General features: G+C 38.1%; 3 protein-coding genes and 1 long non-coding RNA gene across 6 annotated transcripts; 2 read left to right on the forward strand and 2 right to left on the reverse strand.

The window, feature by feature from the left end:
* Positions 1 to 11,368: 11,368 nt before the first annotated feature.
* Positions 11,369 to 12,887, reverse strand: LOC121308466. Its single transcript, XR_005948512.1, has 3 exons — positions 12,563 to 12,887; positions 12,054 to 12,133; positions 11,369 to 11,690 (listed from the first exon to the last, which is right to left on the reverse strand). It is a non-coding gene; the product is annotated as an uncharacterized LOC121308466 (long non-coding RNA).
* Positions 12,888 to 68,658: 55,771 nt separating this feature from the next.
* On the forward strand, positions 68,659 to 73,575 carry LOC121313232 (potassium voltage-gated channel subfamily S member 2-like). The gene is made up of 2 exons (XM_041245561.1): positions 68,659 to 69,232; positions 70,842 to 73,575. Exon 2 carries the CDS (start codon positions 70,877 to 70,879, stop codon positions 72,308 to 72,310), a length of 1,434 nt encoding a protein of 477 aa, XP_041101495.1. The 5' UTR covers positions 68,659 to 69,232; positions 70,842 to 70,876; the 3' UTR covers positions 72,311 to 73,575.
* A 1,378-nt stretch (positions 73,576 to 74,953) lies between these two features.
* Positions 74,954 to 207,506, reverse strand: LOC121313233 (serine/threonine-protein kinase 3-like). The gene is made up of 11 exons (XM_041245562.1): positions 207,251 to 207,506; positions 204,545 to 204,625; positions 202,904 to 203,032; positions 202,384 to 202,498; positions 185,091 to 185,255; positions 183,610 to 183,777; positions 144,373 to 144,510; positions 142,824 to 142,949; positions 134,270 to 134,483; positions 106,769 to 106,944; positions 74,954 to 80,891 (listed from the first exon to the last, which is right to left on the reverse strand). The coding sequence occupies exons 1-11, from the start codon at positions 207,271 to 207,273 to the stop codon at positions 80,733 to 80,735; spliced, it is 1,494 nt and encodes a 497-aa protein (XP_041101496.1). The 5' UTR covers positions 207,274 to 207,506; the 3' UTR covers positions 74,954 to 80,732.
* Positions 207,507 to 218,396: 10,890 nt separating this feature from the next.
* On the forward strand, positions 218,397 to 224,519 carry LOC121313234 (protein odd-skipped-related 2). Of its 3 annotated transcripts, none has more exons than XM_041245564.1 (4): positions 218,397 to 218,668; positions 222,014 to 222,726; positions 223,653 to 223,752; positions 224,232 to 224,519. In XM_041245564.1, exons 2-4 carry the CDS (start codon positions 222,074 to 222,076, stop codon positions 224,304 to 224,306), a joined length of 828 nt encoding a protein of 275 aa, XP_041101498.1. In that variant the 5' UTR covers positions 218,397 to 218,668; positions 222,014 to 222,073; the 3' UTR covers positions 224,307 to 224,519. The 3 variants fall into 3 exon arrangements, with proteins under 3 accessions (XP_041101498.1, XP_041101497.1, XP_041101499.1); XM_041245563.1 differs by having other exon boundaries at positions 224,150 to 224,518; XM_041245565.1 differs by lacking the exon at positions 218,397 to 218,668 and having other exon boundaries at positions 222,047 to 222,726; positions 224,150 to 224,519.
* The last annotated feature ends 7,981 nt before the right edge of the window (positions 224,520 to 232,500 follow it).

Below are 232,500 nucleotides of genomic sequence, written 5' to 3' on the forward strand. Positions count from 1 at the left end.
CGGTGCTAAGATAAGGCCAGAGCTTGTGGTCCTGCCAGGACTGAAAGAGTTAAAGGGTAAATGGTTTTTCATGTATTGTTTTACTACCTAACCCTACACATGTATTCAATTTCATATTGAATATGTTTGGTTATTGCTGTAAATAATATGTTACATGTGTTTTGCTTTGAGCAGTATAATACATTGCAATCAATAACAAGGAAATTAAACCGGTAAAATGTTCTTCTGATCTTTGTACAATATGATATCTGGAGGTACTTTCTTCCAAACCATTCTGAGATGTGCACATGTAGCTGCTCTTACAAACTCACAGTATTTTCAATATTAAGATGAATCTCTTTTTTTTAATTAAAAACATCTATTGATATGTATTTGGATTAAGTGGTGTTTCTGAATGTTATCATAGAAGGGATTGTGTTCTAAGTAGTAAGTATATGTACATATATGGTCTGCTAAATCTCTTTAACAGAAAGTTAATAAACTTTTCAGCCTGAAGAGGTGCTGAAGCTAAATGGCAAATACTTATTTATTCAATAAAATCATATACTGCATGGTTCAAATCAGACATGCTTAGAAGTTGTGCTTTCATGCATGCAGTAACATTGGTAATGTAAAATACATGCATAAATGATTGAACAGATTCCAGACTGGCTCTGTCTCTGTAGCACTGTTCACACTCCAGATCACACCAAGTTAATCCAAGCAAACGTCTTCAGTTAGTTCTTCATTTATTGGTCTGTTCCTATTAGTTTGAGGGCCATGACATGTTCCACAACTGACTCTTTTTAAAACCATGATGTTCTTTTTTTTATTAATTTTGAATTCTGTCCAACATTAGTTTAAAATCAAAGGAACCCAGCTGGCTTTTGTTCTGAGAAACATATAAAAAAAAAGTTTAATATCAGAAAATGTGGCTATTCCGTGACTGAATAAACATGCTATGAATCATATGGTCATTGTAAGGTCACTGAAGAAAAAAAGGGTCACTAATTTTCAGCGTCTATTTCACTCTATCGTTGATATTTGATAGGCTGGCACTAAGATATGTATCAACAAACCTGAACGATAATGTCTAGATTGAATGCAAGTATGTGCTTGTTACTTTATTGGATTGCTGCATTGGTGAGTTATGAAGCCTATAGCTTAAATTAATATATATATATATATATATATATATATATATATATATATATATATACATTTTTACTTCAAATATATATATTTTTTTATAGTATGGTCTTCTTTTTGGTATTGCAAGTGTACCTTAGTAACTTAGGGTATTGCAGATCTAAAGTCTCAGCTCTAAATTCAGACCATAGTAATATATTATAAGAGTCCCTAGGCCCAATACACAAAGGCTATTTTAATCAATATTTTGATTATACTGTAATTAAATCATGTTTTCATGTTTAACTAGTTTTTTCTGAGGGTTTTGTTTTTTCATTTTTTCTAGCAATGTTTAGCACAAGCTTAATGTTAAAAACAGTCCTTAAGAACATTCCTAAAAAACTGTCCTTAAAGTTTTGTGAATAGAGATGAAAGAAAGTGTGTGGCATGCAAACTGGAGGTACTTGTTTTTACTGCTGAATTATTTTGCCCATCTAGTTGTATGGAATTTTAAACTTTAGCCAAATTATAATGTACTGCCAATATTTGTTCAAACAAAAATAGCACCATTTATTGAAACCTTTTTATGGTTATATGCATACAGATGTATTTTAGTAATGTCGTTATTAAATAGTTCATATAATGTTTCTCTCTTTACAAATTTGTTACATTATGCTGTGATAAGGGGAAGAGTTTTGTACACTTTTAATAGAAGCAACACAGTAAAAAATTAAATCTTGTAATACCAAAAACAGTGGTTTCTTGTTCCTTTTTTTTAATACAATTCGGTGGTTCCCAATTGTATTTCTCGCAATAAAATGATGTGCTAGTGCTGACAGCATAACTTTTTTTATTTATTTGTTTTTTTTTATTTAGTAGTTGCCAATTCTTTTGTATTATTTTTCTCCCAATTTAGCGTGTCCAATTATTCTTTAGGCTCAGCTCACCGCTCACATCTGCGCTGACTTGGAAGCAGCGAAGACGAACACACGCTGTCCTCCAAAGCGTGTACCATCAGCCGACCGCTTCTTTTCACATTGTAGACTCGCCATACAGCCACCTCAGAACTACAACATTGGAGGACAGTGCAGCTCTGGGCAGCTTACAGGCAAGCCCGCAAACTCCTGGTCAGACTACAGGGGTCGCTGGTACGCAGTGAGCAGAGGACACCCTGGCCGACCTAAGCCCTCCCCCGCTGGGCGGCGCTTTGCCAATTGTACGCCTCCCCCTGGGAGTTCCTGTCCACGGTCAGCAAATAGCCTGGACTCGAACCAGCAATGTCCAGGCTATAGGATGCATCCTGCCCTCCACGTGGAGCGCCTTTACCGGATGCTCCACTCGGGAACCCCTACAGCGTAACTTTCATACGTCCTCTTATTAGCAAATGTGTAATGATGATGTCAGCTAGTTACTTGACAGTTACTCTGGAATAAAAACTTTCATATTTGTGAGGAAAGATGCAACTATATCTAGACTACTTCCCTCGTTGGTTATATTCCATGATTTGTTCATTATTTGTTAACCACATACCCTCTTTACCATACCCTTTATATAAATTATTTGTTTTCAGAGATGACTATTATATTGTTCACCTATTACACATTTATGAATGATTGTCTGCCATGTTAAATAACAGACTCTGATCAACAAAGGGTTATGAGCAAAACATTCTTTATTCAGACCAGAGGTAGCAAAGGGCTGATGTTTATTTTTAGTGTTTCCTAGCAGTGCCTATCCACAAGGCTATGAACACACATATGGATCATTAAAAACATATTTATACAAGGATTAGCCATTCCAAACATTGCTGCTCTTCAAATTTTAGGCATGCTTGGAATATTCAGTATAAACAGAAGATTACAGATAATATACAGGTATATTACAAAGATTCACTGGTACATGTCAAGTATTTACTAGAAGCGAGTTGATTTTTTAGTTTCCCATACAGTTAACAAATAAAGGAAAACTAAAATGGTTTAATAATGGTAAAATGTTACAGCTGGGCTACTAGAGGCTTCAAAAGAATGCAATCAGTTGTATTTTGACAGTCATTTTGTTGTATTTAAATAGAATAGTTTACTCCAATCAATATAAGAAATTCAATAATCGGGTCCTGCGGTACAGTCACAGACAGAAACAGTGTATGCAGGTGCTACATTATGTGAGCTTCCCCACACACCCTTAGCAAACCACTCAGTCATCGGCATCCTTCATGCAGATACGACCTTGATTATTTGAAACTGGCTGCTGAATTTGTAGTGAGGATCAAGTAGTGAACCCCAAACTCAAACCACTGCACTGGAACCTCTAGGAGGAGAAGGCTAGTGCCAATCTTAGTGCAAATTTTATCAGCAGTGGTTTTTGTTCTTTTCTCTTTAATTCAGGATGAAGATCAAACTACTGCCTCATGGTAGACAATTCCAGTAAAATGAACACACAGCGAAGGAAGTAATTGTGTATCAGGAAGTAGCATCAATGCTTTTTATTTGTTTTTTGTAGCATTGTATTTGAAATATCAGCATATGCCAAATGTTTTATCAAGCTGACACTTTTGGAGCATCTAGGAATAAAGTTCAAACAACAAAACACCAATATAGTTTTTGCAAACCCCTAAAGGCAACAAATAAGCTTGGTGAGTTGGTGGTTGTGTTGGACTCAGAGTGGACGGAATGATACGGGGAAGCCACATAGCTTCAAGACAGTCTATTGCTCCAGGCTAGACTTTTAAGTGTAAAGGTCATCAGAAACCTGCTGCCTACTCAGAATGTGCAGTTTTAGAATAAGGGACATAAGTTCTCTTCCTGGTTTACTAAAAATAACTGACATAGTTAAAAGACTAGAGTAAAGCATAGTGAAACTGTCGTCTTACAAACACACAAGTAAAGGAGAGTTGGGCCATAGTGGAGCTGATACTGTGTCTGGAACTCACTGTCCTCTCTAATTAAACAGCAGCATCACTGACAGTTCCAGGTAGTGTGATGAATGTCTACAGCTATTAGGTTAGCAGACATGACGCCTGCTCTTTAAAATATTTTAAACATGTAAAAACATATTAAAATGTGGCCAGAGGCATTTTTTAATTCTTGTTCATTGTCATAGTAAGATGGTACAGTGGTTAGGGAGGTTGGCCCTGGTGCTGTAAAATGGATCTCCAATTTGTTCAGTCATGCCAAAAGTTTTTATTTTTACTGTTTATTACAGAACTATAGAGTCAGAGAAGGACTGGACTTGTGTGGGCTTAGAATATTAGTGATCTGTATTGCTATTTTGTTGACTGCTAAGAACTAAGAGTCAAGAAACAAAAAGAGGGAGCCTTTTTGTTTAAAACATTAAAGTCCTGTACAGTATGTAACCAAATGCCAAACTACTAAAAACCAGCATTTTGGAAGGCGTATTTTTAGCAGCACACCCTAATCCTGACCTGAACACAGAAACTGCTATTTGCACCTAAAGGCATGGTGGTTTTCTAATGTGGGCTAATGTGGACCAAACTCATTTCAGAGGTCTTACGTTCTCCAGTAAGAAGTATCATTGTCAAGGTATACATGTATTTTACTCCATTGTTTTGGTAATCAGAGTAACTGGTGCAATATGTCTGACATAAACATTACTTTAATAGGATTGCTTTGATGGCTTCAATCTTCCACGAATACAAACTGACATATTTAACAATGCATTTCCTCCCCTTTCCTTTACATGTGCAATAACATCTCATAATGATGGCAACACAGCCCCTCTGGGTGAGAGTAGCCCCATTGCAGATGAAAGCGAAACCATTCCTGACCAGTCTGTCCTAAATCAGTTAAAAGAGACAGACACCCTGACAGAGGAAAATGTACCAACTGAAAATACTTGCTCTGAGCAGACTGCACCTTTAGAGGACATGCTGTCGGATCGTACCACTGTCGATTCATCAGAGGCAGCCGCTGAAGAAACTGTTGACCCTGCAGCCATAGTAGAAGAAGTCATTCAAGATGCCTCTGTGGCTAACTCCCAAGAGGATACTTCTGCTGTGAAACCCACACTCCTGGAGACCTTGGCAGAGGAGGTGGCACCCAGCGTCACAGAGGTAGTGGCAGAAGAGGCTCCAAACCCCCCTGATAGCTTGACAGAAGTGGCACTGGGCCCACCTGAGACAGAGGCTGAAATGGCACCAAGACTCCCAGAGGCAATGATAGAAATGACATCCAGCTCGCCAGAGGCGGCAACAGAATTACACGAAACTGCTAAAGGTAAACACATAGAAGGTAAGTGCCAATCCAGAGATTTAACTCTGCGCTTTGGTAACTGATACGACAGTTGACAATATAAAGGTGCAGTTTTGATCTGCAGTGTAGTGTTTGTGAGTGTAAATCGAAGGCTTTCTGAACCTGCCTGATTGGCCAGGAAAGCATCAAGCATCTTAATCACTATGCAAAAGACTTGTTTGCATTTTTGGTTATACAAATCTGAACATCTTATCCCACCTACAGGGGTTAGAATCTAAAATGGCAGTGCACCACACTGCACATTACACTTATCAGGGCCAATGTGTAATAGTCTGCAAAATGACTGAAATCCAGAAGTTTGCAGGTGGTCTAAACAAGTAACTACAAGGAACACCAGATTGTAGTTTTTACTGTGATTTACAATACTCTTGGATTAACCTTGCCTGCCTGTTCTTCAGTGTGCTTTTTCTATGTTCTTCTGCACTTTGCTATGCTGTTACCATGGTATACCACAATACACTTATATATGGGTATGGGTGAACATACCAAGTATGTTAATTAAGCAATATAGCATGACAGGGTGTGTATCATTGTTGGATTTCTCTATGCCTCAGATGCGCTGTGAGATACAACCTAAAAACGCCTTAAAAAATGTTTTCATGCCCATCTAACGCTCTCTCTCTCAGTTGCAGATATTACAGTTAAAACTAATTATTTTCAAATAAACATACATATGATTTGCCTCAGACCATGAATACCATACAGGGTTGCCTAGCAACCATTCAGAGTAACAGAAAATGCTGCCACAGAGCTCAGGAACAAAATAGAACTGATGTTAAAAAAATGCAGTTCTAATTTATTGATTGATGAATGGTCATATGATTCCAACAATGGGTCAACATCCTATTCAACAGGCAGTAAGACATGAAAACCATAATAATAATAACAAAACCTTTGGTTTGGTTTCTACAGTAAGCACAGAGGACAAAAAGGTTTTATTCCTATTGAGTTTTCATTTAATCTTTTCCTTTAATTTTTTTATTTTTTTTTTAAACAGACTCTCAAAGTAGGTCACACCTGCATATTTGGACACTTCAGGGACAAATCCCTGCCTGGTACGAAACAGTAGAGTTTAGTGCAGAAAAGAAGCAATTTATGAGACTCAGATACAGGCCTAGTCTTCCACATGTAACTGGAGGAAGAAAAGTACATGAGATAGCTTGTTGTTTGTAATTTCACCAGCTTGTCACACTCTGGTGGCGGAGGCGGGAACAGCGGCCCACCACTGGGAGACGGGCCGCCATGTGACAGGCTGGCGAGTGGATAGAGGCCCAGAGACAGGGTGCAGTTCAAAAAAAATAATACTTTTATTAACAATTTAACACAAAATAAAAGGACAGAAGGGCCAAAACAAAGGTATTTAAGCTCAAATAGAAAGACACAGAACAAGACTTACAAAAATAAAGGTTTCCAGGCTGGGCGATGCCTTCACTGGAACAGAAAGCACAAGCACAAGCACAAGCACAAGCACAAGCACAAGCACAAGCACAAGCACACTTCCTCAGCTCCCTTCTCTCCCTAATGGGAAGCTGAGGCCTCCTTTTATGTAAGGTGGCTGGGTGCTGATTGATCATTAATTACTCTAATCAACCCCAGCCACCTGAACACAATAAACCCAGGCAGGTAGGGGAATTTAACCCCATCCCTGTTAATTTATAAAGGGCAGAGCTCTGCTCTGCCACACCATCCTATCAGAACCAGGAAAGCGGCTACATGCAGAGCAGCATATTAGCAATATTACCTTGATATTTATATTAAAATAAGCATTTGACTTAAAATGCTAAAGCAGTGGATTGAAGAAGTTGGAATCAGCCCCTTGTTAAGAAACAAGTTGACACCTACAGCAAGGTGAAATCACCACATTAAAACTGCCACTGCCTCTGTGCACACACACTGTAATTAGCACATGGGAGAGAGACCTTTTAAGCTCATGGTTCAAATGCATCCTGATTTCATTTCCATGGTTGCTGTTTCCAGGTGAGACAGGAGAAAAGGTGGAAGATGAAACGCAGCAGGAGGCAGCGAGCCGCGAGCCTGAAACAAAAGAGAATGAAAAAGGAGAGACGCTGGAGGCTGCCGTGACAGAGGTAGGTGAGTAGACTGGGAGGTAAAATACATTGAGCATGTTCACAAAACTTCCAAGGTGCTTTAAAGTAATGTCATGTTAAGGACTCTTAAAACCTATTTTCATTAATTAATTCAGGTGTGCAGTTCACAAAACAGCAAAAAAAACAGTCTTTAAAGTTTTGTGGATTGAGCCATTATGACTAATACCTTATTTTATTTGCTTTAGTAACCAGCTGCAAGGACTGAAGCAACACAATGTGCAGCAGTACCATTATTGGACACTTTATCCATTGTAATGCAATCTTGGACACTTTATCCATTACAATGCAATCTTGGACACTTGATCCATTACAATGCAATCATACAGTTGACAGTTTCTCACGTCTGGAACTCTAAAAGCTGGTGGAAGAACTGCTCTGGTGAAGTCTACAAACATATTGAACCAAGTAGTTTCTAACTTGTCAGTTGCCAAGATACAAAATAAACAATTACAATGGGGAATTATAACTATACCTGCCAGAGTGTGCCTTTTGGGGTATTTCTTATTTCTTATTATTATTATTATTATTATTATTATTATTATTATTATTATTGGTGGGAAGAGAACTGTTCTTCTTTGCTTGAGCTGACAAGATGCTTAGAATCCTCTAGCTGTCAACAGTCCTGTCCTGTGGAGGAGCACAGTTCATTGTTTTATACGCCATGCAACGACCTTCACTTCACTGTCTTTTTTTATCTCAATGTGAGGTCTCTCTATGTCCTCAGGTTATATATTTGCTTGTAGCTGTGCATATCTGGAGCCAAAGAAATACTAGTTCTCATTTGTAAGTGGTGTTTTGAAAGATGTAATTACCTAGGGGGATTCTCTTTTAACGTGTGGCATTATGTTACACATGTTGACTTTATTTTATTCAAAACATTCTTGCAGCAAAATAATATTATTATTATTACTGTTACATTTTATTGACCAAAGTTTCAACATACTGCCTGAGACTGTTTTAGTTATTATCAAAGTGAATCTAAAAAATATATTTTTAAATGAGGATCCTAATGTATTTGTATATTGCTAGAACTGTGAACACTGGGGCAGGGTGGAAGACCAGCCCATGTAATTAGGGCTAAGGTTGGCAGGTTGGGATGGGGTTAAATCTGTCCCTGCCAGCAATCACAGGTGCGGCCATTCCCTAATTAGCAGATTTAACCCCATCCCTCCCATAGGTTGTTCTCTTTTGTGCATTTGAAGGGCTGTGCAGGTAAACATACTCTGCAGTCCTACACAGTGCAGCTTATTTGCAAATAACACTATGTAACACAATTTTTTGTTCCTGGGTAGTAAGTGTTATTTCCTAATTGCTTATGCCTCAAAAGTATAGAAAATGGCTATTATTCCCCACAAACTTTGCTTTTGTGACCAGGACAGTGATATTTCAAAATGTCACTATTTCCAATGGGAAAACGGGCAAATGTGTGTCTTTTCATTCACATAAAGTCAGAAAAAAAAAACATATGAATCCAAATTAACATGTATTTATACTAAAGTTATACAAAAATGACTACAAAAGATTTAGAAGTGAGTAGTTTTTCGAGATTTACAATTATACTGTAAATTTAAACACTTTGCTTACTATATATTTACTTTTGAAACTGCTTATTGTACATTTGAAAAATAAATCTTATACATGCTAATATTTTCCAAAGTGCATTATGCTTCACTGTACACCATCTATCATGCAAATTAGTAAATACTGGAATTTATATTTGCAGCCAACATTTGTTGACGTACAGTAAAAGCGTGTTTGTAGACATGAAATAGGAACTGTGTAAATATTGTCAAATAAAGATGCTAAATGCTGCATGTGTGGTTTACAGAATATTAAACAAGCAACATTGAAGGGCCTTACAAGAAACAAGCATATCAGTCACATTCACAGACGTAAATAAAACAGTGGAGCCATCAGCAGAATGAAGAAGTAGATCACTATGTCTTATACATTGTATTGAGCCAGCCCTCACTACATCCTACAGCTGGGACATGAATCAGGATGTGGGTCCCTAGCGGTACAATAAAGATACATACAAAATACTATACACCACATATTATAGTAGGGCAGATTCCCACACTTAAATATCTGCTCCAAACAACAAATCCCCACTGGCAACATTTTGTATTGGATGATAACCATAACTGAACTAGACCCAGAGAATCTTAGAATACAGCTGTGTACCAAATGGGAAGGCAATGGGCCCTATCCACAAAGCTTTAATGAACTATTTGAATTTTTTTTTTTTTTAAAGATTGTTTTTAAGAGCAATATACAGTTTTATATCCGTGAAACTGTTTGAGACTTCTGTATGACTCTTTAGAGTAAGTAGCGGGGTTCAGAAAAATACAGCGTTACACGGCCCCACGTGTTGCTACAACTGTTTAAATAACATACCTGTAATTTTTCTTTTCATTGTTAACATCCTGACAACTTTTTACACTTATAACTTTAAAGTCTGTTTCAAAGTTCTTTTCAGAATTGCTGTTCCAGTGCACTGATAGTGTAAGGATTATTGCCCACATTGGGGGAGTTTCCATGTGTGTTCTAATTTTTCTCGAGACATTGTGCTCGAGCCAAATGAAAAATGACCCTGTACATTTTGTGTTTCCATTGGTTCAGTTTATTTTACTCGAAGACCCTCTTTTCACCAAATGAAGGGAAAGGAGGAGGATGATATGCAAATTAGCAATGTGTAGCGTTCTTGTGCTTTTTTCGTAGATAGCTTGGGAAAATGTGGTTTCCATGCACCGAGAACAGGTACAAGAGAATCTCACCTGGAAATCCATGGTTGTCAGGTGATATCTTGTCTGAGTGAAACTTTAAAGCACAGTGTTAAGCTTGTGTAATAAAGCTGTGATTTATAAATGCCTCATGCCTGGTTGTTTAATAATGTGGTTTACTGCTCTAGCCCAAATTGTTTTTCAAATGTCCACTGATGAGGTGGCATATCATTAGTAGTGAATACTATTTCAACTAATTTATCACACAACTTACTAATTAAAAAAATAATAATAATAACCCTGAGGAATTTAATGAAAATGTCCAATCCAGCTATTGCAGATCACCATGGCTAAAAACTGGCAGAGACAGAGGATTACAGAGATCTGTTTCAGACACCTTCCACGTATGCTCCAAGGCTGTCTGGATTGGGAGCAGTGGACATTTTCACGTGAAATGCGGGTTTCCATGAGAAAATGAGCGTGGATTTCCAGTGTCATGCTCACGAGTAAATCAGATTTACCCTATCCCTCTTTGTGGGTGTTATTTTCGGCCACAAACCTGATCCTCTCAAGCTGTTCCCTCCATCATGCACGCGCGTCGCCACTTCACGTGTAAATACCCACACATGAAAACTCCCCCATTGTCAAACAGGTAACACACCAACAATGATCAATGATGTGCTACGGAACTGAAAAGCCAGAGCACTTGTTAAGTTTTTTTTTTTTTTTTAAATTGCTCTTCCTGCAAAGGACAGATATCAAACCACTAGAGTGGCCATTTTAAAAAGAGCTTTGCAACACACTTTAAAGTTATCAGGATGTTAACTACGAAAAAGGAAATTACAGGTACATTAATTACAGGTACATTATTAAACAGTTATAGCAATACGCTGGCACGTATAATGCTATATTTTTCGGAACCCGGTTACCATTTAAAGACAGCCTCAAGAATATTGAACTGTATTTTAATAAAAAAAAAGACTTATTAATAAAAATAAAATAAAATAATAATAATTCTTCAAATAAGTTCAACCTTTTTCTGGAAGTCAGACCCAATATATAATAAAGTAGTCGTATGAACAAAACATGAAAAATTTTACAAAACCTTAAGTTGGTAAATACAGGAAGCACTGTACCAGTGTTTTAATATAATTAGGTTTTGTTACATTTTGTACAAATGTTCAGCAGTTAGAACTACTACTGTATTTTACGGACTTAGTAAAAAGATTTGTAGATGGACCATTTTATTAACATCTAACACAGACATAAACACTGAAATAATTATTTCTTGGGTGTGGTTTTGGGTGATTTAAACCAATGTGTAATCTTAAGTACTCTTTCAATAAACCGTTTTTTTTTAAAGAATGTCATGACATGGATTAAGAAATGTGTTTGAGTTTGCTGAGGTTCTGCTCGGTTAGTCAGGCAGATGTATCTGCGATTGATCCCACTGCAGCTTTAGCTTCAATCTCAACATGGGCACTCTGCAAAGAGAAAGATTAAAATACACATTGAAAAAAATCTGTTTATTACAGAATTATAGATGCAGAATAGTAGCAGACTTGTGTGTGCGTAGAATATTAGTGATCTGTGGTGTTATTTTGTTGACTGCTAAGAACTAAGAGTTGAGAAACAAAAAGAGGGACCCTTTTCGTTTAAGACATTAAAGTCCTGTACAGTATATAACCAAATCCCAAACTACTAAAAACCAGCATTTTTGGAAGGAGTATTTTTAGCAGCACACCCTAATCCTGACCTGAACACAGAAACTACTATTTGCACCTAATGCTCATGATATCTTGGAGTAAATCACATTGTAAATTAGCTTCATAACTGGAAATACTCACCTCAGACTGCTTAGAAAGCATGCTGTCAGATTGTACCTCTGTCGATTCATCAGATGCAGACGCTGAAGAAACTGTTGAGCCTGCAGCCAAGGTGGAAGAAGTCATTTGTTTCTGCGCGGTTATCAAATCAAAGTTTATTTATATAACACCCTTCATACAGGTGTATCTCAAAGCACTTTACAGGACAAAAATAGTCAGATTCATAAAAAGAAAACAAACATGTCCGATTGAAAAAAGTTTAAGAAATATAAACTGTAAACACCAGTAACTAATATTATATATATATATATATATATATATATATATATATATATATATATATATATATATAGATAAAATACAAACAGATACAACAATAAAAACTAAAACAGATATATACATAAATACATATACATATAATAAAAATGCCATCTCAAACAAATATGTTTTTAGTCGTTTACATCACGTTACAAGTGTTTCAAAAAATCACACTACGGTACATTCACTGTAAGAATAACTGCAAAACTCACCTTCAGCAAACATAATTAGGCCTACTGGTCTAGAGCTGACACACAAAGAAAAAAGGGGACACCTTATACTCCAAAAGTTCTTTCATTCTTGAAGTAAACGTTTCAGTCAGGCCTCTGTAGCGCAGCTCATGTTTCCATGCATTTGATAGTGTGCTATTTCACTGGGATAAAGATCAAGTTGCATTCCACATATTGAAAAGGAAATACCATTACAAATTTGTTTCTCCGGTATAAAAGTGTTCCAGTCAGTGGAGTTGATAAGTAATTTGCAGTTCCTTACTTCCCATGCACTAAATTGTACTGATTGCATTTTGCTAGGCGATTTACCAAAATACAATCAATAGTGTTTATCATTTACTTTATGATAAACAGTATGTCTTCTGAGAGAAACTCATCTCAACTCAATTACTACAATATTACTACTACTACTTATACGCAGACTAAACTGTTCAACATAACAACACACCAAGCCAGTTGGGCAGTATGGTAATCTAGATAGCATATCTAACACAGGCTGAGGCTATCTAACAGAGGCTATCTTCAACAGGAATGGCCAAATCAAGCACTGAAATTCTATTCCTGTCCATGATTTTGTTCCATTCGTTCCCTAAATAGTTACATCTGCAGAACATAAATTAATTTTCACCGACATTGAGATGCAATGGAAATTGACACTGGATCTTTAGAGACAGGTTAGAATACAAATCTGGACTGGAATATGACTTTATCTAAACAAATTTTAACCACCACTGATTAATTAATCCCCTGCTTTCTAAAAGAATGACATTTATTTTATAATTGCCTAATAGACTGTATTTCCCTGAAAACAGGAGCTGGTGTTATTTACCGGTGTTATAAATCACAGCCTGCAGTTTTAAGAATTTCCCCCATGTTTGTCAGAGCCTGGAAAGAAATAACACACGTATTTACATTTTCTTGTTTACAAATGCCTCACTACTTCTACTGAGGACACATGCCGCCCAGTGGTCAAATATTTCAATTGCAGTTTCTTTCTGAACTGTAACAGCTTCCACAGTTGGCATTCTGACAAACTGAAAAGCTGCAAACGTACCTTGTACCTTTGAGAACAAAGCAGCCTACACAAAAGTATTTGTTCAGTTAATAATTATTTAATGATGTGGTCTAGGAAAGCATCATGCAGGGTGCACTGGTCTGGCAATTCTGGAAGGTGCACTTAACTTTTTTGTTTACCCAGTTACCCAGTAGAGACCAACTGAGCAGCAACATCTTACTGTAATGAGAGATGGCTTGTTCTTAGTTTTTACACTTGGCACGACTGACGTGCAAGTAGGTAAAGAGACTTGTGTCGACCAGTAAGCTTGAACTAGTATTTATTGAAATGGCACCTCATGGTGGTACAGTGTGATATAAAATGTTATTGGACAGAGGTTCCCAAACCCTTACTGTTTTCAGGGGGGGAATTAAAATTATTTTGAAAAGGGACTGGAAACAAAAAACTGAAAAAAAGACAGTGAATGTAAAGTAAATGTTTATTGTATTATGTGTGTAATAGTGTGTTTAGACCTGGGCTGGCTTAGGGTCATTAGATAACAAAATGGTATCATTTGACCCACCTGTTTATACTTGAGCGGCGCTCTAAGTCGGCTTTGAGCCTGTATGCGTGTGTACAGCCTCTGAATACATGGGACCTCACTTTACATGGGACGAAAAGTTAATACAGATGTGTACTGCGATTTCCTGAGTCTCAAATGATTGAAATCCTTTTCATAATAAAGTTAACACAGCCCTTATTTGATCACTAACAAATATATTGTATTACACAAGGGCTTTCTTTCTGATTAGCTACAATCTGAGGGCCTAGAAAAAGCACAGACCATGAAGGAGTTTGAATTCCTATCTGTATAAGTATTACAAGACCGGTGTCTCGCGCACAAGAGTGAAAGACCACTTTTCATGAAATTGTAAGCCTAGTACCTGCTTGGCCTCTTCCAATTAGCCTCCAGATATGTTGTCCAGACGCAGTGTCTGTTTTTATCTGTCCCCAGATGTACATGGTGCGGCCCATAACCACTGCCTGGCTAGAGGAAAACAAAAGAAAATAATGATCATTACCAAGTATCATGCAAAGTGATTACTAAATCAGGTTTAACACACACTCGCTGAAAGCAACAGGAGTACAGTATTGTACAAGCACTGTAACAAGTGGATGACATTACACTAAGAACCGGAGGATTTCCTTTTCTTATCACACAAGACAACATTTGTATTGTAGAGGCTATAATCTGATTTTCTGCATTTTTGAACATTTTTCACATTGAATTTGGTCAGATCTTTTTGTGGGTTGTAGTAGTATATATTGTAGAGGGAGTCTGAGAGAAAAAATGACACTAAAGCTTGGTGCTTCTTTCATTTGTTTGGTGTGCAATGTAATCAAACATGCAATTTTCAGGTGTGAAAAAGTTATTGCCCCCCCCCCCCCTAGTTAACTCAACCCAATTAAAGGGATAGTTAGGGTCAGCTGTTTGAATACTTTGGTTAACAGTCAGGCCTGATTTGGGCCAGCCCTGCCCAAAATAAATCTGACTAAATTTGGCCCTTACCATCAGAGTGAAGTTGTCAGCACACAGGTTCTAGAGGCACATCATGCCACAATCAAAAGAAATTCCTGAAGACCTCCAGATAAAATTTGTTCATGCCTATATGTAGAAAGTTTGGAACAGTAGTGAATCTTCCCAGGAGTGGCCGTCCTCCCAAAATCTCTCCAAGAGCAAGGTGTGAAAACGTCCAGGAAGTCACAAAGAACCCTAGAACAACATTCAGAGATCTGCAGGCCTCTCTCGCATCGGCTAAGGTCAATTTTCGTGACTCCACCATCACTGGGCAAAAATGGGATTCATGGCAGAGTAGCAAGGCAGAAACCTCTGCTCACTAAGTAGAACATGAATGTTCGTCTCAAGTTTGCCAAAAAGCACCTGGATGATCCTCAAGAGTTCTGGAGCAATGTTCTATGGACAGATGAGTCAAAAGTTGAACTTTTTGGCCAACAAGGGCCACGTTATGTCTGTCAAAAACCAAACACTGCATTCCACAGTAATAACCTCATACCAACGGTCAAGCATGGTGGTGGTAGTGTCATGATTTGGGGATGCTTTGCTGCATCAGGACCTGGATGACTTGCCATCACTGAAGGAACCATGAATTCTGCTCTGTATCATAGAATTCTACAGGAGAATGTCAGGCCATCCGTCCGTGAGCTGAAGCTGAAGCGCAGCTGGGTCATGCAGCAAGACAATGATCCGAAACACACAAGCAAGTCTACATCAGAATAGTTCAAGAAATTTAAAGTTTTGGAATGGCCTAGTAAAATTCCAGACCTAAACCCCATTGAGATGTTGTGGCAGGACCTGAAACAAGCAGTTTATGCTTCGAGGTGAAGCAGTTCTGTATGAAATAGTGGGCCAAAATTCCTCCAGGGCGCCCTGTGAGAGACTGATCAATAAGTACAGGAAGAGTTTGGTTGCAGTTATTGCTGCTAAAGGTGGCACAACCAGTCATTGAGTCTAAGGGGGCGATTACTTTTTCACACGGGGGCATTGAGTGTTCCATAACTATCTTTGATAAATAAATTAAATAAGTATCAAACTGTCATGTTATTTCTTCACTCAGGGTCCCTTTTATCTAATATTAGATATAGATCTAATAACACTCAATGTCAAAAATATGTAAAAAAAGCAGAAAATCAGACAGAGGGCAAATACTTTTTCACGATACGTGTGTGTGTGTGTGTGTGTGTGTATATATATATATATATATATATAGAGAGAGAGAGAGAGAGAGAGAGAGATAATCTAAATATGTCTTTTTATACTTTAAATATGTTTTATTTATATATTGAAAATATACCCCTTCACTTGGTGACTACATATGTTCATATAGTATCCATTGTCCAATTAAGAATTGCAAAAATTAATATTAGAATATACACACAATTATATAACACATGTATATACTTATACACTGTAATCAGAATATAAAATGCGACACTATAACACTTTAGTATAAATATAATTCATAGGATTTGTCCTTTACAGAAAAGATAACACATAGATACAGTGTATAGATAGGAGTTAATAAAGACTGGAGTAAACACTTTGAAAATATGTCCCTGTGTATTGTAGTAACTGATAAAGAATCTAATATTTATTCAAGGGTTGTTGCCTGGTAAAATGTTATAGTGAGATGATATGGGTGCTAAGGTAGCTTTAATTGTGTCTTGTGTAACTAAGCTATCTTGTATCTTATATGACCTGCGTGTTTGATATACGCTTTGCAGGTAAAAAGCAGCTTTAAGCAGAAAGTGATTTTATGCTATTTACAAAAAAGTTTATGGTGTATGATACAAATATAAATGTATATTTTTTTTAAATAAAGAAAAGCAATCTTGTAATTTTTATTCTCGTTATTTTCATGTTTGGAATCAGTGCATTAACTCACATTTTTGTGAAGATTTTTTAACATATTCCTTATTTTCTCTCTCTGTCTGTATACACACACATTCATCTATGTTTTTATGGCATACAAATCAAGTTGCATGATGTCATAAATTTTTATCATGCATGTTCCTGTTTTGCTTATATTTAAAACACATTAAGAACATATGTACATCAATATATGGATATGTGATGCATATACTGTATGTAACATATAAAACGGTATAGATTGCATATATTTTTGATATTGAAAATATGTGTTTTTCCATATGGGGTGTGTGAACCTGGTTTTAGAGCTCATTTCTGTCACCTACCAGATCAGCTGTTACCTTCCCCCATGCACGCTAAAAAACTTTTGCTTTATACTTGAGGGTGTACAACATAAGATAATTTTGTTATAAAACAAAACTCTTACTTAGTTCCCACTCACACACAACCTTATAACAAAGTTGCTGTAATTTTTAAATACAGTCCCTACAATTAAACCTAACCTCTAACCCTACCCCTAAACCTAACCTAACTCATTAACTGTCACTAGCAAACTAAGACCCTGATCACACTTGAGATTTAAAGCAGCCCAGGGCTTCCTCAGAGCCACCTTTTCTCATATGTGAACACTCCAAAAAAGAAAAGGCAGCCCAGGGCCGGCCCAGATTTAGGCCACCGTTTTGATGTGGCCCAGGGTCTGCAATCCGAGACCAGGGCCAGCCTTTATATATGTATGAACGCAAAGCCGTCTAGGGCCATCCTTTTCGTATCACATGACCAATGTGGTTGCGCAGCTCAGTAAATAGAAAGCTGAATGCTCCGCTAGCCAAGACGGCAGTGGATCAATATTAAATGGTAATTATATCTACATCATGCAACTTTAATTATAAAAATGTTAAAACATTTTTTTAAAATCTAGTGGGTTTATGTTCAGGTTGCTTCTTTCACATAATATACGAGCTGCAGTGCATTCATAATTATGCTTATGCTCTTTTATATTATGCTCTTTCCAACTGTGTCCTGGCAGATGCTTTTAAACCATCTTCAGACTGTAAAATAAGGAATAAGCAATTGTTTTGGTCTTCATTGACTTGAATTTGAAGAAGTTGATTGCCAATACTTTAGTATTTTGTTTTATAATCCTGTGTTGGTGGCAGTGATTACTTCAATGATATTTATTTCCCTGATTTATATGTAGGAGCCTGGTGTTGTGACATAAGGGCCCTGTTAGTGGTGGTCGAAGCACCTCAAGGATGTAGACAATCTATCCATCCATCACTGTCAAAAAGACACCTTTCAGCTACTGAAGGGTGGGTCCTGCAAAATCTTTTATTTCTTGTAAGGTTGATTGGTGTTTAAAAACAATTGGATTGCAGTAGCATTAGTTTTCAGTCGTCTCAGTTGGATCAGAGCACTGACAGAATTAAACTAGAAACACGTGCACATGTGTTTCTGTGTTTTTTTTTTTTACAGGGGTTGGATCCCCAGCAGAGATCCTAGCAGGTATGGTTCGTAGACTAGCTGCTGCTGACCCCAGACTGAACTTGCCAACAAGAGAAGCCAATCCATGCCCGATCCCTCACAGCTACAAGGTAACCAATTGAAATGCAAGGATGGAAACCTGATGTCCTTCCCAAGGAGGGGCTGTGTTTGAACAGGTTTGGTTAGTTGTAATCTATAGTGTATTTAAGTACCTGGAGATTTCTGCTGGTCTTGTGCTCACTGGGAGCCTCTGCTTGACCATGCAGATGAACCAGGTTCGACTCCTGTCAAGACTATCCAGGGTTATGTAAACTAGATCTTCGTGTAGTGTTCTGAACTCATTTACACTTTTAAAGCTGTTCAGTTGTTTCAGGTTCCTCCTTTTATGTTTGTTTTTGTTTTAGCAGAGCGGTATCCAATGGGAGATGCAACTTTTAGATATTCCAGAATACCATGTCAGCGTATGTCTTTTCAGATTAATGGGTTATGTGAAGAGCATGTTTGCTCAAACATACTGTTAAGGGTAGAACTAGGATCCAGTTAATTAAAGCATAAACCAATTTTGGGCTGCATGATCTCCGAATTAACCTAACTGTAACATTTTTTATATTTGTGTCTATTATTTCCCTCCACTTGATGAAAGAACACTTCCTTTTTCATTTTGTTCCCTAGATCTGCAGAAGATCAGGCAGCTGACTCTGTCGGGAGTTGCAGCAGAATGTGCCTGGAGCTCCATCTGGGACCAAGCTGTCCGAGATAATGTTACTGAAAATGAAATTCCAGAGAAGCTGCACAGATGCAGAACTGTTTGCAGTAATAAAATAGCTGTCTTTCATTCTCTCTTGTTAAATGACTCACCCTTTGTATTACATTTTTTTTAAAAATTGACAGTTTTATTTGACTTTTTTTTAATAAAGTTGATAGAAAGCAATGTATCAGCTGCAAATTGATTTCTCTGACAGACTCATACACTGAGATAGTTGAGGGTTTTTAGTAGCACAGCAGTCTCCGGCTAAGAGAACACTTTGCCTGCTTCCCGAGGGGTGTTCTCTAAGACGGAGTTAGCTATCAGACACAATATAAATCAATAAATAAACAAGTATTACTTGTCATGACACACGTGCATCAACATATGAAACTGAATAAGTAAAAGAAAAGCAATAGGCAATTGTATGTTAATAAACCATCATAATAAAGTAACTGTCAAACTAAATTAACACAGCATGTTAAAAAATGCAGCAGTAATATACAAGACATGCACATTATTTAACAGAATGGTGAAGCAACTCACCAGAATGGAATACACCAAATTGCTCAGTGACTTGTGTCTGATTCAGATTTTTTTCAAGAGCTCGAACAACTAGCTTGAAGAAACAGCAGCGCTTTTTTTTTTAACAAGGAGGTGTACTCATGCAAATCAGAATACCAAACGAGTCAATGATATGTGGTTCTAATAAGATTTAATAAACCAATCAGTGTGCCTCAAGACACTCTCAAGATGACAAATCACTTTGGTTTATTTGTTTTTTTACATGGCGGAAAGTGCTGCCTTGTGGGTAAATCGTGTAATTTGACAAGTGCATTTTATTTAAGGAATTGTATTTTATGATCTCACTTGAATGGTACGCTGTAATCCTTCATTAGAGGAAGGGAAGGATTTGATAAGAACACATTGTAGAAAGATTGAACCGGACTCACCTCCTAGTCATATACATTTAGCTAAATGGCTGTTTTTATTGACATCTAACAGGCAGGCATGTGGTCTTCTTCCTCAGATATACAGAGGTGGGCTGCAGGAAGGGCTCAAGTGCTCCCAGTGCAAAGCTCACTTCCCACATGACTTCCCAGACTGCTCAGCCATCATGCGGTTTACTAAGGATCAGGAGAATTACCTTGTTGACAAATTCAAAAGTGGATAGCGCCTAGTCTTTTAACATTCTCCAAGTACTCAGCTGGGAGTCTTATTTCCATCCATGCCATGCAACATGTTGTATTTTGTTTACATCCCTACAATGACCAGGCATGGAGGGTACTCTATAAAGAGCAGAAACTATCCAGTGTGCATTTAATATATTGAAAGGCTCTTGATGGCAGTTTTTTTATTTAATTTTTTATGAGATTTTTGAGTGCGGGAATGATACTAAGTTGTTATATTTGTTTTGTCTTGTGTAGGCGTCCACCTGCCAAAAGGCCCAATTATATAAAATATGGCAGCATCGCACCATTTTGTTGCCCATGGCAACAGTTAGCAGAGGAATGGGAGATAATAGTCAAAGACTCTGAAGAAGAGCAACCAGCTGCCTTGAAATGAAGTGAACTGCCTTTATTTGCAGTTCAAGGCTGTGAAGAAGAACTTTTGAAATCTGCTGAGACACCAAGTAAACTAAGACCAGGTTTGCAGCTCGAGAGAATTGAAGTTTCAGTCACCTGAGCAAAAAGATGTGTGCTGAAGGGACTGATGGCTTCAGGTTTCTAAGGTTAGCATACATATTGTTGGATCTATGAATTATTCTCAATGAAACTTCTCATTTAAACTGTTCTAAATTGGGAACATTTTTCATGTTGTATTTGTTACAAGCACAGTTATTTTTTTAAAAGATTACAACTTGTAATGCATGGGTAAGTGCCTCAGTGATTTTTCATGACTGGCTATGGCCCTATATAAATAATACAGTACTGTATAATACTCCAACATTAGCATTGCCTAAACTTAGTAGTTTTTTTAGAATTGTGTCTTATGTTGATTGCTGCAGGTTTTTTTTTTAACTTTTTAGAGGTTTTTATACTAGTCATAATGATAAAGATGTGCATTGCAGTGAACAAAAAGATTAGTCTCTGTAGATATCCTTGTTTTTTCCAGGCAACCATCAAAAGTTGGTCACCTTTTTTGCAGGACATATTATCTAACTTTGTCAAAGAGTTCATTTTTTTTTTTTTTTTGCACATGTATTTTTTATAGAAAAAAAAAAATCAAACATGGTACCAAGAAAAGAGAGCAAATTAAAAAGAGCCTTCAAGGGCTCCCGAGTGGTGCATCCAGTAAAAGTGGAGTGCAGGCTGTTCCCTATAGCCTGGAGATCACAGGTTCGAATCCAGGTTATGTCATTGCCAACCGTGACCGGGGGTTCCTAGGAGGACAGCGCACAATTGGCCGAGCGCTGCCCGGGTAGGGAGATCTTAGGTCGGCAGGGCAATCCACGGTTCACTGCACACCAGCGACCCCTGTGGCTGATAGGGCACCTGCGGGTCTGCAGTGGAGCCACTCAGATCTGTGTTGTCCAGCACTATAGGTCTGGTGGCTTCGCTGTGCAAAAAATGACAGATTGGCAGGAACACGCTTCGGAGGACGCATGTTTCAACGGGATAAAAATAATAATTGGGCATTCCAAATTGGGGAAAATCGGGGTAAAACCATTGACGATGACTACATTTAAAAAATTAATTAATTAAAAAAAGAGCCTTCGGCTTGTACAATCTTGCCATATAACCTGGGTTACAGATTCTATGTTGAGCAATCAGATTTAAGGACATTATCCCCTGCTGGTCCTAGGTGAGAAAAAGTTACTGACAATATCAAAATCACATGCAAATACTGGATGTAGGTAATGGTTATATTACCTACACCTAACGGAAGCATGAATTTGTTATTTGCTTCAGTAAATACAAAACTACTTTTACTGTGTTCCAGTCTTGGGTGAAACTCAAAAAGGACATTATTCCAAGCTGAATAATTAATGCATGACACCTTTGCTTTTTGTTGTACGACTTGAAGACATGTCAGGCAGAAACGCACACTCTCATATGCCCAGTACATCTAACACCAGGGGCAATAAAAAAACAACAGTATAAGAGCCAAGTTAGCAGTCTTTTCACACAATCCACACTTTGAATGTGACTTTTAAGTGATAGTGAGGTCAAAACTCTTACCTTAGAAAATATATTTTAGAATGTACACAACTGGTTTCAAAGGTTCAGATCAGCACTAATCTTGGTCTACCTAATGTTACCATGGTCCAATAGTGGTCTATGAAAACAACCGAAAAAGGCTCAATCTGCATAGAACATAATGTATTCTTGATCAGAGCAGATCAGAGATCAAATCCACATTTTATAACAGGAGCTGTAACAGGAGATTCTCTAATATGTAGAATATTGATTTGACCTTGGTGTGGAAATGCTTGGTTTGTGTTATTGCTTTGTGTTTTGAATACTGCTACATCCTGCAGATGGCACCCCAGTCTTTAAATTCTGATTTTTTTTTTTTTTTTTAATCTGGTACAGAACTTCAAATGAAGATTGCTTTGCTGTCTCACATTATCAAACTAACAATTTAAAAAGGTTTGTCTTTTATTTCTGACCCATTTCACTTTATTTGGAGTTATGTGTCTTTCTTTATTTTATTTTATTTTTGCATTTGTAGTCATTATGTTTCATGTATTTCAACAATTTTTTGGCTGCCTGCTGAACTGATTTTGGAGAACACTCAAAAAGTGTGGCACCAAATATCCTCCTCCTTAGAACAGTATATCAGCATTGGAAGGGTTCCTGTTTTAAAATGTATCTTAATTCAGATTTTAAAAGTAAACTAAGTGGACTGATACTTGCACTAAAACAAAAAGCTTGTATAACATCTTTTAAAATGTTAGGTTTGGAATTGAAACCTGAAAACCCTTCGGTTTTTAATATTTTATTGTGTGTAAATATGTAATTCAAATGACAACTATTACATTAATTTGCATGTTTGTTAGACTGGTGTCATACCAGGTTACTATTGGTCTCCAGTATTTTGTTAGTTCTGGTTCCGGAGAAACGTTTTCTGGTCACAATGCTATTGCTTGACATTCTACCCATAGTGAACACCAGCTGTGTTACAGATGGTGCTCTGTGACAGGTTCTTTGCTAATTTCAGACAGCCAATTTGAAGTCAACACAGTACTACTGAAACTTTTGCTAACATAAGCTATGCTTGGTTTTTTTAGAGAATTGAAGCTTCCCAACATTGCTCACAAGCATGCCTCAGACCTTGGACTAGAAGTGTTTTTGTGGATCAGTATCATATGTATTATTGCTTGTCTGCTCCAGTGTTAGGAATTACAATTTGCAGTCCTGATAGGTGTTTTTTTTTTTTAGACTAGCCATCTCTGCTAGTTCTCACTAATCGGACACCAACACTTGATATTGAATGGATGTTTGGTGAAGGATAATGCTGGCTTCTATTCTGGGAAACAGTCTAGACATTATTTTTTATAATATAATTGAGCTGCTGTGTTGATTTGTTTATGCATCTATTAAATTTCACAAATTACATGGAGCTCTTTTTCATTTGCCATTTTTTAAACTGTCGCACAACTTCTGGTGAGGCGGTAAATAAGTACAAGGCATTTTTGTCATTTCTAGCAAATAGAAATATCAGATTTTTGTATCCGAATACATGTCAAAAAATATTTGTTCGAATTTTCGTATACTTGTCCCAGGAAGTCCCAGCACTATACAACAGGAACTGCATGCCTCGTACTGAATGGTTGGGCAGTTCATTCCGGGGGCAGTCGGAAGCAGGCCATTTGGGAAGGGGGCGGCGTTACAATACCAGGAGCCATCGCCCTAGTATGGTGAGGGAAGTCTCAATCATGAATTGGAGGAGACGTGATTGAAGTAGCCATCGGAGTGTGCGGTGCTGAGGGTACTTTAGGGGAACGTGACTCTGTAATCGGTTCCTTTGGTGTGGTTAATGGGAGGAAACGAGGATGGAAAAAACAGTGAGTGAATTGTTTGTATCAATAATGGTGTATCATTGTCTTTGCCAGACAGCCGTTCAAGCCAGTCATAAGCCCGGGCTTCACTGCACCTGTAGACCAGCAAGCAGCCCTGGATCAAGCACCGCACCTGCACCTAGAGCAAATACGGTCTTGATATCCATTGTTGGGTAGAGCCAGCATTTATTATTTACATGGTCAAGGAGAAAGTAACCAGAAAAATAAAAAGAACTTGAACCGTTGACTTTTTGTTTTGTCATTGTCTGGATCACCTGCATCACCATTTCACTGCGCACTGCAAACCACACGTTCATAATATATAAAGAGAGAGAGAGGATTAAAAAACAATAATATGTGAAAACGAATTTAAATCACATGGGATGCTATACATGAAGAAAACAATTCTGATGGTATAAAGTATTGTCCTGACCTTGATGGAGAATGTTGTGCTTTTCAATTAAATTTAAAAAGGGATATGCATTATTGCTACTGAATATCATTACATTTGCTGCTTGTTTTAGTTTCACCTCATGCTAGTATTCTTAAACTCAGTTCAGATCAACATGAAACAAAACAAAAAAAAATGCAAAAGGTATATTATCTGTTAATAATGTAACATGCATGCAAGTTTCCAACAGCATGCTCACTAAGAAGAACAGAAATGCTTGTCTCAAGTTTGCCAAAAAGCACCTGGATGATCCTCAATAGTTCTGGAACAATGTTCTATGGACAGATGAATCAAAAGTGGATTTTTTTTGGCCAACATGGGCCCTGTTATGTCTGGCGAAAACCAAACACTGCATTCCACAGTAAAAACTTCATACGGTCAAGCATGGTGGTTGTAGTGTCATGATTTGGGGATGCTTTGCTTCATCAGGACCTGGACGACTTGCCATCATTGAAGGAACCACGAATTCTGCTCTGTATCATAGACTTCTACAGGAGATTGTCATGCCATCTGTCCGTGAGCTGAAGCTGAAGTGCAGCTGGGTCATGCAGCAAGACAATGATCCAAAACAAACAAGCAAGTCTACATCAGAATGGTTGAAGAACAAGAAATTTAAAGTTTTGGAATGTCCTAGTCAAAGTCCAGACCTAAACCCCATTGAGATGATGTGGCAGGACCTGAAATGAGCAGTTTATGTTCAAAAACCCACAAATGTCACTGAGTTGAAGCAGTTCTGCATGAACGAGTGGGCCAAAATTCCTCCACTGCGCTGTGAGAGACTGATCAATAACTACAGGAAGCTTTTGGTTGCAGTTATTGCTGCTAAATGTGGCATAACCAGTTATTGAGACTAAGGGGGTGTCACAAAGACGGCTGGAGTGGGGGACGTCAGAACAGGAACAAGGAAATAAACAACAGTGAGGTGGAGTTTTGGGGAAGCTGAGTGCTTGCTTGCGCTCAGCATTTAATGAAAGAACAGAATAGTAAATAAAAAGGCTGTAACAAACAAAAACACAGGACACGGCATTTGTCGACAAAACAAAAAGACAAACAAAATGGACTATACAGATAAAACAAGGTGAGCTTCTATTTTACCTATTATTATTATTACCTCTGTCTACAATCCCATTCTCCATTCATCGAACACACAACGTACAACAAAAAATACACACTGGGGCAGGCGCTTTGCCACAGGGTGCAATTAATTTTTCACACAGGGGCATTGGGTGTTGCATAACTTTCTTTAATAAATAAATGAAATAAGTATCAACATTTTTTGTTATTTGTTCACTCAGGGTCCCTTTTATCTAATATTAGATTTTGGTTGAAAATCTGATAACATTCATTGTCAGAAATATGTAAAAATGCAGAAAATCAGACAGGGGCAAATACTTTTTCACGGCACTGTATATATATATATGGGTGGTGCGAGGAGGGCATCCTTGGGCGGAGTGAGGCAGGCATCCTTGGGCAGAGCAAGACAGGGCAGGAGCAGTCCCTCCCATGGTGGTGGAGGCGGAACCAGCAGTTCACTCTGCTGGTGGAGGTGGGTGCTGTAAGCAGTCCTCTCATGGTAGTGGAGGAAGTGGAAAGAGAGGCAGCTCTTGCTGCTCTGGTCCTAGCGGTGGTGAAGGCAGAGGCAGCTCCTGCTGCACTGCTAAAGATTTAAACAAAAACAACACAAACAAAAAGGCTAACAAACAAGTATTGTGCTGGTTTTTAGCCAGCATGTATAGCAATTGTTTACTCTAGTTTAATACTTTTTTCACAAATTTGCGTCTCTCCTCTGACACTCTCTCCCATGAGCATAGAGAGCTGCAGGTTTTTATATTCTGGCCGAGGGGTTAACTAGCTATTAATTAATTATCTTATTACCCCTCAGCCATAGTCTGTATGAGATTAATAAGGATGCCTGACTGTCAGATAGTTAAATAATCAGTAGCTGATCAGCCACGCATCCTCATGAGGTTTTAAAATTAAAAATACAAATAACAAGATAAATAATAATGAAACAGTGCACACACACATTATATATATATATATATATATATATATATATATATATATATATATATATATATATATATATATATAGCACAGAGAGAGATGCAGGCTCTTTATAACTGTTGCAGAGGAAGTTAATTTATAAAGCAATACATTTGTCTGAAAATTATGCTGATCTTTTTTTTTTCTTTGTGTGCTAAATTACTGCAGTTGGCAAGGCTGGATATCAGTGGGTGGGTTTCATGGCAACCCATCAGATTGCTCAAAAAACATTTTTTTTCCAGATAATGGAATTATGCAGAACAATTTAAATTTATAAAAGCACCTTTCACAAACAAACACCACAAGGATCTATACTGCAGAACAGATAAAGCAAGATCTGGCTGTTGAATAATTAAGCAAGATGCAGAGTCAAAAATGTTTTTTTAAACGCAGAACTGGATTCTGAGTAGGAAAAAATATTGCACAGAAAAGGTTTTGGTGCGCCATGTAAAAATGAATATGATGATAAATTCACACATACAATACTTGTCACCTCCATAATCTTTATCCACAGTGGCATTTTGCAACAAATACCAATGCAGTTTCATCAGACTGCAGTGGTTTCCAAGCTTCGAACTGTTTTAGCATCAAGTAACTTTCCAGGCACACAGCACTGCTATTAGTAACTCAATAGTTTCAGTGTCTTCAACAGAAATAGGTCATACAAAAATGATATACAGGCGTACACAAGCGGGCCCAGTTAACTGGTCAGATGTGCTTTTTTTAGGCTGAACACACAGTCTGTAATCCGAACCATGATATCAAAATGAAATGTGTGCTGATTGCATCTACAGAAATCAAACTTCAATTTCAAAATTCTATCATGACTATTTAATGCATTTACAGCTGTATCTACATATTTTTTTATGATAAATAAAGACTAGACATTTTAAGAATGATACCAATTACAGTACACCCTTGCTATAATGAACCTGTTGGTGTCCAAACCTTTTGTTCATTATAAAACCTACAACTTTTGTTCATTGTTCGTGACGTGCTTTTTTCTGGTCAATATGAAGTCGAGAGGACTACTCTTTTTTTTACCCACACTATTTTCTACTGAAGCCGTTTTTAATGCTTCTTATATAGATATCACCCCACCTAAACACAAAAAAATAGATTGTATTTTACAACATACAATGTGTGCAAAACTTGTAAACATTGCCTGATATTGTTATGGTGATGGATAATAAAATCATTATTTTTCCCAAGCAACTTTGTGTTTTAAATAGATTGGCATCACCATTGGCATTGTATTCCTTTATCATATAGGTTGTATCAAGAGAGAAAGCATTTAGGATACCATCCTCAACACACAGTCCATTCATTCCAAAGGGTTACTGATCAACACTGAAGCTTTCTGTTTCATGGCATTCTATGCATACAGAGTATTTGAATCACAATGGAATGTTTTTCAGTTAAGTCTGGGGAAGTCTAGCTCAGGGTTTGTGAAAGGATAGAAGATTCTATGCAGCCTCTTTGAGTTCTCCATCTTTGTTGCCTTTGATTCAGGATCCAGAAATCCATAAGTTATACTGCTTGCATCTGGCTGTATTTTATCCATTGATTTTTGTCCTACATAAAAAGAAATTAATTAATAAATAAAGCAATCTGTTTCTAATGTATTTACTTGAAAGTTCTTCTAACATTTTCCTTTTCATAACCTGTGTGGTTAAGTCAGGAAGAACTGATATAGACTGTTTAAATAAAATAACTTTTAATAGTCCCGCTCCCAATACTTGTTGTATGGCACTTACATATCTATATTGTTTATTCACATCCATTAAATGAAAAATAATAACAAGTACATCATCAAAAAGTACAGTTGTGTGTCACTTACTTTCCAGTAATGTCAGTTTCAAAGAATGATTTAGATAACACATTGCAGTAAAAAGCTTTGATAAAAATGACCCTGAGTAATTGGATTAGTTCTTCTGAAGCCACAGAGTGTGCTTAATGGTTGCCATACTCTACTATACTGGCCAAGAGAAGGTAACATAGCGGGAACCTGTGGGATGAAGAGAAATACAAACCACCAAAAGAGGTCAAGAACAGTGAAATGGGCTGAATAAAAGCTGCACAACTGTAAGGTTGCTTAAGATGGGCTGCTGGTGGTCACAGTTCAGAAACTGTATTAGATCTCCTCACCTGGAACTTGGCCAGTGTCAATAAAATGAACCTCAGACTTTTTTCCTTCCCTGTTTCTAGCAATTAAAAAAACTCCAAGAAACTATAGTAGGATTCTGTGAAAATGAAATGGCAAATCTAGTAATGGGAAATTCCTGTGCCAGTGTTCCAGACAGAGCTTTTTAACTCAAAACTTAAAACATCTAATCGGCTTTTCTTTAAAAAAAATAAAATGGTGTCCATAAATTTGGCTAATCATCACATATGGAAATGAACTTGTGCATAGTTAGAGGAATAAGAGATTAGTTATCATATATGGAAATGTGAGAACAGAACTAGTCCATAATTAGGTTAGTTATCATTTTGTTGGAAGAAATTTACATTTTGGAACACATCATATCATGTATGTGCACAGGAAAGTACGAGAACTTAGAAGAGAACTTAAAATGGTTTCAATTAGTACATGGTCGTTTGGTTATTGATAGTGTTACCAGACATCCCAATGAAACAGTAAAATTGATACATTTACCCAGTTTTGATATTGTAGTCACATTTGTGTTTCAGTACTTATGGACTATGTGTTTAAAAATTCAGATTATGTGTAAAAATGGTAATAACTAATCTGGCTTTTTGTACATTTAACATGTTTTGATTAGACGACAACAGAAAGAAAACAAGAAGTTGTTATGATCTGCAATATATACTCCTGATAATAATTAGCTACAGCTTTTTGTTCTACAGGATTTATTCACAAACAAAACGAAAACGGTACCAGCCATGGTAACGCACAGAGGACACATACAGCTAGCTGTACAAATGCAAAATAAAACAGTACAAAAACTACAAATAAAAGGTGCCACACAGGGCAAGCGCTAGCCTTATAAATGAGGCGTCCAGGAATCTGCTACACTACGTAACAAATTACATGGGATCACCATCCCCTAAACTAGCCTACTTATGAGCCGATATTCATACAACGACTCCTGCTGCTTCATACGGCCTTGGCTGGGCATTGCCTTCTCAAGCCCCGCTTGCAGTTTCAGGGTTGCGAAGCTGCCGTTCCTGCAGAGCGGACCCTCTCCTCCCGAGTATATGCAGCTCCCCTCTGCAGCATGGCACTGCAATCGCCCAGAGCAATCTCCACCGGACACTCGGTCAAGACATGCCCACCTTCTGATTAGGGACCAGCACAGCCAATTACTTGCTGCCCTTCCCCTCAACACAGCCTAGCAGGCAGCAAGTCTCAATCGAGTGCCCGTCTGTAAACAATAATTCAATCACACAAATCAACTTTAAAAATTTCCACATACAAACTACACCAACACTAATTCCTCATTGTGCAAGGCAATCTCCCTGCCACACCAGGGTTAAAAAGCAGCTGGTCATCCAGAAGGACGGAACTCCGGTACACTAACTCATCGAACCCGGAAGGGAAACAAAGTGGCAGCCATGGACTGGAGGAGCAGTTGCAATCCTTTACCAAGGGGTCATGAGTGACTGTACTAATAGAGGATGGAGCGATGTGATCTGTTCCTTTGTTTATGGTTAAGGAACGACCCGGAAGGACCAGTGTTTATATACTGTACAGTGAGTGTTTATTTGTTTTGCCTCTAATGGTGCTTGTTGTTATTAGTAGACGGCTAACATGTTCCAGAGCTGTCACCAGAGGCCAGCACCAACCGGAACATCACTGCACTTGTATCATTGATATATATTATAGTTGCACCACAAGCACTACAGCACACACCAAGGACTGGTATACAGGTGTATAAATTGACTGTTTATTATTTCAGATTGCAAACCTTCAGAGCTACAGCATCGGGGGACCACGCAGCTCTGGGGCACTTGCAGGCGTCTGGCCAGTCTACAGGGGTTGCTTGAGCGGTGAGCCGAGGACACCCTGGCCAACCTAAGCTCTCCCCACCCCAGGCGGCACTTGGCCAATTGTGCATCAGCCTCTTGGAACTCCCATCCACAACTGGCAGTGGAATAGCCTGGATCCGAACTGATGATCTCCAAGGTATAGGGAGCATCCTGCACTCCACGCGGAGTGCCTTTACTGGATGAGTCACTTGGGAGCTCCCTACCATACTTAAATTTAAAATTAAAAGCACTTTCTCCAATATTTTTTGTATCAATATTAACACTTTGTATTATATTCATTAGTTAGGTTTTAATGCAACCTTAAAACTAGAAGAACAGGCTTTGTAAAGACATTGCTATCTATCTTAATAATGCGATAATATTATACCAGCTCTCTGTTCACTTGCTTTATAAATGTACACAGGTGCTTTCTTAACATTCACAATCATTTCTGTCTGCAGTTCTGTTATGGCCCCTACATAAAGTCACTGAAGTGGATTGATAACCCAAGGGATGCAACAGCAGTGTGAATGTTGCTGTGAGAAAAACAAAACATCATTTACTCAATGGCAATTAAGACATTTAATAGCATAAAGTTATAATTCAAAGCAATCTAAATCTCATTTTCAACCACAAATGAAAGACACCAGCTTTGCATGATAACATTAAAGTGAGTCATCATGGCTATTGAGGTAGCAGTAATTAAATCCTAAGGGAAAGAGAAGGAACATTGTAAAACTTGTATAGAAAAACAAAACGCCAAGTGCATGAAGTAGCTTTCCATTTTGTTTCCAGTTGAGTTTGTTGATTCTTCCACATGACTTTAGAGAATGTGCCTTGATACGATATTTAGGGCCACTTTTCCCCAAAGCATTATCTCCAGTGTTTAATTTATTGAAAAGGAGAAACAAATATTACAAACATTACAAAATGAGAAACAGACACCTTATGAATGCTTAAGAGATCTTGGATTACATTACTTAGTTGTTTGGTTCTAGTTTTGTATAATTAACAGGAGTTAATAAAACAAAAACAAAAAAAAAATGGAGTAAACACTTTGAAAATATGGCTTATAGCAGAATGGTGTCATCTTGAACAAGGTCCATTAAACACGTAAAATAATAATAATTTCCCTCTCTCATCTTTTTATATAACAGAAACCCACACACCCCCTTCTCAAATATTCAACAATTGTAATGCTTATGAAAGTTGTCCAGGTTACTGACAGCACAGCAGGCCCTCTCTGCTGAACACATTTTGCTGGGAAGTGGTCCAGTGAAACTCTTACAGAAGACTGCTGAAAATTAGTACTAATTGGCAACATAATCTGCAGTCACTCAGAGTGGCATAAGACTGACAGAACCTACACCCTTTGGCCTCTATGCCGTGTTCCATCTTAAACACTTGAAGCAAATCTGCCAATTAGTTGTGATTTTCATGTGCACACCCATCCACTGATTCAGTCAAGAAAAAAAAAGGTTAAACAGCAAGAAGGTTCAGTCACTCAACTGTTCAAGAAAGAAACCCCTATACCATAGAAACATGGTTAGCAGTACAATTTAACTTATTATAGTCACATTTAGCCAAAAGCAGGCTTATTTTCTGTTAACAATTTTAGCTTTTAATTTAGACTAATTTTACTGTCACTTATTCTTTGAAAAACTGTCAGTTCTTTAGGCAAAGTAAGATGTACTGTATAATTAAGAGCATCGCTCTTTTGACTGGCGATACATCCATGCACAATGGAATGATTTAAGGATGCTAGGGAACCAGAAATACGATGTACTATGAATCCAAGATAACCTGAAATATTATTTTTTTCTTTTTAAGAGAGGTAGAACTGGTTTGCCTAGTTAACATACCGTAGAGAGGATGTGTGAAGTTACCTGGGTGTATATGAGGTGTTTCCTTACTTGACTAGAAAGGTGCAGGAGGCAACCATTATGATCAGTATCACATAGAATATGAGGCAGGTAAATTTACCGACTCAGTTATCATCCCAGCCATTACCTTCACAGAAATGACTGTCAGAGAAGCTGAAATGAAACAGCATGAGCAAATGGGGGATTACTCTCGACCTGATAGTTAAAACCTCCAGTGCAAGATAGCAATGCTTCAACAGCACACCCGAATGCAGATTCACAATTCAGTTATTTGAAAAAAGCAGTTAAGTCTTCAGAAGTTTTTACTGAAACAGAAATACCACACTGTTAGCCAAGATCCATCTCACCTCAGTTTCCACGTTCTAGGTGCTACTCTGGATAAGACAATAGTAAAGGGAAATAGACTGCAATCAATTACTTCTCTCATGCATTACAACATTTTTTTTATTATTATTTATTTTTTTACTAATTTAGTTATTGAACATATATTTACCAGTATGCTGGTAAGTATAATTGAAGTTAAGAGCATCATTCGATAGCAAAAACATTAAACATCCATTATCATTATTCCATTACAAAACATTGGCCTTAAGACCGGACAAATTAAAAAGGAAGGAAAACAGTGGATTATACTAAGAAAATGTTAAAAGCACAGTGATCTTTACAAGAGAGCTTTATTCATTACTAGTAAAATCCCGTCAGGTTTGTACTGTGCAGGTACTTCTGTATATGAAATAATCTTCTAGCATTTGTACTATTTTAAAAGCAGAAAAGTGCATATAAATAAATACATAGACTGTATTTTCATTATAAAATAAATTGGTAATATATATGCAATCTAGATCAAAGCTATTCTCTGATGTCTAGATTTTTGAATGTCTTACATTCATGCTGTCATCACTTCTTGACAGTGAAATTGTTCCCGCCTCCTGAAAGACTTAATTCTTTCCCGTCATAAACCAGTCGGCTTTGACCTCAAAGACACTACTGAGGCAAGAATACTCAGAATAAGAAACTATGAACAACTGCCTGGAATGTAGTGCATACAAACTAAAAGCTTTCTTTTAACACAAAATACAAAAATTGAGGAATAAAGTCAACTGAATCCTTACAAAACAAAGCCGCCAGCTTTAGCACAACTGCAGTGTGTGTCAGATCCATCTTCTTGTACAGGTAAAGCAGGGTGCAAAAAACTGTTTCAAAGAAATGCAAATAAAAAAAAAATCAAAATTTATTTTGTTTGTTTATTTGTTGCCTTTTCTTAAAAACCCTTCCTAAAATCAGGTTCAATAGGCTTGCATTTTATATATTGTAGTTGTAACAAGCAAGAAGCAGTTAAATAATCAATTTACACCCTCTCCTTAATTAGTGTGGAAGGGTGGTGGGTAATTCATTGACTCAGGAGACAGAGAGGTGAACTTGAAAACACCACATAGGTGCCCAGTTTTATTTGCAAGGGTGTTTTGTTTCTTTAGCCCACAGAGGGCGCTGTTGGTCCGTGGTCTGCTTACCAACTATGGTAAACAGAACCACGGGAATACCAAATGATGGTAAACAGTTCAGGGTGCAAGCGCACTCGCAGGTGCTTCAAACAATAATTCAAGAATAGAAGGCAAAAAGAAAAAGGGAAAATAAAACAGCAACAAAACTACAAAGAAAAGGTGCTGCACTTTGCAGCGATATCCCGGTTGCCGCTGCCCGTGCGACCCGGATCACTGTCCGACACTGCCAGCTAACTAGCCTGCTCAGCTATAATATTCAGGGGTCTGCCCAAGGGTTCCCCGCCCTCACTGTCTCGCTCTGAAACTCCATTTCGTTCTCTCCGACTGGTTCTCGGTCGTGGACCAGCGCTTCCGCACTCTCGGCGCGTTTAAAAGGGCAGACCTGAGGAAACAACACAACAACAAGTGTTAACTTATAGGGCTAACAATCTCCCCAAGACCCGCCTCTCAGCCATTCAGAGAGGGGGAAAGTCCATACACCCACTTTCCCACCTCCCCGTGTCACTGCCATGACTCACAGGCGGTTGTTGGAAGACTGCCGCCCTCTTCCTGCAGCACCGTGAACACGCCAGCAGAGTCAGCACAGATCTCCCCCTGTTACACTTAGATAAAGCAGTACAGCAATACATCAGCTCAAAAATGCAACCCACAAAGACATATTGTGAGTACAGTATTTAGTTGGCTTTAATCTTTTCATAGAGTACTGTGGGGCCTTAAGCTCCGAGAAATTCAGCCACTTCCACCTCTAAATTACATTTTACTTTTTCTAGAACCTTTCCAGTTTAACTGTTCCACTTTATCACTGCCCAAAAAGACCCCCAAATATTTAAACCCTTTCTGACTCCACTTCAGTCCATCTGGCAAAATCAGGGATCTACACCCCTGTCTCTCCCATTGAGCATAGCCATGCTCTTACTCCAGTTAACACAAGCGGATGAGACTTTTGCAAACACTTTCTGCTTCTCAATCAGCCTTTATATTCTCTTGAGTACAAATGAACACAACCATATCATCTGCATAGGCCGAGCTTTATCGACTTGGCTTTACAGTTTGGAATAGATAAACCTGTTAAAACATTTCTTTGTTTACTTAGTAACGGTTCAGTTGATAAAGCATAGAACATTCCAGACAAAGGACAGCCTTGCCTAATTCCTCTCTAAAAGGTGCACTTAGATCCCCATTTATTTTCAATAAACTGAACACGTTAGAATAGAGCGCTTTTATTTTACTAATAAAATCAGAACCACGACAAATTGCGTCGAGAACCTCCCATAAATAACGGTGGTCTACTTGATTAAAAGCCTTTTCCTGATCCAAAGAAAAAAAGACGAGTACTAAAGCCAAACCATTTAGACACTGCTAACATATCCCTAACTAAAAAAATATTATCAAAACATGTATCTATTTGGGATGCAATAGGTTTGATCAGGGTGCACAACCTTCTTGATCACTGTACTCGTCTATTACTGAGAGCTCTGGAAAGGATCCTATAAGAGCACAGCAGCAACACAGGCCTCCAGTTTTTGACATTACTAAGAGCACCCTTCTTAGAAAGTAGCATGATGACAGCTCTTCTAGAGCTCAAAGGTAACTTCCCTTTCTCAAAGCTCTCTTCAAAGACTTTGAGAAGGTCGTATTGAAACAAGTCCCAAAAACTTTTTAAAAATTCTACGGGCAACCCATCGATTCCAGGAGCTTTACCTTGTTTTAACCCCTGAAGGGCATCGGTAAGCTTTTCCATAGACAGTGCTCTTCCAAGTTCCTTTTTTGCCTCTTCAGGCAGACATGACAAGTCCTGTAGGAAACTCTGCATCTCTTCAGGCTCAGTTGCGAACAAGCCCGAGTAGAACTCCACAGAGTATATGCGGTTCCGCTCTGGCTCCCTCAGCACTACTCCACCCGGCCTTGTCAAACAGTAAATGGTGTTTCAATTAAACTAGCATTTGGGTTGGAGTCCAGAGTTTCTTGAATCTCTAAGACACCCTGCTCCAGCTCTTGCACAGACCCATTAGCTCTCTCTCTCACAAGCTGGCTGGTGGATGGTGTCACAGACCTAGAAGATATAGACATCAGAGGCAGTACTGCGTATGGAAAGCGCTGCTTGTGCAGCTATTTAATAAATGACAGACTTAAACAAAACACTCAAACAAAAAGGCATGTTGGCCAAACAAACAAACAAACAATACTGAAACAGAATAGCAAAACAAGTATCTAGCAAGTATAGCATTTGTTTTCTTTCTATTATTAGCTTTTTCTTCCTCGCTCCCGTTCTCTACTCTTCGACTTCACTTCTCTAATGAGCCCAGAGTGGGTCATTTTATTTTCTGTGGCTAGAGGCTTAATTAACTATTAATCAAATACTTACCTTATTAAGGCTCCAGATACATTCCCACGAGGTTTACAAGGACGGGGACTATCCATGCCGACTACACATTGTAAGAATGGCTTTTCGCCGGTCTCAAATAATAAATAATAATGTCGGACGACTTTTCCACCCGCACATAAACTCAATGTAATAATAATAATAATAATAATATTAATAATATTACATAAATAAATATACAAAAGGGGTGGGCACCCCATCATGCCCTCTTTGTAATGTTTTCAGTAAATTGTTGGCAATAAGTTTTTTATTTGAATCTTCCCCCATCCTGCAATTGTCTGAGGTTGGAAAGCACATTTTTTACCAGCTCTTCATCTTTCCCCCCAAAAAATAAAACATTTCTTAAAATGTGAGTCATTCAACAAACTTGTATAAAATTTCAAATAATAGCAGCTGTGTTTAAAATAGGGTAATAAAACAAAAAGAGAAACAAGGCTATGATCTGAGAAGGTAGTAGGGGAAATTTGAAATTGTTTAAATCGGGTTTAAAGGTTCTTTATAAACATACATTTAATCAAGTTTAGCCGTTAAATATACTTAACCAGAGTACAGTATTACTTCAATTTGGCGCCACCCTCGAATTAAAGACGCCCTCGTATTGAAGCCACAGTCATATATCAGCTGTATAATAGAGGCCGCCCTCGAATAAACGCCGCTATCAATAAAGGAACATTAAAGTATTTTTTTTTTTCTCACACTACTAAAAAAAAGCACAAACAGTAAATAAGTAAATGCACAACACTGACTATGTATACATAACACCCCCAAAGTGACAGGAGCCTCAATGTAGCACACAAATTACAAACTAATGTTCACACACATGCTAAGCACATGTATTTTATGGTAGTACTGTTCTGAAAGAAAATGCAAGATAAACTACGTACAGAACAGCAGTCCTTCTGAAGTTCTTATAGGTGGTTTTGTTGTTTTGTTTTTAGTTCAATTGTAATTCCCGTACTCAATCCCATACAAACAAAAACAATGTGCTTACTATCTATGAGAAGATTTAGTTTCGGTTTCGCTTGCAGAGAAATTACAAACAAGCAATTTCCAGTGAGAAAACAAAAATAACCGAGTAGGATATATTGTAGTTTTTATAGAAATCAAGCTGAGGTAATTTTTGGTGCAGAGAAACATATACGTCACACTCTTGGACTTAATTGCTGCTACACCAGCATTGTTCCCCCCCGGCCCTTAACAACCAATACACACTCCTGATTCGCTGGTACAGTACTCCCCTGGTCTTCCAACTCCCACCTAATAGGCTCTCGGTAACTGTCACCAATAAATGTACTGTAGTCAAAGTAGGTTAGCCACACATGCTGCTACATACAGGTAGGCTACTGTATTACAGAAAATAAGCAACAGCGATACTTCTAAAATGTCATATATCATGCAATAAAATATAATTGCAGCGTTTGAAAATTTTAGTATTATTAATAAATGTCTCCCTCGTATAATAGCCACCCTCTTTTAAGCACTGCAGTTATTTTGATCAATTTAAAATAAATAAAACAAATTGAAGTAACATGGTATATTGTCTTTTATCAAAATGTATATTTTTCCAAACATCAACTAAACCAAGTTTTTTTTTAATCAAGACTGCTAGTTCCCTGGCAGATTGAGGGTGTTGCTCAGGTTGATTTCTGTCCTCTTTAAAATTCGCAGTACAGTTAAAATTCCCTGCTAAAAACAATCTCTCTTCAGAGGCACAGTTTACTAAACCCTGGTTTAAAATCTTTAAAAAATCCAGCCTCTTATTTCCTTCATTTGAAGCATAGATATTAATAAAACAGAAAAACTGGCCTTCTATTACAGCTTTTACTTTACTCATACAACCTTTGACATCTTATGTAATAATTACTGACTCAGGTCTAAAGTGTTCTTTAAATAAAATTGCCACTCCAGCGCTGACATTGGACCTGTGAGCTATTTCTCCTTTCCATTCTTTTTCCACAATGTGTTTCCTGCAAGAATATTACATCAATCTTTTTTTTTTTTTGTATCAAATATTCAAAAACGAAGGCTCTCTTAAAATTATCTCTAAAAGATTATCTCATTAAGATTCCCTAATAAAAAATGCTTCACTGGAAGAAATAGCAAAAACAAAACACAAACAACAAACAATACAAGAAAGTAATTGTGACAGAAAAACAATGATTCTTGGTGGTAAATCTCCCTCCTGACCTGTGAGGGCGCTAAGTAACGGGAGCAGAATACCATGGACTGCTTGGCCTGATGCTTCGTTCCTAGGGTTTAAAGGAAGTCGGTCATTTAGAAAAGGGCGAAGCTTCGGTACATTAACTCATCGACCCAGAAGGGAAATGATGTGGCAGACACAGATTGGAGGAACAGCTGCAATAGTTTACCAAGGGTTAATGAGTGACGGTATAAGTAAGGGATGGAGCGACGTAATCTGTTCCTTCATTTTGGTTAATAAAAAAGAACCCAGAAGGACCTCTGTTTTGTGTATCTGTATCGTGAGTGCTTGTTTTGTCTAATTGTTACTTGTTATTATTAAACAGCTAACATGTTCTGGAGCTGTCTCCAGAGGCCAGCACAAACCTGGAACAGCACTGCACTTGTATCACAAATAATTGTATATCTTGTGTATTTGTTTTGTGTTTCGTGTGGGTGTACCATAATTGGGACTATTATTTTGAGACAAACCCGGGGATTACAAACTAAGTAATACACGCCGCTGTATTACTTACCATGATTATTGTTTACTGTTTGTTTTGCCGTCAGGCACTGGACATACAAACCCATTAAACAACTTTGCACCTGGATTATAATTGTCAGGCTGTTCATTGATCACTTGCGCCTGCACACTGCACAATTTTAGCAACATTCTTTAGATGCCAGCGTTCTTGCTCAGTCAAATTAGACCCAGACTCTTTCTTTACTAAGAAAGCAGCAGAATTTAGGAACATTTTTACATTAGGGAAAAAATCCTATACATCAGTTTTTCTTCTTCTTTTTGTGAGTTCTAAAAACTCTTATATCTTGCTGACTATACCCACTTTTTATCAGAGCGGACTCTGAGGTTTGAGGTGAGTCAGTAAGATCTGCCTCATCCTCGCTTTCTGACTCTGAGCTGCTCTCCTGCTCTCCAGCGCTGCTTCCCGTCAGCTCTGTCACTCTTACAAGCTTTCTTTGACACTTCTACCCCTGCAGCATCTGCTTTCTTTTACGCTCATTTTTTTTTTTTTTTTTTCTTGGAGTTTTAAAGCCATCATTTTCATTTACAGGCTCAAGGTCTTTTCACACTGAGCACCAGCGTCCAGTGTATTTTGACAGCGTCAAGTTGCTTTCACACCAAAGGTGTTGAGATATTTAGACTGCAAGAAACGGCAAGCCTGTGATGCACAAGAAGTCGAGATGTATTATTATTAAATAATATACTTATATTAATTATTACTCGTTCATGTGTATGATGGAGCTGTTCCTTAAAATAAAAACTAAACAACCATAGTTAAAACAAATAAATAAAAGAGCACACCACAAATAAGAAAAAATATGTATTATTATTATTATTATTATTATTATTATTATTATTATTATTATTATTATTATTATTATTATGGTAAGTAATACCATATGACACAGACGATTTTTTGACTGTGTAGCAGTATTTAATTAAATACGGGACTTCCCTTGAGTTGTATGATAGTTGGTTTGTTTTGTGTTTTTGTTGTACTTTTGCTGTGCTTTTGTTGTGTTAATTGACCATAGAGGATTATAAGTACGGGGTACTGAGATTCATCAGTACGTGGTACGAAGATCAAATCATAAGTACGGGTTACTTAGATGCATCAGTATGGTTTACAGAGATCAGATCATAAGTACAGGATGCTGAGATTCGTCAGTACGGGGTACGGACATCATAGTGAGGATCATAAGTACGGGGTACTTAGATTCATCAGTATGGGTTACGGAGATCAGATCATAAGTATAGGGTACTGAGATTCGTCAGTACAGGGTACGAAGATCATAGTGAGGATCATGAGTACGGGGTACTGAGATTCATCAGTATGGGGTACGGAGATCAGATCATAAGTACGGAGTACTGAGGTTCGTCAGTATGGGGTACGGAGATCAGATCATAAGTAGGAGGTACTGAGGTTCGTCAGTATGGGATATGGCAATCATGGTGGGGTAGAGAGGTCTCCCCACTGACCGCTGAACTAAATACCTGTGTGTTGTAAGGATATGAAGTAGCTGGAATACTCATATTGTTTGTAATATATGTTTGTATATGTATTGAGTGTCTAAGGTGATCAATGAATTGGCAATGTTACTCGGCCTTGAGCATACCAACCGAACCAATTAATCATTGACTAATTAGACTCTTATTAAGTACAGTGTTGGATTGAGAATGGACTGCACTCGGTCTTGAGCATACCGCTTTTTGAACTCAATAACCAATCTAACTCAATAAAGGGAACTGTGTTGTGCATAAGGATATTTTGAAGTTATTTGTAGTCTGTCTCGCTGTCACCATCAGGTAATAGGATAAACCTGTTATAATAACTGCCACCAAAAAGTGGGGTGGATGAGTGCATTTACATAAAACCCTAGTAAAAACCTATGAGTGCACCAACAAACATGTAAATTGAAGGTGCGAAGGAAAGACACCATAGATAGGTCACTTAATCTAATACGGCATTAGGACAAGCCGGTAATGTAACGGTTCACACAAGATAAAATTGATAAGGAGTAATCAGACGATAAACTCCAGTTAAAGCCAATAAGTGCACAAACAAGTGCATTTTAATGTGCAAAGAAACAATGCCACTCATTAAAGTGCTTGTCCAAATAATTCTTAGAATTATATTGGAGCAATATATTTGTAGGAAAAAATCTAAGTAGAGACAAAAGAGTTGCAAAATTGTTGAAAACGGGACACAAGCACAGAAAAAACATTGCAATTAATGGGAAAGATGGAGAAAGACAGTTGGTCAAGTAATCTGAGTCATGAAGAGCAGAGAGAATGATTTTTGAAATAAAAGAAAGACAAATTGGAAGAGTCATGTGTAATTATGGCACGTACAGGTACAGTATTGTGTAAGGCTTACTGAAGAGTTTTGCGTGTATGTGTCTAAGTGTAGTTTGGTTTTGTTTTGTATGGTGTTGGGTATGTGGTCTGGGTGAAAAGGGAGCCCTATCAACTCCAGGATGTCAAAAGACAAAAATGAGAATGACGAGTACGTGGAGCATAGATTATGTTGCAAAACATGGTGAAAAAGGAGTCAATGTGCAGAATAGCAGTGAACCTGTTATCACAATAGGGCAGTAATGCATAGACAGAAACAAGAAATAAAAAATAAAGTTAAAAAGCTAATTGTGTGCAAGCGATGTGACAGACTGTCGAGGAATTACAAACGCAATATGAATTTACAAAGGAAAATTGTAAGTAATTGTCTGTTGAGAATACAGATTTGAGAGAGCAAGTCAAGCAGTTAGAAACAATTACAAGAACTACTTTGGTTGAAAAGCAATTGGAAATGCATAAGCAGAACGCAATGCAAAGACAGCAAATGACAGATTGTCAGAAAAAGATAATTAATTTGGAATCAAGTTTGGAAAATGCACAGAAAGCCTATTAAGAGCTATGGCAAGTGTCAGGCTGTGCAGGGTCTGTGCCTCAGTGCCTCGCAGATTAAAAAAAAGAGAGCATTACCTTAATTGGGCATAGGAATGATTTGTTCCTTTTGAAACAAATCTAGCGATCAACAACTGCCAATTGATAAAATTACTTCTTAGGATATTTAAGTATAAAATCAAGGGAATTATAATAATGTTTAAATTATGTTACAAGCAATGGCAAGATACAGGGGAAACCAGTTGTTTTCTGTGAAGAGTGCTGTTTATCTAAACAACTTGTTACTAGGAGAAAGGGTGATGAGATCATGTGGCAAAGTGGCTGCTGATAGTGAACAGTTGCAGAGGTGATGCAGTGCAGGAATAATCCCAGGCAGACAAGTATAATCCAGTTTAGGAAAGGACGTTTATTTTTTAATCCTGGTCTGGTGACCAAAGAAATTCATACCAATGAGTAATACATACCAATGAGTAACGCGCTGAGCTGAAAATAACAACGGGTTGCAGCCCAAAAACAATAAACACTTTATCCACCCCAAAATAATACTAAACACGGTCACCAGTCCTGGGTGCATGCAGTAGTGCTCGTGGTGGGTGATAACAGGTTATTTTCAGTGACTGTAGTGCAGTGTTGATCCAGGTTTTTGTGCTGGCCCAAGGTGACAGCTCCGGATTCATGATTAGTTGTCTAGTGATAACAAACACAGACAGTTATTAAACATACACAAACAAACATACAAAACACTCACAAATTTTAGTACGCTTTCTCTGTGTCTTTCACGGTCCTTCCAGTCTTAATACAAAAAACAAGCAAAGGAAAAGATTTACGATTCTCCGTCCACTTTATGCTATCACGCAAGACCCCATGGTAAAGGATTGCAGCTGTCTCTATTGCCTGAAGCTGCTACGTTGTTCACCTTCCGGGACAATATATTCCTGCAAAGGAGTCTCGCCTTCGTCCAGGCTGACCGACTTCTTGACCCTCGAAATGAACTGTCAAGCCAGCCCGTCCAAAGACTTCCCCTTTCGCTACTTCGCGCCCTCACAGGATGGGAGGGAGATTTACAACCAGAACTCATTATGTTTCTGTCACAGATCAGCACAGAGAGAGAGAGAGAGAGAGAGAAAGAGAGAGAATGTGAAGGTCACTGTTACAGAGACTGTGTTGGAATAAAACAAAGAAAACTAATGTTTTTGGAGATCTGTGCATCTGAAACACTATGAAAACAAATTATGCATAAAGGTAATTCTGTTTAAAACAATTAAGGAAAAAGGTTTTATCAAAGTGTACTGGTAATATTGTAATGATTATGAGTGAAGCCAGATGTATTTTTATTCTGATGTTGTTGCATAAATGAGGAATGTAAGTTTTAAATTACACATTAACTTCTGTTGCAATATGAGTCGCGGATTGAAAAAAAGAAAAATGAGGAAGGTAACAGTTCAGGCATGTTATGGGAACAAGAAGTTACACAATCGTTCTCAGAGCTAGAATTCAACTCCGTAGCAACAGGCTGCAGAGTCACAGCGAGTGGGTGAAAGACAGAGTAAGCAATATCAGAGCTACAAGTACCTATGGTGTGGTTTAGAATATACATATTCGTGTCAGATCCCTTGGTACATTAAGATACAATATGTTTTATGTTTATCACAATTAATGTTTTACAGAGCTTCTTGTGAGTTTGCTTTTTCGCTATTGGCATACACAGGAGAGGTGATGACAACTAGATTGATGTGATGATTGAACAATAAATAAGATTGGAAATGAAATAGGAGTGTTGGTGCAAGGGATTGACAGGGCAATACAGAACTGACACTGAGTTAATGGCAATACTAGACCGGTAAACCAAAGGGTGGCCAAAGTGGGGCCAAGCAATGCTCTTATTGTGGTTGTAAAGGACATGCAAAGGGAACTTGCTGGGCTAAGGGAGGCCATGCTGAGGGAAAAGGACCCCAGCAGCAGTGTGAAATGCTGGTGGATACTGGAGCCTGTGTCTCTATATAACTGCTGTATAGGTTCCTCTTACTACTGACTGTGATTATTGAAGTTATTAGAGGAGAAATGCAAGTTGCATATAAAACAAAACTGGTGCACCTGAAAATTGGAGAACCATGTAATTCAGTAGAATTGTTTTATGTCAAAACACATGAACAAAGTATTTTAGGATTGGATATCATGTCTAAATTAGGATTGATCATTGACACAGGAGCACATAGTGTGGTTTTGGTAGGTCAGATGACAATTACCAGTGTGGAAGGAACAGGCAACTAGCGCCTCTGAAGTCGTTTCATGTAAGTGAGTTGAGTCCGAAAGTATAACGGGTAGTCCCTACCCCAACATTGATATCCTGTCAAATATGAAGCAGTAAAGTTTGGAGTGAATCACAATTTGTCCTGAGGATAGTGAGGGACCCAAGGGTGGGGCCTTGTTTCCTTTGGGCAACTGATTCATAGGGAAAACAAATGTCCTTCATGTACACATAAAGATGTAACTCCATCACACAGTCTGATAGAAAATGGGGAACCTCAGGGTTTATTAGAAAACTTTATTTGACACCAAGTTCAGGTTTATGTCAATTTATTTAGTCTACCTTTTCTACTCTGTGTCACTGTTTATGGGTCAGGTTAACAAGGCCATTAAACGATATGTCCTATCTTATCTGAAGTTGCTGGATGGTTCAGAAGTGCTGATTCTGAAACCAATACATTGAATGATGAGTTTCAACATCAATATGATGACAGCACACATATGTATTAAAGGGTTAGCAGAAGCTAAAGTATACACAGCAATGCTGAAGCTATAAATATAATGTTAGGATCTATTAGTGTGTTATTAATTGTGCTTATGAATGATAATGTTAGTCAGCATGAAGAAAGATGTCACAGGATGAGAACTGCTATGGTAAACCAATTTGGAAGGGATATTACTGATTTACTGCCAGTGACTCATAGAGCTCAATTACGAGCAAACAATGAAGGTGGCTTATAGATAGAATTGGCTGCTGAAGTATGGAATGCTGTACTCATCCATCCATTCTGGGGCCTTTACGACACCGCAAACTTACAACCGAGGGCAAAGCTAGCTGTCCGATATTCAGCAATGCAACAAGTTAATAATGTATATATGCTAGCCACTGTAGGTTAGGTGGGTAATCATTAATTATATTATTGTATGTACTTGTGATGGGAAGCTTAACACTATAATAATTTACAATTGCTTGCTATTGTTAGGCCTCTTAAAGGCTTTGAGCAGACCGTGCTGCAGAATCATACTCACTGGTGTATTACGTCTGATCGCACTCACCTTTCCATACAACATGGGCAATGTTCCATCAAGATCTTATACTGCATAAGTTCTAAAACCATATATGCTTTACCATGCTTATACAATGCTTTGCAGAAGAATTCACTCCCTACCAATAATGTCACATTTTTGCAGCAATTACTGCTACAAGTCTTTTTGGATAGGTCTCTATTGGCTTTGCACAGTAGGATGGTAAAATTTTTGCCCATTCGTCACGAGAAAATTGCTCCAGTTCTGATAAGTTTGTTGGGGATTGTCAATGGACTGCAATCTTCAAGTCTCGCCATAAATTTTTGAATGCATTCAAGTCAGGACTTTGACTGGGCCACTGAAGAACATTAAACCTCTTTTTGTTCAACCACTCCAGTGTGGCTTTGGCTTTGTGCTTTGGGTCATTGTCCTGCTGAAATGTGAATTTCCTCCCCAGTTTCAGAGTCCTGGCTGACTCAAACAGGTTTTCCTCAAGGATTCGCCTCTACTTTGCACCATTCATTCTCCCCTCTATCCTGACAAGCTTCCCAGTCCCTGCTGAAGAAAGCATCCCCATAACATGATGCTGCCACCACCATGCTTGACAGTTGAGATGGTTTTAGAACATAAGAACATAAGAACATAAGAAAGTTTACAAATGAGAGGAGGCCATTCGGCCTATCTTGCTCGTTTGGTTGTTAGTAGCTTATTGATCCCAGAATCCCATCAAGCAGCTTCTTGAAGGATCCCCAGGTGTCAGCTTCAACAACATTACTGGGTGATGTGCAGTGTTGGGCTTGGGCCAGATGTAACACTTGGAATTTAGACCGAAAAGTTCAATTTTGCCTTGTCTGCCCACAATACCTTTTTCTATATATCTACAGTATCATCTACATGTTTTTTCGCAAACTCCATATGTGCTTTAAGATGAGGCTTTTTGAGAAATGGTTTCTTTCTTGCCACACGTACATACAGGCCAGCTTTGTGTGGGGACTGTCTTATTGGGGCTGCAGTATCAAAGGGGTTGAATACTTATGCAACTGAGATTAATCTGTTTTTCTCTGTAAATCTTACTTATTTATATGCATTTTTTAACTTTATCAATGTGGAGTAGTTTGTGTAGATTCTACATGTAAAGTCTAATTTTAAAGAATCGTGGAGTACACTCAGGTGCCAACAAAATGTGAACATTTTGCAGGGGGGTAAATACTTCTGCAAACCACTGTGTGTGGACTCTGGCAAGGGACTCTTGATCACTCATCCCTCCTCCAAATGATACAAAAGATGAAAACTGCTCTGGACAATGCTCAACATGAAGCAATGATGGCTGAGGTACACTCTGATATGGCACAAGCTTACACCATGTGTCTCTTCCTCAGGATGAGGTTTTGGACCAGGGGAAAAGGGCAAGTTGCCTTCCTCCTTGGGGTCCCTTGTCACCCTTATTCTGGTGTTCTTTCTCTACTGTCGAATGTGCTGCACCCTTCGTCAATATCAACGCACTCAACGAACAGTCAGGGCTGTGAAGAATGCACTACTCTAAATCAAGTAATTGGAAAGACGCTCACTATCTTGTGCTGGTAACCTCTGACAGGGGGTTCTCATGTTGACCTCATGGGCTCTAGTGATCAGGAACCAAAAGTGGGGGGTGAAGGGTTAAAATAAATATTAGTTAAACAAGTAGTATGAAAATGCTTGAGTATGTCTGTGTAAGATATATTGAAATATGGATAGGTAAGTCAGCGCTTTACGAGGACATCACACTTTGGCTGTGTGCCGAGAACATCTTGTGTGTACCGAGAACATCTTATGATACTTTGTTTCCTTTTAAGATGAATATACGTTCTGCTGCATGCACACACTTTTTTGTCTTGTTTGTGCATTACTATAAAAAGGTGTACCTTGTAACTACGTGTCAGAGAAGCATTAGCAGACTGCCTGCGACATGTTGTCTCTCCAGATACCTGCTTGAATAAAACTACCTTCTTTATCATCGACTCTTGGAGATTGAATACATTTTTCATCCCTACAGTCTTTAGGTTCTTAAACATGACAGCAGATAGATTTTCTTTAGTATATCAGGATGTTGCCACATCACAGTTGAAAACATGTTGACTATTTAATTAGGACCAAACAGACTGCTTAATTATTTATTTTTTTAAATGTTATTTTTATTAAAACCTTGTGACTTCACCAGACCCCAAAGTCCCACTGATTGTAACCATAGCAACGGAAGGATGTGGATAATGTGCATGCAGAATGATAATGTGGTTTCTATTGGATTTCCATGTCATCTAGAGACAAACATAATAAAAAGAGACCAGAAGATGGTAAAATTCAATTTAGGGCATTGGCAGGCTACGGTAATATATTTAATGGAATACTCTAAAGGACAAAAATATTAAATGTTATTTATCTTCTATACTATATAGTGTAAAGGGTAATAAATAAAAATGTGAAAATAATGTCTTGCCTCTCATTAGCATTACAACTTGTAAGTCCCTTATTACTGTGCACATTGTTTAATTTTCTATATTTATTTTATCTTTCAATAAGGTGAAGCTCATTTTTCCTGCAGTCCTATGCACAGCAGGTACTGTTTAAGGATCCCATCTGCCGCCACCAGCACAAGTCATATGTGCATCAAAGGAAGTTTTATTTATGTTTCAGATAAGGTCCTAACACCTGTCGATTTACAGTTTGGCCTTCTTATGAGTGAAAAGTGTCTCATTAGCAAAGTGACTGTATCATGGTAAGAGTCATCGCCATCTAATGAATATCTACAGTGAATCAAGTTTCCTTTCCTATGATGTCAATACACAATAGCTGTTCTACATATCACTTTGGTGATCTAACCTGTATTATATATGTCTATAGTGAAAAGAGAATCTAGCGACTACAACTGAAGAGCTGCCACTAAGTGTAGGTCAAAGCACTTTAACACAGAATACACCAAAACATTAAAATAGACAGTATTTTACTAACTTCATGAGAACCACTTACAATAATTGCAATTAGTGTAAATATAAGGATTCTTCAATGATTTTTTTTTAATTATTATTATTAACTGAAAATTAGGTAACATATCTTTATTAGTAATTAAATCTTTTCTCAGCCTTCGAAAAATAAACATTAGCAGGTGGTTTAGTATCAAATTATGAGCAAGATACCAATGAGAACACCAGTGTAGAATGATAGTCTCAGCAATGCATGTATTTCTTCTTTAATATTGTACAAGAAAATGAATTACTGCAGCAGTAAGATAAAACCTTTTCAACGGGCCCTGGGGAAAAAAATCATTATTATTTTGAAGCTGCATTGTTGATTTGTTGAAAAATGAAGTGGAAATTAAAAATGATCACATGTACATGAATCGCTCTAAGAAAACATTCATTATTCAGTGAAAGGATATTGCTTCAAAGATTAATAAGCCTGGAAAGTGGGTCACAGTTTTTTAATGCAGTCAAATTATTACAGAAGAAAAACATGCATACTGGTATAGTCTGAGCAGATATAAACTGGTGGTGTTCTTAGGGGTCACTGCCAAACTAGAACAATTATATCCTAGTAATGCTATCTTTTATGAACTTAAAAATACATCTTAAAAAAAAAAAAATTAAAAAATTGGTAATTGGTTCAAATCCTACTTTTTCAGGACAAAACACTTTGACTAGAGTGTGTTATGGTTTTAAAATCTAAGTATTAAGTTACTCGTATTCAAAGGAATCATATAATACAAATGTTCTTTGTGAACCAATATAGGTAACCCTACATCTTTAAAAGCGATTTGAGTTTCTGGTTTGAATAAAACCAAAGTTTAACTTGTTAATTACGTTTTTATAAAAGGTGAGGGATGGCTGCAGCAACTATAGTGAGTCATAATGCCAAAAGGTTCCACAAAGCATTGCTATATGGCTATATTTCAGGAACCGCATGTATAATTTTATAGAATCTATGTATGGGAACTTGTTCTGATATATCATGCATGCTGTGGTTGTAGTAGATCAGGGTACTGACATTTATATTGTGTTATTTACATCCATATTTGGGGATATGCAGTTGTAGTCAAAAGTTTACATACCCCAATAGAAATGTACAATTTCTAGAAATTTCTAGAAAACAAATAAATATAGAAAAAATCTTTTGTAGCAAAAGTTACAAGAATTTATTTATTTTTTGCAAAACTCCAAAAATGCTAATTCAAAAGTATTCATACCCTGACAGGGAAAATTAAATTAATAGCTAGTTGAGGCACCTTTAGCAATAATAACGTCTTTTAAGCAATTAGGATATTTATCAGTGAGCTTTCGGCATGATTCTTTTGTGATTTTTCACCATTATTCAATGCAAAATTGTTCCAGTTCATTCAAATTCCGAGGACTTCTCTTGTACACAGCCTTCTTCAACTCATACCAAAGATCCTCAATCTGATTTTGACCAGGACTTTGACTTGATTTTATTCTTCTTTAACCATTCTGAAGTAGATTTTGATGTGTGCTTTGGATCGTTGTCGTGTTGGAACGTCCTCTTGCACTTTAAACCAAGTTTTGTAGAGGAGGGTTTCAGATGATTGGCCAATATATTTTGGTATGCTAGAGAATCCATTTTATCATGTATTGGAACTACATTTCTTGTGCCATTAGAGGAAAAACAGTAGGTATGGTGTTCTTTTCTTTATACACCTCACCAGACTCTCTCCAAACGTAATGACTATCAGCGTGACCAAATAGCTCAATTTTTGTTTCATCACTCCACAAAACCTTTGACCAGAACTCATATCCATCAGTCAGATGACATTTTGCAAACTTTAAGCGATTGTCCTTGTGACGTTTTCCTAAGAGTGGCTTTTTACTTGGCCTGCGACCATTAAGACCTTAACCTGTGGTTGAAATGGAAACCCCAAAGTCACACTTGCAGACAATTCACTTTGAATATCTTGGGCAGTCAGCCTTGGATTGTTATCAGCCTTCCTCACAATTCTTCTACTTGTTGTTGGTGAAAGGACCTTCTTTCTTCAAGAGCAAAGGAGTGTTGTGAAAGTACCATGAGTCTTGTACTTCTTGATAATAGAAACAATAGTTGAAATTGGGATATTCAAATGCTTGGAAATCGTCTTGTATCCTACTCCTGCTTTATGACAACAAATAATTTTCTGCCTAAGGTCTTCAGATAGCACTTTACTTTTTCCCATATTGACTTATTGGTAATGACAGCAAGCATCATATGCCTAACCCTTTTATACTTTCTAAGAATGTTCACCTACAATCCACCATTTTCTAGACTTTTCTAGAATTAGGTTCTGCATTATCATATTGACATTTCTAGCACCTTGTAGTCAATACTATCATAGCATCAAAGGGTATGAACACTTTTGAATTAGCATTTTTGGAGTTTTGCAAAAAAAAATTGCTGAATTCAATCATTGTAGACATCTATTTCTGGTAACTTTTTTTTTCCTCATTCACAAAAGAAAAACTTGTGCTACAAAAGATTTTTCTGAAAAATCTGTTTGAGAAATTTCTAGAAATTATAAATTTTCCCATTGGGGTATGTAAACTTTTGACTACAACTGTATATATTACTAAATATCCTGATTCCAATTTTTTACCTTGAACATTCAGGGAGCTGGGAGCTCTTTCACACAAAATAGATGAAAAGGCATCTGTTTGTATAGCCTGTGGAAAGTGAAAGTCATTTCTTTTGATATCTTTCCTTTAGAAAATATACAACGTTGTCAAGTAGAACGTGAGATTGAGTAATTCTGTGTCAGATTTAGTGAGAAATTGGCAAAGACACATGCGGATGAAAGCAAATTGCACCTTCAGTATTGTACATCTCAAAGCTCTTTCTGGTAGTACAATTTTGAACATTGTTGCACCATTTTGATTATGTCAGTCATCTCCAAACTGACAATTTTGTGAAAGCTCTTTTTTTCTTGGTTTTCATTATGTGTCCTTAGTGTGGTTTTAAGTGGTCTGTGGAAAGGTTACATACAAAGGAAGCAAAAATATAAACAATGAATGAGGAATTTATCAAACCGAAATGGATGATGAAAAACAAAAAGAAAATGAAAGTGAAAAACAGCAACCCAATAGTCAACAAAAAGCTGTAGAAAGCGAATTGGAAGAACTGCAAGAGGGGTAGTGCGCAAAAAACATGTATCGTGATAGTGGGTATAATGTTATGTGGGGGGGAAAAAAATTTAAATTGTTTTTTTTACAGGAAGGAATTGGGTGGTATGATTTGCATTTTTTTTTTTTTTTTTTTTGGTTTTGTTTTTTTTGTTTTTTTTGTTTTTTTGGAATTACACGAACAACACACTACACAACAACCACAACAAACTAAAACAACAAAAAAACACTATGTGTTGTTGTTTGGTTTTTTTTGTTTGTTGTTTTTTTTTTTTTGTGTTTGTGTGTTTTGTGTTTGTGAGTTTTGTAAAAACTAAAAACAAACCCAAAACACAAACTCAACTAACAAAAACAAACAAGCTGTGTTGTGTGTGTTTTTTTTTTGTTTTTTTTTGTTTTTTTGTTGCATGTAAACCTTTTGTGTTTTTGTTTGTGTTTGTGTGTGTTTGGGGTAAAAGTGAACCGTGGAAGCTGAGTCGCAATTATTGTGAGTTAAACATTAACTATCAGAAAGAATACCAAAAAGGGAACCACAAAAATAACAATAAACAGCCGTGCACAATTAACGGTGTTTTTTTTTGTGTGTTGTGATTATTTTGTTTACATCTTTTATTTATGCTCCTTGTTGGTAGGGTGTTTTTTGTTTGTTGTTTTTGTTGTTTTTTTTTTTTTTTTTTTTTGTTTTTTTTGTTTTGAGGTATGATTGCAAGCCTTCGTAACCCACCAGACTATTCTTTGTCATTTTACTACGGTGGGCCCCCATTTATTATTAGTACTCATAAGAAATTAATAATGAATAATGAAACCACCTTATACATGGGAGTAGGATTCAAATTATAAGGTCTTTAATTGACATGTAACTATAATTTTTTTTGTTGTTTATTGTTTTTTTTTTTTTTGTTGTTTTTTTTGTTTGTTGCAACTTGTTAGATCACTAAAAACAGAGTGTTTTTTTTGTTATTAATGAACAGATTGTTTGCTAAAAACACAACCAACCAAACACTTGTTGTGCTAGGCTACAAAAACAACAAAAACCCTACTTCAGTAAGATGTGGTTGGTCACTTCCTCTCACAAGCCAGGCCCTGACACCACAACTACAACAGATTTTCAAGAACCGGACTTGCGACAAAGCCCTTCAGCCACAAAACAAGTATCTAAAACAAGCGCTGACCCCCCCATGTCCCTCACACATCGTCACATCCGACACATGCTTTAACGCTCGCCCATCTCACCATAAGAGATTAATTTTATCGCGTTATAGTGTTCCATATACTTATGAAAATTTGACGAAAAAGGGATTATCTAACATTATAATATGTAGTATGAGTATGACTTCCAGTAACTAAACTTTGCCAGAAACAGAAAAATGATTGCAAAAGATCAGGGGGTAAATGGAGCAGTGTAGCCTGTGTACAAATTAGGGTGGGTTATTATTACTAATAAGAAATGGAATAATGAATAATAAACCACCCTAATAATAATATTAGTATTCAAATTAACTGTCTTATTACATATGTAAGGTAAGGCAACAAAGCTATAATGCTCTGCCACCCAGCTATACAGAATTCCTGGGGAGACGAGAACCCTGCAAGACTGAAATGGAGTCTCAACCAGCCGAATTACACATTGAAGTGTAGAATTCTCATAACAACCCGTTTACATTTTCAAACTGTTTTTAAGTCAAGTACTATTTCATCCAATCTATAAAAACATCAGCTGCCCAAGCATTTTTGTTGTTGACTTGTTAGATCTTTGTGTAGATGTTTTTTTTTTTTTAATAGAGGTTTTGCTTTTTTTAATTTTCGCCACTTGATGTGCTACTATGAGGATGTCCCTCTTCAGTAGGAGGTGGATGGGACTTCCTCCTCACAGCAGGGCCCTGATAGGTCAGCTTTTGTATATTTTCAAAATTCTCCTGCTTGCCTACAAGGCCCTTCATCACACAGGTCCAGAGTATCTCTCCAATCTGCTGACCCTCTATGTCCCTCACACAAGCTGATGGCCCAGACTTTCTGGAACGCTCGCCCAGCTCACCATTAAGATATTGAATTATATATCGCTTTATAGTTTTCCATATACTTATTGAAAAACTGACAAAAAGTAAAAATCTAACATGAAATACTGTACTATTATTATGACTTCCAGTAGACTTTTTCAATATGATTTTATATTGTGATTGGTGACATGATGTTAAATAAAATATACAAATTATGTTCATTTAGTTTTTTTTTTTCCCCTGCTGCAGTGACCAGGGAACTCTCCTGCACAACCGGGTCACCCTCCTCTTCTTCACCACCGGTACAGAGGCACAGACACCTCTCAGGGGAGGAGAGATGGTCACCGCCGAGGCGGTACCACTCAAGGGGACGCTCACCAGACACACCACTCCCCTTCCCCAGGGGACAAGAGGTCGCCACGCAGGCACCGCTCCCCTTCCCCATGCAGGCGCAGACGGTCACAATCGCAGTTGCCTCGAAGGCACCCAAGCTCGGCCAAGCGGCGCTTCACAGAGCTGGCAGAGACTGTAAAGGCTCAGCAAACTATGCTGGAGACCCTATTAAAGTCTCAGGGCAGGCTTCCCCTATCACTGGGCAGCCCCAGCCCCCACAGTTTCATTTCCCATCCCCTCTGCCCAGACCACCTAGTCCAGGCGAGCTGTCCTTCATGGCTTCCATATTCGGATGTGTCGGACCCAGCCACCTCCATCGGGCAGGCCACAGTCGCAGAGAGATGAGTTCCGGGCACTAATGCAGCGGGCAGCTGCAGCCACGGACATCCCATGGCCGGCGGAACAGGAGGGAAATGGGAACCGCTTCCTTCAGCACAGAGGACACCCACAGCACACCCTCCCCTTATGCCAGGACTTCCTGGATTTGGTGCGCTCATCCTGGGGCAACCCAGCATCTGCACCTTCAGCCTCCAGAACAGCTGAGTCTCTGCTGCACACTGCAGGAGCCCAAGAAGCGGGCCTAGACACATTCCCCACCATCGGGGACAAGGTCACGGTTCACCAAGGGGGACAAGGACCCAACCTGCCCGTAAAAGCCTTGCAGAACAAGAGACGTGATGCTAAAAAAAGGACAGCAGCAAATGTCATGGCCATACTGGTACTCTACCAGAGCCAGTTGGCGGAGAGGCTGTAGAACAGAGCCACGGAGGCAGACCAAGGGGAATTCCAGGCAGTAGCTAAGGCGATGACTGACCTAATAGGGGAGTGTGGCAAAGTGCCTGCCACTGTATGTATTTTATGTTATATGTTGTATGTTAATGTTGGTGTATAGTCATTGGTACACAGGATCTAAACAGGTCTGTGTAACACAAGTTTTTAAAATGTATATTTGTATTTAGGCACGAGGATTGCACAGCACTTCACGTGCAGGTAAAAAGTAATAATATGTGAGCACCAATATGCCTCAATCTCCTGTTGTTTTCTGTGGTACTTTTTATTATGACTGACAAAAGAAAGAAAAAAAACAATCGCTTTCTGTACATCCCCGTGTAATGTGTATACACGTAGCATGTCATATAAAACACACACACACACGCATATATATATATATATATATATATATATATATATATATATATATATATATATATATATATATATATATATATATTGTGTGCAGGGAGAGGGTTAATTTCCTACCTGCTAAAAAAAAAACACAGGCGAATGCACATTTGTTTGTTTTTATTGTTTAATTATCACCCGCACCTGGGGATCATTTCAAATTAGGACCAGGTGCAGGGTTTAAATAGTCAGCAGCCAGTATACTCAGGGCTGCTGAGTAGAAGGAGGCAGATAGTGTGTTCTGCTTCCGAGTAGTCAAAGTAAAGCAAGTGCTGTGTTAAACCGGTGTGGTTTGTTTGGTGCTGTTTTATGTCAGGTAAACGGCTTAGCCTTCCTGCGTGTTAGTCAGGGACCTGTTACTGTATAGTCAGAGCTCCAAAACCCAGTTAGGTATTGTTTCAGTATTGTTTGTTTATTTGTGTTTTGTGTTTATTAAAAAGTGTGCATAAGCGCTGCACAATTCCATTTCCGTGTCTGGGTCTATATTTCTAAAGGGACAACGAACGTTGGGAGTTGCAGGATCTATCACATATGGTGTCAAAGTGTGGGCGCCCCTAAAGACCCAGAAATGGAGAATTTAATATTGATCAAAAGGATCAACAGGAATACCGCTGCTCAACACAAGCGAACTAAGAGGTGGAGATGGGAGCTAGGACTGCCGGAGCGGGAGCTGAACGAGTTGGAGCTGCTGCTCTGGAGGTGGAATCTGGTGAGAGAAGCCCCGCTGCCTCAAGTGCCTGAGGGAGAAGCCCCACTCTCTCCAGTGCCTGTGGAAGAAGCCCCGCTGTCTCCAGCACCTGAGGGAGAAGCCCCGCTGTCTCCAGTGCCTGTGGAAGAAGCCCCGCTGTCTCCAGCACCTGAGGGAGAAGCCCCGCTGTCTCCAGTGCCTGAGGGAGAAACCCCGCTGTCTCCAACGCCTGAAAGAGAAGCCTCGCTGGCTCCAGCGCCTGAGGGAGAAGCCCCGCTGTCTCCAGTGCCTGAGGGAGAAGCCCCGCTGGCTCCAGTGCCTGAGGGAGAAGCCCCGCTGGCTCCAGTGCCTGAGGGAGAAGCCCCGCTGTCTCCAGCGCCTGAGGGAGAAGCCCCGCTGTCTCCAGCGCCTGAGGGAGAAGCCCCGCTGTCTCCAGCGCCTGAGGGAGAAGCCCCGCTGTCTCCAGCGCCTGAGGGAGAAGCCTCGCTGGCTCCAGCGCCTGAGGGAGAAGCCCCGATGTTTCCAGCGCCTGAGGGAGAAGCCCCGCTGTCTCCAGCGCCTGAGGGAGAAGCCCCGCTGTCTCCAGCGCCTGAGGGAGAAGCCCCGCTGTCTCCAGCGCCTGAGGGAGAAGCCCCGCTGTCTCCAGCGCCTGAGGGAGAAGCCCCGCTGTCTCCAGTGCCTGAGGGAGAAGCCCCGCTGGCTCCAGTGCCTGAGGGAGAAGCCTCGCTGTCTCCAGCGCCTGAGGGAGAAGCCCCGCTGTCTCCAGCGCCTGAGGGAGAAGCCCCGCTGTCTCCAGCGCCTGAGGGAGAAGCCCCGCTGTCTCCAGCGCCTGAGGGAGAAGCCTCGCTGGCTCCAGCGCCTGAGGGAGAAGCCCCGATGTTTCCAGCGCCTGAGGGAGAAGCCCCGCTGTCTCCAGTGCTTGTGGGAGAAGCCCCGCTGGCTACAGTGCCTGAGGGAGAAGCCCCGCTGTCTCCAGCGCCTGAGGGAGAAGCCCCGCTGTCTCCAGCGCCTGAGGGAGAAGCCCCGCTGTCTCCAGTGCTTGTGGGAGAAGCCCCGCTGTCTCCAGTGTCTGAGGGAGAAGCCCCGCTGTCTCCAGTGTCTGAGGGAGAAGCCCCGTTGTCTCCAGTGCCTGAGGGAGAAGCCCCGCTGTCTCCAGTGCCTGAGGGAGAAGCCCCGCTGTCTCCAGTGCCTGAGGGAGAAGCCTTGCTGGCTCCAGCGCCTGAGGGAGAAGCCCCGCTCTCTCCAGTGCCTGAGGGAGAAGCCCCGCTGTCTCCAGTGCCTGAGGGAGAAGCCCCGCTGGCTCCAGTGCCTGAGGGAGAAGCCCCGCTGTCTCCAGCGCCTGAGGGAGAAGCCCCGCTGTCTCCAGTGCCTGAGGGAGAAGCCCCGCTGTCTCCAGTGCCTGAGGGAGAAGCCCCGCTGTCTCCAGCGCCTGAGGGAGAAGCCCCGCTGTCTCCAGTGCTTGTGGGAGAAGCCCCGCTGTCTCCAGTGTCTGAAAGAAAAGCCCCGCTGTCTCCAGTGCCTGACGGAGAAGCCCCGCTGTCTCCAGCACCTGAGGGAGAAGCCCCGCTGTCTCCAGTGCCTGAGGGAGAAGCCCCGCTGTCTCCCTCGCTGGAGGGAGACGCAACAAGCAAAGGGGAGGAGGTGAGGAGCCCACCTCCCCCCCAGCGACCCAGTCTGGCACTGCTTGCTTGCTTGCGCTCAGCATTTAATAAATGAACAAATAGAAAATAAAGATTATGAACAAAACAGAACACAGGACTTGAGCCAAAATAAACAGACAAACAAAATGTACTAACACTAAACAGACAGACAAACGAGTGGACGAACACTAAACAAGTATCGTGCTGGCACTTTCAGCACGCTTTAGCAATTGCTATTATAAACTCTCCTCTCTCTCTCACTTGTTCTCCACTTCCCGAACAAACAACCCAGAATGAGTGCTTTGTGCATATATATATATATATATATATATATATATATATATATATATATATATATATATATATATATATATATATATATACAACACACAAAGGCCACAACTTCGACGTGGTGTACCAGGTTGTCACAAAGATGGCCGAATTGGGCAGCCTCAGAACCAGGAAAAGGAATGAACACAAAGACAGATAATATGAAATGATGACGGCGCTTGCTTGCGCCAGTTTATTGTAAATAAAACAGTTGAACAAACAGAAACAACAGGACATGGCACTCTATGCCAAAATAAAAAGACAAACAAAAACGGACTAACACTTTACAAACGGTGAGCAGATCGACAAACAAACACAGTGAGTTAAATAAACAAGCATCGTGCTGGTCCCACCAGCATGCAATAGCAATTAAAATTATAACTCTCCTACTCTCTCTCCCATTCTCCACTCACCAAACACCCAACCCCGAGTGGGTGAAAACATGTTGCCTTTATGCAGCTGTACCAAGAATCGATTGCTAATCAATCATTCAATTGGAGTCTCGGTACAACTGCACGTGAATTAATAAAGTGCAACTCCCCGTTTCCATTGTTTAGAAGGGGCAGTGTAACAACCTCGAGAGCAGGCGGCCCCCTTCAAGAATCTCGGAGGACTTCTGTGATGCACAGGTGGTGAGGATGCTGATTGGGCAAGAGGCAAAGGCTAACGAGGTCTCCTCCAACCAGATCCAAGAAGCGAGAGGGGGGCGGACCAAGATATAAGAGCGGTGGGAGAGATGCGACAGGAAGAAGGGATGACTGGCGAACTGAAGAGAGAGAGAGAGAGAGAGAGAGAGAGAGAGAGAGAGAGAGAGAGAGAGAGAGAGAGAACCATCACCATCCACCATTAATATGGCCAGCTGCGAGACGGGCCCCGACCACTGTTGTGCGATTACCCCCCATCCCCCATTAAAAATTAACTGGGAGGTACAAAATGAAACTGACCAACACAGGTATTGCAGATCACCATGGCTGAAAACTGGTGAAGACGTAGGACCTAAAGCTCTGTGCCACACATCTTCCACGTATGCTCCCAAGGCTGTCTGGATTGGGAAGAGTGGATGTTTTGCCTTTGTTTCGGGATCAACAGCCAAACATCCTCTACCAGCAAATCCTTATGCCTTGTTATCTAATGCCAATGGCTAGCAAAAGGATAGTTTGGACACATACTCATCTATCTTGCTGGTGGGAAGAGATTATGCTGCATCACTCTTTCACAGATCCGCAGTGGATAGAGTCCTTTTGCGTCACCAGGGCAACATTCACCATTATAATGGAACTGGTAAAGGAAGATATGCAGCCAAAAAGGAATTAAGTATGGTGTCCTGTGTCAGTGTAAAAAAAAAAGAGTTGCTATGTTAGGTTGTCATCCTCAGATGAGTACAGCTAGTTGGCAATGTGTTTGGGGTGCATAAAACCACAGTTCATCGCTGTATTTACAAGTCTGTCACTTCCCTTGTTCAGAGGCACTGCAACACTTACATAGCTATGCTAGATGTAATTGAAGCAAAAAGTATTGTTCTGCGGGACCATCCTCCTTCTCCCAAACAGCACCTCCTTGCTTGTTCCTGCAGGTAGGACTGTTTCATTTTTTTAAATTTGTTCCTAGCTTGTGGGACTGTGTGCTCTATTCCTTTTTCTGAGAGGACATCAACCACTTGTTGGTACACATGCTTATTATGCTGTTTTGGGCGATCGAGCTGGCTCAACACATCAAAGTAACTAACTATATACTTATTAATGCCCGGGTTTCCTCCTTGCTCCAGCAATTTTAAGTGGAGGGTGGAAACGCATTGCTTTTGGACATACCTGGGATCAAAAGCAAGGGAATTCAGTAACAGACATTTAGTAAGCAGCTCACTTGCTCTTCTGTTTAACTTTCACATAGTTTTTACAGCAAGGGTATTCTCAAACAGCTGCTTAACGCAGTTCATGGTAAGTGGTTTTATACAGAACTGTAAACCCACAACAACATGGCAGGCCAGACATAGCAAAAAAAACAATACAATAAAAAAGCCGCCCGCATTATCATTAAGGTGAACTACACCACTGCTAACCATAAAACCGCCCATCAGCTTTTACTTTCTGTCATCTTGGCATCTACAGTAACAACTGACCTGCTCCCTTGCAATACTTTTATAGTGATGTCACTTAAGGATAAACATGCTTGCTAAGATTTACATGTGAAATGCGGGTTTCCATGTGAAACTGGGAGTGGATTTTCTTGTGTTTTTTGTCATTTAGATGGTTAAATGAGGTTTACCCCCTCCCTCGCTTTGGCAGTTTTTTTCAGCCACAAGCCTGATTTACACAAGCAATTCTCCCAAATGTGCACACGCATCAGCGTTTCACATGTAAATTGCCCCGCATGGAAATCCCATGAAAGTTGCCTGTAACTTGTAGATTACAAGTCACTTTCTACAAAAAAAGTATCCCTTTCTACATTTTTCTAGCAACATGTAGACTAGTGTTCCCCTCGGCTTTACATCAAAATAATTCAAAACTAATGTTATAGACCTAAAACTGATAGAATTTAGTCCCTAGATTATAATTCTTCAGTGACTATTTGTACTTCTGTAATGTCTCTTTTTGTTAAACAACAGGATTAGAGTATTTTAAATGTTCTATACATTGGATAGTAATGGAAATTCCTGATTACATTTGTAATTCAGAAGTACATTGATCTTACTTTACTGTAAGTAGGAGTAACAAGATTATGCTACCAGTTTGAAAGTCTCTTTTTACACAATTATACTGTGAAGAGTTCATTTTAATAAATTACTTTTTTATTGTCTCAGGACATGCATCTTCTGTAAACCAAGTGTAAAATGTACTTGTATCATTTGCTCTGCATGTGTTACGATATGTGAGATAAGCAAAGCAAAGGGGAAAGTGCCACAACATCTTCAGTTCTTCAGGACAGATCAGGATAAAACTCTTCAGGGTAATGTTATCAAGGCTGAGGTGCTGTTTACAGGATTTTTAGTTGAGCACAACCTGTCATTTTCAGTGGCTCAACATGCAGGTAGTTTGTTTCGCAAGATGTTTCCAGACAGCAAGACAGTAAAAAATTGTGCTTAATCTTACACAAAAACATCTGCCATTGTAAATAATGCACTTGAACCAGAGTGTTCCCGAAACCTGTTTCAGCTTATTCTGTCGAGAAAAGGTCATAGTCTAACGATAGATTAGAGTCATGACATTATCAGCATATTTTTCAAAAGTAGCAAAATAGGAACTAGGTGACAAAATTATTTTAAAATAATTTATATTTTTAAAGGATCAACAAGTGAATACAATACTCATTTCATCTAAACCATTTGAAAGCCATATACTTAGTGACCCAAATCAGGTTTTAGAAATCACTTGGCAACCTAGTTCTTATTTTGCCCCTTTTGAAAATCATGCTGAACATGTGAAAGAGTGTTGTCCTTGCAAGCTACTTTGAAGAGAAAGATGAAAGCAATGCAGAGAACATATGCAAATGTATTTCATCATCACTGGAAGGAAAAGGAATGTTAGGCTTGTTAGGTCCTTGAGACTGTCTCCCTGAAATTTCAAACTTGGGCTGTGTGCAGTAATTATAGTGACCAAAAAACAGTGGAACATATTCAGGAAATGCAATATTCAGCTAATAAACATATTAAACAGAAGGGAAATAGAAATAACAGTAAATTATATTTTTAAGGTAGGAGAGAGAGAAAAACAAATGGAGAAAAAGGAAATGTATAGTCAAAATTATAAAAAAAGAATATGAAAATGGGAGAAAATAAGCAAAGAAATAAATTGCATGCACCAACAACCCCTAAAAAGAATAACAACATTTTCAAAGTAAAAAAAATAAAGCACTCACACAATCAAAAAAGAAAAAAAAAAGAGAAAATAATACTGGTTATTACAGAGCTATATCCAACAATCACTTTGTATGGTAATACAGTACACTTTATTATTAGTTAACCAGTTGAAGTCCCCCCCCCCCCCCCCCCCCCCCCCCCCCCCCCCCCAAAGTGAAGGTGTGACAGGCTGGTGAGTGGATAGAGGCCCAGAGACAGACTGCAGTTCAAAAAAATAATACTTTTATTATAAATAAACACAAAATAAAAGGGCACAAAATATGGATATTTAAACACAAATAACAAAAGGCCAAGCAAAACTTACAAAATACCAGGCTGGGCAATTCGAAAATTGAAAAATAACAACCCAACAACCCAACAACCCAACAACCCAACAACCCAACAACCCAACAACCCAACAACCCAACAACCCAACAACCCAACAACCCAACAACCCAACAACCCGCTTCCTCAACTCCCTCCTACTAATGGGAAGCAGAGGCCTCCTTTTATGTCAGGTGACTGGGTGCTGATTGATCATTAATTAAGCTAATCATCTAATCAACTAATCAACCCCAGCCACCTGAACACAATGAACCCAGGCAGGTAGGGGAATTTAACCCCATCCCTGCCAGTTTCTAAAGGGCAGAGCTGTGCTCTGCCACAAAAGGTTAGTGTCCTTTTTTCTTCTTTTTGTTCGTGGATGTTAGCCTTTTTTGACCAAAAAAGTGTACTGAAGAGATTATGGTAACAACCCACCAAAAATTTCAGAACAATTGACAATCTGTGAAATGATTTTGTTAGTTACACAAATCGCTTGAAGTGTACAAACAAACTACATGGAGAAATGACAATGCAATTGCAAATGGTAGCTATTTTTTTATTCATTCAAAATTCTAGCATGAAAAATATTTCAGAATTTTTGGGGTAGGTGATTAATTAGTAACAAGGATACTGATTCAAGTACATACTGTATAAACTGTATATATAATCTTCACTGTGCCTGTCCTCTGAATGTGTTTGCAGCTAAAACCATAGCTGTTATTTCATATGTAAATATTTTGTGGATTATAGTCTGCAGGCACATATTATCTACAGTCATGTGTTTCTAGGTCACAGATGGATTCTGGCTCCACACGGATGAATGCAATTATACATATATTGTTACTATATTTACTTGACATCAGTTGAAAAAGATGGCTTTTTATACAAGCTATGTAAATGCTATTTATTGCATTTATATAGTGCTTTTTATACAAAAGTATCATAAAGCACTGTACATTATATAGCAGAAAAAAGAACAAAACACTACATTTGTATAGCATGTCACACATACAACTGCCACAGTCAGACCATTTAAATAACAGATTTAAATAACACTATACACATAATAATACAAAAGCAGCAATTTTAAAGTTACATTAAAACCCACTAAGATAAGAAAGCCATTTTATAAAAGTGCGTTTTTAGTCTTGAAAACTATAAAGTCCCAGCTTCCATGACAAACAAAGGCAGATAATTTTGTAATTCCAGAGCTCTACAAGAAAAAGCCCTGCCTCCCGTGTTGCTTTTGTTGACCCTAGGAATAACCAGCAGACCCACATCTTGCGATCTCAGAGTGTGGTTTGGAAGATATAGGTTCAGTAACTCTTGCAAATAAGTAGGTGCTAATCCATTCAGGGCCTTGTAAGTTAACAGCAAAATCTTAAAATCAATTCTATACTGCACAGGGAGCCAGTGTAAAGAGGCCAAAACAGGGGAAGTATGTTCACTTTTTCTGGTTTTAGTCAGAATCCTAGCAGCGGTATTCTGAACAAGCTGCAAGTGGGATACTCTTTTCTGGGGCACCGGAAAAAAAGTGCATTACAATAATCAATTCTAGATGAAACAAAGGCATTCAGTAGTGTCTCGGTATCAGATACAGAAATAATTGGTCTACGTTTGGCTATATTTCTCAAATGGTAAAAAGATACTTTAGTAACTTCTTTAATAAGAGCCTCAAATGATAGGCCAGGATCAAAGATGACTGAACAATTTCTAGTTTAAGTTTTGATGACAGACTGCAAGGTTATATCACATTGTATTGTTATTTAATATTTTAGAGGTTATTAGTTGAGAATATTGTATTATATAATAATGCATATTGTGTAATGAAACTCATTGCAATGCATCTAATGAACGGAATTTGATTTCACTGGGTAATGTATGCGATTTCAGTGTGTACTGTATGAGGTGTCAGTTTGAATTATGTCCCAAATGGCACCTCATACATTTCTACATGTGCCCTGAGCCCTCCCATATACAATGGCTCTCAAAAGTATTAACCCCCTTGGACTTTTCCACATTTTATTGTGTTACAACTTGAAATCAAAATGGATTTAATTAGAAGTTTTTGCCACTGATCAACACAAAACAGCAGCCCTGTTGTTTCTGAATATTTCCTATATCTCACTACACAGCTGTTGTTAATCATATATATTTAATTAAACAACTTTGTAAAAGGACACATTTCACATTGCATTCTAGTTAGATTGTTAACATAGTGCAGCAAAGAACAAATGCTTTCGACTTATACAAGAGATGACTCTACTCACGGAATGAATTGATGAAGAGGTACCGCAGGAAATGATTGCCATAATGGCAGATGGATGAACATTATATTTGGTTGTTATATATTAGTTATTTTTATATGACTTTGATTAAGCATTTGTGAATGTGTTTCAAGACAAAAGCCAGGTGATTACTGTTTCTGCTCTAGTTACTTCAAGGCTCTTCTATAAACCTACAGTCCTGGTCGTGCTTTGCATATTGTAACATGCAATGTGGGTATTGTGCACATCCTAATGGACTAAGACAGTTTAAAAACAATTTTTGATGATAGAATGATCATTACGCTCAATTATGGCAGTATTTTCATTGTAGTCTTTTGGGGACATGTAGTACAGTATCTGCCTTGCGTTCATCCCAGATTTACTCTATCTCTTTACATTAAAATTCCTGAGTAAAAGATAATGAAAAAGGCCCACCTTGCCAAAATGTGAGTTATGTAAAACCTGTGCATGAAATGATGTGTGGGCACACAGGTTGAAAATAGGTTTTCACAGAAACAGAATACCAAATATACATTTATATTCTATGTTACCATAGCAAGAACTGGGAAAAATAAATCCTAATATTATTTCATATTAGACTCCTTCCTACATCATCACCTTCTTCAGTGTGAAGTCAGTGCTGCTTAATGTCAACAGTTGTTATATTTATCACTAATTACAAGTACTGTAAAGTGGACAACAATAGGCTACATTCAAAAGAGAGATATGGGCAATTCAAAACAAACGAGGTTCGCACCAGTAACAGACACATTTAACAAATGTTTTTAAGAGAGCAAGAAAATGAAAATAGAAGAAAACAGATATAAACCTCAGAGTTGTTGGTAATGAGATAGCAATGCACTCATGGCTATGCTACTCATGCATTACGGCTCAAAAACGACTCGAGACATATTATTGTGCAGTAAAATATTCTGACCCTTATACTATTTATATACATATTGTGGAATGCTGCAGCATATCAAAATATCAAAAAAATGCCTTCTGTCATTTTTTAAACAGATACTATAATCCCTAGTTTTCAACCCTGGTTTTCAAATACCCTCAAAAGGTCAATTTCTTTCTTTTTTTTCCTGCCAGTTCTCTTTTTTAATGTATTGCAGTCTGGTCATGAACACAGATTTCAGAGCAGTCATTGTAGCTTCACACTGTTTAGAGTCTCAGAGGCTGTCTACGTAATATCTTATGTGCACTGGGAAACAACGCCTGTTCAAAACAAATATTTTATTCCTGTCTGAAAGAAAAACCCTGACCATTGGGTGCACTTGGTCTAATGCATTTGGTCGCTTTAGATAAATAACTGTTTCAAAAGCTTAATTTGTTTTCTTGTTGCTCCAACATGCCTCTTTTTCTGGGAAACAGTCAGATAAGTGGTTTACTTTGCTTATCGAATAAATCAGTTGCTCTGTACAGACCCAACTTTAGTGCACTAAAGGCTGTGCATTAACAATACTATATATTGCACATTATATCCGGGGGATAACACACAAATCCTTAGATGTTTGTATAAACCACTGTTTCCTTCCTACCATATGCACAATGTTACCTGCTCCTAATACAAATCAATTACGGAATCCCTCAATCTGTCAAATTGTTTTGATTAACATTATGTTTAATAGACACAAATAATCCTCAGGGTCACACAACATATCACTGGAAACAACAAAGTATAGTGACTGAACAATATCTAGCAGAAGAAAGCTAAAAAACTAAACGTGAAAATAAATAAAGTGAGAATGCATAACTCACTTTTGAAATTGCGTTTAAAACACAAACACAGTAGAAGTAATTGCTTCCAAAAAGTTCCTCAAGGCTATTGTGAGGGAGAGATACAGGAAGGTATATTGTCAGTGCATTGTGCACTGGAAGCCAACTTTTAGTATTGTGTACTGTAGCTTGCAACAGTAATATGCTTCCCTGCCTCCCTTCCCAGCAATCACTCTGAAGAGTCATGAAACTACTAAGAATATAAAGTGGTGTTGAAAATGGCTTCACAAGGGTCGTGGACTCAACTAGGTCATCAGTGTGGCGTTAAAGGGAACTGATGGTATGGAGGTGCTATCTTTCTGATACAAAAACTGCAAATAAACTGAAATCCTGTCAACATTATTGAGAAAAGATTTTATGACATTCTCCAGATTCTCAACCCTACCCTCTCCTGGCAATGCTGGGATTGCTTCCCATTGTCAAGCCTATACCATAAATCATTTTGAGGCTACTGAATAATGTTCCTCTTATTGCTTTTGTATTGTACTGCTGGATATATGTGATACAGCTTTACAGCTGCCCACTGAAAAAGAATGTGCTGTTTTCAGATTGCCCCCTGAACAGCCATTAAGCTGAATAACTTCAGTCATTATCGATGAGGCCTGGAATTAAAGCACATTCAAAAGGCTGATTACTAAATATTTTACTGACAACTCAAGCCCCCTGAAATGGCGTCATTTAATTTCACGGCTTTGCAGTAATGGGTGACAAGCAAATAGAAATTAGCCAAATTTAATGCAATTGCTATTGTTTACCATATACATTTAGCCATCATCAATATACACAGTAAAACCAAATGTTTACGAAAAACAAATTATGGGACAAACACATTCATTTAAATTGTACTAGACTTCAGAGACTTATCAAAATGTACCAAAATTAATACTTCAGTGAAAAGGATTTAAATACAAAAATCTGTGATTTGTTTACTTTTTAAACAGCTGTTTTACTGTGCACAGGACTCATATGTCTTCTGAATGATAGATTCACATTGAAATTCTAATGGATTTTTAGTGAAAAAAATAGCCCTCTGCACCAGTTAAATACTGTAGTAGATCTTCATCTTTGGACACTAGAAAGGACAGAGAGAAATGCTTCTCTGCTTTAAAAAACATTAACAATTCACTCATTTTGTACTTGGATTGCACAAACACATACTAAATGCACATCAATATAACGCTGTGCTTCTGCAAATGTCAGAGAGATAAAAAAATAAATAAAAAAAACATGGTACAAAGGGCACACTTTAAATAAGTCTACAGAGATAGTGCAGCTGTGCAATTCTACAGCACCAGGTGTCCAAAATAAAACAAATAAAGCAGCATTGTCCATCACTGATTGTGCATTTGTCTATTTGTGAGCTGTATTGCATACAACCTTTTCAATTACGTTTTCAGTAATAATACAATCCTAATACAACTATTCAATTGTTTCAGTGATTTACACAGTACTGCAAAAGCAAGAAGATGGGTTGGCAGCATTGCAAGAATTAAAAAACCTACAGGTGGTAATGGGCACCATGCAGAAGGATGAGTCATCAAGTTGAGTCCTCTTCGATGTTTAGTCATTAGGCTAGTCTAGTTCTATTGTTTTGAATGCCCACCGTTTTATAGCAAATTGAAAACCATCAACAAGGTTTTGCATTTTCAGGAAATAAATGCGATAACTGAAGGCTGTGCAGTATGTTGGGAACTACCTCTCCCATACAGAATACCCCCCAATGAAGCCAATTACACAGTCCCAGGCTACAAGCATCTTAAGATAACAACTGTGCTGGAGTAATCTTTTAATAGGAATTGCTGGATGCTTTAATCTCTGGGAAGCCTCCGAAAATCAGCAAATCCAGTGTTGCAAAGCTGGAGTGAAGGATCTTATTAAGGATGATCACAGATGTCCCTAAAACAAGTAGGCATGGGCCATGTGTTCCCACATGATCGCCAGACTGTCCAAGCTGAGGAGCTAATCCAGTCATTGAAAGCACCCCAGGTTCCCTTCAACTGCAAGCAAGAGTTCTTCAACATCCCTGGCTTGATACAATACCTCGCTGTGTCCTATAAAACTATTATAATCAGTTAAGATTGTTAGGCTGTCCTTTTACACCTTGACAAATGTCCCAGAAGGAAGTAAGCCATGTTACAAATGTCCAAGTAAACAGGTGCAGCAGGAGTGTACAGAATATACAGGACCGACTATTTAAAGTTTCATACAAAAAATAAATAAAAAATACAAAATACGTTTAAAAAGCAGCTCTTCCTTTCAACAAAAGGCTACTAGTATTTCATTTAAATTTTTCCCTTTATGGTAAATAGTGTCAGCAAAAATTGTATGGTACTTCATACTATTTAGATATTGGAGAAACTGAAGAAATGCAAGCGTTCTATAGAAGCACAGGTATTCAAACAGCTGTCACGGTATAAACAGCAAGGAAATTGTATACATTACATGGACTGTTAATGGATATTTAAAAAACCATGCCCCCCCCCCCACCTCTCCTTGCATAGTGCGTATTGTATCATCAAGTTTAAATTTCAGACTGCATTTGATTGACGGTGAAGTGCAGAAAACGTGCAAAATAATCTTGATCTATATGGAAGAGAAGGAGGCAGGCGTTTTCTTTCATGACACACCTCACAGCAGATGCGTTAATGTATTCCGCGTATGGCTTGGCTTACATGACTTCATGCACAATAAATTGCATTTTCTATTCTTGGAAACGCTACCTTAGCCCTACAGTATATATAAACCAATAAACTGAAGAAATGAATCTGCGGCTTAGACGATTGACTTCAAGATAGGTGAAAGAATTCGTCTTTGAGCTAAATAAAATAAAATAGTCTGGAACAGAAAGTGTAATGCGTTAGGCTATTTAAAGGTAACCTTTCTGAACCGACAACTAACCTCCACAAATCAAATCTCCCAAGATTCTTTATTTTATATTTTTTTAGTCGTAACTGCAGACGAATTCCCGACTGCTGCCTTGGAGCTGTCTCTTCAGCACCACAGTGATGTTTTAATTATTCCAACTACTGCTACAGTACGTGTTGCTGCGCTGTGCTGGAGTAGATTACAATAAGGTTTCCCGAGACAGCTTCAGCATAGGGATAAGACATAAACAGAAAGCTTCGCGCGGATCCTGATGTAAAACAAATAACAAAACTGGCACCAGAACAAAAAAGAGCTTGGAGACTACAATCTAAAAAAGAAAATAAATCTGCTGGACTAAATGGAGGTAAACAGCTTGCTGCTTCCCACCACACAGTAAATAACTTATTGCAGGTAAGGCATTGGTTGGAAACCGATTTGATTTATATATATATATATATATATATATATATATATATATATATATATATATATATATATATGGGTAGGTAGGTTGGGTCAACACAAACTAAAGGTTCAATGCTATAATGTAATATTTACATTATTTTGTAAAATGCACTTCAATACACTGAAGGAGAAGGTAAAATACTGATTTGAAACCTCTGGGTTTCATTTGTTTTTCTACTGTGCTGTGTTATGTAAATACACAAGAGAAAAAAAGCTGTCTTTGAAAATATGGGCTGTATTTATAGGTTAGCTACAGATAACAGGGCTCTGTTCCAGGTCCTTTGTTATTTTCAATACAAATGCTACTGTTAGGTGATATCGGCACACACGGAGTGAACTTCCATTGCTATGCTGATGATTCCCAGCCCTATCTGTCCCAAAAGCCAGGAAATACTTCTGCTGGGGAGTTACTTGCTGCTTGTCGTGCAGACATCAAGTGTTGGATGTCTCAGAATTATTTAATGCTTAATTTCAGATAAAACAAAGGTTAAGCTAATGGGATCTCAGAACCAACAAAACAATGTGGGATTAAATTAGTTTGACAATAGTTCTCTCTCATTAAATCTTAAACTAGAAATTAAACATCTGGGGGTAATCTTTGATCCTGATCTGTCATTTGAGACTCCTTTTAGGGAAGTTTCTAAAGTTTTTTTTTTTTTTACCATTTGAGAAAAATAGCCAAACTTGGACCAGTTATTTCTGTATCTGAGACTAATGCATGCTTTTGTTTCATCTAGAATTGATTACTGTAATGCACTCCTCTCTGGAATCCCAAAAGGTGTGGTGTCTCTTAGCTCATTCACAATACTGCCGCTAGAATTCTGACTAAAACCAGGAAAAGTGAATATGTTACCCCTGTTTTAGCCTCCTTACACTGGCTCCCTGTGCAGTATAGAATATATTTTAAGATTTTGCTGTTAACCTATAAAGCCCTAAATGGATTAGCACCTAGTTATTTGCAAGAGTCACTGACCCTGTATCATCCAAATCATGGGGCTACTGGTATTCCTAGGGTCAACAAAATTAACATGGGAGGAAGGACTTTATCATGCAGAGCCCCTAAATCATGGAATGCCCTCCCTTCTTTCATCAGGGAAGCTGGGACTACTACAGTTTTTAAGTCAAGACTGAAAACATACTTTTATAAAACAGCTTTCTTATCTTAGTGGGTTTTTAATGTAACTTTAAAAGTTGTTTAACATTTTTTTTTTAAATATGTATATTTTTTTTTTTTTTAAATGTGCTATTTAATATGTAGCAGTTAAGTGTGTGACATGCCTGATGACCTTTTACAAAGGTATTGTGTTGTATAAATGTTTGTTTGTTTTTTATGTACTTTGTGATACTTTGATATGAAAAGCACTACAGTATATAAATGTAATAAATAAAATAACATGAATAAATAAGTAAATAAAAGGAAACCTGTGTTAAAAAATGAATGCTCTTCAAATTTGCTGAGCATTTTTAAATGATCTAGGGGAATTGGTTGAAGAAGCCACACATTGTTACAATACAGCTGCATTACCTTTAGCTTTTTTTTTCCTTTTTCCTTCAGACAGTTTCCTGTGTATCTGAATTCTTCATTTCAGCATGACAGGTCAGAGTCTGGAAGACCCATCAGAAGTCAATTTGGAAAACAATGAAATAAGCATAAATGTGGGAGGCTTTAAGAAAAAGCTAAGGTGGAACACCCTGTCCCGATTTCCCGAAACAAGGCTGGCCAGGCTACTGAGCTGCCAGTCCAAAGAGTCTATACTAGAATTGTGTGATGATTATGATGACACAGAAAAGGAGTTTTACTTTGACAGAAACCCCACCCTGTTCCCTTATGTTTTAAATTTTTACAACACCGGCAGGCTTCATGTGATGGCAGAGCTCTGCATTTTCTCTTTCAGCCAAGAGATAGAATACTGGGGCATAAACGAGTTCTTCATCGACTCCTGCTGCAGCACCATGTACCATGGAAGAAAAATAGAGCCAGAACAAGAAGACTGGGATGACAAAAGTGAAGACGAGAGCACCACCTCTTCCTTCAATGAAATCCTTGGCTTCTACAACAATGCTTCTAAGTTTGATAATCAGCCCCTGGGGAATGTCAGAAGGAGGATCTGGTTAATGCTGGACAACCCTGGCTATTCTATTCCAAGTAGGATATTCAGTTTCCTTTCAATATTGGTGGTCCTGGGGTCTATAGTTACCATGTGTTTGAACAGTATGTCTGACTTTCAGAAATTTGACAGTGAAGGGAAACCAGTAGAGGACCCCATGTTTGAAATGGTGGAGCACTTTGGAATTGGGTGGTTCACTTTTGAGTTGGTGGCAAGGTTCACAGTTGCACCAGATCTCCTCAGATTCTTTGAACACCCTTTAAATCTCATAGACCTGATGTCAATCTTACCTTTTTATCTGACTCTCTTCATCAACCTGGTGGTAGAGAGCAGCCCGGCTCTTGCAAATCTTGGACGTGTGGCTCAGGTTCTAAGACTCACAAGGATCTTCCGGATCTTGAAACTTGCTAGACATTCAACAGGGCTCAGATCCCTTGGAGCCACCCTCAAGAACAGTTACAAAGAGGTTGGCCTCCTTTTGCTGTATTTGTCTGTCGGGGTCTCCTTTTTCTCAGTGGTGGCCTACACCATTGAAAAAGATGAAAACTATGGACTGACCACCATCCCTGCCTGCTGGTGGTGGGCCACGGTCAGCATGACCACAGTGGGCTATGGAGATGTGGTCCCAGGATCCATAGCAGGCAAGCTAACCGCATCTGCCTGCATATTAGCAGGGATCCTGGTGGTAGTGCTTCCCATCACGCTTATTTTCAACAAGTTTTCCCACTTCTACAAAAGACAAAAGCAACTGGAGTCTGCAATGAGGAGCTGCGACTTTGACGAGGGAATAAAGGAGGTGCCTTCTATTAATCTGAGGAACTATTACGCACACAAGGTGAAATCCTTAATGGAAAGCCTTTCAAATATGAGCCGGATTTCACCCAGTCAACAGAGCCTTAACAATTCAATACTCTGAAGGTGACCAAAGCAAAGGTCGGTGTAAGAGGTAGTGTACTTCGCTTCCTAACATTTCATTAAAAAAAAAAAAAAAAAACTGAAACTAGTATTTCATGTTCTCTTGGAAAGATTGCATAGATTTACCCAACTAAAAGGCATCAGCAAATTGGAATACATTTTTTACTGTTGAAAAACGACATGAGGAACATCTCCAAATGCACCAATGAGTGGCTGCTACATAGTTATAAATGATATTATAATCTTTTGGAACCAATGTAAATGTTTGTTTTATGTTTTGACAGTATAAAGAAATAGCATGGACCATTCTGTATTGACAATGGACTGTAGAAAGACGGCTAGCTCAGTAACTTCTTGTTCAAGCACATTAAAATGACAAAATGGTATATCTGAAGTAAATGTGCAGTATTTTATATCCAGCTCATGAAGTCTATTATTCACCTAATTTAAAAAAAAAAAAAAAAAAAAAAAACACCTGTGTATAGAAAAAGAAGTGAGCCAATACAGAAGAATATTATTGCATATTAAAAAACTTGGGGCTTGTCCTCTTGGAGTTGCCAGCAACAGATGATGTGTTGAATCAAATGTACGAGCAACATGTTCTTTTACAAAGCAGCTAAAAACTGGTTAATTTTGTGTTAGTTTTACCATTATAAAAGTTTACTGTAGTAAAAGCACAGCAAATGTGATAAAGAATGTGAAAGCATGGTAAAATATAAGTAAGCATTGCAAAGCCCAGAGCAGTATGGTAAAGCAAATTAAGAAAAACATGCATAGTACACCCATGGAAAAACTGCAAAAGAAAGCTCCATGCAAAAATACCATGGTTTAAAAAAAAAAATTAAAAAAAAAAAAAGTATGGCCTTTGCTCCATAAAAGTAACTAACAGGTTGGTAATTATTTTTTGTGTTGGTATTTTCAGTGTGCTAGTATTTCACATGTGTGATTCACTGCCCTGAAAACAAAGCTTTCAAGTTACTTTGTATAACAGTGTACTGCATTAACAGCTTGCTGGCTCATAATGATACGCAGCAGTTGTATTAAATCCAGATCATTTGTAGTACAGAACACCTGTGGGTTAAGATGGGTTACTTCAACCCATTCCATAAAAACAGTCAAGATAAAAGGTATTTTTCAACAAAATTTAAAAGCTTGTCAAGATTCAGATCAGTGGGGGCTCCCAACTGGCGCATCCATTAAAGCCACTCCCCGTGGAGTGCAGGATGTACCCTATAGCCTGGGGATCGCTGGTTCAAGTCCAGGTTATGCCATCGCCAATCGTGGCCAGGAGTTCCCAGGGGGCAGAGCACAATTGGCCGAGCGCCGCCTGGGTGGGGAGGGTTTAGGTTGGCAGGGTAATCCTCAGTTCACCGCACACCAGTGACTCCTGTGGCTGACAGGGCACATGCAGGTCTGCTGCAGAAGCCACTCAGACCTGTGTTGTCCTCTGGCAGTATGGGTCTGGTGGTTTCACAGCAGACCTGCAACGCAAAAAAAGACGGCTTGGCAGGACACATTTCAGAGGACACGTGTGTCTGCCACCATTTCCCGAATCAGCGTGGGAGTTGCAGCGGTGAACCGGGATAAAAATAATAATTGGGCATTTCAAATTGAGGCGAAAACCAGGGTGAAAACCATTGGCAACGATTAAATTAAAAAAAAAAAGATTCAGATCAATGGCTAATTTCTCATTTGCTCAAGGATGTGTAACAGACATAAATAGTGTAAGAGCCCCCTTCTACTCCACCAGCACAGATCCTTCCATTCACATACCGTCATTGTATACTGTATTTCCTAGCATGGGATAAGCCAGAATTTATTATTGCGTTTTTTTTTTTTTTTTTAAACCAATACATCTTAGACCAATACACACAATCCACCAATATATTACACAATATAAAATCTGAAAACAGTATCTGGTAATTGTGTCAAAACAATTAATGAATGTATGTATCCTTTGTTAGTCTCTGTGTTACTGTAAAATATGGTTTTATTAACTTACAAATCTTAGAAAAAGACATCTCGGCTTCATCAACTGCATGTGCTTTCCAAATGTGAGTGAGCAGCATGGATAATTTAATTAACTTATTTTTTAAAAAATAAATAAATAAAAACAGCATGCATTGTGTTGTATGCATAACCATGAATTGTGTTGTTTCATGTTTATAAAAACTGTTAATTTGCTTAAAGTTATACTTCCCAAACCACCAGGGGTAAAAAAAATAAATAAAAATAATAACAAAAAATGTTAAAATAATAAAGAATATTACATTTTGTTGTGCAAATGATTTTTTTAGTAGCGATGTGCAAACAAATACTACACAGTAGTCTCTCATTAATAAACATTTAAGGAAAAAATAGAGACAGCTCTAAATGTTTTACACATGGATGTTTTTTTTTTTTTTTTTTTTTGATAGTGTGGTCCAGATTATAGGTCATTTAAGACTCTACTGGGGTCCAGGTTTCAGAGAGTCTATTGTACCTGGACATGTCATATTACTGTAACATTTTTCAAATCCAAATACAACCAAAAAAAATTAAAAAAAAACACAAAAAAAAACAGTGGGTAATCTCTAAGAAGTTGCCCAACAGTAAAGGGGAGTTGGATACACAACGTGAGAGCAGAATGGTTGAAGGGCAAAGCTCTTTAATGTGTTCAGTAGGAAAATACATTTCAGAAAATAACTTAATGTCTTCATTGAGAGGTTACAGACCCATTTAGAATGTGCACAAAGTCTTAAACACCACATGAAGTAAATATGAAGCAAATAACTACACAGCTAGAACTGCAACCTATGAGAAATCAAGCTTGACTAACAATAGCATACAATAATTTAAAACTCAACTGGAAAAGATATTCAGTTTTTCTGAAAACAAACTCTGGCAAACATTTCAATGAGAAACATCACCTTATCTCATTTGTAATCTAGTTTATTTTAATTCCTACTGAATGGGGTGACATACTATACAGAAGTAATACAAGAGAGGTCAGATTGACAGTCCTGGTCTCTAAGTGTGAAGATCTTTAAGTTTTATTTAAAATTTCAAATTGTAAATTCAATACCATACTTTGGATTGAATATGAACAATATACTAAAAAAACATGATCCTGTTCACTGCTTTTTAAACATTTCTAAACTCCATTTGTTTCTTTTTTAAAAAACAAATAAACTACAGTAATAGCGTGCTCTGGAGATCCAGACAGCATTATGTCTGCTAACCACAGACAGTGATTCGGCCTCCACTCCAATACAACTTTTTATTGAATCGGTTTGCATCCCAAAAGGAGAGTACTGTTCTTGTTCATTTAGCTTTATAACTGGGTTACAGAAAACTGATGATCACTGGTAAAATATGATCATAGTCCAATTTACAAGGAAACGAAGAATGGAAAAATCTGTATGTCCTAGATTAACATGAGAGCTTAAAATCAGTTTGTCAGATATTGCCAACAAGGTTGCTAGTAAACATCAATCATCGTCCTTTATTTGTTTGCGCATACCTTCTACAAAGTCTATGTTAATTGATCTCTCTAGTGTATCACAACGACTGCATGATGGAGCTGTTGCAGATGTAACAACTTTTAATAGACTTGAACCTACATTTATTACGACCTTGTCACGCACCTTGTACTGTAAAAAGACAATATAGCCTTTAACTACAACTTCATGCAATCCACTACTGAAATCAATTCCTTACTGACAATGCCGATCTAAATCTCAGTATACCATCCTTAATTAACACCAGCATTTATCTTTCTGTCAATACTAGAAAACTCATTAGGGACTCTCTGCTCATTAAAAGACATGGTCAATTACAAAGTCAGCACACAACTCAAGGCAGTGCAAAAGGTGCAGACTTATGGTTAGTTTTACGAAACTATTAAGAAACAACCTGGGCAAACTCAGGAGCTCATAAACTAAAACATAAATGTTTTTTTAATATATGGTTTTGAGAGATTATTAGTATTTTATAGATTTTAGGAAAAGATGTGCAGGAAATCAAACCTAAAATTTTAAATTTCCAGGAAATACCCAGGCAAAGTTAAAATAATACTTTGAAACTCTTAAATCATTTAACTATTTTGTACATCATTTCATTTTTAAGAACACAAACAGCTAGTTCTGAGTTTGTAATTAAATGTTTTGTTTTTTTTTCACTCCAAATGTATTTACATCATAAAATAAATAATGTTTGAATGTGACTGGCTTAAAACAAAGGTCGTATTCATAAAGCACTGGCATCCATTACAAAGCGGTTACCAAGACATGCTTCAGCAAACAATTTTAAAAGGGCAACAATTTATTTAACAGACAGCACATAGGAAACAGACAGTAATTACAGAAATAAACCTAAAGCTGCTGTGAATGCATGTCCAACATACCAAGTGGTCCCTGTAAGGAGCTAATTATCCTATTTCTAAATCATTACACATTATTGTTTCCCCATTTGTTTTTTAAAAGGGGTAATAAATCAAGGTTTGAAAAACAATCTTAACTCTCATTAGCATAACAACATTCTGGCCAGTGCCCTGTCATTTTTTCCTGCTCCCCAGGTTAGCTATATCCTTAATTATCTTGTAGACAAATAGATAAACTTTTCACTTAAGATACAGAAACTAGCGGCTAACCCGATGGGATATAATAACCAATTGAAGAGCAATAGTTCCACATAGTTGCAGCAAAAACATTAAAAAACATATATTATTCAGAGCTTGACAGCTGCTGAATTTATGAGATGAAATGCATCCATTACACAATGGGTTAACCTACTACACCCGATTTAACTTAGCACTGTGCCATACATTTTCTTCAGCCTACTGCATAGTATGTACGCAGCAACCAAAGAATTGAAAAAGATACATTTCTATTTCACGGAACCAGGGTTATGATAATAACTTAACACTCTCTTTGAAGTATGAAATGCATTCCATTACAAAATGGGTAAGTAAATCACAAGGACATGACTTGCAGAACAGCCAATTTGGTGAGACCGAAAATTATAAGGCACGGTAACGTCCACAGTGCGCATAATTACCTGAGACGCCGCTGTCAACATTCTGGTTCCAAAGTCAGCATTCTGAGGATCCAGGACATTAAGCCTGTAAAACCTTGTGAAAATGTGGCCCACACCACTACATTGTAAATGTCAGAGACCGAAACACCCAGAAACAACGCCCAACACCCCTGGTGGAATGACCTGTGACCTCTTGACTGACTCCATGATCCAACTGGACAGCCTCTGTTTTAATAGGGCATGACCTTGGTTTTTAGCTCCAAAGCATATAAACAGTTGCTAAGATTGCCGCCGTCTTTTTGTCCTGTCAATGTATTACACTAGTGCCCTAACCGGACAAAGCGTATGGAGCCGACGCTCCTCATCTAACTGGAATGGTGGAGGATGAAAAGTCTTGTGTGTAGAGGTGTCGACTCCCAGCAGACCCCCATTCCCCAGAACGAGGAACCAGGTGGGACAATGAGCAGATTCCAAGAAGGCAAAGAGGTCAACCTCTGCTCTCCTGAACCTGTCCCAATCGGGCTCATCACCAAGGAAGGATAGGAGGTCTGCTCCTGGCAGATGAATCACTCTCTGAGAGAGCAGGTGCGCATGAGCCCACAACAAAGATTTTGTGGGCTAACCAATGGAGACGGGGCGAACACAGGCCGCCCTGGTGGTTGATGTACGCCACCACAATTGTGTTGTCCATCCTGATCAACATGTGTCTCCCCTGCACCTACTGGAAGAAACTCTGTAAGGCCATAAGAACTGCCTGTAGCTCCAGGATGTTTATGTGCAGCCCCACCCAAGGGGGCTGCCAAAAACCTTGCGCTCCTCGTCTGTTCCACACAGCGCTCCAGCCTGAGCCAGAGGCATCTGTGGTGATCACCTCTCGTCTGGTGATACTGCCCAATGCCACATAGACACAGATGAGCGGGCTGTTTCCACCACGAGAGGGCCTCCATACAGTGTCAGGGCATCGATAGGCGGAGATGTGGTTGCAAGAGGGGATAATTCACCCTGCGATTGAAACAAGGTTGGAGGGGGCGCATGCGTAGAAGACCCAATTGAAGGATCTGGGATGCTGCTTCCATCAGGCCCAGAAGCCTCCGGAAAGTGACGACCTCCCATGACACGGCGGGGTGAATCAGCCTCTGGATTCTGTCTTCTGACAGAGTGGCGATCACGCTGCTTGAGTTCAAGCAGGCTCCCAGGTAAATGGTAATCTGGGACGGTACCAGCTGGCTTTTAGTCAAGTTCACCATCAGGCCGAGCCTGTCGAGTTGAGCGGTCACCAGTTCTGAATGAACTACTGCCTGCACTGAAGATTCGGAGCATATGAGCCAGTCGTCCAGATAGTTGAGCACTCCGATGCCTTGCAGCCTCAGAGGGGCCAGGACAACCTCCATGCACTTCAAAAAGGTGTGAGGGGCTAGAGAAAGGCAGAACGGCAGAATACAAGAACTCGTAAGCAGTCCCTGAAAAGGTTTGGGACATGGAAGTAGGGTCTTTCAAGTCCATCGTAGTGAACCAGTCACCCGGTCTGACAGACCACAGGAGCTGTTTTATTGTCAGTATCTTGAACTTCCTGAGCCTCAAGAACAGATTGAGCTGTCTGAGGTCGAGAAAGGGTCGTAGGCCGCCGTCCCTTTTCTGCACCAGGAAGTACCTGGAATCAGAGGGGTCTATCACTTGAATAACCCTTCTTTGTAACAGGGTCTTCACCTTTTGGAACACCACCAGGGCATCTTGAGGGTTGGATACAGAAGTCGTAACCACTCATGAAAAGGGGGGAGGGCCCTGTTTGAAATATAGTGAGTAGCCGAGCTGTACTTTAGTGAGCACCCAGATGTCCGTGATGCTTGATCACCAGTAATCCACCTGTGGTAGCAAACCGTAGGACTTCTGCTGAGGCCACCCCTATGGTGGGGAGCCCCCTGACCTACAGCCACTGCCGGTCACTAAGTCTGGGGCTTCTGAACCCTAGGGCGCCAAGGCACTGTTTGCTTCCTGGCTTGAGGAGCCTTTTTGGGCAGCAAGCGAACCAGCCCTTTGGTGGATTCGCGTGCCTTCTGGGATCCCACCGCTGGACCGAATGCATGGCTTGGTGTGACCGTGGCATCCAAAAGGGAGGCCTTGTTCCCATCAGGCAGTCGTGCCTGGGAGAGCCAAAGCTGCCGTTAAGCAGCTATCAGTGTTATGAGGCCTCGACCATGAGACAAGCCCGCTGCTGCCAGAAGGCCGTGAAAACAGACTCACAGTGAAAAACACAATGAAATTATTTAAACAATTTTTTGCTTCAGCGTTTATCCCAAGGGATGGGGTGGAAACAAGCAGTAATATAATAAGACAGGCTTATCTGACTGCTTCTGGTCGAAGATAGTGAATTTTCACTCTTTCGAATGCTGAGTCCCTCTCTGAGTATAGCTGAAAGGCTGAAATAGAAAATGGCGCTGAGCGTCATCCTGCAAGCAGTTTTGTCTCCTGCGGGGAGACGCAGCTTTGGTATAAGTATTCAGTTGAAATTGGGTGTAATAGGTTAATCCATTGTGTAATGGAATATGTTAAATTAAATTATATTAAATTTTAGCTGCATTCAAATTTAAAATAAAAAAGCAATGTCAACCCGGTTATTAGAGGAATGAGACGTTACGGTATTGCTGCCAAAAGCTTACAAGTAGAGCCTGAATCAACATGGTTTTTCCTCTATTGGTAGAGATTCAGCAACTCAGGCTGGTGTTAATTCCTGATGATCAGCTGTACTGAGATACTTCTGTCATCACTCAAGACTCCCACACCTGCTGGATTCAATATGTACACTGTCAACGATGCTATCAATGTTTTGCTCCATACTGAGATTCTGCTAGGAAAGTTTAACACCAAAAAGTTGTTTGAATTAAAGTTATTCTTAGAAAATGATTATTTATATAGAAGCCTTGATTATTACCCTTTTAAGCTAACATTCCAGTCTGGCTTTTTTCCCCACTGTTTGTTCCCTGAATGGGGGAGTGCTGCAGTACCAACTAGTTAAAGCAGTACACAAAATCAAATAGACTAAAAAGGCACCCAATCTTCATCTGCTGTTGTTAGTGCAACAGGTTTCCTAGACAATTCCCTTCGGTTTGTACTTCTGTGTGTCTTTTAGAATCCGATTCATCCACAATGCGTTACTAAAAACATCCAGTGAAAAAAAAAAAAGACATGAATGCCCAAAATCTTGCATCTTAACCAAGCCTTCATTTAAATACATTTTAAGCACAACTTAACGTTTTCTACTGTCCGTATGGTGTTGACGAATAAGACTGTTGGAAATAGGAATGGCTGCTTTAAATGATGCCCTTTAATAAAAATGACCTGTTTTTTAAGATAGCCAGAATACATTATGCATTTGCAGTCTTGTAGGAAAGTAATGTCCGGGGCATCCTTTAGAAATTCTGCTGCCTGCGCTTCTTGGCATCCATGGCATCCAGGATGGGCTGTCGCTTTGCTGTGTATCGCTGGCGCAGCTCCTCGATCTCTCGCTCCATCATGGGGTCCAGGGCGGTCAGTCTCATCTGCAGCTCTTCGAAACTCAGGTTCTTCAACTGGAATAGAGACAGAGAGAGAGAGAGAGAGAGAGAGAGAGAGAGAGAGAGAGATAACTATAACGCAAAGAAATGCTTAATGGCAGTGCCACTTGTGATTTGGTCAAAACTCTGCAGCAAGAACGGAGCTAATGCCTGGAGAACTGATCGCACAGTTACTCCCTCAACAAACACCTGATCAAATGATTCATGATCCTTTTCTTATTGGTACTGAAATGAAGTGGCGACCCACAAGATGAAAGGTTGCATATTCTATTGACAATCCATTGAGTCACTGCTTCATCACAACAACCTTAGAAAACATTCAATACAAGAAACTGGTGTAGTTACAAAGACTGAAGCTCCACTTTCATACTCAAGATCCTTTTGTTTTTTATGCTTTTCTTTGTTTTGTTTACATTATTTCATCAGACAGCATGAATCTGTTTTCCATTAAATACCAATAAAAATGATCCTCTTAATAAACAACAAACATATTCAAAGCAGAATTAAGATGTTTTTGGAAATAAAACATTAGGTTCAAAATCATAAGCAATTTTAAAAGATGAATTCATGTTATGTCAAGAAAGACACAGATCGGGTTGTAACAGAGGAGATTTTCCATCACCTGTGATCCCATATGGTCATGAATTACAGGCTGGGTTGGGCAAAATACTCAGGAAATGTATTTTCAATACAAAATACAATTGTATTCGGAATATTTGAAATAACAAAATACATTTAATAAACAAAACATATATATATATATATATATATATATATATATATATATATATATATATATATATATATATATATATATATAATATGGATAATAAGACCTGAACCTGAACATTTTGGAATGCTTTTGGACGATTGTTATAAGTGTAACCCTTCAAAGCTGCTGTTTAGGAAATATGTGGGGGTTTTAGCATTTTGATAAAGGACTCCTCAGAGACAATTACTGTTCCAAGCAACTTTATTTTTTTGCTACTAAGATGCAGTTTTAAAATAAACCCACATCCTTTCTTGGGTCTTCAAGAAAATGAAGGATCTCCAGCTCAGCTTTGTTGCTTGTTGTTGAGGGAGTTCTTATCTGGAAAACATCTTTGCTATCCATAAAAACAAAGAAGTCATTTTCTTCCTCTTCAAGGGGTCTCCCACTAGAAGATTCTGATACAAGACCCAGCTCTTCAGCAGCCTGAAGCATTAGCTGATGGAATCTTCTGGTGTCTCCAGAGCATCACTGTTGATTTAAGTTACTCCCAAGACGAACTGGTGTGTGCATTTTCTTTTTTATTTTTTTTATCGAATACGCGATCACTATAATTAGATTTTATACAGCTGCAGGTTAATATTTAAACTATTACTGACAATGTATTTTGGAGTATTTTGAAATTACAAAATACTCAGGAAGTGTATTTTTGATGCAAAATGCTTCTAAATTGGCATTTACATTACAAATTATAAAATACAAATGTAATGAAAATACCTATTTTAATTACATGTATTTTAGATACTGCCCAACTATGATTACAGGATGGAGTAGATGTAGGCTTATCAGCTAATCAACAACTGTTTCCAATAAAGAATGAACCTGTTAATATACAATCTGTCCTTGCTACACGTATACAAAAAGATGCACTATAATGTCTGTTAGTTTCTTCTGTAAGATGTGCTCAGTATTATTACAAGAAAGACAGATCCTCAAGTTATTCCATGGTAAAAAAATAAAAAAAAGGTTTGCATTACTTACAAACAACAACCTCAAAACAAAAAAAACACATTTCACGGGACAAGATGGTGCAACTGCAGTCTGACACTAGTAACATGCAACTATGTAACTAGTAAGAATGACACCATTTCTGAAGACTGGAGGGGTCTCACCTTTGTGTCATGCTATTTTGGTAGTACCTTAGGGGTAATTTGAGTTTCTATGTAGTTTTCTTCAAGGGAGATAAATTCTCAGTGCAAATACAAGTTACCTAATTAGTATTACAATATGGGATGGTATATTTAAATGCTTGTCTGCTTCCAGTTTGGTCTTGCGCGACTACTGATATCAAGCAGCGTTCTTTCTTAAACTGGGTTTCCACAAAGTTTTTGGTCACTACAAAAAACAAAAGTATGAGAAAACAAAAACCCATATAGCATTACACAAATACACCCCCCCACCCCCCCACCCCCCCAAAAAAGCGCTGTGTACTATCAATGTATTATTTGCAAAACATGTTTTCTAATGTTCCCACTTGATTCAAGACAGATTTGCCAATTCTGAAAGAATAAAATAAAAATTCTCCCTGTCTACTGGTTGTGAAAGTAATCTACTGTATTTAGCTTCCCAACCAGTGTGAAAATTAAGGCAGGCCATCCTTGAAAACAATGGATTGCATTTCAGCAGATAGATAACTTCACATAATATAATGCATGCAGACTCGCATACTCTATGTATTTCAGCTAACATTAGCATTTAGTTTCAGCTCAATTCTTTACTAAACAGTAGAGTTCCTACCTTATGGTACTAAACAAAGAAACACTGTTCTCAGTTTAGCATAATGTAGGCTGTGAGCTTTCAGTCTATGTACATTTAAGACAAATCACCATATACTGCATATCCCTAAATACTGCACATTATAATCCAATTATATGCCATCATTTGTAATTCAATCATGTTTTTCTTAAGAAGGAGATTAATAACGCACTGCTGACCCATCTAAAAAAAAAAACACAAAATAAAACTGCTGGCTCTCTGTGAAAGAGGCTGCAAGGGTGATGTCAGACCAGGAAATTAATCCAAAACAAGGCAGTACTGGTGGGTGAAACAGATGCAACGGCGCTCAGCTTTTTATTTAAACAAAACAAAAATAAACAGTTTTACAAAACACAAAAACAAAAGGGCACAAGGGCCAAAACAAACTGGTAACGTAACTGGTGTAAACAAGTAGGTATATATATAAATCTAATAGCAATTGTTTAGTTATCAAGGAAGGCTAACTTTACTCCTGTGTCATTCCACCGTGCAGCCAATCCGCAGGTTTGTTACATTATGGCCAAGGGGTTAACTAGCTATTAATTATCTTAATACCACTCGGCCATATTTTGCAAGAGTTTATTAAGTCAGCTCGTTAAATAATCAGTAGCTTCTCTTGAGGAATTTAAAACAATAACAAACAATGGTGGCGGCTTTTCGTCTGCTCTGCAAACAAGAAGAAAACCATAAATCATTAAAATATACAAAGAGGCGGGAAACTCCACCACACGCTCATACTACCATTTTGAATGCTTTCTTCACAGATGAATTTGAAGTTGAAAGTGGGTGTTTCTCATATTCTAAATTATATTTTATAAGGGCTTTGATAAAAATTCACATGGTGACCTGAGAATGAAACTAACATTTCCCTGTCTTTTCTTTCCAACAACAACAACAACAACAAAAAAGAAATAACAATTAAAAGCACAAAATTGAGCACGCCATGGAAGACAGCTTACACCAGTAATAACTGAAATCTTACTTGTGCACTTCCATTTGCGATATACAGTAGGTCTCATATGTGCAGTTTTGAAAGTATTTACTTTCAGGAAGTCTGTTTCAGTTTTGTAGGCCATTTCACCACAGCAGTTTTTTGGAGGCAAAGCATGTTACTGGCTACAAAAAATGTACGCCAGGAAGGGAAGAAGCTGGTTAAAGAATTTAAATTAATAAAGGCAAGACGCTGGTTGGTTACTGAAAGGAACGAAGCCCTTATAAAATGAAATGTCTTAGACCTTACCAGATACACCCACCCTCGTTATATCGCCCCTCGCTATACTGAGGATTTGAATATATTGTGCTTCTTGAGTTCCCCATTTTTACAGTCTAACTGCACATGCCTTAGCTGCAATATAGATAGGCAATTTCACTTAGAATTACTGTTTGTTTTATTTCATATTGCACACCACAAACAAAAATATACAAAACAATTAAAAATAAAGTATTAATATCGCACTGTTATATACACACGCATTGTATAATAACACAAAGCAAATTAAATATCTACTTACTGAAGCGGTTTTTATTTTAGCCAACGAGATGTTTACTTGTGGCAGCAGCAATGCACTAGGAAAAGTCACAGTGCAGTGATGTCAGCTCCCTAGCAACAAGCCTCCTATGTTGGAAATGGGATTCTTTCAATGCAGTGGGTTTGTGCATTTGAGAAAGGAGGAAGACTCAAGAAATTAATTGGAGACTGAAGTTGATGAAAAGCAATTACCCTCGCAGTAGAAATTATAATGGTGTGCTGGATTTATATTGGACCCTAATTCCCGAATAAAACAAGGGAGTGATTGTACAATATTTGTTAGCCTAAAATAATCAGCACCCCCAGTCATTCTGTAAAACATTTTCCATGTATTTCACATTATATATATATATATATATATATATATATATATATATATATATATATATATATATATATATATATATATATATATATATATGTGTGTGTGTGTGTGTGGTATTAATAACATTAATATATAGATATATATATATATATATATATATAATATATATTATAGATATATAGATATATATAGAAACACTGTAGTACACTACTTGGTTGTAGATCATTGTGATGAAAGGCTCCATAGATAGATATAGATCATTGTGATGAAAGGCTCCATAGAAATGTGTGTGTGTGTATATATATATACACACACATACACACACACACACACACACACACACACACACACACACACACATTTCTATGGAGCCTTTCATCACAATGATCACAAGGAAGACAATTAAGCCATTAAAACAAACAGTTTAATACAAAATGGGAAAAAAATAGTCATTAGACAGTAATTAAAGTCTAAAACTAAAATGTAATCAAATTGGAATTAAAAAAGAAAATAGTTTAATTGTAAAATCTGAAAAACTAAGATAAAAGCCTGTTTATAAAAATAGAACAATTAAAAAGTCTAAAAGAAATAAAAATAAAAAAAGTGGCATAAAACTAGACAAGTCCCAGCTTCCCTGACAGAAGGCGGCAGAGCATTCCATAATTTAGGAGCTTTACAAGAAAAGGCCCTTAGTTCCATATTATTTTTATTAACCTGGAATAACCAGCAGCCCTGCATCCTGTGATCAAAGAGAGGGGTTAGGAGTATACAGGGTCAACAATTCCTGCAAGTAACTGGGTGCTAATCCATTCAGGACCTTATAAAAGGTTAAAACTAAAAGCAATATTTTTAAATCAACTGTAACCTGCACTGGGAGCTAGGCAAAGAGGCCAAAACAGGAGTAATACTATATGTTCACTTTTTCTGGCTCTAGTCAGAATTCTAGCGACAGTGTGCTGACCAAGCTGTAAGCGAGACATCACACGTTTTGAGACACAAGAGAAAGGTGCATTACAATAAATGAACAATCCTAAAATGTTGTGTTTTGTAAGAAACAGATAACTCAGATTGCAGGCAAAATAAAATGTTATGTATGCCTCAACCGCCTGCTGTGTTTTCTCTGGTATTTATTTTCAAGCAATGTCTTCTGCATATTTTTACCCACTGGTTTATTTCAAAAGCACCAACATTTTACACTAAACAGTTTCATATTCTTATTGCACATCTCTTTTCTGGAGGCAATCCATGAAATACTCCACAGTATATCATAATCCTGCATATTCCCTTATGACTGGAAATAACCTGTTTGTATTCTGTTATTTTTCCATTGTAAACTACCTGAGCCTTCTGTTGTTAATGGTGTTCTCAATCTACCTAGCATTCCACAAACAGCATTCAGACAAAAAATATCTTGAACATCTCTAAACACTAAAACTGAATACATTGATAACATGTTTAACATTCGTCATTTTTATGCAGCCAGACACATCTCCACCCTAGCGACTAGCCTACCGCTTTCATTGAGTTCTGTTGGTAACCAATGCACATAAAAGAACACAATGGACTGCATCAATTACCCAGGTCTTCAAACAAAGCCTGGAAATGAATCCATAATACTGTATGCATACAATTATTAAGCATGAGATTGATAGCCTGACAATCTGCAAGAACTGACGGAAGTTCTCCAGGACATCTGGAAAAGTTTGGACCAAGGTTGCTACAGTCCCTCACTTGCCCATTGGCCAGGCATGTCCTTTAATCCTGCTGTAGCAGGCACAATAAAATAATTTCTTATGGTACATACTGGTAGGTTTAGCTTGAAAACTATGCATATCTAAAAGTTAATCATAAATATTTACAGAACAATCCATGGAAATACTTATTATTATCTGTTTTTTAAACAGAAATGATAATCAAGTTGTGGCAGAGTGGTGCCAACTTGAGCTCATGATAATTCAGCAAGGAGCAACGTTGTTATACAATTACAATGTGTCTATCCGAGACAGGACACTTTCCAAGAATCAGACCTCAGCTCATCATTAATAGGAAACTACATGTCAAAAGTAATCCAGGAACTTTCCATAGTAATCAAGTAACTTCAGCCTCAAATTTTCCACATGGGAGGATTCATTAAATAAGTAGAGACAATTATTGAGCGAATCAATCTTAATTAAAAGTATGACAATGATAAACATGACAGCAAGACTGTGGAAGAAGCAATTAAGACTTTACAGTATTGTTATTGTAGTCTGGTCTTGACCCCTTCCAATGAGCTCAACCCATTGGAACACTGGAAACTGATTGCACAACAGTTTTTTTAAGTTCTAAAAATAACTATATGAAGCCTAACCACAGCAGTTAAACAGCACCTTAGAGAATTTATCTTGATCATGCTACAAATACCATAATAAAAAAAGGTTGCTGAATGCTTACATTTCTTCACAAGCCAACACCCTGAAAAGTTTATGCTAAAATATTAGTTATAACATGCATTTCAAAAGCAAGATATAAGTTACATATATGACTTGGGCCCTATTTAGCAACGTTAGCAAACCCCTATGGCAATCGCAAAACACTTTTTTGCACAGTTTGCACACCAAAATCAAACAAACTTTGCCCACCTATGTGATTTAGCAACCGTGTTTTAGTGCCCACTCGTGGTAGTGCAAGTCAGCGTTAGCGCTGGACATGGGCTGAATTTTAGTGGAGTCTCCTCATTTACATACAAATATAGCAATTTAGCAAACCATCAACAGTGTTAGCGTTTGTGCAAATTACATAGTCGATTATAAATACCGCTTAACTACCAGGGAAGCGGGTAAAGAAAAAAAAAGAAAAAGAGAGAAATAAAATAAAAATGAGTCCGCACTGGATTTCTACAAGACCAGACAAAGAGTTTTACATAACAGCTCTTTGTAACGGCTGTGATGTTGAACTTACAGAGGAAAGGTTTGAGGGAAAGACTGGTGGAGGTTGCAGATGCTGTAAGTGCCAGACAGGTCAGACAGGTCAGACAAAGCCTGATAGATTACTTTTTTTAAATTTTGTAAGTATTGAAAAAATCGTAGCCTTGCTTGAGTTGAGGGGCTTGGTCATCCTCACTTGGGCTGCCGGACATTTAATTGTTTTTGCTTTTGTCTCCTTTCAAAATGCCCACTGTTCGCTCTTGCAGACGTACAGGTGCTCTTAAAGGGAATGTTGAATCTTTATAGGTTGCAACCTTTCCCGCTCCCTACTGTGTTTTGATTGGCTGGGGGCATGATTCGCTATTTGATATGCGTTAGCCCATGCTAAATCACATTTTCGTGCACTATTGCGGTGGTTCACTAATGCTGTCATTTTTGCCCTAGCGGAAGCGACTGCGCAAATATTTGCTAAACAGGGGCCCTCATGTCTTCTGTGGGCTCAGTTTAGTTTGCTACTTATTAAAGCATCAATATTTTATTTTCTATGTTGCAGTTAAAGTACATCAGTATGTCAAATTCTTTGCACATAATCCATCTAGAAAGTCTGCTGCTTCATATCTTAAACACTTCAGAGTGTCTCATGCAGACCTGAGCATGCATTATAAAACAGTGGATGTAACGGACATGCTTGCAGTGTACTATACAGGATCCATTTAAAATGCACCCATCTAAAGCATGATGGAGTTCCTAGTTCCTTTGAACAAAACCCATTTTTCAACCTCAGCAAAGGATTGAAGCAGTAGCAGTTAAAAGTTCTAAATAACAGTACCTGTAATCTTTTTGGGAATACACTTGATCAGGCATTTACATTAACCAATAAAATGGTTTATTCTAAATAAAAAAAAAAAAAAAGTCTACCATGCTAAATGTCAAGCGCAATATAAATTCATAAAATGTAAGTGCAATCAAACACGTTGTCGTACACGTCGATCCAGAGCATCCCAAACATGCTCAATGGGTGACATATTTGGTGAGCATGCAGGCCATAGAAGAACTTGGACATTTTCAGCTTCCAGGAATTGTGTACAGATCCTTGCGACATGGAGCTGTGTATTATCATGCTGAAATATGAGGTGATGGTGGCGGATGAATGGAACGACAATGGGTCTCAGGATCTCGTCACGGTATCTCTGTGCATTCAAATTGCCAACGATAAAATGCAATTGTGTTTGTTGTCCGTAGCTTATGCCTGCCCATACCATAACCCCACCACCACCATGGGGCACTCTGTTCACAACGTTGATATCAGCAAACTGCTCGCCCACACGACACCATACACGGTGTCTGTCACCTGCCCGGTACAGTTGAAACCGAGATTCATCCGTGAAGAGCACACTTCTCCATCATGCCAGTGACCATCGAAGGTGAGCGTTTGCCCACTGAAGTCGGTTACGACACCGAACTGCAGTCAGGTAAAGACTATAATGAGGACGACGAGCATGCAGATGAGCTTCCCTGAGACAGTTTCTGACAGTTTATGCAGAACCACTTCGGTTGTGCAAACCCACAGTTTCATCAGCTATCCGAGTGGCTGGTCTCAGACGATCCCGCAGTTGAAGAAGCCGGATGTGGAGGTCCTGGGCTGGCATGGTTACACGTGGTCTGCTGCTGTGAGGCCAGTTGGACGTATTGCCAAATTCTCAAAAACAACGTTGGAGGTGGCTTATAGTAGAAAAACGAACATTCAATTCGCTGGTGAAATAACAGCAACAGCTCTGGGGATCATTCCTGCAGTCAGCATGCCAATTACACAATTCCTCAAAACTTGAGACATCTGTGGCATTGTGTTGTGGGACAAAACTGTACATTTTAGAGTGGCCTTTTATTGTCCCCAGCACAAGCACCTGTATAATGATCATGCTGGTTAATCAACTTCTTGATATGCCACACCTGTCAGGTGGATGGATTGGCAAAGGAGAAATGCTCACTAATAGGGATGTAAACAAATTTGTGCACAAAATTTTTGCGGAAAATTTCTGGGATTTTTTTTTTTCAGCTCATGAAACATGGGACCAACATTTTACATGTTGCGTTTATATTTTTATTCAGTGCAGTTCTGTGTAAGTATTCACCTATAGCTGACGTTTGTTAACCCGCTTTAACTTTGCACTGAAACCAATTTAAAAGGCTTAACTACTATTCCTACTCCTATTTTCACGCCGGGTGGAAATAAATGTCAAAATTCACAGTTTTATTAATTCACAAAATTACTGGCCTCATAAATGTTATATTTTAAATAAAAACACATACATTACTATTTTTATCACAGTTTACAGAATTTATTTTTGTTTAACCTGCTCTTTTCCCTCCAGAGGCTTGTGCCTTACCCAACTGGCTATCAAAGGAAATTTCCTTACACACGTAAATGAAAACATACTTCACGTTTCATGACTTTCCTGAAAGAGCATGTTCAAGTTTTCATTACAGCATGTTTGTAAAGTATACACATTGTATACTGGTCATTTAAGGGCAGAGTATATGTATTGAGTCCATCAAATCTCAAAAAGTGTTTCAGAACACCCTGCAAAGTTTACAAGAAATGCATCACGTTACCTTTGCTGTGTCCTGTGCTCTCCGTATCACATTACATTATCATTGCTGTGTCCTGTGTTTTCCGTATCGCATTACGTTATCTTTGCCGTGTCCTGTGTTGTCTGTATCCCATTACGTCACCATTGCTGTGTCCTGTCTTGTCCGCATCACATTCTTTGCCGTGTCCTGTGTTGTCTGTGTCGCATTACATTATCTTTGCCATGTCCTGTTGTCTGTATAGCATCGCGTTATCTTTGCTGTGTCCCGTGTTGTCCATATCACATTGCATTATCTTCGCCGTATCCTGTGTTGTTCGTATCCCTTTACATTACCTTTGCTATGTCCTTTGACGTCCGTATCGCAGTGTTCTATTTTTAAACATATTCCTGACTCTTTAACACTAGAAGCGGGACAGGCATTTTGGCAGTTTTTTGTTTTAAAATGTAATTTTCTCCAGTTGTGTAACACATATGGGGCTGTGCGTTGATGTACCTTTCTGTCCATATGTATTAAATATTCTCACTGAGCATGAAATGCAGGAGTGCAGAAATAAAGGAGATACAATACATTATACCTAAAAGTCCGGCCACACAGAAAACAATTGCATTTTGATTATACAGAACGGTATTCTACTTTATTATTTTTAATAATTAGATTAGTCTCTACTTTGTGCCTTACTGAATGACTGACAGTCTATTGTTTTTCAATTAGCCTTTTCAAAGGCTGGCACCTGCTTGCCAGCTGTGCTGTTTTGTTCAGTCAATTAGCATCGGGACTAGTGAAAATAAATACCAGAGACCGTGGAGTTTTACAATGCAAGAAAATATGGAGCTGATGTTTTGGATCAGATGGCAAGAAGTATTCTGTGAAAGCTGGCTCCCGATTTTACAATGTATTGAATCTAGTAGCCATCAACTCCTGGGTACTGTACAAAGAATGCACGGAGAAGAATTTACCAAAGAGAGAATATATTTTACAGTTAGCACAGGAACTTCGCAAGAAGCATTTTGGAACAGAGGGAGACTGCCAAGTGTGTACCCACAGCTGAAGCTGGCACCCCGCTGAGAGCAGCAAGAGATGCCAATGCCAGGTTGGCAAGTGCAATAAAAATAAAACTTTGGGGTACTGTGCCCTATGCTGAAAGACGGCATGGAGAAGCGCATTATCTGTATTGATTGTGAACAGCCTTAGACTAATAAATTAGACTTTTTTTAGAAAAATAAATTAGACTTTTTTTTTTAACTTCTTGTGGTGTGTGCTTCTGTAAAATATTTTATTTATCTATGTTGTCAATTGCTTTTGCTCATCATGCTGTTGAGAAGTTAAAAATATATTGCTATCGTTTCAGTTTTTCAGATGTTTATGTAACGTACTCAATAATAAAAAATAAAAAATGAATTACATCAAACTGTTTCTCCTTTCGTTATACTATTTACTATTATGAGTATATCTTCGGTCCTTCTAGTGCTAAATATTGAATTCTATAGACCTACCATGGATCATAAATCAACAGGGCAGGAGAAATAAAGTGGTATTGGTGTATCCATATCGCACTCCCTCTTGCAACAAACACTGTTTTTCTGTTCCCACAATATACCACTTATTTCAATCAAAGCACCAGCATTGTTGCAGGTGGGAACATGTACATTCCCTGAGTAAAAACTCTATCAAAGTGTCTAAAGCAGTCAGCAAGCTAACTTGATGAAAATATAACAGTACATAAACAATATACATGTTCCAATCACTGAACAGTGCCATACATCTGAGTCCCAAGAAACCCCATAGGCACGTAAAGCAGACCTTAGTCTTAAATACAGAAAATAAGAGAAACCTGGGAGAGAGAAGTCTTCCTTGAGTTCCTGGAACGTTCGAAGGCCTTTACTGTTAAAAATATCTTTAAAACTATGCTCACCGCTATTTGACCAGACAGGGTCTATAAAAGGCTTACCTCCTGTCAGTAAATGATTATTATTCCAAATAGGAGACGAATGCGAAAACTTAAATGGACCTCCCATAAATTTTTCCACATAGTTTTTAATGAATTTGCAACAATAGGGCCAAATTTGAAATTTAAGTTTTTCTTGGGGATGTCAGTAAATAATAAGTCCTGTAGTCTATGTGGGTGAACTATAACTGCTTCCAAATTGCGCCAGGCGACCTTTGAGTCTATGTTGGTCCATGTTTTTAAGGCTCTAACCTGAAAAGCCCAATAGTATAGTTTAAGATCAGGAAGAGACAATCCACCATTGACCTTTGTGCGTTGCAGTACTGTTAGACGAATGCAGGGACGTTTTTCATTCCAAATAAATTTAGATATAATAGAATTGGCTTCCTTAAAAACAGTAGGATATGGGGATAGGGGTAACATAGAAAATAAAAAATTAACTCTCAGTAATATGTTCATTTTAAGCATGGCTATCCTACCTTGTAAATATAAATGCAAGGAAGACCATCTCTGCAGGTCTTGTTTAATTGTGTTGAATAAAGTAGTGTAATTAACTTTGTTTATAAATTACAGAGAGAGGTGAATCTGTATTCTCAAATATGTAAATGTATTATCAGTTGGGATTGTAATAGGGAGTACTGCATTCTTTGCAGCTAGATTTAGAGGCAGTAAAATTGATTTAGCCCAATTAATTTTATAACCAGACAGACATACTGCCAAATTTAGTAAATAGTGCTAGAAAATGAGGAGTTGATTCTGAAATATTTGAAAGAAATAAAAGAATCTCATCTGCATAAAGAGAAATGTAATGTTTTGAGCCTGCAGTAGTTATTGGAGAGATAGCCGTACTTTCTCGAACAGCTTGAGCTAGCGGTTCCAACGATAGAGCAAATAGCAATGGGGAGAGAGGACATCCTTGACATGTTTCCCGTTGAAGTTTAAAAGGTGAGGATTGACAGCTACCAGTCATCACAGATGCCAATGAATTGTTATCTAGTACTTGCACCATATGAATAAAACCTGGACCAAATCCAAAGCATTCCAATACCAACCAGAGGTAATGCCACTCAATTCGATCGAATGCCTTTTCCGCATCCAGGGAAAAAACTGCACAAGATTCAGTGGGAGGCAGCATAACAAATGACATGTAGTAATCTGCGAATATTGTTAGAAGCTAGACACCCTCTCATGAAGCCTGCCTGATCAAAGTAAAAACTACCAATATATTGTTCTAATCTAGAAGCCATGACCTTAGCCTAGAGCTTTGCATCCGTGCATATAAGGGAAATTGGACGACAACTGGAACATTCATTTGGATCTTTATTTTTTTTTTTTCAATAATAGTGAGATTAAGGCTGTATTTTGGTCCCTATGAAAAAAGCCTGTTTCAGTAGCGTAGTTGATAGAGTTCAATATAAGAGGACCAGCTATATCCTATATTGCCTGCAAGAACTCAGGAGCGAGGCCATCTAAGCCCTGAGATTTATGCTTTTGCATAGATTCAATTCCCTGTTTTAATTCTTCTAAGGTAATAGGTGCATCAAGAAGTTTACTTTGATCAGGATCCAGTTTAAGTAGATTTAGTTCGCTTAGAATATTTTTTTACAAGCAGCGTGATCTGTAGTGGTCTTTGATGTATATAATTTGGAATAGTATTCTGGAAATGTTTTACTAATTCCTTTAGGTTTTGTAACCAATACATTATTTACAGTTTTAAATGCGCTAATTATGCTTTAGTCTCAGAGCCAGTAATCTACTAGGTCTTTCCCCATGGTAATAATAGTTTTGCTTGTTGTGATGAATGAGGAATTCTGCTCGTGACAACGTCAGGGCTTTAAATTCGGTTTTGAGAATATTTAATTGTTTTGCTCTATCATTAGAAAAAGCCTGCTTCTTTCCTTTCTCTAAAATTTTAATGTGGGTGTCAAGGTTAATAATTTGTTTGTTTCTTGAGGTGTGTATATGGGAAGAAAATGTAGTGCAATTACCTCTCTGAAAACACTTAGTAACTTCCCAAAGAACCTGAGGATTCTTAGCAGAACTGAGATTAAACTTAATAAAGTCTTGTAGTTTACCAGGACAGTGACCAGGACAGTGATATTTTGAAATATCACTATTTCCAAAGAGAAAACGGGCGCTTTTGTGTCTTTTCGTTCACATAAAGTCAGAAAAAAACAACATATGAATCCAAATTAACATGTATTTATACTAAAGTAATACAAAAATGACTACAAAAGATTTAGAAGTGAGTAGTTTTTTGAGAGTTACGATTATACTGTAAATTTACTGTAAATTTCAAAATATCACTGTCCTGGTCACAAAAGCAAAGTCTGTGGGGAATAATAGCCATTTTCTATACTTTTGAGGCATAAGCAATTAGGAAATAACACTTACTACCCAGGAACAAAAATTGTGTTACATAGTGTTATCATTCTTTAAACACCAAATATCCCGTAAATTAGACTCTCTAATAAAATTATTAAAAACCACTGATGAATTCAAACAATTATCAGCTGAATTGGGATTAGATCGATCTAAACCCGGAGTACTTACTGTATTGAAATCTCCTCCTATTATTAACTGGTGCTTGGAGAAATCTAGACAAGCACTCGCTATACCAGGAAGAAAGTGAATATCATGGTCATCAGGGGTATAAATAGAAACAAAAGCAAATTTAACATTGTTCAAGGAACCTAGAAAATAAACAAAGAGTCCTGAGTCGTCACCCCCAGATCCTTCAACAGAAAGTTTTAGTTTCCTATTTACCAATATAAGAACCCCCTTAGTTTTATTAGTTGCAGAAGAATATGTTGCAACACAAAAGTGTTTATTTTGAAAGCGGTGAATGTCCTCAGATTTAAGATGAGATTCCTGTATTAATGCAATCGATATCCTTTTACGGTGCAAACAATCTAAACACTTTGTGTGTTTAACAGCAGTATTTAAGCCACAGACGTTCCAAGATAGAATATTAATATCAGCCATCATGGTGGATCAACAAACAAAAAACTCTCTCTCAGGAAAACAAACAAGATTAAGACAGACATAGGGTGTATTCTACCAGTTGCAGCAAAGAGCACATTGTGTGAAAAGATTATAACTGGATTATAACTGGATTATATACCAGTTAAAATAGATATCGGACAGATATGGTATGCAAAACAGTACAATATAATTGTAGTCAAGCACTGGCAAATAGAACAACAACAAAGAACAGATTCATAGAAAGTCAACATTGAGACATATTAACAATAAACACAAGGCAGTCAGCAGAGAGGTAGAAATTACTCTCTTATCTGCCAAAAACATAAAACTTCGCTGATTCGTGACCCCTCAGCACAGCAAGGAGCATCTGCCTGCTGACCCTGAGCAAGTCACTTAACCTCCTTGTGCTCCGTCTTTTGGGTGAGACGTTCTTGTAAGTGACTCTGCAGCTGATGCATAGTTCACACACCCTAGTCTCGTATCTTGTAAAGTGCTTTGTGATGGTGGTCCACTATAAAAGATGCTATATAAAAATAAAGACTATTATTATTATGAAGTCTGATCCAAGAGGAATATTGAGATGAAAATCAGTTGTGATTTGTTTCATAATGATGTTTGAGATTACTCGCCTTGTACAGGCTACAGTATGTAAGCGATTTGTTGCAGATGAGACAGGTTTTTACTGTGTTTTCAGTGAAAGCAAACTCTCTCTCCCAGTCTGGTTTAAAGCCTCATACGTTTGTTTATTACTTGTGGATGGGTTGCTCAAAGCCATTGTCACCGCTAAACGAACAAGCATGTAATTCAAAATTATGAAATTTACTTTCAACTGCACATCCAGCTTTCACCCGGTGATCGAAATACGCATACGCCAGTGAGCAGTGTTGAAAATCATCAAGTGACAAAATATCCTTGCAGTGAGCAACATGCAGGCTCAGAGAAACAGGAGAGAGAGAACGGGAGGGAATTTAATGAATAAATTGACACAAATGAATACAGGAGAACAAAAAATAACAAAGTAAATTAAACATTACAGAGTGTTACTCGGTGTGTTCGTATTAGTTTCAATCTCTGTTTTTAAACATATAAAAACATTCCAGGCACTTAATAATAAAACTATTACTATTATTAAGAAATTTTGGAGTGACCAGTTTTATTTATTTATTTATTTTTATCCCCAATTTGGAATGTCTAATGACATTCTGAGGGCGTTGCAGAGTATCACAAGCAGGAGATTATGGAATTGGTAAAACAGTCTTGTTGCTTGTCAGTGGTCACAACTGAAGTCGACTGATGCCCAAGATTAGTATGGGTTACTGTGGCAATGTTGCCCCACCCCTGTATGTATTTCTGTGTTGTATGTTGTGTGTAGTGTGTTAATGTTGGTGTATAGTCATTGGTACACGGGATGTAATATGGGTTATGCGCACAAGTGTTTCAAATGTATGTTTGTGTTTAGGCACGAGGACTGCACAGCACTTCACGTGCAGGTAAAATGTAATAATATGTGAGCACTGGGAATTGCACTTATTAATTCACGTACAGTTGTAACGAGACTCCAACTGAATGATTGATTAGCAGTCAAGTCTCGGTACAGCTGTATAAAAGCAGCATGTTATCACTCACTCGGGGTTGTGTGTTCGGTGAGTGGAGAACGGGTTTGGAGATGGAGGTAATAATAGATATAATAATAGCGGCTCACCGTGTTTGTCTATGTAGTCCTTTTTGTCTGTCTCTGTTTTGGTTACGAGTACCGTGTCCTGTGTTTTGTTTGTCTTTCAACCTTTTATTTTCTGTTTGTTCATTTATTAAATGCTGAGCGCAACTAAGCGCTCAGCTTCACCAAACTCCATGTCTCTCTTTTTATTCTGTGTTGGTTCCTGGTTCTGGTCTGACGTCACCCACTGCAGCCGTCTTTGTGACAGTTACACATTGTATTTGTTTGCATCTGACGTACTAAAACTGAAAGCTGTCCTTACAGATTCACTTTACCTACAGGCTGATAATTACAACACCGTTTCACAAGCTATTGTACAGTGATTGAATAACTTTGACGTTAATTTTGATGAGGTCAGTGCATCGCTATCTGCTGTTTAAAAAAATAAAAATAATCTGTACACAACTTATACAGTATACTGATGCACAATGAAAACGCAAGTGTCTAAGTTTTACATCAACAGCTCATTGGGCACACACATAATGATATTTATATTTTAAATAGTGAGCATATAGGTTTCTTGACTGAGTGGTATTGTTCCTTAGGATAACAAAATACTGAGCTCTAGTCATGTGATTTCATAAAAACGCCAGGTGCTCAGTGTTTGGTATTTGAGTCGAGTTAAAGTTTGCCAAACTGAGTTGATCGAGAATCTGTATAAATAGCCAATCGAAAAGACATGATTTTAATTAACACAAGAACAGTGAAAGATATGACCATGCCCTGCTTGAGTAATGGAGATCGCCTGGTTGATATTAGCGTGATTTCAAGGCGGCCTCTTTGTGAGAGAAGTTGCCCGGAGAATGAATTGTTCTGTTTCAACAATTAGCAGACTAGTCCAGAGAAACCAGAAAACCATCTCTGTGAGGGACAGGTCACGCCCTGGAGGGCAGAGGGTCACCACACCAGCCCAGGACCATCACATTCGACTGATCCATCTGCGTAATCGCGTAAAAACAACTGCGACCAGCCAACCTTCGCCAGCTTGCTGCATCTGCACAGAAAAAGTGGCGGAACATCACATAGCAGTCTATCCAGAGGCTGATCAGACCTATGTGTCAACGCTGCCAGGATTGTGTTAATGCTCAGGGAGGTCATACCCAATACTAACTTTGTAATGTGTTCATTTTGACGGTGTGTAATGTTTCATACTGAAAACTCATGATTCTTTCATCTGTATTTTTGTACACATTTTCTGTGATTTTGGTATCTATGTTTAAAATATTTGATTAAATCCATTAGACCCGAGTGTTGCGTATCTCTTGTGCACATTCTGCAAAATACAATACTTTACCCGTGACACTGCTGTGAATTTTAAAAGCCACATACTATTGAATTGGCTGTAATTTTCTCTATTTGGAGGGAGGTGCCGTCTGCCACGTTATTGTTTTGTTTTTATTTTGTATTTATTTAAGAACGGGGTACTCCCTGCCCCTATGCATATTTTGTATTTATTTGTATTATGATTTATTTATTGTATTTGTGCTAATTGGGAGATGGTCACCTGCATAAAAGCCTGCAGCTCTGCACTCGGGGTGGGTGTTTAGAGGAGAGAACAGAGCGAGAGCAGTTTAAAAACTAAACCAAATAAAGGGTCAGTGAAAGCAATTTCCCAGCCTGACCTGTGTTTTTGTTCAAGATTTGTTTTTGTTTAATATTTATTTTGCTCGGTGAGCAAGTGTGTTTCTTTTGTTAAAATATTTTATTTATTTTTGTACATAAAAATAAAAACAGTGCATGCTGCTTCTTTTTGCCCTGCCCTTTAATCTCTGGATAAAGTTAATGCGGTAATAGGTATATTACATGCCTATGCTTTTAAATAGAATTATGGAAGCTGTCTGTCTGTCTGCCATATAAAACATAAAATATTCTACAAATAGTAAAATGTCTCTTAGATGTGCATTCATACCTGACAGTTCCCCAAGTCAGCAGCATCTTCAGTTCATGAATCCCTGAAGTTAAGAGGGCCTGCAATACATTTGGCCATTACATTTCTCCTAAGCAATAACCGCTATGATAATATTTAAAAAGACAACTGTGTCTTTCTGTTGGTGCCATCACTGTGAATCAACCTCCTGTTAGACACCTGCAACTTAAAACAAACTGAATTGCAATGCCTCTCTTTAGACAGAAAGACACTAACAGCAGTACTGCTTTTCTTCCAGCAGCCAGCACTCAAGTCAGACATATTCTTAATGCAGAACTGCATCTGAATTTCTATCCATTATAGTCTTTCTTCTGATTAACCAAAATTAAGGTCAACTGGCTGCAAGTTAAGGACATCCTAGTGAGCACTTTGGTTCAGGCTTTCACTCCTGCCACATGATATTTGGACTTGAATCTACAGCCAACATGATTCATTATGTGTGTTTCATATGGCAGGATGCCTCTCTCTGCCAACAATTCCAACAGACACCTTCCTCATTCATAAAGCGCATAGTAAACCCTTTATTTCCACGAGTAGCCCACCTCCTAGATCTTACATCACATCCTTCTATTTGGCTCTCCTGCTGCTTAAATCATTTTTCTTTTTACCTCATGGGCCACATCTGCCTTCTCTCCTGACCATCTTTGGCTTCAGCTCTACAAAGACAAACTCCTGAAAGGTAATGGTTTTCTCTTTTTTGTTGTTATCGTTGTCTGTCCCAAAGCTACACTCAATCTGTATGAGTGAAGTTATAGTTTCATAAAACATGCAGCACAACTGCTATCATCTCCAAACTCAACTGCATCTCTTCATTTAGACCTATCTGCCCTTCTCATTGGGATTTCATTAATCTGGTTCACTCTTTGATGACTTCCAACATAGTTCCAACCAGAACAGATTAGCTCCACTAAAGACTTGAATGCAAACAGACTGAATCATTGAGCATTGAGGTCACATGACTATTCTCATGCGGTTAATGCAATGAAGCTTCCTCAACTGTCTCAATCAAATTAGCGGGATACTGCTTTTAAGTGTCTGAAGGATTTTTAGACTTAAGACCACACTGGTCTCTGAAAATCCACAAATGGAGATAACAGTGTTAGATGTATATGTCTCTAAAGAATTGTAATTATGATAAATTGCCAAGGACATACTTTATTGCATTGTATTTATTTATTGCATTTATATAGAGCTTTATACAAAAGTATCGCAAAGAATTGTACAGTACATAGCAAAAACTAGGTCCTAATCCATTCAGGGCCTTGTAAGTTAACAGCAAAAATTTAAAATCAATTCTATACTGCACAGGGAGCCAGTGTAAAGAGGCCAAAACAGGGGTAATATGTTAACTTTTCCTGGTTTTAGTCAGAATTCTAGCGGCAGTATTCTGAAGACGCTGCAAGCGAGATACCACGTTTTGGTACAACAGAAAAAAGTGCATTACAATAATTCTACATTAAACAAAGGCATGCATTAGTCTCTCAGCATCAGATGCAGAAATAATTAGTCTAAGTTTGGCATATTTCTCAAATCGTAAAAAGATACTTTAATAACTTCCCTAACACAAGTCTCAATTGATAGATCAGGATCTAAGATAAGCTAAAATAAGCCCAAACTCTTAATTTCTAGTTTAAGTTTTGATGAGAGACTGCAAGGGTCGAGCTCATGTAATCCCACATTTCCTTTTAGTTGGTTCTGTGAGCCCACTAGCATAACCTCTGTTCTATCTGAATTCAACATCAGAAAATTATGTGACATCCAATGCTTGTTGACTGTAAGGCAAGTTCAGATTTTGTATTTGTTGATATGCCATGTCTTCATATGGTAAAATTAGTGTAAATACTCAATCATCATTGATGCATGACAACACACCATGTGTAATGACTAAAATACAGTTTGTATCCACTTTGAATTCCCAAAACTAAACCCAAAATGCACTGCCTTACCAGCTGCTACACTTTTCACATCGTGTGGCATCCAGACAGTTCTCTCAACCCACACATTCACCAACTGGCAAGTTTACACAATTTATTTGCATCCGCAATACAAGATGCTTATATTCTATTGTTTCAAACATCAAGGTAGGCCGGGATTGTATCCTTTATCTACTAACTCTCTTCCTATTAGCAAATATTCAGCTGGTCCTTGTTGCCAAACATTTCTTAGAAAATGTACCTCTTGGTAGCACAAAGAATAACTCTCACAGTATGTTTCTCTCTAACTCTTTCTCTTATCTTCAACATTCAGTCTTCATCAAAATATGCAGAAGTAATGAATACAAATGTTCCTTATGTGTATTATGCAGATGAAGACATAAGCTCCTGATGCAAAACTTGATTTTCCCGATTTAGCCATTCCCTTGCTTACTGTTGTTTCTTGCCTTTCCATGTTATCACAAGCTTCCTTATTCCTTACTTGTCTGCTTACGATTTGAAATTCTATTAATCCATTTACATTTACTCTCTCTGGCTAGATTCTTAAATTTTGTTTACTTGTTTGACTCTTTCCTACCTCTCTGGCAGTCATTATGCCACACAGATTTCTGTCACTCGATACAAAGAGCTTATCCAGTTCCTGGTGTGCTGAACACGTCAGTGAAGCTGACAAAACCCTTTTCTTTTCCACACCAATGCTGGCTGATGCATCATCTACTCCAAAATTGACCCTTTCCAATCACTTTGCAATGTGTCCTAAAAAAACTTGACTGGAAATGAAAATAATGAGTGTCAGTGTAGCTACTGAATATTCAGCACTGTCTATTAGCTCACAAACTCTGACAGAGTGCAAGAAGTTAACTCACAGAAAAAAATACTGTAGAGTTGCAATTTCTTACAGACTGTAAGCCAGCATTACATAATTTGAAATGAAAACTACTTTATCAGTATATTAATGAAAATTCTTTTTGACTATATATATATATATATATATAATATATATATATAGATATATATATATATATATATATATATATAATATATATTATTTAACAGAAATTTAAAATGTTAAATTAGTATTTAACAGAAAAGGATATTTATAATAAATATGTACTTCTCACTAATGATTCAAACTATATTTTCCCTTTCTAATCAACTAACCTCTGGATTCCTAGAAGCTTAATTTCTGGAGCAGTTCATTTCTCACAGTTGCTTTTTTGTTACAACAGAAAGCCTGTTGTTATCTCTACTGGACCTTTCATTTTTTTGAAGCAGCGCTTTATATGTGGTAAGTTAAAAAAATAAACCCTTTTATGACAAGCCAAAATGGCTGCCAGATAGATCTTTAAAAACGCAGAGGGGTATTTCCCCTGGTCAAAAAGGTCCTGCAAAAATTGCAGTATAACTGCCATGGAACAGGTCGTGGAGTCAAACCCACGAGGCAGACACCACATCTGGAAATCACCCCACTTGTACCCTTACTGTGAACGTGTGGACTGTGCTCTGACATTCTACGGGGTGTTAATGATGTATTAGAAATCCCAGGGCAGCTCAAATGGAGCCATTCAGGGGCCCCAGTGTCCCATAAACCTGCACCCCTCTTGCCTACACCAGTTTTTTAAACATGTGTTAACTTCCAATCATCGTTTGTTGTCTTGGCCCTGCGCGTGGACCCGGCAGTATTTCAGAGAAAACTACCGTAGAGGCTACTTTTAATTTTTCGCCCAGCTCTATAAATGTACTTTTGCAGAGTTTCTTTATTCTGTTTACCTATGTCATTTTTTCCTAAGTGAACAACGACAACTGGATCCTTCGCCTGCTTAGGCCAACAGCCTGTCCACCGGTGTCATGATATCGTGCACCTGGGAGCCGGGTATGCAACACACCATTAGCAACTCAGGATCAGGCTGTTGGCTGCATGACCGACTATCTGTGTTCCTAATGACTGAGTCCCCTTTGACTATTTCTGCCCTTACTGAATTTCCCCTGGGGTGCTGCAGCACTGTGGTGTAATATTTTAAAGCTTGTATAATTTTACAATTATCTTTAGATGTCACTGGGTAGCTTTCCACCTCTGTGGTCTCACACACCAGCAAATGGCCCCGTCTGTTAAGAAGTCGGATATGATCTGGCTCCTTCGTAGCTCAAAAGACCCTTTTGGGGGTTGGTGTCTGTTTCTATCTCATAGCCAAGATAACACACTGGTTTATTTTATGGTATAGAGAGCGGTTGTTACCTTGGGCTGAGTGCTCGCACTCTCACTCATTATCCAAACAGGTATTTGAAGGTTTTTCGATCGATAGAGTCCTGCAGGGTCAAACCTACAGTACTGTATTGTTTTGATGATTTGACCGTGCAGTTCATATGTGGTTATGTTTTGTACTGTGTATCACTGGATTTCCTTTTGTGTCAGAATTAAACTGTTTTTGTTGAAAATCACATCAAGAGGACTGGAATTATTATTTGTGAGAAATAAAACAAACTAATTAAATCTTACAAGGGTGCTCTGACTCCGGACCACTGTGCTTGCTGTGTCAGGGAGGGCGCTCTCTGAAGGAAGCAAACCAGTTTGAAACACTCAGCTCTGCAGTGGCTGTTTTGGCAGAGGGTGCACTCCTTTTCCTTCTATTCGGTCCCACTGTAACCCAGTCCCTACCTGGTACTGTTGTTCACTCCTCTATTTGAGTGCACACCTCTCTAAAAGACTGATCTATAAAATCTTATGCTTCTATCATGCTGTGAAGTCCAGCCAGCCTTGCCTCAAGTCCTGCCACCCTAACCTTGAGGTCAGAGACCAGCTGGCATCGTTCACAGGTGTTTTCCCTCTGGATGGGGTTACCCAGAAAACAGGGGCTGTCAATCAAATGTTTCAGTCTAAAAAAGAATCCATGGAAACAGTGCAGAGTTCACCATCAGAGTTCAACTGATCGTTAAAGGCCATGTGTGTGCTCTAATGAACCTGAGACCAGACTAGGGCCCTGAACATGGCTCAGCAGTAAATGACACTTACGCTTCCTGGTCTTGTAAATGGACAGTTCAAAAAGAAGTGACAGTATTCGTTGTAGTTGAATTATTATCAATTAAAAACCCTACTGAAATGTTAAACCAATAAGATAAAGTAAACTTTATATTTTTTTTTTTTTTGCAAATTGCTGTAACAGTATTGTATAGAATTTTTGTCATAACTTATTAATATTACTTTATGCCGCATAGTATTTCTCAATGGCTACATTTACAATGACTGTTGGTGTTCTGAATGGAACATTCTTTTTCTAGAATTGTATTGTCATTTAACATCGAAATTAGTGTTCTAAGAATGGAAAATCTGGAGGTGGTCAATCAGTGGCTTCTTTGGGAAGGTTCATGGTCAAATTGTGTGAAATTCAATGCTCCAGTTGCATCTGCTGTGATCTTGGAAGGCCACGATTAGGTAAGTAAAATTGGAACGTTTCTGTAGCATAATCATTCTAAAATCATACAAAGTCGTTGTAAACTCCTTTGACGTGTGCCATACAAAATATTAATATAACCCCTCCTTAATTACCATATAACACCCATTGCCACGGAACTCAGAAGCATGTTGTAAAGCCTTGTCAAAATAAAAAAAAGGACAGGGTGAAGTCGCCCCCCCAGGAAAAATAGCACTACAGTCATAGCATGCTATCTCTATTATCACTGTAAATGTAGTCATTGTGAACGCCTGGCATAAGTTGTGAAACACTGACTGTTTTTGGAATCATGAAGACAGCTTGTCTACTAAAATGTGCATCATAAAAACCTATGGTCACAAAGTATGCTGTACCTAATAATTATTTTACTAATTATCTTGTGAAAGTGAAAAATGAGTCACTGCGTGTCACCAGCTGAAATTAAACTGCTTGTCAAATACAATGATGGAATTATTGGCTTTGGATTTTATTGTTTGAAACCGTGAACAAACTGAACATACCTGCTACTGTGAATACTAAGCCACTAATTAGTGCACATTGTCACTGCTTTTCTTTCATAATGTTTAATTTAAGGAAAGTGTTTTTTTTTTTTTACAGCTCTCCAGTTAGGCACAATATAAATGTGACTTTGGCCATCATGTTTCTAATCTGATGATGTATTACTATTATTTTTCATTTACAAAAGTCCTCCCCCATCCAAGAAACACCTGCTTGTATTAATTATTGAAATGTACAACAAGGGTAGGTTAAATCATTAAGCTTAGTCAACCACACATGAACTTCATTACGTATGGATCAAACTACCATGAAATGGTCTCATTCACACTCTTGTACAGCAATTGATCAGAATCGGGATGACACACCAAGGATGATTTTGACAATGGAGCTGCCCTGCTTTGATCTTCTGCCATGTGTTCTCATCTAATCCCACTTCTGCCCTTCCACTGTTACACATAAATCACATCCCTGAAGACAATGAGCTATAAAATACTGCAACTTCTAGGTTCAGACATCACTAGGGCAGATAGCTTTTAAGAGAACGAAAAACTTGGTGAGAAATCTGTACTCTGCATTTTTCTATATCGGCATAATAAGTGTTGGAGAGACGACAGAGAGAGAGAGAGAGCGAGAGAGAGACTTGTAGGTGGGGAGACGGTGACATGTCTGATCAAATGGTTAGTAAATAAGAAGTAATATTTGCTTAGGTGTGACCTGCAACAATGTGGCAGTCATCTTAAGTCACAGGTCATATTGAAGCATGGCATTAGATTTTGTCTGGAGGGGTTCTCGTCACACTGAAAAAATGAGGTTCCTATCTGAAATGGTTTATAAGATACCAGTAGTAGTAGATGAAGTAGAATGGAAAATGTCAAGCTACCCTCTCTGGGATGCCTAAATATAGTAATGTACAGCAGTCTTCATTTCGAAAGTCTGGTGGAGGTTTGGCACTTTTTAATAGGAATGGGGTGCTTTTTGCAGACACTTACTGTGATGTGACACCTTTCTTCAGGGTCCTATTTAAAGTGCTGTATATGCTATCAGCATTTGCATTACACCTTGCAATTAGTCCCAGTTATAGAGCCAGAGATATAGCAAGCATATTAAATAAGAGCTAAAAAGAAAACCAAAGGCAGCTTTATATTTTGCCTGCAGAGATATGTGCAGTAGTGGATTTAGAGACATGGTGGGTTTACAAAATTATGCTTAAATTACAAAGCAGGAAATCTCACAGAAAATACAACAGAAGAATGTTATGCAGTAGTCACCAAGGGCATCTCATTTTTACTATTTCTGTGTATATTTTGCATTCTTTAATTTCACATACCGATGCAATTATTATTGGTAACATTTTACAAATACTACAGTATTGATAGGTTTCCTGTCTGTCTGATATTTACTTGAGCAACACATTGAAAAACAGACAAAAAGCATGGTATAGAGAATCAATAATCTGCTCCTGTCTATCAAAGCTGGTCCATCTAATTGCAGTACAAATGTTTAATTGTATGCCTTTACCTTTCTGGTGTGAACACAACTGCTAGAAACAACTGTATACTTACAAAGTCAAAATCACCATCCTGTGGAACCTTCCAATTATCTGGGAAGACATTCTTTGCTATATGGTAAGGCTCCTGCTTGTTTTGATTGCTGTTTTCATAAGCTTTATTCTTCGAATCCTGCTTGTCAAAGTAATCCATAAAGGAAGGTCTTTGTGCTTGTTGTGATGCAGCATTTCCTAGATGAGAAAAAGCAATTATATAAAAATTAGTAGTATTAGAAGTATTCATCCCCTGCAAAGTTTTCACTTTTTGTTGGCTCGTGAGCATACTCCACAACGCTTTCAAATTAGACTTTACATGTAGAATCTACACAAACTACTCCACATTGATAAAGTTAAAAAATGCATATAGAATATAAATGAGTACGTTTTACAGAAAAAAACAGAGTAATCTCAGTTGCATACGTATTCAACCCCTTTGCTACTGAAGCCCTAACTCAGCTCAGGTACAAATTATTTGTTTGAAAGGTCATAAAATGTGTGACAACAAAGCAATCATGACAACTAAGGAGTTCTCGAAACAAGTTAGACATAAAGTGGTAGAGAGGCACAGAGCAGGAAAGGGTACAAGAAATTTTCAAAAGGCGCCGATTATTCCTCTCAGCACAGCAAAGTCACTACTCAGATCAGGTCACCGTCCCAAACTAAGCAGCCAGGCAAGCAGGAAACTGGTTCAGGATGTCACTCTGAAGCCAACAATGACCTTGAGAGATCTGCAAAGTTCTGAGATGGTTAGTGTTCACACATCAACAATAAGCTGGTCCCTACACAAAGCTGGCCTGTATGGACGGGTGGCAAGAAAGAAGCCACTGCTCAAAAAGCCTCATCTTAAAGCATGTATGGAGTTTGCGAAAAAGCACGTAAATGATACTGCAGATAGGTGGAAAAAAGGTTTTATGGTCAGACGAGACAAAAAATGTTGTCTAAATTCCAAGCGTTACATCTGGCGCAAGTCAAACACTGCACATCACCCAGTCAACACCATCCCAACTGTCAAGCATGGTTGTGGCAGCATCATGTTATGGGGATGCTTCTCTTCAGCAGGGACTGGGAAGCATGTCAGGATAGAGGGGAGAATGGATGGTGCAAAGTACAGGCGAATCCTTGAGGAAAACCTGTTTGAGTCAGCCAGGAGGAAATTCACATTTCAGCAGGACAATGACCCAAAGCACAAAGCCAAAGCCACACTGGAGTGGTTAAACAAGAAGATAATTAATGTTCTTGAGTGGCCCAGTCAAAGTCCTGAATTGCATCCAATCAAATTTATGGCGAGACTTGAAGACTGCAGTCCATACACGATCCCCAACAAACTTATCAGAACTGGAGCAATTTCATCATGAAGAAAGGCCAAAAACGTCACCATCCTACTATGTAAAGCTATCAGAGACCTATCCAAAAGACTCATAGAAGTAATTGCTGCAAAAGGGGCGAAATACTTATGCAACCAGTAAATTTAATTTTGTACATTTTCTTTAGAAGTTTTGCTGACATTTAACCTTCTCCTCATATAAGTGTTCAGTTTGTTTGAAAAATTGTGCATACATTATTTGCAATTCAACAAAATGTATATATTCCTGAGAGTCTCTTCTATTGAATGCTTATATATATATACACATACACACACAAGAAACACAATTCTAAAAATGAAACTAAACTGCTTCCTGGAGTAACTATTTACTTATGTTATATTTCTTAAGAAGCACTAGATCTTATGCACTACAAATCAATTATAAATCTGTTTAAAAGCAACTTACTGTTGTGACAGGGCAGAAGCTCTGCACTTGTAAATAGCGTGTGTTGTGTATTCACAGTTTGGCAGGGATGGGTTTAATTGGCTGTAATGTGGCTGGGTCTTGATTGAATAATTACTCATCAATCAAGTCAGACGGTCCAGCCTGGACCTTGGACAATTCTGCATAAACTATTTGACAGTAAGGTTTTGTTTACCCGCTTTATTTAGGCCCCTGTGCCTTGTTTGTTTGTTTTGGTTTCAGTAAATAATCGTGCGCAACAGCACTTGCGCTGCAGCTTACACTGCAGAGTCTCATTTCAGATGCGATCCTTTCACACTGTGTATGCCATAATATAGGGTTAAAAAAATTAAACAAGGAAATAATTTTGATAAACATGAGGTACATATCTCAATTCAAAGCAGGCTTTAATCTGGTCTGAACATATGCTGTTGTTAAGTAGACAATTTTGGCATTCTGATTTTTTGTACATTTCACAGGCGAGTTTAGGAAAGAAAAAAAAAAAAAAATCATCAAGCGCTATTGTGTGTGTTGATGTAGGTTTAGCTACATCAACACACCAAAACCAAAAACACAGGAGGCTGTGTGGTCCAGTGGTTAAAGAAACAGACTTATAACCAGGAGGTCCCCTGTTCAAATCCCAGTTCAGCCACTGACTCATTGTGTGACCTTGAGCAAGTCACTTAACCTCACACACAAACATCATTTTAAGTGACTCTGAAGTTGATGCATAGTTCACATATTTATATAAAAATAAAGATTATTATAAAGACTGCTGTCAAGTTTAAATGTTACTTTAGAGTACAAATCTTAGTTAAAGGTCCTTTCACACCAACATAACATTCTTTTTTTTTTTTTTTTTTTTTTTAAATACTGTACGATGTAGGCTTTCACATCGGACGTGTAGCGAAACAGACGAGGTCTTAAATAAACAGTGTTACTATTTTTCTGTGCATGTCTGCACAGAAAATATATATATATATACACACACACACACACACACACACACACACACACACACACCTATTAGTGAAACTCTGATACAACGTACTGCCTTGGGACCGTAAAAAAAGTATGTTACAACCAAGGTATGTAATAACCAGGTACATGCACATACCTGCCAAATATCAGCACAAAAATCAAAACCTAGTACAGTACTAATTAATAAGGTACATATACAATGTATGTAGTATAAAGGTTTATTACAGAAGAAACAATATAAAAAATGTAACATGTAACTAGTACTGTACATCACTATACAGTATGTCAGTGGTTCTCAATCCTGGTCCTGGGGGAACACAGTTCATAACTGAGCTCAACAACCAAGTTTAAAACCTACACAGGAGGTAATCTCGAACTCGGCTGTCGGCATAACTGGGTTAGATAAACTGGTTTAACTGTAATCTGTAACCTGTAATCTGGAACCGTATTCGAGTCTGGTTACACAGTATGCTCTGACATCCCCTAGTGCTTTAAATTAGAACGTTGCCATAATCCCCTGGTTACATGAGATGAGAATAAAGAAGACAAGCCCAAATTAACATACAAGAGGACTAATATCAGCAGGTTAAAAGGTCTTTATTTTGACTTTTAATTAAATTAAAGAATGTCTTATCCACATATTTTTTTTTGCTCTAATGTGGTCAGGGCCTTAGACAACTGCCTCAGCGACTGCTGCTTATTAAACTTAAGCTATTTGACAACATAATTCTGACTGCTATCATCCCTTTAAGATTTCTCCAATAATGTAGTTTGTGAAATTGTAGTTTGTGAAATTGACGATCATTTAGTGCTGGCCATGATAATACTGCATAAACTACAGTAGTAGAAAAAGGACGCGGAAAAGGACGTTTCGAATATGGCAACTTGGCACAATTTCGGCACAACGGCCATTTGCGAAGCGCATACCCCTCTGCGCGGTGTGCAAACCTTTCAAAGATTGGGTCCCATGGGTTTTAATGTAAAGTATATGCAAACGTATATGTGCTGATTATCATTAAAGGAATGCTATGCGATGAATAATTCATTATCTTGGAATATATTACAATACACTGCCCAAATCAGACCAAAACGACAAACTGGCTATTGCTAGGCTTGTTTGAACTTAATTAATTTATTACCTGTTAAGGCCTCATGTATGGCTCCATTTTTAAAGCTTCCGATAAATTATTTTACAGATAAAACCACCTTGAGTTTAACCTTGCTTGCTAGTCTTCCAGTGGGAAATCAGTGGAATCCCCTACATAGAGTATGTACAGTACCATTTCTAATACTGTAACATTCCTCTTAATTGCCCATGCTATTAATAATGCCACTGAAAGCAGATGGGTATTGCACCATAGTACAGGTATTTAAAACTACTTGTGCAAAAGAACTTATAATGTACAGTTGTGTGTGAGTGTGAGGATGGCTAAAACACACTTTTATAGACATAGGCAAAGACACACTAAATTAGCCAAAATACTGTACACTGAAAGCAACAACACCTCTTGCATACAAGACTATTTTAGAAAAACAGCAGAAGAAAAAGAAGAAAAAAAAAACCTCTGCTTTAATGTGCTCTTTGTTACGATCATAATTTACCATGCTGGTGTATAGTAATGCAGCAATGTATAAAACATCTTGGCAACCACATCTTGAATTTTAACTTCTTTGGGGGATTATGAAACCAAAGGATTAACTGCTTTTTCTCAAAAGTGTACACCGAACTACTGTATTCACATGAACCTACAGTAAAGCCTACAAAATGATTCTATCACAAATGAGGGATGGTCCGATAAAAAGTGTAGGAAAGTCTGATGAATCACCAAGAACTGTAACATGTTATGTTTATACGCAGGGCTACTTTTATCAGTTTGATAGACTGTGTTTTAAAGGGAGCTGACATTACTGAGCAGAAAGAACGGTCATTTCTGCCCTTTACTGGATTTTTTATATTACTTGAACAGCTGAGCTTTTCATAAAAGGTGTCTACAAGGCTGATGATTGGACAACCGCCCTTTCATGTGTTTTCATAATGCCAGAAGAGAGTGGATTGTGAGGTCATACTATGAGAAAATAGATAAAAGGTATAACCACTTAGTCCTTCAAAGCAGGTCTAAATCTAATCTGTACCATTCTGAAGATGAATGCTGCAGGCAGACAGATAGATCATTTTAGTTAAGTGGCAATTACTAGTAATGCCTAAACCCGTTTTTTGTCTGAATTCTATCAATTTCAGCTGAAAGACTGCCAAGATATATTAATATGTTTTAATGAATAGTCTTCAGCATTTAGCAACATTTGATCTATGCTATCTGTAGCCACAGTTCAGTTTTCAAACTACTAATTGGAGGGTTTTCCAAAGTTGGCATCATCTTACTAATGGAATTCAGCATATAGTGAAAAAAATGACAAAATATGAATGTAGCTGCTGATGATTAATTGCAGTTAGATGGTACTGTATATTATACTTTGAGGAGTACCGGTAGTTGATTATATCTTAAGGTTTTCTCCTGAAGCTTTTGCCTGCAAGGACTCTGAAATGTACCTTAAAATGTATCTGCAGTCAACTATTTATAGCTCAAGTCTTCTTCAGCCAATTAACTTGTTAGCCATTGTGTTAACAAACCATTGGTTTTGCCCAATCTTTTAAATTGCCAGGATTGATTTGAATATCTTTTATCCTGAAAGTGTGTATGACTATTAAATATCAAGAACAATCCTTAGCTAGGTCACAGATTAAACATCTGTTAGATGTCCATGTAAAAGTATCGGATATAAGCACTCCCTTTCCATCCCAGTCAAGTGCTGCAGCGCAGACAAGGCCATCTGTTTCCAAATCTGACATTATATAATCCAGATACAAAATCATTTTAAAATCACTTAATTTTAAAAATATTCCGTTATGTGGTCCTGTGATATAGTACGTGTGGCTTATCCACTGACCAATTGGGAGAGACACGGGAAGTTGTTGAAAACGCCACACAGGCACTCAGGGTTTATTTACACTGAAAAACATTTGACACTACCACATCTTACAGGAAATGAACAAAATAGGCAAAACAAAAACACATCTAGAAAATAAAAAGTGCTGTTAAAGCAGCAAGCGCTGATCTGCTGTTCTAGGAGGTCCCGCTGACATACTCTTATACTTTCACATGGGACTTAAAATCTCTAAACTGATCCATACTGTGTGTAGGGTTAAAACCCAGATCCCAGTTCCAAACACAGTGTTTGGAGGTTTTGTTTAAGTTAGGATTGTTGTCCGGGGTAATGTAGACAGTCCTGTTCCTGGGCTGTGTGTCAGTTGACCCCAGTATCGTGAGACAATCCACTGGGAAACACCCATCAGCCAGTCAAGGAAGCACAGCTGTCCAATCCTTGGCTGCTATGCCTTGTAAATAGGCTAGTAGCATGCCTCTGGTAGAGCGTCTGGCTTTAATTAATTACAAAAATAAACAGGAAAGAACTCTAACAAAATACACAAATTAAACTATGTACACATGTGCATGGGCCTTAGCCACAGGTCCATTAAAGATTTTTACTACATCACTGAAGCCTATAAATGCTACAACTGACTGCTTTGTCATTCACTTCAGTCAGGTTGCAGCGTCGAGAACAAATAGATCTGTAAAGCTGATTAAGGGATTACATTCAAAGGTATAAGAAATATCAAACTACATTAATTATTTTAAATAAAATCCTAAGCAAATAAGAAAATGAACAGAAAGCTTTTCCAGAAATAACTAGTGATGGGATGAACATGGAATTTTTACATTCAGATATTCGTTCAAGATTTAGATAATCGTTCGGACATTTGTTCATTTTCAAAATGTTATCAAAGCCACTGTATGTATTATTATTTGTTTATTTAACAGATGCCTTTATCCACGGCGACTTACACAGACTATGGTGTGTGAACTATGCATCAGCTGCAGAGTCACTTACAACAACATCTCATTTGAAAGACAAGGAGGTTGTGAGCCGGGATTTGAACCAGGGACCTGGTTACAAGCCTTTTTCTTTAACCACTGGACCACAAAGACACCACCTCCTAAAAACACCCCAGAAGAAAGGTCGTACTTTACCCTCATGAATTAACTACAAAACAAAGAAAACAATACAGTAGTTAAATCTTGTGTGTATTTCAAGTAAAAACAAAATAGACAACACATTTATCTTTAAATAATCCCTGCCTTCTTGTGTGTTCGCAATAAACAAAATGGCTATAGACACATTTTCATGAAGTAGTAACATTAGTTTTTAACTTGAATAAACACATCAAATCAACAGTACGAAGGTCACTCTTGAAATCAGGACTTAAAGGATGTGTTGCAGTAAGAACACCCCTGTTACGAAAGGGGAACAAGACTAAAAGGCTAAAATATGCACAAGAACACAGAAATTGAACTATGGAACAATGATCAAATGTGCTGTGGATTGTTGATTTGATGGACAACGACACCTGTGCCTTCTGCCAGTTCTGTAATCAATTCAACTCTTGTCTTCTTTCTGTTCCTTAAGGATATTATCTTCAAGTATTGCTCATCCTTGTTAGACAGCTTTATAGGTCTTCGAGTCCTGGGTTTGTCAATTACAGATGATGTTTCTCTGTACATGTTGATTATGCTTCGGACACCACACCTTGAAAATCATGTTATGTGAGCTGTTTCACTCAATGTTTTTCCTTCTTAATCCCCCGCTGCTCCGCGCCTGCCAATGGGGAGCTAGCAGGACATGCCCTCACTCACAGCAGCAGCAGTGACAATAGCAAGCAAGGGAAAGTGAGCAGAAGCGCCAGTAGAGTAAATCCGTCCACCGGTCTCCATGACAATATATATAAAAACTCACACAGATAAAATCATTTCTGACGGAAACAAACATTTATTTTTTGTCTCTTCATCGCTGTTGAAAAACAAATTGGTAAGCTCACTGTACAAGCCATGTGTGTGTACTGAATGGAACATTCAGTATTACGTGCATTATATTATTATTCATAACCCGGCATTTAAGAGAACCGTCGTCTATATACCATATTTCCCAGAAGTCCTGGCACTTATTAGAGACCTGGCAAGTATTGGAGAAAGGCGATTATTTGAAGTTTTACGGTACATTGCATTCTGTCATAAATTACTAATACATAAATATGTCTATAGTTAACTTAAAAATAATATAAGTAGTATCAGGGGTGTGTAATTTTTGAAAAAAAAAACACACATTCCTTGTTTTACGATGTTTCTTAGATTAACAGGAAGAATTTTTTACATGAACGGGGATGGACAGCGTGTTTTTGTGTGTGTTTTTTTAACACTATATTTTAGAACACATTTTGTAGTAAATTCATATATATATTATTATATATATATATATATATATATATATATATATATATATATATATATATATATATATATATATATATATATATATATATATTTTTTTTTTTTTTTTAAAGTACAACATTTTACAGCTGTGTTTCCTCATCTAACAGCTTGACCGATGATGGCTAACTGGAGCATTGTTGCAGCAGGGTGATTCTGGTTTCATAAATGTGCCAGGGCAGAAGAAAAGCCCTGCACATAGGTGCCAGAAAGTAAATGTATTGCATTGTGTTTAGCACGGGTGAATATACTGAAAAAAAGTATTGTGGCTGTTAGAACGGGTGATTTATCGTATTGTGGTATTTAAAAGAATTATGCATTAAAGACACACATTGTTTGGCTTGTGTGTTGGTGGTGGTTGGCAGGGATGGGGTTAATTCCTATCCCCTGCCAAAAAGATGCCAGAACGTGGCAGGAGCCTTTTACTGAATTATTGTTTAAGGGGTTGTAATTAATGTAAGGTGTACATCAGGGTGATATTCTGCTGGTACTCACCGGTACTCTGTACCGGTGTTTATTTTGATGCTGGTACTGGGTACCAGGATTTATTTAATCTGCTTTTCATCCAACGCAGATGCATTCCATCCACTCACACAGTCCACTAGCGCAACGTTTCTCAAATGCGCTTTCATTTCGTTCTGCTTGCATTCTGTTTTCTCATACTGCTTCTGTTAGCTGCTATTGGCCAACATTAACGTCAGTATAATCACTGCATGTTGATTGGCCGAGCTTTCATTCTGATCAGATTTCACTTTGGCATGAACCACAAATCTCCGCTCATTTCGCTTAGTATCAGATCTCATTCGTTGTTCAACATGAAAAGACTTTAGCAGTGTAATGTGATAACAGTGGTATGGAGTAATTATCATTATTTATGAAGTACTAATTATTTTCTTTAGTGTGGCGGAGAAACTATCTGAAATATTTCGAAACAAACATTTCTGCACATGAATTTGAAGGCAACAATCCACGTCAGTGTTAACCACAAATTACATAGTTGATAGATATTGGAAATAATTATCATAACATGTTTTGCCTTGCACCAATTTACCACATTGCCAGAATTTGCATGAAAGTTTCTGAAATTGCACGTGATGTGTGGGACAGTAGAGATTAACAATAACATAAAAAACAGGAGCAACATGCAGCTTGGTAAGCGAGTCAGAATCGGGATACAGATGGAGGTGTGCTTCACGCTTTTCAAACACGGGCCCAACTTACAAGGTACATGTTAAGCACAGTGATCAACGTTTTGTTTTCTTGTGGTCCTAGTATTTTCTGTTAGAGGACTGTAATAAACAAAAAACACATCGTGAGGTTTTTTCCCTTTTACAATGCCCCCTTTTCTAAAACATTGTGAAGAGTTTATTTAAGTTAAACATGAGTTTTCACTTGCGTGGACATCATAAAAAAAAAGGCAGAAGTAAACTACAGTAATGATATTACTTTTTGAAAATGTGTCTTTCGCCACTTTGTTTCTTGTGCAGAAACCACAATACCAGGGACAAAAAAAAAAATAGAAAGTCTACTTTTATAGTGTTGTTGTCTGAAAACTATTTTTTCTGGAACAGATCATTGTAATTAATCTACACAGAAACACAACAGAAAAGCACACAACATATTAATTTAAGATAAGTAAGTACAAAATAAATAAAAGAAACAGGGATATATGTTCTAATTCTAGGCTATTATTGTAGCATGGCCAGGTCCTGTTGTAGGTGAGTATTGGAAAGTATGGGGATGATTTCAGAGAATACTATGGAGATTAAAATGGTCATGTACATCATTAGTACATCATTAGTAGTCGTAGTAGTGCATGTTACATAATACATCTGAGAGGTATTTTAGCCCCTATTGTGCATTGTTTGACCTTTTTGTATAATTTTTTTTTTTCATAGCAGTTTTTTTTTTATAACATCAACCCTTTTTTAGGATATCTTGAAACTAACTCCCTTTCCTCAGCAGTTATTGCATAGTGAAATATTTCTTAATGCTTGTCATTTAAGGTTTAACTTAAGTGCTATATTATAGTAGCAGTTTGAAAGCAAATTGACAGCTGCAGAAACTAAACTTCAATTTACAAAAAAATAAATAATAATTAACATGGCCTTCAAACTAGTAACCTGTGACACTGGAAATTTAAGAAAACCCAGTAGAGCTAAACCACGTGTATATAAAGTGCTGCAAGAACCAGGACTTGCTTCAACTTGTAAGTATGCTAGAATTGGAGCTGCAAGAAACGAGAGAGCTACAGGAGCTGAAACACCCGCAATTCCTGGAAGTTTGCACCCCCAACAGACAGAAAGCCACCAGCGAGATAGAAAAGGGTCAAAACAGCTGGATCCAGATAGGCAGAGAAAAGGGAAAAAAGAAACGCAGTCAAACAACTGCCAGAAATCAAAACGTCAAACAAATTTGACCCACTTCATAATTTAGATGACCAAAACCAGCATCAAGAGAACAAAAGGACAAACATCCTGGACCCCATGAACGGTGCTGGCCAGGCAGCAAAAATGTCATGAATGTATGGACTCTATATTGAGAAACACAGCAAGTTCAGTGAGCAGTCTGGACCCCCTTACAACAACAGTGTGCTGCCTTACGGGAGCCTTTGTCACACACATCACTGAGAACGTGGACAGACCTACGAACAAACAGGAGACAACCCAGTAGTGTTAATCCACATTGGTACAAACAACATTGGAAGAGACAGTTCAAGATCCCTGCCAAACAAATTCAGACAGCTAGAAAGGTAAAAACTGTAGTATTTTCTGGGACATTGCCGGCACTTTTCAAAGGACCATATGGACAGGTGGAAATAAATAATCTAAATGCATGCCTGAAATCGTGGTGCACACAGGAAACCTTCACCTGAACATTGGACCACATTCTACAACAAGAACTATCTACACAGATGGGATGGACTGCACTTAAATAAAAAGAGAACCAATCAAAATTGGAAAAAGAATACTCAAGGAGGTTCAAAAGCATTTAAACTAGAAAGGAAGTGGGGAGAAATCAACAAAAAAACAGAAAGGGGACTACATCAAAACATGGGCAACAACTCAGGTAAGATGTATTAATCTAAATGGTAGAAGTTTCAAAAACAAAATGTTAGATCTTGAAGCTACCAACTAACAAGTAACTACAGTGTGATAGGTGTTGCAGAAACTCGGTTATCCGAGAGTGATGGACCAAAAACTCAAAGGGCATAATAACGGGTACACTATAGACCGCCAGATTCAGACACTGAGCAAAATCTGTTACACAATTACATTAGAAATGCGTGTAGCAAAGGAGAAGTCATACTAATGGGGGATTTCAACTTCCCTCATATAAAATGGGAAAAACCAGTGGGGAGCATGACAAATGAAATTCAAATGGTAGAAATGACAAACGACTGATAATTCTAAATAATAAGTATTGTGCTGGTTTTAAAATCAGTACCTTTAGCAATTGTTACCTCCTGTCTCCACTCTCGTTCATCACTGAACTCCTCTCAACCCTGACTGCAGACAGCTGCAGGCTTTTATATTCTGGCCGAGGGGTTAACTAGCTATTAATTAATTACCGTAATACCCCTCGGCCACAGTCTGCACGAGATTAAAGAAGGATGCGTGTCTGTCAGCTAGTTAAATAACCAGTAGCTGATCAGTCAAACATCCTCACAAGGTTTTCAAAAGTAAAAACAAATAACCTGGCGGGCGGCGTCTCACTCGTCCGGCCAAACAATATATAATAATAATACAACAAATAATAATAATATTGGACGGCTTTCACCGTCGCATTAACACAAATCATAACAATAATAAACAAAGGGGCGGGACACTCCGCCACAACCTACTAGAAGGGGGGCATGCCTCGATTTAGTCTCTTCAAATAACAAAGACAGATGAGCTAAAACAGAGGTTAGAGAACCACTGGCAAACTCAGATCACAACATGGTCTCATTTGAACTGCTAGTTAAAAACCCAAAAGTAACAACTAAAGCTAAGGTTTACAATTTTAAAAAGGCAAACTATGAAGAAATGAAACAGAGACCAACAGAAGTATATTGGAGTAAAATAGAGAAAACAGCCACATAAAAAGGATGGCTATTTTTCAAACATGTAGTACTAAAGCTACAAAACAATTACATCCCAGAGACAAATCAAACTCTAAAACAAAATGGCCAAAATGGTTTAATAGATCAATTTTAAAAAAATATTCAGGGAGAAAAAAGGCACTTTACAGAGCGTTTAAAAAGGGACCAAGAAAGAGTAATTGGAACTGCAAACGCAAGTCAGAAAGGAAGTTAGGCTAAGAGAGAAATCGAAATGACCATTGCCAAGGGGGCCTAAAACCAATTCCAAAAAGTTTTTTTTTTTTTTTTGCAATATCATAACAGCAAAAGAACATTCAAGGAGGAAGTAAAATGTCCAATAGATACAAATGGCAAAATCATAGATGAAGAGAAAAAAATAGCAAATATATTCAATGATTACTTTTCACAAGTTTTTACAAAAGAGGATATGGACAACATGCCCCACATGTTGACCTTTTCCTATCCAGTTTTAAATAACTTTAGCATAACAGCGGCAGAAGTGTTAAAGGAACTAGGAGCTCTTAAAATAAACAAATCCCCTTGGCCGGGTGAGATCCTCCCAGTAGTACTCAAAGAAATGAAAGAAGTTTTTACAAACCGCTAACCAAGATCATGCAACAGTCTCTTGAGAAAGGGGTTGTACCGACAGACTGGAGAATTGCAAACGTAATACCAATCCACAAAAAGGAATACAAAACCAAACCAGGTAACTACAGACAATAAGGCTGACTTCTATTATATGTAAACTTAGAAAAAACTATAAGACCCAAAATGGAAAATTACCTATATGATAACAGTATCCTGGGAGACACAGTCAGCATGGTTTTAGGAAAGGGAGACCATGTCTAACTAACCTGCTTGATTTTTTTGAGGATGCAACATCGACAATGGATAATTGCAAAGCATATGAAATGGTTTATATAGATTTCCAGAAAGTTTTTGACAAATTCCCACATTAAAAGATTAATTCTCAAACTGAACGCAGTGGGGATTCAAGGCAATGCATGCACGTGGATTATGGACTGGTTAACAAGTAGAAAACACAAAATACTGATTACAACCAGATAACCAGTGGAGTAGCACAGGGATCAGTATTAGGTCCTCTGCTCTTCCTAACCTACATTAATGACTTAGATTCTGGTATAGTAAGCAAACGTATTAAATTTGCCGACGACACAAAAATAGGAGGAGTGGCAAACACCATTGCAGCAGCAAAGGTCATCCAAAATGATCTAGACAGCATTCAGAACTGGGCAGACACATGGCAAATGACATTTAATACAAAAATACTGAAACTGAAGAAGGAACCTATGAAAAAATCTGGGAGTTTATGTTGACTCAGAAATGACTTCATCTAGACAATGTGGGGAAGCTATTAAAAAAAGGTCAACAAAATGCTTGAATATATAGTGAAAAGTGTTGAATTGAAATCAAGAGAAATAATGTTAAAACTGTACAATGCAATACTAAGACCTCAGCTAGAATATTGTGTTCAATTCTGGTCACCTCGCTACAAAAAGGATATTGCTGCTCTACAAAGAGTGCAAAGAAGAGCAACTAGAATTATCCTGGGTTTAAAAGTCACGTCGTATGCAGACAGGTTAAATAACTGAATTTATTCTGTCTTGAACAAAGACAACTACACACCGTTCTGATTCATGCATTCAGAATGCTAAAAGGTATTGACAATGTAGACCAAAGGGACATTTTCGACCTGAAACAAGGACCAGGGGTTACAAATAGAGATTCTAAAATGCTCCGTTATACGGTATGTCAAAGAAAATATTAAAGGAAGGTTGGTGTTTCTTATGTGTTTCACTTAAAACCAGACATTAGTGGGTATCGGGATTGTTAATTCCTGCTACTCGGACACAGAAACCAATTCCTGGATTGTCTGGGTCAAACCTGGAGAGGTGGCAACCCTAATCAGCACTATATTTGTTTGATGGATTTGTGAGATTTGTTTTTGTTTAAATATTTATTTTATTTTTGTTTGAATAAAAACAGCACATCAGAGCACTTTTCACTCGTAGTACCTGCCTGTGTGCCTGTCTGTCTGTCTATCTGTCAGCTTTCTGGTCTGGGAACGTCGCTACTCGGCTATCCTGTCACCATACCCTGATGGATATTTTTTTTCTTTTCTCTGAGGAGGGCAACATTTTCTTGCACTAATACAATCACTGAAAAATAAATACATAAATTAATTAATATATAAACACATTGCTGAGATTTATAGTGTATTAGGGTGTGAGTGTGTGTGTTTCAGGGTGGGTGATAGTAGGAGTTTGTTTGAGAGAGAGAGGAGAAGAGAGAGAACGGTGAGAGAACGGAGAGCGCTAAACGTGAAAAGGAGACTTGGTTTTGAGGGTAAGCAGAATTAGCCTGCCCCTATTTAGTTTAAAGGGAAAAAACAATAAGTGTTTAGTTTAGGACCCGAGAACAGGGTAGGTTTTGTTTATTTTCTGTTTATTTGTTTTCAAATAAAACCACGCTCCGGCGTGTTTCATGTCAAGTACGTTGTTTTTGTCTGGATTTGTTCAACTATTTTACACAACACAACGTCTTTACCCTGGTGAAAGACAGCGAATTCCTCACATATGGTACCAGAAGTGGGGCTCTCATAAAGACCCAGAGGAATGGAAGAAGTAATTCAGAGACTTGTGCAGGCTACCACAGCGGTACTGCAGGAAAATAACCGAATTATGGCAGAGCAAGCCGCACAGAATCACCTCGAATGGCGCGCTATGGTTCAACAGCTGGGTGTTTCAAAGTTGACCAGAGAGCCAGCAGCTGCGGTCCCGCCCCCGGTACGAGCCAGTCACTTTCTACAGAAAATGACTTCAACGGATGATGTGGAAGCCTACCTGCTGGCGTTTGAGAGGACGGCTCAGCGAGAGACCTGGCCGGTCGGACAGTGGGCAGGTATCGTTGCTCCTTTCCTCAGTGGAGAAGCAGAAAAAGCCTACTTTGACCTCGAACCAAAAGACGCAGAGGATTACAAAGTTTTAAAAGAAGAGATTCTGGCAAGAGCGGGTGTAACCCCCGCAGTAAGAGCACAAAGATTTCATGGCTGGGGCTATGAGGAAGGGAAAGCTCCCCGATCGCAGCTGTTTGACCTGATTCACCTGGCAAGGAGGTGGTTAAAACCTGAGGTGAACAATTCGGCACGAGTTGTTGAACTGTTGGTCCTCGATCATTTTTTATGGAAACAACCACCCCATTTGAGGAGGTGGGTGGCCCAAGGTGATCCTCAATCTGCGGAGAAATTAATTACTTTGGTCGAATGTCATAGGGCCGCATTGGATATTGTTCACCCCGTCTCACCCACATCGTCCCGAAGGATCTGGCGGCCACTGAACCCGAAGCCCCTGTCTGAGCAAAATTCCGGTAGGACTGAGTTTGGGTCAGGGGACGCTGAAGAGCGGTCTGGAACCGTGAAGGGACCTTGGGCTGGGGAAAGAAAACGAATTGATGATGCAAAAAGATTTAGTATAAACGAGGTTCAATGTTATGAATGTCATGGTTGGGGACATATAGCCCGTTTCTGTCCTCATAAGAAAAAAGTAGAGCAAATGGAGTGTCATATGGTTAACACGGTGAATAATTTGTTTACTGTTACTGATAGTACCAGGAAATACCTCATCCCGATAGAAATAGAGGGTAAAAATACGTTGGCCTTATTGGAATCAGTTTGTGGCCAAAGTTTAGTCTCAGCTGGGCTGGTTAAACACTGTACGATGTTAGATAACTCTGAAGTAAGGATTGTGTGCATACATGGAGATGTTAATTCCTATCCCACTGCTCTAGTAGGGGTTAAATCCGGGTCACAAGAGGTGAATCTTAAAATGGGGGTGGTGGCCAGATTACCATACCCTGTGATTATGGGACGCGACTATTGTGAGTTTGACAAACTAATTCAACAGAGGGCGGTGTTGGTTTCTAATGAGGAGCAACCAGCGCCCTCTTCTGTAGAGTCTGATACAATGTCTGAGCTGTTTCCCTTTGACCAGGATGTATGTGGGGACCCAGGGAAAACTCATAAATCACGTAGTCAAAAACGGAGAGGTCAGGCCAAACCGCAAAGACTTCCAGGGGGAAAGGAGACTGGGAAAAGTACTGACCGATCTCAGAGACCAGACAGAGGTACTGAGAGTGTAGAAGTTCCCCAAGATCTAGAACTGTGTCAAAGTAGGGAGTGTGAAGATTTACAGCTTTCTACTTTAGATTTTAAACAGGAGCAGGCTGCAGATTCTAATTTACAGTTTGCCTACAGCCGGGTTGTGACTACCGATCAGAGTTATTGGGAAAATAGGGGTGATGTCAGTGTACCACATTTTATTATTAAGGATGATTTACTTTACCGTGTAGATAAGTCTATAGGGGGAGACTGGGTTGAACAGTTGTTGGTCCCCACGAAGTTTAAAGAGCTGGTGTTGCAGTTGTCTCATAGCCACTTATTGGGGGGGCATCTAGGGATAACCAAAACTAGGGAAAAGTTTTACTGGCCCGGGGTGTATAAAGAGACGGAACAATTTTGTCAAGCCTGCCCCGAGTGCCAGTTGGGATCGGGTCAAAAGCCAAAACCGGCTCCCCTAATTCCTTTGCCTGTGATCAATGTTCCATTTGAAAGAATAGCCATGGACATAGTTGGTCCCCTGGAAAAATCTAAAGTGGGTTACCAATATATTCTAGTAATTCTAGACTATGCCACTAGATATCCCGAAGCCGTTCCTTTACGAAGCACTAGTAGTATAACCATAGCTAAGGTCCTCTTAGAACTGTTTGCAAGGGTGGACTCAGGGGGTATATCAAAAGAGATACTTACTGATCAGGGAACTCAGTTCATGTCTACTATAATGAAAGAGCTCTGCCGTCTGTGTCGTATAAAAAAATTAAATACTTCTGTTTATCACCCACAATCAGACGGGCTTGTTGAACGTTTTAATAAAACACTTAAAAGTATGTTAAAAAAGGGTAATACAGCATGACGGGAAAGATTGGGATGTTTTTCTTCCTTATTTGATGTTTGCTATAAGAGGTTCCACAGGCCTCGACTGGCTTTTCTCCATTTGAACTTTTGTACGGGAGACAGCCGAGGGGTATTCTGGATATATTGCGGGAAGGTTGGGAAGAACAGCCCGCTTTAGGGGATAATGTGGTAGACTATGTACTGAAAATGAAAGACAGAATTGAGAAGATTAGTGATATTGTTAAGGAAAATTTTATTAAAGCACAGGAGAACCAGAAAAGAAACTACAATACAGGAGCCCGGTCCAGGGAGTTTAATGTGGGGGAGAAAGTCCTTGTCTTGTTACCCTCAAACCTGCATAAGTTTCTCGCTAAATGGCAAGGCCCCTCCCTCCCTACCAGGTCATGGAAAGGGTGGGGGAGGTAAATTACAAGCTTTTTCAACCCGGAAAGAGAAAACCCTACCAAATCTACCATGTTAACTTGTTAAAACCATGGAGAGAACGAGAAACGTTGGTAGGGACAGTACAGCAGAGTAATACCACTGTATTAAACACTGGAGAGGGTCTAACTTCCTCTCAGAAGGAGGAGATTAAAGCTCTAGTTGAAACAAATGCTGATGTGTTTTCCGAGGTGCCAGGGAGAACAAATCTAGTGGAACACTACGTTGTAACTCCCCCAGGCGTAAAAGTTCAAAAGAAACCATATCGGATTCCAGAGTCTAAAAGGACAGAGTTTGAAAATGAAATAAAGGCTATGTTAGAGTTAGGGGTTATTGAAGAGTCGAGCAGTGACTGGTGCAGCCCTGTATAAATGGTCCCAAAACCCGATGGAACCGTAAGATTTTGCATGGATTTCAGACTCGTAAACAAAATCGCCAAATTTGATGCCTATCCATGTGGATGAGCTGTTGGAGAAGCTGGGCAAGGCAAAGTTTATAACCACACTAGACTTAACTAAGGGATACTGGAAGGTCCCTTTGTCACCCAAGTCCAAAGAAAAAACTGCGTTTGCAACCCCAGACGGGTTGTATCAGTTTACAGTGTTGCCGTTCGGACTACATGGCGCACCAGCCACTTTTCAAAGACTTATGAATCTTGTGCTTAGGCATCATGTAGGATATGCAGTAGAATATTTAGATGATGTTTTCATATATAATGAGGATTGGGAATCTCATGTTGCCAGTGTTGAAGCCGTCCTGAGGTCGTTAAGAAAAGCTGGGTTAACAGCCAATAAAAAAAAATGTGCGTTTGCTCGGCAGGAGACTAAATATTTGGGTTTTGTGTTAGGACATGGTTGTATTAAGCTGCAGTTAAATAAGGTAGATGCGGTGTTGGCATGCAAGCGCCCTGTTAATAAAAAACAAGTTAGAGCTTTTTTGGGCTTGATAGGATACTACAGGCGCTTTATTAGAGATTTTGCCACCAGAGCTGCACCCCTGACAGAGTTAACCAGAGGGCGGCTCCAAATATGGTAAAGTGGACAGCCGTAACTGAAGCAGCTTTTACAGACCTAAAGTCAGCGTTGTGCTCTGATCCGGTGCTGATCAGCCCCCTTTTTAATGAACCCCTTATATTACAGACTGATGCTTCAGAGGTTGGTCTAGGCGCAGTGTTGTCAAGATTCCGCCCTGACAACCGAAAATTGTTATGCCCAACCCCACAGGATCGTGCAGAGGGGAAGGATAAGTGATGGAGTGTACATTCCAGAACAATATTGGTCAGCTGGGAGGCTGTGGCTGTAAGGAATATACACTCCATCTGCCTAAAGGTTGTATGGTTAGGTTCAAAGGAAACTAAAATAATGTGGAAGGAGAACATAAACCAACTGGACGGTAAACAAAGAAATTTAATAAAGTGTTTAGGATTAAAAACTAAAGATGGGTTAATTAATACACTTGGTAAATGATAATGGTGTGTTAAACAAATAATTACGTCTGGTTTAAAAAAAACAGTGGCAGAGACCATACTTGGGGGGCATTAGAACCCAGTAGTGGTTACCAGAGTTGGAACAAACTCCAGGTTGATTCAATACACCAGTTAATTATGTTTAAAAGGGTGTGAGTGTGTGTGTTTCAGGGTCGGTGATAGTAGGAGTTTGTTTGAGAGAGAGAAGAGAAGAGAAGAGAAGAGAAGAGAAGAGAAGAGAAGAGAAGAGAAGAGATCGGTGAGAGAATGGAGAGCGGTAAACGTGAAAAGGAGACTTGGTTTTGAGGGTAAGCAGAATTAGCCTGCCCCTATTTAGTTTAAAACAGCGGCTCTCATATTTTGGACACATCATGCGAGCTAATTCCCTAGAAACAGCATTAATGCTCGGCACAGTCAGTGGGTCAAGAAGAAGAGGGCGTCAGAGAACCCGCTGGCTGGACACAATCAAGGCTGACACAAACATGCACATGAAAGATCTGAAAGAAGCGGTCAAAGACAGAAATGCGTGGAGAATGATGACCCATAAAGTGACCGAAAGTCGGCCTCGACTAAACGGATTTTAATAATAATAATTTAGTTTAAAGGGAAAAAACAATAAGTGTTTAGTTTAGGACCCGAGAACAGGGTAGGTTTTGTTTATTTTCTGTTTATTTGTTTTCAAATAAAACCACGCTCCGGCGTGTTTCATGTCAAGTACGGTCTTTTGTCTGGATTTGTTCAACATTTTACACAACACAACGTCTTTACCCTGGTGAAAGACAGCAAATTCCTCACAATACGTAACTGATTACTAGAGAGGATTTTGTTCTGCACATCTTCTGTTTAAAACAGAGTAGCTATACAATAAGAAATATGTAGCTTATGGTAAATATATAATGCTTTGAAGAGATGGGTTTTTTTAGGTATTACCTTTCAAATATGCAGCAGATGGTATATTTGACCCTAACCCTAACCCCTCGAGACTGCTGGGAAATGTTGCTGTTTTGAATTGCTTAAAAAAAAAAAAATTACAATTGTAAACTCGAACAGAGGCAAACAAACGTTGCAACAGAGAAAAAACACGCGGACTGCTGTTATTTTCTTTTAAGGCTGCAACATAGGCATTACAGGACAGAAGTGCATTTATTGATACAGACAAGATAGCTTGGCACACCATTTTCCCTTTGAGCGCCAAGTTATCTGGGGTTTACTATATTTTATGCTTTATTCACTGACAAGGAGACAGACAGGTGTATTTGGAAAACACCACACAGGTGCCCAGTTTTATTTTAGGCCGGCTCTTTTCCTTTCCCTGTAATTTTTCCCTCCGGTAGAGGGCACTGTTGACCGTGGGCTGCCTATCAACGATGATAGACAGCACCACGGAAATACCACAGCTGGTACACGACCAGCAAATGCACTCGCAGGTGCTCAAAGAAATAATAATGAAAACAGAAGGCGAAAAGAACAAGGGAAAATAAAACAGTAATAAAACTACAAATAAAAGGTGCTGCACTCGGCAGCGTTATCCCGGTCGCCGCTACCCGCACGACCCGGATCACCGTCCTACTCTCTCGGCTATCTCGCCTGCTCTTTCACAATACGCCGGGGTCTGCCCAAGGGTTCCCCGCTCTCTCTCTCTGTCTCGCTGATTCCCGGTCCTGAATCAAAGTGTCCGCACCCTTAGCGCGTCTAAGTGGGCAGACCTGAGGAAACAACAGAGCGTTATTTTATAGGACCGACAATCACCCAAGACCCGCCTCTCGGCCATTCAGAGAGGGGGAAAGTCCACACACACACTTTCCCACCTCCCCGTGTCACTGCCATGACTCACAGGCGGTTGTTGGGCGACTGCCGCCCTCTTCCTGCAGCCCGTGAACACGCCAGCAGAGTCAGCACAGATCTCTCCCTGTTACATATCCTTCCCCTCAGAATGACACCACCGGTTCATTCGAAAATCTTACACCCCCATGCCTTCCCGAGAGAAAAAGTCTGCGTTTTGATGCAGCTTTCCTGCTCGGTGGACTACCCTGAAGGCATAGGGCTGCAAGGCCAAGTACCACCGCGTGATTCTGGCATTGCTATCTTTCATCCGGTGAAGCCATGCTAAGGGGGCATGATCTGTAACCAGGGTGAAGTGTCGCCCCAGGAGGTAGTACCGGAGTGACTCGACTGCCCATTTTACCGCGAGACACTCCTTCTCGATGGTGCTATAATTTTTCTCGCGGGGAAGGAGCTTCCTGCTGATATACAGGACTGGGTGCTCGCTTCCCCGAACCTCCTGCGACAACACTGCCCCGAGACCTGTCTCTGACGCATCCGTCTGCAGGGTGAACCTCTTACCAAAATCCGGGCTGCATAGTACTGGCTTACTACACAGCCTCCGCTTCAAGGCGAGAAAGGCCCTCTGGCACGACTCCGTCCACTGAACCGTATTTGGGGCAGCCTTCCGGGTGAGGTCTGTCAAGGGAGCAGCGAGCGTAGCGAAACTCGGGATGAACTTTCTATAATAGCCCGCTAGTCCCAAGAAAGAGCGCACCTGGGTTTTGGTTGTAGGAACCGGCCAGTCAGCCAAGGCTTTCACCTTAGCAACTAGCGGTCTGATCTGGCCGCCCCCTACTCGATACCCCAAATACTCCGACTCACTCTTCCCAATGGCACACTTCTTTGGGTTAGCAGTGAGCCCCGCCTCCCGCAAGGATTGCAGCACCGCCGCTACCTTACACAGATGACTCGGCCAATCCTCACTGTGGATAACCACGTCATCTATGTAAGCAGCGGCGTACTGCTGATGGGGCCGCAAGATGCGATCCATCATCCGCTGGAAAGTGGCGGGGGCTCCGTGCAACCCAAAGGGCATGGTCCTGAATTGGTACAACCCGAAGGGAGTCGAAAACGCCGTCCTCTCTCTAGATTCCGGAGTCAGGGGTATCTGCCAGTACCCCTTCGTTAAATCCAGTGTCGTCATAAAATGAGCCGTGCCTAGACGCTCCAGCAACTCATCTACTCGGGGCATCGGATAAGCGTCAAATTTCGATTTCTCATTGATTCGTCTGAAATCAATGCAAAATCGAGTTGACCCGTCTGGCTTATCGACTAAAACGATCGGACTGTTCCAGTCACTTTGGGACTCTTCTATTACCCCCAGTCTCAGCATTTCGTCAATTTCCGCTTTTATTACCTGTCTTTTACGCTCAGGTATACGGTACGGCCTCTGGCGAACTAGCGCCCCCGGCTCAATATCAATGTGATGATGGGCTACTCGAGTCTGCCCCGGGACTGAAGAGAACACGTCAGGAAACTCTGCCACCAGACCGTGAGCCTGACATTTCTGCGTTGGTGTCAGATTCTCAGCAATCTGTACCGATCCTTTTCTTGCCAACACAGAAAGATCAGGTCCCAGGTCCGTGACGTCATCTGCATGCGCCACTAACAACGCCTCTGGCTGTAACCAAGGCTTTAAGAGATTGATATGGTAAATGTGTTTCTCTGTCCGTCGCTCCGGCTGGCAGATCTCATAGTCCACCTTCCCAACCTGGCGTGTAACCTCAAAGGGTCCTTGCCACTTAGCCAAGAGTTTCGACTCAGAACTGGGTAGTAAAAGAAGTACCTTATCCCCCGGCTGAAATGTGCGCAACCGGGCTCCTCGGTTATATTGTGTCTCCTGTCTGTGCTGCGCCTGCTGCAAATTGTCATGCGCCCATTTCCCAACAGACTCAAGACGTTTGCGCAGGTCCAACACATACCGGACTGTATTGGTCGAATTGTCCTGCTGCTCCTCCCACATCTCTCTGACCAGATCGAGCACGCCCCGGGGTCTCCGCCCATACAGCAGCTCGAATGGTGAAAACCCCGTGGAAGCCTGGGGAACCTCTCTGATCGCAAAGAGAAGGGGAGGAATCAGCTGGTCCCAGTAACGCACATCACTACGAATAAATCTGCGCAACATGTTCTTAAGGGTCTTATTAAAGCGTTCCACCAAACCGTCTGTCTGAGGATGAAACACAGAGGTCCTAATGGTCTTAATTCCCAAAAGCTTACATGTTCCGCGGATTAGCCGGGACATAAAATTGGTGCCTTGATCGGTTAGTATCTCTTTGGGAATCCCCACCCGGGAGAAAACCTTCACAAGCTCGTTGGCAACAGACTTAGCGGACATAGATCGGAGGGGAATTGCCTCTGGATAACGCGTAGCGTAATCCAGAATGACAAGTAGGTGGGTGTATCCTGCCGCACTCCTTTCTAGTGGCCCAACTATGTCCATCCCAATACGCTCAAACGGAGCTTCCACTAGGGGCAAAGGCACCAGAGGGGCTCGTGGAACGGCTCTAGGGCTGGCCTTCTGACATTCCCCACAACGCTCACAAAACCGCTTAACATCGCCATCCAGCCCCAGCCAGAAGAACCGTGACACAAGCCTTGCTTTAGTTTTATCCCTTCCCAAATGACCAGACAGGGGAATAGCGTGAGCCAGCTGCAACAAATCCTCCTTAAAGGGCTGAGGAATGAGCAACTGATGACGCACTTCACCGGTCTGGGGTAATTTATCAACACGGTACAGTAGGTCTCGATCAATTTCAAAGTGGGGGTACGTGGCGGCGCGTCTGGGCTCGACCACCCGACCATTAACCACCGCTGCTTGGTCAAAGAGCCTGCCCAGCACGTCGTCACGCCCTTGCTCGAGTCGGAAGTCACGGGAGCGAGCTAAGAAATCAGCTCCCATGGCTTCCAACTCGGGGTCAGGTCGGTCCCGAGCAGAGGCAGCCGAGCCAGACCCCTGCGCTGGCTCCGCGACCTCCCCCCCGGACTCTTCACCAACCGCCCCCACCTGAAACTTCTCCGACTCCCTCCATTGCCAGCCCTCATTCTTAGCGATCCGACGCTCCCGTTTAGTTTTACGGGGTTTAAATCTATGGCAAAACCATTCTGGATCGCGAAAGGGAAAAATCTCTCCAATTACTTCCTCTTTCTTAGCCAATAAAGAAGACGGGGCTGTCAGAGCAGCCAACCAATCTTTAAACTGCTCACAGTCCCGTCCCAGAACTACTGGTACCGGCAATCGAGGACATAATCCTACCTGCACCTGCGTCACCTGCTGGCCAATAGTCATACACACATTTATCTTGGGATAGGAGCGGACATCCCCATGAATACATTTAATATGCACCCGTCCCAATATACGTTTATGCCCCGGTGAGATTAGGCTCTCCTGTACCAGAGACTGACTACACCCTGAGTCCAGGAGAGCCTGGGTTTTTGTACCATCCACTGTCACCGGAATAACAAAACCCGTGTGCTGAAGCGACTGAGGTAATTGAACGTGCTTACCTGGTCGGCTGAGGTCACACTCCATCACGGGGCAGTCCCGGGAGAGGTGGCCCACCTCCCTGCACGTCCAACACCTCGGTGGGCTGGCTTCTCTCCCCGAAGTTTTGAAAAGAGGGGGAAACACAGGAGCCATAAAAGGGGCTCGCCGATAAGGCGTCCGCGCGAGACCCCGGTCCGACACTGCAGCAGCCCGTGGGTATCCCCACCCTGCCCCAGTACCCGGGCCGGGAGCTCCCGCCGACACCCCCCGACCAAATCCTGGACTACCCCTTCCCCCCAGTCCCTTCGCCCTTTCCGGGGCCAGTTGAGGGGACGATCCAGTAGCCACACTCCTCCCGGGCAGTTTCGCAGGCGTTGGCTCCGCTGCCTGGTACTGCTCGGCAAGTTCGACCGCCCGGTCCAGCGTGTCCGGCGCCTGCCGCTGGACCCACAGCCGAGGTCCCGAGGCTAGACACTCCAGGAAGCGCTCCACCACGATCATTTCCACCACCCTGGCTTTGGTGTTTAGGTCAGGATTCAACCAACCCAGGGCGTAATCCTTCAGACGGTGGGCGATGGCTCGTGGGTGCTCCCCTGCCGCAAACTGCTCCTCCCGGAATTTCTTCCGGTAGCCCTCCGGTGTGGCCCCCACACGGTTTAGGATGGCTGCCTTCAGCCGAGGGTAATCCAACATGTGCTCCGGGGACAGCGTCCTCGCAGCTGCTTGAGCCTCCCCAGTGAGTTGGGGCAACACATAGCTAGCCCACTGGGCTTGGGGCCATCCGGCCGAGATCGCCATAGCCTCGAACACCTCCAAGTAGGCGTCCGGTCGATCCTCGGCCGTCATTTTGGTGGGTCTCTGGATGGAGTGGTCTGGAGCTGCGGGTCTAGCCGCCCCCTGTACTGCCGCGGTGAGCGTCTGGCGCAGGAGGTCCATCATTGCGGCAAACTGAGTCGCATCCATCGCTAGTCTGCTCCTTCTCTAGCTGCACTGCTTGGGGCAGTGCCAGTGAATCCCACTTCTGACACCACGTGTGGAAGGGGTGTGGGTAATTCACTGACAAGGAGACAGACAGGTGTATTTGGAAAACACCACACAGGTGCCCAGTTTTATTTTAGGCCGGCTCTTTTCCTTTCCCTGTAATTTTTCCCTCCGGTAGAGGGCACTGTTGACCGTGGGCTGCCTATCAACGATGATAGACAGCACCACGGAAATACCACAGCTGGTACACGACCTTCAAATGCACTCGCAGGTGCTCAAAGAAATAATAATGAAAACAGAAGGCGAAAAGAACAAGGGAAAATAAAACAGTAATAAAACTACAAATAAAAGGTGCTGCACTCGGCAGCGTTATCCCGGTCGCCGCTACCCGCACGACCCGGATCACCGTCCTACTCTCTCGGCTATCTCGCCTGCTCTTTCACAATACGCCGGGGTCTGCCCAAGGGTTCCCCGCTCTCTCTCTCTGTCTCGCTGATTCCCGGTCCTGAATCAAAGGGTCCGCACCCTTAGCGCGTCTAAGTGGGCAGACCTGAGGAAACAACAGAGCGTTACTTTATAGGACCGACAATCACCCAAGACCCGCCTCTCGGCCATTCAGAGAGGGGGAAAGTCCACACTCACACTTTCCCACGTCACTGCCATGACTCACAGGCGGTTGTTGGACGACTGCCGCCCTCTTCCTGCAGCCCGTGAACACGCCAGCAGAGTCAGCACAGATCTCTCCCTGTTACAGTCCCATTACTAGAAATAATACTCTACTAGATCCTTGATTTAAGGCCTCTCAGCTTTCACAACGCTTAAGGGGATAATTCTAAGGATAGGATCACCGATAACAGCCACATATGCAGGGCCGACACATCTTATTGACAACAATGCCCACTGAAGCAAGTACAAATCTTTCACATATTGCTTACAGTGTCACAATATAATGAGCAAATCAACTGCTTCAACAATGCACTGCTATCTCCAAGGACCACTTAAAAGATGCTGCCAGCAGTGCTTTAGAATATCTGAGAACAAAGGCAGCATGGCCTGATATTTGCAGCTTAGACTTTGAGAACCCTTAACCAAGTACCATTGAAACTAATGTTTTTTTACAACAGTAGACATTATCAGTGGCACAATACAGCTTGTAAAGACCCTATTTGAAAGAAAGTGGTCTGTATCAATCATATGGTATGTAAAAGAATGTGGCACTGAAAGTGTTACTGTTCACTGGACACCATCTGCAAGGGAATTTTATTCACAGAATACAACTGTGTACCATGTCAAACCATTTTAAAGCACCTGGCCTGTATCACTGCTCTGGATAACATGGAACCTGTATACTAAACATGCAGCTGTAACTTCAAAATGTCACATGACCTCAATAAGGCAGCCATGTTAGGTTAATGGCCAATGTAACAGTTAGCAATGCTTTAAGCATGCAGGGTTTATAGAACCCTGAAAATATAAAGCTACTATCTCAAATAGGATGGTTTGACTCTGGGTGGGTAAGCTTTGCAAAACAACTGGCACGAAAGGGTATGTAAAATAAACTCCCAAACCTCAAGACAGGGTAATTTGTATCCCATAATATATTATTGTTTTAAAACATGCAGCGATGTGCTGGTTACTTTGGGGCACTGAAGACTGCATTAGGGCAATCACAATGAATTGCACTTCATGACTGAATTCTGATTAGGTGTCTGCAAAAAGAAATAGCAAAGTATTACACTTCCATCTAGTGGTGAACCCCCTTAATAGCAGCTCAATTGTACTCTGCTGCATACATGACAATGTAGAGAACCAGGAAAAGTATGATGTACAGAAACTATGCAGTTGTATCTATTAGTCTAAATGAATATGTTTTATATGAAAAAATTATTCCATCGGTATTCTATACTGTGGCCCCATTGTTCTCTTAAAACAGGCTGATAAGGATATGAAGATTAAAGATCAATTGTCAAGTGTTTAATTTTCCACATTATAATTTGATGAATCATATTACAGACTCAAGATTAATCTCAAATAGTAATTGCAACACCTAATATGTGCACATTTTCATTGATATTAATACTACTACTATACACATGCCCCAGATAAGGGCATTTGACCACAGGATAAAATGAGCAACTCACTTTTCATGGTGCCATCCTCCTCCTCTTCCTCCATCTCCTCCTCCTCCTCATCACTGTTAATAACCATCGTCCCCAGATCGGACTCCAGCATGGTGCTGTTGTGGTCGATCATTGTCTGGGCCCCGTCACTCATCGTACTTGTAGCCCTCATTGTGCCAGCGCTTTCTGAGCTGGTCTTTACCATGGTGTGGGAATCTACTTCAACCTCTTCATCCTTAAAAGAAAGAACATAAAGAAACTAAAAAAAAAAAGACATAACGGGGGAGAGCAGGAGAAAGGTACTGAACACATTTCAGCACTGTTCTAAATAAAGTGTCACTCTTAATCAAATTTAAAGGCAATGTTTTGTTGCCATACTCCAAAAATTTGTGGCAACATTTTCAATGACCGGACAGTAAAAAGTATTCTTCTTTTTGACAGTTTTATATTTCCAGATATCCGGGAAGACAGCTACACGAACTAAAATGTTCACACTGTTTCTTTTACAGCTTTCATTTATGGAGCACATCCCCAGTCAAATTCAGTATAACTGGTCAAAACAAGGATTACTAATACAGTATAGTGAAAGATGAACATTCTTTAGGAGGACAGAAATCATATATTCACACATTCACAAATATAAAATATGGACAACTTTTTTTAAAATGTACAGTGTACTGGGCACAGTGCAACATTGGGCTTGTTGCTCATGGCAACATTTCAGCTCCAAAGCCAATATAATCTATAATTTCTTACAGCAGTTGCCCCTGGCTGGAAAGGCTTTTATTGAAATAGCTAATCCAGTATTTACCCCTCAGCAGCATTTAGATACTGAGAAACTTGCCATTTTTGACAGAGAAAGGGTAAATTCAGTGAGAACCACACATTAACTCTTAATATCTTTTTGTTGTATTATACAATTTTGAAACAATATTCTAACAAATATCTCAACAATCTACAATTTACTTTAAATTTAAACAAGACATTTATTGTGGCTCTGCCTCTGACTTTGAATCATCCTCTAATCTTATGCAGCCCTGTCGGTTGTTATCATAGATACATAAAATTGCTTTATACTACTGCATAAAACACTGGCGTCTGCACTGCCTTCAATTGTAACCATATTTAGAGCTACTAACTGTTCCATTCTTGGGAATACCAAATTCCGTTTTTCAAATATGGCCAATTCCATTTGTTCCCACTTTTTATCAACATATTAATAATTAAATATGGCATTTGAACATAATGAATGTTGGTAGTTAAAATAAGTACTTTTAATAAATATTACCACAATTTTTAAATTTTTTTTTTTTCAGACTCTTGTTGCTGTAATTGATAGTACTAGTAATTGAAAGCACCTGCAGACACTTCAAACCTGTCATAATGTTGATAGACATCACTTGGCTCACTGCTGGCATTAAAATAAGCAGGAAAACCAAAGAAAACAGAAAACCAAATGTCCAGCACAGTGGTGAGAATCATATTTACAGTCTTCCACTAACAGTTCAGTCTACAAATAAAGGTGTTTTGAAAAGACCCGTTTAGCTTAATATCTGGCATTTATAATAACAATAAATATGAAACTGTTTAGTCCAGCAATGTCATGTGAGAGTAATCCTATGTATAGTACTCCACAAATTAAGTTTAGAGTTTTACTGGCATTATACTAATAACCAGGATAAAATATGAAACACTGATAAAGGCATGTTGACTGACTCCTTGCTCTAAAACAGGTTGAGTATGTATTACCCGATTGGAATTTAAAGAGGGCCTCTTTTAAAGTAAACGTATAATTAATCCCCTCAATTGTTTCTTTCCTAATTCTGTAGTGTTTTTTGCAGGATTTAAAAAGAGATGTGTCTGAAGACATAATGTCTTTATGAAACCAACAGTGTGTAGTGTAGTGACTACATCCTTTACACAGTAAAGTGATCAATTTCCTTTAAGGATTGTATAGTTAGAAAAACAGTGTTGTGCTAATTTCTTCATTGTCAGAAAATAGAATTCAATTACTGCAACACTTTAAGAACACTATCGCACCATCCTCATATGGATAATCAGATTTCTTTTAGCTCCATCTTACTGAAACACTGTTTTTTTCTTCGTTGGTGCAGGCACCCGTTGAGTTTCAGCAGAGGCATGGAGTGAAGCCACATGATGAGTAAACTCACAAGAAAAAAAATGCACATGGTATATGTCTTCTTCAAATACTATACACTTACATGTGTATTTTCGACTAATGTGCTGATTACATTTTTACAAGTTTCAAAAAGCTTGAGAGGAGTTCTGAAATGGTCCTTTTTTAAAAGGGAAATAAAACAAAAAGTGTCAAAGTGTGAGTATTTATATTTCCAAATAATGCTTTACTCATTTTAGTATTCAATTATACGACAAGTTCAAAACTGTAAAGTTCATGAGCAGCACTCTCCATAGGAGGCAGAACTGCCAGGTGCCTGCTTTGACCACCCTGTTCTAATAGATTCACTGGTGCCTGAGCGAGCTCTTCACTAATGTGAAGTGCATTTTTACAGAAGGAAATCAGAGAATCAGCTGCAAGACAGAAACAAACATGCTTATGTTTATAATAATAATTTTATGTTTATGAAATATGTTTACCAAAATAACAGGTTTACCTCGAGGCTGGAGTCTCGATTGAGGCTGACATTTATGATATGGAGGTTGTTGCCAGTTACTGCGAAAAATGCGTGCATGTTAGCCTTAGAGGGAACGTGCCTATCAGAAATTAATTAATATTTAAAATGTGCTACTTAATGCTTCTTCATATGTAGAAATTATAACGCTGTTAGCAAACTGCACAACCAGAGTACCAAAGAGAGACTGAGCATTATAATGCAATAAAACTGAATGATTAATGGCACTAATCAATGTGCTCTTGATGTTCATACAAAGAGGTCAGAAATCTATAAATGTCTGCATGTATGAACACTCATAAAAACAGGTCTACTGCAATTTGCAGACACATACATTAACAGCATAAGCAGGGATGCATATGAGAATGAGAACACTGGGCCAGGTCATCTACATATATTTGAGTTTCCATTATAGACATGCATGGAGAAAGCAGCTTGAAAAACATATGTACTGAAAGTTGTGGAGCCAACTGTGCGTTTAGTTGAAAATACGCCCACTGACTTTAATACGACAGAACCCTTTAACAGATATATTCAACTAATTCTGAACTACAAAAAAGTGGTTTTAGATCAACAAGGCACACAACCACATCCAAAAGCTGGACTCTCATCCCTACAATTTTAGAGTAGTTGGACAACATGTACCAATGTTTTTTTTTTTTTTATCATGAAGATCCACATATCCTTATCTACTCAGCCTATGGGCCTTGTCTCCAACTACTAAGGTTTTCTGGTTCTCTTTAAAATGTCTTCCAAAATCAGCCACACATCTCAGGCAAGCGAGTATCAACCTGCTGGTTTTGAATCCTTTCCCAGTGTGCACGGCCGTTACGTTATTCAAGCCACCAAATGACACCATCCTTTTCTTTACCTAAACAATTCCTGATAGTCCTTGTATGTCCACTATTAAACACTATGTAGAAAACAGCTAAGTTAGTCACATGAAACCCTAACCATACCCCCTATATTTCAAATATACATTAAAATGAAAAGACCTAAAACGAAAGATGATATACGAAGTTGAAAATCATCAAGTTATTATTATTTTAGCTGAGATGACGTCAAGTTTGAACTCATAAGTAACTTTAAATGGCATTTGGAAATGCATAGGAATCTTTATAGAGGGATATAAAGCCTTGTGGATTTGTATTTTTACTTTCAGTATCCCCATCAGGCCTAGATTAAAGCAGTTCATATTACTGAACTCAAGTAACTTAGCCTAGCTATCCATCAAAATGTAACCTGTATGATGATATTAATCTGTAGGGTATTTGTTAACTCTACTAGCTGGATACATTTTCTTGGGCGGTTGCCTAAAAAAAGAAAGTATGACTCACTGTCATCAATTACACCCAAACCTTTTCCTGATGCAGATTCTGCACATGGCTCCTTATTTTTTTTTTTATTTTTTTTTTTTTTTAAATAGCTCATAATTGTTAATAGTTGAACACCAAGGGACTGAAGCTGGGTCACCTAAGGGTTGTTCTGGTGTGTTTAACATGACGCGTATGGAAACTAATCTCAAAATCTAACACTCAAACTATGCCTGCAAGTGAGGATCTCTGCCAAGTTTTCCCATAATTGTGCTACTTTCTACAGAACAGGTGCTGGCCACATGAGAACCCCCTTTTTAAAAAAAAAAAAAAAACAAGAAACACACATATAAGTTAAACATCTGTAGTCAATACAGTGTGTTGAGTTCTTAAAAGAAACACTGTACAGATATAATTGCTGCCGCTTCATTTTTAAAAATATAAATACCACATGGGAGATACTGAAATTGAAGAAGGAACCTATGAAAAAGACCTAGAAGTTTATGTTGGCTCAGAAATGTCTTCATCTAGACATATGCAGTCAGGCTAAAAATCTATTCACTCTTGAACAAAGATGACTACGCTGCGATCTAAAATGGAATGCTTCAATATTCTAAAAGGTATTGACAAAGTCGACCCAAGGGGCTTTTTCAACCTGAAAAAAGAAACAAGGACCAGGGGTCACAAATGGAGATTAGATAAAAGGGCATTCAGAACAGAAAATAGGAGGCACTTTTTTACACAGAGAATCATGAGAACCTGCTTAATGAGATTCTGGGATCAATAAGCTACTGACAACCAAACGAGCAAGATGGGCAGAATGGCCTCCTCTCATTTGTGAACTTTCTTATGTCCTTCTGTTCTTAATAAATGCAGATTCCAGGCTTTCTGAGTAGAACATAATCATATTCAATGTGGTTTAAGATACACTTCTGTAATTATCTACTCAATATGTTGCTCAACATAAAGCCATATTCATGCTGTTCCAGATCACTTCAATGCACCTTTTAGATCATATCACATGATAGAGCCACTGCTGGAATAAAATCTGGCATTCAAGAAAAAGACTTTGGTATTCATCCTAATTGGCAATTTCCTTGGCATAGCATCCGATTGCAAAAACTACAACCAGGACAAAGAGCACCTTAAAGATCACGTTTTTGTGGTTACTTACTTAAGCTTAAAGGGTATGTGCCAATTTATTTCCTCCACAGGCATACAATACTATGTTGACTGCTTATAAATATGTTAATATGAAGCTCAATATCTAAAAAACTAAGCTTCTGGCGCAATGCTTTCACAGAGAGCTCTGGACTAGAAAATCCAGCCCAGGGTTTACAGTCATAAAAAGGACAAGACCCAAGCTGTCGTGCATGAAAAACATTTTTAGTACCGGTAATACTAATACTAAAAGATATTCCTTTGATCAATATTTCGACTAGAAGTCTCTCAGTGTCCAAAGCCTATCTTTGACTGTTTTAATGGTTATGAATGAAAACATTTAATTATCATCATGATTTAGTTAGAAAACAGCAATATCTCACCAGTACTAATAAACTCACAGCAACCATAAAATGACTGTGAACCACAACCAACTTTTTATTCAAAATGCACCTCAGACTAAACATTCATAGAATAAAATAAACATTAATACTCCTTTTTTTTTTTTTTTTTTTTTTTCTTTTTGACCAACTCATTGGGATGGTAATATTCAAACTATAACATGTCACATTTGGAGATTATAAAATGTCTGGCTTCAGGTTACATGTGAAAGCTGTTGAATTACCAGTTAACCCTTCTGCTACAGCGCCCCTAGAAATCTTTCCTATATGAACAATGTAGTAATGGTGACGTTAAACGCCCATTTTAAGTCTTTTTAAACACCCATTGGTTGCTTACCAAATGACTGACATCTCCCAAATTTCCAACAGCCAATCAGGGATGGTTTTATATGCTTTCAAAATGAAAGTAAAAGTTAGAGCAACAGCAAGCTAGACGAGTGAGTTATAGTTTTTTTTTTGGTTTTCTGTCGGGAGCTTAGGCAATCACAAGTACAAGCTTACCAGAAATCATATTAAAATTGTCCAAAATGTTCATAAACCCAAAAATAAATTAACAAAATATTAACTGAAGTAAAATATTCATACGATAAACTTCAAAGATGGCTCTCCAATCAATATGCATTTCACTAAAGCCCCAGGCCAACACAGATGCCTTTTATTATGAGGTGCAGCATCTCTTAGGTTTCGGTTTTGATGATAGTCTATACCATGATTTTTAATGCGCAACATTACCAGAGAGCACACTAAATTGCTTTACATAACCAAGAATGCTTTCTGGCCAGAAATGACTAAATTACACTTATGGAGACATTTCTAAAGAAAAATGAATTTTAGTACATTAAAACTATTTTATATTCAAACTAGGTAATTGATGAATATATTTCATAGAGTGAAAATGTTATTCTCATTTCTCTCAGCCAGCTGTTGAGAAAGACATAATATTGTATACTTTTCGGTGGATATTTGTCCTGATACATCAGCCGAAAAAATCAAGCTATGTCAGTCAGACCTCAAACAGGTAGAATGCTCATCGTAGCGGAAGGGTTAAATGGTCATTCCTGTTGGTATGGCAGCCAAATGACTGTCTAGGGATTGTCTAGGAAACAATAACGAATGATAAACAGTAACTCATTCCTGCCCGCATGCTCAAGTTAAGGACAGTTCTCTCTAACTGCACCAAGCATCACTTGAGGGCAATAGATGGCAACAGGAAAATAAAGCCAAACCCAACTGCATAAGTTAAGCCAATTCTCAACAGGGTGTAGTGTAATTCAGCACCCCTTTAACTGGTAGCAATATGAGCTGCTAATATAACCTAATTCTCAAATGTATGCATGAAAAGAAAGCCTTGCAGGTGCCTATGGCTGCCCACTACTCAAACAGAAACATTTGACATTTGAAACTACAAGCTTCGAGCTGCTGATATACACAACTGACATTTATTTTGTTCCCAGACCACCTTTTAAAATGTTTGTCCATGCCATGCTGCGTGTTGGGATGACTAAACAGATGTGTGTTTTATGCAATTGTGTTTTCCAGAGCAGTAAATGGATGTGAATTGTGTTACAAGTATGAGGTAACAATGTGAACATTTTGTTTTGATAGTTGGAACCCTAACTAATGTTTAATATTATACATTTCTTTTTTCTTTTACCCTTGAGTGCTGACACACCTTACGCTCAAATGATTTATTTTCACACATTTCTTAGTCTATGTGAGCACTGCTCTCTGAACACCAAATGGGAATTCTCATAACTGTCCTCAGAGAGACCAAGTGAGCTTATAAATGTACTGCATCATTATGCACATTTTACAAGGGTTTAAGCACAAGGTTGCTGTAACTGGAGACGTAGCTCTGGAAGCATGAGGTTTAGTTTGATGCCAAAACTGCCAATTTCTAAAGCAAATATAGATCAGAACACATCCTAGAGACCTTGAAAATGCAATCAAAATTAAATGTATTTATCAACTGCAAAAAAATAAATCCAAAAATCGATTTTTTTGTTCCAGGAATCATGGAAATACTTATTACAATAAAATAAAACCCCTCATTTATACAAAAATGTCTTATTGATTTCTGCCTTAAAAAAAATCTCATGCAATATTTATGAATGTTTTTTGCCTGCTGCCAGGCAACCTTCAGCTTTCCATTTTTTCCAATACAGCTGCTTGACCCGAGAATGAACTTCACATCACACTTCAAATAACAAGTAAAGGATGAGGGTGATCATGTTTAGTAATGCTTAAACCAACATCAAAACTTTGATATTCGTATTAAAAGTATGCGGATCACAATTTATTCTTAATTAAAAAAATCTGAAAAATTACCTCAGCAGCTATCAAAACATTTCAGTTTGTCAGATTGCATTCTCATCACTAAGGTCATGTAGAAATCAGATCAAAGGGCTCAGATTATTTGTTTCTGAAGATATTCAGTATCTGTCTTACCGGATGGAACAGAAATGGTTTATTTGGTTTCGTGTCATGCGGACCATATGTGTGGATTTCACAAAAAATGAAACAAAATTAAAAGGAGGAACATTTTGACAAAGCGTTACTCCAGTGGACGGTTATCAGTTAGATAACTTTAACAAGATTTAACTCCATTTGATAACAGAAAGCACACATCATTAATGCATTTTAAAACAATTACATACAAAATACATCCCCTGCTGCAGCTTTAAATTCAAAATTAGAGCTGATGGAAATGTTCATGCCCATGAAAAATAACAGTATGTACTGAATAGTATACAACATGCATTAGCAGTTTTACAGCCCATTCTGCTTAATGGAGACTTTTATTCTGCCTGTCGTTTATATCCATATGTCTGTTCCATTTTATCTTTATGTAAATGGAGTGTGTTGCTATAATTATATTCCAGCTACTGACTACGCAATTTTATTCCAGCTCATTCCCTCGTTTCAAGTGGTTTACTGTGGAATAGCCTGTGGGTGTTTTCTGCCGTAACCCGTTTACAATGCTTACTTTGCGGTATAAAAGGGGTCTAGAAGTAAGTTTAAAGTTAAATGTAAAAGACAGATCACACACCGAATTTTCCTCCTCCTCTTCCAGTTCCCTCTGTTGCTCCTGGTGTCTTTTGGTCTTGATCTCCATGGCTTCTGTTATGAGATCCCGTAGAATGGACACAGGCTTAGCATTCTTAATAAACTGATGCTGAAACAAAAAAAAAAGAAAGCTTGAATCTTACTGAAAAATAAACCACAGTTTGTTTTCTCTGGTGAAATAATGTTTTCCTAAAAAAAGTTAAGAATTTATTTATTTATTTTAAGTATAAACTGTATTATATCACAGTACATTAAAACTAAATGCACTTGTTTTATAATGACAAAAATCGGCACATTTACAAGAATCTTAAATTCCAATTAGTATTCTGCATATCGAGTATGTAAACACTATATTCTACAGGAATGGCACATTCCCCATCGTAAATGTGGCATAATACAAACTGCAAGCAAGCACACTGAACAGGACTAATACATTGCTGAATCTTCTACATAACATGGGGTTCTATCTCATGGACAGAAGAAACACTGAAGAAATTCATTGCTTTCATAGAGGAGCAAATAAACTCTGTACCACCAACCAACTAACTAAGGGGTTTTAAGAATGAAACCAGTGATGTCTGGAAATAATCCACAGCACATCCATTCTTTTAATCAGCAAACATCAAACAAACAAATCAGAGGGCTGCACTAATTAACCTTAATTAACTTTTCTGGAATTTAGCAAACTAAATTTCACTCCACTAAAAACTAAATTCACAGTCTGGGCATAAGGCATGAATGATTATGAATACAGCTCACAAACTGTCAAATCAAATCAGCCTTGCAGAACAGTCTGCAGTACAAGTGTTCAGGTTGGTATGGAATATCAGAGACCTGCCAATTACTTTGTCATGCACAGAATTTATGCATTCAGCCAATCAACATTTTTTCTACAAACATACACAGTATGCACCATTGGTTATTCTTAAAACTACTACAAAAACAAAATCATCGAAACCAGAACATAATTCAATACATTGTCAAAGCGTGTACAGGGCCTTGATTACACTATTTTAATGTTATAAATGTAGCCGTTGTCATAATACTTACAGGAATGCAATAACTCACTCCCGGGTGTCCAAATATGGTCCAATATTCGCACCGCTAGGGGTGTTGTTAAAACAGCCTAGGCACACTGATTTTCAACATTTAAAACACCTTGGAGTGTATTACTGCCTACCAAAGCAGAATGGTTACCAAGTTAATTGGTCAAAGTGGTTCAAACAGTTCTAAAACATTTTGGTATGGTGACATATTTGCTCAGGTTGTAACACTTATTATTCTATACAGGAATAGCATGGGGAAGTTGTGAATAGTGTACCAGTTTAACATTGTTTAACATTGGGCCAATCGCCCCCTTGTCCTCTATTTCTATCTTGCAGACTTGAAACAGGATTTTCTTGAAATAATACGAATAGGAATATTTCCCCAGGGCGCACATGTACAATGAATCTCCTCCCTCCTCAGGTAAAATATTCTAATATATTAACACCACTTCCCCCCTTTTCTCTCATGGGATCCTCTGTACACACCTGTAAAAGCTGAGTTGCAGTAGCTCTCTGCTCTGGGTTCTTCACCAGACATTTCTTTACAAAATCAGTGAACTCGTCAGACCACAGCTCTGGCTTCCTGAATGTAGGAGGTGGGTTCGTGGGAATCATAAAAATGGCCTAGCGAAAGAAAAATAAGATGGGAAAGGGAGGTGGAAGAGAAAGGAGAAAACAAAATCAGCAAACATCTGAATCATCTGACACTGAAGTCCAGGCAAATAAACAAATCCCTTGATTCACCTTCTCTATCGGATCGTAAATCTGGTGAACAAATTTCAACTAGTCTAGGATTTCTACCGTGACTGAGTTTCAGGAAACGGGTCCATCTGCTACCAATGTAGGCACTTCCCATTAAATTTCCTCTATTTAAATTGTACCTCATTGAGCACATCATTCTTTATTTTATCTATTACTTTTTATCAGTCCCTAGAGAAGGTCATGTTTCCCACCCCCCCATATTAACATCTAGTGCTGGTTCCATCTTGGTTTTATCAGAAAAACCCCAATAGATTATTTTCAGAGCCGGATCTTTGATGGGAACAATATTTTTGTAATATCCCCAACTTGCACATAGGTCAAACACCTTTCAGGTTCATTCCTCACACCATTTTAATTTTGACAAAAATAAACACGGTAGCTGGTCACATTACCAATAGTTATTTAAAAATGCAAGCTCTGTGTGTGTGAAAAAAATAAACATATCTAAATACAGAGTGGGCAGTTGTTTTTATTAGGCAGGATTTTTACTGTAAGGAGTCCAAAAGCTACTGTGTACATTCTGCAGCAGAACATCCTGAAAATCTGGAAGATATTATAAAGAAAAAAAGACGACACAAAATGTGTATTTCACTTATGCCTTAATAAATCTCCTTGCTCAGTCATCTCATAACTGGAAGGTCAAAGGTGTTTGTGTCTGCCAAAGTATACTAATCAGCATTTATCACAGGCAATGTCCAGTCATAGCCAAAAACCAAAAAGTTAATATATAGTCTCACAGGTTTGACAAATTGTTACAAATTAACAGACAGTTTTTGAGGAAGTACACAAAGCATTTGTTTCTTTGATGAATTAGTGATTACCATTAACTCGACAACAGTGATTTTAAAATGACTAATAAATTCAATCAACATCAATATTTACTGTAAATCGACTGTGAAGATTAGTTACTGTACTATATAGGCGATACATTTAACTGCATTTGAACCTTTCATTGCTTGTTGTACACATCTAAAAACAGGCAGAAGAACACTATCACTTTCTAGCAGTGAAAAAAAAAATAGAATAAATGAAAATTAACACAATATGTTCCACATGAAATATGATTCACAACATTATGAGAAGATAAACACATGACCAACAAATCATACACTGTGCGGACAATAATAAAAAATACACTCATTTCAGAACTTCACAAGAGTACTTCACAAAAGACTAGTTCAAGATTTGCAGTACGAAAGACATGGAACTCCAGGTTTGTGTCTGCGGCTGGAGCAAGGCGACAACGGTCAGGTGTTTGAAGATTCATCAAGGGAGAATGAAATGCTTGAGGGAGAAGGGACAAGGGCTTCGCATTGATCAGTACTTCTTTCGAAGTCAGTCAAATCAGTTGAATGAAATCCAGCGACAGGAAGCAAACCACAGTTCGCAGGATATCAGCACCCCTGTCATAGACATGAGGAGGACTTGCATGGACACAGTTAGTGATGAACCTAATGATCCTTGTGAACCCGGTCAGACAAACCAGCATAAAAGAGAAAAGAACCTCAACGGGCACAAGCCTGGAGTTAAATGGCCAAGAGCCTGTGAAAAAACTGCATGGGACACAGTAAATACAGATCTCTGCTTTGCATTGGAAAGGTTAAGTGGAACAGTTGAAAAGAAGCTGGATAAATTTGGGGACATCATCTACGCATATGGAAGTGAGAGGTTTGGAGTTGAAAAAAGGAAGGAAAAAGTACAAACTATTCCTGGAAAGTCTAGACAGCAGCAGGAGATTGAACGCTTAGTTAGAGAAAGGAGACAGCTGAGGAAGCAATGGAGAAGAGCAGAACAAAGAAGGAGGGACTCAATCTCTTACAAAGGGTCATAAAAGATAAGCTTGCAACATTGCGCAGAGCTGAGCGCCTACGGAAACGCTACAAAAAGAAGGAGCGTGCGAGAGCTAACTTTTATAAAGACCCATTCAAATTTGTAAAGAAGTTATTCACCAGTGAGAAGAATGGCACACTAAAATCATCTAAGGTTGAGCTGGAGAGATATTTGGAGGAAACACATACAGATTCAAAAAGGCAGGACCATATGTCAATTCCTTCAGACATCCCACCTATCAATCCACCAGAATACCACATGGAGGACTGTGCACCTAAGTGGAAAGAAGTAGAGCAAGCTGTGAAACAAGCAAGGGCATCATCATCACCAGGGCCTAATGGAGTTCCGTACAGAGTGTACAAGAGTGCTTCAGGAGTTCTACGAATTCTGTGGAAATTGATGAAAGTGGCATGGGAAAAACAGGTTGTACCAAGAGCATGGCGCCGAGCAGGTGGAGTCTTTATACCAAAAGAAAAAGATTCTACAAGCATCAGTCAGTTTCGTCCTATTTCCCTATTAAACGTAGAAGGCAAGATTTTCTTCAGCATTATTGCTCAGAGATTGTCAACCTACCTATTAAAGAACTGCTTCATTGACACTTCAATACAAAAAGCAGGCACTCCAGGTTTCCCAGGATGCTTAGAACACATCACTGTAATCTAGCAACAAATTCAATCAGCAAAAAAGGAGAGGAAGGAGCTCCATGTGACATTCCTGGATTTGGCTAATGCATATGGTTCAGTGCCACATGAACTTCTTTGGGCAGCATTTGATTTTTTCAGTGTACCGATGACAATAACAAATTTAGTGAAAGCCTACTTTGGAGATTTGCAATTTAGTTTTTCAACTTCAGAATTCAGCACTACATGGCAATGCCTAGAAGTTGGAATAATGGCAGGATGCACCATTTCTCCACTGGCTTTTACCATGGCAATGGAAGTAATCATTAGGGCATCAAAATGGGTAGTAGGAGGAGAGCGCTTGGCTTCTGGAATGCGACTACCACCAATTCGAGCATACATGGATGACATGACAACCATGACTACAACAGTAGCCTGCACTAATCGGTTATTGGGCAAATTAACCAATAACATTGAATGGGCACGAATGCAATTCAAGCCCACTAAATCAAGGAGCATCTCTATAATTAAAGGCAAAGTAGTAGATAAAACATTCTTCATTAATGGTGAGGCAATACCAACAGTCTCTGAGAAGCCAGTGAAGAGTCTTGGGAGATGGTACGACGGGGATCTAAAGGACACAGTTCGTGTGGGAGAAGTTAGACAACAAGCAGTGGAAGGGTTGAAGAGCATAGACAGCTGCGCTCTACCAGGCAAACTAAAACTCTGGTGCTTTCAGTGTGGTCTACTGACGAGGTTGCTGTGGCCACTGACTGTGTACGAGGTTTCTTTGACAACAGTAGAGAAGCTGGAAGCTTTAATCAGTTCATACGTCAGGAAATGGTTGGGAGTTCCACGCTGCCTCAGCAGAGTGGGACTTTATGGTAAAGGAATACTGCAGCTACCAGTCTCCGCTCTAACCGAGGAATTTAAGTGCGCCAAGGTCAGACTGGAAATGACATTAGTAGAGTCACGCGACAAATGCGTAAGGGAGGCAGCACCTGTGTTGAAAACTGGAAGAAAGTGGGCGGCAAAGAAAGCTGTGGAAGATGCAAAGGCTGCCCTTCGAATTGGTGATATCATGGGGCAAGTTCAGCATGGAAGAGGGGGTCTTGGTCTCAGTTCAGCTCCTCCTACATGGCACAAGGCAGCCCCAGCTCAAAGGAGGAAGCTGGTAGTCAACGAGGTGCAAAAGCAGGAGGAGAGGATGAGGTGTATAAAGGCCATTTCCCAGGCCAAGCAGGGAGAATGGATGAGATGGGAGAGTGTCCTATGGTCAATGGAACAGAGCAGGATCAGTTTCCTCATCAGGTCAACATATGATGTTCTCCCATCACCACAGAACCTAAACCTCTGGGTAGAAGAGGATCCCTCATGTCCTTTGTGTTCATCACCTGCAACATTAAGGCACATTTTGACAGGATGTAAGGTGGCTCTTAGCCAAGGTCAGTTTACTTGGCGCCATGACCAGGTGCTGCGATGTTTGGCCTTAGCATTGGAAGACAAGCGTAACCTGACCAATAAGTTGCCACCAGTTCCATCAAAGCATTACACACAAAAGACAATATTCCTCCATCCAGGAGAGCAACCACCAAGAAAAAGTGTTAAAACCAATCCTCGCCCAGGACAACTGGAAGCTGCTAGAGACTGGAAAATGCTGGCAGATGTTGGTCAACGGCTTATTTTTCCACCTGAGATTGCCACCACTAACCTTCGACCAGGCATTGTCTTGTGGTCTGGATCAACACGCCTTGTTCACCTGGTAGAGTTAACAGTGCCATGGGAGGATGCTGTAGATGAGGCGTACGAGAGGAAGAAACTGCGGTATGCTCAACTAGCCACTGAAGCGGAACAGCGAGGATGGAGAGTCCGGGTTTACCCAGTGGAAGTGGGTTGTCGAGGATTTGTGGCACACTCTACAACCCGGTTTCTCAGAGACGTCGGATTCAGTGGCCAAGAGTTGCGTCGCACAGTGAAGAACTTATCTGAAGCAGCAGAGAGGAGCAGCAACTGGCTGTGGTTGAGACGGAAAGATTCTGGCTGGGGATCTCAAGCACAACAGAAAGAAAGAAACGCTGATGTACAGGTAAGTAAGCTAGGCTGAGTTGAGTGGGGGACGGAGGGGGGTGGGGGGACGCCAGAATCACCGTCGAGCCCTCTTGAGGTGTCATGGGCTAGTCGACGAAACACTGAGGATGGAAGGTACCCACTTGAAGACACCAGAGATGTACCAAACTTAGCTCAATCCAGACGGTTGTCATGCTGATGCGCTGGGGAGGCCGCACTGTGGTTGATCCCCGGAGCCAGCATCGCAGCCATTGTGTGTGCTGATGCGCCAGGGAGGCAAATAAGCTGATCCCTGGAGCCAGCATTACACTTCAGCCATTAACACCAGACAGAAGGATATCTACATCATTATATGGAAGGAAATGCAAATGGATGGAGACACATATTGATCACATTAGTTTACTGTAAAGCTACGTCTTAGTTGGTTCTTATCTTGGTGAGAGCCGAGTTCAAATCAGCATGAAGTTTTAACATCTACTCTTGTGTAATGGAAATCAGAACTATTCGATAAAAGAGGTTACTGTGATAGGGTTATCATCAAATTTTGTAAATGGGTTCCAATAATATAGCCTTAATTAGTAAAGCAATCAGAGGCAAGAACTCATGCAACAGCAAGGTCACCATAACCTATATTATAAAACACTAAAGCCAAATGCTTATTGAATTAAGCTCTAAGCTCTTCAAATCAAAAAAGAAAAAGTTGATTAAGTGCATGTATCCAAAATACAAACAAACAAACAAACAAAAAATTCCTTCTTTAAATCAAATCACAGACTGTCCGCTCGACTGGAGCACATAGACACAGCATTTTTCAACAACAACAAAGAGAGACACAGACAGTTCAGTAATATTGCTCCTTTCATATATAGATACAGGAGAGAAATACTTTGCCCGAAGGTAGAAACATGGTGAGTTCGGAGGCACTGTAGAGTGGTATTTACTGGCAGATTGTATTGGTAGTTCAGACTGTATCGTACACAGACTGTTCAGTAATTGCTCCGTTCATTCCTAAGGCAATGTCCTGATTACAAATAACCCTAACAAGTTACTAACAAATAAAAATCAACTTACTAAATAAAAACTCATTGTTTTTTTTTATTTATATATGTATGTCACCCTTGTTTTTTTTATTTAAAAAATGTTCTGTTCTATTTTCTTAGAACGTTGTTACTCAGCGGAAAGGTACCTGACAAATCAGTACAAGTTCAAGGTAAATCTAGATTTTAAGGTGTGTTTTTTTTTTTTTTTTTTTCAAAAAAAAAAAAAATTGCACAAAATCATTTTCTAATAGTGATAGTGTCCTCTCGATGATGGCTCTACTGTGTGATAGTTGACCTTGACTTTTGTTAGCATCCTCGAACTCGCCTAACTCCTGCCGCGGTCAACTATCACATGGTAGAGCCATTATCGACAGGCACTATTGCTTAATTATGAATCATAATCTTGTCACATTACTAGCGCATTAAACAATAATTTACATTTGATACATTTAATTTGATTAGCTGATGTAAGGTTAATGCACTATTCCTGTTGAACTTTGAGCTGTAGTCTTATCTTTGCAGATAATCTTACAGTAATTTGCAGTGACACTGCAGCTAATTGGAGCTCAGTTATAAACATAATGCCTCTATAACAGTTTTCTAACACTTCAATTTAGTGTGCTAGGTAATGGCTAGTGAATAACAATTTACCAGAAAATGTGACCTTTATCGTAGACACTCAAGGTAAACTGAGCACAAGTTGAAGTGAAAACTTTGACAAAAGAGAACAAGTCAAACTAAGTAACAACCAAAATGATTCACATATACAATTATGTGAGGGATACAGTTGCAGTTTTGAGGTTCCTGTGTGTACTTGAAGCCTATGGAACACCCCCCCCCCCCCCCCCCCCCACCCTTTTTATTGTCAATTTAATGAGGAATATTATGGGTATGAAACACATTTTTTTCAAGAACCAAGTGTAGCATTGGTCCCGCAGCATTCAGAAACAAAGGGCATGTGTATTTGTATCTAAAGTATTTTTAAAACTGTTACAAAGCTACATGGCCCTGTAGTCTAAAGCTGCTTTCTAAGTCATTTAAAACAATTAACTGCCTTTGAAATTCACCTGCTTTAGTTCAGTAAATTGTTTTTATTTTTAAAATACATTCTGCTTTAATGGTTCATATAAAACATCCAAGGCATTCATAAAGTTTAACAGCCTGTGTGTCACACCCATTGTAGACTCCCTGCCATGTCACAAACAAAAAACACAAGATCATATGCCAGTTGAAAACGCATTCAGAAAGAGTGGATTGGTACTTTAATTCAATCCAATTTCTTGATTTAGGGACAATAGCTGTATATATTTCAAGTCAGCAATTCCTCAGTTAACAGGGAGGATTAGACAGCCAGACAAACCAGCCTTCCCAAGAAGTTATCTTACCAGCACAACAATTGGGCTGGAAGAATGTTAATGTTGACCAAGATAAACCAAACTTTATCGCACTCTGCCAGTGCACTTCACCAGATAAATCACCGGCAGACAACAAGACAACAGACACTATTCCAGGATCCATGTTCAGTGAAAGGATGAACCAGAAGCATTTCTGCAAGTAAATAACCGGCACATGCAAAACAGTGCATTCAAATTGTATTTAAAAAATAAAAATAAAACCGTCACACAAAACTTTGCTTTCAAAGCTAGAAAATAACACCATAGACCAGAACTGTATTACACAAATGCAGAAATACTGATTAGAAATCTCCATGTTTAGAGGCCAGCTAGTATTGTAAGCTTGTCTTAGCTCCATGTTCAGATAATAGACATTTTTCTGCTTTTAAACCATAACAGTACAGACACAACTATTTTAAAAGCTGAAAAAAAGCAACTGATATTGGTGGTTCAGTGGTTTAAAGTGACAAACAATCTTACACTATGTAATTGTAATGCAAACTAAAAAGTTTTACACAAACACAGCCATGGTGAAATTGTTAACAAAGTCAATTCAGTTTTTATTGTCTTTTTATCAGGTTTTTCCAGATCAATTTATTTTTTGAAGAACATTGTACAACAGAATTGTACTACTGTATACTGCTGCCAATCCATTTTTCTAAACTAGTGCTGTGAACATACCCTACATTTCAATGGTTATTGCTCCACAGACTTTAGTATGTTATGCAACACACACAATAAACCCTATCTCCATTAGAGGGCACCAGCAACTGACTGAGAATAAGTGTTTGACAACATACAGTAGGCTATATAATTTAAATAAATCCTCTACCAAATGCCCTTGGACACAATATCATTCACTATCTTCCACATTATCTTACAGTAGATAACAATCCAGAGACACCTTTGAAATTATGAATTCTCAGCAATCACAGCTAGTGATTGGGTGTGCAAGTCTAGAATAGTCTCCTAGAATAGACGACTTGTACTTAGAAACCTGCACTAAAGCATCAGAAAATAATGTCAAACAAAAGTTAATAAAGTTCCCTGCTCCTAACACTGTATTCAAGTCGGACACATTGCTATTTGAGCCATGACCATACATCTTACAACCAAGAACACTGTCAACTTTGTATTAAAACACCACCTGTCTTTCATAACCAATCTGCCCCCTCTGCATTTTCTATATAGTAAAATCACCAGTAGATACAGGGTCATTATATTTGGGTGGTCATTATCAATAGGTTTGACTAATTACACCCCCACTTCTCTGCACAATGTAAACAGAATCTTTTGAGCTGTAGGAATTAAAGTAAAACTAAAGAAACCTCCTGGTCTAGTCGACAAATGTTATGACAAAAGTAAATGCAGCATTTTGAAGGTTTCACAATGCAGTTCTATTTTGTACTGCCTATTTTTTGAGAGGCCAGAGAATGTTCTCCAGATACAACTCATAAGTGTGACAATATGTACCTGGACACAGGCACCACAACTATATTCCACTCAACAGGGCTATGCATCCTCAACTGGGGATGTTCAGATCCCCAGCCCATCTCTAAATTACATCATTATTATCATTCAGACTTGTTAATCTACATCAAAACTCTTGGACCTGCAGTTTTCATTTTCTTACCCATTAGCTGTCTCAACACCATCAGGGCTGTGGTTTATAGCAAACCTGGCACAGAAAAAGCAAGGCTGCAGATGTGTCCTCCAAACACTTAATGAAGGCCAGGCATGAGCCATCTTTATTAGAGGGAGGCCAAGAGAACGCTACTGCAGTAAACTTGATGGATGGACGCTAAGCTCCAACACGGCACGATTCTCTCCCATAACCTCCAGTCTGCCAAAATCCAACAGTTTGCTTGAGATAACGTTCTTACATTGTGTCCTCAACAATAAAAAAACATTAAAAATGCCTGTTCTTTTCCTGGTCATTTTTATAATTTCACTTCCATACAGTACTTTACCTGTTTTTAATTGTGTACAGCTGCATGTCATGTCATAGAGAAGCATAGATCAAGTAAGATTTGTTTTCATACCAAATTAAGACGGAAAAGTATTCTTGTTGAATGAGTGCTGAAAAAGGTACAATACTGCATTGGTTTCCAACCTTCTGTATGCCATGGCACACCGTTATACGATAACATTTTTTTTCAGACACTCCAATTTTCTCCAACTGAATTGCCCACTCACAAAAGCCTTTTATCTCTAAAACCCCCTGTAACAGGGAGAGATCTGTGCTGACTCTGCTGGCGTGTTCACGGGCTGCAGGAAGAGGGCAGCAGTCATCCAACAACCGCCTGTGAGTCATGGCAGTGACACGGGGAGGTGGGAAAGTGGGTGTGTGGACTTTCCCCCTCTCTGAATGGCTGAGAGGCGCGTCTTGGGAGATTGTTAGCCCTATAAATTAACGCTCTGTTGTTTCCTCAGATCTGCCCTTTTAAACGCGTAGAGTGCACGGAAACGCTGGTCCATGACCGAACGGAACGGAACGGAGGTTCAGAGCGAGACAGTGAGGGAGGGGAACCCTTGGGCAGATCCCTGAATAAGGATAGCTGAGCAGGCTAGGTAGCCGGCAGCGTAGGACGGTGATCCGGGTCGCACGGGCAGCGGCGACCGGGATATTGCTGCAGAGTGCAGCACCTTTTCTTTGTAGTTTTGTTACTGTTTTATTTTTCCTGTTTCTTTGTGCCTTCGATTTTTGTAGTATTGTTTTGAAGCACCTGCGAGTGCGCCTGAACTGTTTACCCTTGCTTGGTATTCCCGTGGTTCTGTTTACCATAGTTGGTAAGCAGACCACGGACCAACAGCGCCCTCTGCGGGCTAAAGAAACCCAACGCGCCCCTGAAATAAAACTGGGCACCTGTGTGGTGTTTTGAATTACACCTGTCTGTCTCCTGGTCAGTGAATTACCCACACCCCTTCCACACACCCTAAAAACAACTCAAGCCAAAATCTAATACAATTTCTCGTTAGTTTAAGCAATTTACAATGAAAGCCCTAGCACCAGCTGCATTTTCTATAGCTAATTAACATAATTTATGTGTCCCGGCATTATTTGTTTTCACCGTCTGCATTTCTCGATGTGAAAGTTCATATTCGTAAAACAATACTTCTTGAAATTAAGAGTACATGGGTCAGAGCAAAACGCAAATGAAAGTAATATTGTGAGCAGCATCTCACTGGCAATGTTAGTGTGAAACCTGGGCCTGACTGTAAGCAGAGTCTCTTGATCCGGGGAGGGACTGACGATAGGGCAAATCGCAGGTCTTGCTCCACTGACAGCCACGCCCTCCTGTTGTTTTTCAAGTAAGCCAGTGTTGAGAAGGCCAACTCGCACAGGTAGGTTGTGGGAAACGATAAGATTATTGCAAGTGTGGTCTGCAAAAGATGGATATTCTTGTCCCGCAAGTAACTAAATGTGTCCAGAGGTACCTCTGCAAATTTCACTTTCAGTGTGCGATCCATCCTGAGCTCTGCGAATTCCTCTTGTTCTTTTAATGACAATTTCTTTGATGATTCAAAAGAAAGTGAACTAAACAGATCACGTACCCAGTCAAAGTCTTCCATACTCACAGAGGGGAAGCAGCATTCAAACTTGTCTTGTAGTGTTTTAAAATGTGTGGAGATCTGGTTGAGCACCAGCAAGATCCACCGATGCCAACGGGAACATCTTAATTGACCCATTTGCCACTTTTTCCTGCCAAAGGGACAGTTTTGATTTGAAGCCTTGAAGTTTATCTGTTTATATGTTCTCATTTTCCCCTGCATTTTAATATTCAGCTCATTCAGATGGCTGAATATATCTGCAAGATAAGCAAGCTTAGCACACCAAGAATCATTACATATTAAATCTTTGTGGTGCAATTCTTGCACAGTCGAAAACCGTTTCAGCTCGTTCAGGAGCTCATAAACACGGGAGTGGACCTTCCCCTGAGATTGCCATCACACTTCTGTGTGCAAGAGTAAACTCGTGTACTCTGCTCCCATCTCTTCACACAAAATAGTAAACAAGTGCAATTTCAAAGGACGTGATTTTCACTGTTTGGTCTAATACTGCAGTTAACTCAGGCGGCATTGTTTTGGCGACATGGGCTTCAAGGTGCAGGATACAGTGGCTGAACTGGATGTCAGGATTCTGTTCTTTTACCTTACTCACAAATCCTTTGACTTTTCCTGTCACAGAAGGTGATCCATCAGTGCAGGTGCTCTGGCACTTGGTCCAGTTAAGATTGTTTTCCTCCAGATAATTTGTGGCACTAAAGAGTTCCTCTCTGGTCATGTGACTCGGCAATTCTTTGCAGAAGAAGAAACTCTCCTTAATGGAAATCCCGTCAGAATACCTAACATTGGCAGTGTCCCATAATATCTGTGGAATCATCAATCTGCAAGGCAAACTTTCCGCTTCTTTCTAATTTCTCTTGAAGCACCTGTTCAATATCAACTGACACGTCGTGAATATGCCACTTTGTCTGTTTTTTTTGGCGGCATCAGCTCCCAACATTACTCTCACAATATTTTTGCATGACGGCAACGGTATGCGGCTTCTTTGATTTCGCTACGAGCTCAGCCACCAGGTAACTCGCCCCCTGTGCTTTATCAGAGACCCGCACACACTCCATCATACATTGATTCTGCTTTGGGTTTTGTTCTCTCAGGCGCTTGAAGTACTCCTTGCTGGCAAAAGAAGGGTGTTTTGTATTCAAATGGCATTTCAACTTAATTTGTACCATTGTAGCGTCTGACAGCTTCTCCCTGCAAATTAGGCATTCTGGGACAGGGCAAGAGGCATCACCGAAGGCCAAGTAGCTGCCACTGTACTGCCTGTGTATGATGTGTATGATTATTTTTTTTGTTGCAGTTCTGTTGTTTCAGTTGCATTTGAATCAGAGTGGGGTTCTTCACTTCTGTTCAAGAATTTATCTGTGGTTGCAGTGTATATAATATTCTATATGCAAATGTTGGTCAGGCAGTGTTTCCTTTATATCTGTATGTGTTTTGCGTTGTCGGGTTTTACACAAAAACCCGTGACCACCGTTGTCGGTGGGCAACCACACAAATCATAATACGGTTGATCTTGTTTTTGCAGCAATGTTGTTTGAGCGCAATGGTTTTTTTTTTTTTTTTTTTTTTTTTTGTTAGTAAGGTACATTGTGTTTTTATTTTAAAGATTATAAACCTTGGTGGTCACTTTATTTTGTATTTATGTGACATGATATTGATCCAATGTTGTCCTATTGCTTTTAATGAGATGGGTGAACACATATGTGCTCATGTTTGCTTATTTTTAAACCACTTACACTTATTTTTAATTCAGGAGAGTGCACGGTCAGGCTCAATCCGGTGCTTTGTTGACCTCTAGACTCATTACATTCAGCTTCCTGGACTTGGTGACAGACAGAAGACTTGATTTGTGATTTTTTTTTTTCCTGGTATGGTGTTTCTACTACTCAGGGATGGTTGTGTAACTATTTATAGTACTAAGTCTAACAAATTGCAGTGTTTTAAGTATTCTGTAACTTCAAGGATTTTTTATGAGCAGTTAGGAGTTTATAAAGAAATTCAAAAAATAAACAACATTACATATATGTTCTTTTTCTACTTTTAAATTGTTTAATTTTGTTTTCATTATAAATAAACAGGACAAATTACGATAGTACTGTATAATTACGCAGCTATTATAGAGCTAATTCTCCTTCTTCTTCATTTATTTATTTATTTGTTTATTTATTTGTTTTTAATTTGAAAGGGCATTTCCTGGGAAGTGTCTAGCTGGACTTGTCGCGGCCTGACCTGTAGAGGTTGCTGATGAGAAATGAGGTGAACTGCACTGTGTCTTCTGTTGGTGACATGGCAGGAAGTGTACAATGGCTGCGAGTCCATTTCAAACTGAAAAAGGAATGACGGCTGACAGTCTTTTTTTTTTTTTTTTTTTTTTTACCCAATATAAAAAAATATTAATATTTTGAATCTATAATATTTAGAACAGAGCTAAATGCACTACGCAGAATAACAACTTCATGTAATGCCCTCCAAAATGTCTGCACAAATCACATGCAAAAAAAGGCCAGCAGTTGACTAGTAATTTCCATTACAAATTCATTACACCATTGGGATGAATCCAATACACTGAGTCCTCGTTAAAAAAAAAAAGTTAAATAAATGTGCTAAAAGCTTGAACACATTGTGTGGAATGACCAAGAGATAGTCTAACTAAACACATGCAACGGTTCAGATGTGTACTTGCCGTTTTTACTCATTAAAAAGCCAAAATACGCCCACAATTTTTATTTAATGCGTAGAAATGCGCATAGCAATTTTGCTGTACAGCTTGTCTGCCTCCCCTAAATCTTCCACTAACAACTACATCTCCCAGAATACAATGTCTTCAGTTACTAGAAAACTGTACACAAGAAAAACCAACCCAACCCTTGTAGAACACACTCATGGTTGTACAGTAGTTCAAAGTAACATTGCAGTTAAAACTGCAAGCTCTTTTTAATGCCTACTCCATGACCACTAAAGATTGTACAATAGTTAAAATCAAGGTTATGCATGACTACCCCCTGAAAATACATTTTACTCTCTGTGTTAAAATTAAAGGGTAAGTTATTCCCAGACCCAAAACCTTATCCCGAGTGCTGCTTGTATGGCAGTTCTCTTACATCCAGTCTCATCTAGTCCGAGTCACAAATTCAGTTTTAACAAAAGATATCTTGTGCATCTGTAGACATTTAAATAAACTGTACTTGCATAGTAGTCTCGGGGAAGGGGAACTATACAGTACTGTTTATCAATATAATTCTATCTGAATCCTGCCAGTTACATGCAGATGAAGTGGTCCATGAGCTTTCACCAATGCAGGACATACCAGAAAACCTCAGTTAAAATTGCACTAATTCAGTGTAGTCATTAGTCTTACGAGGGGAATAGATTCCTTTTACCCTGGCAGACTGAGGCGGTAATAGATGAGGGGAAAAAAAGTTTGGAAATCTTATCCCTTTCCATGAAATCACTATTTACCCCGCCATGAAACTGAACGTACCTATGAATATATTGCTAACAAAGCAAAGCTTTCAAGGCAAAGCAGACAGGTAAAAACAAAAAATAATCTAATTTTGCATATTGCATTTTCCATTTGTTTCTGATGGACTACACATATGCAGTATATGCAGTATTAATCAATTAAAATTAAGGGTTGAACGAATATTTGTTTATTTAAAAATGTAGCTTTATGTACTATTGCCCTAAAAAGGATTGGTTTTCCTAAGAATATTTACTTTGATTATGTTTTGTTTTGTTTTTTTCATTTGGCAAAAACCTACATGCCACTCATGTATTTTTGGTTTAGCTACTCTGTTGTGTCAGATCCCATTAAAAACAATGGAAGGAATGAAACATTGGATAACCCTTATATAAAGCCTTCAGAAAACACATCTGTTAGGATTGTTAGCTACCAAGTTCTTGGCTGAATACTTAAAAAGTACTGCCAGTAAACCGTCCGTTTAACATGTTTCTGTAAGAATAAAAATATTGCCACTCCTGTTTGCCTCCAAAAGACATCATTCGAGGTAACGCATGCTATTAAAACCCAAGCCAAAAGATCTTTATCTCATAATATAATTTTTCAAGTATTCCGCTTCTATCAATGTAAGTCAAGGATGAGTTGCCAAATAAAACTACAATCTTTTTCTTACAAAGAACAAAATTGCTTTATTGTGAGCAAAGGTCTGAAACTGCTAGCACAAAAGGAGGTATGTCGCTTTTACAACCTTATCTGCCATCAGCTACAAATATCTGAGAGAAAAACTGCATTTTCCAAGACTTCTCAGGATTTCTCCTTGTGGGCTTCTTCAGGGGAAAGTGAGGTATAAAAGATAAAAGTTGGACAGGGGCAAGTAGATTCTGCAATCCGACTGTCTGCATCAATTTTAAATTAACACAACAGTATTGCTGTCAACAAAAAATAAGCACAAATATTTTCTTTCTTCTAATTTGGTTTTGTTCTACGTATGTACAGAAGTTCAAAACAAGCTGTTCATTATAGTCAGCAGCAACCTTGAGTAACACTGCACCCTAGGCGTGCATACAAGAATAATGAATACCTAGTTAATTATTGCTTTATTACTACACAATTAGCCATATATTTAAATAGCCCCACTACATGTTACCTACTCCAGTTAATATCAGTTTCTTAATTTAATAGCTATTAAATTACTGGTAGTCGCCACCACTTACAAAGTACAGGGTTATTTCGGGCGGCCGTTTATATCTGAGAAACAGTTTGCGGTTTGCCATTCCCATTGATTTCAATAACAAAGGCATTGTTCATATTGTGTTAAGCACAACGTATATTTCGGGTAAACTCAGCTGTTTGTATCTCTTTATGTGCCATTCACATAGATTACAATAACAAACGTACTGCTCTATACTGTAGTAATCACTCTTATTAATCCACAAATCACATGTTTCCACCTTGTTACCTTACCATTCATACAGATTTCAATAAAAAGGCAGCACTATAGTAAAAATGCTTGACAGATCGATCAATCAGCTGTTTGCACCTCATTAAAGAGCGACTGCCCCTGTACTGTACTGTGACAAAGTGCCCGCCCCTGTGTGTATTTTCTGTTATGTGTTGCGTGTGGTGTGTTAAATGTTGGTGTATAGGCATTGGTACACGGGATATAAACGGCTCTGTGTTTCACGTGTGTTTAAAAATGTATAATTGTACTTAGGCATGGGATTGTACATCACTTCACGTGCATTTAAAGTATTTAATATGTGAGCATGAGGTTGCACATAATTAATTCACGTGCTGGGATTCAAGTGAATAATTAATTGGTAATTGAATCCCAGCACAACAGTATATATAGATGCATGTTTTACTCACACGTGGTTGGGTGTTCGGTGAGAAGGGAACGGGAGACAGAGGAGTTTAATATCAATCGCTATTACGTGCTGGTCGGACCAGCACGACACTTGTTTATTTAAATTCACCGTTTTTGTTTGTCTATTTATTTTGGCGTAAAGTGCCGTGTCCCGTCTTCTGTTTGTTTAAACCTTTTATTTTCTACAAACCGGCGCAAGCAAGCGTCTTCATCATTTCACCTCATTTGTCCTGTTTTTGTATATTCATTTACTGGTTCTGACGTCTCCACTCAGCCGTCTTTGTGACATGTACCTTAGCTATTTAATCCCTGTACGCAGTGTCAGGTTTATTTACAGTCTGAAAAAACAACGCTGACTGCAACAGCAAGCAAGCATGGCTAGAAAGAGAAAAGCGATGAGAATCAGCATGAAAACTGAGTGTAAATAAAACGCCTGTGTTAAATGCTGTGCGTTTGCTAAACCATGCTTCGACAGAGACTGTCAGTCAGCAAACAATGCAACGTTGCTTCAAAAACCTGGGGACAATCTGGGAATGTACCTGATTATGGACTGGGAAGGGGATGGGAGTACTCTGTAAATAATGAGTTTGTAAACTGTGTTATTCATGTTCAGATCTGTTAGCGTTCTCTGTGTTTTGGTGCTTATATGACTACTGCTGAAAAGCTGCCTGTGTGTGACTGCGTCATTTGTGGGGTGGGGGGGGGGGGTCTGACATGACCAGTCAGAGACAGGGAGTGTTGGATCAATGAGTGAGGAAGGGAGAGTGTATGGATGAGGAGATGACAGTTTGAAAGAGAAAAGATGATCTGGTAGCAGGGGAATTGAAAGAGAGAGAGAGAAGTGAGTGAGAGGACAGGAATGAGAGCCATTGTTCATTAAAAGCTAAAAAAAATAAATACAGCTGTTTCCTACTGCTTTGAACCACAACTGCTGTTTGTCTCATTATATCCTGAAAACCCTGCAGCTGAGCACTACAATATGTAAATAAATCACATTCGCCTGATTTCCACACGGCAGACGGCTACTCTGTCACAAGCATTAATACCCTGTATCTTTCTAAACAAGGGATTTAGGGGCGCTCCAGAATAAAAGCTGAATCTCAAAACAGTAGCAACATAGTACAGTAATTGTTACAGTTGTGTATAATGGCACTTAAAATAGTGCAGTAATGTCTTTCTGCATGAGGTATTAATTATGTTATTAATTATAAGTTTCACATTGTCTATGTGTGTGTCTTATCGTTAAATTGTTTTTAATCATTATGTTCAAATTGTGTGTGAATGTGCTTTTATAGTTGTTTTAATGCAGTATTGTCCAAGTTTAGAGTTCTCTCATTATACATGCTGACTCTGAGACTTGGGGAAGCTGCATTAAAAAACTAAATGGATGCGCCATGCCACATTACACGTGGCTGACCCTGAGACAGGGGGTGGTATTTTAAAACACAAGATGGATACACCCTGCTGAATGTAGCCTGTGGTGGACTATAAGGTTAGAGAGCACCGCCCCCTTTCCCAGAGGAAGCACGTGATAGGCTCGCCATGTGTAATAAGTGAACAACTTACACATTTATGATGGAAAAAAAGGTATATCAGTAAAATGTGATATTTGTGTAAGGTGCACAACATAGCTGTATTATATGACCAGATCTGAATCCAGAATTGTGTTGGTGTTGCCAGGAGAATCAGCTGCCGGCGCCCTGCGGCCCACTCTGCTGTCTACGTCTAGTGCGCAACTCCCCAAGTTGCTTAGGAGCAGCAGTTACTTTTACCAGCCTACAAATATGAAGCGTTTCTTGAAGTAAGCAACTTCTGAAGAGCGATTCTGGTCATGATTTAGAGACTTTTATAATCAGGAAGTGTGAATTTTTGTATATTTTGCTGATATAATATATATATATAATATATATATATATTATATATATATATAATATTTATTTATAAATCACTTCCGTTGACCAAATCTATATTTTTTTTTGTAAAAAACAAATTTTTTTTTGTATATATATACACACACACACACACACACACACACACATATATATATATATATATATATATATATATATATATATATATATATATATATATATATATATATATATGTGTGTATGTATATATATATACACACATTTTGCAAACATCACTTTAAAAAAATGTGATTGGGGAACTCTATTGACAAACTTACCTTAACACCCAAAGCAACATTTTATAACAGTTTCTGGTAGTTTAATTACCAATGAACTACTGTAAACTGTTATCTTTTGGTCAATTCACCTTTGCACACTATCATAAGTGACAATTGATACCCAAAGTGTGGTAAAGTAATCCTATTTGGGGCAACAAAAAAATATAAAAAAAACATATTGGTGCCAATGTAGTGAGGTTGAAGGACATAAGTTGTTTGTATCTGGATAGGAATTATCAACCAGGCATTCATTTATGATTTTTTTTTTTCTTCTTAATTCACTCTCAGCTTTACTTCATGTCAGCAAACCACGTACCATAAAAATCGTTGTATTGAATTTAAGTGCAATGTCAAAATATAGATAAAATACTACTACAGTACTGTATAGCCCAGTACTAACAGTGTAATCCACTGACAAATGTTACTTGAATGGACTTAAAAAGTAATACTAAGCTCCCTATCAAGTACGAAATTTAACCATTACCTAATGGGTATTTATCCTTAAACACTGTAGCCTGAACAGACGTAGCAAAGACTGTTCGTCAGAGTCTGTGACACAGTCATGCCCACCCACGAGGGCATAAATAGACTGCACAGACAGATCTCAATATCATTTTTCCTTTCATCTGACCTGGGATTGAGAGAGACTACGTTTAACAAGGATGAAGAGGAGTGGATTTTCCAGTTCACTCCACGCCCCAAGGAAAAAAAAAGTAGTATCTAGTAAATAGCCTCAGCAACTGTCAAATAAAATGATGTTTTAGGACAGAAGTCATTAAAATAAGCCGGCTGATCTAATTGCAAGAATTAAGTCATGCTGTTAGGACTGCACGACCAACGACTGAAGGTGACATGCACGTTCTTTGTACCACTTTGTTCTTTTACAAGCAGGAAACCATTGCCTCTCAAACAAAATGTAATAAAAGCAAACCATCCAAAACCAACAAAACAGTATTTAAAGTGTCATTATAAAATTAGAATCACATTAGAGGCATCCAAGTGTGCCAAGTTTCTTGACAACCTCAGTAATGCAGAAAAAGACTTCCTTTGGAGAATGTAGTGCAGTTTTCAATGATGAAAGAGGAATTAGATCTATGAATTAATAGAGCTTGCATCTACAACAATAAAGCAGTGCCAATAGACCATTTGGAAAAATCTTCAAAGGAAGCAGAAAGACATTCTTAGCAGTGATGATCATAAAAAAGGCTACAATGGTAAAACCATGACATAAAAGGAAATATGTAGTCCAGTTGCATGAATCTTCAGTTTCAGTTTATCAAACAAAACCATCTTTCCAACTTTCTCCTTTCCTGTACAAGGCCCAAGCTATGTGGTGTTTTATTTATTTTACAATTACGCTAATTCAATGCAGGTCACTCATTTTTACTAGGTCCAGATGACATTATTTGACTAAACATATGCCAATTAGCAGTGTTGTTCTCTCCACCATCAGGTAGGTCACAGTGGTTTTGCAGTATGCCAGTGATCTGGGTTTCAGAAAGGACATCGCTTCAACAAATCAAGGTGGTTTCTTACTGTATCCCTGAACAAAAGAAGTTTAACCATATATGGTAGCATTTTAAATTAATTAGGGTGCAGTACTTCTAATTAACATAATTCAACAAATGGAATACACAGATTGATCAGAAATAAAGCTTTAGTGTACAAATTCAGACAAGGAAAGATAACATTATCTTGAGGACTGTACATGCTGCATAGAGAATCCATCCCATTCACATCACCAAAAGCCTCAGTATATATAATACTGTTTTACAAAAAAAGAGAGTTGGAAATAAAATAACTACCCCACCAAGTTAAAAACCCTGGATTGTGCAAACAAGGCAAAGAGGTTAACTAAAAGTGCAAATATACCTAAAAAATATTTTATTAACTGATCACAGGGTTTGAAATTAATGGCGGCCATGCAGCAATTGCCGTGGGTGCCCTTATCAATTGATGCAATGCCCCTGAAAATGAATGTCTATTCACCGACATTATGGCCGTAGTGGGCTTTCAGCTTCAACAACGAGGGATGCCTGTTTGGATCCAAAACATGACTGATTTGCGTGGTTAAGTCGCACCAATTACACACACATGTCAATATTTATCAATGGCGTCTGTAAAGGAAAAAAAAAAAGCAGACATATAACGTGTTTTAAAACTGAAGCACGAGAGGGGCAACAACAATCTGATCAAACACACATGCCTGGAAGTCCAGAGGTGCTCTATTAACACCAGCAGAACACAGTAACCCCTGGTTCATGTAGAAGAAGAAGGAAAAACAAAAATAAAAATACATTTAAAGGGTTACGTGTTGCCCACATGCCATTAACAAAATGCCCTGAAAACTTAATAAAGAAAATTATAATGAAGGGCTGAAACACAGCATAAGGTCAATTAAACAGATATATTCGGTTACAAAGCAGGCACAGCAATTCAAGATGTTACCATAATGAAAAACAGTAAATGTAGCGTGAGTTTAGTACTAAAGCAGGGTCAGCTCAACTTCTGTGGGGAAAACTGAGTTTATTTCTCAAACTGATAATTTTAAAAGATCAGTGACAGCACAATGCAAATAAATACTTGATTTGGAATAACAAATGGTTTGGAAATATATGATACTGTGTTTACTGTGGTTTATTTAATATAGTAAATAGCACAACAAACTCGCTGAAATGGTTACATGTACAGTAAAAAACGTAAGAGCTAGCTGTGTTACATGCTTTCAACCAGACCCCCACTACACCGAGCATGCGAGCTGCAGCATACTATTTCCTATACAAATGTACCCAATAAAAGGGTCAGTCACAAATTCTCAACTGAATACTGGAAAGCTATCTCAAATATAAAATGTGGAGTTAATTTCAGTCATCAGCTGACATTGATCACCTATTCAACAGAATGAAGCAACAAACGAGCAAGTATCAACATAAGTTTCTGTTTTAGTATTGCTTAAATTATATTTTAAATCAGGTGAATATGGTAGCAACCAACCTGCTCTTAAAGTGGCAACAAGTGGATTTGGATTTTTTTTTTGGCCTATGAACCATTGGCTCCTAAGCAAAATGTTAGTCTGGAGTACTATCTATGCTGCTGGTTGTCTGAATGAATAAATAGTTATTACTAAGTTAAACTGTGCTGTTTCTTTTTGTAGTCAATAATTAGCTTTATATATGAATACTAAGCAAAATGACACAACAGCCAACACTTCAGCTTTGACTTACGTTTAGTGACCTTGGTGCCCTCTACAAATGTATTGAATTGAATGCCATTTTAACCTTGCCCTTTTTTTTGCCAATTTAGATCCCTGTGATCAGTATAATAAATAAAAAGAATAACTTTGTGCAGTAATGTTAAAATAAATTAATTCGATAAAAACAGAACACATGAAGAAAAATAGCAAACATATTTCATGAAAGAAAAAAGAAAAAACCTTAGCCTGACTGCAAAGCTACACATTAACAGGAGAGGCAGACCCCAACTATTTAACCCCTGTTAGCAAGCACACATTAATAAAGTTATAACCAACTAATTTACCCCTAGTACGTACAGACAAATTCACCCTACACTAATACCCCCAATCAAAATTGATGGGTCACATTTATTCATTACCAACCCAAATTATGGAAACAACAAATGATGTACAGAAGGGGTTGGGTATTCCTTTGTTGTCCTTACACAGACACCTTACTTACTAAACAGTCTATATTAGTATCCCTCGGATAAGCCTTGCTTTATAAATATTCAAAAATATATATTACAAAAATTAACAAGCAAGCAACAATGTATGGTTTTATCTTAATGTATTATTCTGTTTGCTGTGCTTTTTACAGTACTTTGAGATACCCCTGTATATGAAGTGCTACAAAAATGTAAATAAATAAATAAATAAAAGTAATCCAACAAGTAGAATGGAACCCTGAAATGTTCTCCTTTTTCTAGGAAAGCAGTACAACTAGGGATGGGGAGTTTGTTGTCTAATAACCCCACTCAGCCTACTTGCTCACAAAATTTATTGATATCCCCAAATAGATCATTGATTTTAAATGCACAATCTATCTCAGAAGTGCAGTGGTACTCTAAATATGATCCATTTACTACCAAGGCTGAATGACTGGGTGGAGCATTTGTTTTTTGTTTTTTATCAGTACAGTATTTAATGTTGTGTTGTGTTGTATTTGGCAGGCCTCAGCTAGAAACCTATTTTTTCGGGTAAACTGGAGAAAATGTCCTACCCAGTCATTCCACATGGGTGCCACTGCTCATAAAAATTGTTTGGTTATTTTTTAGAGGGGCAATTATCAGGAATACCAAGATATTTACTGAGTAAGTAGACTGTTGGGTTATCAGGCAACAAACTCCCCATCCTCAGTTTAACTACTTTCCCAGAAAAACAACAACAGTTTTGGGTACATTCCACTTGAGGGAAGACCTGCTCATTAAATATGTTGTATATTTTTTTTTTTAAAAGAGGAGACGATTAGTTATTTAGGGTTACCAAAATATTTATTAAGTAAGGAGGTATGAGCAAGAACAAAAGTGGAAACAAAAATGAAATAAAATCCCCACACTCAGTCGTTTCTATAAATCAGTTGTTTCCATAATTTGTTATTAAAGACTACAAGCATTAGGATTACAGTGGAATGTGGGGATTTCCACACAAAGTACAGCATGGCGATTGTAAGCTCTTGTATTTCAAAACATTATATTTTTTATTTACATCATTTTAAATCAATAAAAGCAAATAAACTAAAAAGCTATATAACAAATATTTTTTCAAAGCCATCTTCATGGAATGGACTAGTTAGCTTGAAAGCATATAGAGTATGGATGCTCCAGCAGAAACAGATGCTGCAAGTGTAACAGAAGTTAGAAAATACTTTTCACAATGCATTGGGACAGTGCTCACTGACATACACTTCTGCATAAGCTTATTTTCATTTAGAAGCACTGTCGGCTTATATTCAAAACAAACACTAACTACACCAAAGCCAAATTTTGGATTTTAACTAGTAATGTATTGCTATTCTGTATAAGGATCACAGTCGGTCTTGGAAAGCATCACCAGTCCTGGAAAGGTCTCAGTCACTTCCATCCACAAAATTACAAAACAAAGGTTAGAACGCCACCCAACCGCTTCTACTGAGACCAGAAGCAACAAGTTTTGTAAAGGACTGAATGTAAAACACGGGTGCTACATAAACCTGATGTCATTTTGAATAGCTGTAATCATACGAGTTAATCTGGCCTCACCATGTCCGAAAGTAATCAACTGTACACAGAGGGTGGTCTCTGCATATTTGTTACCGCTGTTGTTGTCATCCAGCAAACAAAATAGAAGCAGGGGTCCCGAGCTTCAACTACGTTTCTATAAACCTTCCAAACAACGCAGCTTCAAAATCAGACAATAATTTGAGACAAGACAGGGATTCTCAGATGTCTGTGGACCATCAAGTGGTAACTGTAACAAATTTATACTGATTGGAAAGTCTTTAAAAAGATTAACGATAGGCCCTTTCAAGGTGCTGAAACCTCACCTAAAGCTTTTAATGTTTTTGTGTGTCTGAGGTTTCCTGGTACTCACATCCATCTATCCTTCTCCCAGTATATTATTTATTTGTCAAGATTGCTTACACATGTTCAGAGCTAGCAGTATGGAAATTAGTTTTTCAATTTCAAATCATACAAGCTGTGGTCCCAAATTCTAATTATAGGTTTCACGTTTAGCTTGATATGGTATGTATACATGTACATTACTAGATTAGTATAACTTCAAAACTATTTAAAACGATTAGCAGATCTGTCCCTGAATAAGCAAATCTTAAAAGCTGTCATACAGGTAAATTCTGCTAAAATGGACAGTTCCAAACCAAATTAAAATCACACTTAAATGATGGTTTAATGATGGGGTCTTTGTAACATCAAAAGTATAGCATCACCTAGAATTTTAGGAGTGAGACATAATTTATAAAAAAATAATAATAAATCAAAACAACATACAAACATAATTTAAATATTTTATTTACCATGTAAATCAAAAAAACTACAAAAACGATATCGCAAGAGTCTACTGGAAGCCATAATAGTAGTGCAGTATTTCATGTTAAATTTCAAAATGTCACATTTTTCAATTTTACATTAAGTATATGGAAAACTACAAAGAGGTAAGTAGTTTAATATGTTAACATAACATTATTCAGCAGGTTTCATTTAACTTTATGAAGAAAAGTAAATTATACAGTAGATGGTGATGCAGAACATTTGTCCATAGCTGTACATTATTGAAACAACTGAAAAGAAAACTTTGAAAAGAAAGACATATGGCAATACTGTATCTGTGTAAACTGTTATTTTATGTGCACTTCCTTCAGACCAAGATTTAACTTATTCTAATTTGATCACCAAACCCCTTCCTCTAAACAGCATCAGAAGGACCTCAAGTCAATCAAGTCAGCACACACACATATCCCAAGGGTTGTTGCTGTCCCAGTTTTTCTTTTATTCGTAATCATTGGGACTATACTTTTGCAAAACCATAAAGTCTTTTTCAATTTTAAATTAGCTCCTTAACTAACAATGAATGTCCCTTTTTGACTAAGGTAATCTTTTGCATCCTGTGCTCCCCCAATAAGTTATTTAACATGTCTGTATAGGTCACACCACAGGAGAAAATATAACCTTAGTGGGGGGGGGGGGGGGGGATCTGAATCTCATTGTATACATTTTCTGGTTTCAGTACAGCTGTACTGTTTTTATAGTTTCCCCTAAACCCAACATCATTATAAGTTGTTTTTTTTTAACAATCAATTGTCTTCTCAAGGAATTCTCTTCAGGCTATAGATTTGGCAAATTCATGGGTCTGTGTGTCAAGAGTACAGCATGATTGGGACATGCTATGTATTTAATCAATTCCTTATTCTCTCACCCTTACAGCTCATCCCCCATGCTCTCCTGTAGTAAACACAGTCATTACGAGTACAGACGAAGACAAGTTGCAAGTAGCAACAATCTCCCATATTAGTAACAATCAACGTCTGTTTTTTATCAGGAGACTCCACTAGTAAAAAAAATATTTGTTTTTGCTACAAATTAGGCCTACATGATCACCCCCAGCCACAGAAATCACTCACTTTACCACTAAGGACACTGATCATTTGATCTATGACCTGGTATAGGTTTTCAAACCTAACCCGTTTGAACTGTCACCCCAATTCACAGTGGTGAAAACGTACTTTAGTCACAATTCTGCTCACAGTACTAATGGAAATTTAAGCAAGCTATAAAAATGTAACTCAAGTGGAACCAGCAGTTCTTGTACATTTTTTTTTTTTTTTTTTTTTTTTTTTTAATACATACAGGTAACTCATTCTAAATCATGTTATACTTGATTATAACACGCATTGAGCAGAGAAAACTTAAGCAATTTTAAGCTGTGTTTTAAATACAAAGATCATAAATCATAATCTCAGATGTTACTCAGTTGAAACCATAAAGCAAACTGTCTCTCTCCATCTCAATATTACCAAACAAACAACTCTTTTCCTAGTGCACTCAGGGTGAAGTACGTAGACCTTTACTACTTTTTCGCTAAACTCTCCCTCTCACTTAATTAAAAGGTAGCACTGTAAATCTAACATGCCGTGACCGAAAATTTCTTTACTGTTTAGGCATTAACCTTGTGGCACGACTCGTGGCTCTGCTGCTTATGAAGACCCCAGGTCAGGGATAGTTCGTAAAATAATATATTTTCAGTTGGGCAGTTCTACACTACAAACAGCAGTGGTACTAGGCATTTCTTCCTTGAAAGGTGCCAAAAGATTCTAAGTTAAGCTGCACTGGCATCTAAAAATAAAACACCACTTGACTTCTTAAAACAAAAGCTTAGAAACAGGCAAATGAGAGAGAGCAAAACAAAACATCCACAAACACTAATTGCTAGTAGAGGTATAAATCTGATCCAATTGTTTAGTTTTATTCTCATTCCAAGAAAATACAAATCTCTCGAAGCCTTCTCTCCCCACTACAGTATGACGTTCTAAAAAAATAAAATCAAAGTAAAATATTGGTGTTAGACACACCCATAATTCCTTAATATTGCGATGATTAGACAGAACTGCACATACACAGTAGTTCTAACACAAAACTAACATTTAAAAAATATATTCATTCATTCACTGCTTTTACCCTCATTTCCCCAAGATGTGTTTTAAAAACAAAGCCACAATACACATAGGCTAATCCAGGGAGCTGAACAATCTGTTATTTATTTTTATATCCGGGGGAGGTGAGGGAAAATTATTTCAGGACCATGCATGGGAATTTGTGTTATAAAAACAAGCTAGGGTAAAAGATTGAGGCAGTTTAAGTGAAACTTTGAGTTATTTCTTGCCAGTTTTATAACACAGATTTATTTTTGTTTTGCTTTTACTTATATAAACAAAAATGTGTTAAGACGACAACAGAATGAGTGAATGTGGCTTTAAAAGAAACATGCATTATTTACGAGAGCACTGTCATCTCCAGGGAGTAAAAAAAATACACTTGTCTACAGTAGAGCACTGGAAGAGTCCAACCAACATACTTCTTTCCAGAAGATTAGCACATTAAAAAATTTAAATCACACAACAAAAATACTTTTTTTTTTTTAAACTAAACAACTTTATATTCTCTGGAAAGCGTAGGCTGCTAAAGGTTTTATGGTAATAAACTTGGGTTTTTTTTTTATTATTATTTATTATTTTAGCAATCCAACTGCTTACTTTGAAAGTGATTAATCAAAGTGAAGAAAACCAACCATCAAATGTGGTATGTTTTGAATTTCCTTTTTCTGGTGTATCATTCAGTTGAGATGAGCTTATTACAAGTTAATTGAAACCTCATTTTGAAATATGAGGTAAATGTTTTCCATGTTATCGCAATTAGCATTCAATTGCTCTCTTTAAATTTCAAATTGCATGTGCCCTTAACACTGTGCTACTTGATTACACTAGAACTCGGTTTTCAACTGTGGGCACTTCTAAGGGTCAAAAGGGGGTATGTAGGACGACTCAAAAATGCAAAAATAAAAATGACAGTAAAAGAAAATAGTGATCTTGAACTGATTTTAGTTATTTATTTATTTAACAGTGCTTTGTATTAATCTCTAAACCACTGTGCATAATATTTAATTTTTTTTCGATCGAGCGCGATTCCACTGGCCCGGCTGCATTTCAGTAACAGCAACAGGTTGAGTTGTTTTCAGGTACTCAGTCCTGTGTATTGATTCTTTTTTTTTTTTTGTTAAGCCCAATGGGAATTTGGTCTTTTTAAAAGCATTTATATTATTTTTATTTTAATACATGTAACGCATTTTCACAGAACAAAGTTTTTTCGGGCCACTGTCAGTCACATACCTGAAAACCTGTTTAATCCACCACTTGGCTTCCTTCCTGTACTTCTGCATCTAGCAGAATCTCAGGCACCGACGAAATGAAGCCGTTCAGAACCTTGTTACAAGTACCCTAGAATACTGTGGCTATTGACAAGTGATTGCTGACAAGTCCACATAATTACCTCTATTTGACGAATTGGCGCCTTCATCACACCCTCTGAATGCCAGTTCTTGCCAAGGTAAACAACAGATTCAATCAAGCATTTAAGAACTCATGATTTTTTCTTACTTGCTCATTGTGATGTACTGTATCCTTATGCTTGCTCATTGTGATGTACTGTATCCTGTAACACACGTATATATATACATACACACACACACACACACACCCATTACACTTAGTCAGCATTCGGTCAATGACTGACAAAAATAACCAATTTTGAGCACTGATAAATTCTCAAAAGAATGAAATGAAAAGGTTATTTCACTGTTTGAGAAAATTGCTAAATGGATAATATCAAACAAGCAAAGAACAAAACACAAAAGAGGCTTTTCAGTCTGAGCAAAGCGATATAATCAAATTGCTAAATGTGCTTTGAGCAAATGCGCAGTTCCCGAACAGATTTTGAAGATGCTGCTCAATCTGCAAATAGCAATTAATTGGGGTGTGTTAAAAATGGGCATCAAGTGAAATAAACATTTTAATACAATATTTTTTTATTATACGAACATAAAATCAGTAAATTATATTAATAAGATACACATTGTGGATTCATTATAAATGCATTTATTATTTATGCAGGAAGTATATATACACACACAGAGTCTATACACAGTCTACACCCCCTTTCAAATTTTTTACCTTTTGTTGCCTTACAGCCTGGAATTAAAATGCATTAAAATAGTTTTTTTTTTTTTTTTTTTTGTTGTTTGTTTTTTCATTTATCTACACATCCTACCCCACAACTTCCAAGTGAAAAAAATATTCTAGAAATTTGTAGAAAATTAATTAAAAATAAAAACTGAAATAGCTTGGTTGGATAAGTGTCCACCCCCCTTGTAACAGCAATCCTAAATTAGCTCAGGTGTAACCAATCGCCTTCGGAATCACACACCAAGTTAAGTGGCCTCCACATGATTTCAGAATAAATTCAGCAGTTCCTGTAGGTTCCCTCTGCTGGGTTGTGCATTTCAAAGCAAAGCCTCAACCACGAGCACCAAAGCGCTTTCAAAAGAACTCCAGGACAAAGTTATTGAAAGGCACAGATCAGGGGATGGGTATAAAAAAATATCACAGGCCTTGAATAATCCTTTGAGCATGGTCAAGACGATTATTAAGAAGTGGAAGGTGTATGGCACCACCAGGACCCCGCCTGGATCAAGCCGTCCCTCCAAACTGGATGACCGAGCAAGGAGGGGATTGATCAGAGGATACAAGAGGCCAACGGCAACTTTGCAATAGCTACAGGCTTTTATGGCCAAGACTGGTCAAGGTGTACATGTGACAACAATATCCCAAGCACTCCACAAATCTGGTGGCAAGAAGGAAGCCATTACTCAAGAAAGCCAATTTGAGATGCACAAAAACACTCAGGAGATTAAGTAGCCATGTGGCAAAAAGTTTTGTGGTCTGACAAAACTAAAATATAACTTTTTGGCCTAAATGCGAAGTGTTATGTTTGGCGCAAACCCAACACAGCACATCACCCAAAGAACATCATCCCCACTGTGAAGGATGGTGGTGGCAGCATCATGTTATGGGGATGTTTCTCATCGGCCGGGACTGGGGCAATTGTCAGGACAGAAGGGAAAATGAATGGAGCCAAGTACAAAAGAAGTCCTTGAGGAAAACCTGCTGCCCTCTGCAAGAAAGATGAAACTGGCACGAAAGTTAACCTTTTAGCGTGACAACTACCCAAAGCACACAGCCTAAGCTACACTGGAGTGGCTAAAGAACAACAAGGTAAATGTCCTTGAGTGGCCCAGCCAGAGCCCCGACCTAAATCCAATCGAAAATGTGTGGCATGACTTGAAGATTGCTGTCCTTCAACGCTCCCCAAGGAACTTGACAGAGCTTGAACAGTTTTGTAAAGAAGAATAGTCAAATATTGCCAAATCTAGGTGTGCAAAGTTGGTAAAGACCTATCCCAACAGACTCACAGCTGTAATTGCTGCCAAAGGTGCTTCCGACTCCCCACCTCCTGAATAGGTTAATACTAGAAAAGTCAAAACATAAAAGAAATATCAAAAAAAGAGTTATTTTTGAAAAAGGGGGAATTGTCACACCTCCATTTACGAACTTTGTAACTCCGTGACTGTGTGTGTTACACTTTTTCGTGATCTATATATATATATATATATATAATATAATAGATATATATTATATATGAATATATATATATATAAATAATTTTAGCGAATTAAGGTATCTTACCTGGTCATCATTTTCTGTAATTGTATGGTTAAATGCTTATCATAATTTGCTAAATGCTTAATTTGCTTAATTGCATAAGGCTGCGCGGTCCCTAAGTCCATTGTGAATTGCATTTTAATTCAGATAATTGCATAATGCAAACAACTTTCAAGTGTTTAAAAAAATTTAAATAAATAAAAAATTGTGTTTCAATAATAGCAGTGACGTAGAGCACATAGCAACTGCATGATTGCGGGAAAAGCCGGAAGGAAAGTCACAGAAAATGGCAAAGTGAATCTGTAATACTCGAGCCTCTACGTGCCTTCACGGAGGCAAATCGGTATCAGGTTTTTTTTTTGTTGTTGTTTGTTTGTTTTTAAAGTTGTTTATCAGCTCACAATAGGAAAAATATTGTGCATAGTTCCATCAAATTTTTTTTTTTGCTCCATTGTACTCACAAGATCTATATTAAGGTACTGTACACACCTGTTTTACTTTTATGTTTAATTGTACTGTATTACAATAACTTTGATTATGCCGGCTGTTATATAATGTACATTATTTTACTTTTCATATCATGCTTTACCAGAGAATAGTGCTGTTTGCATTGATTGCATAACATATTGCAAGTTGTTTTATTTTTCTGAACTTGTACAGTACTTTGGGTTACTTGTATTAAAATATATAAAAAAATAACTGTTTATGCTGCCTGTTATATATATATATTATTTTACTTTTCATATCACAGGGCGAATAAAACAAGGGCAAATGTGAGCAATATTCATCAGGTGGAAAAAAGACACCTTAGTAACACTGCAAATATGCTCTTCAAAAGCCAAATTTGGATAAAAAAATAATACCTTTACATATGTACTAGGCCGGGTCTCAATTTCATCAATAACCAGTTTAAAAAAAAAGTAGATCAGTCACATGAAACAACAGTGTTAAGTTATTCATTAGTCTTTAATAGTTTTTATCCCTTCGGTACCGGTAATAAGTGTCGAGCTAAAACAGTAGACCACTAAATTAATCAAACATTAACATATATACATCTATGCCTATTTTTATTCCACTTAGTACAAGACACAAAGAGCTAGATTCTCAAAGCAATTGACGCCAAATCGTCATTAACACTTATTTTATTTTATTTTTTATTTATTTATTTTTTAAGAAATAATGCATCCCATATACCTCATACAAGGGTCTTAAGTTGCTGGCTACTGGTGTTTTTACTTTTACCAAAAAAACATAAAATAAAATAAAATAAATACAGTGTGCTACTAGTCTACTATTTTGAGAACTGACAACCAACTAACCACATGCAAGCAGGCTGGAACTGAACGCAATCAGAAAGACTTCCACTAATCAAGGTAATTGGATCTTCCAGTCTTTGCTTACAGTTTGTCCTTTTACTCTTTGTATCTCCCAAACACTACTTGCCCAGTTCTGAACCTATGCTGAAAACCAAGCAGCAGCACTTTTTCTGGCTAATGCTCATCAAAGCCTGACGTTGGGTCATTAGCTTGTGGTTGCATGAACTGTGCGGAAAATCTCAACTTCTGTCTTCCTTCACCCTGTAGCATTTATTGTTGGTAGACAACACACAGATCAGCATAATTAGGATCTGGAAAGGACTTGTTTTATTTAGTCTATTCTTAGGTATTAGTACTGGAGGGCCGATTCACAATTACTTTTTGCTCAATACAAAGTCACAGTACCAGACTTAGGGCTCGGAATTCAGCTAAAGTACAGACATGTGCGGTAGTGTAATCAAGGGTAAAACACGGATAAACTGAGTTTACTTACTAATTACTCATACCTGCTCTATTGTGATAGCAAATCCTGGCTATACAAGGGTTAAAGCCAAGGCATATTCCAATTTATGTTGCAACTCTGTGCAATTAATGATGGGCAGCATCTCCTCTGATTAACTTTTTAACACAAAATTCTGTAAGACCACTACAACAGAAATGCATGCAATCTACTGTAAAAGCATCTCTGCACATGCTTATTGCCTTCCATAAAGGTTAGTTTACCCAATTTCTTTTTTTTTTCACCACAGGACCTGTGCAACCCCTACCTGTCCATTTATCACACAAGTCAATGACAAAGCCGAAACACTATGCTTTCCTAATGGGTAGACACAGCAGAGAGCAGGCTGTGAATTAAGCCTCTGAGGCACTTACATTATTACAAACCCTGCCTGTAAACCATGTCCCGGTATCCCAAGGCTTTTGTTTGATAGTGCGATAAAATTGATGGCAATACGGCAGGTTTAAACAAATACGATAGGTGTCTGTAGGGTTGTTGTTTTTTTTTGTTGTTTTTTTGCAATATGCATTTCAAATGAGACACTTTTTAGGACTATAGCTTTTGGAAGGTCCTCCTAAATTAAATATTTCAGAGTATGCTGATTCCCCCCCCACCTCCCCAAAAAAAAGTTTGTAATGTGAAACTCAAGAACCTGAATATTACAGCCCGATTTTCAGGCGTCCTTTTTCTTTATGTTGTATTCCCCAAATGTTCTCTGCAGCACAAGTCAATGTCATTCTTCAGTAAAGAGGTAGCAGGCAATCTGCTCAAAAGTTCCTTTTCATGTTACTTACACACTGCACAGATCACTGATCAAGGTTAAGAAAACAAAGACTGTGTATTTTGGCAGGTGGAATGTATTGTGAAGAGCAACACATTTGGTACGTTTTATTTCTGAATAAGATTGTTCAACTAAAAAGAAAATATTCAGCAATCTGTAATCCATTTATTGTAGGCAGTTTTTCAAAAAGTCTACAATTACCCAGAAGATAAAATCAAGCTGCCAGACATTTTTTAAACTCTTCATGTGGTCAGATCAGCAGCGATATTTTTTAGTGAAAAATGAAACACAATAAAATATCAAATATTAAAAAAAAAAACACACCACACAGTAAAATACCGGTACTTCAAGTTGTAGGCTAGATGAATTTTGGAAACTAAAGATTTTTCGCAGAGAAAATGTAATTTCAAGGAAGATTTAGTGTTACTTCAATATTTGTCCTCATTGCCCCTCCTCTGCTCTGATCTGTTAACATCTATTGACACTCCAGGCATTGGCATTTGGCGTTTCAGCCACAATGCAGGTTTTCAAGAATATATATATTAAGCCACCTCAAAGTATCCCAATCAACCAACCATATTAGTGCTTCCTATATATCACCGTTAAAAACAAACATCGTTAGATTCTCCCTGCTGTACTTGGAATGCTAATCAAATGGTACATTTCTGTCGAGTACATGAAACAGTTCAGTATGAGCAACAGAACGTATGTATGTCAGATGAGCAAGTCATAAAATAAGTCAGGTAACAAGCACCAATACATTTAAACTATATCAAGACAAATATAAATGTATACTTTTTCATTCCATTATACAAAGAAAACACTTTTTAGGTTTTTGTTTTAGTTTAAATACATACATATTTCTGCGCAGCTTCTACAGTAAATACTAATGAATCCTGTATGTATTCAGGGAGTACTCCTAATCAAGTTGAAAGTGCATTTCTCGCACACTATTAGCTGTGAGGTCCGCGAGCAAAGCAAAGTCGAGTCTCAAACAATGGCTTAGTTTACATGCACATGAAAATCAACTGTGATATTGTCACATGAATACAATTGTGAAACAGCAAACGGACGTCATTTTGGCAGCGCGACTAACAGCAGGGTCAATCGCTTTCTCATGATAAAAATAGCTGTAAAAGCAGGAGTCGTGCTTGTGGCTCACTTCAGCAGTCAAGATCGCGTTTTCTGACAATCTCACGTAATCTCCAGCAGAAAGACCGTACAAAATTGGATTATTGGATTACTATAAACAGCCACTGCAGTCACAAACACGGTTATACAATTGTCAACGGCAGTCATTATCACGATAACATTTTAATCATCAGTGATAAAATTAAAAGACAAATTGTCAGATACAACTCAAAAGTTTTTATTCAAGCACATCATATCAAATATCTGCACAGCCAAAACGCTGTATTTAAATGAACTACTAAACATAAAAAGGCTTTATTTTGTTTTGTTTGTTTTTTTCTGTCACGATATGTATAGTAACTCGACAGTACTTGCGCACTTCAATTGTACCTTCTTTCCTTTGCTGCCACTCAGTAGTTGGGGCGGGTTTAAAGTATTCAGAATGAATCATTGAGAGATACACGTCAGAAAGGAGGGACATTGCCCCAACTGCATTGGGAAAATGTTTTTTTTGTTTGTTTTTTTTTTTTGTAGATTATTTTATTTATTGTTTCCACAGGAAAAGTCAACATGAATCGAGTAACCATTTCCAGTGTTTTTTTTGGATATACACCAATTTTTTTTTTTTTTTTTTTTTTTTTTTTTTTTTGCGTAGGGGTGTTTATCAGTTAAAACTGAAAACCATAAGTCCTAACTATAAGTCATTAAATCTACATAAAAATACGATAAAAACATGTTTTTAATACACTTAATCTGTTTATACAGAACCTGTTGTGGTTTACACACTGAGAATGCTTTGTCGTTGACAATCTGAGTGCGAGACCTACACACTCTGAAATTATAACAGTATGCAGGTTTCTACAAATAGGTTCCAATGGCCATGTGGCTTTTAATGTTTCATTATGGTAGAAGATCTGTGCACACCACATTTGCAAACTGACCAGTCAGCCAAACCCTATTTTTCTGATGAACATCCTTCAGTATAAATTATTTTAGTTGTGAATTCACACATCAGTTAGTCACAAATAGCCTGTATACCATGACTCCAAATCTAAATGAGGCTTAATAGGAGCTGAAAAATACACGACAATAAGTAAAACATATGTAATTGGGTTAATACCATTTTCATGTCCTTGCAAAATAAGTGATTCTCGATGAAATGCTGAAAAATGTAAGTATCCATTCCATAAAACTACTTGCTATGGACTAACTTACACCTTCATTTTTAGTACAGATGGATTATTTCATGTTTGACTTTTCTCACTTAACAGTAAAAATGTGCTGTGACTGTCCCCAATGGTGTGTAGCAATAAAATCTCTGAATAAGTTAATCTTGTATGCTTCAAAAATGCTACAAAAGGCTCCTAAACTAATTCTACAGAGATATCCTGTGCTACTACAAGACAGTGCTCACAAATTCGTATTTACAAAAGTATTATCTTAAAAAAAAAGTCACCAAAATCAATGACCAACGATGTGATAATGAACCTACAAGGAAATTCAGACATTTTTGGAGACGATAACACTTAATTTTTGACATTGGGAAGAAAACAGGCCTTTGGAGGGCCCCCAGCATATGCATCAGGGTAAATTAGTCTCAGAAATAGCTCTTAAATCATATGCCTCTCTGTAGGACATGTACATTTTGTATGTCCTTCGGTGTGACACATAGAAAAGGAATTTATTAACAAACAATCAATAAACTGCTTATATCTTACAATGAAAACAAATACATGTCAATAGATTCAAGAGCATGAGATGATATACATGGGTTTATAAGTGCCAGTTTGGAATAAGATAGAAATCCTACAATGTGAAAAAAATATCCTATAATCCAACAATGTGTGCATCGCTCCATAGGACCGAGTTATCACACCATAGGAAACAAACTTTTATTTATGAGTTTTTAGCCTCATAAGAGGCAATCTATAAAAGATAGTATACACAATTTACCAAGAATCACGGCAGGATTTTACGTGATAAATTATTCATATTTTCACATATAGCTAATGCTTTGCTTGAAAATGTTCTACCACAACTGATAATGATGTACATATTTTTCTATAACATCTCTTAACCTTTATTTATTACATTTGCTTCCAGACGCCCACAAGCAAAGAGAATAGCAAAGTACCAAGCAAAGAGCAATAAAAGAGGAGCCTGCTAAAAGAGGGGCTTTGCTGGCAGGAAGACGAATGAGGTATATTATGGAAAGTTCATCAGACACAGCCAGAGCCAAAGGAGTATTCTCATTTTTTTATTTCTGCATCATAAGCCTAATATTTAATCTCTACCCCTCACCAGTGTAGGTAATTATTGTGTGGCCCCTTCTGATTGTAACTGCTCTCATTGTTACCATTCGATTTAGTGTGCCATTAATCTTTGTACTGCAGAAACTCTCCCATTTTCCACTACTGGTACCTCCTTTGCATAGCCATGCGTGGATTATTTATCCATGTGATTTATAATGATGACAAGGTTTCAGAAGGGTGCTGGCAAGATAGAAATGATTGATGACCATCCCCTCAGTACCAACACTACTGTCTTATTTCCTCAGCTACCAAGCAAAGGCAGCTAGGGGAGAAGTACAGGTATTCTCCATCAAGGACCTCAATGAAGCTATACAGAAAGAGATGAGGGTTAGTTGGAGGAAATCAAAAAGAAAGATCAAGATGTCAGTCATATCTGAGAGCCAGACTCTTCACCTTTATCACACCATCACATGATCTTGTAGCATGTTTTTCTCATTTATATATATATATATATATATATATATATATATATATATATATATATATATATATATATATATATATATATATATTAAAAAATTTAAAAAAGGTGTATTTTGTTTCAAAATGTTTCCCATTGCCTATCTTGTATCTCCTCATTTGTTGCATCAATCATTCAAACTTATGTTTAGCGTCCCATGATGAGTCATCAAAGTCCTACGGTGTGATGTTTAAAATTGGTATGAAAAATATAATGTATAAATGCTTTAAAATCAGTAAATGTGCACAATATCAAGGAAAAGTGAATAATACAAAGCTATTCAAATAGCTGATTTTCTTAATTAAAAACTCAACTAACAAAAATAAAACTGACCAGCTATGGGAAAAATGATTACTGGTAGACCACAAGTCTCATATATATGACTTTCAAAAATGTAAAAAAAAGTGTTTTGGCCAAGGCAACAGATAAAATACAGATTTGATAGTTACATGTTTTTAGTTTCCCAACCACCATTTTTTTTAAAGAAAATGTTGTCATCACACCACGTGACATTTTTAGACCACCAATTAACTACATCCTGCAAAAATGTGAAAATGAATTGAATCTGGCACGGACAACTGTATGTTCAAAAAGTTAAGACCCTACAAAATCCAATGCAAGCTTGCAAGCTTAGTTATGGTGTTTTAAAACATAGATTTATTTTTTTTTCAATTTTGAAAACCTTAAAATTTATCCTTTACCCAATTACCAACTATCTGAAATGCCATCAGCCAGCAAAAAAAAAAAAAAAAAGAACAGGTGGCAAAAGCCATTTTGCGGTAAATAGCACCAGAAATGTTAAATTTTCAATTGTCCTCGCCACCAGTGAAATTCCTGATAAACCTGGAAGAACAGCTGGCTATGTGGTGGCAGAGGGGAAGCTAATCTTGTTTGCATTGAATCTGCTATTTCCTGCCTTCCTAAACACTTGTAAGGAAAGTCATGTTATTCTTCCAATAAAGTGTAAGAGTAGCCGACTAGGAAACAACCTACTGGCAGTGCACTGCCTTTGTGGACATGCCAACAGGCCTACAGCAAAATGGCGCACCAGATTATTCCAACGTGCATACCAAGTAACAAAACGTAGAGTTAAATAAGAACCGCAAAGTTAGCTCTGTTTCCAGAAAAAACAACTACATTTACTCTGGCTTTCATGACTACCCATATCAACTGCATATCACAACTAAAACAAAATAGGAAAGCATTCACATGTGTCCAGGAAGCCTATGAAGTCAGATCAAGTAACTGAGAAAGAAAGAAAAAAAAAGTTGAAATCTGTGTATTTGTTGTAAACCACTGTAAGAACTTACTAATACAAATTAAGAGAAGTGACTGGTATTCATTCCTGTAATTTTACACATTAAAACGATAAACTATTTATACAAATCCTGCCGGGATCAATAATAAATCAAATGTTCTAATAAAATCTAATTTTTGATGGTTTAGTAAACAAGAATGAAAGAAAAATAAGCCAACTATTGTAATGCTAGAGATACTGTAGTTATATGACAGACTAAAATTATATTTTGTCTCTGGATGATGAGCACACACAGCCCTATTACCCTCTATCTAGTCATGTCCTTTTAATGAATCCCAGATGCCCCATACTTTAGTCAGCCTATATTATTTCAAAAAGGTAAAATTACCTGCTGAAACAGTAAAAAACAGAGAACCAAAAATCCAAAGTAATCAAGCATGTTTAATGTAATTAATTGAACTTCCCAAAGTACTACTGCAGTCCCTCATTTTATATAATTAATCAACAGTCATTACAGCAAGAACTCAAGGAGATATATAACATGTCAGTGCACATTTATACAAGTTATTCTTCTTCCTCTTTGATTTCAGTATATGCTCCCTGCCAGCAAAAACATTTTCACATCTTGTGTATTATTGTATTAATCCCCAGCCATAGGTCTTAACACTGTAAAACATCTTTCATGGGAATACAGATAAGCTTGTCAGCTTGCACAGTAAAAACTAGAAGTTGATGACTATTATTATTATTATTATTATTATTATTATTATTATTATAATAAGCCAGCTTCCAAGTTTAAAAAGTAAAGCGGCCAGCACAGCAGATATGGTCATCTACATTATCAATTTACTATTGCACAGTACTACTGCCTAGGGGTGGCCAATCAATGGGATGTTGTGTTTCACAAGCCCATCTATCGTGTACAAATATTTTAAATATATAAAAGCTCTGAGTTTAATGCACAAAGTGCATGGCCTGTCTATAAAACAGTTCAATACAGATGGCTTATGTTTAAAACTAGCTAAAAGCAATAAAAAAATAAAGTAAAAACTTTAAAACATGTACAAATGTTACTATCAAAATTCATCAACTACACAACTGAATACACGTAGTATTGCTTTGTGCGTGTAGAGGAGGGGAAAAAAGCAATGAATACAGCCATGCCACAGTTAGAACTTCTCTGCCTACTTTCGCATGCAATTTCTCTAAGTGCAATAAAAACTTTTTGAAAGATAAGAATTAAATCAGATGTAGGGATTAACATGTAAAACAGCATATTTTGAAAATAATAATTAGCATTTATAAAAACAGGTAGCATGCTTCCTTCAGGCCATGTGAAAGAACAGCAGGACAAAAAGGGTTAATATGCAAATGTTAAACCTATAACGTACCCTCATTGGATGAATATCAGCATACGGTGGCTTGCCTTCAGCCATTTCTATTGAAGTAATGCCTAACGACCAGATGTCGGCCACGCAGTTATATCCAATTTCTTGAATAACTTCTGGTGCCATCCAGAATGGGGTGCCAATGACAGTATTACGTTTAGCCATTGTGTCCTACAAACAATGAGAAAGTCACATTAATTCAAAGTCCAACATTCAGTGGCTCACAAGGTAAAAACACCACTGCTTGAAGCGCAAAATGAATGATGCCGCATGGTTCGAATCTTGGGGGTGTTGCGTTAGTGATTTACCCTCGCCCGGGTCAGGGTAGAAAACCATTAGGGGATAGTTAACATCATAATGCCTCGGCGACCCCTACCAATCAGACTCCCGACAAGTTTAGTCAGAGGCTTCCAGGGCTGGGCTTCTGCCTTTAAGGTTCAGTTGCTACTTTGGTATCTCTGGTTCGAAGGGTGAATAGAGGCGTTTGGCTTGACAGCATGAACAGATACACTGTAAATGTGGCAAATTAGCTCTAGATCTTGACCTTTAATGAAAACCTTGTCCTTAAGCAAAACAGTGGCACCCCCAGCAGCAAAATTCTCTGTTGTGAAGACTTAAGTGGCACTGTGACAGGATGGTGTGTGGTGACATCATGCCAGAATGCAGGAACAAAAACAAAGACACAGTACTGCAGGGCAAAAGGTGCGCCGTGCGCCGTTTACTTTAAAAATAAATAAATAAATAAAAGATTTAAAACACAAAAACACTGCTCAGAGCAAAATAAAAGATTTAAGCAAAACAAATTCATGAACACAAAATAATAACAAAACCCAGGTCAGGCTAGGCAATCGCCTTCACTGAAACTATACGTTTCATTTTTAAATTTATTTTCTCTTTCCTTGCTTGCTCTCATTCCTCCTCTCGAACACCCACCCCGAGTGCTGAGAGATCCAGGCTTTTATACCGTTGCCAAAGGGTTTAACTAGCTAGTGATTATTCTATTACCCCCTCGGCCACAATCTGCACGAGTTTATTAACTACTGGCAGAAGACGAGCTGTCAACCTCGCCTCTGCCAGAACACATTCAAATAAACAAAACATACGGCTCTCGCCGTCATATATAAATACAATAAATCATAAAACGAACACTGACACTGCTGTGCCGTCATAAATACAAATACACAGATCATACACAGGGGCGGAGGGGAAGACCCCGTTCTAAACATAAATAAATAAATATATTTATACAGCAGGGCTTTCCTACCGCACTGCTACAGGGACCCGAGTCTTTTGAACTTTTGGACAGTAAAGGGATGTGCTTTTGTGTTGTACACCAACAGGTGTTTAGAAAACAGCATAAACATTTGGTGTCTCGCTTTTTTTTTGCCTTTTAGTGGCAATAGTGTTTAATGCCAACTACTAATCAACTCCAATGAATCCATTTCAGCCTATTAGAAATAAACAAACATGATAATAGCACTTACTGTTAGCTGCCCAGCAACACCAAAGTCAGCTAGTTTTGCATGTCCCTCTGTATTCAGAAGAATATTTCCAGCTTTGATGTCTCTGTGAATTTTCCTCATAAAATGAAGATACTCTAGTCCTTTAAGTGTTGACTTCAGAATGGTTGCTATCTCATCTTCTGTAAGCTGAAAAACAAAGAAGTCAGATCCATAAATCCTTTCTTCTTGATATTTTGTTGCCGTGATTTCTCCAAAAGACAAACATATTTAATAACAAACAACAACAACAACACAGTGAATATTTTGCTTATTCTTCATTGTACAGTAGAACAATTTGTTGTTTTGAAATTAAATTTAATGAGAATTCAGTGAGAAAGGAAAACAACAAAATGCACTTGTTGCCATCTTACGTCCTTAATGTTGGTTTGGATTAGGCTGCATGCTGACAGAGGTTGAAATCGTAAAATGGCTTTGGCAATTTGACTAGTGTGGTCAACTAGAAGAACGAGATTACTTCACTTGAAGCTACAGGTGAAAACACCTAAAAAGAACTTATGCATGCCTGGAAGTTAGAGCTTGCTCATATCTAGAAACAGCACATAAATTAGTAAAAACACACTGGTGGAAAGCATGGTTCATAAAATGTCAAAAGTACTGGAACAGTCTAGACAAAGACAAAACCTGGGAGGCTTATGAGTCAAAGTGTTTGAGCAAAGAACAGTTTGGAAAGTGAAGCCCTCTCTCAACAGAAATACTTTAACTAGACAATCTGATGACAAGAACACCATCTACACTTCGCCATATGGATTCTGTTGCACATAAAATAAAGCGAATGGCAAGACTAAAATAATTTCAGAACTGTACTTTAAGGCCAGCAATTTTATATTTCAGTGGGTTTTTTTTTTCCCCCTATTTTGTAAGTTGGAGCTATACTTTCAGAAAACGCACAAGCTGGAAGACTACTTGGTGTGCTTAGCTTGGTTGAGCTGTGTAAATACAACTTACCAGTGTATATATACACACATGTAAAATGTTAGTTTGAAATACAGCCAGATTCCTCCATATAGACCTAGAGTCTGTTGGCTTAATGGCTTGTGTATAATGGCTTGTGTATAACCTTAAGGCTTGTGTATAACCTTAAGAGAGTTATACAGTGTGACATATAGTAAATATGTAACCACCCTCCATTTTGTGTAACTTCCTACACACGTACATATATATTTGGGATTTATAATTTGATGAGAACAAAATAGTATGCACAACAAACAGTAGGGCTGCAACGAAGGGTACATTCTGACCTTCGAAGGTTTGGAACACATTTACCAGTGAAAGGTTCTAACCTTCAATGTTACTCATTTGCATAACTTCTGGGTTATTTTACAGGTAATCCATATAAATGGAATAAAACATTATTTAACAGTCACCATTCCAAGAAGGTTATCGGTCACTGAAGAAGAAGAAATTACGCTTGTCAAGTGACCCCATAGACTGGTTATGCTTCCATGATTTGCTTGCGCAGTTTGCATTCAACTTTTTTTTGGTTGTCTGGGATTTTTTTGTTAAATGCCCAAACAGCAGAGGGGTTTCAAGACATTTCTTTCAATACAGCTTATGCTATACAACGCTTTGCTGTCGAGATGGAGAATGAAGAAATTAAAGGTTTGCTTCTGGATAATACAAGCTGGAGGGGGGGAGTGGGAGACGGTGCTCAGTTTTCGAAATTAAAATGATTTGTGTTATTGTATATTTTATATGTTTCAAACATATTCTACCACAGCACTTCTCTTACACAGTCTTGCACACTAGATATTCATACATATTTTACTGAAGCACTACAACCACTAGAGGTACGAGCCCACTGCTTTGGATACATTACCCTGCTCCAACTGTACATAATGTATACCGATGTGGTAGCGGATTTTATTAACAACTTTTGTTTAAGCAATATGCATTATACAAATCAAAAGATCAAATTTTACATGCAAGTGACATTTAATGTGTGATTTATAGTATTCACACATTGTTAAACAGCTTCTGTTAATAGGAAGAAAAAACACACACACATACACACACACACAGTGAGTGAACCCATCTGATGAACCTTCGAAGGTTTAAAACAATCTTCTAATCCATGGCTAGCGAACGAACCTTCGAACCCTAACAAACAGCGTACATAACATTGGATTTTAAGAATGTAGACCAGTGGTCCTTAAAGCTGTGCCCGCCAAGCCAGAACGCTGTGCCCGTGGCAGCTGTTCTCATACTTTATATTGTAACGATCCCACAGGCAGGGGTGTCTCACACGCAGAGGTGGGATGCAAGCCCGATACCAGCTCCTCCAAGGGAGACGGCACTTTTTTACAGTGGTATTGGTTCTATGCTTCAGTGCTGGAGGTCCTGGGTTTGAATGCTGAACTAGATCACCACGTATTCTTCTTTGTTCAAGACTGAATAGATTCAATTCTTTAAGCCTGTATGCATATGATGTGCCTTAAACCTGGAATACTTCTGGTTGCTCTTCTTTGCACTCTTTCTAGAGCAGCAATATCCTTTTTGTAGCGAGGTGACCAGAACTGAACATAATATTCTACATAAGGTCTTACTAATGCATTGTAAAGTTTTAACATTACTTCTCTTGATTTAAATTCAACACTTCACTATATATCCAAGAATCTTGTTGGCCTTCTTTTATAGCTTCCCCACATTATCTAGATGAAGACATTTCTGAATCAACATAAACTCTTAGGTCTTTTTCATAGATTCCTTCTTCAATTTCAGTATCTCCCATGATATTTATAATGCACATTTTTATTGTCTGCATGCAGTACCTTACAATTTTCTCTATTAAATGTCATTTGCCATGTGTCTGCCCAGTTCTGAATGCTGTCTAGATCACTGTGAATGACATTTGCTGATGCACCGGTGTTTGCCACTCCTATTTTTGTGTCGTCTGCAAATTTAACAATTGTGTTTACTATACCAGAATCTAAGTCATTAATGTAGATTAGGAAGAGCAGAGGGTTTAATACTGATCCCTGTGGTACTCCACTGGTTAACTCGCTCCATTTTGAGGTTTCTATTCTAATCAGTACTTTCTGTTTTCTACATGTTAACCACTCCCTAATCCATGTGCATGCATTTCCTTGAATCCCTACTGCATTCAGTTTGAAAATGAATCTTTTATGCGGGACTCCTACTTGCTCTTGGTGAAAGAACCCTCTTTCTTCCAAACTGAGGGAGCCTTGTGATAGTAAAATGAGTCTTGTACTTCTTTATAATAGAAACAATAGTTGAAATAGGGATACACAAATGCTTGGAAATCTTCTTGTATCCTTCTCCAGTTATGACAATAAATAAGGTCTGCCTAAGGTCTTCAGATAGCTCTTTAGTTTTTCCCCATATTGACTTATTGGTAATGACAGGAATCATCCTATGCTTAACCCTTTTATACTCCAAGAATGTTTCCGATAAAACACTACCCGATACAAAAAAAAATAAAAAATCTGTGGATTGCCAATAAACACTGGAAAACATCGGAAACACTGTGGAAATGGTTAATCAATTCACATTTACTTTACCTCTTTTCCATTAAAAAATAAAACCTACTACAAAAATAATAATAAATACACTTCCCAGTGCTCCTGGGCAAAATTCCGCCTCCCTGACTTGTACCTATCATTGATTTGTTCTGAATACTTTAAACCCACCTTAACTACTGAGTGACAGAACATTCCTACATTTCTATTGGAGACTCCACTTGCGAGATTTAAAACGAGATTATAATCACGAATGGAGGCTTGTTAGCGGGATTTAAAGCTGTATTACAGTTAAGATACGGATGATTTAAAACAGAAGTGTGGCAAAATGTACAAAAATGCCTACACACAAAAACCGCAGAAGAATGTGCCCGTGACCATAGGGATTTCACTGTGTAAGACAGCAAAGGCAAGAAGGTACAAGTATATACTTACTGTCGAGTTACTACTATACATATTTTAACAGAACAAAAACGCTCAAGCATTTCGGAAAGTAACTGAAAACACTAATTTGATACGGTAGATCAAAAACGAAATCCCTGAAAATTTTTTTTTTTTTACATAAAACTCGAAAATAGCCAAAAATAAGCACCGAAAAATACAATTAATAACAACTGAAAAACAGAAGACCAAAGCATAAGGTACAGCGTATTACTGAAAAAAAAATTAAATGGATAAGTGGCGAATTAAAACGTCAAAATTAAACAGGACTGGTGGCCAACTGTTGTGGTTCCACAGTAAGGGCAGATATTAAGAAAAGGAAGGGATTTAGAAATTGCCTCCAAGTAGTTTTTCTAACTCTCGGTCGATCTGGCGCTTCATTGGTGTAGTAGGTGTAGTATGGTTTTTTTATAATAAAATGGCATCTCTAAAACAAAGGAACGAGGTGAACCACATTTGGAAGTATTTTGAGGAACCAGACTAGAAAACCGCAGTGTGTAAATAATTGTGCCAAACAAAATTGTCGTACCACAAAAACAAAAGTTCAATGCGTCACCATTTGAAATGAAAACATTCACAAATTACTGTGCATGGAGTTACTGATGGCAGTAAAAAGCAAACATCCATAATAAACAGAACGCTCTAGATGGCATCTGACATTTATTTAGCCCTTACATCCTTGTGAATACATATAACATGATTTTAAAAGGAAGTTTTTTCCTTAACTCACATAAGTGTAAATAAATTATGTATAGGTTTTAATTTACCAGTACACTTTTATGCAAATCATTTGTTTAAAAAAAAAAAAAAAAAAGTCTTTGATGTCTATATCATTTGTCAACAGAAGGGGATATATATGGATTTCCCGTTTGTGGCACGATCCCTGAATAGTTAATATTGCAATGTATTATAATCTGTGCATTTGACAGATTCTGTAACACATGTAAGCTGTGTTTTTTTTTTTTTTTTTTTTTTTATTATTATTGGGTTTGTGTAAATAAATTATGTATAGGTTTTAATTTACCAGTACACTTTTATGCAAATCATTTGTTTAAAAAAAAAAAAAAGTCTTTGATGTCTATATCATTTGTCAACAGAAGGGGATATATATGGATTTCCCGTTTGTGGCACGATCCCTGAATAGTTAATATAGCAATGTATTATAATCTGTGCATTTGACAGATTCTGTAACACATGTAAGCTGTGTTTTTTTTTTTTTTTTTTTCTTTTTTTTATTATTATTGGGTTTGTTCTTTCAATTAAATTTTTTTTGTAAATTTTGTAGTCCGATGTTAAAATGTTATTTGTTTATTTGGGGTTTCTTTGCTTAGAAAATACTAACCAGGGGACCGTTTCATAAAAGTCCTGCGATTGCGATATAGTTGCAAAGTTTTCTGGAAGTTTAAGTCACAAAGAAAAAAAAAAAGTTGCAGATGATTACTGATGCAGTAAATACTGTTGGGGAGGAGCAAAGAACAGTAGCCTAAATAAGAAACATTGATAGATATAGAGAGCAGAATGAAATTAAAAGGAAAAAGCAGGGAGATGAAAAAATGTTTAAAAAGTTGATTGAGGAAAACCAAAATACCTCACTGTCAACAGAGATCTCGAGCTGTGTAGACGTGAAAGGCTGTACTCTGAAGTTCTATACATACATAAGGAAAGCCCTTCTTCGGCTGTATAGAAATAAAGTAAATGCTGTGCAGTAAACGTATTTAAAGAAAAAGTGTACTGATCAGTGTATACTTTTTTCTACGCAGCTGAAAAGGGGCTTTTGGACAAAGTGTATGTAGCCAGCTAAGCACACTCGCTACCTTGACACTTCGTCTTTATTAGGGGGCATGCCTGGTAATCAAGCTGCGTTTAGCCTCATTATTTAAACTTGTGGGGCAGGTAATAACATGGAGGTGGATGCTGCAACAAAGCTTTGTCACTGCTGTGGTCAACTATAGCCGAGATGAACTGAGGAAAGTGCTTTTTGTTTCCGTGATTTGGGGGTCTGGTAGGTTTCTTTTAAATTTTCTTTTAGTTTTTATCTAGAAGTGAAAAGGAGGTGCCTGTTACTATTTTTATCACTTGATTTTGGTCCATTCTATTTATTTGTACCACGTTTATGTGTTAATTGTTTATTATACACATATAATTACTAGCATTATTACTATTATTCATGCAATATGTGTTGCACGGCATTGACACCAGTTTAAAGCAAGGCACTGCCAATAATGCTATTATCATACTGAATAAAATCAGGACTTTTGCTATACAATTGTATTTAAAAAATAAATAAACCGGGTTTAATTTTTACAACTTGATCTTGTCTCTTACTATTATTTTTCACCCGGATAACTTTGGGTTACACGTCATTAAATAAAACATTTTGGTAATTATTTAAACCTTTGTGTGTGTGTATATTAAGCCCTATATATGTATGTATGTATGTATGTGTTTGTGTGTGTGTGTGTGTGTGTGGGGGGGGGGGGGGGGGGGGGTTATAAGATACAGAGACAAGTTTATATTGTCATCAGAATGGTTTTACCTGAGAAATCCGTTCAATCAAGTATACAGTTCCACGGCAAGCTAGTAGCATGAGCCCCACAGTATGTCCCAAAACAGGATCTGCGATGAAAATTGCTGCTTGTGGCTGTTGTCTGGCAGCTCACGGGTTTATAGTGAAAATTGGTGATGTCACAGCTCTGTGAAAGTTTTATGAACCACAATTTTTATTTGCGAGGTGCCTGCCTAATCGGATAGTCACAAATCGTTTTTATGAAATGGGCCCCAGGGCTGTCTGTATACATCAGAATGTAATATAAAGAGTGCATGTGTATGTGATCTGGTTTAAACACCAACACCTGCACAGCATTTAAACGTTTAGAAAAATGTACACTAAGCCCATCCCTAGTCATTCGTTAACAGTGGTCAAATCTTTACACTGGACCAGATGTTTGTACACCTAACATACTGTATCCAGGTGATTACACAATTATATAAATTATTGCGTTAAATCACATTTGGCAATATACATCAGCATGCCATCAAACAGCCAAGGAGGCCACATTTATGCCTGCGTCTAAATTACTTTGAGGACCACTGATGTAGACGAAAGCACCAATAACAAGCCACAAATACACTGGTTCAGGAAACCACGACTACAAAAAAAAAACAAATGCTAGGAATGTCTAAATAAAAACCTGGGAAAGTCAGATCCCAACATTGAACAAATGTCATAATAGTACACCCGCTGTTGGATTTTTACAGTCCACATTTCCATACGTTAAGAATTGACCCAGCAGGATCGAACACAAATAACACGCTTGTACTGCCAGAAACTGTAAAACCTGCAGACCTGTTTTCATGAGTTTTTAGAATTATCAAGTGTATAATTACAAAAGCACAAAAATCACTTCCAATGTTTAAACCAGAAATGCATTGACCATAAGTATTGTGGAAGAGATTCATAAATCTAGAAGTCCAAAAAATGTTGGTGTTTTTACAGTCCCCAATGCACCTAAAACTGCTTGGTTTTATAAACTGCAACACAGCCTGTTAACTGATTAAAATAAAGTTTAGTAAAATGTCACAAATATATTCTAAACTCAACTTCTTGACCATTACAGACTTTCTAGTTTTCAAATGTTAAAGCACAGTTCAGTTACCAAATTCCTTTGGTTCTTTTGGATTCCACTTTTAGTTTTCTAATTGCCATCCACAAAATAATTAGAATTTAATCCCACACAATATATTTAAATGGATAAGGACATATATATATATATATAGATATATATATAGCAATAATATATAATATGTTTAGTATATATATATATATAGATATATATATATGATTTTTTTTTTCCCCCATGTTTAGGAAGTAGTTTAAAAGATTCAGCAACTACTGGAAAGTTTGCAAAGTTCTTCCATAAAATGGTGATCACACTTTTACACAACTTTTCCATATTCTTGTTGCAATTACCCAAGCCATGACTTTATTTCCCTTTAGTTTTATGACACCAGATTAGCACTGGTATAAAAACAGATAATTTGGACATCCAACACACTTCAGTTAAAAACTGTACCTTGCCAACATATACAGCAGGTAAAAATCTTCATGCGGATAGCTTTCCCCTCACGCGTATATCAAAAATGGTTTAACAATGTATTAAAAGCAATACTGCATTGTCAAACCAAATAGGCATTTCTAAAATAGTACTTCCTGTCTGCAACTTCAAATAATCTATCCAGAAGCTAGTTATGGCATGTGATTCAAGCAGCTTGATTTCCCTTGCTACCAGTTGTGAACATGCATCTCGTAACGTTTTTTTTTAAGTTCTGACTAACTCACACAGCTCAAAAGGAAGTTATTAGTGATTGATGAAAGGCAACATGTAACCTTTTAAACTAAATAAATTGCTCTTGAGTTATATTACTTGGACACTTAACAATAATACATTGAAAGAAAAAAGTCTAATTCATCAATTTGTACATTATTAAACAAGTAAAAAATGTAACAAAAAAGAAGGAAATCAAAATAACCCCCTTTAGGTATGTAGCCATCAGGGCCTTCATGTTTAACACTGTTGGAGCTAGTGTTATTGCAATTAAATATCATATAATAAAGAATATAAAACAACATTCTTTATCTGAACAAAAATTGGGTTTATGATATCTAACTTGGGTTGAGTCTCTTCCTTAAAAACTATGATTAAAAAAATAGGGTCCATTTTAAATTATTAAAAAAAAAAACTGTAGCAGGTTTTAGATTAAATAAATATACATTCCATTCCTTTGGTGGCCCTCTATAACAAGTACAATATGTTAAACTTAAGAAAGGATTATGTATAGTTACTGTATAATGGGCCTTAAATATGTCAGCACTAAGTAACTTAAATGAATAAGCTATCCAATGTTTATGTGCGTTGAAAACATTCAGTGTCTGTTAGGTGATAAAGAAACCAGTACATACAGAGGTTTCTCATAATCGCCCAGTACATGAAAGATTTAAAATGTTTGTATAAAATAAAGAGTTTATCGAATTATTAAATGCAATCTGAAACTTCTATGTCTGATGAAAATTAAGGCAGTTGCCATATTCACCATGTAGAGTGTGACAGGTCTATGGGAAAACTGACATACGGACATGATCAGCGTATTGAAAGAAAATGTCGACCCTAATCAAAATAAGTTGGTTTGCTGTTTTGAGATCATTTTTCCTATACCACAATAACAGTCTACGGCTTTGAATGAAGTTATCATTCCTAAATCTTAATGGTCTACAGTGTTGAGTTAAAAATGCACTAAATTTTTAAAGCTTATAATCTTTAAAATGTTTTTTAAATAACAAAAAGAACATGTCACGTAACCCCAAGGCCAAAGTTACTAAATAGTTCCTGCTAATTTTGCAAACCGCTCCATGGAAAGTGGTTATAGCAGGGGGTCTCAATGTGCCTGGCTTTCAGATTTACAGACCGTCTCAACACCACCTCCTCTGTTCCACTCAACATGTGGATGGTATAGGGGATTAAAGGCCTTGTTGGTTCAGTGGCCTTCAATTTGGCTGACCTGTCTTTCCAGAATGGAGTTACTGTTTAATATAAATCACAGGAAGCCTACAGGTTTGATGCTGGATGCAAGGCAGGTGGCCATGTTGAAATACAAACTGTGCTATGGGAGCCAAAAAATAGCATTGTTTGGATCATACATCGGTGTAATATTCTTGTTCAATGTTCCTGAGATTTTAAGGATTAACAACAACGAAGAAAATGTTGCTCCCACTCCTATGACTCTTGAGCCAAGACAAGCTATTCCACCTTCAACTGCACAATAATTGAAGTGAAGATTATAGTGAAGTAGGTAAATGGAGGAGGGTGGCTTGTCTTGGTTCAAGAGTCATAGGAGTGGGACCTAGCAGTGTTTAACTCTGTGAGACCAAGTAGAGCTCAAACAGCTAAAATATATTGGGCCAGAGACAGAGTATAAGCACTGGAGAATGCACATGGGAAATGTGAAGCTTTTTTTTCAACCCTGTTGCCACCTAGACAGGTCAAGAAACCTTGCATCATAAGGAATATTTTAAACTCAATAAAATACATTTACATCAAGATATTGAATAGGCTACGCCCTGAAAATACAATTCCACCTGGAGTTAGACCCGTTAGGATTCCATTGTGTGTAAATCTCAACTTGATAAAACCAAGGCCACATCTTCATTTTTGCCCATCTGTGGGACTACCTCACTAGTAGAAAACAAAATACATGATGCCCTTTGAAGCTCAACTTAGCCATGAAACAAAGTTTCTGATGTGGTTTTTGGAATCTGTGACTAAAAATCTATTAGAATGACAGGTTCTGTAAGTCTACCATAATTATTCTAAATGTTATTAGCTTTCTGCTGCAATGTATGAGGCTTTTCACAACCACTGGGAGGCGAAAATAGGGTGATAACGCCCAAGTTATGTCCTGTCATAGCTCAGAAACTATTTTGGCTTAAGAGCTAAAACTTCATATTTTTCATAACTGTGCATTGTCTAACTATGTACCGAGTGTTTGGGTGATTTGACACGGAATAACCTATGCGAAGAATAGCACCAAAAACTGCCACCCCATGGCCATGACATCTAAGTATGTAGATACTGATGGAATCCCACTTCAGAGTTTTATGACCAGTTATTAATAGAGGAATTATTTTATCTGTTAATCAATTGCCTGTTCTTTGCAAAATATATTACAAGAGGGGCTCCCAAGTGGCGTACCCAGTAAAGGCGCTCCGCGTGGAGTGGAGGAAGTGCCCTATAGCCTGGAGATCACAGGTTTGAATCCAGGCTACATCCTAGGGAAAGGCACACAATTAGCCAAGCACCGCCGGGGTAGGAAGGGCTTTAGGTCGGTATGGGAATCCACGGCTCACCACGCTTCAGGAACCCGTGTGGCCGATAGGGCGCCTGTGGTTCTGCAGTGGAGCTGCCAGATCCGTGTTGGATATAGGTCTGGTGGAATCGTTGTGGATCCGCAGTGCGAAAAATGACGGATTGGCAGGAACACGTTTCGGAGGACGCAAAATTAGAGACGATTAAATTTATAAAAAAAAAAAATAAAAAAAATTATAATTATATAGAGAGAGAGAGAGAGAGAGAGAGAGAGAGAGAGAGGACACACACAGACAGTGCTTTGCAAAAGTATTCAGACCCCAATTACAAATGGTACATTGAAATTTCGTTCTGTTCGATATTGTATTTTAAAACACTTAAACTCAAAATCAGTTATTGTAAGGTGACATTGGTTTTATGTTGGGAAATATTTTTAAGAAAAATAAAAAACTGAAATATCTTGCTTGCATAAGTATTCAACCCCTGGGCTGTGGAAGCTCCCAGTTTGCACCGATGAAAGAAATTGCCTCAGCGAGGACACAATTACCTTACCATTGGCCTCCAGCTATGAACCATTAATGTTGCTGTCAAATTTTCTGGATAAAAACCCCACTGTTAAAGGATCATTGGTAAGGCTGTGAATCTGAAGGAAAATGAAGACTAAATCAGTGGCTGGGAATGGAGTAATGGTGCACCAGTCAACCATATCAAGAGCTCTGCATAACACTGGCCTGTATGGGAGGTTGGCACGAAAGAAGCCATTACTCAAAAAAGTACCATCTGAAAGCACGTCTGGAGTTTGCCAGAAAGCATGAGAGTGACCGAGCTGCAATGTGGGAAAAGGTTTTGTGGTCAGATGAGACCAAGATAGAGCTTTTTGGCCAAAACTCAAAGAGCTATGTGTGGTGCAAACCTAACACTGCCCATGCCTCAAGACACACCATCCCTACAGTGAAGTATGGTGGTGGCAGCATCATGCTGTGGGGATGCTTCTCATCAGCAGGGACTGTGCATCTTGTTACAACTGAAGGAAGAATTGATGGAGCAAAATACAGGAAAATACTGCAAGAGAATCTGCTTCAGTCTGCTAAAAAACTGAAGCTTAGGAAGAAATTCACCTTTCAGCAGGACAATGATCCCAAGCACAAGGCCAAAGCAACATTGGAGTGGCTCAAGAACAAAAAGGTGAATGTCCTACAGTGGCCCAGTCAAAGTCCTGATCTCAATCCCATTGAGAATCTGTGGCACTATTTGAAAATTGCGGTCCACAAGCATCGTCCAACCAACCTGAACAACCTGGAGCAAACCTGCCAAGAAGAATGGGCCAAAATCACTCCGACACTGTGTGCAAAGCTGGTGCATACTTACCCCAAAAGACTTAAAGCTGTTATTGCAGCAAAAGGTGGCTCTATCAAATATTAATGTGTGGGAGTTGAATATTTATGCAAGCAAGATATTTCAGTTTTTTTTTTATTTTTCTTAATTATTTCCCAACATAAAACCAGTCATCTTACAATAATTGATTTTGAGTTTAAGTGTTTTAAAATACAATATCGAACAGAACGAAATTTCAATGTACCATTTGTAATTGGGGTTTGAATACTTTTGCAAGGCACTGTGTGTATATATAACAAGGAAAACGTGCAATAAGGTAATGCATGTATTCTAGCTAGCCATTTTTTATTTTGAAATAAAATGGCAACATACAAAGATTACTTTTGTCACCCACTGAAATACAATATTACAGTTCAATTTATAAAATTACAACTGCATTTTGGTGACCTTATAAAAACAGCTAGAGAATAAATGTCAACCCTTTAAAACTCCAGAATGCTCGTCCTGCACATTACTAGAACGTCTGTTTGAATCTCAAATTTTTGGCAGAAAATTCCAAGAAATTTACAGAAGGGTTATAGAATTATTCTGGGATCTAATGGGTTTTAACTGAGCACTAAAAAAAAAAAAAAGATGCATGCGTGAGAAACAAAAAAGTCCACTTCAAAAACAGATTTAGAATATACAACATGTGTGCTTAAAAGCTTTTTTGGAGCTTATAAATGTTAGAGCAATAACCTTGAACTTTCATAAGTTGGGGCAGAGTTTGTATATACAGCAATAGACCAAGGCATGCAATTTAATCATTAAAGAACATTAACAATACAAACATTCCTGACATTGCTTATTTGCTCTTTAGAATGCAAAAAGCATTCCGTATTTTCATAAGCAGAAATACAGTAATGTATATGATCCTTTACAACTGTACTGTGTATTTCTGGCCTTCTTCTATGTAGGTCTTATGCGCAGTTTTCTAAAATGTGTTATGCTAAACATACATTTTTATTGAAAAATGTATTTAAAAAAGTCAAGTACAAGACAGACAAGTTCGACCTTTGATTAGAACACTGGTGCAGTTAAAACATGCAAGTGTATAGATGCAGTGTATATAGCACAGTATTCTTTTACTCCTACCAACCTTCTCTTTAACCCATTAAGTACCCAATCATTTTTTCTTTGAAAAAACATCAGAACACAAGCTGTAATTTGATACGTTACACATTTTCACAAAATTGGAGTAAGTTATCATAACAACATAGTTAAAGAGAAAATTAACAGGTAGCTGCCTGTTATTTTTTTCTTTAGGAAAAGAAAAAAGTGGAATATTTTAAGGCAAAACATTTTCCACTTGGGATCATGTCAAACTTCCCCACTCAAACTGTTGCTTTGTATTTATAAAAAACACTTTTCAAATTACAATACACAATTATGTTCAACAGCAATCAGGTTATAGTACTGTCCAGCAGAAATTGAGGATCATTTTCCAATTGTCCAATCCACTTAGTGCAAATTTAAATACTGCACGCTGTACCAAATGTTTATGGCTGTAGCTAACCGGACATATTTGTGCCCCAAGGTATGTCTGCTTTAAATAAGTCATTCTGCATATTTCTTACTTTCCACCAAGGATTGCACAATATAGCTGCTTAGAAGCTACACACAAGGTTTAGAAACAGACCGAACTGATTAAACAGAAAACAATAACCTTACAGTACTTTCTTGAACATAGTTATTGGTACAGAGGTATTGGTATCCGACGTTTAATATAAGATAATTCATGAAAACATGTTAAATACAAGCATTTATTGAACATTAAACCCATTTACTATGACACAGACCAAAATACACAAATGCAATTATGCAATTTTAAATATTTGTTCATGACAAAAGTATTGGCACCTTCACAGTAAAAGTGTAAAAATTTTATAGAAAACCATTACACAGCAACTAAGCTACATGAAGTCAGTAGTCAGAAGAGTTAATTATTTTCAACATCTGTTGAAGAACCACCTTTTGGCAACACAGCCGATGATGGTCAAGACAAAGGAGTTGGATTCACACTTCAGAAAAAAAATGGAAAAATGGCTATATAACAATATCTAAGAAATATAGAATACCAAAACCCACAATCACAGCAATAAGCAAGTAGTACCACAGAACAAATTCAAATGAATTGCTTGAAAGAAGTGGACATCGAAAGCAAACTACAGGTACAGCAGGTAGGAGAATTGTCTGGGCAGCTAAAAAAAAAAAAAACTAACATTAACAGCCAAGGACTTGAAAAAGTTTAAGAAGCATCAGGCACATCCAGGCTATTTCATTGCCGACTGTGACCAGGGGGTGGAGCACAATTGGCCGAGTGCCGCCCGGGTAGGGAGCGATTAGGTCGGCAGGGGAATCCATGGTTCACCGCGCACCAGCAACCAGTGTGGCTGATAGGGCGTCTGCAGGTCTACAGTGGAGCCATTCAGATCTGTGTTGTCCTCCAGCACCATGGGTCTGGTGGCTTCACTTGTGGAGCCGATGTGCGAAAAATGTCAGTTTGCAGGAACACATTTCGGAGGACACATGTTTCAGCCTCCATTTCTCAAGTCGTGGGAGGGGGGGGGGGGGGGGGGGGTTGCAGAGGTTATGGGGGTGTTTTAGCAGTTCAGGGACTGGAGACATTCATGTGGTTGAAGATTGAATGAATGCAGCCATGTATCAAAACACTGTACAAAGTACAATGACACAATCTGCTCGTAGGCTGATTGGCACACAGTTTATCTTCATCACAGCTAAGTCAACTCTCGATTTCTTGAAGAAAACAAAAAGATACGAGTTATTGATTGGCTTTTACAATTGCCAGATCTCAATCCAACAGAAATGCTTTGGACCGAGCTGAAAACAGCTGCAGCCAAGCATTGTGTATCCAATCTGTCTGAACGAAGGAAATATACAAGATAGAATAGGCCCAGATTTCACCAACAAGTTGTAACATACTGGTTAAGAATGATCATAAATGTCTGAAAACTGTGATAAAAGCAAAAGGACGACACAGGAAAAACTAAAGTAAGGGTGCCAACATTTTTGCCATGAACAAATACCTTAAATGTAATAAGCTAGTTTTGATAAAGATTCTCGAAATTGTGTATTTGTTTTTTGTTTTATTAATAATTAGTTCAAGTTTACTAAATGCTTATCCTTAATCTATTACCTTGAATTCTGGTATAAGCGTAGGCTGCCAATACTTTTGTCTGAGACAGTACTGTAATTTTTATAAAACTGCTTACATTTTACACTTGTGTAGGAAACAAACAATTGCCAAGGTATCCTTTTGCAATTGAAGATACCTATTTAAGAAAATGTAATTCCAAATGATGGGCTATTTCTGTTTAACATGTCATCATACAGCGTTTGATTTTAAAGCGAAGTGCAGAATTAACCACAACTACAACAATGGCAATAAACACATACATTTAAGCGTGTGTGTGTGTGTGTGTGTGTGTGTGTGTAGGGCAGGGTGGTGGTATGGGTACATACATGTCTATTTGTGCTATTGTATGGTAAATAGGTAGATTCATTAGTGAATGAAGCAGCCACAGAAGCACAAACTTATTTTAAGCAGAATCGATGTACCTACTTTTCTGTCTTTAATAAATATTTAACACACATCAACTAGCAAAACCTACAACATGCACTTCATAACCCAACGCAACCTCTGCAAGATAATGATCTAGAGCTCTAGAAGCTGTGGATACAAAGACATTTCTCTCAAAGAAAATAAAGCATACAACACGCTAGGAAATGCGTCATTTGCTTAGCAACGGTCTAAACAAACCAGCAACATTGCGTTGACAGTTTTTACGGCATTACAGTTTTATTCAGTGATGAACCAAAAAAGTCATTGTAAATATAAAATTGCTGTACAGTTATGCTTCTACTAGTGCATATTAAAGTTTCTTTTGCACGACATTGCCCAATTATTATTATTATAGCTGTAGAAGTATCAAACCTTAATCAGAATACCATGATGAATGTTTAATCTTAAGGAAAAAAAGTAAATTACTTCTTGTATGCTGAGATTAATTACTACAGTAAGCTATAGTCATATGCCGGCAAGACCAGAGGCCTATTTCCCAAACACATTAAAATATCTATGGAATTTGACTTTGCCAATTAGTTGTAAAATGTAAAGTCAAGTTGAATGCTTCCTGACTTCCTTCCTAGGCTGGCTCTCAGCTTAATGAAATGTGTGAACTGCATTGTGTTTTAGCATGCTCTCAATGCAATTGAAATGGAATGACCTGCATATCTGGACAGTTGCAGTTTATGTTATAATGCCAGGCAGGTAAGGGTAAGTATCATGATATAGGAGGTTGCATAATTACCAACATATTTGTATGGTAAGTACCTATGCATGAACACAGTTTTCAAGGAAAGCGTTTTTGATGGTGTTTTGTTTCCATAGTACACCATGGTAATATATATATAACAATATATATATATATATATATATATATATATATATATATATATATATATATATATATATATATATATATTATATAGTATAGGGTGCTGTAAAATACAAAGTAGTATCCAAACCACAAAAGGTCAGAGTGTTTTTTTTTTTTTTTTTTTTGACTGCTTTGATCTAAACAAACAGCTTGTGACTTACAACACCCTATATCATACTTTTATAGCAGTTTGAGATATATATATATCTTGACAGGACAGAGAGCTGTATCTCATTAACATCAGGGTCTGCTACACTTAATGGTGAGTGGAACTGCTGTAGTGTGTTACGACGAAACCACGGAATGCCCCAGTCAGTGGGGCTATAGACAGAAGTCAAGGGCATTATCTGAATGACGGTTTCATTATTACCAAGGAACACACCACAGCAATGCCACTATCATTACTATACTACAGCTTTTTATAGTTATTTATTTGCCCGTTTGTCTGAAATAATCATTGCGGTCCACATGTTATTTGAGAACAAGGCTTGACAAGCCGTGTGAAGCATTTCGTCAGTAAGCAGCAATTTTAGAACAAGTGCAATTTGTCAGCCTTGCCTTATTTTACTCAATAAATGGAACGGCTGACCTCCACAGAAAACAATGGGAGAGCAGTGTCAGTAGAACATGTATCATAGCTTACCGTTTTATTTCTCAGTCTGATAATGTCAGATACAGAACCTGCTCCACAGTATTCCATAACAATCCACAGGTCAGTATTCTTGAAATAGCTGCCGTAGTACTTCACTACATACGGACTGCAAAAACAAAAAAAAAAGGTTTATTGTGAAGAAAACCAAAACACAAACTATATGAAAGCTTGAATTCAGAAAGTATCTTTAAAGCATACAAGTATGCAAACATACTAATATCCTAAATAAGAAATATAAACACAGAAGACCCTCTCTTTCCTGAGTGGATCTGAATACTGTTTTTTTTTTTTCTTGACTAGACTATCATCTGGATTAACAATGAGAAGTAAAAAACATCAAGTATTTTGGTTTTCAGTCATTGTGCCAAACCAATTTAAATGGTTACACTGACAGGCAGCTTTACAGGGCTTTGCACTTTGATTTTAAAATAAGATAACCAATACAGTACCTTACAAGAACATCAACCTTTACAAAAGCCTGAAACTTGAACAATACACATCCTTTACATACCTGTCACACTGCTGCATTATTGAAATTTCTTTTATAATTTCTTGAAGATCTGATTCAACAGGCACTTGTTTGATTGCAACCACTTGACCAGATTCCTTATGTATTGCTTTGTAAACACTGCCATAGGATCTGTGAAAAAGAGGAGAAAAATACCACATATATTGTTTACTGCTTTCACTCTCTAAACTTCTGGAACAAATCATGTATGTGTGTCACTGCTGACATGTAGTCATAAGCTTTTTTTTTTTTTTTTTTTCATAAGCCAAAGTTTGATTAAGGTACAGTGGTTTCTAATAAGTTTTCCCTTACACTATGTGTCAGTGTTTCAAGATGAAATTAAGCACAGGGGGTCGGAGGAACACACAGCAATGAATAGAGAGATCAGCCAAATCAAACTTCACCATCACAGCCAGTTCACCCTCACATCCACTGCAAGAGGCTGTGCACTCCCCTTCCAGTATAAACCTCTGCTCAGCAACTTTGTTGTGGGGACTCATATTTTCCCGTTATGATTGTCACCTTTTTCTTTTCCTTTCATTTAAAATGGAAAACAAATTATATATCTGGTTTAAGTGTACCACCATTCCTCTTTAACTGTATTTGTGTGGTTTAAAATATATTTCTTGCATTTTCCTGTACCCTCCTGTTGCTATGCAGACGAGCTAAATTACTCTTGGAGAAAACCATGCAACATGCTTTTAGTTTTGAAACCGTTACGTAAAGATCACTTGATAAACATGGGAGAAACAAAAACAAAGCATGCATCTAATATTAATATTCTGACAAATGATGCTTTAGTAGCACAGGTTAATGCTGCAGCAGAACATGATGCGAGATGCCACATCATTTCTGTGAATCCCATCCATGCCAAGGTCTAAAATCTGCCTTACTAAAGAATTCCTGGAACAATCCACTGTGCCAAGTAGGAACACAGCATTATGTTTTGTTTTTTGTTTTGTTTTTTCCAAACAAACAAATTTTATCGCATATCACTACAATGTTTATTATTATTATTATCTACAATAAACAAAAAATCAACAAAAAAAAAAAACTCTGTAGCCCAAAGACTAACAAACAGGTCATGATATCTCATCGCTTCATAGGAGCTATTAAAGCACTGCTAAAAGTTACAAGGAGGCAGAGTTTCACATAACATATACAATGCTGAGGTAACCTTTTCTCTTGCTGTGCTGAAACCACATCAGAGGCACAAAAAACTAGGAACAGTATGTGTCAGAGTGAGCAATTACCCACAGAGAAACTTTTCATACTTTTTTTTTTTTTTTTTTAAAGTTTGAAACACAGTACAGTACAGTACCTTTTGAAGCACGTTTAAACAGTGCTTACCACAATAGTTTTACCATGAATAACGCCCAAGAAGACTACAGGCTACATTGTCAGGAATGACAGATTGTAGTGATCTTCCACAAGACAAAAGCTTGCTGTATGCTTAGCCCTTATAAAACGGTTCGTAATGCAAACCTGTGGTTGATCATTTCTTAATTGAACTCTTCGTTTAATGCTGCTGCAGTTACTGGTGACGTGTGCCATCTCTTCTGCTTCTCACATCGCAGTAAAGACATTTTCATTAACAGCGAGATTCAGCGTTATCAAGGCTTTAAGACAAAAAGCAATTCTTACCCTTCACCCAGCTTTTCTAGAACATCAAAAACTTCTTCTGGCTGCTTCGTTAAGCTGTCTTCACTCAGCTTTTTCAACGTGCTGCAAAGAAAATCAGAATTCTAATCATTACCTCAAAGTAAGCATGTTCAAATGCAAGCAGGATCTGTGCAAAATATAAACACAAATCATTGTATAAAGGGTTTTGCACAAAAACACACATATTAAAACACTGGTATTCTACATCATACATGAAACCAGATGCCTAAACTACCATCCCCTTATCTCCTTCAGGTAAAAAACTGCATTGCCACTGTTCTGCACTGCCTGTCCAATAAAACACATTCTAAAATGTTTAAACACTCATACAAGCAGTTATTGAGTGTATTGTAAAATGTCTTATTTCTTGCACAAAGTGTTTGATTCCAGTCATTTTAAATTCCATAAAAATGCAGGAATGGCAAGAAGTAATTTAGCTTTAATTCTAGTATTTCAAGTTATTAAAATAATTTGGTAAAAATATGTTTTATTTATGGAGTGCACAGGCCTTCACAGACTGCAGTAGTTACAATTTTAATAATAATGGGAATAAGCTCAAACATTACATTAAATACATTGGCTCTCTTCACATCATGGCAGGCAGCTGAAAGGATACATCAAGACATGGGTTCATGTCTAGATTTACTATAAAGACACAGGCCTATTTACCAACTCCATTAATTATAACAGAGTACTCTGTATCTATCACTATACCTGTAATCCACTTTATTTTTCCCTAAAGGTAGTTTGCAGGAACAAAAACCCTGAAGCCTTCCAGCGAAGTCACTCTATGAATGAAACATGCTACCAGAACCTGCAGAAAGTTATATCACTAACTTTTACAGCAAAAAAAAGTTATTTTGCTTTTTCTGAATTTGTTTGAAAAAGTGACAATGACCCTACTTGATATTTTTTTCAATTTACTAACTCGTAGTTGCTGAGGGAGCAGAGATTACAATTGCACAACCCAAGTGGTGATTTCAGAAGAGACATTTTTGCTGGAACAGTAAGTATAGTAAAAATGACCTATGCAGAAACCATTCAAAATGACGGAGAACTAACATATCAGATAATAAACAGGTCAGAAATTAAATATTCAGACAAACTGATCATATGGTGTCGCCTTTAACTGCATCTAGAAAGGAATAGTGTACAGCATCTCTACTCATCTCAAAATTTAAAAACAAAAAAGCTATTCACAAGTTCAGTGACATTAAAACACTATATCACATGTCATTTTTATGGTTTAGCTCAGCGAAATCCTATTCTGGACTGAAATAAAACTGAACAACCTTCAATGATCTTAGATCAGCCTGAAAACCTCAATTCACTAACTTAAAGTTTGGAAAATTTGATAAAGTTCACAAACCAAGGCAACTTTTGAAAATTAAAACAAAAAAGGGGCATCTCATGGGGAACCTGTAAAATGAACTAGTTGCCCCGCCCCCAAATCCTGTTCAAAAGGGGGTTTGAATTCCTAGTACAGTTTGAAAATAACCTTGCCTGAACCTGAACATATTGGGAATACCCAGAATCAGAACTCTTATCCAAAAGGTGTCCCCAAATGTCTCTCTAGACAAAGGACTGCAGATTGTTATGAAGGGCGAGTTATGCAAGCAATCCCACAAGCACCAAGTTACCGTTCTTGCATTGCCCTCTGCGCTCCCATTGACGGAGGAAAGAGAGCCGGCTGGTGCGAGGGAGCCTCAAAGTGCTTCAGAACCCACTACTGGTCAGTGAGCCCAAGAGTCCAGTCAGAGACTTCCCAGGCTTGGCCCTGCCTCCAAGGTTCAGAACTTTGATAAAGCATTACTTGGTTTAAAGAGGCTATGGACTTGATAGCCAGAACAGAGGGACCCTGTTTATCTAATCAGTTGGTGGTTTGCTGTGGTGAGGCAACATTCGGACTGGGCACTTCAAACTGGTTAAAGCAACAGAGTATACTACACAGTAGGCCTAACTGATAAAAAAAAATAAATAAATAAGAGCTTTCAAAAGTACCATTGTTATTAGGTGACTGTGATATAGCTGTTATTTAAGCTGAAACAAGAGAATGAACATGCATACATACTTTTTTAAGCAGAAGTAAAGTCAAAGCAGTATACCACTACTAGGGACCACATGGAGCATACCTTTGTAGATTATCATAGTTACAAAATGCAATCACCCATAAACAATGACAAGCAGTTACTTTAAGGGCTGTCATTAACAGTGCCTGCAGTTATGATGTACAGGCCAAAACCAAATAGTACCTGTATTTCTGACACTAATATATTTTATAAGGGCCCTCCTGCAGCACTGTAGTCAATTTCCTTTCCATTCAGTAGAAACGTCCCATGTTACATCGAGGTTATCAGCATGACATGCATTTTCAATTGTACATGGTTTGCCAAAAAACAGAGGAAACTTAATTAGGAGGTTTGACAGTTTATACAAAATGGTTTCGATTCAACACAGAGCGTACGTTGAGAAAAACCTTTGTTTTTCCCCCTAAGCAAAAATGGAAACACGTCTACCAGTATTTCCTAAACTTAGCAAACATGACCTACTACCGATATAACCAACAGAGTAACCCTTGTTGATTACAAATTAAAAATAAATAAACACAAAACAATTGCATAGCACTGGAAAATAAAAGTTTACCACATCAAACAGCCTCTTCCCATTTCAAATGGACTGGTATATTACCTTTTGGGCGCCGGCTGTTCCATTTTACAGTTTTCAAAAACACCACGTTGCTAAAACGATTTAAAAATAAAAACGCTGGTGGAAAAATTTAAACTTTCATGTTCTTTAGCTGTCCGCTTAGTGACACTCAGATGATGTCAGGAGCGGCGCTTTCTATCTTGCTACCACAAAACGTCCCTGCCTTCCCATAGAAGCTTTGCCGTGGTTGGGTGGAAAAACAGAATGGAATATCCACACTGGTTACATGTAATGCCAGTATTATTTGTAGCTGCAGCTGTTTGGGGCTCTCTTGCTTGCTAGCTTACTTGATTCAGTAGGAAGTGAATATGTGCGTTGTTGTGGCATTGTGGGAAAGACGTATCAGCTGGCAAACTGTAGTGGCTATTATTTGGTGAAGGAAACACAGGTCAGCTGTTAGTCGAGGGTAATAATCGAAACTGTGAAAATGTTTTTAGTATTATTTGTATGACATTTTACAGTTGCAAATCTTGTTATCTTCTACAGCTGTTTCTTCCATTTTTGTGGTGGGCTTTAAAAGCGAATATAAATAACAAATAGGAATTTAGGGTTGATACTGCTGCTGTACATCATTTTTTTTTTCCTTATAGTGCAGTGCGCAGATGTCGTATAATGTTGGTTTCCGACGAGTCCTCAAGAGTCACGACTTCCATGCTGAAAATGACCGAGTTAGAACAAATTAAACGTTCACTGGCTTTTTACTGGGACCCCCACCATATGACATTTTTTACAACAAAAGCTGTTATTTAAGGAGTGTAGGAACAGCTGACACATTACAACTCTGTACTAAATTCATTTCCAGAGGACCTTTGTTAATAGATTTAGGCAGCTCCTCACTAAGGTTGCCACATGTCCCTGTTTGCCTGGATCGTCACGGTTTTGAGGAAATTGTCTCAGGAATTCAATGCCTTTCCAGGACACTAAATACCCAAGATAGATATAAAAAAGGCCAACAACATGCTCAGATATATAGCAAAAGTGTTGGATTTAAATGAAGGGAAGAAATGTTAAAACTTTATAATGCATTGTAAGACATCATCTAGAATGTTGTGTTCAGTTCTGGTCACCTCACTACAAAAAGGATATTGCTGCTCTAGGAAGAGTGCAAAGAAGAGTAACCAGCATTATTCCGGGTTTAAAAGGCATGTCATATGCAGACAGGCTAAAAGAGTGAATCTGTTGAGTCTTGAACAAAGAAGATTACGTGGCGATCTGATTCAAGCATTCAAAATTCTAAAAGATACTTACAGTGTCGACCCAGGGGACTTTTTCGACCTGAATAAAGAAACAAGCACCGGGGGTCACAAATGGAGATTAGATAAAGGGGCATTCAGAAGAGAATAGGAGGCACTTTTTTACATAGAATTGTGGGAGTCTGGAACCAGCTCCCCAGCAATAGGTGCGTTTACACTGTCATTTCTGATCCTGCTCAGAAATGGCGGTGTAAACGCTTTGCAATCGGATCAAATGTACCTCTCGGGGAGATGGTACAGATCCGGATCAAATGCATCGGTAGCATTTGATCCTGCCAGTGTAAATGCTCAACTGGCTCAAGTTCTAATCGACACAATTTTTGTTGCGCTCTTCAGCAGGATCAAATGGCTGTGTAAACACAACACCACTGATCGTGATCAGAAATGGCAGTGTAAAAGCGTCTAATGTTGTTGAAGTTGACACCCTGGGATCCTTCAAGAAACTGCTTGATGAAATTCTGGAGATTCTGGGGGGGGGGGGGGTGCTTGTATTCAGTAGCATGCAATGTTTAGTTGCGGTCATAAGCACAGGAGCAATCGGTGCTACGGTTACCTAGACACTCCAGAATAAAGTTTCTTCATGTTTAAAAATGTGTCAGGTCATGACTGCAATAGATTGCAGGAGAGAGATATATACATCACCCAGTTCAGTGGCAGACGGACAGTGTGTGCAGCCTTTACTTTTGCTGTGAGATAAAAAAAAAAAAATTCAGCCTGAGAAATAGATGACTTTTAAAACAGGAAATATACAGAGAATTTGACTGATTAAAGAATGGAAAAATTATCGCTTTATAAGGTGATAATATTGTAGTCCTATTTAAGGCCCGTTTGCACCCTTGTGGGTGCTAAAAAGGACGGACCTTAACTAATTCAACGAAAACCGGTCAAGAAAGGACTGCAAATTAAATGTTCAAAGAAAATGGGGAGGTGGTACAGAGCACGCCCCCTAGAGTCCACTGGTCGACAAACGATGCCATGTTGCCAGCAGACTCCGCGTGGGCGTGCTCTAAATGAATCCGGGAACGGACGAGGGCCCTGAACATGGCTCCGCAGTCAAAGAGACCTTCCCCACTCATCTTACGCTTCCTGGTCTTGTAAATGGCCAGTTTAGCAAGAGCCAGGAGCAGATTGACGAGGAGGTCTCTCTTTTTGTTGGAGCCACGAACAGGGTGCCCAAAGATGAGGAGGGTGGGGGAGAAATGCAGCCAGAACTGCAGCAGAAGGTTCTTCAAAAGCAAGAAGAACGGCTGCAGCCTGGCGCAAAGAAAATAAATGTGAGCCACCGACTCGGACTGTCCGCAGAAAGGGCATGCGGCGTCCGAGTCGGTAAAGTGATGCAGGATCTCTCCCGACGCGAGCGCTCCGTGCAGGACCCTCCATCCCAGGTCCTCAGCTCCCCTGGAGACCAGCGGGGAATACAGGGCCTCCCACCAGGGACCAACGCCCTCCGACGGTCGGAGGGTCTCCCGCCAAGCGGTGTCTCGGCGGGAGACGAGGGCGGGGAAGTGGAGGGTGTGGGGCGTCATCGCGTACAGGGTCCTCCTCCACGCCGATGGCAAGGGGGTCGAGGAGAACTGTGAGATCCTGCTCAGGTTGTTCTCGAGAGGAGGCCGAGGGGGGGCTCGGGCCTTGGGTTCGATCAGCAGGACCAGAGAGCCGGGGGTAGGGGTAGATGGCTCGCCGGTCCTCTCGAGATACCTGACAGAGTCTGGGTGCAACACTGCTTTGCACTCCCGGATCCAGGAGATCCCAGACTTTGGTCACCTTGGCCGAGATCAGCGTGCACCGCACCGAGGGGGACTCCAACGCCTGCGTACCTAGGTGGGGGTTGTGCAGCACGGGCTCCAGCAGGAGTCCTTGGCCCTCGGTCGGCACGGCGTCTCGGCCGACAGAAAACAACCTCTGGGTCCTGAGCAGGTCTTGGTAGAAGACCGGCAGCTCGGGGAGACGGATTTCCCGGAGGTCGATCCAGAAGAGCTGCCAGTCGTAGCCCAGGTCGTGCAGCTGGCATAAGAGGAGGGACGCCAGCGTGCACCACTGCGGGGCCCGGTCTGCGTACAGGTATCTCTGCAGGGTCTGGAGGCGGAAGGTGTGCACCTGGCTCCTGATGCACACCAACCCCTGCCCCCCCTCGGCGAGAGGGAGGCTCAGAACCGCCGTAGAGACCCAGTGCTTTCCGACCCAGAAGAAGTCTGTCAGCTTCCTCTGGACCCTGGCCACAAACTCGGAGGGTGGGCTCAGGAAGGTCACCAGCTGGTTAATGACCAGAGCCCTTCCCATGAAGGAAAGCAATTTAAGCAGACCCGACCACGACCTCAGTCGCGCAGCCACCTTGTCCTCCAACTCCGTCCAGTTGGCGGCGACCGAGGCCTCCGCGGGGCTCAGGTGGGACCCACCAGGGACCTACCAATAACTCGGAGCATTTGTTCCAGTTGATCCTGACACAGGACACATCCTCTCCAGATCAATCGGATCAGAGCCACCAGGAGCCTCTCAATAGTAGTAGGAGTAGCAGTAGTAGTAGGTTGTTTTTTTTTACTATTATTTTGGAATCACTACAAAGTTGTTTTATTGAGAAAGCGATCTTTTAAAAAATATTTTAAAAAATTACAATTCCAACATACTGGACATTTTGGTCATCGTAAGATTACAACACATACTAGGTGCGGAAACACTCCTGACTTCTCAGAGTCGACCTGATCTCTCACGATCCCTAGATCTCTGTCTTTCACAATCACAACCACCTCTGCCTCCATCGCCACGATCTCTGGACCTTGAATGCCTTTCGTGGGACTTTGAGTGAGACCGATGTCTTTTCCGATGGTGGCCATACAGTTCCCAACGTAGCTCCCTGGAAATAGGCTTCAAGTGCATAAAGTTGCAAAATCCACCTTGGGTGATGTCTGTTACAGGCGAAAGCTCTGCGTGAATAGTTTGTTGATACAGAGGGGAAAGGGAACACAATTACAAACAACAGGAATGACATAAGACACTTTTGGGCTCCTTTACAAGCGGTGCACTCCAGCAGTGACAATGCCGGCAGTAGCAACGCTGACGGTGGCACAGGACCCTCTGGCAGTTGCAGCTGCCAGCTCCTTAGCAGTGGTGCAGGACCCTCAGGCGGCGGCTTGTCAGTCAGGCAGCGGCTCTGAGCAGTCAGGCAGCAGCTCTGTGCAGTCAGGCGGTGGCTGTGGGCAGTCAGGCAGTGGCGCTGGGCAGTCAGGCAGCAGCTCTGGATGTGGCGGGGCTGCTGGTCTTTGCTGGGGGACGGGGGGTTGAACTCTCGGCCTTCGCCTCTACTGCTCCCTGCTCGCGCCCTTTTCAGGATCCTTTGAAAGGGCTGCCGCTTGCTGGGGGACAGGGAGTTGCACTGGTGGTCATCGTCGCTCCTGTACCTGCTCACACCCTTTGCAGGTCCTTGAAAGGTCTGGCTCTTGCAGCGGCTCTTCTCTCCCTTGCAGTCGGGCTGGCAGCACCTCCCTCTCAGGCGCTGCTGATGGTGCCGGCGCCCGGGTTTGCCTTCGGGGACAGCCGCCTCTCTTCCGCTTTTGCTTTCTGGCAGGCAGCTCTTCTCCTTCTTGCCAGAGACAGTGCTCCATTTCGTGCCCGAACTCCTTGCAGACGAAGCACCAACCCTGGTCCTCTAGCTCCTCAAAGAAGTCCTGCCATCCGCCATCCCACCGGATCCGGGAAGTGTAGGGGTTCCAGCTGCTCCACTGCTCCGTCCCACTCTCCAGCACATGGGCTGCACGCTCTGGCAACCAGGCAGGCAGCACCTCCCTCTCTGACGCTGGAACTGTTGCAGCGTCTCTTATAATCATCAGCCGCACACTTTGGGCCACTGAACACGTGAACACACAGTATTACACGACTGATACAACGGGACAGGGCCAATCACAAGGCCAATCACACACACACACACACACACACACACACACACACACACACACATATATATATATATATATATATATATATATATATATATATATATATATATATATATATATATACAATGTTTATTAATTAAAAGGTAACAGCTTCTCATGATGTATTTTTGATTGGTTACAAAAATTCCCAATATGATACATTTTGAAGGTTTAAACATGGTAGATTGAGACATCACACAGCTAATATACATCCAAATACATTTGAGTTATGTCTTCATATTTGGGGCATACTAACTTGCCTTCAATTTTAATGTCATTAAGAAAAACGCTGCTTCCATTTGATATCTTCACACCTTCCTTGCCCTGCCATTAATTGTGCTTGGATGATCTTTATTTAGCTTTTTATCGCCTGTATTTATATAAAGACTCGAAATGCACAGAGTTCTGTTCAGGTTATTAGTCACATACTGACTGTTAACTGACTATATTTGTTCTACAGCTCTCATCGCACCTCTATTCTTGGGCTAAATATACTGATCTTTTCTTGACTTCTGCAAACTTAACACTAAATGAAGATCAAAGTCTGATTAGAATCAGTCTAGTAAATAATAAGTATGTGCATAGAAGGATAAACTAGAAGAAATAATAATACCTAGGAATCACTTTGTACGATGAAATACAATCGGTGCCGTCTAATCAGGATTCTGATAATCGGGATTTCTGCTTAAATGGGATACAACTCTGGGAGACGGTTCTTCCCAATGCTATTTATGTTGTTTAATTGGGACGTCACTTCATTTAATTGGGATACAGTATTTTCAAATGATGAATGGAGATCGCTTTTCAGAGCAAGGCAGGTCGTGTAGCACAGTGCAGTGAGTATGTGATTAAACTTACTTGCGTAAATTGTGTAAACCACCTTGAATTCTATAAGAAGGAGTCTCCTGTGGTTTCTCAGGCTGCTGTTGCAAAGAAAGGTGGCCTGTCAACATCGCAGGTGCCTTGTCTTGTGATAAGATGTGATTTCATTCTTTTTCTCTCTTCATGTAGAAACAAAAAAGCGTGACTAAGGTCGTCTCAAGTGCCTCTCGTTTAATCAGGATAGCCGCTTATTCAAGATATTTTTCTTTCTCCCATGGCGTCCGAGTTATAATAAAACAAAAAATTATAGCATAACGTGCATAAAATGAAAAATAACATGCAAAAACAAATGTCATACTTTGACAAAAGTATTTGGGCTCCCTTCCATTAGTATTTTGTGTGCCCCCTCTTTGCTTCCTTTATAGCTTGCTGTTTTTTTTTGTTTTTTGAAACCAGTTCCTGGCATCTTTCCACAGATATTTTTGCCCATTCTTCAACACATACAGCTTTGAGTTCTGCAATCGACTTTGGTTTCCTTTTTGCAACAGCAGCCTTCAAGTCAATGCACAACATCTCAATGGGATTCAAGTCTGGGGACTGAGATGGCCAATCCGTAATCCTCCTTTTTTCCTTTGTAGACTTTGCAGAATGCTTAGGGTCTTTATCGTGCTGGCATACAAACTTCCATCCAATAAGCCTTCTAGTACTGGATAACAAATGAGAGTGCAAAATGTCTTGATACTGTAGCACCCAATACACTGGTGTAGTAAAGCAGAGGCAACACACAAGAGTCTTCAAAAACAATGCTCTTTTATTGAGCGGCCAATGCAGTATTTACGAGTGCTAGAGCCAGGCAGTGACAGAGAGACACACACTGTGAGAAAGGGGGGGAGGTTGTCTCTGAACAGGACCAAACAGCCAAGAGTGATCACGTACAACACAGGGAAACACACAGAAGGGGTTTGGGGCACAAGAGAGACAACGAAAGACAAATACAACTACTGCAATGGCAGGTAAGATAAACACATACAATAACTAAAAAACACTAACAACAGTTAGACAAACACTTTACAGTCACACTAAGCATCCTGGGATAGCGCTGTAGCAGCTCTGTCTCAGTCCTGAAGATGGCAGCACCAGACGCTGCAATATTTTCCAGCATTCATCGATCCTTCTGACAAAAATACAAAGGTACTCTTTAGTTTTAGCATTTTTGGTTGCTTTTTTAAATGACAAATTTCCAATGTATTTGTCAGCACCTCATGATTATGTATTTATTCTATAATTCTCATTAGGTGTTGGTTTTCAGTCATGATAATTGTCAATAATTAGCAACGAATGGGGTTCATACAAAATATGTTGACTGCCCAAGTACTTTTGTCATGAAATTAGTTTTTGGATATATATATATATATTCGCCTATTCCTCTCAGTTTTCAAATATAATATATGTATATGAGGGAATCAAATATGCAACAATAACTACTTTAATCCTATGAAATCTGTACAACTCCTCTGTGAAACCAAAAGGTGAAACCAAATCATTTTAAATAAGATGTAATATATGTGGGTGTTTCCAATGTTCACATCATTAAACAAACCAGCATTTTTGGCTTCATCTTGCTGTAGATGTTTATTTCATGTCTGATTTCTTGATGATTTTTAAATTCTGCACCAGGCTTTTTAAGCCATGTTCTGTATCTTAACAGTGAAATAAGTACCTGGGTCCACTTTCACCAACCACTTTCAGGCAGCACTTACAATGCTACAGTATACTCAGTTCAATTATAATACACTGAATGACAATACAGCGTTTTGGTCATTTGATTTCTGATTATTATTATTATTATTATTATTATTATTATTATTATTATTGCGAAACGGGAGATTAAAGGCAGCTTACTTGCTAGATAGTTGCCGGTTAGATGCTAGACCTGAACCATAAGAAGAAAGGTAGTTCAAAGGGGAAATCTTGTAGAATACATTTAAAATCCCCGGAATATGAATTGTTCTTTTCTTAGAATTTTAGCTCATGCGATTTGTTCTGCTATGGTGAGTCATCAGCCTCATAAAACATTTGAATAAATGAAATGGACACTTACAGTACTGTAAGCAATCCATTTCTTTGTTAAAAAAAACAAACAAAAAATAAATTTCTCTGTAAAATAAATCATGATGAATGTGTTGTAGAATATAATGGCTACTGCGTGGCAAAGTTGTAAGTGCGTTTATCAAATAAGATTAAAAAAAAAAACAATTTAAAAAATACCTTTTATTTTTGTCTGACCAAAAATAAATAAATACAAATACATACCCCGATTAGGTCAAATCTTTTTGTTATAAAAAAAGATTGTTAAATGCAAATCGGAATAAAGGCTGAACAGCATTTCAATATTTGTCCATTCTGCTTTTGTCATAGTGTTCAAGACGTTAGTACACATTTGAAGAATATATATTTGTATTTCTTATGTAAATACATTTATACATCGCTGCAATCGTGTGATCGTATTGTGTGGAAGATGAATGTGCATATATATATACATGAATGTGCATATATATATACACATATGTGTGTGTATATATATATATATATATATATATATATATATATATATATATATATATATATATATATATATATATATATATATATATATATATATGCACTTTAAATAGTGGGAAAAAATGATGAAATATACAAGCGTGGTTAGGTTAGTTACAATTTTATTCGTACACGAATAACTTTTTTTTCACTATAAAAGTATTTAAAAAAAAAGCTCCTAATAGTGCGATGTTTTCGATAAACCACAAGGAGGCGCTGCAGACTTGATTTAACTGAAGAACCGTGAACTTGTACGTGGAGCCAGGCTTTTGAGCTTTCTCGCCTATTCCTCTCAGTTTTCAAATAAATTGCAACTAGCCGGTGTTTAGTGACAAATTACAATAAATAGGATATTTTCACTCGATTTAATTCTTGTCTAAAATTGTACCGAGTGTTTTAAAAAAAGAGCAACTATTAAGATGTTAAAGCATCCAATTTGTTTTAACTTGGATTTGTTTTTATTCTTCTACTGCTTTTTTATGTTATATATGTATTGCGATTAATCATGCAAAACCTATCGGTCCGACCAAAATTAAATATAATACCAGATAAATAAATCTCGCGCGAAGACTTATATATATATATATATATATATATATATATATATATATATATATATATATATATATATATATATATATATATATATATAGATAGATAGATATATATATATATATATATATATATATATATATATATATATATATATATATATATATATATATGTTTACTTTCTTTTCACTCCGAGCTTCAAAGAGGACTCATATGAACCACAAAACATGCATTCTATTATAAATGGGGTTTTAAAGCTTTTATTGAGCAATGTTTACTTTTTCACAAGTGTATATTTTATATGAAAATCATAACAATAGTGATCTTATAATTTGAAAGAAACAATAAAGGTCAATCTGTCTTAAACTAAGATTATTATTAAAACATCTCTAGTATTAGAACATCTTATATTGCAATAACGACAACTAGAACAGATCTTTAAACCCTTGATAACTTTTCTCCAGTCCATGGTAAATTCAATAAAATGTTGATTAATAAAACGGTAGAAATCACTCAGTGAGTGTAGTTCTTCATTTTAATACTTTTTTTTTTTTTTAAATTAACGCTGTTAATATAACAAGTTATGCAGTTTTTTTTTTCTGTTGCCTGTTCATTTTAACAAATTATGATTTTTGTGTTTAAAAACAAAAATGATTAATAAAATAATGATGTTTGCTGCTAAGTTATCAATAAAACATGTTTAGTTTGTTTTTACAAATCGTCGTGTTTGTTTAACAGGTTTATACTGACAATGTTGATAAATAAGTAGACGAGCTAATAATAAATAATACATTAATGAATATAGAGTTCGTGTCTAAGTTTAGTCTGAGATATGCACCCTGTTTTCCGTTAAGGAAGACGTCAAGTAACTTTAAAAATTGTTTTAATTGTTTATGGATTTTAACCTATACTTAAAATGTGTAGATAAACGACTGGTGCTTTATTAGCATTTTATTCTAAACAGTAAACATGGATAATCCCTGTCCAGCGTTTTGTCTGATCAGAGTAATATGCTGTTTCTTATTATTATTATTATTATTATTATTATTATTATTATTATTATTATTATTATTATTATTATTATTATTAATAATAATAATAATAATAATAATAATAATAATAATAATTGAAAACCACACTATTGCACATAAACAAATGGTGTGATACGTGTGTATTGGGTTATTTATAGATACCCAGTTTATCCGATCACGTCTTTTACATTAAGACACGTGCACATCGGCAATAAAAGAAGTCTGGTGTGAAACCTTTCGTCCGATTAAAAGGTCTATTACACACGATTATTATTATTATTATTATTATTATTATTATTATTATTATTATTATTATTATTATTATTATTAATAGTAGTAGTAGTATTACAAGTTAAATATTTACATAACAAGTTCGTTTACATGTCCCCTGTTAGATGTAAAATCTAAATCTATAAATGCACAAAATAAAGCCTATAAGCATATGTAAATAGAGCGTTTTAGAAGTGGTGCTGGAAGCGCTAGATACCCGATTGATCACTGAAAGCACTTTTAGCTCCACTTTCATTAAAGGCTTTGTTTTCTCCGTGCAAATTAGCTTATTGGTATTGGTGTGAATGCATGTCATATATTACGCTAACCCTTATTGTTTAATTTTATGATTGCATTGTGTGATGGTACGATGCCTTATAAAAAATAAACAACACACCCAATATAAGTGTTAACATAATAGAAAATGACACAAAATACATGCAATTGTCTTTATTTGTTCGTCGATGAGTCACTCCTGTCGAAGTACCTCAAAGTAGATGTATATTGGAAGTCTATACAACTTTTGGAATACTATCACTTCCTTGACACAAATACACAGATTAGAACATTGCAGTTAATAACACACAGAAGGCGTGTCTAAAGGCGGGGTCTGTTCCAAAGCCCAAAGCTCTGAAAAGTAGAGGACCTGACACAGGCAACTCAGACTCAAGTCTAACTTCAACTCAAAGAACACGGGACAGACCTCAGCTTTGGCATTCGGAGACGAGAGAACTTAGGACTTAAAACTTCTACCAAACGAACTGTTTCTTCTGCAAGAAATACTTTATTTTATTTAATCGTTTAATCCAAAATCATGAATTATAAAAGAAAAACTTGGAAAAGTGCTGACGTTTGACTGGAGTTCACTGCTTACAGACACTGTGGATTAATGAAGTTCTGTAGAAATCACTGCTGGCGACCTTTGGCAGCTTGTACCTTGGGGTAAGTTTTTCAAATCTGCATAATGCAGTGCTCTGAACAGAAATGTTTTCTGATGTGTTAAAACATAGAACCTCGGTCGTTTTGAAAGCAATTACATGTATGTAAATACAGGATATCACTTGCAAAACCACTTTATGGCTAATAGTCAACATGATATAACATACTGTTAACATAGAACATTCGCATAGGCTATCGAAGCTACTTTCCAACTGCATTAATTAATATATCAAAGTGAACATGATACCTATTAACTCAATGTGAGAACAACACCAACACCAGCAACACCAGCAACACCAGCACCAGCAACACCAGCACTAGCAACACCAACGCCAACACTCCTGCCATGTCTGGAGCCAGACGTGTCAATTGTTTATGAATAGCTACCATGCCCCGCATCCAAAGCTGTCAATCCAGCATTTAACTAAGAACAAAAGGGAGGATGTTAATTCCACTCAAGGGACACAAACAATATAACTTTACTTAACTAACCGTAAACTAATAGGAAATAAAAATTAACAACTAAAGGTTGTATTTTAAAGGAGAAAAAGGGCTCCCTGCATGTCAAAACACGTGTTTTAAAGATCACGTGTAAGCATTGGTGCAGAGTCAGGACGCTTGCTTCACATATGCTTACTGTATAAACAAGACGCGTTTATTAATAATAATAATAATAATAATAATAATAATAATAATAATAATAATAATAATAATATGCTTACATATGCTTACTGTATAATAATAATAATAATAATAATAATAATAATAATAATAATAATAATAATAATACATATACATATACTATATATATATAATTGAATATGTATATAATATGTAGTATTGTTTGGAGTCAAGGATTGTTCAGATGTCATATTTACAGCACACGTGATTCAAAGCATTGTTTTTGACAAATGATTGCTGGGAGCTGTCAACTAGCCTTCAACTTGAACATATAAAAAATAAAGTAGACTTTAAAAAGCCTTAATGTGTGATTTTAAAACATTCATCTAAGTTTTTTCGTATATTAAAACCAACTTAAAATAAATTCAATTATTTTCTTAGACAAGGGACGTGTCAAATATAACATTTCAAAGTTGCCACTAGAATTAATCAGACACTGAACGTAATGGTGAAGACACATTAAAGCGATTTGGTGGGAAAGTTTCCTACAGTTTTACGTTGTATTTTCACTCCAGTTAACTTGAGTAAAACCCTCTGACAGTTACACAACTCACCACTGAAACTCAGTACACGAAAGAAATCCTGCAATTCCTTTCGTTTACTATTCGAATAGACAATCCTAACAATCAGCATTCACAAAATACAGAGTCGCAATGGATGAGCACAGATATACGACAAGATCCAATATAACAGACAATCTATCACAATACAATTCAACAAGAGTGTGCTGTTGATAATAAACTATAGCGAAATACTAGTTAAACTTAAATAATGTCCAAAAGGTAAGCGATATTTTGAAATATTGACGACTGTTGCTTGGTTAACCAAAATAGCAAAAAACGTATCTACGGCTTTCTATACCTAGGCCTGTTGCTGAAATGAAGTAATATTGTAGAATTATGTTATTCTTATTTATATATGAGATATAGTCTAAAAGCTTTCTTTTTTTTATTTTTTATTATTATTTTTTTTTTTAGTTGTTATAATCCCTGACATAAAAAAAAAAATAAAATAAAATGAGCGTCTGTGTTTCAAGTAGGCTGTTGTTTATAGGACTAAACAAATACAACACACACACACACACACACACACACACACACACACACATACATTGTTAACATTTCAGTAGGTCATCTGCCACTGTATTCAGTTAATAAACGACCTGTTTCTAAATTTCATTTCTTTTCAGTGCCCGAATATTATTTTGGCGGTAGGCCTATGTTCAATAAAACATGATAGTTTTCAGTCAATGATAATTTAATCTAAATAGTGGAATTTTAAAGGCCTATTATATATGTATTTTACTACAGTTTAAAGTAATAAAATCGTTAATACAATGCTAGAGAGAGAGAGAGAGAGAGAGAGAGAGAGAGAGAGAGAGAAAGATGCGAAGCGCGGAGCAATAATACGTTTCCTCCAGATAATCTATCGAGGCTACACTGTGCTGTTGTTTTTATTCGAGGAGTTTGGTCTCTTTTTCGGGAGAAAGGCGCTTATCTTTAGTTAACCCATCTGTAATTGCTCCGACAGCAGGGAGAATTTATTCAGAGCCTGTCCTGCTGGAAAGGTGTCGCTTTTCTTTCCTTCAATTATCTTGACGAATCAGATCTTGTTGAAGAAAGAAAAATAAGCACCAAAGCGTCAGAATAAACTTCCCTGGACAGACAACCCCTCCACCCTGGCTCCAAACACAGTCTGCCTAATTAATTGTACCTGCAGATTTTAACAACACCCCCTCCCGTTCTAAAATAAATAATCAACAAACTCGTGTAATAAGGTGAGGATTCCCTCTTCATGAGCGGTCACTTCTGAAGACCCTATACAGACGTAAAGAAATACGCATATAGGTGAGCATTGCAAATTTAGTAAAAGATAAAGATCGTCGATCTAGTGGTATATCAGAAAATAATTTAAACATCTTCGTTTTTACAAAGCTGTTTTGTTTGCATTCCTTGATTTACGGTCAGACTTTGGTTGTTTGTGTGGTTTTCTTTTTATGTATTTATTTATTTCTTAGCAGACGCCCTAACCCAGGGCGACTTACAGTTGTATATAAAAAAATACATATCAAGAATTACAGTGCAATTAAGAACAAGATACAAAATACAATGACTTCAGTCCTAATATGAGCAAATACAAAACACAGTACGATTTGATATCGGGGCAGTTCAAGAGCAGGTAACAGTGTTGATAGTTACATCAGGGCAAGTGGGAGTGCAAGTGAAATACAAAATACTACAGATTGGGTTAAGTGCAGGATTAAATACGGTAAAATAGGGATTAACATTGACTATTAGAGACACCTTGCTGAGTTAGATTTGTGAAGCATTCATTTTGATTGAGTAAGGTTAGAGTTGCCATTTGTATGTACTGCTTTATTTTGATCAGTCTTTTGATTTTGTCTCATGACCTCTTTCTAGTTGGGCTAATCTGAAGAATGCATGTGTCTATTCATTTCTCGAGGTTAGGTGGACATAATATTGTAAAATAGCATATGATTTTACTTTGGATATAGTTTAAAAGCCCCAACCGCATTGCTCCCCACCGCCACCCCCACCCACCAATGTAAGCAGTAAGGCATTCCAAAATTGTCAGAAGGCTTATTGCAATGATTTAAATGTTACAATACCTGAAAAATACTAAACTATTCTATGCCATTCTTTTTAGGAACTAGTTCAAGAATCTTACAAGTTCTATTGAGGCCTTCCATTAGTGTCTAGAGTGAAGATGGGAAGTAAAGCGCTGCCCGCTCCGATTCCTCTGCATCCTTCCATTCAGCTGACCAACTATTCCTTCCTCCAAGCAGTCAACACCTTTCCAGCTGCAGTGGATCACCTGCAGGGCTTGTATGGACTGAGCGCAGTGCAGACCATGCACATGAACCACTGGACACTGGGCTACCCCAATGTACAAGGCCTCAGGTCTACAATCACCGAAATGGCCGCTGCCCAGGGCTTAGCAGACACCAGGTTTTCTTTTCCGGCTTTACCCTTCGCAGCCCACCTTTTCCAGCCAAAGCAAGGCACCCTCTCCCGTGTACTCCCAGACCTACACAAAGACAGGCCAAGGTTTGACTTTGCCAACCTTGCAATTGCTGCCACACAGGAGGACCCACCAAAGTCTGGAGACTTTTCAAAACTGAGTCCGGGGCTGGGGAGCCCCATCTCAGAGGTAAAGAAGCTTTCCCCAGATCGGAAACCCACCAGAGGGAGGCTGCCTTCCAAGACTAAAAAAGAATTTATCTGCAAGTTTTGTGGCAGACATTTTACTAAGTCATATAACCTACTTATCCACGAAAGAACCCATACTGATGAACGACCATACACCTGTGATATTTGCCACAAGGCCTTTAGAAGACAAGATCATCTTAGGGATCACAGGTAAGAACCCAATGAATGATTACATTATTTTCCACGATATATTATGAACAGTATATGATAATGTATATAGTTTAGTTGAGAGAACATATATTCTCTGACAACAAATATGCTCTTTACTTACATTGAAACCAGTCCTCAGTTGAATAATGCACTCAGTTTAGTGTATCAACATTAATAAAACTTCTACATCGTGTTATTATATGTGCACAAACGTTTTGCATTTATTTTGTAATATAGTTAACATCAATATATGATACAAATTAATTATATCTTTAGTAGCTAATGTTACAGAACCTTTTTTTTTTTTTTTTTTTTTTTTTTTTTTTTTTTTAAATTCACACCACGCCCCTTTAGAGTTCCGTATAATGTAGCATATAGATTTGTATTGCAATTGTTAACGACACACCTGTTCAAATTCATATAGTTCTTTATTTCTGTGTTGGTTGTTAAAGGGAAACGTCAACACATCTGTCAATAATATCACTCTCCTCTCCTTGCGTCCGTTTTATGCGTAATTACTAGATTCAACATGAGAATCTTTGAAGAGACACTGTCTGTAAATCTGTTTGAAACACCTCTAACAACATAAACTCTACGAGGTGAAATGTATTGAACGCTTGTTAAATTAAAGCGCTCCTGTAGATGTTTTTTTTTTTTGTTTGTTTGTTTTTTGTTTTGTTTTGTTTTTTCTATTTGCAGTGAATTGAACACTGTGTGCCGTATTGTGTCTTTTCCGAGAGGGCGCTGAAGGTTTTGATAACGCCTATTGCAAAACAGAAGAAGTTATTATAACACAATAACTATTATGTTGAATACTGTAAATTGACGTTTATTATAAAAAGATTAGAGGATAAACTATAGTAAACGTGGGATTACAGTAGGGATAATGCAGTTCCACTAAACCAAATCCATGTATTGATTTTCAGATATATCCATTCCAAAGAAAAACCATTCAAATGCCAAGAATGTGGTAAAGGATTTTGTCAATCGAGGACTTTAGCTGTGCACAAAACACTACACATGCAGGTACGTTCTTAACACCTCTTGTGGGATAACATGTATTTCTTACGATTGTCGATGGTTTAAATAATCATAATGAAATGGTTGATTATAATTGATTATTGAACTCTATTTAAATTTTTGACGTCCGTTTATTATAATGAGGGTGATCAACTGTGTAATGCTGTGCAAAAGTACTATAGCCTGTAGTGGTCTTTAGTTCTGACAAACTGCCATAGTTAGTATTGTTTATATGGAGAATGCCGAATTGTTTTGACCTTTAAATAAACGGACATGTGCAGTAATTTCAATATACTGATAAACATTCATTTAAAATGAAAAATAAATAAATAAATACGTACAAATTAAAAATAGAATACGTTTTGTGAAGGATTAATCCTTTGCTTGCTTCAAATCTAAACAGGAATCACCTCACAAATGCCCAACATGCGGAAGAACCTTTAATCAAAGAAGTAACCTGAAAACTCACCTTCTTACCCATACAGACATCAAGCCCTACAACTGTGAGCAGTGCGGGAAGGTGTTCCGGCGCAACTGTGACCTGCGGCGGCACAGCCTGACACATACGCCCTAACAGGGCTACTAGCCGCTAGCCACTGGGGCAAAACGTTCCTAAAAACTTTATCTGACAACAGACTCTCGGAATTTATAGCAATAACGGACTTTCTGACTTGTAAAACTCAAACCCCTGAAAAAAAAAAAAAAAAAAAAAAAAAAAAAAAAAACCTTCTTCTCATTCTTTTGAACTTTTGTAAATATCGTTTTTTGTACTGTCCTTTTTTGGATGCAAATTGTAAAAGTTTTGTAATATGAAAATATGTTAAAACAAATTGTATTTTAGAAATAAAAGATGTTCACTATTCACATTTTGTTACTTTGTTCTTCATTTTATAATATCTATTTTCTAATATTGACATGTCTTGTTCTTGGAAAACGGACACGCACTGATCAGTCACATCTGCTGATGTTCTCATATTTATTAATTTGATATTGACATCGTTTTTCAGTAATAGTATTTCGATAGTTTAACCTCTAATTTAGTTATTTCAGATGTCTATGAAACATCCTGGACAGGGGTACATACAAAAAAGAATGGGTTTATAGCACGTGTATTTGTATTTGCAAAAAAAAAAAAAAAAAAAAAAAAAAAAAAAAAAAACATTTAACGATTGTTAAACCAGTTAAAGATTGGAATAGCATAGAGTTGAAGTGAATAGTTTTGTTTATTTATTTATTTATTTATTTATTTATTTACTTTTTATTTACTTATTTGTTTGTCTATTTTAATTACCACTGGTCAACTTCGCGATAGCAACTTACTGAGTCAAAATTGATCTGACGATACATTTACGTGTGTTTGCCTTTTGTTTGTTAATTAAAAGAAATTCAAAATCAAATTTTAGGCATACCACGGTTTTGATGCATCATATATACAGTATATACGTGTTTTAATATAAATTCTGACATTGATTCTTTATTTTATAATACAAAATGTGATAAATAAACGAAACGTTGAAACAATTCCTGTTAGGATTTGGATAGCTTTACAGAAGTCAGCAAATGGATAAGACAAAAAAGACAAAACATTAATTAGAACCATTACCGGTATTATTATTATTATTATTATTATTATTATTATTATTATTATTATTATTATTACTAACCAGCCAAAAACGAGTGGTTTCTCGCTTACAGCCGCCAGAATTCCGACTAAAACCAGGAGAAGTGAACACATTACCCTTGTTTTTATCTAGTCTATTTGCACTGGCTCCCTGTGCAGTATGGAATTGATTTTAAGATTTTGTTGTTAACTTATAAAGCCCTGAATGGATTAACACCAAGTTATTGGCAGGAGTTACTGACCCTATATCTTCTGAATAGCACTTGAGATCACAGGATGCGGGGCTGCTGGTTATTCCTAGGGTCAACAAAATCACCAGTTGTGGAATGCTCTGCCTGGGTCTGTCAGGGAAGCTGGGACCATTACAGTTTTCATAAAATGGTCTTCTTGTCTTAGTGTGGTTTAATGTAACTTTGTATTATTATTATTATTATTATTATTATTATTATTATTATTATTATTATTATTATTATTATTATTATTATTATATCAAGATAACATAATGGACATCATATAGCTTATTATTAGCATTCTGAGTATAGGTTCTACTGTTAATATACAAATAGGAGCATTTGTTTTCTAATTCCAATCGCACACCCATTTTTAAAGGCAGGGTCAGTCTGTCTCTGATGATTTTCATACTAATCAGTAGATTCTAATTTTCAATAATCTTAACGTTTTGATCTTTGAATATTTACCCAACAGCCATACCATAACCATAGCATGTATAGAGTTGGAGAAACACAGATGGATGAGTTCAAAACAAATGGTCATGCATGTTCATTCAGATACCGTAATTTATTTTTTATTTTCTGTTTTACAGTTTCCAAAACAACACCAGTCAAGGGGCAGATGATCCCCACAGGCAAATACCTTAAAATGAAATTCAAATAAATATGATTAAAGAAGATTTAATAACATTCAAAAGTACGTGCTTTTTCTTTCTGGGCTGGGGGTGGGGAGTGAAGATCCAGAGGTGGGGCTGAATCTAAACCTGCAAAATATATAACGAGTAGTCTACTTTTATGGCACTTGCTCTAAGTACATTTACAAAAGACAGGACATGTTAACAAACTCTTTACACATATGTAAATATATGCATTCATGTTCTTAATAAAAATTTTAAAAAATCACATAAAATAAACAAACAGTTGTCCCTTATATATTAAGCGTTTTGAGCTCCAGAGAATCAAAGCATACAAGGATATACAACTGGACAAACTCCAGAGAATCATAGCGCACAATGATATACAACTGGACAAGCGCCAGAGAATCATAGCGCACAATGATATACAACTGGACAAGCGCCAGAGAATCATAGCACACAATAATATACAACTGGACAATCTCCAGAGAATCATAGCGCACAATGACATACAACTGGACAAGATACAGAGAATCATAGAGCACAATGATATACAACTGGACAATCTCCAGAGAATCATAGTGCACAATGACATAAAACTGGACAAGCACTAGAGAATCATAGAGCACAATGACATACAACTGAACCAGCTCCAGGGAATCATAGCGCACAATGAAATACAACTGCACAAGCTCCAGAGAATCACAGCGCACAATGATATACAACTGGACAAGCGCCAGAGAATCATAGCGCACAATGATATACAACTGGACAAGATACAAAGAATCATAGAGCACAATGATATACAACTGGACAATCTCCAGAGAATCATAGCGCACAATGACATACAACTGGACAAGCACTAGAGAATCATAGAGCACAATGACATACAACTGAACCAGCTCCAGGGAATCATAGCGCACAATGATATACAACTGCACAAGCTCCAGAGAATCACAGCGCACAATGATATACAACCGCACAAGCTCCAGAGAATCACAGCACACAATGATATACAACTGGACAAGCTCTAGAGAATCATAGCGCACAATGACATACAACTGGACATTTGTTAGTAAAAGAAAATGTCAACGAAATCTGAAATAACCTGCTTTGATGGAAGGCCAAAATCAGCAGGCTATGGACTGTAACTAAATGTTTAAATGTTAGAGCATAAGCCAATTTGTTATTAACAAAACACAATATAATCAAAACATATGAATGGGTATGTGGCAGGGCAGGACCCTGTTTGTAAATATTGTGGGGTTGTGATTTGGTGGTGGTTGGCAGGGATGGGGTTAATTTCCTATCCCTGCCAAAATACATGTGAGAATGTGGCTGGAGCTAATTGAATAATTGATAATTAGGCTCCAGCCACATGCTATAAAAAAGGGGGAAATTACTTTGTTTGGTGGAGGTGTTTTGGGGTGAATGTTTCTGTGTTGTGTGTTCAGTGAAGGCTCTGCCCAGCCTGAACAGTTTTTTTTTTTTTTTTTTTTTTTTTAAACTACAGTCCCACTCCGAGTCTCTAGGGGGGTGCTATCCCATAGCTAACACCACTTGTGGCAGGATAGCCAGGAGGACAGAGACTCTGAGACAGTAAAACTGCAGTGAAAGCGCTGCTGAGCTGTTTTAATCCCCAAAAAGTAAATCAAAAAGTCAAACAAAACACTGCTCACAGAGCCAAAAATAAAAGGTCAAACAAAAAAACTGTTCAGGCTGGGCAGAGCCTTTACTGAACACACAACTCAGAAACGTTCACCCCAAAACACCTCCACCAAACAAAGTAATTTCCCCCTTTTTTATAGCATGTGACTGGAGCCTAATTATCAATTATTCAATTAGCTCCAGCCACATTCTCACATGTATTTTGGCAGGGATAGGAAATTAACCCCATCCCTGCCAACCACCACCAAATCACCACCCCACAATATTTACAAACAGGGCCCTGCCCTACCATAGGGTTTTATCTATATTTTCCCTAAATCCAAAAAAGTTTGGTTTTTATAGAATTTAAAATGTTTTATATTTCTTTTGGTGAGTTTTGTAATTGTCTGTAATGCAATGTCTGCATTTATTGTCTAATATAATGACATTTTATATGTTATACGTAACACTTTTAATGATCAATTTAGCAAACAATATTAAACCATTCAAATTAACTTCATTTTAATAATAATAGAACATTTTTAATGGGCTATAGAATGAAAATGTCACATATGTCTAAAGCAATATACCTACTATATTATTATTATTATTATTATTATTATTATTATTATTATTATTATTATTATTATTATATTATTATAATAATATGTAATACACCCGGTATTTATCACTAGAAGGATACACTAAAAAAACACATTAAAAAAGAAATGATACACTGAAAAAACATGTTTGATTATTAGAAGTGTAATAGTTTTGAACATGTTGTTAATAGTTATGAAAAATACATAGCTTCTACATGAAGTCTAATGAATTGCCTATTATTAAAATAAATAAATACATAAATAAATGCACCTTTTATACACCTTAGCGCACTTATACCTATTCTAAATCCTAATGCATATTCAACTGCGTTTCTTCCATACAGGAATACCCACAACCAGTGCAAATAACACAGTCATGCAAGTCAATTCTGAACCAAACTTGGGTAAAATGACTCATCAGAAAGCTAAATAATCTGATCTAATGAAAGAGGCAATATCTGAACAGGCAATATATTCGTGGAAAATGTGTTGATTAGCAATCGGAAATACAGTAATGAAATACAGTAATAACTATAAAAGATAAAAGAAGAAATGTAAACAAAAAATAATACATTTCACCTAATGTGACATAGGGTTTAACTTTACTTTTAGAAGCTATAAATATATACTTGAATGACTTAGTTGAATATAACGCAAGAGTCAAACTAAGTCAAGTATTATTATTATTATTATTATTATTATTATTATTATTATTATTATTATTATTATTATTATTATTATTATTGTACTTTGTGGCCAATCACTTAGTTAAAAATATTTTTGTTAACAGGTAAATATTGGCACTTTAGCCCCTCCCAATTTATGTTGATAAAAAGCAACAAAATCTTGAACAAATTTAATAAATGTACAGAAAGCAAGACGACTTTTTTTTTTAATAGTATAAAAAAAGATTTTTTAAAAACATAAATAAAATACATCCTTAATTAAATATTTCCTAGGGTAAATTAACAGTTTTAAAAATGGTTGTAACATGAACAAAATGTACCACATTATAACCCAAATCCCAGAATGTGACAAGTGATTAATCAAGCGATCAATACTTTATTTATACAGTGCCTTTCATACAAAAAGTATGTCAAAGTGCTGCACAGGACAAAACAGAAGAAAATACAAATACATTTCATGTGTATAGAAATGAAAGAACAAGCATTTAGAATTCAGTTTAAACAAGCTAGTCTAAAAAAGTAAGTTTTCAATTTTAACTTAAAGTCATCAACTAGTATGGCACTTTCGATATGAGGTGGCACTGCATTCCACAATCTGGGAGTACAGTGACTAAAAGCTCCAATCTCTCTTCCTTTTTGTGTACATTTGTGGGAGGCACAGGCGGCCTGCATCAGCTGATCTTAAATCACGAGAAGGAATACATGTGACTAGAAGCTCCTTTATTTAATCTGGTGCCATATATTTAAGTGTTTTATAAGTCAGAAGTCCAATTTTAAATCACGGTTAGTCATTTCAGTGAAGCCAGCACAGGAGTTATATGATCTCTTCTCTTTTGTTCTGCTGAGAAGTGTATTAGTTGCATTCTGTATCAGCTGCAGTGAAGCCTAGCAGCTGCATTCTGTATCAACTGCAGTGAATCCTAGCAGCTTCATTCTGACCCCGAAGCACAGCAAACAGAGCATTGCAATAGTCAGGAATTCGGGCAAACAAAAAAGTATTAATTTGTTTCTAAGCATCAGACAAACAACAGAAATGACCTAATTTTAGTTATGTTTTGCAAATGGTGAAAGGACACTGATGACATTGCAAATATGCGATTCAGAAGATAAATCAGAGTCAAATAAGACCACTAGATTTTTCACTTCCATATGAGGAACTGTATTAAAAGTCTGAATCAGGATTTCCCATTCCCAATGACATCTCATTTCTAACAGAATTCCTGACACTGTTCATTTTCACACATAAAATTCCTAACGAATGACATATTAAATAGGTAAGCTACTCACTGTTGTATTTTCTTCATATTATTTAATAAGACAATTTCAAAATGAACCCATCCTAATGAGGTGCAATATTGTTCATTGAAGTACAGCACATCAGATGAAAACTAAAAACAATGATGTCACCATACGACTTCATTTTTCTTTATGTTTTTTTATTTTCTTTACCAGTCCCCAAGGCATATCTGATTGGCTAGCAGAGATTTATAAGTTCTGGCACAGGTCCATTAAGCAAGCTGATTTAATTGTTACTCTACTAACACGGCACAAAACCCTTACATCAGTATGATATTTGTTTCTGGTGCAAAATTTCTTGCATTTTTAAACAACAAAACAATAAAATAACAAGTGTGTACACTACATGTTTAGGTGTTTGTCTAAAAACACAGAATTCATACGATTTCAGCTACTGTATACCTTAAAGCCCTACCAGTTTAAGTAGATTTTGGAGACTTCTGGCATTTTGTTAACCAAGAGCCTCTGGAAAACTTATATGGGAGTAATTTGAACTTAATACCACCGTTGGCTTTGGACGATATTGCGTTGATCATTGTAAACAGAGATCTCATCTGGTTTTGTTTTAAATTATTAAAAAAATAAGCTAAATCTTCAAATGATTCTAGTAGTAATAGAACTGACAAAATACAGTGTCGTTATAATCATGTTATCAGTTAGGCCATGTTGACGTATTCAGAAACATAGGCTGGTAAATTCAAGTATAATCAATAAATACTTTTTCAGGGGTGGTTTAACCTTTTTGAAGTCCAAAAGTTATAGAGCCATTTACTGTCTTATTTGGAAACATAAATGTAACCACTGTAACAAACATGCCATTGTATTATACGAGTATGCTCCCTAACATGTAAAGCAAACATAATCAGTAACAGTGCTTAGACCTCCCAGAATAACATTAAACTGCTATCAAGTACTCCTGTAAAGGAAGAAAGCATTCTTTTGCTCCTATATACAGTAACTCTAAGCACGTGTGTAGCGAAAAAGTCCATTTGAGATGAAAATCAATGTACGTGAACCTGCTTTTCGTTTGACATATAATCTGTCTGCAAATTGAAGCCATCTTTTTTACCGCCCCTTTCCAAAAGAGTTTCACCATAAAAAAAAGTGAACACTGCTTTTCCTTTGAGTTTGCACTATAGATTGAACTAGAGTACACCAGACAGCAGACCTGGTGTTTTGGGGAAATCAAAGAAAGCAAATTTAAAAAGCAATTACCAAAATGTATTCCTTTGCTGTTAGTAAACCTGTTTCCCAAGCTAAAATGTTTTGTGCCAGGCAACCATATTGAACGTTATACTAAAGAACCTTGCTTGCTATATTCACCCTTACGTTTTCTTCAGCTGCAAAGACACTATGTGGTATTATGAGATGTTTTTCAATAGAGATGAGACTGGTGTGAGTTCTGGTTTGTGTTCCTAGTAGAACAATTAACAATTTTGCCACTTTGCAAATGTCTGCGTTATCATATTCAAAAACACCCTGACCATCAGGGTAAAAGTGAAGCATTCACCTGGTTGGCTTTAATGCTCAGATATGCATGAGCAATAACTCCAGTAGAAAAAAAACTTGTTCCAGGCAATTCAAATAAAAGCATGAGCAAACCATTACTGGACAAGCAGCTGTCAAAAGGGTTCCTGTGGAGCAAAAACTAAACAATTGAGGCACAGGCTCTTAAAGAGGACAGTAACCATGTTAAAGATCTGTTGGATCAGCATTTTGAATTTGGCAATTGGGTCACCTGCCCTTTGCAAACAACATTACACAGAGTCCAATAAAGTTCAGGAAAGTTTGCTTAAGATTGCAGTTATATGGGGATTATTGTAGATTAGAAATCAATGAAAGCAGGGGCAAGAATGGAATTGTACCACATGGGATTCTTCAAGTGCTTGTGACAGATCCTGTAATCATTGCAATAACCAGAGTGATAGAGCTGCTGCTTTATTTCACCTGGTCTCATCTTACCTTTGTATATAATTTGCTAGGTCCTCAGTACTATGCCTCACGGTCAGCACCTTATCTGATTAGATGTTATCGTAT

Source organism: Polyodon spathula, chromosome 3, assembly GCF_017654505.1.
Source record: "Polyodon spathula isolate WHYD16114869_AA chromosome 3, ASM1765450v1, whole genome shotgun sequence".
NCBI classification, from domain to species: Eukaryota; Metazoa; Chordata; class Actinopteri; order Acipenseriformes; family Polyodontidae; genus Polyodon; species Polyodon spathula.

Coding starts and splice junctions, on each gene's coding strand:
- LOC121313232 (XM_041245561.1), top strand. CDS start 70,877: ATGACAGGTCAGAGTCTGGAAGACCCATCAGAAGTCAATTTGGAAAAC.
- LOC121313234 (XM_041245563.1), top strand. CDS start 222,074: ATGGGAAGTAAAGCGCTGCCCGCTCCGATTCCTCTGCATCCTTCCATT. Junction 222,727..223,652: donor GATCATCTTAGGGATCACAG/GTAAGAACCCAA, acceptor ATTGATTTTCAG/ATATATCCATTCCAAAGAAA. Junction 223,753..224,149: donor ACAAAACACTACACATGCAG/GTACGTTCTTAA, acceptor AAATCTAAACAG/GAATCACCTCACAAATGCCC.
- LOC121313233 (XM_041245562.1), bottom strand. CDS start 207,273: ATGGAACAGCCGGCGCCCAAAAG. Junction 185,256..202,383: donor TCAGACTGAGAAATAAAACG/GTAAGCTATGAT, acceptor TTTGTTTTTCAG/CTTACAGAAGATGAGATAGC. Junction 106,945..134,269: donor GGAGGATGGCACCATGAAAA/GTGAGTTGCTCA, acceptor TTTCTCATCTAG/GAAATGCTGCATCACAACAA.